This window comes from Microcaecilia unicolor, chromosome 1 (genome assembly GCF_901765095.1).
Source record: "Microcaecilia unicolor chromosome 1, aMicUni1.1, whole genome shotgun sequence".
In the NCBI taxonomy this organism is placed as follows: domain Eukaryota; kingdom Metazoa; phylum Chordata; class Amphibia; order Gymnophiona; family Siphonopidae; genus Microcaecilia; species Microcaecilia unicolor.
Genome location: NC_044031.1, coordinates 472,110,764 through 472,350,707, shown reverse-complemented (window position 1 = coordinate 472,350,707; position 239,944 = coordinate 472,110,764). Strand labels below are relative to the sequence as shown.

General features: G+C 44.4%; 1 protein-coding gene and 1 long non-coding RNA gene across 3 annotated transcripts; one reads left to right on the top strand and one right to left on the bottom strand.

Moving 5' to 3' along the window:
- The first annotated feature begins 6,157 nt into the window (after window positions 1–6,157).
- On the top strand, window positions 6,158–190,991 carry SS18 (SS18 subunit of BAF chromatin remodeling complex). 2 transcript variants are annotated; one of them, XM_030213670.1, is made up of 11 exons: window positions 6,158–6,528; window positions 16,098–16,174; window positions 35,577–35,661; window positions 43,148–43,301; window positions 59,884–60,102; window positions 96,631–96,798; window positions 112,674–112,778; window positions 134,946–135,038; window positions 135,739–135,858; window positions 172,720–172,853; window positions 189,385–190,991. In XM_030213670.1, exons 1-11 carry the CDS (start codon window positions 6,460–6,462, stop codon window positions 189,409–189,411), a joined length of 1,251 nt encoding a protein of 416 aa, XP_030069530.1. In that variant the 5' UTR covers window positions 6,158–6,459; the 3' UTR covers window positions 189,412–190,991. The 2 variants fall into 2 exon arrangements, with proteins under 2 accessions (XP_030069530.1, XP_030069536.1); XM_030213676.1 differs by lacking the exon at window positions 134,946–135,038 and having other exon boundaries at window positions 6,163–6,528.
- On the bottom strand, window positions 58,688–69,764 carry LOC115477060. Its single transcript, XR_003943277.1, has 3 exons — window positions 69,661–69,764; window positions 68,756–68,760; window positions 58,688–58,701 (listed from the first exon to the last, which is right to left on the bottom strand). It is a non-coding gene; the product is annotated as an uncharacterized LOC115477060 (long non-coding RNA).
- Window positions 190,992–239,944: the final 48,953 nt, after the last annotated feature.

The following is a 239,944-nucleotide window of genomic DNA, read 5'->3' as shown; positions in this document are numbered from 1 at the left end:
GTGGGGGGGGGGATGGGCCTGGGGCCACCTGGCTGAAGTGCACTGCGGTACCCACTAAAAGTGTTCCAGGGACCTGCATACATGCAGGGCTCTCTGACTTGTTGCTGGAGTGGAGGAGTGGCCTAGTGGTTAGGGTGGTGGACTTTGGTCCTGAGGAACTGAGTTCGATTCCCGGTACAGGCAGCTCCTTGTGACTCTGGGCAAGTCACTTAACCCTCCATTGCCTGCCGCATTGAGCCTGCCATGAGTGGGAAAGCGCGGGGTAAAAAATGTAACAAAATAAAAAAATAACATTGGCACTCCAGTTGACACCTGAAGACTAATCTCTCCGAAAACGTCCTTTATTGGTATAACCGCATTTACTCACAGTTAACTGCAGATCAGAGGTTGTGCCCCACTGGCAATGAGTCTCCCTGGTACTGAGATTAGCAGTAGGTCAGAGCTGGCAGAATGCTGTACAATGCCCTCTTTCAGCCACATTCAAGGGAAGAACTAAGTTCTCTAACGTGGCTAACACAGGAAAGGGAACTAAAACTGGCTTACAAAAATGGCCACTACCGCATGGACTACAAGAGGAAACACAACAGGGCACACTCTGACCCAGTAGGCAGGGGGAAAAGCACCATGGGAGAAGAGCCTACCAACTACCAACATCGTGAGACTGTAACACAAGCTAATGAAATCACGGAGCCCAATACCCTACACCCACCACAATGCAATGCTGATGTGACCCTGTAGTGCACCCGAGAGCCACATCTGACCCAGGGAAAGGCTGTGAGAGGATCGAACACATTCTGCTGCCATGGAGGTGGGTACGGCATTTGAGGCTGGCATACAGGCTGGAAAAAAAGTTTTTAAAGTGGTTTTATTTTGGTGGGAGGGGGTTAGTGACCACTGGGGGAGTCCGGGGAGGTCATCCCCGATTCCCTCCAGTGGTCATCTGGGCAGTTGGGGCACTTTTTTGGGACTTGTTCGTGAGAAAAAAGGGTCCAAAAAAAGTGACCCAAAATCGCGGTCAAAGCGCTTTTTTTTTCGATTATCAGCTAAAGACGCCCATCTCTCCTCAGCTGATAACCACTACTACTACTACTATTTAGCATTTCTATAGCGCTACAAGGCGTACGCAGCACTGCACAAACATAGAAGAAAGACAGTCCCTGCTCAAAGAGCTTACAATCTAATAGACACAAAATAAAGTAAGCAAATCAAATCAATTAATGTGCACAGGAAGGAGGAGGGAGGGTAGGTGGAGGCGAGTGGTTACAAGTGGTTACGAGTCAAAAGCAATGTTAAAGAGGTGGGCTTTCAGTCTAGATTTAAAGGTGGCCAAGGATGGGGCAAGAGGTAGGGGCTCAGGAAGTTTATTCCAGGCATAGGGTGCAGCGAGACAGAAGGCGCGAAGTCTGGAGTTGGCAGTAGTGGAGAAGGGTACAGATAAGAAGGATTTATGCATGGAGCGGAGTGCACGGGAAGGGGTGTAGGGAAGGACGAGTGTGGAGAGATACTGGGGAGCAGCAGAGTGAGTACATTTATAGGTTAGTAGAAGAAGTTTGAACAGGATGCGAAAACGGATAGGGAGCCAGTGAAGCGACTTGAGGAGAGGGGTAGTATGAGTAAAGCGACCCTGGCGGAAGACGAGACGGGCAGCAGAGTTTTGAACCGATTGGAGAGGGGAGAGGTGACTAAGTGGGAGGCCAGCAAGAAGCAGACTGCAGTAGTCTAAACGAGAGGTGACAAGGGTGTGGATGAGGGTTCTGGTAGAGTGCTCTGAAAGAAAGGGGTGGATTTTACGGATGTTGTAAAGAAAGAAATGACAGGTCTTGGCGATCTGCTGGATATGAGTAGAGAAGGAGAGAGAGGAGTCAAAGATGACCCCAAGGTTACGAGCTGAAGAGACAGGGAGAATGAGAGAGCCATCAACAGAAATAGAAAACGGGGGGAGCGGGGAGGTGGGTTTGGGGGAAAAATGAGAAGCTCGGTTTTGGTCATGTTTAATTTTAGGTGGCATTGAGACATCCAGACAGCAATGTCAGACAAGCATGCTGAAACTTTGGTTTGGATGCAAGGTGAGATATCAGGGGTAGAAAGGTAGATTTGGGAGTCATCAGCATAGACATGGTAGAAAAAGCCATGGGATGAGATTAATGAACCAAGGGAAGAAGTGTAGATAGAAAAGAGGTGGGGACCAAGAACAGAACCCTGTGGTACGCCGACAGGCAGAGGGCTAGAAGTAGAAGAGGATCTACCAGAGTGAACACTGAAGGTGCGGAGGGAGAGGTAGGAAGAGAACCAGGAAAGGACAGAGCTCTGGAATCCAAGTGAGGATAGGGTATCGAGAAGTATGCTGTGATCGACAGTGTCAAAAGCAGCGGAAAGATCAAGAAGAATGAGGATGGAATATTGACCTCTGGATTTAGCCAGTAATAGGTCATTGGAGACTTTAGTAAGCGCAGATTCGGTTGAGTGGAGAGGGCGAAAACCAGATTGTAGTGGGTCAAGAATAGCATGTGAGGAGAGAAAATCAAGGCAGCGGTGGTGAACAGCACGCTCAAGTAATTTGGAGAGAAAAGGGAGGAGGGAGATGGGTCAGTAATTAGAGGGACAAGTAGGGTCGAGTGAAGGCTTCTTAAGTAGAGGTGTGACAACAGCATGTTTAAAGGCAGCAGGGACAGTCGCAGTGGAAAGTGAGAGGTTGAGAATGTGACAGATAAAAGGAACAAGAGCAGGAGAGATGGCATTAAGTGGTTGGGAATGGGATCAGAGGAACAGGTGGTACATTTTGAGGAAGAAAGGAGAAGTGTAGTTTCCTCAATAGTAACTTCAGGAAAGGAGGAAAAGGAATGAGGGGAAGGAGAGAGAGGGGAACGAACTAGTGGAGGGAGAGGTGGCAAGGTAGAGAATTCAAGGTTTATCTTTTGAACCTTGTTGTGAAAGAATTGAGCAAGGGTCTGAGGAGATAATGAAGGGGGAGTTGGGGGAGGGGGCACCTTGAGGAGAGAGTTCAATGTGGTGAAGAGAAGTCGAGGGTTAGAGCCAAGAGAGTTAGTCAGTTGGATATAATAATCCTGTTTGGCGTGTAAAAGAGCAGATTGAAAGGAGGTCAGCATGAACTTAAAGTGTAAGAAATCAGCAAGGGCCCGAGATTTCCGCCAGAGGCGTTCGGCGGAGCGGGTACAGGAATGTAGGTAGCGGATATTAGAAGTCAGCCAAGGTTGGGGTTTTGTACACCTTATAGGGCGGGTCATCAAAGGTGCAAGAGTGTCTAAGTCAGAGGATAGAATATTGTTGTAAGAAGAAACAGCCTCGTTGACAGACGTGGATGGTGCCACAGTAGAGAGGAGGTTTGAAACATGGGAGGATAGAGATAAAGGGTCAATATCATGAAGATTCCTAGATAAATTAGATAAGATAGGACGGGATTGGGAGGGAGGAGATTTAAGTGTGAAAGTTATAAGATGGTGATCAGAGAGGGGAAGATCAGAGGCAAGGAAACTAGAGGGTTAGCTAATTAACTCTGCTAGGGGGAAATGTTTGTACTGTACTGGCGAGGTCATTTTCCTCCGTTTATCACACCAGTGACTAACTGCTCCAAGAACCGATAAATCTTTGTCAGTAACTGGACCCACCCAACTCGTAGGCAACTGAATGGGCCTAGGTGAAAAAACGAGTTTCCAGGAAAATCCATACATGGATTTTAATAGATTCCTATGGACATCCATGAGATCTGGTTTTTACTTTGTTCCCTGTATCATATTTGTTCACTCCAGTGAGTGGAGGAGTGGCCTAGTGGTTAGGGTGGTGGAGTTTGGTCCTGAGTAGAGACTTGCATGGGAACGGGGTTTGCGGGAATCCCGCGGAACCTGCAGGATTCCCGCAGGGACGGAAGCAGTTCTGCGGGGATCCCATGGGGACGGAAGTAGTTCCTGTGGGGTTCCCGTGGGGACGGAAGCAGTTCCTGTGGGGTTCCCGTGGAAGTGTATGCTGCACTTGCGCCAGCCTCTCACCTACCGAGTACCAAGTTCTTTGAGTGCTGTTTCCTCCTCCTCCTTGCTTTAACAGCACAGATGTGGAAAGCCTCCATTAAGGAGGTGGTAGAGATACAAATGGTGGTGAAATTCAAAAAGGCATGGGATGAACACAGAGGATCTCTATTTAGAAAATGGAAGTTATAGAAAACCTAAACTTAAATGGCTGCATGTGTGTGGATGTGTCGCATAACACTTACATGGTGACTCTGGCTGTGATGAACTAGGGCCCATACTGGGAGACCTGTACGGTCTGTGTCTCATAAATGGCAATCTGGTTTTGGATGGGCTGGAAAGGGTATAGACAGCAACGTTAGTGGCTGGAACATGAGGACAGTTCTGGACAGACTTTTACGGTCTGTGTCCCGCAAATGAGAAGATGAATAGGCTGGAGTGGGCTTTGAGGGCAACTCCAGTAGTTGGAACATAAGGATAGGGCCAGGCGGACTTCTATGGTCTATGTCCCAGAAACACCACAGAAGGACCATAATTAAGTATATAATATCACATTCATTGTTGATTTAATCATGAATTGATAATGATTGTGACTATTGGGCAGACTGTATGGACCGATCTGGTTTTTATCTGCTGTCATTTACTATTACTATTAATCCTCTCTGCTTCCAGGCTGATGCGCAGACCTCAGCTCTGACATAAGCATGAGCATCAGATGTCACCTGACCTACCGGCGCATGCATGTGGTGATCTCTTAGCACACAGTGCCAGTGAATCAGAGAAGTCTTATATGTGCGCACCAGAGTGTTCCAGCTTCCGTTCCTTCCTTGCCTGCAGTGCTGCGGCTCAAACACAGAGACTGCAAGAGCTGACAGGAATTTTTTTTTTAATGTACCATTAAATTCTTGTGGGTGAGGAGAGGTTAAGTTCTTGCGGGGACGGGTAAGATTCCCCACGGGGATGGGCTAGATTTCCTACGGGGACGGGTGGGGACGGGTTGGATTCCAGTGGGAACGGGTTGGATTTCTGTCCCTGTGCAACTCTCTAGTCCAGTGTTGCCAGGTGGGCGGTTTTACCGCCCAATTGGGCGGTTTTCCGCAACCTGCCGCGGAAAATTTTTGCCTGCGGCGGGTTGCGGTTTTTTGGGCTTCTTTTTTTTCTTTTGGGCGGTTTTCAGGCGTTTTTTTCGGCCGCGGGGGCGGGGTTAGTGACGTTTTGGGCGGGACAAATGACATTCTGGGCGGGGTCGGTGACGAGGGAGGCGGGGCCGGTGACGGGGAGGCGGGGCCGATGATGGCGGGGGTAGGGTTGATGACAGCGGGGGCGGGGTTGATGACAGCGGGGGTGGGGGTGTCAGGGGCGGGGTTTGAGTTTGGGCGGGTTTTGGGCTGGATTTAGGCTGGTTTGGGTGGGAAAAAAATTTTCCACCTGGCAACCCTGCTCTAGTCCTGAGAGTTTGATTCAGGCTCAGGCAGCTCCTTGTAACTACTACAACTACTACTATTTAGCATTTCTATAGCGCTACAAGGCGTATGCAGCGCTGCAGAAACATAGAAGAAAGACAGTCCCTGCTCAAAGAGCTTACAATCTAATAGACAAAAAAAATAAATAATGTAAGCAAATCAAATCAATTAATGTCAACGGGAAGGAAGAGAGGAGGGTAGGTGGAGGTGAGTGGTTACAAGTGGTTACGAGTCAAAAGCAATGTAACTCTGGGCAAGTCACTTAACCCTCCATTGCCCCATGTAAGCCGCATTGAGACAGCCATGAGTGGGAAAGCGCAGGGTACAAATGTAACAAAAACAAACAAAACAAAAGAAAACACCAAGAGCAGTCAACTTCTATAAAGTTGTCATGTCGAGAAGCATACTGCACACATATTTGTCATTTCTCAATTGTTGAATATAATACAGTAGAAAGCTCTAATTTATGACACCTTACAAACAAAAAGTAAGTTTGGAGTTGAAGTTGCAGAAACATAAAGCCACTTAAATGTTAATTTTTGTTGCATCTCTTATACCCCGCCCCTATGTAGGCTATACGTCTGCTGCGCTTGCGCTACTTAGCTAGAGAGAGGGGTGCCTGCCGGGAACGGGTTATACCATGATTAAATATTTACGGGGGGAAGATATCGATTAGCTTTAGAGGACGTATGTTAAATAGAACTCTTTCTTTCCCTCTCTGTCTAGAAGCTGCACTGGTAATACGAAATATACAATTTTGAGTGGGGAATTCAAGGAAGACAGTTATCAGTCTTCATCGTGCTCTTAGGGGATAATTATCGGTTCCCCTTTTTCTGTAGCGGTTGGGTTGGTCTTTCCTTCCTCCGCTCTCTGAGCTAGGCCTAAGCACTGGCAGTGGTTGTGTAGTAGAAGAGAGAACAGCGAGGGCGTTTTGTGTGAAGGAAGAGCGTGTTCGGGCTGCCTCTCGGTGAGGAGAGAGGGTTTTTTTTTTTTGTTTTTTGCCGTGCCTGGAAACTATGTCGGTGGCCTTCGCGGCCCCGAGGCAACGGGGAAAAGGCGAGATCACGCCAGCTGCTATTCAGAAGGTAACAACACAAAAGGCGGGCTCCGAAGGAAGCTGGTCTTTTCCGCCTACTTCTTATAATAATAATAACAACAGTACTTATCACTTTTATAGTGTTAGGGTGCGAAGGGAGAAGCCGCCTTTCTGCTAGGTAGTGCGGGAAATGACAGCTCTTCCCATCCCTAAGATCCAGTGGGTGGAGGCAGGAGTGTAATAGTAAATGATGACAGCAGATAAAGACCTCGTAGGGTGCATCCAGTCTGCCCTACAAAGTGGCCAGAGCCGTTCCCGCCACTGTGTGTGGGCCCCAGTCATATAGAGTGTATTGTATTGGCTGCAAGAGGTTCGTTCTCCGTGTTTGAACCCACGACTGGGTTTTGGACCGCTTACCATGATATTTTACACCCTTCTCCTCTCCACCTCCAGTGGGTGAGCTCCATTGCTTTAGCCTCTGCATCTAGTTCAGTCCCTTTAATGTGGAGGTTTAAAAATTCCCAGGGTCCCAGCAAACATTCTTCCTGCCTTCTTGAGTAGAGAGGTGTGGGCAACCTTCGAAAGCTAATCAAGAAGTGTATTAAGTTATGGCCAATAAAAGAGGTGGTATCTTATTTTCTTTTCCATGTTTTATTTTGTTTGATTTCTATTGATAACTTCCTGCCTTCTAAAACTCACTGCACCTATTTGGCTGCTTACTGTTTTTCTGCACCTTCAGGTGCTGTTTGGCCAACCGAATTTGAAGATGCTTAGTGGGGTGGGCAATGGCGCATGGTGATGATCCTATCGCTTTGCACACATTTGCTTTATAATTTGGGGGGCTGGGAGGGTTGCCAGTGTTGGCTGATGACATGGAAAATTGATGCCTCCTCATATGTTATATTGGTTAATACAACAGTCATTGTTGATATATCTGTTTCCCGCATGGAACCTGGGCAGTCCTAAATTAAAGAATATCTTAACATGATTCTGCTTTCCTCCCAACATTTGGGCCCTAGACAGATGCCTAGTTTGCTTTGTGTCTTAAGCCTTGGTTGAAACAGCAGTGTGGTAAGTTCTGTACCAGACAAACATAAAAGTAAATATAATGTCTGACTTGATAGGCTGTCTTTCTTGAGTTTTCAAACAAAGCAGTTTACAATGTTAAAGCAGGAAAGGAATGCCAGCACAAAATATAGGATAGGAGAATAAAGAAAAAAAAGCACAGTCATACTGAAAGAAGATTATGAATGCCATAGGAACTTTAGGGGAAGCTAGAGACACCATGCTGTCTTGAGACCAGTCAACCACAAACTTGTGTTTAAAAGGTTGAGCTATGTCCCTGATCATCAGATCAATGTCAGTCTATGTGAAGAAATAGGAGGTGCTCGCTCCATTCGCTGTGGCTGGTCCTGATACATTTAAAAAGTACATAAATGTGAGTAGCTTCACAAGCTTAGCTCAGGTGACTGTTGATATAATAAAAAAACAGGATCTTATGACAGTCCAATGTTGGCAGCACAGTTGGTGCTTCAGAGTCAACATACTGTATGAATATAAAACACATAAACCTATGAATCTTGATTTAGCTGTCTTTAGCATGCTATATATCATATATATAGTGTATTGTGTGGTGTCCAAAGATACTTAGGTTGATATCAGCTCATCTACTTCTGAAACTAACCAGATGTGGCTCATCATATATAAACCCTGCTTAACTCTACCTTCAAACTTGAATGAGCAGGGTTTTTATAAATGCCATAACTACCCTTATTACTAATGGAATTTAAAGAATTAACTCATCTTCATTTTGCTAAACTGTTTTTCATCTTATTAAATGCATGGATGCCTTGATGTCCCACTTGCCCTCTGAAGTGTTATACCTTGCTGTCCTCCTTGAGACTTCTTTCCTCCTGCTTCTCTATCTCTGTCCTATCATAAATGGCATTCCTTTCAATGTTCTAAATTTGCTTTGAAGCTTATTGTACACCGCTTTGACATCATTACTGGAAATCTGTATAGTAAGCGCAGTAAGCATGTGTCTAATCCTTGTGCAGTCCTTTGGTGTGACTGATGAGAGATGGTTATGATAGCACAGGTTTATTCAGGAGTTGAGGTCTGCACTTGAAACTTCTATAGGCACTTAGCTTTCTATAGAATACAGACTATGGAAAATAGTATGTTTTCAAGTGGCATACATGTAGCTGGAACTCGTAACTTACTAGCTAAATATATAAAACTGCATCACTTAGGATGAAGATCATCTGATCATGATCAGTATGATGTGAGCTATTATGTTTGGACTCTCATTATGGATGTTGGCTACTAACTTCTTAGCTTCAGGCACATGCAGCTCAATAGATGCTCAACAGGTTATAAAATTGATGTTTTACAGATTCGGATCATTCTGAAACAGGTGGTGGCATTTTCAGTGTGTAGGGGCAGAACCCATTGTGTTTGTTGGGATGTCTAAAATCATTTCATTGTCAAGGTCAGCTAAGTTTGATACTAGGGCTGTACCGAGTATTTGTATCTGATTAAATTCTGTCCCGAATACATTATTCATATTCAGCCAAATAGTGATTTAAATTCAGATATGAATAATCTAGAGCTCTACTGTGCTAAATCCTACAAAAGTAAACACTTGATCTCTGATTTCACATTGCTTCTTTTATTGTTTATGTTAAAGCTTAATGCCCATTATTCGTATTTGGTATTCATATTCCGCTAAATAATTTTCATTATTGATATTCGGCCAAATATTTCTGATTATGAAAATGCACTTTCTGTAACTGTATTCCCAATCCTCTCTGTCTCCTTCACCTTAAATATGTATTTCTCTTCTGGAATTGGTGATCACCATTATGGAAAATGTAAGTCACATTGAGCCTGCAAATAGGTGGGAAAATGTGGGATACAAATGCTACAAATAAATAACACATGCTCTTCGATACAGCTCTGATTCAGTATGAAATGGTTTACAAAATGTCATGAATTGTTATCAGCATGGATCGGACTCCGTTTTCTGTCATAACATTTGGGGCCCTGTTACTAAGTAGCTGTAAGGGTGCGTTAGTGTTTTTAGTGCACGCTAATGATTAGCACGCACTAAATGCTAAGTCTCCCATAGGAAAACATATGGGTCTGACATTATGTTTGTACTCTATATAAAATTTTGTTTATGACTTTTATTGCATGTTTTTATTTGCTTTAATTTTGTGTATGTTTATTTGGAACCTGCTTAGATTATCTAGATAATACAGGATATACACTTTTAAAGTAAAATCACATATGATTACCTCAAATCCTCCTACTCTTTTCATGTACAGAATTTTTTCACCCCCTAAACTGTACTGCTCTCTTGGGTATTTAAAGTAATGGTTAATGGAGTGGGCTTGGGAACTGAGTTAAATTCTCACTGCAGCTCCTTCTGACCCTGGCCAAGTCACTCAAATCTCTATTGTCCTGGATACAAAACTTAGATTGTGAGCCCACTAGGGACAGAAAGTACATGTTATATGTAAACTGTTTTGGTTGTACCATAGAATGGCGGTATATCAAATGCATGACTGCATTTTTTAGCATTCAATCTTAGCTTCCAAATTCTGGACCACTCTTCAAGCTTTGCTAGGTCTCTCCTCATGTTATCCACACCATCAGTAGTGTCTGTCCTATTGCAGATTTTGGTATCATCCACAAAGAGGCAAACCTTACTAGGCAGCTCTTTGACAATATTGCTTACAAAAATGTTAAAAGGAACTGGGCCAAGAACCGAACCTTCGACACATCTAATATAATAAAACGCACCGTGAACGTTCTGAAGACAACGTTCTGAAGTCACTCAAACATTACTTGAAGGGTTCGTGGATTCGTGGTGTGAAGCCAGCCAGGCTGCCAGCCGTCTCTGCCCCGCCCTCGCGTCATGACGTTGAGGGCAAACGTCATGACGTGGAGGGCGGAAAAAAAAACAAACAAAGCGCAGCGTCAGGGAAGGAGGCGGCGCTCCCGACGTCTCTAGCCTTCCCTTCGCTGTGTTCCGCCTTATTCTGACGTCAAGGATGACGTCAGAAGAAGGCGGAACACAGCGAAGGGAAGGCTAGACGTCGGGAGCGCCGCCTCCTTCCCTAACGCTGCGCTGCCGGAACCGCCGCCACGGAGGTAAATTTAAAAAAAAAAAAGGGATGTTGGGGGGAGAGAAGAGGGTGGGCAGTTGAACAATGGGAGCGGGAGGGCAGAGGAGAAACGACAGCAAGGATGCGAAGGGGGGGGGGAAGAAGAGGACGGGACAGGCTGGGACATGGGAGACAGAAGAGCATGGATGCGAGGGGGGATCATGGAAGGGAGAGAGGGGAATTGCTGGAAAAGGATGAATGGAGGGGGCAGGGGACAGAGAAGCATGGATGGGCATGGATTGAGATGGCAGGGCTCAGGGAGAGAGGGGAATTGCTGGAAATGGATGAATGGAGGGGGCAGGGAACAGAGGAGCATGGATTGGGAGGGCAGGGCTCAGGGAGAGAGGGGAATTGCTGGATAGGGATGAATGGAGGGGACAGATGGGCATGGATGGATATGGATTGCAGGGCAGGCCTCAGGCAGAGAGGGGAAATGCTGGATAGGGATGAATGGAGGGGGCAGGTGACAGGAGCATGGATGGGCATGGATTGGGAGGGCAGGGCTCAGGGAGAGAGGGGAATTGCTGGATAGGGATGAATGGAGGGGACAGATGGGCATGGATGGATATGGATTGCAGGGCAGGGCTCAGAGAGAGAGGGGAATTGCTGGATAGGGATGAATGGAGGGGGGCAGGTGACAGAGGAGCATGGATGGGCATGGATTGGGAGGGCAGGGCTCAGGGAGAGAGGGGAATTGCTGGAAAAGGATGAATGGAGGGGGCAGGGGACAGATGGGCATGGATTGGGAGGGCAAGGCTCACTCTCTCTCATATACAATGTCTTTCTGACTCTCACTCTCACACACTCTGTCTCACAATGTATCACATTCACTCTCTATGTGCCACACAGTCACTCACACACTCGCTTAGTCTCATACACTCACTCTCACAGAGAATCTGTGTCTCACACACACTCTCTCTCTCGCACACACACACACTCTCTCACACTGTCTCACATACACACTTGCACACACTCTCATTCTCACACACACACTCTCTCAAACACACTCACACCCAGACTCACTCTCTCTCTCACACACACACACTCACACTTTCACTCTGTCTCTCACACAGTCACTCTCACATACACTCTCCCAAACATACACACTCCGAGGAAAACCTTGCTAGCGCCCGTTTCATTTGTGTCAGAAACGGGCCTTTTTTACTAGTCACTTATAAAGTCCTTTTCCTTAGAGTGAGCTCCATTTACCACTACCGTTTGTTGCTTTCCACTCAACCAGTTCCTAACCCAGTCACTTTAGAGCCCATACAGATGGTACACAGTTTGTCATCTATGCGGAATTCTGTTGAAGGCTTTGCTAAACTCTAAGTATACCACATCTAATGCTCTCCCTTGATCCAACTTTCTGGTCATCCAACCAAAGAAGTTAATCAGATTTGTACAAGGCCTGACAATAGTAAAACCATGCTACCTCAGGACCTGCATTTTACTGGATTTCAGAAACCTTGCTATTTTCTGTTTAGAAGCTTTTCCATTAATTTACTTAACACAGAGGTCAGACTAACCATCTTGTAGTTTCCAACCTCCGCTCTTCTCCAGTCCTCTGGTTCTACTCCTGACTTTAGAGAAGTACTGAAAAGGTCAGACAGTGGAGCTGCCATAACATCCTTGTTCCTTGAGTATCCTTGGATGTATGCCACCCGACCCCCCATTGTTTTGTCCACTTTTACCCCCCACTTACAAAGCTGCACTAGTGAATGGGCTGTGTCAGTATTACTGTGCGGCTTTGTAAAAGAGGGAGCGGGGTTGTTAGCCAACAGCTAATCCAGCAATATAAAATTACAATTTAAACTTTTTTTTATTTTTTTATTAATCTAATCAGGCAGAGCACTTGATGCAAATAAACCAGAAAATAATGATCTCAATCTGCAATATATTCTTTTCAGAAAGACAGAGGTTTCTGAGGTCCATAGACTTTTATAAAGCTCTGAGATACTGACTCCCAGGTAGTCCAACTAACAGACCCCATCAGAAGTGCTACAACTTAAGAATTTTACATCACCTCTCCCTTTGAAGTGGAGGTTAAAAAAAAATCCCTAGAGTTAGCAACAAGCCCCCTTGTTTACTAAGCTGCCCGGCAATAAATAAATAAATTCAAAGTGAATGGGCTGTATTGGTGCTAGTGCGGGGTCAAGTTTTAAAGAAAAAAAAATAAGAAACTTAGGGCTCATTTTACTATGGTGTGCAAGCATTTTTAGCATGTGCTAACAATTAGTGCACACACCTTGTAGACACCTATAGGAATATTATAGGCGTCTATATGGTTAGCATGCGCTAATGCTTAAAATGCACTAAAAACTCTAATGCGCCTCTAGCACGGCTTAGTAAACAGGGCCCTATGCCCTTTCTACTAAATCTGGAAAAAATAAAGCCAACAACCCAGCAGTGAAAAGAAAAAAAAAAAGGGTAGAAACAACTTCAATTTGCAATATTCTCTCAGGAAGGCAGAAGTTTCTGAGCCTTCTACATTTTGGTTGCACAGTATCTGTTTAGGTTGCCAATACAAATGGCAGTGATAAATATGAGATATTGGAAGTCCTAGCAGAAACATAGGCTAGGTGCTTGTTTTCAAAAAGGAAAACGTCCCAAAAGTGGCACAAAGCGACAGATGGACGTTTTTCATGGGGAAACTGTCCAAGTCGAGATTTTTGAAACTCAGATTTGAGACAGTTTTCTCTGCTGCTTGTCTAAATCTCATGGGGGGGGGGGGGATTTGGGCAGGCCCAGAATTTGCACACTTTTCAGGGATAATAGAACAAGATAAAAACGTCTCTAGAGCAAAAATTGGCACTTTATCTGGACCTGTTTCAATCTTGACTAAGGCCCAGATGCACTAAACATTTTTCATCGTTAAATGAGCCCTTAAGGAAGAATTTCCTATCCTTTCCATGCACTAAAGCCTATTTTTTGACGGCAGTAGCAGCTAACGAAACTGGAATGCAAATGAGAAACTACCATTGAAATGTAGACAATTCGGAATGCACTAACCATACCGACGATAGCAACGATTCACTTACCGCCAGAAATTTAACGTCAGCTCAGACCTGTCGTTAAAGCCTGAGCTGTCATCTCCCCACTGCCCCCTGCATGATGAAAAACCAAATTGCTGGCATGTTTTAAAAGAAAAGTGGCTCCCTGCTTCCCTGTGCCTAAAATAAAAAAGGAAACTAAATTAAAAAAGGATCGGGAGGGGGCAAAGGCGCTCATCAGCAGCGTCCTGTATGGACGGCCTTGCCCCCCCCCCCCCCCCCCCCCCCGAAGTCCCTGCTGCTCCGTTTGTGAAATAAAAGCTTTTAAAAATGAAACCTTTGCAGTTGCTGGGCTCCCCCTCCCTTCCTGTGTCTCTCTTCTTTAGTCGGCAATGCTCCGCCTCCTGCCCTCCTCCACCTCCGTGCCCCGCCCCCCCGATTTCGTCCCCACCGGACCCCCCCTCCACCATAATGGCCGGTGCAGCGCCTCTCACCTATGTTTGAAGGCACTGCACAGGATGGATCAGCTATTCTTGAGCTCTTCTGTCTCCTCCGATGTCTCCTTCTTCCTGTGTCCGCCCTCCTCTGACGTCAGTTATCTACGTAGATAGCTGACATCAGAGGAGGGCGGACACAGGAAGAAGAAGACATCGGAGGAGACAGAAGAGCTCAAGAATAGCTGATCCATCCTGTGCAGTGCCTTCAAACATAGGTGAGAGGCGCTGCACCGGCCATTATGGTGGAGGGGGGTCCGGTGGGGACGAAATCGGGGGGGGGGGGGGCGGGGCACGGAGGTGGAGGAGGGCAGGAGGCGGAGCATTGCCGACTAAAGAAGAGAGACACAGGAAGGGAGGGGGAGCCCAGCAACTGCAAAGGTTTCATTTTTAAAAGCTTTTATTTCACAAACGGAGCAGCGGGGACTTCGGGGGGGGGGGGGGGGGCAAGGCAAGGCTGTCCATACAGGATGCTGCTGATGAGCGCCTTTGCCCCCTCCCGATCCTTTAATGTTTGTGGAGACATGCAGGGGAAAGTGGGGAGCCACGTGTTTGTGTTTTCTTTTTTTTCTTACGTTTCTGGCATGCGCAGAGCAGCCAGCATAACGCTTGGCTGCTTTGCGCATGCTTTACGAGCCGATTACCGACGGGGATTAGTGCATCGTTCTTTACAATACCACACCAAACTTTTTGGGGCTGTGTTTTTGGAGCATGCTTCGTTATTTCAGATTCGGTAAAGGTTTTTACGTTTCTGATTTTTTTTTACGTTTGCTTGATGCATCTACCCCTAAGTCACAAAAAGGTGCACTAACTACATAAGTACATAAGTATTGCCACACTGGGACAGACCAAAGGTCGATCAAGCCCAGCATCTTGTTTCCAACAGTGGCTAATCCAGGTCACTAATACCTGGCAAGATCCCAGAAAAGTTCAGTACATTTACGCTGCTTATCCCAGAAATAAGCAGTGGATTTTCCCCAAGTCACTTTAATAATGGTCTATGGACTTTTCCTTTGGGAAGCTGTCCAAACCTTTTTTAAACCCCGCTAATTGTCTTTACCGCATTCTCTGGCAATGAATTCCAGAGTTTAATTACATACTGAGTGAAAAACAATTTTCTACCGTTCATTTTAAATTTACTACTTTGTAGCTTCATCGCATGCCCCCTAGTCCTAGTATTTTTGGAAAGAGTAAACTCATATTTTATAGACCATTATCGTATCTCCCCTCAGCCGTCTTTTCTCCAAGCTGAATAGCCCTAGCTACTTCAGCTTTTCCTCATAGGGAAGTCGTCCCACCCCCTTTATCATTTTTGTCACCCTTCTCTGTACCTTTTCTAATTCCACTGTATCTTTTTTGAGATGCAGTGACCAGAATTGAACACCATATTCGAGGTGTGGTCGCACCATGAACCAATACAAAGGTATTTTAACGTCTTCATGTTTGTTTTCCATTTCTTTCCTGACTAGCTGATCACTGGAGGGATTGAAGCATGACCCCCTCCCATCCCCAAAGTTGTGACAGTATATTCCAGGCTCTGTGACAGCTTCAGATATTATGGCCATTCCTATCAGAGCAGCAAACTGGTCCCAGGAGTAGGCTAGCTGTCAGTGTAGTGGACTGTAGAGAAAGGGGCCCAGGTCCTTATCCCACTCTTAACTAGTACACTTGTGGTGGAAATTGTGAGCATTCCAAAACCCACAAAATACCAACTATACGCCACTACAAAAAACAGGTCTGCAGGTGTCTCCACAATGAATATGCATTAGAGATTTGCATGCAGTGTCTCCTTGGTGTGCAAATCTATGTTATGCATATTCATTGTGGATATCCTGAAAACCTGATAGGACTAGGTGTGTCTCAAGGACTGGGTTGAGATGCACTGCTCTACCTTCTGAAGGAGTATTGTGCCAACTGTGTACAAGGTACACTAAAATATTCTTTTTTTTTTTTTTTTTTCAGATGTTGGATGAAAATAACCATCTTATTCAATGTATAATGGACTATCAGAATAAAGGAAAGACTTCTGAATGTTCTCAGTAAGTTCTCTTTAAATATGTTATATTTGGGCTATATTTGGTTTGTCAGCACAAACTGTTAAATGTAAGAGCCATGTTGTATCAAAACAATTATTGTTTCAATGGGTAGTCTTCTGCTAGACATGGGTTGGAAGGAGGCTGTTTCCTGAGGTTGCCCCCCTAGTAATGAACTTTGCTCCTATGTCAGGGTATTAAAGTTATGATTTCATTCTTTCAAATTATTGCTAGTGGTTACCATAATATTTTATTGTGCCAAAGACAGCTGGCTTTTGGAATTTCTAGAATGTGCTATATATAAGCAACTTTATTGAGGCGTTCTTGGAAATTGCTTTTAATTAGACCTGTGGTGTCTGGCATGATGAGAAATATTTCTTACTTTTCTGTTAAATTTTCTTGGTCTTCGATTGCATTTCTTGTTGCTTGAGTATCTTCTGTCTCTCCATGTGGTAGAATACTCAGTTCCATAGCATCCCACAGATCAATCCAGAGACTTGTGGGTTATGTCCCTCTACCAGCAGATGGAGATAGAGAGAACTTCAGACGTTTACTATATGTGGTCATGTGCAGTCACCTTAACTTCAGTATTCTCTCTATCTAGCAGGTGGATGGTTATATCTGTGCAGCTCTGGATTGATTGGCTCCTGGCCTGGTCCCCTGGGTCTAGTTGAGCTTCTGGGGTCTGGGTGTCCCAGTCCTGGGACTTGGGTGCACACCTGGTGGTGCTAGGTCCCTCCCTTCCTCCCCCTTCAACCCCTCTTCTCTCCCTGACTGGGGTTTGTGGTTTTCACTCTCCTGACTTTAAAAGGAATCTGAGGTTTCTTTTACTCCGGCGTCCTCTCCTGCCTTAAATAAATAAATGCCGTTTGAGCACTGTTACAAAAAAAAAAAAAAAAAATCTCCTCAGTCTGAGATTTGTCCAACACGGCAAGCTCATGCCGGTTTGCAGTACCGGCTGAATGGTGTGAGGACCGACTTGGCATGCGACAGCGATTCCCGAGGGGGTGAGTAGTAATTATCCTATCTGCGCCAGTGGGCAGAGCAAAAGCGGCTCCCAGTGTGGGAGCCACTGGGCTGCTGCAGTTTCCCATGCTGGAGTTCCACTTTACAGCCCAACTCTGTGGAGCGGTGTGCTCCTTTCTTCCCAGCTCATTTTGGTGGGCGCAGGGCAGCTGTTTTCTTGGATGCATGCACACTTGATGGCTCCATCTTTCTTGCCACTCCACATGGCAATCCTGAAGCCCCAGCGCTCCCCTGGGGCCTGATTTGCTTGCGATTCAGGCAGTTTTATATGTAGGCTTTTCAGAAATGTGATTGGGGAACTGGTGTGGATCACTCCCAGTTTCTTCATATTGGTTATTTAAGGGCTTCTAAGAAAGGAGGCCTGGGGAGGTTTGCAGACTCTTGTGGGAGTCCTCGGGTCTCCCACAGCTTTCCAGGGGCGAAGTCAGAGACCCATTAGTCCCCTGCAGCTGTTCTGTAGCAGCGAGAGCCTTAAGCTGCAGCTTGGAAAGTACTGACTATCTGAAAGTCTTCTAGTAGAGATGCCTGTGCTTCTCTAGTTGATTTACAATAAGAATATTTCTGGACCCTCTTTGAGGAGGTTCAGGGTGTGTGTATATCATTAATGGAAGGGAGAAAGGGATCAGGATTAGGGATCCTACTCTAGGTTTTCCACTCTTTCCCTCTTCCCCTTTCTCAGAGTATGGCAGTACAGATTGTTTAGTTAGGCTTAGGCCATGTTTCTGTGAGAAATGTTACATTTTGAGGCTAGTGCAGGCCTCTCAGGTTTCTCTCGTTTTCCATGGTAATCCTGCACCCTCTGTGCTGCCCTGGTGGCATTTGCTCTGTATGTACTGTTTACATCAAACTAGTTGTATTGAGGAGGGTGGCTGGCCTTTCAGCCTGAAGATTACAGGTTCAAGGCTGGTTTTTATCGATCCTGTTAGAAACTGTGGGCTCAGCTAGGTTTCCATTGGGGCATATTTTATTTCATTCTCTCTTATTGCTTGCCTGGCCAAGCAGTTCTTGCATGACTGGAACAGTTATTAGAACTCTACTGTACTAAAGATTGCCCTTCTCTCTCTCTCTTTGCACACTGATACTGGCCACACCTTTGAATATTAGCCTCAGCTATCCCGGTATCTGCAGCGTACCCGGTACCTCTGATTGCTTCTATGGTATTTTTGGCATCTTTTCATGGTATGGGGTACCTAAATTTCATGAGGAGTGGTCCAGGAGCTACTTCAGTGTAGAGGTAGCTTAATAGTTGTTACAATCAGCTGAGAGTAAGCATAGAGCTCTAGGGGTGCTGCTTCACGACCCACTGCAGCTTGCTATCTGTAGTGCGCAATGGTGCAACAGCCATATTCTGCTACACCATCTGACTCTGGTTCTCAGCCACACTTGTTAGCTCCAATGTGTAGCAGTTTTAGTGCACAGTCACACCAGCCAATTCTTGTCCCTATCTGTAAGAAGTTAGCTCTGGCTTAGGCATCAGACCACTGATGTGGCTTCCAAGTCACATTTGGCAACCTGCCTTTTGGAAGTAATCTTGGGACTGGAGAAGATCTAGGGCAGTTGGGTAAAGACCTGAGGGACTTCCAAGTCTCGGAGATTGCCAGGGGATGAGTTTAAGGATCATTTTTAATCCGCTTGGTTTTGTCGTATGTTTTGTGGGGCCAGGAAACCCACTTTCAGGGTTTCCACTTCTACTACAACAAGCCACCTGGCTGCTGGTAGAATGAGCTCTGTTTCAACTCATCGTCCAATGATGGAGTCTCAGTTCACTCCTCAGGCAGGACTCCTGTACTGGTTTCAGGAGGAGCCAAGATTACCTCAGCTCAGATGTGTCTTAGTTTTTCTATTGCACAGTTACAGCCTGGACTTCACTACAGATTTTTCTTGGAGTCTACATGCAAGCTCAAACCCTGTCAGGCAGTTCTTGCCACCTTGCCACAGTTGAGTCTGTCCCCAGTTGCAGTTGGGGAATGGGAAGTTGTTCCCTTTGCTTTGTAGTTCCAACCAGGGAGCTTCCTTCCAGCTGAGTTTGGACATCATAAGAGTCTAGAGTGTTCAAGGTTCAGCTTTTCACAATGGGAACCTTGCAGTGTGTAATAGTTCTGTCTGGTAGGGAGAGTTTCTAGCCTCCCTGGACCTCAAGGAAACTTACTTTCATATTCCCAGTGCTCCTTGCTGCAGAGGGATCTTAGCGATTTATGACCATGTCATTTAGCCTTTCCATGCTGCCGAGGACATTTTTGCAAGGTCATGGTGGCAGCTTTCCTTCGTGAGGATGGATTACAGGTTCATCCATACCTTGTGACTGGCTGATTTGCGGCTCTCTCTCTATCAAGAGACTGCAAACTTCATCAAAGATACCTACTCGTCTTCAGTCCTTAGGATTGGTAATCAGTGTCACCAAGAGTCAGTTGTTTCCCTCACAAATCTTGACTTATCAGGGAGTGCTGTTCCATATAGTCTTGGGAAGTCCTTTCTTTCTTTTGCTCCTCAGCAACAGATGCCAACCCAAGTCAGGTTTTACTTTCTCTACCAGGTCCAGGATATGGGAATAGGTTCAAGTTATGGGCACAAGGTTCTCTTTTTTGGACATTCCCCCATGGGCCTGAGTCCGTATCGGACCACTTCAGGGGTTCCTTCTCTGCTTTGGTCCCCATCTCTATGGTTCCCTTCAAGCCAACTTAGTCTCAATGGGTGATTTCAACACAGCTTTCTGCTGATATTTCCGTTCTGTCTCCCTGAAGGTGGCTATCTGCAGCTTGTAGGCTGCTAGGTTGTGCCGTAGCTGGCGACAACAGATTTCGGATCCCTTCCAGAAGGCAGACAGTCAACCGCCTCCTCATTTGCCAGATGTAGAGTTGAGGCCGGCTTATTTGCCAGTTTTCTTCTATGATTTGTTTCGGGCGTCAAATAGACATTTTTGACAGTCACAGCCTGCCATTTGATGTGGTTGCGCTGCTGGGTGGTGAATGCAGCTTCTAACGATGGCTGGTTCAGCTCACTTTTCAGGGCAACTATTGTTTGAGGACTCCATGAAGTTGGTGGAAGACCTGGGTGACTTATAGACTCAGCGTCCTCCTGAGGACATGTCTACAAGTTCTTTTCGGTCGGGTCAGGCTCGAACTTATCTTTACAACACCAGGGTTATCATCCTGGGCAGCCTAGTTTTCTTTAGCAGTCCTGTCCAGGCAGGTTCTCGGAACTCCCGACTTCATCCGTTTGAGATCCTCTGGATTTCTACTGGTGATGGGCGGACAGTGCTGTGTTTTCTGCATATGGTGGTTTCTGCCTTCCATCCCTTTCTACCTTTTTCTCTTCCTGATCCTTGGATGTTCACCATATACTCCTATACTATTTGGAAGTGACCAGCGAGTTCCGTTGGTCAGCTCTTTGCTTCTTGCTTTGTTTGGGACCATAGGAAGGTACCATAAGAAGGCTCGCCATTTTTAGATTGGCAGATGTGGGCATAGCGGTTTTGATATCAGGAGGAGCAGACCTTTTGTAGAATAGGCTTCAGTGTGAAGCTGAAGAGCTGTTTCGCATAAGTGCCATTTTATTCAAAATCCTTTTAGGAGAGCAGCTGCTCCCCTTGCACCCCACCTAGCTATGTCTCTGCATAGTGGAGCAGTGCCTGGGATGACCCACTGAGCAGAAGTGACTTCCTATATTGCCTTATGCACTGCTAAAGACTGTAGCGGTCTTCTAGTGCTCACCATTTTAAGATTAGCAGATGTAGTGATGGCAGGATCAGAAGCAGACATATTCAGAACCTGGAAAGCCTTAGGTTTATAGGAAGGTGGCAACTCCTTACGAAACACCCACACTGCGGTAGGATCATCAGATTCCTGACCTGCTGAGCAGAAATGCTTCCCTGCATACCCTCATGTTGTCGTCTGGCTGGTCTCAAGAAAGGGAATCTGGCTTCAAGTGCTGCAGTGGCTGTTGGCTGAGAGAGGCAATTTCATCAGATTCCTTCATTTGATTTTTGGCTAAAAAAAAAAAAGGCAAAACAAATCAAAACATAAAGGAAACCTTCTGTTACCCTCCCACAGGAGCGGTTGAGGAGCTTACATGGGCTTTATGCAGGCAGGAGAGGACTTCTTCCACTGCTTTGGTATCGACAATACTGAAGTTAAGGTGACTGCACATGACCACATATAGTAACTGGTCACAAGTTACTGGCAGAAACCCAGTTTAGCAGCAACATTCCATGCTATCAATCCCGGGGCAAGCAGTTGCTTCCCCATATCCGTCTTAATAGCATACTATGGACTTTTCCTCCAGGAATTTGTGCAAACCTTTTTTTAAACCTAGATACGCTAGCCGCTGTTACACATCCTCTGGCAGAGAGTTCCAGAGCTTAAGTATTGGTTGAGTGAAAAAATATGTTCTCCTATTTGTTTTAAAAGTATTTCCATGTAACTTCCTCTAGTGTCCCCTAGTCTTTGTACTTTTGGAACGAGTAAAAAATTTGATTTACTTCTACTCATTCTACACCACTCAGGATTTTGTAGACCTCGATAATATCTCCCCTCATCAGTCTCTTTTTTTTTTTTTCCCAAGCTGAAGAGCCCTAACCTCTTTTGCCATTCTTCATACGAGAGGAGTTCCATCCCCTTTATCATTTTAGTCACTCTTCTTTGAACCTTTTCTAAATCCACTTTATCTTTTTTGAGATACGGCAACCAGAGCTGAATGCAATACTCAAGGTGCAGTTGCACCATGGATTGATACAAAGGCATTATAGTATTTTCGGTCTTATTCACCATCCCTTTCTTAATAATTCCTAGTATCCTGTTTACTTTTTTGGCCACTGCCGCACACTGAGCAGAAGATTTCAGCATATTATCTATAATACACACCTAGCTCCTTTTCTTGAGTGCTGACCCCCAAGGGTGGACCCTAGCATCAGGTAAATATGATTCAGATTATTCTTCCCAATGTGCATCATCTTGCATTTGTCCACATTAAATTTCATCTGCCATTTGGATGCCTAGTCTTCCAAGTTCCTAAGGTCTTCCTGCAATTTCATATTCCACACACATTTTAACAGCCTTGAATAGTTTTGTATCTGCAAATTTAATCACCTCACTTGTCGTTCCGATTTTCATATTATTTATAAATATGTTAAATAGCATAGGTCCCATTACAGACCCCTGCGGTGCTCCACTGTTCACCCTCTTCAATTGAGAAAAGTGACCATTTAACCCTACCCTCTGTTTTCTGTCCAATAACCAATTCCTAATCCACACCAGAACCTTGCCTCCTATTCCATGACTCTTTTATTTTCTCAGGAGTCTCTTATGAGGAACTTTATCAAAAGCTTTCTGAAACTCTAGATACACTAAATCAACAGGCTCACGTTTAGCCACATGTTCATTTACGTCTTCAAAGAAATGAAGCAAATTTGTGAGGCAAGACTTCCTTTGGATGAACCCATTCTGACTCAGTAATGGAGTGTATACTTCATGATGGGAGGGTGAATAATAGTTGAATGTCGTCTGCATATGTGTAGAAGAGATTGTATCAGAAGGGCTAGGGTAGCTAGAAAAGTATTATATAGGATAGGAATGAGCATTGATCCCTGAGGTACTCTATATGAAAATCGTAGCATCTAAAATGGGAGCCACACCATTGAACTTGGAATGCCCTATTATGAAGATCTGAGTGAAATCAAGACACTTCTATGCCAAAAATACCTAGTTTCTATAGGCAATGGATAGGATGGTGTGGTCAACTAAATCAAATCCACTCTCTCAGGTCTAATGGTATAAAAAAATTACCTTTGTCAAGAGCAGCAGCATGTATGTGGTCATGAAGAGCCAAGAAGTTGTGTTCAGAAGAGATTATGTTCCATAAAACCATCCATTGTGGGTGAAGAGCATTGATCCTAATTTTTTTTAATTGACAGCCTACCACCTTCTCTTTGAGCTGAGAAATAGGTTGGTAGTTGAGATTGGAAGGCCTCAGACTTAATGCCTTAAAAGTCAACAGCAGCCCAATAATTATCTGGGTTCTGCTTTATAATGAATCTTAAGAGCTGTCACAGATACTGTTCTGCAGTCTAGGTAAATCAAAATCCTTCAAGTGGGGAAAATTAGTGACAACTTTCCAACAGGTAGAAAAGGTTCCAGAGGAAAGGCTAGTGGATGTAATGGAATATAGGTTGGGAAGATAAGATTTACTATGACAGCCTTCAATAGGGAAGTGGGAATTGGGTTCAGTAGAGGCAGTGGAGGAATTGGATGAGGATATTTTTTTAGTAAGTTCAAGGAAGGGGGGTTTCTGAAATTTGAAAAGGAGTTTCTGCAAGTAACTACCAGAGAGGAATGTGGAGCGCTGGAAGTTGTTGGAGCTGGTAAGGCGAACTAAAATATCCTCCCTCCCCGCCTCCTTTAATTCTTGTTCAAAGTCAGCCAAGAGGGTGAAACTTATGGATGGCTGTTGTGATAAATTTGTGAAATGGGGATGGGGAGCTGCTCTAAACCGCAGTAATCCACGGTAGAAGAAAATAAAATTAGCCCCATTTACTGCGGGTGCGGGAGCAAAACTTTTAACTGCGACCCCCAAAGTACTGGGATAGTTGAAAGTGGATTCAGGCTTGAACAAATTAAAAAAAAAAAACTGGTATTAGGAAGTAGGACAAGAAGCAAATAGAATGCATGAAGGGGGTACACTAAGGAGCACAACATTTTCCTTTGTCTTGCTCTTTCAGCGTATGTCAGCAGTCTGCGCTGCAGGAGGAGTCGCACAAATTTAAAATAATAAGAATGTCACTTTCTGTAAGAGAGGAGGGTGGGTGGGGCTTAAACACCATATTTATTGCCTGAGTGCAGAAGGGAAAGTAGCAGGTTACGAAGCCTGCAAGACATAATCACAGTGAGCTGTAACAATTTTTATCTGGGCTTCCAAGATGTATGTTTAAAAAAAAATAGTATCTATACTCACTGAAAACTTCAACCATTATTTATTTATTTAGTAGGATTTATTTCCTGCCTTTTTGAAGGAATTCACTCAAGGCGATGTACAGAAAGAATAAGTCAAACATAAACAATAGACAATTACAGCAGTAAAAATATTCAAACAACAATACAAAGTATGGCATAGTATGCTATATTACAATGTCAAAACAATACACAAGGGTGTAAGCAAAGATGGAACATATAGATAAGATAGAGTAACAGGAGTAAGAAAATAAGGGACTAATTTTAGAGAAAGTTGCTTGAATGTTATCTTAGCTATGATAGGAGTGGATAAGCATGTCCTGCTATAATATGTGCAGCCGGTGTCATTTACTACTTCTGTTAAAGGTCTGGTTGAAGAGCCAAGCTTTTGCTTGCTTCCTGAAGTAGAGATAGTCTTGTGTTAAGCGAAGCCTTTCAGGGAGTGCATTCTAGAATGTGGGGTTTACTCCAGAGGAGGCTCGCTTGCCGGTATCACATCGTGTGATGTCCTTTGGAGAGGGTGTGGTTTGGGAAACTCCTTGGGAGGAACTTAGTGATCTTGAAGGTGTGTAGAGGGAGATTCTGCTCTTCAAGTACTCTGGGCCATTTCCTTTAAGGGCTTTGAAGGTCAAACATAAAGTTTAAATTTGGTTCTCTATTTACTGGTGGCCAGTGAAGTTTATGCAAAAATGGTGTGTTGTAGTCCTGTCGCGAACAACCTTCTATTAGTTTTGTTGTAGCATTTTGAATCAGTTGGATCTGGTGCAAACCCTTTGTAGTCAGAACAGAGTAGTATACCGCCTTGAGTAAATTCCTTCAAAAAGGCTGTAAATAAAGCCTAATAAATAAAATAATCCAGTCTTGATGTTATACATAAGTATTGCCATACTGGGAAAGACCAAAGGTCCATCAAGCCCAGCATCCTGTTTCCAACAGTGGCCAATCCAGATCACAAATACCTGGCAAGATCCCAAAAAAGTACAAAACATTTTATACTGCTTATCCTAGAAGTAGTGGATTTTCCCAAGTCCATTTAATAATGGTCTATGGACTTTTCCTTTAGGAAGCTGTCCAAACCTTTTTTTTAACTCTGCTAAAGTAACCGCCTTTACATTCTCTGGCAACGAATTCCAGAGTTTAATTACACGTTGAATGAAGAAAGATTTTCTCTGATTCGTTTTAAATTTACTACATTGTAGCTTCATCGCATGCCCCCTAGTATTTTTGGAAAGCGTGAACAGACGCTTCACATCTACCCGTTCAACTCCACTCATTATTTTATAGACCTCTATCGTATCTCCCCTCAGCCGCCTTTTCTCCAAGCTTTAAATATTCAGCAGCGTTTCATCATGGTTTGGGGTCTGAATAAAAGTTAGCTAATCCCACTTTTTCTAAACATTAAATGTATGATCCCTCTCTGCCAGATCATAAACGGGTCCGAAAACTGATGTGCACGTATTACTCACAATACATTATATCTCACATTATTATCCTTTTTCAATTACAATAGTCTCTATCATCAGCTATAAACTGTTATTCTGGACGTGAGCCCTTGAGCCCAGGCCGAGGCCTAGTATAGAATTTAGTCCAAGGCCTAGGGTGGACTGAACAGGCCCTATGCATCACCCCATAATAGAATAAAACAAAATATCTCAACCTGATACAGTCAATAGTACTAAGCCACGTTGACTACTGCAGTGGCATTTATGCGGGATGCAAAGAACAAACCTTAAACTTCAGGGCGCTCAAAACATGGCAGCCAGACGTTTATTTAGAAACACACGATTCGAAAGCGCAAAACCCCTCCGCAAAAAACTACACTGGCTCCCAATCAAAGAACGCATTGCTTTCAAAATCTGTACCCTGGTTCACAAAATTATCTAAAGTGAAGCCCCGTGATATATGACAGACTTGATCGACCGACCAGCTAGAAACAAATCCAAATCAACACGAACATATCTAAATCTGCACTACCCAAGTTGCAAAGGACTAAAATACAAATCAGCTTACACATCCAGTTTTTCCTACATAAGCACGCAACTGTGGTACGCATTACCGACAGCCTTGAAAATGACTTACGACCATCTCAACTTCCGGAAAACACTAAAAATTAATCTGTTTAAAAAGGCATACCCTAACGATCCAACTTAAATGCCTGATCTCTGCAACACAACAAAACTAATTTACGTAATGGACATAACACAACTCTCCCCTGTAAGATTCCCTAATGTGGCTGTGCCACACGAACTTTACCTACCACAACATCACTTTGTATTTGTTTATACCGGTGTTGGCAAACGCCTCTCCAGTACTATGTAAGCCACATTGAGCCTGCAAATTGGTGGGAAAATGTGGGATACAAATTAAATAAATAAATTTTTCTTCAGGCTAACTTAGCTGCATCTTACATATTTCTTAGCATACTAAACAGTCAAAATCCACAAAGCTGTGAACATACTTCCTTAGTAACTGAATACATAACAGCCGATCTGATCCGCGTGAGAACAATATTAATTCTATAGACTTGCTGACCCATTTTGTTACAAAAATTAAGGAGAAGCCTTACAACATCAAGTAAAATAGGGACAAGTCCTTACTTTGCTTGTTTCTCTTCTCAACATTCAATACTCCCTTTTTGCTGTGTTACAGCGTTACCACGTGTGACGTCCCGCAGTTTTAAGCCTCACAAATAGGTCATAGGTTACCAACCGTCATTAATTCTACTCTCAATAAAACCAAAATCTAAGAACATGGTGTAATATGTATTTCTTTAAAAAAAACCTCTTAAGCCGGTAGCAATCAGAAAAAAATTATTAAAACAGATTAAAAAATTTTGTGATAGTAGCAGCTCACCTGTGGCAGGTTAGCCACATCACATTCTTCTGATTGCACCATATGGCTAACCTGCCACTGGGTGAGCTCTACCAGTGACCTGGTTGTGATCTGCTTAACCAGCACAAAAGAGAACCATCCATACCTGAAGTCTGCCAGTGAAGTAGCAGAGGAGGAGTTTAAGAGCATCACTGCTTCAACCCTCATATTTATTTATTTGTTGCATTTGTATCCCACACTTTCCCACCTTTTTGGCAGGCTCAGTGTGGCTTACGTTATGCCGTAATGGCGATCGCCATTTCCGGAATGAGAAACACAAAGTGGTATTGCATTAAAGTTCATAAATGATAGAGTAAATATATTATAGAGTTAAGTTGCCCGGAGCCAGATCCAAGATGGCCGCGTAGTTGTATACTGCTTTGGACGCACCTTGAACTCTTCCTTAACTTTGGCTGCGAGGTTCTCCGTGGGTCCTCCGAAAATGGGGAAGCGGAGAGGTAAAGTGCGGGAAATTCCCTCAACCAGCACTGGGCCGATTCCTCCACGACAGCCGACGCTGGAACAGTTCGGGCTGACCTCCACCCCCAGGCAGACTTCATCTCCTTCTATCGGAGCTACGCGGAGGCGTTGGACGGCAGTAGTAACGGGGTTTCCCTAAGCCCCGCGCAGCGCACTGCCCCCCCCCCCCCCCCCGCAACCAGGAGGAAGTCGAATGGAGAGAGGTCCTGTAGCACGGAGCCCACAAGGCATTGCCGAAGCACAGGGAGGGAACCAGCCCACTCTACAGGGAGCATTCAGAACGGTATCAATGTCGGAACAATTGCCTTCTCAAATTTTGCCACCACAAATTGTAAGTACATTGAACCAAATTCTGACTGCCCCACCTCCTGTGTTTTCTGTGGGTGTTACAGAGAGACCTGCAGTGGTGACGAATGAATCACTCTGGGACTTGACTTATTCTCTGCATTCCTCTCTATCAACAATAATTGAAAAGAATGCTCTTGAAATAAAAGTTCTTTCGGAAGCTGTTCTTTCACAGTCTCAGACTACCACTCAACAAGTTTCCCAACTAAATCAGATGGGCACAAAGCTACAAACTTTAGAAGCCTTAAGTCAAACTTCAATAAGAGATCGGAACTATATGTTCCGTCGTTTAGAATACCTGGAAAATCAAGTAAGAAAGTTAAACTTAAGGTTAACTAATTTTCCACGTTCCCCATTAATATCTTCTGTTGAAATGGTGAAGAAATATCTGGTGGAAACACTGGGAATGCCAAGTGAATCTCTTCCTCCTATAGTGCGAGCACAATATTTGCAGTTTAAAAAAAGAGAGATGGAGATATTTTGCCTGCTCAAACAGGAGAGGGTATGAACTTGACAGAGTTCCTAGAGTCATCGTTGGAAGTAATTACTCAAAAAAACTACAGTGGTGGTAACCTTCGCCTTTGAAATGGACAGGAACGCAGTGTTGAAACTTTCCTTTAGACATTTGGACTCCTTATTTTTTGGCTCTAAAATTAGAGTTTACCCTGATCTTTCTAAGGAAACTCAGAAGAGGCGCAGAGCATTCCTGGCCCTTCGGGCGAGGACTCTGGCTCTTGGAGCTAATTTTGTTTTGAAATTTCCCTGTATTTGTTGTATATTATATCAATCTAACCATTTCCAATTTTTTGAGCCAAAATAATTGGAGGAGTTTTTATTACATAGAGAGGAAGTAGTGGTAATAGTTGAATCACAGACGCACACTGCATAAGATAGGCTTGAGAGGAAGCACTGGGGAGCAGTATTAATTTTTTCTTTTTTTTCCTCCTTGAATGTTAAATGTAATTTTCTTTCTCTTGGATCATATTATTACCATAATTTCTTATGGTCGAAGTAATATAATATATTTTTCTCTTTAATCATGTCTTTATTAAGGCATTAGTTTGTATAAGGGAAATTGTAATTGCTATATGTATTTCATTATCTCTTTTGAGTTGTATAAAGTAAATTCAATAAAAATTATAATTATAGAGTTAAGTTAGATAGTCAGTTCATTTCCGGCTAGAGAAATAAGATGATAGTGCATTAACGTTCATTAGTGAATGAATGACTGAGGCAGTCAGGTATATAGGTATGTACAAAGCTCACCATCCAAAAACTGGAGCCACAAAGTTGTCCGTATGATTGGCAGGGTCTCCGGAAGAAACCTTTGCGAAACTGATCCCTGTAGGGAGCTTTGCCTAGAAAAAGCAATTATTTAAATGCAGCATGGACGACACCTGTGGAAACAAAACAATTGAATTTCCAGGAATTCCATGAGAAGAGAAGTGAAGTTTATTTTGCTGTGCAGCTTAAAGCTAAGTACCAATTCTATTGATGTCGATTTGGCGGTTGGTAGAAGTTTTCGATTTGAATTAAAGATTAATGATTAAAGTTCTTCCTACCACACCACCATTAATGAGGTTTTTTCAGACTTTGATGACTCTTTTGACCAATCACATGATATGTGGCGTTGAGCCTCAATATTGTTGATAAGGTCTTGATGAGGTCTTTTCCTCCTTATTTTTTAGATAATTGAATTAAGATACCTGTATTTCCTACATACCCATCATAATTGATATTTACAAGTATCTTCTTTTAACAGGCTAGATGAGGGTTACCCCAAATGCTGTGCTTAACACATTTTTGTTTTATCCGGTAGTGTTATCAAATTTGTGAGGGGAATTACCTATATGAATGGTAACCATAACAAAAAGCAAGACTTACAAGTTAAACCAAGTAATTCTTAGAGGCCAGAAAGTTAACTAATAAGTTTGTTATAATTCTGCTGGATAGGCAGGGGGAGGTTTGGGACTCACTCCTGATTGGCTTGTCAGGGGCTGAGCATCAGACGTCAGAAGCTTGATCCATTTAAGCCTGCCTTTCCCCTTGCAATCATTGCTTGGCGTTGATTGCCTTGCTGAAGCCAGCCTGTGTTTGGGCGCTTGTGTTATGTGGGAGTTTAGCCTTTCTCCTTATGTGTGTGTGTGCTGGGTATTCCCAGAATGAGCCTGATTGCCTCACTTCCCCCACCTCGTTTGCTGCTTCTGCTGTAATGTTGTGCTGTCTGGGGTAAGCTGTTGCTTTGAATCGTTTCAGTTTATTTGTTAGCTTTCTCTCCGGTGTTCCCTTGCTTGTCTGAGCTGTGGGTCTGCCTTCCCTTGTCCTTGTATTTTGCTCCTGTTGTTCAGTTCTCTTTGTTTGCTGTAGCTGTCTCCTGTGTGTGTTTGTCAAGGCATCTTCCCCTGTTTGTTTTCTCTCCCCTTATCTTGTATGCAGAGTGCTCTGCCCTGTTCTATCCCTTTAGCAGTTCCTTTTTTTCCCTTGGGGGTTGTGGGGCCAGTTTGTGTATTCTTAGGTTAGTTCTCCCTTTTCCTTTGTGTGCTGTAAGTACAGCCTTGTTCCCTTGTGTGCTGTGTTTCAGCCTAGAGTATATCCCTATAGTTGGTTTCCTTTTCATGAGTGCTGTGTTGTTTAAGCTTAGAGTGTTTCATTCTGGGGCTTCCTGCACTCTTGTTCGCCTGTGGCACAGCTTTGTTTTCCCTTAGAGGCTTCTGCCTCACCCTTTTTTCTGTGGCTTTACCCCTGCACTGTGTGCTCTGCAGTTCCGTGTGGAACCTTGTTATTCTTTCTCCCTTCCCAGAGTGTGACTCAGTTCCCGGTTGGCCATGAGGCCCGCTGCTTGGTCTCTGCGTGAGTGGGTTCCCAATAGAGCATTCAGGCGGGCCTCACGGCCTATCTTCCTTTTCTGGTGGTGCCTGTTGGTTATTGTGAGTGTGCGGGGTTTGGTGGCTGGGGTGGTGCATAAATTCTATACTAGGCCTGGGCTCAAGGGCTCACTTCCAGAATAACAGTTTATAGCTGATGATAGAGGTTATTGTCATTGAAAAAGGATAATAAGATGAGGGAGTCACTGCAGATTAATCTTTATTAAGATTTGTCAGAATATGTACAATCGTTTTCTCTTGGGGAGGGTGAAAGCAAGATTTTTCTACGTTGTCCTATAAATAATGCTTAGAATCTAGCTCTTAAACTCCAGGTACCCCTTGGGTGACCTACACCGGGTCCATGAAGATGGTCCTAAGGCAGGCACATGGGAGTCAGCTTGCTCTTTGCCCAGGTTTTCTTTCCAGTTCCTTTGGCCTGGGTCCTTATCATATTGCTTATAGTTGGCATACTTTGCTATCACAGGTGATACAGAAAAGGTGGGCTGTTGCTCCTGAATATTTTCAAAAGAAGCTGTTTTCTCTTCCCAAGCACCCCTGTCTGCTGGTATTTTGGAAAAGCAAAGAACATAACCGTGCAGCTTTTGTACAGGCTAACAGTTCTTTTCAGAATTATTAATATTTATTCTGTCTGAGCCCTAAGTAATTCTAAGCATTACATTCAGTACAAAACAAAAACCAAGCCGACTATCAGAGCTGTTTCCACATGCCCTAAAAGTAGGATCTTGGTTGAGATTAGAGGACTTTGATTCTGTGTAATCTGGACACAGGACCATCCCAAACTGGAAATGCACTCTGTCCAACATACCCAGTAGTGCTTCTGCCCGATCCGCTGCATTGCTTCAAAACCAGGGAAACAATGGATGGGGTGCAGTTTTGGCACCACCACCTCCCTTGCCCCTTGTACAGCTGCACTGCCCACACAAAGCTTGCTATGGCTCTGCCTGGATAATGAGGATATTAAGAGTCCAGACCCATCAGCAGTCTGACCCTGATTTTAAGGATCTTATTTATTAAAAATGTATATTCTGCTACAACTTAAGCGGATTACGATAGCACATACTTAATCTTATTCCTGGATCTTGTTAATCTACAGTTTGAATTAGGTTTCATATACATTTTCCCTGCCCCTTACAGATCTGTATATCTATATTGACTTTAACAATTTACACATAGCTGACCTAACTACTTTTTAGATCATACCAGGTGCTGGCACAGATGCTACAATGCTCAAGCATCGAGGGAATTTGTGTCAACTGCAGATTCAGCCCAGATTCTTCCTGAGGTTTCTTCCATGCTAGTGAACAGATCCTTGACATCGGCATATCGAAGGGTGTCGATGTTTGCCTCAATGCGTACAGTTCCACTCTCGATGTTGGGAGAGGAAGCTTCTCAAGAGTCATAGTAGGACTGTACCTCGTAGTTTTTTGGGGCATGGACATAGATCTGCTGAGTTGAGGCAGGTACTTATTCAGTACAGCCTGAGTACGGTGAAGAGTCTGAATGGGGACCGCTCATGGGATTCAGAAGAGGACCCACATTATTTCTCGGAGGAGCTGTCTCATGGGCTACTTTCTGATCCTCACCTCGGAAGAGACATGAATCTCCACCTGAGGGTCTCTTTCACCAGTTTTCAGGCAGATGGTTTCTGCCATCCCATTTAAGTTAGACATGGAGGAAGAGCACTGGGCAAAGATGTTGACTGTCTTGGACTGTGAGTCTCCTTCTAAGGAAGGGGTTGCTGTACCATTGCACCTTATCCTTAAGGATGCCACTGATGAAGACTGGAAATCTCCCTCTCAGTTCAAGTTGCACCTAAGAAGGTGCATATGCAGTACCATATCCAAAGGCTTCCAGATTCCAGGAGGCTCAATTGCCACACTGTTCTCTGGTGGTTGAATCCACTCTCAAATGAGCTTGGAGCTCCAGGACTTGTGCCTCGGCACCCTTAGATAGAGGCTAGGACACAACTCATTTGGGAGGAAAAGTTTTCAGGCTTTGGTGCTTCTGCCAGCTATCTGAGCCTTTACTTGCAGTCTTTGGCTCACAGTCTTGCAAATACTCTCCCCCAGAAGCAGGCCACAGAGCATCACCAGTTGGGCAGCAAGCAGCTGGAGTGCAGAAAATATCTGGCCAGGGGAGAGTATGACTCTTTGATATACAATCCAGACTCTCCACTTTGAGTGTGGGGGGATGGTCGTACTCTCATTGCTGCATGTCTCTGACCTAGAACCAGTGGTTCAGGAGAGGTTAGTAGATGTTCCTTGCCGGGGTGACAACTTGTTTGGAGGTAAGATGGAGGCGGTCGATGACCTCATAAAGAAACACTGACATCATCCAGGTTTGTCTCAGCACCCTCCAGCTGAATCCTCTTCCTCACGAAAATTTTTGAAAAGGCCTTAGATGATCAACCTACTACTCTCAAAGATGTAGGTTACTGCTGCCTTCTTGCTGTGCCCATCATCCCCAGTGTTCTTGAACTTGCCAATCCTGTCCTCGGAACCCCCAGCCAGTGCCCCACTCAAAGCAAAGGACGTGCTTTTGACAGGCTTCAAGAGAGCATAGCTGCATTCAAAGTAACTGTCCCGGATGGCCTAGCAGTAGGAGGGAGGCTGAATTTTTTTCCGTCACAGGTGACTCCTAACCTCTGACCAGTGGGTTCTTCAAATAGTCATTTTTGGTTGTGCCCTGCATTGCCAGCAAAGACCACCAAATTGCCCACCGAGAGCATTGTCACTCAGCCCTCAGGCACAAGCAGGTGCTTGTTGAGGATATCTCCGCCCTTCTCCAGGCCAGTGCGGTCAAACTGTACCACCAGGCAACGAAGAGAGAGGATTCTATTCCTGGTACTTCCTTGTGCCCAAGAAAACAGGAGGATTTCGGCCCATCCTAGACCTAAGGGCCCTGAACAAATTCCTAGTCAATGAAAGTTAGGATGATATCCCTGAGCACCCTTCTCCCCATGATTCAGGAAAGATTGACTATGCTCTCTGGACTTAAAGGATGCCTATATTGTCCATTCTCTGAGGACAAGCAGGCCATTAATTCTCACTGCGTTGCCCGGTCCTTGGTATCGACAATACTGAGATGAAGCTGGCTGCACATGCCTACATATAGTAAGACTGAAGTTCTCTCTATCTCCACCTGCTGGTAGGGGGGCATAACCCACTCGTCTCTGGATTGATCTGTTGGGACTAATGGAAAGAAAATTATCAGGTAATAACTAATTTTACCTTCTCACATCACCTCAGGTTTGTTTGTTTTTTTCCCTCTGCTGACTGCTTCCTTTTCAGTCCCTCACTCCTCCTTGCAACCCAATGGCATAGCCAAGAGTGGGCCCAGACCCACCCAGTAGCAGCACACCTATGGTGTGGCTGGCAGAGATCCTCAACTCCCAACAAGTGTTCCTCCTGCATACCTTGTAAATAGCAGAGCTTTGCCTGCAGCTAACAGTGACTGATACATACTGTTTGCACCGGCCCCACAACCTTCCCTCTGATGTATTCCCGCCTATGCGTAAACAGGAAATTGCATCAGAGGAAAGGCCGTGGATCCAACATGAGCAGTGTGTGTATTAGTTGTTGCTTGTGGCCGGTGAAAATCTGCTGTTTAAAAGGTATGCGGGGGAGGGGGATGTTTGAGAGACCATATGGCGTGCAGGCGAGAGAAGGGAGAGACCAAATCACTTGTGGCACAAGGTGGAGTTCTTCTGCCCACCCAAAATTGAGTGTCTAGCTACGTCCCTGCCTCAACCCTAAGCATGGGAAAGTGTAAAACAAATATTACTGCCGCTTAGTAAGCCATAATTTTTCCCTTAGTTGGGGTGGGGGGGATGTCCTCTGGAACGCAAAGCCCACAGAATCAAGACTGTTGCTCCACCTCCTCTGACTCTGTTTGACTTCTGCCCAGCGCAACCACTGGCTAGCAGTGATCCACTGAGCTAACACAGTTCAGGTAAACAGAAAGGGGGGGGGGGAGCACTGTTCTTCAAAGCCTGCTCAGCCAGCTGCAAGTAAACCCACAGTCACTCTTCTGTCAGTAATGCTACTGGAAAGTCAGCCTCTAAAGCTCCAACACAAAATAAAACATGGAAAAGAAAATAAGATGATACCTTTTTTATTGGACATAACTTAATACATTTCTTGGACTAACACGGGTACCACACCTCTCTACTTAAGCTCCAACACAAAACTCCCCCTCCTCTTTCAGGAGGGAGTCCCCCTCCCACATGGCAGAAATCTATTCAGGATAACAATACAAGCATGACATTCCTTAGCCCAGCAGGGCAATTCACCTCCTTTTATTCCTGTACAAAGTGATTCAAATTTAATGTTAATGCAACTCCTTAAGTGCTTTGTCCAAGACAGCCCAGCAGTTTAACAAACTTGCTGAAGACCACTCCATCTCCACAGTAACAGTCTTCTTACACAGCAAACCCAAATACAAATAAATTTGTCTGGTCTCTGCCCTAGTACCCTTTCTCCAGTTATTTAGCTTAAATAATGAAAAGCTTGGTTACAATATAATAAATAAAGTGTTGTTTCACTCATTTATTTCAATAATTTTAAAATTGTTGAACACTTCAACAATTTTAAATTATTGAAATAATTAACTGACTTCAGCAGTCAGTTGGCTGTTTTTGTCTTGTGTTGCCAATTTCAAGCTTCCTAAAAAATTGAAGTGCCTCCAATAATAGCCCACCCTAGACTTCGGAAAACCCAATGTTTCTAATAATAGCCCAGGTGATTATTAGAGAGAATACAATACTTGAAATGATACATAAACTGGATAATTTCACTTTTAGGGATGTAAACAGTGCAGATTTTGTTGTGTATTTGACTTTTTTAATTTTCTTTTCAATAGGTATCAACAGATGCTACACACAAACTTGGTGTACTTAGCCACAATAGCTGACTCCAATCAAAATATGCAGTCTTTATTACCAGCAGTAAGTAAATTTCATTGGAACCAAACAGATCAAAGCAATTGATTAGAATGGTGGAGAAGTGAAGAAAGTCTGATCAGTCCATGGGTTTTTTTTCCCATTCTGTATCTCTGGCCAAACCCTTTAGGTCTTGATAGTCTTCTGTCAAGGTTTTCTTTGGGCTCTGATACTGTTTCTCTTCTTTGGTTCAGTAATGCACTGCTGTAGAAATCTTAGGGATAGCCAGTGTCCATATTTTGGCCTTGTAACAACCCTGAGCCACAAATTCTGCAAAATTGTGGGTGCTGTAGCAAGACAGGCTTGAAGGTACCTTGCCCTGTGGCATTTGTTCTTATGCCAACCTGTTCATAATTTTTTGAATGCCCGTGTCTATTGCAGAATAAAGCCCTTGATGATTAGGGCCTACCTTCCAGCTTTTGATTAGGTAATAGGAAATAGGTATAGGAAAAGTTGCTTTACTAGCTTGACAACTTGAATCTACAGATGATGATGCAGGATGAAATGATACTGATTTGACCATTGAACAAATGCTAAGGGTAATAGCTTACCTGACTTTTCCAGAGATCTATAATCATTTTCTGTACCACACAACATTGTCTTAGTTCAGTGACATTTTAGAGGAGCAGAGTAATGATGATCATTGCCCTGTGATAATTAGCAGATATTTGTCCATTGAGTAGAATAAGCACAAATGCTGTTCTGTATGCCTGAGTTCTTTGAAGACAAGAGGGCTACTGTTTTGGCAGATGGGGCATGTAACTATACTTGGTGCTGAAAGGACACATTCATTCCGAACTTTCTACAAAGGATTAATTGCCTTTTAGTGCTCAGATAGTTCCCATGTCTTAGTACATAACTCTCTTCAGTTCCTTAGTCCTCCAAAAATAATGATTAACCAAAAAAAAAAAATAATACATTTTATTGAAAACTACTAAAGGAATGTATTAACCAAGGCTATGCAGTTGGAAGCAGTTTGGGAGTCCAGGGCTGTAAAAATGTACTGACTCTGGCTTCAAAATAAAAAAAAAACAATGTAATGTATGGTAAATTTTATGATTTTATATTTATATGTGTACGTATGTGTGTGTGTATATATATCCTATATAATAATTCTCACCACCAACGTTCTAGTGTGGGACTGCCTGTATCCGTGGCTCCTGGAGTTGCTGAGCTAGGCTCCGTAGCCAGGATGATGTCACTCACAGCTCCCCCTGCCTGGGAATCAGCTGTCAGTGCGCCGCTCCCTGTCACTTCGGAGTAAGTGGCAGGGAGCGGCGAATCAAAAAACTACAAGCGCGGCACCACAGAACCCCCCCCCCCCCGAAGCACATCAACACCCCCTCCCCGGGCACATCAAACCCCTCGCCACCTGCAGCTGCCACTGATAATGCTGTCCGGCCGCTGCTGCTTCTCCTGTTGAGCAGCAGTGGCCGCTACAAAAAGAAAAAAAAAACATAAATGTTTTTAAACCCAGCCAAAATCATTTGCAAATGCCCGAGTCTTAAAACGCAGTCTCTGCAGCCGCTCCTCCTCTCGACTCCACGTTACTACCCCTGGAGTAAGACCCCGGAGGAGCGCAGCGACGTGACAGGCGAGAGGAGGGGCGGCTGCAGAGACTGCGTTTTAAGACTCGGACATTTGCAAATGATTTGGGCTGGGTTTAAAAACATTTATCGCTTTTTTCTTTTTGTAGCGGCTGCTGCTGCTCAACAGGAGAAGCAGCAGCGGCCGAACAGCGTTACCACTGGCAGCTGCGGGTGGCGAGGGGGTTTGATGCGCCGCGGGGAGGGAGGGTCGCTGGACATGGGTAGCTGGAGGGGGGAGGGGAGGGTCGCTGGACATGGATGGCTGGAGGGGGGGCAGGGGAGAGGGAGGTGGAGAGGGGTCCTGTGACCAGAGGGGTGGGGAGGGGTGCCCTGCGAAAGGGGGGGTGAGGGCTCACACTTTTACTCTCTCACATACACTCTCTCTGACACTCCCTGTGTATCACACTCTCTCTCTGTTACACACACATAGTCTCACACACACAGACACTCTGTCTCTCGCACACATTCTCTCTCTCTCACACACACACGCTGTCTCTCTCATTCTCTCTCTGACACACACATGCCATCTCTCACACACACTCTCTCTCTCAAACATACACACTCCTTGGAAAACTTTGCTAGCGCCCGTTTCATTTGTGTCAGAAACAGGCCTTTTTTTTACTAGTATATTATATATATATATATATTAGTAAAAAAAGGCCCGTTTCTGACACAAATGAAACGGGCACTAGCAAGGTTTTCCTCGGAGTGTATGTGTGAGAGTGACTGTCACACACACACACACTCGCACATTCACTCTCACAGAGAGAGTGAGACTGGGTGCGAGTGTGACGGTGAGAGAGAGAGAGAGTGTGTGTGAGTGTGTGTGCGCCATGGGCCCCCCTCCCTCCGAGTTCCGAGGTCGTCCCCCTCCCTCCGAGTTCCAGGGTCGTCATCGTCCCCCCCCCCCTCCATCCCTCAGAGTTCCAGGATCGTCCCCCCCTCCTTCCCTCCCTCAGAGTTCCAGGGTCCCCGCCGAGTTCCAGGGTCATCTTCCCCCTCCCTCCGAGTTCCAGGGTCGTCGTCCCTCCCTCCCTCCAAGTTCCAGGGTTGTCCCCCCCCCCCCCCCGCCCTCCCTCTGAGTTCCAGGGTCGTCGTTCCCCCCCCTCCCTCCCTCCCTCCGAGTTTCAGGTTCCCTCCCCCCTCCCTCTCTCCCAGTTTCAGGATCTCCCCCCCTCGGAACGCGACATCACACGCATGAAAGTGTCGTCGTCTCTCCCTTCCTCCCTTCTCTCTCTCTCAGCTCTGGTCCCACCCTCATTTCCTGTTTCCACATGGGCGGGACCAAAGCTGGGTCCCACCCTCATTTCCTGTTTCCACATGGGCGGGACCAGAACTAAGAGAGAGAGAAGGGTCGAGCCTCCATGCCCGTTACTGCTGCTGCTGTCGGCCGCCGTAAAACCGACATCGTAAGTGAAGTTGACTTGGAGGTAGGGGGCCTGGAACTGGAAGGGAGGGACGACGACACCCTCTTGTGTGTGACACCTTCATGGTTAAAGCAGCATCTGGAAATGGTTCGCTGGTGGCGATGTGTGTTAAGAACATAAGAATAGCCATACTTGATTAGACCAATGGTCCATCTAGCCCAGTTTTCTTCTTCCAGCAGTGGCCAATCCAGGTCACAAGTACCTAGATGCAGCATTTCTCTGACGCCCGAAGACCAGGCCCTGCCTGCCTAGCCAGCAGCTATGGTGGAAGCGATGTTTGCAGTGGAGCAGATGCGGGCAGGTGACCTCACTTTCCCGCCGAGTGTGTTGAGCAGAGAGACCATTGAGGCAGCCTCTGAGGGTCTGGAGGAGCTGCAGCTTTGGAGAGTGACCAGCCTGCAAATCTCCAGTTTAGGAGACTCAGGCCAATCTTCTATTTTTGCTTGTACTGTCCAGAGGAGTGCGGTGAGCCCTATAGCAGTAATTTAGGAATAACCAACTTCATTGACTTTAGAAGACTTATGGTCATTGTGTCTTTGGGTTAGATTTTGTCTAAGAAACTAGCCTAAAATGGAGCTCGAGTTTTGAACTTTGAAGCCAAAATTGATCATTAAGAATTTTACTCTACTGCAATGGAAAACTGTTTCAAAAAGTAGAAGGCTTAACCAAAGTAGACTGTGTGCTCTGTATTTGTAAAAAAAAAATAAATTCAAATTTGCTTATGAAGTGTGTGAGTTTGGAAAACACTGTGAGATGTAGAATCTATATTTGATTAATTTTCCAAAGAAATTGGGAGTCTCACATTGGGATGAGTTCAGAAGGTTCATGTGGAACATTTACAAGTTCCTTCTTAATCTTTACAACCTGTAACATGGGTGTACTGCTTGCCTCCCTTTTAGGAAGAAGGCTGGGGAAAATGGTTAGGATATATTGTCACCAATCTCACAAGATAGTCTGGATTTTGATGGACTTTCTAGAATCATCAAAGGAGGAATTGATTAGATCTTCTGATTTACTGGTGATACTGGTGCAGGACCTAGACAGAGACTAGCTCTTATGACTTTATTATAGGCATAAAAATTCTCCATTTTTGTCTTTTGAATGTTAGAATGTTTCTTGATGTCGCAAAAGACACCCAAAGAAAACGCAAGCAGAGGACAATCAGAGCACGCAACAGAATCCCCACTGAGCATGCACAAGTGCCTTCACACCTGCCGCGAGAGTGTGGGACCAGCAGTCTTTCCATCTGCCATGGGGAGAAAATGTGCTGCTTGTGGCTCCTCAGTGTCTGGTGCGTTGCTGCATTTGAGCTCTTGTGGGTGTTTTTTTGCCAGTTTTTTGTGTTTGTCGTTTTTGGGGGGCATTTTTCTTCCCTTCCCTTACAGTTTTAGTAATTTTTTCTTCCACTTCCACAGGCCTGCTTAGGCTTGAGCTTCAGTTGGGATTTTTCCCCTTCTTTTTCTTGGTGATTTATCCCTTTTTATTAATACCATTTAGTCATTTGATTTGGCCATGGCTGTTTTTCCTTCCATGTCATCGAAAGTTCCCAATGGTTTCAAGTGCTGTGCTCTGTGCAATCGGACCACCTCTGGAAAGGACACCCATTCCTGGTATCTCAAGTGTTTGGGGCCAGAACATACCCCTTCCAGCTGTCTATTTTGCCTGCTTATGCAGTAGAGAACACGGGTGTCCAGAGAGGCTCAGAGAGAAAGTTTTGGAGTGTGGTCCAAAATTGTCGTACTTCCGCACAGACATTGGTGTCAGTGCTTGCACCAGCATCAGGTGCATCGGTTTCTATGGCTGCTAGACCGATGTCTGACACTAGGATGTGGGCATGCTTCAAGCAGGTCCTCCACCTGCCTTGGCGCCGTCCACTGTGCTGGGCCCCCCAGAACCAGTCAGCATTGGACCCAACACTGAGGAGGTTTGGGGATTTGATAATGTCCTCACCTAGGAGTGTCTATGCTCGGCAGTAGTGCGAAGGCCAAGACGCACAAGCATTGATACCCCTCGATCATGGTGCTGGGAGTACTGAGGCATCAAGGGATCTGGTCTTCGAGAAGCATCGGCACTGGGAGGATCACTCTTACCTCCATGTGGAAGTGCCAACACGGGGTCTCTATGGCAGTCGGGACCAGGCACCCACACCACCCCAGTGGTTCAGCAGTCTGCTCTGACCCAATTCCCCAGCCTTTCTCAATGTTAGCCCTGGTTGAGCACATCCGGTCCATGCCCCAAGAGAATTTGTGGGGCCTATTCATCAGAGTGCATTGGTATCTGGGGTGCTTGTGCCAACCATGCCTCTTATTGCTGCCCCGCAGGGCCCTCAACTTTTGGTGAGGTTTCTGACACGGGTACCACATGAGGTACCAGCGTTTATAGCCGCCCACGCTGGTACCTCATGTGTTGATGGAGAATGCTTGGCGGATACCTCGATGCCCTTCTAGACAAGGACATGGTTCCCTCTCTCTCGAGGCAGGCTCGGTCTCAACCTTCCATGAGGAGTTCTTTGCTGGTGCCGACACAGAGCACTCAGGGGCATCTGAGGACCAGGGTACGTCTCAGAGGAGTCCTATGGTATCCCATTTGATCCTCCCCTGCAGAGGAAGGAAGAAGTCCTCCACCTAAGAGCCTTTCATTCCCAGCTTTTGTGAGAGAGATAGCAGCTGCTATCCCTATTCATTTTAAGACAGAGGATGAGCCCAGGGCTGAGATGTTTGAGGCCCTGGACTTGACTCGCCTCCTAGACAGGCTGTGACGGTCCCATGACCTCCTATCCCATGACCCTCCAATTTCCTCTGTAGCCCTTCACGAGGTACCTTGTCAAACGCCTTTTGAAAATCCAGATACACAATATCAACCGGCTCCCCTTTGTCCACATGTTTGTTTACTCCTTCAAAGAATTGAAGTAAATTGGTCAGGCAAGATTTCCCCACACAAAAGCCGTGCTGTGCTGACTTGGTCTCAGTAATCCATGTCCTTGGATGTGCTCTGTAATTTTGTTTTTAATAATAGTCCCTACCATTTTCCCCGGCCCTGACGTCAGATTCACCAGTCTATAATTTCCCGGATCTCCCCTGGAACATTTTTAAAAAATGGATGTTACATTGGCCACCCTCCAATCTTCCGGTACCACGCTAGATTTTAAGGATAAATTGCATATCACTAACAGTAGCTCCGCAAGCTCATTTTCAGTTCAATCAGTACTCTAGATGAATACCATCCGGTCCCAGGAGATTTGCTACTCTGGAATTTGTTGCCAGAGAACGTGGTGAAGGCGGTTAGCTTGGCAGAGTTTAAAAAGGGGTTAGACAGTTTCCTAAAGGACAAGTCCATAAACCACTACTAAATGGACTTGGGAAAAATCCACAATTCCAGGAATAACATGTATAGAATGTACATTTGGGAAGCTTGCCAGGTGCCCTTGGCCTGGATTGGCCACTGTCGTGGACAGGATGCTGGGCTCGATGGACCCTTGGTCTTTTCCCAGTGTGGTATTACTTATGTACTTATGAGATCTTGTGAGTCGTTCAGATGAAGAACTGACAGTCCCTGTCCTCCCCAAGAAGATTGATGCCAGTAATCTGATCGAGAGTTCCCCTGGGTTTGATAGGTCACAGATGCCCCATCATTCCCTGGTACTGGAATCCATGCTCAAATGAGCCAGAAGTTTGAGAGACTTTGCTTTAGCGCCCCCAGGCAGAGAAGCTCGAACCCTGGACTTCTTTGGGCAGAAGATATGTCAGGCCTCTATGCTCATCTCCAATATACAGTTATGCCAGTTCTACAGGAACCTTTACTTGTGGGACGTGGTGTGCAGTATGACTGATTTGGTGGATTCTGTTTATGATACTGAAGATGGACAGGTGGGATATGATACAGACTTTTAGATATTTGAAAGGTGTATTATTAAACAAAAAAGTCTTTTCCAAGTGAAGAGATGCTCTAAATTAACTAGAGGACATGATATGAAGCTACAAGGAGGTAGAATTGAAAGAAACACTAGGAAATATATTTTTCACTTAAAAGGTGGTGGGTGCATGGAATACCCAACCAAAAATGTTGGTGAAATCAAAAAAAGGTGCTAAGATTAAAGGAGTGGAATATGCACAGTGGATTCCTAAGGGCAGGAGAATGGAAACCAAGCATAGAGCACTACAGCTCAAAGCAGCTGTGAAATGACTTCATTGCTATCTTTCTTTTAGATTAAAATAGACTTGTATATAACACGTTACTTGGCAAAATTATGAATGTATCTTGCCTTGAACTATTAGTGAAAAAGCATGAGGTAAAATTTCCCCCAAAATGTATGGTCAAACTAAATTGTGCCTGTTATACAAATCTATACAGATGAATTTGGTATTAAATAGCAGTGTTTTTTTTTTTTCCAGCTATAGTCATTGTTATAAAGTAGCACATGTTCATTGATCTTGAGAATTCAGGCTTTTAATATCACAAAACTGTTTGTTTTTTCAGCCACCTACACAGAATATGCCTATGGGTCCAGCAGGGATAAATGCAAGCGGCCCTCCCCCACCTTCCCGTTCTCACAACTTGTCTTCAGATGGTATGGTAGGTGGGGGCCCTTCTGCACCACACATGCAGAACCAGATGAACGGCCAGATGCCTGGTAAGTTTTATTTATTTTTTTCTCCCCCCCCCTCAAAGATATTAACACCAGGGTTGCTTAGCAACAAGAACAGCATTGGGGCTTGGGGATACTGGGTTGTTGATGACAAATCTGCTTTGAATGCCCCGGAGTACAGACTTTCTTAGTCTGTTAGCTACAGAACTACGTGACCTGTATTCGGTGTTTATCAGGCTGCCCTAGAGCTTTGATAGAGCTGACATGCAGCATTCCTCTGATGAACAGAACTAGCTAAATTTAGTCTGTGAAGTCAAACTATACAGCTTTTGAAAGTGGTTTTTGAAAAGTATTTATTAATTGTTAGGGACCCAATTCATCCAATAACCTCCAGGGTTAAGTCAATATATATTTACAGTTCCATTAAAATCTAAATATTTAACAAATTTACAACATACTCTTAAGGAAAAAAAATATTTGCAGTGCTTACAATGAGAAGCCACCATAAATATTTCATTTATACACTGTGATGTGTCCAGACGTTAGTTTACCAAAATGCATGCCCACCTTTTATTTGCCTCCTGCACCCTTGAACCCCAAATATATTTCTGTCATAAGATTGGCTTTTAATGGGTCAGTCCACTGCAACCATATAGCACTATTAGCTTATAGGCGTGATTTATTTAGTACATTTATAGTTTGATTTATTCATAGGTGCTACCGTTACACCAATCAGGGCAAATACCAAACAAACGTTTAGCCTTTGGAAGTAGAAAACCCACATTGTAGGTTTCCTCTGCAGGCTTGTTCCAAAAGGTTAATTGTACATGAGTTTCTTAAAATTTTATTTTATTTGACTTCATGAGACGTCTCCATAATTCCTGTGAAACATTCTTTCTAATTTTTGTATGATAGCAAATATTTTTGATCATTAAACTGCATTTTACTTTTTTATTCTGTTTTTCCCTTCATTCCTGTAGAGTGGGTAGTGCAGTCTTAAGGCAGTGTGTGATTATATATCTTTCCTGCAAACACATGCATTTTGGAGATGCTCACTCTTCTTGTATGGGTTACTTTTCTAGTCCAATTTTCCAAAGGGATTACTCTTCCAATTATGTTCACCAAATTTGTTCTTCTGACAAATGCATCCAAGCTAGAGCGGGGAACTCGCTTTACATTTGTGTCCCTTGATCTCTTGAGGAAATTAGCTACACAGATACATTCTGGACCTGAATACAACTGGCCTTGAGCCACTAACATTAAAAAACAAACAAACAAAAAAAAACCCCACACACACAGCAAAGAAAAACAAAAAGTAAACATTTATTTTATTTACAAAGACTAGATAAACCACCTATTGCACACTAGTGCTTCTAAACAGTTTACAGGGAATATATAAAAGTAATTCCTTATTATCTAGCTATACTACAAGTGTTATCCCCTCCTACCAGCAGATGGCAGTAGAGAAAAAAAAACACGTTTTACCAGTAACCTTTCTCATATGTGGTATTCTATGGAAAGATCCATTATTTTCTCTATCTCAACAGATGGTAAGTCATGCTATCTGGTGTTCCTGGTCCATGGCCTAGCTCTCTGCTCTGCTGGCTGCGACCTTGGCTGCATGGCTTTGATGAGACTAATGGCCGATCCCAGGTAGTATCCACTGCTTGTGACTTGGTCCTGCGAGACCCTGCTTGACAGGTTCAGATCCCCCCAGACTCCACTGCAGTCCTCTATGCTTAGGGGGGAAAAAAAAAAAATATATGTATAACATAACATAATATAAACTGACTGTTTGCCTCTCTTACGATGAGCTGTTTCTGAGTTTGGTAATTAGCCCGGGGTGGGATGTTGCACGGGAGCTGCTTCTTCCTCCTGTCCCTGCTCTCAAGCATCAGGACCCACGGTCCCGATGACTTTGACAGGAATGGCAGTCATTTTCCCTCAGATTATTTTTTCTTCTACTATTGTTTCCCAGCAGCAGGATTCATCTCAGCCCCCATTGGAGTGAGGGGCCTTTCCTTTCCACCCACCGCTTTGAGGAAGGGGCTCTGGTGGGTCCCCTGGGGTTTTTTGGCTTCAGAGCCTAATCCAAATGGTCAGACAAGCTTTGCAGGAGGAGACTGGCCCATTGTCCAGCAGTGGAGCCCCTAGGGACCTGGATGTGCCCCAGCTGGTGCCCACTTATAAGGGCCAAGCGCCATAAAGGGGAATCTGGGAGTCATGGATGCCCCAATCAGTTCCAGGGCATCTAGGGAGGACCTGAATGTTATCGCTGACCCCCAGTCCTCCTCAGACTCAGATTTAGAGAACTCTCCCCCACGGGAGGAGGAAGAGGAGTCCCATGTGATCCAGCACTTCTACCACAAGGAGCTCTCTTGTCTCATCAATGGGGTTACGCAGACCCTTGGGATGCTGTAAGTTCCCTCTTGAACCCTCTGATGGGACTCACTTTTAAAGGGCCTTGTGGGGCACCTGGAGCATTTTCCCCTTCATAGGACTCATGCACATGATGCTGCTGGAATGGGAGTTCCCAGATGGGACTCTCAAGGAGGCCCAGACTCTTGAACACCTTTATTCCGTCACCCCTGAGGAGGTGAAGTATTGGGCCTACCCAAAGGTGTGTGTCCTCATTATGGTGGTCACTAAAGTGACCATTGTCCCTGTTCAGGGCGGCTCAGCTCTTCAGGAGCTCCACGACAAACAGGTGGAGCAGTAGTTGTGCTTGGGCTTCTCAGTGTGGGCATCCAGTGTCCAAGCTGCCATTTGTGGCAGCTATGTGGCATGTGCCATGCTGCACTGGCTACAGCACCTACCAGAGTCCCTTGCAGGTGGGAAATTTCAATCTAGCGTGGCTTTCCTGGCAGGGTGTTCTTTGATTTGGTCCACCTAGCTTCTCGCAGAGCTGTGGGTAGGCTATTGCTGGTTATGGCTCCACTACTACTTTGCAGATGCTGCCTCCAAGAAGCTTCTCAGTCACCTGCTGCCTTTTTCATGGCGCTTGCTGTTTTGGAGAGGACCTGATGAAGCTGGTGATAGATAAGGTGAGGCTTGGCCCCTTTATCTCCCGGAGTTAAGACAGGAGAGTGTCCCAGCAGTCTGCTTCTAGAGGCTACTCCAGGGCAATGGGCCGTTTCCCAGCGGTCCGGTTCACTGAGGTCTTTTCAGTTGGGATCATTTCTAGTTTCTAGGCGAGCTGGCCCTCCAGCCACCACAGGCAGAGTTCCAGCGGTGCATATTTATTAGGCAGGATGGGTTGCGCCTCTTGGTAGTTTTTCTGCTGTGAGTAGGCCCATATCAACCCAAATCAGTGTGTTCTGGAGGTGGTCATGAGGGGTTACTCCCTGGAGCTCACCTGCCCCATTCCAGATGCCTTCATGACTTCCCTGTTTGGCTTGCAGCAAAAGCGATGGGCTGACGCACTTACTTTCCAGTATCTCTTGGGAACTAGGGGCTGTGGAACAGTGCCTTCTGAAGACCAAGGGCCGGGATGGTATTCCATTAACTTGTGGTACCAAAGAAGGTCAGCTCCTTCACCTCATCTTACAGTAAGAAAAGAAGAGGAGAAGAAATAAGTGCTGAATTTGTAGCTTTAGATATGGCTAAAGAATACTAGGAATCCTCTTCCCTTCTGATTTTGTCAGGGCCAGGGGCCTGCTGCCAGGATTTAGTCAAGGGAAATCTTGCCTTTACAATCTACTACATTTCTTTGAAGGGGTGAATAAACGTGGATAAAGGTGAGGCCAGTCGATATTGTGTATCTGGATATTCAAAAGGCATTTGACAAGTACCTCACGAATGACTCCTGAGGAAATTAGAAAAGTCATGGGCTAGGAGGTTGTAGGCGCAATACAGATAATACTCTTTTTGGGGTGTTATTGGGGTACCTGACATTAATATAAATTCTGAAAGAAGTGGGTTCTAGACAAGATCAACATTAGTGAGTGAAGTGTCATGTGTAGATGTATTCCCCTTTCTCCGAGGACAAGCAGGCTTGCTTGTTCTCACGACTGGGTTGACGTCCACGGCAGCCCTCCAACTGGAGCAAAAATCTTGCGGGCGGTCCCGCACGCAGGGCACGCCCACTACGCATGTGCGGCCGTCTTCCCGCCCATGCGCGACCGTTCCCGCTCAGTTTTTTGCTTTCCGCGCTGGAGAGAGACGCGTCTTCGTCCCTCTCCTTGTCAGCCCCGGAAAACCGGTTTGCGGCCTAGTCCGCGCTTTATTTCTTTTTTTTCTTGTTGCACGTTCGTGCCTTTCGTTCAAAAAAAAAAAAAAAAAAGTTTCCGTTTCCCCTCGTTGTGTTTAGTCGCGGGGTCGCCTCGTCGTGGCCGCACGGTTGTTTCTTTTTTTCTGGTGTGCTTCTCACCGCCACCATCGACGATTTTGATTTTGCCGAAGCGATTTTTCCGTCTATGTCCTCGAAGGTCCCAAGCGGATTCAAAAAGTGTGGTCGGTGCGGCCGGCAGATCTTGCAGACCGATACTCACGCTTGGTACCTCCAGTGCCTCGTCCCGGAGCATAATTTCAAGGGCGTGCACCTTGTGTCTTGGCTTACGGAAGTGGACGCAGGTGGCGAGGCAAGTTCTTCGGGACCGTCTTTTTGGAACTTGCGCCTGCCCTTCGACGTCGACGGCTGGGTCTTCGGTACCGGTACCGATTGTCGACGGCGTCGACTATGGCATCGACCCCAGGAGCACAGGTTCCCTTGGCCCGACGACCTGCCAGCGACGGCGGTGGTGAGCGGCCGTGTGGGCTGTCCACCCCGGCCACTCCCGCTGCTCAGGGCCATCGGGACCGAACCCTGTCGGATCTGATACCTCGAGGCCTCCTCATCTATGCCGCGTAGCGCCGATGACGGGCATCAGAAGAAAGCTGCCAAGAAACACCGTCATCGGTCGCCCATGGCGCACGGGACTGGTAGCTCCGGGACGTCGAGAGAAGACTTGACCCCCAGGAAGCGCCAGTGCCAGGAGAAGCGCTCCCCCTCTGTAGAAGAGGTGTCGATGCGCAGGTCATCGGGTACCTCGGTACATTCTCCTGGACCCGGGCAGCTTCCAGCACCGACGCCCACACCGGCCCCCCTGCCTTTCCGACAGCGGCCTAGATGAGTGCCTCCGAGCCATCCTTCCGGGATCCTGGAAGGGCTGATGCGCCAGGCCCTGCCGGCACCGGGGGTGCTTGCGCCCTCGGTGCCGTTGATGGAGGCGCCGGTGGGCTCTAGTCCGGTGATGAGGTTTTCGACGCCAGCGCCACTTGCGGCACCAGTGTCGATTGCCACTCAGGTGGAATCCCGTCGACATCGATGAGGGAGCTTCTTCCCCGCCGGCGCGGGAGTCCACCTCTCGATGCCATCATCGAGGACGGGGTTCCTCGCAGTCGAGACGGGCCCGATTGCGGTCTGAGCTGAGAGAGCTCATGTCCGACACTGAGGAGGAGGCTTCGTGGGGGGAGGAGGAGGACCCCAGATATTTCTCCTCCGAGGAGTCTGTGGGCCTTCCCTCCAACCCCACACCTTCACTGGAGAGGAAGCTCTCGCCTCCTGAGAGCCTCTCCTTTGCCTCTTTTGTTCGGACCTGTCTATCAGCATTCCCTTCCCAGTGGTTACTGTGGATGAGCCGAGGGCGGAGATGCTCGAAGTTCTCGACTATCCATCACCACCTAGAGAGTCTTCCATGGTACCATTGCACGATGTCCTCAGATACTGCTTTGGAACTGCTTGAAGCCATTATCTAATCCCACATTCCAAAAAAGCGGAGTCCCAATACAGAATCCACTCAGACCCGGAGTTGATGCGGCCTCAATTGCCTCAAGACTCGGCGGTCGTGGACTCTGCTCTCAAGAGAGCACGGAGTTCGAGGGATACCGCCTCGGCACCCCCTGGGCAGGAGTCTCGCACTCTGGACTCGTTTGGGAGGAAGGCCTACCAATCATCCATGCTCGTGACCAGAATACAATCATACCAGCTCTACACGAGCATCCACATGCGGAACAAGGTGCGGCAACTGGCGGACCTGGTTGACAAGCTCCCCCCGAGTAGTCCAGGCCTTTTCAGGAGGTGGTCAGGCAGCTGTAGGCGTGCAGAAAATTCCTGTCCAGGGGTATCTGACACCTGTGATGTGGCATCCAGAGCTGCGGCCAAGGTATAGTGATGCGCAGACTCTCCTGGCTGCGTGCCTCTGACCTGGACAACTGCACCCAGCAGCGGCTGGCGGATGTCCCTTGCTGGGGGGGATAACATTTTTGGCGAGAAGGTCGAGCAGTTGGTGGACCAACTACACCAGCGGGAAACCGCTCTCGACAAGCTCTCCCACCGGGCGCCTTCAGCATCCACCTCCGCAGGTGGACGTTTTTCCCGGGCCCGGCAGGCTGCACCCTACGCCTACAATAAGCGTAAGTACACCCAGCTGGCCCGAAGGCTCAAGGACAGTCCCAGCACGCTCGTTCCCGTCAACAGCGTGCGCCTAAGCAGCCCCCTGCGCCTCCACAGCAAAAGCAGGGGACGAGCTTTTGACTGGATCCATGGGAACAGCCGCCATCAAAGTAGCCGTGCCGTACGGCCTGCCGGTCGGGGGGAGGTTGAAAGTTTTTCACCAAAGGTGGCCTCTTGTAACCTCCAACCAGTGGGTTCTTCAAATAGAGCGGTGCGGATACACCCTGAATTTGGTCTCCACCCCACCAAATTGTCCACCGGGAGCTCAATCCTTCAGCTCCCATCAAAAGCAGGTACTTGCAGAGGAACTCTCCGCCCTTCTCAGCGCCAATGCGGTCGAGCCCGTACCACCCGGGCAGGAAGGGCAGTGATTCTATTCCAGGTACTTCCTTGTGGAAAAGAAAACAGGGGGGATGCGCCCCATCCTAGACCTGAGAGGCCTGAACAAGTATCTGGTGCGGGAAAAGTTCAGGATGCTTTCCTTGGGCACCCTTCTACCCATGATTCAAAAAGACGATTGGCTATGTTTTCTGGATTTAAAGGACGCTTACACTCGCATCCCGATACTGCCAGCTCACAGACAGTATCTCCAATTCCGTCTGGGGACACGTCACTTTCAGTATGTGTGCTGCCCTTTGGGCTCGCCTCTGCACCATGAGTGTTCATGAAGTGTCTTGTGGTGGTTGCGGCGTATCTACGCAAGCTGGGGGAGAAAGTGTTCCCGTATCTTGACGATTGGCTGGTGAAGAGCACCTCAGAGGCAGGAGCTATTCGGTCCATGCAGTGCACTATTCAACTTCTGGAGCTGCTGGGGTTTGTGATAAATTACCCGAAGTCCCATCTCCAGCCAGTCCAATCTCTGGAATTCATAGGAGCTCTGCTGAATTCACAGACGGCTCAGGCCTATCTTCCGAGACGAGAGCTCAGAATCTCCTGTCCCTCGCTTCCCAGACCAGAGCGTCTCAGCAGATCACAGCTCGGCAGATGGTGAGACTCCTGGGCCATATGGCCTCTACAGTCCATGTGACTCCCATGGCTCATCTTCACATGAGATCTGCTCAATGGACCTTAGCTTCCCAGTGGAGCCAAGCCACCGGGAATCTAGAAGATGTCATCCGCCTGTCCATCAGTTGCCGCAATTCGCTGCGCTGGTGGACAATTCGGACCAATTTGACTCTGGGACACCCATTCCAAATTCCGCAGCCCACAAAAGTGCTGATGACGGATGCATCTTGCCTGGGGTGGGGAGCTCATGTCGATGGGTTCCACACCTAGGGGGGTGTGGTCCCCCCAGGAACAAGATCTTCAGATCAACCTCCTGGAGCTCCGAGTGGTCTGGAACGCACTGAAGGCCTTCAGGGATCGGCTGTCTTACCAAATTATCCAAATTCGGACAGACAATCAGGTTGCAATGTATTACATCAACAAGCAGGGGGGCACCGGATCTCGCCCTCTGTGTCAAGAAGCCGTCAGGATGTGGCGTTGGGCACGCCAGTTTGGCATGCTTCTCCAAGCCACATACCTGGCAGGCGTAAACAGTCTAGCCGACAGGCTGAGCAGATTCATGCAATCGCACGAGTGGTCGCTCCATTCCAGAGTGGTACGCAAGATCTTCCGAGAGTGGGGCACTCCCTCGGTGGACCTTTTCACCTCCCAGACCAATCACAAGCTGCCTCAGTTCTGTTCCAGACTTCAGGCACATGGCAGACTGGCGTCGGATGCCTTTCTCTGTTGGGAGAACGGCCTCCTGTATGCATATCCTCCCATACCTTTGGTGGGGAAGACCTTAATGAAGCTCAAGCAAGACCGCGGCACCATGATTCTGATCGCGCCCTTTTGGCCCCGTCAGATCTGGTTCCCTCTTCTTCTGGAGTTGCCCTCCAAAGAACTGTGGAGATTGGAGTGTTTTCCAACTCTCATTTCGCAGAACGACGGAGCGCTTCTGCACCCCAACCTTCAGTCTCTGGCTCTCATGGCCTGGATGTTGAGGGCGTAGATTTTGCTTCACTGGGTCTGTCTGAGGGAGTCTCCCGTGTCTTGCTTGCCTCTAGAAAGGATTCCACTAAAAAGAGTTACCTTTTCAAGTGGAAGAGGTTTGTCGTTTTGTGTGAGAGCAAGGCCCTAGAACCTCGTTATTGTCCTGCACAGAACCTGCTTGAATACCTTCTACACTTATCAGAGTCTGGTCTCAAGACCAACTCAGTAAGGAATCACCTTAGTGCAATTAGTGCTTACCATTATCGTGTAGAGGGTAAAGCCATCTCTGAAGAGCCTTTAGTCGTTCGATTCATGAGAGGCTTGCTTTTGTCAAAGCCCCCTGTCAAGCCTCCTGCAGTGTCATGGGATCTCAACGTCATCCTCACCCAGCTGATGAAACCTCCTTTTGAGCCACTGAATTCATGCCATCTGAAGTACTTGACCTGGAAGGTTATTTTTCTTGGTGGCAGTTACTTCAGCTCGTAGAGTCAGTGAGCTTCAAGCCCTGGTAGCCCATGCTCCGTATACTAAATTTCATCATAACAGAGTAGTCCTCCGCACTCACCCTAAGTTCCTGCCAAAGGTGGTGTCGGAGTTCCATCTTAACCAGTCAATCGTCTTGCCAACATTCTTTCCCAGACCGCTTACCCGCCCTGCTGAATGTCAGTTGCACACATTGGACTGCAAGCGAGCGTTGGCCTTGTATCTGGAGCGGACACAGCCCCACAGACAGTCCGCCCAATTGTTGTTTCTTTCGACCCCAATAGGAAGGGGGTCGCTGTCGGGAAATGCACCATCTCCAATTGGCTAGCAGATTGCATTTCCTTCACTACGCCCAAGCTGGGCTGGACTCTTGAGGGTCATGTCACGGCTCATAGTGTTAGAGCCATGGCAGCGTCGGTGGCCCACTTGAAGTCAGCCACTATTGAAGAGATTTGCAAGGCTGCGACGTGGTCATCGGTCCACACATTCACATCACATTACTGCCTCCAGCAGGATACCCGACGCGACAGTCGGTTCGGGCAGTCGGTGCTGCAGAATCTGTTTGGGGTTTGAATCCAACTCCAACCTCCAGGACCCGATTTTATTCTGTTCAGGCTGCACTCTGTTAGTTGTTCTTCGTAGGTCAATTTCTGTTATGCCCTCGCCGTTGTGAGGTTCAATTGACCTGGGTTCTTGTTTTGAGTGAGCCTGAGAGCTAGGGATACCCCAGTCGTGAGAACAAGCAGCCTGCTTGTCCTCGGAGAAAGCGAATGATACATACCTGTAGCAGGTGTTCTCCGAGAACAGCAGGCTGATTGTTCTCACCTACCCTCCCTCCTCCCCTTTGGAGTTGCGTTTTTTCCTCATTCCTTTGCTTGTCATTCAACTGAGCGGGAACGGTCGCGCACGGGTGGGAAGACGGCCACGCATGCACGGTGGGCATGCCCTGCGTGCGGGACCTCCCGCGAGATTTTTGCTCCGGTTGGAGGGGCTGCTGTGGACGTCAACCCAGTTGTGAGAACAATCAGCCTGCTGTCCTCGAACACCTGCTACAGGTATGTATCATTCGCTTATCCTAAGATCCAAGCCCGCTGCGCCAAAATAATAGAAGGAACTAACTCCATACATATATATTATAAAAATAAGGCAAGTATTTTATTTACAATAGCAGCAAACATGTTAAAAGAAATACAGAAATGAAGATAGAGCTAATTTCATTACAGAAATGGTAAATGCACATAAATCTTTAACTATACTCGAACCCAAAGGCACATGGCCATACAACCTGATGCAGTCCTCCAGAAGTCAGCGTGTTGCAACGCAGGTCCGCTCCTCAGGGTGGGATGTTGATACAGCAGCCCCTATCTCTGAGCCCCTTTTTATAGAGAAATCAGAAGCTGTAGTCTGTACTGCTGATGTACTTTCTGTCCTTGGCTGTCCTTGCCATGACATAAATTCCGATAGCCTCGTTGTCCTGGAACATTGGGAACCCTATTCAACAGCTTCTGTCCCAACTACAGTAAACAAAAGTTGCTGCTGTTCTGTTAGTCTTGATGTCTCCGCATTGTCCTAGAGGCTTTGTAGATGAAATGTCTGAGTTTGCATATTGCAATCAGTTTGTTAATGCTGGATAATGCTATGTAGGTTATGAGACCATATATGTTGCCATATAGGTACATGCAGGGCTGGGCATAGTGCTCATTGTGCTTGCTTTGCCCCTATATTCCTCCCCTTTTCAAGGGTTCAGCTCTGAGGAGGAGCTGAGTAGCTTGAAACACTAGCTAAGCAAGCAACAGTGCGTTTACTGCATCACAATAAATGTCATTACAATGTTTCATCAATCATTTTAGATTACATTCTTGCATGAAAGCTTAACAGGTATATAAAAGTAACAGATTATCAAGCTTCAAACAATAGTTTAAAATGGTAATAAGTATACAAGTATGGAAGTACTTTCTACTTGCACATAGGAATATGCAATAAAGTAAAGCACATTAAGTTGCATGCGATGATGTTCATCAGAGAATGTGATTGCAACTTCAAAATGCATAAAATGATGACCTGTAAGTTCATGGAAGAAAAGTCACTTTGTTGCAAAGCATTGCGACAGCTGAGTAATGAACCACAGCGTTGAAGGTAGTGTTTTGATACACCACTTTAACGACTATCAATGTGTACAGCATGGGCTGCAGGTGACGTTAGGCTGTGCAAACAGTGCATAGGTACCTCAGTTCATGGAATGAAGTCCTTAACATGCTGGGCAGTAAACAATGCAGTAACAAGTTGAGTGTGGCACAAGACACACTTCTTTGAGTGGGGTAAAAAGTCCATGCCACAGGAACTGTAGACACTCATGTTTGTAGGTCTCTGACAATGCATACAGTTGATGGTTCCTGACAAAAAGTATGCTACATGAAATAGTTACAGTAGACACAGGTAACAATGTTCAGCGTAAATCAATATAGGTGCAATACAACATCATCAGTATGTTTTACAAGCAAAGCTATTAACAATACCATTTTTATTTTATTTATTAGGAATTATTTACCGCCTTTTTGATAGAATTCACTCAAGGCGGTGTACAGTAAGATCAAACATAAGCAATAGGCAATTACAGCAGTAAAAATATTGAAATAATACAAAGTATGGCATACTATAAAACTTACAATGTCAACACAATACATAATAGAACATTTTAATTGATAGTGAAGGGTAAAGCAAAGATGGAACATATAGATAGGTAAGAAGAGTTAGAAAGTAAGGTGACTAATTTAAAGAATGTTGCATATGATTTTCATATTAAATATTATCTCAGCTAGGGTAGGAATGGATAAACATGTCCTGCTGCAGTATGTGCAGCCCGTGTCACTCTTTGTGTGAGTGAAACTAACAAGTTAGTTACTTCCATTGAAGACCTGGTTGAAGAGCCAGGCTTTCACCTGCTTCCGGAAGAAGAGATAGTCTTGTGTTAAGCAGAACCTTTCAGCAAGTGTATTCCAGAGTGTAGGGTCTACTCCGGAGAAGGCTCACTTGCAGGTATCACATCATGAAATATCTTTTGGCGAGGGTGTGGTTCGTGATAGTCCTTGAGAGGACCTTAGTGTCCTTGGCAGTGTGTAGAGGATCATCATATTTTTCAAATACTCGGGGCCATTTCCTTTAAGGGCCTTTGAAGATCAGACATAGAGTTTTAAATTTAGACCTGTATTGTACTGGTAGCCAATGAAGTTTTTGCAAAAATGGTGTGATGTGGTCATGTCTCTTGCAACCTTCTATGAGTCTTGCTGCTGCATTCTGAATCAACTGGAGCTGGTGCAGGCCCTTTGTAGTCAAACCGTTGTATAGTGCATTGCAGTAATCCAGTCTTGATGTTTTCATGGCATGCACAACTGGGATAAGATTTATCTTCCCGATGTAAGGAGAGAAGCAGCGTATTTGTCACAGATAGTAGAATTTGAGGGGGAGTTCGTACTTCCCGAAAGGGATTTTGATGTCAGGTGTGTATGCATTTGTGTTAGGGACCCAGAGAAGCGCGGTTTTACTTGGGTTCAAGCAAAGTTTGTTGTGTTTAGCCCATTCTTGAATTGATGTTAGGTAATCAGTTTATTCAAGGCTGTAGGTAAGTCAGGTTCAGTATAAGTGTAAGAAAAACCTATTCATGGAAAAAAAAAAACCCTACAGTTTATTTGTACTAGAATGACAGTGAACATTGTTCAGTATATAAGCTAATATATATTATGACAATGCAAATAAAGTAAATGTGACACACAATATAATGATACTTGGTCTAATTTATAAGGTATAGATAAACTGCATTATACTAGGTGTGTGTGTGTGTATCTATACCTTATATGTCAGACCAAGTATCATTATATTGTGTGTCACATTTACTTTATTTGCATTGTCATAATATATATTAGGTTAAGCCATAATATATATAAAACCATAAAAAATGGAGAAAACTTTCTTTTATCATATTAATAATATTATCATATTAATAATATATTAGCCAAGCATAAACTTAAGAGAAGTGTATCACATAAAATCTATAACACCGTTAGTGAAATAATACAATCAGTGTGAAATTTTGTAAGTATTGCTATAAATGTTGAGACATGTTGGTACCAACAAGCATACACGTTATGATAAAAACACTCAGATGTGTTAAAAAGTAAATTAAGCCCTTCTACTGCCCAATTCTAACTACATGTGACCTAATCTAACACAAAAAATCCTTTTATTTAGAAAAAGCTAAGTGTAAACACCATAGATAAAGACATATATGTATGACGAAGAAGGCTGTGCAATACCCAATAAAGACAGTTGTGAAAGCGTTTATGTACGTAACTAAACGTGGTATGATAAAAGGTATAGATAAGTAGCACTATAGAAGTGATTTATAGTACTAGTAGTGTAGAAAGGAAATCAGTACTACAGTTGTCCTTTGTGTTTGAGGTATGTATGTGCATACATTATCTAGAATAACAGATCTGTTTCCACATATTGTGGATATAATAAATTTGGCATGCATGTACAAAATTTTGAAATTGGAATCTGAATTTTGAATCTCAATTTGAATTTTGAAAGGTGTACCAAACATAAGCATTGTATGTTATTGCTTGTAGACCTTAAGGTAATGTAAGTCATGGCTTGATTTATTTGCTAGCAAAATCATAAAACCAAAATTAATGCAAAAAGCAAAAGATACCATGACCAAGGTACAAAAACAAAAATTGAATCACGGCTCTTCCCTTTGCTATAGCATAGAATACTGAATTCAATTCTCAGACACGTAAAAAACTGCATGCAAAAATTAGTTACAAAACCAGGAACTAAGGAATCTATCAGACCTTCCTCCGTTGCCATGGCAAAAGCAGAAACTATGGCCATAGGTAAAAGTAAAAATGGAACCATGGTCTATTTTATTGCTATAGCAAGAAAACCAGTGAGCACATGGTCACGGCAAAATGAAAATTAAAATGGGGTGCCCGTCAACATAAAATATTTTATGTTTGTAGTTGTCAGGATCCATGACACAAATTTTACTTTTACAAGAAAGGTCAGAATGTTGCTTCAAAAATGATCTAGCAACCAGCTGGACAGCATACCCATAACAAAATCAACAAGGAACAATATACTGTCTTCAACAGTACTTAGAGTATTACTTGGTTAGTCCTGGGACCACTCAGAAGTTAGTGTTAACATGACACTCTTATAACATTAAAGAGAATTATTGTATTAGTAATGTTAACTTTTTATTCCTTTCCTCTTCAAGAGAGGCAGTCAGATCTGCTAAAAGAAGAGATGGTTAATAAGCCTTCTCCACCATCGTGAGATGGTGATATTTGCTTTCTGCTTGCAACCTAGAGCAGAATGGAACAGAATTAGTAATGAGTGTAAACGAGATATTAGAGAATGACACGGAGGCAAAGTTTGTCCCTGCCCCGACCCCATGAACTCTGTCCCTATCCACAGAAGCCTCACTGTTAACCACCCTTTAAGATTACCTTTGGGTTTAAAATGCAAAATCATGTGCATGTAAGGACTGCGTAAACGAATTAAAACAAATGCCCTTAAAATGTAATAATACTGGACTGGTCTGGCAAGCAATAATGAAACAGTGATGAAATATTCATTCACATAGCAAGCAATAATGAGCACTAATTTTTCTAATCATTCTACTACTCCAAGTACATTTAATTCTTTTCTCACTATACAAAACGGGGAACCACAGAAAAACTGAAAAATAGATCTCCCTCATGAAAGTCAGACTCTGTAAGCTGTGCAAACACTGGTAAAAGGGAAACAGAAATGTATTTTCTCCTGCACTCTGCAAAATACAAAAGTAGAAAAGGCGTACATTTCACAAAGCAGGCACATCTCAGTCCTTAAAAAGTATTAAATAAAAATATTTCTTTTCTACCTTTGTTGTCTGAGCACTTTATTTTTGTAATTGGACTGTTCCCAGTCTCTTTTCCACTTTCCTCATGTCAGGCTTCTCTAAATTCTTTTCCACTTTGGCGTTTCCATTTCTTATCTCTCCTCTTGGCTTCTTCCTTTCCTTCTCTACATCTGTCTGGCAGTGACTTTTCATTTCATGCCCCCCCCCCCCCCTTATTTGTGTTTATCCCCCTTTCTCTCACCTTAGTCTCTGTTTCACTTCTCATCTACCTACTTGCTTTTACCGTTGCTCCCTCTGTCTCTCACTTAATATCCAATCTCCTAAACCCTATCTTTCACCACTTCCTTAGCCCCCATTCCCATCCTATTAGCCCTCTGGATCTCATCACCATATCATTCCCACTCCATCCTTTTCTTTCTTTCATTCCCTTGCTTCCAAGGCCCTATATATGACAGTGAACATTGTTCAGTATATAGTTCTTCCTCTCCCTCCCTTCTTCCTTCTCTCCAAAGGTTGGTGTCACTTTCCCTCCCTCTCCCCTTCCACAAAGTCTGTGTTTCTTTCCCTCCATACCACCCCCCCCACACACACAAAGTTTGGTGACACTTTCCCTCCCCCCTCCCCCTCCCCACAAGGTCTTGTCGTTTTCCCTTCCTCCCCCTCCCAAATTCAGTGTTGCTCTCCCAATCTTCCTGTCTCCCCCCACAAAGGGTCAATGTCACTCTCCCACCCTCCGTTCCCACAATGTCCGGTGTCTTCCCCCCCCCCCCCCCCCCCGTGTCCTATGTCACACTTTCCCTCCCCCCCCCCCCCCCCCCAGCAAGCTCCGGTGTCACTCCTCCACCTCTCCGCTATGCTTCTCTGCAGCCTTTCCATCTTCCAGGCTGCCGGCAGCGTTAGCAATGTAAACACGCTGCCTTTGTGCGCCGGGAAGCCTTCTTTCTGCATTGAGCAACCTGCCTATGCAGAAACAGGAAGTCACAATAGAGAGAAGGCGTCTGTGCCACGCAAAGGCAGCGTGCTTACATTGCTAACACTGCCAGCAGCCCGGAAGATGGAAAGGCTGCAGTGGGAGCACAGCGAAGAGGTGGAGGAGTGACACCAGAGCTTACAGGGAGGGAGGGAGGGAGGGAGAGTGTGGTACAGGACATGGCGGCGGCTGTGTGTGTGTGTGGGGGGGGGGGGGAGAGTGAGTGAGTGACACCGGACATAAGGAAGGGGAGGGAGGACGGGAAAAAGGTAGGTGTCCGTTGTACTGCAGGTGTAGGGCTTATTATTGCTCCTGTGGGGGGCGGAGAAATAACCTCTTTTTGCACCCGCGGTAAAACTTTGAAAATGTTTCCCATTGCTGCAGTTTATCGCAATTACCCGCTCCTGTGTCATTCTCTTTGTAAATGTCAAATCGATAAACTAAAGAGTATCAAATCTAGAGGGTGGTCAAAGCTGTTACCAGGTTTTACAAGGGGCTTTGAGGTGATCCAAAAAACTACAGATCGGTGAGCCTGATATTGGTGCAAGGCAGAGTGATTGAAGCTTTTGTAAAGAAAAAAATTACTGAACATGTAAATAGATGTGGTTTATTGGGACAAAGTCAACATGGATTTAGCCAAGGGAAGTCTGTGAATAAACATGTAGATAAAGGTGATTCAGTTGATGGAAGTGTATCTGGATGTTCAGAAATCATTTGACAAAGTACATCATGAGACGTCTGAGGAAATTGAAAAGCTGTGGAATAGGATGTCTCTTAACTGAAATTCCATAAGGGATAGCTGCATGCAATGTATGTATGCATATATTTATATATATTCATTTTTTTTCTCTTTTCTTTGAAGGACCTAATCACATGCCTATACAGGGCCCAGGGCCTAATCAAATCAGCATGTCAAACAGTTCCATTAATATGCCTTCAAATAGCCACGGATCTATGGGAGGTTATAATCATTCGGTGCCATCACAAAACATGCCAGTACAGAATCAAATGAGTATGACACAAGGACAGCCGATAGCCAACTATGGTCCTCGACCAAACATGAACATGCAGCCAAACCAAGGTAAAACATGGGTTTGTTCTTTTGTGAGGTTTTTTTCTACATGCTTGTAAGCTTATTAGCAGATTGGCTTGTTTTACCCTACAAAGTCATTTTTTCATAATTTACTTCAGTTCCATGGGGTTTGTGGTGCATTTTTAATTTGGGGGCAAGTACACAGTTGCACCATTTAGTTATGCACTATTGTGCAGTGACAATGTTTCATACCATGCCAAAATGTTTCTCCTCAGGCTTAAATATGTATGTGTCTGCATTGCAGTGCTAAGTTACTTTTATTGCAGATAAAGGCAAATATGACTGCTTTGTAGTCTGAGATACAAAGCAAAGAATAATTTGAGTAGTTCTGATGTTCTGATAACAGTTTCATTGCATACTATTATAGCCAAGGGTCTGATCTTTTGGGGCTACTTTAAACATATTAGAAGAGAGAGAGTAAAATATAGCATTCCAAACCAGAAGGGGATCTATTCTCCTATAGTGCACAGTATTTTATTAAATATCATTGCACCCTGTGAACGTGGCATCATTTAAAGTAATAGCACAAATTTTCTGATAATGCAGTCAAAATAAATATAACTCTTATTCTTATTGTTGTGTGACTTCTGATGATATATTAGACTTGAACTTTCTGATATGTCCACTTTCTTTTCCACTTCCATTTTTTGGCAAGTAAGTAAAATGGAGTATGCTGTGCTAAAACCTCCGGTCAGTTTTAAGACCTAGAGTTGACATAAACAATTAGTGGAATTTCAGGGAAGGTGTGTCCTTGAGAGAAAATACATGAAATAAAATATTAGACTCAGGAAGAGGAGACCTAGTGGTTGATCCAAAGGAAGAAATGAAACCAGGAAAATAAAGCAAACTATACTTTTGCCAGTACAATATTTTAGTTCACATGCCCAAATGTCAATGAGAAAATGCTTCTATTGACTACAATTTAAGACACTGAAAGTTGCAGCACTGCAGTTCTCTAGAACAGCTGACAGCCAACATAATATGGCCTGCCTGTGTTCTCAGCATTTATTGGTCTCTGTTGAAAATGTTGCAAACAAAATTGCACCTGTGCCTGAACTGGTTAGATAGCAATTCATGTAGTGTCATTTGTGACATTTTTCAGTTATCTGTGTTCGCAGGTGGCCAGGAGGGAAGAGCAAAGGAAAGTGCAGAAAACAAACTAATCTAAAACCACCTAAAATATGCCAAAAAAATTGTTAACTTAGAAACAATGGAATACTTGAATTTCCTAAATAATTTTCAGTCCTTAATCTTTTGTGTTTTAAAAAAAGGTTGCTTGGAGAAAGGGCAAGGAAAGCATTCTACAAACTCCCTTCACTTGGGTTTTTAGGATGGCTGTTCTGTCTGAATAGGGAATATCTGACTCAGTTCAGCATGTATGAGCCTTTGTCCAGTGCAGGTGTTCTCAGTCCATGTAGGGGTTCTCAACCCAGTCCTCAGGACACACCTAGACAGTCTGGTTTTCAGGATTCCCACCGTGAATATTCATGAGATAGATTTGCAAATTTATCTCGGGTCCGATCTCTGGATGGGCAAGCTGAGGCAAATAGAGGTTTATAGAGGAGGCCTACAGTGGCATAGAAGAGAAATCACACCTCCAGTCTGGCAACCTCTGTGCTGCCATGGAGGAGGATGGTCTCCAGAAAGGAAAGCGTTGCTCTGGAGAGGCAGGAAGTGATCCTGTAACCAGGATATGTCTTCAGGGGCTTCTGCCTGGGAGAGAAGAGTTAAGACAGTCATTGTAGTTGAGATTCGATCAATAGGCACGTAGATAGCTGAGTGGCTGGTGCGAAAGTGGTGGACCTCACGCGGCACCTAGATGAGATTTTAGGCGAGGAGCTTGCTATCTTGGTATATATGATACCAGTGACATACGAAAATGTGGGAGGGAGGTTCTGGAAGCGAAATTTAGGCTCTCAGGTACAAAGCTCAAATCCAGAACCTCCATGGTAGCATTTTCAGAAGTGCCCTCTGTTCCATGTGCTAGACCCAAGAGCTGGGTGAGCTCTGGAGTCTAAATGCATGGATGCCGCAATGGTATAGAGAGGGGAGGGTTTTAGATTTGTTAGGAGCTGGGAAACATTCGGGGGAAGTAAAGCCTATTCCGGAAAGATGGACTCCACCTTAACCAGGGTGGAACCAGGCTGCTGGCATCAGCATTTATGTTTCAATCATTTTTATTCTACTGTAGCACCAAGACGTATACAACATAGTTCAAACATCACCTACAGATTGAGGTTTCCATTTACTTCCCTTCTCTGCTCTATCCACCCCTACTCCTTCTGCACCCCCCCCCCCCCCGCCCTTGTTACCGCCCCATTCCCCCCTCCCTCCCCATTAACATTCCGTTATTCAAAGTTCACCACAAGGAGACAATATTACTCTCAATTAAGAATATGACTATGTGCTACTGGTTGCAAAGTGTCCCAGAATTTTTCCCAAGTTCATTGGAATTTTTTCCTTCTTTGGAGGAAATGTCTTTAATTCCACAGTGCTCTAACTTCAACAGTTCTATCATGTTAGTACGCCATATATGAACAGTTGGAGCCCAAGTCTCTTGCCAGCACAGCAAGATAACTTTTTTCCCTATTAGGATCACTTTCTTAAGAAAACAGCTAAACTGCGATGGGGCCCATGAGGAGTATTGGTGCTTGTTAAACAAAATCAGAGGATTCAACATAACTCGACATCCCCATAGATCATGAACCACGTTCAGTAAATGAGACCAAAAACTATCAACATATTGACATGTCCAAAACATATGGCCCAGTGATGCTTGTGCTGTATTACATTTTGGGCACACCCCTGAAGAGCTGATTGTTGCTCGATGGGCACGACTTGGAAATATCTGGAGCCTCAGCACAAATTTATATTGTAGTTCCCAATATTGTGAAAAGAATGAGTCTTGTATGTACAGCACATATTTTTGAACCAAATCTGCTGTTATCTGCACGTTTAATTCCTTGGCCCAGGTTTGCGCTAGCTTCTTATAATCCAAGTCTTCCGTGGAATCTAGCAAATACTGATGATGATATTTCAATGGTACCCTGTTTTGGGATCTCAAGGTCAGTGCTGTGTTCATAGTGCCTTGTACGTCCTCACTTAAATTACTGCATCCCAGAGATGTGACATAGTGATGTAGTTGCATATATGCAAAATAATCTGTAGGCTGGATCTGAAATTCTCGCTGCAGTTCCACCCAGGGTTTCAACTTTCCCTCCTCTGTAAGAAGCTGGCTTTTACTAATGTATTCCTTGTCCCCTCCATCTGACAAACATTGGGGAACTAGTTCCTGCTGGGAAATCAGGGTTATGAAACAACGCTAGAAAAGATGTAGCTGCTGCTGAAAAATGGTGACGTCTGCATAACCACCTCCAGTTTGCCCTCGCTGACGAGCAGAAGGTTACGTTGTCATGCCATATCAGTTTTCCCTGGCATCAACATTTAAAAAGGAGATAGAGCTGCTTTTAAACTGAGGGAAGGCCGACAGTCGATTAGAAGCACATGGTTCAGAACAAAGTAACTTTAAAAGATATTACCAAAACAGGAAAGATATGGCATCCCAATAGTAAGGTTGCAGTAGAGACCATATTAGACCTGAAGGCGTATTTTCAAAGCATTTAGACTTAGAATTACAAAGTTCCATAGGTTACTATAAAACTTTTTAAGTGCTTTGGAAATGAGCCCCCAGGTGTCTTTAAGAAAAGAGCAGGCAAATTTTAACAATTGCAAATTATCACTTGTGAACTGCTGAGCCAAGTTGTAAATAGGAACAACAGACATTGTTGTTCCTGTTTACAACTTGGCTCAGCAGTGATATTCTAACTCTGTTTGAAATGTCTGTATGCAAATGCCAGAAGCCATAGAAATAAGATGAGAGTTAGAATATGTTGCGCTTAATGAAAAGGTAAATATAATAGGCATTTCTGAGACCTGGTGGAAGAAACACTGTCATACCAGGAAATAAATTATATTGCAGTGATAGGGATGGATAGAATTTGTGGAGAGGTACCACTGTAAGTTAAAGAGGGCCTTGAATCAAATAGACTAAAAATTCTGCAGGACACAAAACATGTCTTGGAATCCCAATGGATAGAAATTCCACATGTAAAGGGGAAAAGGATTGCGATAGGAGTGTACTACAGTCCACTTGGCCAGGATGAACAGACAGATGCAGAAATGTTATCAGAAATGAGGGAGGCTAGCAAACTGGGGAACACATTAATAATGGGTGATTTCAAATACCCCGATTTTGACTAGGTAAATGTAACATCAGGGAAGACAAAACTATAGGGGAGATATCAAATGAATTCTTCAGTTTTCACCGAGGAAGATGTGGGGAACATACCAGTGCTAGAAATGATGAGTCAGAGAAACTGAAATGAATCTCTGTACATAAGTAATGCCACACTGGGAAAAGACCAAGGGTCCATCGAGCCCAGCATCCTGCCCATGACAGCGGCCAATCCAGGCCAAGGGCACCTGGCAAGCTTCCCAAACGTACAAACATTCTATACATGTTATTCCTGGAATTGTGGATTTTTCCCAAGTCCATTTAGTAGTGGTTTATGGACTTGTCCTTTAGGAAACCGTCTAGCCCCTTTTTAAACTCTACCAAGCTAACTGCCTTGAAGATGTAATGGAGCAATTTGACAAATTGAAGAGTAGCAAATCACCTGGACTGGATGGCATACATCCCAGAGTACTGAAATTTATCTTTAAAATCAAGCATGGTACTGGAAGATTGGAGGGTGGCCATTGTAAAGCTAATTTTTTAAAAGGGCTTCTGAGGTGATCCAGGAAATTTTAGACCATTGAGCCTGACGTTGGTGCCAGGCAAAATGGTAGCGACTGTTATAAAGAACAAAATTACAGAGTATAAGAATGGAAACAAAGCCAGAGAGTCATGGGATAGGAGGCAATGTTCTGTTGAGGATTAGGAATTAATTAATGGATAGAAAACAGAGGGTATGGTTAAATGGCTAATTCTGTCACTGGAGGTAGGTGAATATTGGAGTGCCACAAGGATCTGTACTTGGACCGGTACTATTTAACATTTATTAATGATCTGGAGATGGGAACAACGAGTGACACAAAGCTATTCAGAGGTGTTAGAACGCATGCGGATTGTGAAAAATTGCAGGAAGACCTTAGGAAGTTGGAAGACTGGGCATCCAGATGTCAGATGAAATTTAATGTGGACAAATGCAAAGTGATGCACATTGGAAAGGATAATCCAAATCATAGTTACTTGAGGCTAAGATCCACCTTAGGAATCATTATCTAAGAAAAAGATGTAGGTGTCATTGTAGACAATACACTAAAATCTGCCTAGTGTGTGACAGCAGCCAAAAAAGCGAACAGGATACTGGGAAAGAAAATAAGACAGAATATTATTATGCCATTGTATCACTCCATGGTGCAACCGTACCTTGAGTATTGTGCGCAATTCTGGTTGCTGTATTTTAAAAAAGCTATAGCAGAATTCCAAAGGTTCAAAGAAGAGCGACAAAAATGGTAAAGGGGATGGAACTCTTCTCATACGAGGAAAGGCTTAACTCTTCAGCTTGTAAAAGAGATGGCTGAGGGGGGATATGATAGAGGTCTACAAAATGTTGAGTGGTGTAGAATGGGTAAACATAAATCGATTTTTTTTTCACTATTTTAAAAAGTACAAAGACTAGGGGACACTCGAGGAAGTTACATGGTTCTACTTTTAAAATGAACGGGAGGAAATATTTTTTCACTCGGTGAATAGTTGAGCTCTGGAACTCATTTCCAGAGGATGTGTTATCAGCAGTTAGTGTATCTGGGTTAAAAAAAAAGATTTGGACAAGATTTTGTCTATTAGATTGTAAGCTCTTTGAGCAGGGACTGTCTTTCTTCTATGTTTGTGCAGCGCTGCGTATGCCTTGTAGCGCTATAGAAATGCTAAATAGTAGTAGTAGTAGTAGTAGTAGTCTGCTATTGAGATAGACATGGGGAAAGCTAGTGCTTGTCCCTGGGATTGGTAGCATGATTCTTGCTACTGTTTGGGATTCTGTCAGGGACTGGGCTAGATGGACCATTGGTCTGACCCACTATGACTATGCTTACATTCTTAAGTTAAATAATGTGGATTTAGTCATGGGAAATCTTGCCTCACCAATCTACTACGTTTCATTGAAGGGGCGAATAAACATGTGGATAAAGGTGAGCCAGTTGATATTGTGTATCTGGATTATCAAACAGCATTTGACAACGTATCTCATGAAAGGCTCCTGAGGAAATTAGAAAGTCATGGGATAGGAGGTAATGTCCTATTATCGATTAAAAACTGGTTAAAAGATTATTTAAAAAAAACAAAACAAAAATACAAAACAGAGAGTAGGGTTAAATGGTCAGTATTCTTAATGGAGAAGGGTAGATTAGATTGTAAGCTCTTTGAGCAGGGACTGTCTTTCTTCTATGTTTGTGCAGCGCTGCGTATGCCTTGTAGCGCTATAGAAATGCTAAATAGTAGTAGTAGTAGTAGGTAGATAGCGGGGTTCCCCAGGGGTTTGTGCTAGGACCGCTGCTTTTTACCATATCTACTATAATAAAACGCTCCCTCAACGTTCTGAGGACACTGACGTCACTGCAGGCAATCACACACCGGTTTGTAAGTTCATGGTGGTGAAGCCATCCAACTCACCATGTCTGTGCCCCGCCCTCGCGTCAAACGTGGTGACGTCGAGGGCGGAGCACATACACTCGACCAAACAGGTAGGCAAGCAAGCAGGCAGCCAGCCACAACGTCCGAGGGAGGGAGGGACGGAACGAAGGAATCAGCCAGCCACTGTTGCCACCGCTCAACACCTCCACCCCCCCAACGTCGCAACACCCACTGCTCCACCCTCCCCCCCCAAAACAGGTCGCCGCCGCCGCGCACGCACCCCCACCCTCTATCCTACATCAGCTGAGCGCCGCTTCCCCCCCCCCCCCCTCTCCATCAGATAGAAAAACCAAATTTAAAAAGTTAACCTGCGAAAATGGTTTAAGGAAGGAATCGGAGCCCCGCAGCCAGCCATGGGTTGAGCTCTGCATCTGCTCCTCCTCTCAGTGTTGACGTCAGTGCCCCTGGACTGGTGGAGGTGTACCCCGTCCTCCTCTCACGTCGCTACGGGGGTACACCTCCACCAGTCCATGGGCGCTGACGTCAACGCTGAGAGGAGGAGCAGATGCAGAGCTCAACCCATGGCTGGATGCGGGGCTCCGATTCCTTCCTTAAACCATTTTCGCAGGTTAACTTTTTAAATTGTGTTTCTCTATTTGACGGGGGGGGGGGGGGGGGGGGGAAGCGGCGCTCAGCTGATGTAGGACATGGGGGGGGGTGAAAGCGCCGGCGACCTGTTTGGGGGAGGGTGGACGGTGGTGCACTGGCTGCTGCCACCTTGGGGGGTGGGGGGCGGGGGGCCACGGTGCATCACTGGCTGCTGTGACCTCGGGGGGGGGGGGGGGGTGGACGGCGCACACACCCAGGAAAACCTTGCTAGCGCCCGTTTCATTTTTCTCTGAAACGGGCCTTTGTTACTAGTTTATAAATGATCTACAGATGGAAAAAACACTGAGCATTCTTGAATTGTCATTGTGTGGAGAAATGGCATAAAATCAGGACCTGGTGTTCACATTCGAAAACAAATTGCTTGTTCTTCTCTTCACTCAAGTTTCCAACTATAGTTTGGGGTGTATAACATGAGTTTCACTAGGAGATTTTATTTTTACAGTGAGGATATAAATTTCTTATTCTGCATTTATAAACCTCATCTTATTTGACGTGGTAATGTAGCAAAAAAAAAACCCCAACTAATTTCTATTTTACCTTAATATTGTATTTACTCTTCTGAAGATCATAATACGTCTCACATGACCATTACAATCACATGTATTTGTTGCATAACTTAAGTTAAAGTCCCATCTCCGTCTCGTTCCTCATGCCTTGTCAGCTTTAGACAGGTACAGAAGAAATTACATGCTGAGGAGAAGGGGGAAAGCGGGCTATCTGGCTAGTAAGAACATGAATATCTTTTTCACTATAAGTTAGGGCTACACAATTAAAGCGTTAATAGAGTTTAACGTGTTAATTTTTTAAATGCTAATTAAACAATTAACGTGATTAACACCAAAGCTCGCCTTAACTCCTTCCATTGACCTCCTCTTTATGAATTCCATGCCTCATTCTGGTGCTCCTGTAGTCTCTCTCTCAAGGAGCTTCAAGCTTCCTGCTGGTGCTCCAGTAGCCCTCTCGGGGAACATCAGACTTCATTCTGGTGGTCCAATAGCTCTCTCAGAGGTGGAGGAATAACCTTAATTGTTAGTGCTGCAGGCTTTGATCCTGGATTTGTTTCCCACTGCAGCTCCTTGTGACCTTGGGCAACTCTCCATTGCCTCAGGTACAAAAAAAACAAAAACTTAGATTGTGAGCCCACTAGGGACAGAGAAGGTACCTGCATATCATGTGAACAGTTCTGTATATGTCTAGTAGTACTATAGAAATGATGATGTTGTAGTAACTTCAAGCCTCATTCTGGTGCTCCAAGCCTTACTCTGGCTTATTGATGAAGTTGGAAGGAGCATCTCCTGCTATGGACTCTGGTAGAGCTAACAGTCTTCCCTGAGTCACACATGCTGCTGGCTCCTTTCAGAGCCGCTGGTGCTGCCTCTGACACCCCCCTTCAGAGCTGCTGCTGGGGCCACTGACCTTCCCTCACACCTCATAGCTGTTGGTGCTTCTCACCTCCTCCCCAGAGCTGCTGGGGTTATTGACCCCTCCCCCGCCCGAGAGCTGCTAGTGTTACCAACACCTTCTCCCCTCAAAGAACTGAGGGGAAGATGCACTAAAAAATTGTTAAAGCCCTTCCCTTACTGATTTCCTTAGCGAATCGGTAAGGAATGGGCGTGCATCAAGGAAAATGAATGCAAATGAGCTGCTCGTTGTAGCTCACTTGCATTCTCTATTCCATCGGTAACCAGTCGGCCAGTCTGCCGGTGGAGCATGCATAGAGCGGCCAAGCGTTATGCTGGCTGCTCTGCACATGCCAAATACGTCCAAAAAGCGCCTAACACCCATGTAAAAAAAACAAGCTGCTTGTCCCAAGTCCCCGTGAGGGACTTTAAAAAAATTATTTTAAAAAAGTTATGGCACCTTCGCTATGCCTGTGGCCGTCCCTGCGCCTCCTTGTGCCACCCGGGAAAGGAAGACACCGCGCCGCTCACCCCCTCCATGGCCTGCTGCAGGAAGGCTCCGATGCGGCTCAATCCTAGCAGGAGAGTGCAGTTGAGGATGTCCATCCATCGCAATAATAAAAAACGGCCTTTTTGGACATCCCCTAAACTATACTTCCTTTCACAAAGTGCCACCATCCCCTATAATCAAATAGAAACACCACACTCCAGAGAGAGCTGAGTCGACAGTGACACTCGTAAATACACGCCGGAAACGGGTTCCCCACGTACATAGTTCAGCGTGACACCTGTGTGCAAAGTGCTTAAGCCGAAAACAGTAAGAAGGGACTGGTTTTCCCTGACCTTGATGAGCGCTTGGTACTCCTCCTTCAGCCGTTGCACCCACAGCTCTTTATCCCGTGGGCCAGCGTTAGTCTTCAGCACCGGAATTTGGGACACAACACGTCGCGTCGTCCTTCGACCTGGAGGTCTCTGAGCCAATCACAACGCGTTTAGCTGTGATTGGCTCATAGACTTCCAGGACTCTCAGCTGAGTGAAGGACATCCAAAAAGGCCATTTTTATTATTGTCGGGGGGGGGGGGGGACTTCCAAAAAGGACGTCTTTTTAGATGGACGTCCTCAACTGCACTCTCCTGCTAGGATCGAGCCACATCGGATCCTTCCTGCAGCAGGCCGTGGAGTGGGTGAGCGGCACAGCGTCTTCCTTCGGGCAGCACAGGTTTTTATTAAGTGAAGGATGTCCAAAAAGAATGTCTTTGGAGTGGGGCTTTTTTTTCAGGTGAAGGATGTCCAAAAAGGTCGGCCCTGACATTTTTTTTTGTTTCGATTTGCCCCAATGAGAGATGTAGACCTCCCGTTAGGTTTTTCACGGTAAGGGGATCGGAAAACCGTAGTGCATCTCATTATAATAGCCTTGCAATGGTAGTGCAGCTCATTATAATAGCCTTTGGATCAAATGCATTCCGTTTTCATTAGCTGCTACCGTGATCGGAAAATGGCTCAGAAGCCTTTAGTGCATGCCATGGTTTACTACTTGCTCGTTAAGATTAGTGCATCTGGCCCTGACTGGAGTTGCTGGGATCCCCTTCAAAGCAGGTATCACCACAGGGACCCCCTCAGAGCCTCTGGTGAGAGTTAGACAATTATCAGTCACAAGCAGCTGTTCTGTTCACACTCTCTCCTTCACTGAAATCATACTGCGAGAGGAGGAGAGAGTTAATGGCTGCATATTGGGCTGTAACTGACTGCTCATATGAACCTGGGGGGCTCTTTACTCTCTCCTCTTCTTGTATGATTTCAGCTGGGGAGCGAGAGAGAACGAACAGCACAGTTGCTGTCTGTGGCTGTGGATAATAGGGAGCTGCACAAGAGGGGGTGGAAGCTGCACAAGGCAAGGATATGTGCCATTGGGATGGGGGGTTGTGCAAAATGATTGTGTACCATGGGGATGGGGCGCCGTGCAAAATGATTGTGCCGTGGAGTTGGGGGGGGGGGGGGCGTGCAAAATGATTTCATGCCATGTGGGTGGGGGGACTGCAGATTGGGCAAGTTACTTAACCTATTGCCTCAAGTACAAAATTAGATTCTAATTCACATGGGAACAGGGAAGTACCTAGTGAACCTGAATGTAGCTCACCTACAGCTACTACTGAGAAAGATGCCAGCTGAATCCAAAAAATACATTCATAAAAGCCACTTTTTGGCACTTAATTGGCACACATTTCTATGTGCAAGCTTATAGAATTGTCTTTTACATGCCTGAAGGAATTGTGTTTTTTTAACAAACTTGGAATCTGTTATTTGTTGAATGTTTAGGAACAATTAAAAAAAAAAGTTAACTATGTGTACATGCTAAACTTATTTCAACTCTCTTACATTTGTATCATGCGATCAATCACACGATTAAACATTTTGATTGTGATTAATCTTGCAGTTAAACCTTTTAATCTATGTATAGCCCTGCTGTTGGCCTAAATTTTGGGGGAACAACTAATTTTCAGACTCCAGAGTAGTAGGAGTGTTACGTTCAAGCCACTGCCTTCCAGGCAGTCTGCAGGAAAAAAATGGATGAGAGTATAGCAAATAGAGCAGAGAAGTCATTCTACTCTTTGATCTAGTTCCTTTTCTCTTGTTGTCACCTCCCCCTGCTCTTCAGACATGTTAGGGGTGATCCTGAAGCACCCACTGCACAGCAAAGGACAGACATCTAAAGGGAAAAAATTAGTGCACGTTTGGAATTGCAGCACAAGTTTGAACCTTGAGGGCTACAAACCTGGTACTGAGGATTGGCATGCCTGCTTACGAGCTTCAAACTCATTCTAGGGCAAACTCTTTTGTGTTTGTTAACCAGTCTTAATTTCACCTCCTTTATGCCAGGCTTCAAGGAAGTGGAGCAGAGCTAGTAGGGTTAATCTGTTCCAGCTCCCTGATGGATGTAGAGAGAGAGCTGCTGGTGTATGTGACTTTTGTTCCTGGCCCCCTAGCTACTGCGGGAAGCAGATTAAAGTTGGATGGAGCAGCTTACCATGAGAGGAGCAGCTTACAAGACCTTGACTTTTTGCACGATTTCTCTGCACATTGAAACATAGAAAATGAAGGCAGATAAAGACCACATGGCCCATTCAGTTGGTTCATTCATACAGTGGTGGAAATAAGTATTTGATCCCTTGCTGATTTTGTAAGTTTGCCCACTGACAAAGACATGAGCAGCCCATAATTGAAGGGTAGGTTATTGGTAACAGTGAGAGATAGCACATCACAAATTAAATCCGGAAAATCACATTGTGGAAAGTATATGAATTTATTTGCATTCTGCAGAGGGAAATAAGTATTTGATCCCCCACCAACCAGTAAGAGATCTGGCCCCTACAGACCAGGTAGATGCTCCAAATCAACTCGTTACCTGCATGACAGACAGCTGTCGGCAATGGTCACCTGTATGAAAGCCACCTGTCCACAGACTCAGTGAATCAGTCAGACTCTAACCTCTACAAAATGGCCAAGAGCAAGGAGCTGTCTAAGGATGTCAGGGACAAGATCATACACCTGCACAAGGCTGGAATGGGCTACAAAACCATCAGTAAGACGCTGGGCGAGAAGGAGACAACTGTTGGTGCCATAGTAAGAAAATGGAAGAAGTACAAAATGACTGTCAATCGACAAAGATCTGGGGCTCCACGCAAAATCTCACCTCGTGGGGTATCCTTGATCATGAGGAAGGTTAGAAATCAGCCTACAACTACAAGGGGGGAACTTGTCAATGATCTCAAGGCAGCTGGGACCACTGTCACCACGAAAACCATTGGTAACACATTACGACATAACGGATTGCAATCCTGCAGTGCCCGCAAGGTCCCCCTGCTCCGGAAGGCACATGTGACGGCCCGTCTGAAGTTTGCCAGTGAACACCTGGATGATGCCGAGAGTGATTGGGAGAAGGTGCTGTGGTCAGATGAGACAAAAATTGAGCTCTTTGGCATGAACTCAACTCGCCGTGTTTGGAGGAAGAGAAATGCTGCCTATGACCCAAAGAACACCGTCCCCACTGTCAAGCATGGAGGTGGAAATGTTATGTTTTGGGGGTGTTTCTCTGCTAAGGGCACAGGACTACTTCACCGCATCAGTGGGAGAATGGATGGGGCCATGTACCGTACAATTCTGAGTGACAACCTCCTTCCCTCCGCCAGGGCCTTAAAAATGGGTCGTGGCTGGGTCTTCCAGCACGACAATGACCCAAAACATACAGCCAAGGCAACAAAGGAGTGGCTCAGGAAGAAGCACATTAGGGTCATGGAGTGGCCTAGCCAGTCACCAGACCTTAATCCCATTGAAAACTTATGGAGGGAGCTGAAGCTGCGAGTTGCCAAGCGACAGCCCAGAACTCTTAATGATTTAGAGATGATCTGCAAAGAGGAGTGGACCAAAATTCCTCCTGACATGTGTGCAAACCTCATCATCAACTACAGAAGACGTCTGACCGCTGTGCTTGCCAACAAGGGTTTTGCCACCAAGTATTAGGTCTTGTTTGCCAGAGGGATTAAATACTTATTTCCCTCTGCAGAATGCAAATAAATTCATATACTTTCCACAATGTGATTTTCCGGATTTAATTTGTGATGTGCTATCTCTCACTGTTACCAATAACCTACCCTTCAATTATGGGCTGCTCATGTCTTTGTCAGTGGGCAAACTTACAAAATCAGCAAGGGATCAAATACTTATTTCCACCACTGTAGCTTCCATTATACCTTCCCCTCCCTGTGAAATCTTATGTACTTTTCCCAAGTTTTTTCTTGAATTCCAGTTCAGCCTTCATCTCCACTACGAGGCCACTCCCCTGTCTCTGGTGTCCTGTGAATTTACTAATTCAGTTCCTTCACCTGTTGCTGTGGAGCTCTCTTTTCCAGCACAACAACCTTAAAAAAAAAAGTTTTACTGGAGAGCATATCAGTCCTGATTCTTTCTCATCTGTGGTAGGACTTGTGAAGACTGTGAGCTTGGGGGAAGCATCCGACTAAAGTTAGAACTTGCAGTCCTCTAAGTAGTTCACAATCAACTTGGTGCAAAGGAAGGGACCCTGACTCACCATTTGCAGCACATTTGATGAATGGTGACTCCTGCAGAGGTAGTTAAGTGGTGTTCAGTGGGACCTGTGAGCATCTGGGCATTGCAGTGCTTGTAAGCTGTGAATCTCACGTGATACAGAGGAAACGGTCAGCAGCAGCACTTCTTCGGATTTGGTGCAATATCCGAATATGCCTGGGACTTTGTGCTCTCCAACAGGGCCGGTGTGTAGTTTGGTTCAGGAGAGCGAGGGAGAAGATACTACTTTGTTGGAGTTAAGTGACATTGAGGAATAGCATCTGTCTGATCACGTGTGGAGCACAGCCACCATTTTACAGCCTCGGGGCCTGACAGAATATTCAGCTGCATTGGGATCTTTGTTTTCTCCAGAGTTTATATTGCTCTTAGGACAGTTGAAGTTGCTGTTCAGTGCTTCAGTTTCTCACCCCACTGCCCCTCCAGATGCTGAGAGATCTCCTGTACACCTCTAGGAGTGGGCAGATGAGGCTCTGCTCCTCCCTCTTTATCTGATGTGGCCTCGGTCTAGTCAGAGGAGCCATCATTGAAGGAGCTGTTAGAGAATGGAAATGACCTAAAAGTATTGAGGTGTTTCATAAAGAGGAGCTCAGTACTTTTATTTCTGAGGCACTGATGTTGCTTTGCATTGAGGGGCCTTTTTGCTTTGGTTTCAGGAGTTCCATCTTCATTGATCATGCAGGGGCTTAGAGGTCCTTCTTATGTCTTCCTGATGCATCCTGACATTCAGGACCTGATTACAGCAGAATGAGTCTCACCAGATGCAGGACTGAGAGTGGGAAGAACCATGGCTCGCCTCTACCTGTTGTTTCCAGAGAAGAAAAGAAATTGCAGCTTCCCAGGGTGGACTCCCTTGTTACAGCGGTGACTAAGAAGACCACCTTGCTGGTAGAAGGGGGTATTGCCCTAAAAGACCTACAGGATAAGAAGCTAGAAGGCTCACTGAAAACAAGTCTTTGAAGTGTCCTCTTTGGGCCTTCAAGTGACAGTGTGCAGCTCATTTGTGGCTAGAGCATGCCTGAAGTGGCATCATCAGTTGGCAACACAAGATGGGCACCATAATGCCCAGCTGGAAGCAGGGTTGGTCAACTTGGTGAATGCTATTTATGACATGTTGCGGGTTACAGCCCACAGTATGTCTTTTACTGTCACGGCACGTCAGCAGCTCTGGTTGCGGCATAGGCAGTGGATGTAGTGTCAAAGTTGCATCTGGTTAAACAGCCCTTTTGTGGCAAGTGACTATTTGGAGAAGATCTTAATAACTTGGTGAAAAAACTGGGGGAGACTTAAGCCACAGAAGTTGTCTGTCATCAAAGGGGTCAATATCTCTGTTTCGAGACAGCAGACAGTACCGGCCTGGTAGTCACCAACATGGCCAAAAGTCCCGCTTTCAGCCACTCCAGTCTTCCTTTTGTGCACACAGGAAGTCCTCCTCTGTCATCTGTGGTGATGCAAGGCTGGTCTACTCTTCTCTTCCTCTGCTGAGAGGACATCTTCAGGAGTTTGGGGAGGACTGGGCTAAAATCACATCAGACCAGGGGGTTCTGGATATTCTTACAGAAGGTTACGTTGGAGTTCACCTGCAAGGTTCTTGTGGTCTCCTTGTTGAAAGGGAACCAAGTCAATCAAGGTTCAGGCCACCATAGATTCATTGCTGGCACTCAGGCCATTGTTCCAATTCATTAGGCAGAAATGGGGAAAAAGCAGATTGTCCTATGGAAAGAAGGCAACATTCGTCCAGTCTTAGATCTCAAATGTTTAAACCTCTGCTTCTGAGCATCCTGCTTTCACATGGAAATGCTAAGAACAGTCATAGCCTCGGTTCAAGCAGGAGAATTTCTCACCGACCTCAATCTCAAGGAGGCATACTTGCATATACCCATAGAGCTACTGCATCAGAGGTTTCTACATTTTGTGATTCTGGGCCATAATGTCCAGTTGAAGGCTTTGCTCTTTGGTTTTGCCATTGCACCAAGAACGTTTACCAAGGTTATGGTGGTGGTGGTGGTGGTGGTGGCAGCCTTCCTTTGGTGCCAGGGAATCAGAGTTTACCCATATCTCGACGACTGGCTCATTCGTGCATCATCTTATTTTGACAGTGTGGTGACAATGGAGAGTTATCCATATTCTGCAGTCATTGGGTTGGATGATCAATTTCGAGAAGAACAGGCTAACTCCATCGCAGATGCTGGAACATAAGAGTAGTCATATTGGGTCAGACCAATGGTCCATCTAGCCCAGTATTGTGTTTCCAAACTGTGGCCAAGCCAGGTTACAAGTACCTGGCAGAAACCCAATTATTAGCAACATTCCATGCTATCAATCCTGGGGCAAGCAGTTGCTTCCTCATGTCTGTCTCAATAGCAAACTATGGACTTTTCCTCTAGGAACTTGTCCAAACCTTTTTGAAACCCAGATACGCTAACTGTTGTTACCACGAGTTCCAGAGCTTAACATCCAAAATCTAAATAGTAAATATAGCGATTTTCGATATAGCAAAACAACTTTTTTTTTATGACCACTTGCTAGCTATGTTTGTGCTCTGTGCATTTATCTTTTTAGTCCAGTTAAAAAAAAAAAAAAAAAAGTGTCCAAGTGAAAAACACACAAAATCAAGCCATTGGGATGTAGGAAAAGCCAGCATTCTTAGTACACTGGCCACACAGACATCCTGGCAGAGTATTGGGGCACCCTAGTAGGCACTACAGTGGATGTCACATAAAAGCTCCCAGGTACACAACTCACTGTTGCTTCCTTACATTGTATAGTGAGTCCTCCAAAACCCTCCTACTGTACCCAACTGTATGCCACTACAGTAGCCCTTATGGCTGCCATGGGGATGGGGGGCCGTGCAAAATGATTATATGCCATGGGGATGGGGGGGGGGGGGGATCTGTGCAAAACGATTGTGTGCCATGGGGTTGGAGGAGCTGAGCAAGCGAATTGTGCGCCATGGGGTGGGGGTAGGGATCGAGTTTGGGGGGGGGGGGGGGGCTGAGCAAGCTAATTGTGTGCCAAGGGGATAGGGGTCTGCGCAAGTCAAGATGATTATGTGCCACGTGCCAGTTATCAGGTAGGTGATGTCACACAGCTGACACCATGTTTCCAGAAGGGAGATTACTAGTTTCTGGCAGTGGTACCTTAAGGGACCGATTTAGTAAACTTTCAGACACAGAATGGGAAAGACCCTTAGTAAATGAGTTTGTAAAGGAGCTGCTGCTTATCATGGAGGGGATTCCCTAGTGGTTAGTGCTGTGGGCTTTGATACTGGTGAACTGGGTTTGATTTCCACTGTAGCTCCTTGTGACTCGGGGAAAGTCACTTAACCCTCCATTGTCCCAGGTACAAAATAAGTACCTGAATATAATATGTAAACCGCTTTGATTGTAAACACAGAAAGACCAGTGTATCAAGTCCCATTCCCCTTATATGTGGATACAGTAGGGTTTTGGAGGGTTCACACTTTCAACCTCAAGTGTAACAGAGTGGATTATTGGTCTGGATATTGCACTGCACTGACCACTAGGCTACTCCAGGGATCTGCTTGCTGTTCTGATAGAACTGGCTATAACATCTGAGGCTGTCATAGAGTCTGGTATGTACTGTTTCTTTCACATCCTTAGGAGGTTGGAGAGGTTCTAGAGACCGCTGGGGTTGTAAGGGGTGGAGTCATTCCTTTATTCCTCCAGTGGTCATCTGGTCTTTTAGGGCACTTTTTTGTGCCTTAGTTGTTAATAAGGCAGGTGTAGTCCAAAACATTTGTTTTTGTTTTGTTCCATTATGGCTGAGAAATATCCAAGTTTTAGGAACGCCCAGATCTTCCCTTAACATGCTCCCTGACATACTCCCTTAAGATTTGGACACACTACAGATGCATAGAAAAATGTCTGGAAAACGGGTTTTGAAAATATTGATTTGGAAGTTTTTGGAAGAAAAACATCCAAATGCTGCTTTATGCCACTTGTTAAATGTTTTTCTCTTTCGAAAATGAGCCCCTTTGCCACAGCAAACTCAAATTAGCTCTGACTCTAAAGATTGCCCCAACAAGGGCATTGAATGAATGGAGTAGGGCATATTTACCCCATGAAAGAAACTTGATCACGGGCACAAAGTCTTTTATAGATAATAGTGTCTTGTTGATTAGACCTTGGCAGAAGCCTTGGTTTCTGAGGGTATTTCCCACTTTCCTCATTTCTTTACATTCATTCCACACAACCCTTTGGATTGTGTTTGGCTGTTTTTCAGTTCTCTGGAGTATTAGATTACCTGTTTAGGATTAGCAGCCCATACTGTTTTTTTCATCATAAGAAATGAGTATTCCCAAGTGGCTGTGTGTCAAAGCGCTGACCCAAGTACCATAGAATACCTGTGGCAAGACTTGGAAACAGCAATTCACAGATAAGCCATAGCAAATTGGAAAGAGCTTAAATTGTTATGTCAAGAAGAATGGGCAAAAAAAAAAGTCTGCTATGCAAAGTTGGGAAGCACTTTACATGACTTATGGCTGCTGTTGATGCAAAAGAGGCTCTCACTGACTACGTGGTCAAGAGCTATCTTATTCAATCAAAACCTTTTCTGTTTTCGAATGCTTAATTACTATTTGAAATATTTTATGATTGTTCTTTCATGTTCAACATGTCAATGTAGGGGTCTCCAAACCTTTTCGACAAAGGGTCACATTAGAACTTTAAGATTAGAGAAAGGAGAGAGAATGTTCTGAATACAGGGGATCCCCTAAACCCCCAAAATTCCCCCCCTTCTGGTCCTGTAGTCTGATGAGGCAGGTATGTTTGAAGTTCCTGGGCCATAGGTTGGGGATCCGTGGCATAAATGGTAACAGTCCAGCATCTAGCATATCTCCTTTCTTTGCTTCCCATGATCCTCAGTCATATGTAGACCAGCATCTGTTCTTCTGTTCCTTCCATATCCCTCTTGCCACTGGTGCCTCATCCTAGCAACAACTAAACATCTCTGTGTGCGTACCCTAGAGCTTTCTCTGGTCTTTGCTTTTGTATCCCATCTCTCTGACTCAACTTCCTGTTTCTAGTGGGATATGACAGAATATAGGGAAGGCTTTGGAGTTCATGGTTGTTTTCTTTAATTGTCACCACTACTGTGGGCCCTACAGGATGCAGCAGCTATAGCAGGAAGGTTAAAATTGGAATGGATCAAGACCCATGTAGTATTAGGAGGAGAAAGTGGGATGGGGAAAGCATGCCTATAATCTGTAATTTGGGACCTCTGCTTTTAATACATTTTGAACTGTATTTTTTAGATTGCACATTTTTCCACATTTTCCTAAGGAGTGAAGACTTAGTTTAAAGCTTGGATATTGAACACTGATTTAGTGTCTTTTCTCTTCAACTTCTTGTTTGAATAATACATTTACTAATCTCAGCTAGAAAGCCCTTGACAAGGAAATTCTCTGCCTTTAAATTGAAAAAACTTTCCTTGTGGTGTGAGAATAGATAGACCCCACTCAGATGTCACCTTCTACTCTCCTGAAGTATAATAGAGCCTTCTCAAGATGAGCTTACAACATCTTCAGTTAGAGAACATCTCTATGTCATGTCATCGTACTGTGATGAGATCAATAATTGTCTTGTTTCTTTATACCCTCTAGTACTCATGAAGGATGATCTTCATGCAGAAGTGCCTATTTGAAATGTTACCATAGGATCTAAATATAGCCCTGGTACAGTTCATGAATAGCCACCTTTCTTGGCTAATGATTTCTTCCTCAATGCACCTTTTGAATGGAATAGTAGCTGGATGGTTAGAACAGTGGGCTGGGAATTGGGAAAGCCAGGGTTCAAGTCCCACTGATGTTCCTTGAGATCTTGGGCAAGTTACTTAGCTCTCTATTGCCTCACGTACATTACTTGGATTTTAAGCTCTTTGGGGAAGGGAAATGCCTACTGTATCTAATATGTACCTTGCTTTAAGCTACTACTGAAATGGAGTAGTGTATTTATTAAGGGACCCTTCCATTACGTTCATTCCCACTATTCCAGGATGAGTGGGTAGTCATGTCCATCGACTAGCAGGTGGAGATAGAGAATACAGAACTGAGCACCACTACATAGAAGATACTGAGGAACTGGGCTGCTAGCAGGAGCTATCTCCAACAGGTGGATGGACAGACTTCTTCTGTCTCTGGTTCTGAGGCCTTGCTCCTGGTCCAGTTGGTCAACTGTTTCTCGTTTGAGCATTGTAGGCAATTGAACAGACATACCTGGTGGTTCTGGGTCCGTGTTGTGCCTTCCCCCTGAGGCTTCTGCCCCTCTTTTTTCCTGTCCTGTGTGGGAGTCTGCTCAGCACACGGTCTGTTTCACAGGATAAGAAGTTGCAGGCAGTGCAGTGAGTTTTGCAGGCTGGTGCTGCTACGCCTGATCGTGTCGGGGGGGGGGGGGGGGCTTGTGTGTTGAACCCAGTGTGGTGAGTCCTTCCCGCTGTGTTTGGGCCTCGAGGTGTTCTTGGGAGCTCTGCTGCTGCAGCAAAAATCTTCCCTTGGTGGTTCTGCGCTTCAAAAAAAAATTCCCAGGAAATTGGAAGGTGAGTGTGTAGCACGGTGCGCCTCGTTTTTCCCTGCGCAGCAGCGGGCTGTGGTCTCGGCAGTCCCTCCGAGAGTGTGTTTGCTGCCCATTTTTGCAGGACTTGGTTTCTCTTTGGGCCATTTCAAGGAATGCAGTCCGGTTTCCCAGGTGGAGGGACTGTCTCGGGGCGCGCTTTCTCCCATAGGGAAGCGCTCCTCTCAGCACCTAGTTTCTCTCAGCTCTGGCCTCCTCTACAGCATTTTGGCACTTCGCTCCGGAGAGAAGTGGGAATGGCGGCCATTTTGTTTCTGGCAGGTGCGGGTGAGCCGCGCCTGCAGTTGTGGAGCTGGGGGGTCCTTTGGGGGGGGGGGGGGCTCTGGGTTCCGGTGAGAGAGGCAGGGTCTGCTTTCGGGATTCCTGCTCCTACTCCTTCAGGCCTTAGTGAGTAGGCTAGGAGTCTCTCCTCTTGCGTGCCCGGCAGCTCCGGTGTGAGAGGAGATGGGGCCTTCCTGCCAGCGTTAAGTAGCTCGCGGCAGACCTTTGGTTTTACTGCAGAGGGGCTCTCTCTGTCAGTGCTCTTTGTGCAAGTGGGCTCCCTCTGGGAGAAGGGAGATTCCCCTTAGGTGCTAGATCTGTGTTGGGTGTATAGGTTCCGTGTTTTCTGTGGCCTTCCAGTGCTCTCATTAGGGGGTACCCTTTGGGGTTTCCAGCGGGTGGCCAGCTGACGCCTTCTGAGGGGCCCTTGGGGTGTGTATGGGCCTTCTTGCTCCTGGATGTTCGGGTCTTGTTTCCCGCAGTGGGGTGTGCGCCTGACGTGCTCCTACAGGTAGGGAGGACCCTGGTTCTTCCTTATTCTCTTGTGTCAAGGTTCAGGAGAAGTTTCCTTCCCTGAGTTGGGCTCTTGTCTGGTTCATGGAGACAGTCTGACACTGCTTTGAGTAGCCTTATGGTTCGTGCTGTGGGCCAATACCCGGGAGCTCTGGGTTTCTTTCCCTCTGCTGCTCTAGTGACACTGGGCAAGTCACCTACTCTGCCTTTTCCCCAGGTCTTTTCCTTGGGAGCCCGCTTAGGGCAGGTTGTGTACCTGTTGGGTGCTTTGTATGGGCTCCCAAGGTGGTATTTTTACAGCCTGCCTGGAGTGAGGTGGGCGTGGCCTGTCTGGGGACTGTTGTGGGTGACCCGATCAAGCAGGCTACCACCTCCTAGGCCTGCGTGATCGGGTTTCCCTTGTGTGGTTCTTTGCTTTTGGGAAGCCCTCAGCAATTTGCAGGGGCCGGGGGGGGGGGGGGGGGTCCTGGCTCCGTTGTCTTCATGAAGTGTTACCTCGTTGCTTGGCTCTCCCTGCGGGCTCGGCAGTGTCCAGTTTCGTGGCAGCCTGTTGCGTAGGGCTGCTGATCAGTCCTTAGGCCAGGGACCTCGGTTTCGGGCCCGACAGTCTTCCTTTGGGGGGGGGGGGGGTCGGGGTTTCAGCTGGGCGCTTGGGGCAAGTGCCTGTTGTCTGGGACTGCAGGCTGGCGCAGTGTCTACAGCAACATCTTCTGACCTTGTCAAAGTGGGTTCGCTTCCCCTGTTACTTTTTGTGTGCAGTGGCAACTCTGTTATCCTTGCCCTTGCTCGGTTGCCAGTCTTCAATGTGTTTCCAGCTATCCCCAGTTGCCAGGCCGGTTGGCCCATCTGGACTGACGGGGACGCCTTCATGCATTTTGGGATGTTCAGTTCCCTCTTCTCAGCTCAGGGGGCACTGAATCTTCAGGGTGCTGATTTAGGGCTGGAATGCCCTCCTGCTGGTAGTTCCTCTCTGCCTCCAGTTTCCTTGTCGGGGGCCCTTGGCGATTTGGAGCAGAAGCTTGGCAGAGTTGCTGAGAGCCCTTCGGGTCTCTCCTTTTCTTTTGTTTCCCATCCTTCCTACTGAGTGCGGTTGGGTCGGTGCTCCCTCTGGGGTTGCTGGGAACAAGGCACCCATTCCGTCTCTTAAGGGGACCCAGGGGTCTGTGAGAGTGGCCTATTTTCGGATGGGGGCTCTGAGGTCCAGGTTCGCATCTGGGTGGGAAAGTTTTTGCTCTGCTCTTGTTCTCAGGGAACGTTCCTCCTACTTTTCCTTTCTGCAGATGGCCTCAGCTGTTCTTGCCAGTTCCAGGACCTGCCATCTGGTCTTGTCGGACCCCAGGAGCTTTTCCAAAGGCAGGGTCATAGTAATGGTCTTTCTGCGGTGGCAGAGGACTCGGGGTCACCTGTTGCTGGTCGACCAGCTGTTCCGGGTCTCTTGACTCGTCTGGAGGCTTTTTCTCCTAGGGTCGCCTCCTATTCCTTTTTCTGGTTTGGTTCGCTCCATCTGGTATGTACTGGTGTCCTTTTCGTTTACTCGTGAGCTTGAGAGTTTCTGATGGGGGGGGGGGGGACTGCGCTGGAAGTTAGTGCACCAGTTTCTCCTCTCGCTTCATTCCCAGCTTCGGTTCTGGGATTCCTTGCAGGTCCTCAGTTCTTTGGTGGCGGCCATGGAAGTGGTACCTTGGCCGCTCAGCCACTGGCCTCCATTTTCTGAGGACTATAGGGTTTGGCTTCTTGGTTCCTGGAAGTCAGTTAGCGCATGGTGTTCTGGCTGATTCCCTGATTGTTGACCCTTTGGAGTTGTGAGTGGCACGCAGAGCTCTGGCGGCCTTTGCGCCGCTGTTGGTCAAGCCTTGTTCTGGGCCTTCTCGGTCTTGCTGCGGCATTTGCCTTTTCCCTCCTGCTTGGGGGGGGGGGGGGGCTCTCTTTGCAGTCTGCTGGCTTGGAGTCCAGCTTGTTGAGGGCTGGGACAGAGTGACTTCGGGCTTACCTCTGGCCCTCTCTTGTGGGGGTCCCTGCATGTGGAGACCAACCTTTTTCCAGCTGGTACGCTCTGGTGCCAATGAGTGGTAGCTGTTGGTCAGGTCGTTCTGCTTGTGGTGTGTCAAGGGAGGCTTGCTGAGCTTGGTTGTCTGGCCTTGTCCTGTTGAACTTCCTTGGTTTTTTTTAGACCTTTGCAGGGTCTGGGTCTCTCTGGGTCTGGTCTCCTGGCAGCGCGTTTGTCTGAGTGATGGATTTCCATGGGCCTTCCCCAATGGGCGCTGTTAGCATGAGTGTACAGGAGAGTGGCAGACTGCAGGGCAGGATGTTCCTGGTCTTTGGCCTGGCCTCGGCGCCTGTGTTGGCGGTTCTCAGGAAGCTCCTGGTTGGGGAGCCGCTGAGATTCTCTCAGGTTCAGGGTCCTCTCTTTTGTGGCCTGGTGGCTATGGAGGAGCCATCCCTTGTTTGGTCTTATGGCCCGTCCCTTGGGCGGGCTCCACGGTGGTAGAATGATTCTTCGGTTTCGGGCATGGCTTCATAAGTACATAAGTACATAAGTAGTGCCATACTGGGAAAGACCAAAGGTCCATCTAGCCCAGCATCCTGTCACCGACAGTGGCCAATCCAGGTCAAGGGCACCTGGCACGCTCCCCAAACGTAAAAACATTCCAGACAAGTTATACCTAAAAATGCGGAATTTTTCCAAGTCCATTTAATAGCGGTCTATGGACTTGTCCTTTAGGAATCTATCTAACCCCTTTTTAAACTCCGTCAAGCTAACCGCCCGTACCACGTTCTCCGGCAACGAATTCCAGAGTCTAATTACACGTTGTGTGAAGAAAAATTTTCTCCGATTCGTTTTAAATTTACCACACTGTAGCTTCAACTCATGCCCTCTAGTCCTAGTATTTTGGATAGCGTGAACAGTCGCTTCACATCCACCCGATCCATTCCACTCATTATTTTATACACTTCTATCATATCTCCCCTCAGCCGTCTCTTCTCCAAGCTGAAAAGCCCTAGCCTTCTCAGCCTCTCTTCATAGGAAAGTCGTCCCATCCCCACTATCATTTTCGTCGCCCTTCGCTGTACCTTTTCCAATTCTACTATATCTTTTTTGAGATACGGAGACCAGTACTGAACACAATACTCCAGGTGCGGTCGCACCATGGAGCGATACAACGGCATTATAACATCCGCACACCTGGACTCCATACCCTTCCTAATAACACCCAACATTCTATTCGCTTTCCTAGCCGCAGCAGCACACTGAGCAGAAGGTTTCAGCGTATCATCGACGACGACACCCAGATCCCTTTCTTGATCCGTAACTCCTAACGCGGAACCTTGCAAGACGTAGCTATAATTCGGGTTCCTCTTACCCACATGCATCACTTTGCACTTGTCAACATTGAACTTCATCTGCCACTTGCACGCCCATTCTCCCAGTCTCGCAAGGTCCTCCTGTAATCGTTCTCATTCCTCCTGCGACTTGACGACCCTGAATAATTTTGTGTCATCGGCGAATTTAATTACCTCACTAGTTATTCCCATCTCTAGGTCATTTATAAATACATTAAAAAGCAACGGACCCAGCACAGACCCCTGCGGGACCCCACTAACTACCCTCCTCCACTGAGAATACTGGCCACGCAATCCTACTCTCTGCTTCCTATCTTTCAACCAGTTCTTAATCCATAATAATACCCTACCTCCGATTCCATGACTCTGCAATTTCTTCAGGAGTCTTTCGTGCGGCACTTTGTCAAACGCCTTCTGAAAATCCAGATATACAATATCAACCGGCTCCCCATTGTCCACATGTTTGCTTACCCCCTCAAAAAAATGCATTAGATTGGTGAGGCAAGACTTCCCTTCACTAAATCCGTGCTGACTTTGTCTCATCAGTCCATGTTTTTGTATATGCTCTGCAATTTTATTCTTAATAATAGCCTCCACCATCTTGCCCGGCACCGACGTCAGACTCACCGGTCTATAATTTCCCGGATCTCCTCTGGAACCCTTCTTAAAAATCGGAGTAACATTGGCTACCCTCCAGTCTTCCGGTACTACACTCGATTTTAGGGACAGATTGCATATTTCTAACAGTAGCTCCGCAAGTTCATTTTTTAGTTCTATTAATACTCTGGGATGAATACCATCAGGTCCCGGTGATTTACTACTCTTCAGCTTGCTGAACTGACCCATTACATCCTCCAAGGTTACAGAGAATTTGTTTAGTTTCTCCGACTCCCCCGCTTCAAATATTCTTTCCGGCACCGGTGTCCCCCCCAAATCCTCCTCGGTGAAGACCGAAGCAAAGAATTCATTTAATTTCTCCGCTACGGCTTTGTCCTTCTTGATCGCCCCTTTAACACCATTTTCGTCCAGCGGCCCAACCGACTCTTTGGCCGGTTTCCTGCTTTTAATGTATCTAAAAAAATTTTTACTATGTATTTTTGCTTCCAACGCTAATTTCTTCTCAAAGACCTTTTTTGCCCTCCTTATCTCCGCTTTGCATTTGGCTTGGCATTCCTTATGATCTATCCTGTTACTTTCAGTTGGTTCTCTTCTCCACTTTCTGAAGGATTGTTTTTTGGCTCTAATGATTTCCTTTATCTTACTGTTTAGCCACGCCGGCTGACGTTTAGTCTTTTTTCCCTTTTTTCTAATACGTGGAATATATTTGTCCTGAACCTCCAGGATGGTGTTTTTAAACAGCATCCACGCCTGATGCAAGTTTTTTACTCTGCGAGCTGCTCCTTTCAGTCTTTTTTTCACCATTTTTCTCATTTTGTCGTAATCACCTTTTCTATAGTTAAACGCTAGCGTACTTGATTTCCTAGTTTCACTTCCTTCAATGCCAATATCAAAACCGATCATATTATGATCACTGTTATCAAGCGGCCCTCGTATCGTTACCCCCTGCACTAGATCATGAGCACCACTAAGGACTAAGTCTAGTATTTTTCCTTCTCTTGTCGGCTCCTGAACTAGCTGTTCCATGAAGCTGTCCTTGATTTCATCAAGAAATCTTATGTCCCTTGCGTGTACAGATGTTACATTAACCCAGTCTATATGCGGGTAATTGAAATCCCCCATTATTATTGTGTTGCCCAGTTTGTTTGCGTCCCTGATTTCCTTTAACATTTCCGCATCCGTCGGTTCGTCCTGGCCAGGCGGACGGTAGTACACTCCTATCACTATCCTTTTCCCCTTTGCACATGGAATTTCACTCCACAGTGATTCCAAGGAGTGTTTTGTTTCCTGCAGAATTTTCAATCTATTTGATTCAAGGCTCTCGTTAATATACAATGCTACCCCTCCACCAATCCGATTCACCCTATCACTACGATATAATTTGTACCCCGGTATGACAGTGTCCCACTGGTTATCCTCCTTCCACCAGGTCTCAGAGATGCCTATTATATCTAATTTTTCATTTAGTGCAATATATTCCAACTCCCCCATCTTATTTCTTAGGCTCCTGGCATTCGCATATAGACATTTCAAACTATGTTTGTTGTTCCTAAGTACATCATGCTTAGTACTTGACAGTATTAATTGGCAATCTTTTGTCTGATTTTTATTGTTATTTAAAGATACCCGATCTACTACAATCTCTTTTGCAACCTCACTATCAGGATACTCTATCTTCCCTGTTATGGTGATATCTTTGAAAGATACCTTATCCCGAACCATGCTCTTTTGAGCGACTGTCGGCCTTCCCCCCATTTCTAGTTTAAAAGCTGCTCTATCTCCTTCTTAAACGCCGATGCCAGCAGCCTGGTCCCACTCTGGTTAAGATGGAGCCCATCCTTTCGGAATAGGCTCCCCCTTCCCCAGAATGTTGCCCAGTTCCTAACAAATCTAAAGCCCTCCTCCCTGCACCATCGTCTCATCCATGCATTGAGACTCTGGAGCTCTGCCTGTCTCTTGGGCCCTGCGCGTGGCATAGGTAGCATTTCAGAAAATGCTACCCTGGAGGATCTGGATTTCAGCTTTCTACCTAAGAGCCTAAATTTTGCTTCCAGAACCTCTCTCCCACATTTTCCTATGTCATTAGTACCCACATGTACCAAGACAGCCGTCTCCTCCCCAGCACTATATAAAATCCTATCTAGGTGACGCGTGAGGTCCGCCACCTTCGCACCAGGCAGGTGCCCTGCTTCAGGCCAGGAAGCGCGCTCCTTCCTTTGCGTCTGCCTGCCAGGGTTTCTTTTTCTGGCTGCGTGCTGTGTGGTTTGGGCTCCTTTGCTACTGCCCTGGGCCTCTTCCTAGCTTTTTTTTGCAGGGGTACCAAGGAGCTCACGCTGAGTTCTGTGCAGGTTCCGGTGGTAGCCCGGGCTGGCTGTCAGGGCCGCTAGCAGCAGGGTCTTAAGCATCCCTTCCGGTTGTGTCTTTTTTGGGGGGAGGTGTGAGTCGCCTTCCCTACCCTCTTGGGGGTGCTTTCCAACATGGGATCTTCTGGTTCTTTGGGGGACCGCTCCGCTGTCCGTCGGAGCCAGTCGTACATGCCCTGTTGGATCTTTACGGGAGAGGGTGCTCTTGGGGGAGGGGTGCAATTCCCTCGGCCCGTCACTTGTTTTCTCTTCAGGTGCTCTTGGGAGAACTCCTCCGTTTTTTCAGTGGTGGGGGTCTTGCTTCGGGCAGTACCTCCCTTTTGCCCAACAGTTTTGGGTTTTTTTCTTCCTTAGTCTGTGAACCTCCCTTCCTTTCATTGAGAGGTTGTGGGGGAGCGGAAAGGCCTTGCGCTTTCTGGTCTTCAGGCATTCTTGTCTGCTTCGAGGTTTCCGTTTTGTTTGCCCTTCGTATAAACTTTTTTGTGCCATCTGGTACCCAGAGGTGGGGTATCTGGGCATCCCAGGCTTCCTTTGCCCGGTGGGTGAAGGGGGCTGGGGTCTCGGCCTTTATCCAAGAAGAGACCTTTCCTCTGTAGGTTTGTGACTCTCCCTGGCATGCGGCTACGTCTTGGGTGGAGGCTTCAGGTTCTTCTCCGGTTGGTTTCTGTAGGGCAGCGGCGTGGGCCTTGCTTCATTCCTTCAGTACATTTGTAGCTTGGCTGGTGGCACGCAGGCGGCCATTGGGGCGTTGGTTCTGCCGGCGGCAAGTTTGGTTTCCCACCCTCAGAAGGATAGCTTTTGAACATCCCACTCGTCCTGGAATAGTGGGAATGAATGTAATGGAAGGAGAAATTAGGACTTAACTGATCATTTTCTTTCCTTTAGTTCTTCACACTATTCCAGGAGCCCTCCCATGGTTCGACACACTATTTGGTAGCTCTATGCACTGGTTTTGTATCCCGTTTTCCAGGGGCCTTCTATTCGTGTTGTTGGTGCAGCTGGTTCTGTTGGATGCTGATCATGCTCCGGATTTGATGTTTCTTCTTCCTTGCTTGAGGACTGATACTGAGGAACTGGGCTGCTAGCAGAGAGCTATGTAGTGGTGCTCAGTTCTGTATTCTCTATCTCCACCTGCTGGTCGATGGACATGACTGCCCACTCATCCTGGAATAGTGTGAAGAACTAATGGAAAGAAAATTATCAGGTAATTCCTAATTTCTCCTTTTACTAAGGTGTGCCAAAAAATGGACTGTGCTAGTGTAGGCACATGTTTTAGGCACACACAGATCCAATTTTCAGTGCACCTGTAAAAAAAGGTCTTTTTAAAAATTTTTGCCAAAAATGGATGTGTGGCAAAATAAAAATTGACATGCATCCATTTTGTGTCTGAGACCTTACTGCCAGCCATTGACTTAGCGATAAGGTCTCATGCGTTAACCTTGTGGTAATTGTCTACGCGTGTACAATGATGATTAACCCCCAGCTTCTGCTACGCACCAGAAAATAAAAATTATTTTCCGGTATGCATAGAGGATGTGCGTCAAAAATGAAATTACCACAAGGGCCACGCGGTAGCCAGATGGTAGCTCCAAATTGACGCATGTTAGGTGTGCGTAGGCGCCTACGCAGCTTAGTAAAAGGGCCCTTAACTGACTTCAACTGGACCAGCCATTGAACAGCAAGCACAGGTATTGTACATACCTTAGTTCTCAGAGCCTATCTGTAGGTCCCCCCCCCATATACACAGCCTTGCAAACTAGCTATGAGAAAAGAATGTCATAAATCAACCTAACTTTCATATTTTGTGACCCAAACTGGGTATTGCCAGTTCAAAAAGAACAATTACTTTGTGAATATTTTCTTTTGGTACATCAAACAGGCCTTTGAATTTAAGGTGACATAAATGCATGACATATAGGAGCAATGTTGGCAGTGGCAATTAAAAAAAACAAACAAGGTGAAGATAAGAATTAGCAGATCAGATGAAGAATCGATCAAATATTTATAAATGCTACGACAACAATTATAAACCAATGCCTAACACAGCCATGTTCCAGCCAGTAATTTGGCTTCATCAGGGGCAAGAGAACTGTTAAAACAAATGAACATTTGTTAGTAAAATCATAACAAATATTAAGAAATAAATAATAAGATAAATGTTATGACAAATTAGTTTTATCAAATTTTAGCATTGTTTCAAGCTTTTAATGCTTTTTTTTAAATGCAATTTTGCTAACATTTCCTATATTGATTTCCTTAGCGTATGCAGCAGATGAATCCAATGACTAGTGGGTTGTGTCCATCTACCAGCAGATAGAGATTACAAAGCTGAAGGTAGTGATACCAGACGGTCAGCTCCTCCTTCACCTCAGTACATCTCTATCTCCAGCAGGTGGTGGGCGGTGCTTTAGCAGCTCCTGGATTTGTCTGTTGGGGATACTCCTGGGTCCTGTGGCCAGTTGAGTTTAGGGGTGTCTGACTGCTGTTGCCGACTTTAGGGGCATACTCAGTCTTCTGGGCCCCTGCTTAACCCTTTCCCCCCTTGCCTCCCAGTCTTTAGAGCTCTAGCCTTCCTCACCAGTAAAACAAAAAACAAGAGAGTTCCTTTGCCTTCATTTGGTGTTTAAAAAAACAAAACAAAACCCAGAAGAAACAGAAGATTTCTGACAGGACTGGGTTAGTACAGGGTTTCCCTGTCTTAGTGCTGTGCTTTCAGTCTGTGTGCCGGTTAGGCAGCAAGCTGCTGCGTCTGTGGGACTCTGTTTCTCTTCTGGAGATGCTGTTCGGTGAGTCCCTGCCTTTCTCTTTTTGGCACAGGGGTACCGTGATTTAATGTGGGCGATGCTGGCGCTTGAAAGCTGTTCCCGCTGCGTTAGCAGATGCTCCGCAGCGGGACTCTATGTGGTGGCGTGTTTGAACGCTGGGGAGGGAAGCGCTGAAGTTCCCCTTCCCCGAGCAGCCTTTTCCCATTCTAAAATGGCGGTGTATATTCCGGGAACGTGTGTCTTTTTGTTATTATTTTTATTTTTTATTGTACCCCGCACTTTCTCCCACTCATGGCAGGCTCAATGCGGCTTACATGGGGCAATGGAGTGTTAAGTGACTTGCCCAGAGTCACAAGGAGCTGCCTGTGCCTGAAGTGGGAATCGAACTCAGTTCCTCAGTTCCCCAGGACCAAAGTCCACCACCCTAACCACTAGGCCACTCCACTCCTGCTGGTGCGGCCCTCTCTTTTCTCCTGATACCAGCTCTGATCCTTTCCCGACCTGTGGCCTTGATATGGATAGGGGGGAGGGGTGGCTTCTCCTAAAGGACCATGTGTTCCGTTAGAAACTGCTGGTACAGGGGATTCCCCTTTATTTTCTCCAGCCTTTGGTTTCCGTTACCAAAATCACTGTTGAGTCAGAAACTGTTTGCATGTAGCTGGGGCAGTGACACAACTTCTTCTCAAACTGTCCCCACTATATAAGGGGATCCAAGGAAAGAACAGAACTACTTTAAGCTGTTTCTATATCTTCTGAGCAGGATCTCCTCTGCTCTGGGACCCTTAATTTGAACCTTTCTTTTTAAGAGAGCTTGGCCTCAGTAGCCATTTTTGTGATTGGGGGAGTTTTTATGCCCATCTCGGGCAGATGGGTTCTAGATGGCTAAGTTTTCCAGAAGGAATCTGATGGTCGTGCAATGCACCTTGTTTTTTTCAAGATGCATGTCAGCCACTCTAGGGGCTTCTCTGGGGCAGGGGCTTCTGAACCCCCCCCCCCCCCCCCCCCCCCCCCCCCGAGCTCATTCTGCTGCTCTGTATGCCTATATGTTGCAGAAGTCTGTAGGGGAACTGACGGTTCCTTTTTAGTTCAGCTTTTTGGCGTTTTCTTGTTTCCTGTCTCAGTCTCTTCTGATGGACCCTTCCCCAAAGAGGGGATGTTTTCTCTCCAGCTTAGCAGTAGGGTCCATTTCTCCCCTGTCTTCCTCTATTCGGAGGGAGTCTTTTCAGGGCAGTCCCTTTCTGCACAAAGGCAGCAAGAATCTCCGGAGCCAGAAAGCTATGTTTGCCTAAGTGGGTACCTGACTGGTACATTGATAGCAATAGGCATCACTGTCTGTGGTGAGTTTAGATTTTCTTATAGTTCTTGCGTTGGCTAAGGCTGTTCCTGGTGTGGGAAACAGTGAACACCATCGGAGCAGGGCTCCTTGTATGTTGGGCCTTTGAATGGGCCTATTTAGTATTTTTATTTACAGACTTTTCTGTCCCCTCAGTTTTTCTCTGAGGGCAGTTGCTTGAATAGCTTGGAAGTTTCCCTCCTTCCTTTGTGAAACTCTTTTTATACTGGCAGTACAGGTATTGCCTATTAGCACACCACCCTGAGTGTACCTGATCTCTGATCTTGGAAAATCAGCAGGGTTGGGCCTAGCTGGTTTCTGCTTGGATGGGAGACTGCCTTGGAATACCAGGTGCTGTAGGTTTTTTTTTTTTTTTTTCTGCACCTTTTGCTCCTTTACAAGTGGGAGTTTTTAGGCTTAGTTCCTTTGGCTCAAGGTTTCTGTGGGAAATGTTACATATTGTTGTTTTCTGGGCTAGTGCTCTGGTCTCCATGGTTACCATGGAACCTTAGTGCTGTTACAGGGGCATCTCCAGGTGTAGTAGTTTCAGCAAAATAGTTTTATTTTTCTGGAAGATGGTTGGCTTTCAGCCTGAAGGTCACAGGTTTAAGGCTGGTTTGTGCATCATATTAGAAGCTGTGGCCCTTGGCTCCTTTTCTGTGGGGCATATTTTACTTCCCTCTCTCATATTGCTTGCCTTGACAAGCAGTTCTTTCCATAGGGGACAGTTTACACTATGCTACAGTGCCAAAGGTTAGCTGTGGTGGTTTCCCATAGCAGCTCTGCTATTCTAGTTTTGCTCTCTGACACTGATCAAACTATTGCATTCCAGCTCCAGCTTCCACTGTATCTGTGGCACCTCTAGCTAGCTGTTTGTTGCAGTGTCTCTAAAGCTTTTATTGCACTTTTTGCATTTTTTCTTTATATTGGACAGCTAGCTATATTCAGAGCTACTTCAATTTAGCATTCTTCCCTGCACTTCTCCCTTAGGAAGCGTTTCTTCTCTTTCCTCTTTGTCCCACTCATCTGTGGTTTCTCTGTTTGGCTGTTCTGGGCCCTCATGCTCAGTTCCAGGCTTTGCCTTTCGGCATGGCTATGCTTCCATTCACCTTTTCCGAGGTTTGCGGCATTCTCCGCAAGGACATCATCAGAGTGCACCTCGCTCTAGATGAGATCCGAGAGTCTATCTTCCCAGGTCTTCTCAGAATCCCTTCAGATGAGCCACCTCATCCCATTCCAGACAATTCTGGTACGATTTTTTTTCTTGACCGAGGACTGGAAGATCTAGGTTCATACTTGGGTGCGCAGTTTGCTCAGGCCGCTGAGTCCTCGGGCATGGCTATGTATTCATGTCTTGGGCTCTGTGGCGGACACTTTGGAGGTAGTACTGTGGGCAGTACTCATAGATGACATCTACAGCTCTTGCTTCTTGATGGGTGGTCTCCTGTGTTCCAGGAGTGTCAGCAGTGTCTTCCGTGGCTGTTCTTGGTACGCCTGCGCGTGAACTGGTGGCTTCAAAAGTCCTCCCTGTGGAAGGGATGCCTTGTCACCTCCGCAGTGGATGGTGGTGGTCACAGATGTGAGTCTCTCGGACTGGATAGCCCTTTGCCTCCTCCTTCCGTCTCTGGGGTAGTGGATGGCACAGGGGACAGTGTAGCCGATCTCCCGCCTGGATCTGCTTTTGGTGCTGTTCGTCTTCTAGCCTTTCAGGACACATTGCAGGCCAGGCGGTGCTTGTGCCGTCTCCCGACCTGGACCTGCTTTTGGTGCTGTTCGTCTTCTAGCACTTCAGGACACATTGCAGGCTAGGCGGTGCTTGTGCCATCAGAGAAGATGAGGCGGAGGCTGCTTCTTCGACAGAGTGGGACTCAGAGTCAGACTGGGGCCGTCGGGGCATGTCGCCCCCATGGAGTGGGCAGTGGACCTCGTGTTCTGTTTCTACGCAACCCACTTTGTGGGCTTTTCCTACGTTGAGTTCTGTTTTCTGCTGTCTTCTGGTCTCGGCAGAATGGTTATTCCACACCAATGCTTTTCCAACTTGGCCTCAGGTAGAGAGCTCCATAGGTAGATCTGGTGGCATCCTGGCTGGACGCCCAAATGCCTTCTTTCTTCTGTCATCAGAGAGAGGGTGACTCGGCAGGGCTGGTTGTTCATTTGCTTCCTTAGCCAGAGGACGCTCTGGTGCCCTTGGTATGTGGAAATGGTGCGGCTCCTGGTGGCACCTTCGTTTTGTATCCTCTTGACTCCGGGCTCTTCCTTCTGGGTCTGCTCCTGAATGGATGATCCTTCTCACTTAGGTCTTACGGCCTGATTTTTGAGAGGCCAACTCTGAGGAACAGAGTTCTTTGGACGCTATGGTTATAGTTCCGATCTTGTATGTGATCCACTGTCCACTGCAACCACGTATTCTTAGGTTTTGAGGAATTTTTGAGGCTGGTTGCGGCCCATGCTTGGTCTTCATTGCGGGCGTCTGTTCCTCAGCGATTGAGTTCTTTCTGCAGGATGGGTTGCAGAAAGGCCTGGCCTTGCATTCGGAGGTGGTGCCTTTCTTGCAGAGTGCTTTGCTCCTCCGTTGCTGCGACCACCTTCTCTCTGAAATCTCGTTCGTATTCTCCGAGTTTAGCTTGGGGCTCCTTGTCTACCGAACATTGCTTCAGACGCCTTTTGTTCCTTTATAGAATGCTTCGCTTAGGAACTTACAAGTAGTGTTCTTGGTCACCAATTCTTCAGCATGGATGGTGAGGAAGGCTTCCTGGTTTCTTGTCTGATTCTGCTTGGTGATGAGACATGTACTGAGGTGAAAGAGGACCTGCCTGTCTGATATCACTGCCTTCAGCTTTGTAATCTTTATCTCCACCACGGGTTGATGGACACAACCCACCAGTTATTGGATTCATCTGCTGCTACTAAAGGAAAGAAAATTATCAGCAGGTAAGGCATAATTTTACCTTAATTGAAGAGTAATTCTACTGTTTTCAACGTTTCTACTATCTAAGTACACATTTCAGTGCTGATTTTAAATGAAATACAGGAGTTTCTAGTTTTAGAAGTTAGGATTTTTTAAAGGTTTTGAAAAGATTTTAACTGTAAAATTTGTAATACAAGTCATGTGACTCTGACAGACAATTGTCCTTTAAAGGTTACTTTTACCCATAACACTGGATATTTGAGAACTTATACGCTGGTGAGTTCTTTCCCTCATCTTTTAATCAGCACAGTTTTTATATACCTTTTTAACTCACTAATGATATATATATTCACCTTAGTGGTGAATCTTCCCAACCGCAACATTTTGAGTATGTAGAATCTATGCAATTTGTACATGGCACTGATTTGAGAATTCATCACTACAGGCTTATTTTTGGTGCTTTCTTTTAGTAGTCCTTGATCTTATTTTAATTTCATTTTAATGTGTATTTATATTTGTTTCTCTATGTATTTAAATAATTTTGTTATAAATTTTTTCATTACTTATCTTTTATTTACTATTTATTACTTTTTTTTATTATGAATTTACTAACAAATGGACTCACTAACTCAGGCAAGAAATATATACACTGTAGCCCAAACAATATCTATTCAATAAATGTGACTGCAGTTCAATCACAAGTATAAATAGGGGCCTCAGCGGTGGAACTTAATAGAACAAACGCATACCATGAAAATGTATCCACCAACCTCTTAATCGGCCCCTCTAGCAAATTAATTTGCTCTTATGCATAGACTTCTCATTTATATAAAATTTTCAAAATATTTAATCACTTATCTGAAAGTTGTTTGCTTGGGGGAATCGTGTTTCACTCAGGGCCTCTTTTATCAAGCTGCTCTACTGGTTCCCATTCTGCAGTTGAAACAGAACCTAGTCAAAGTGAATGGGCTTTGTCGCCATTATCACACCGAAAGCCACTAGCATGGCTTGATAAGAGGCCCTCAATGCTTTATCAAAGAGTCCCCGTTCATACTTAATTTGTGATTGAACTGCAGCCACATTTATATCCTAACAAATGGCCATTTGTTCTAACAGTTCTTTTGCCCTCCTGAGGTAGCCTAATTTTTGGATAAACATAAGTTTTTAATTTTTCTAAGTATTGTAGTAGTACTAATAAATATTTCATCCACTACCATCATCATCTTCACCTTGGCTTTTGTGGACCGGTTACCTTGTGTTTTCGAGGCCATTTAAAAATAACTACTTAGAAGAGATCTGCAAAGCAACACCTTGGTCTTCTCTGCATACTTTTTGTCTCACTGCTGCCTGTATTGTTCTTTCAGAAGGGACAATGTCTTTGATCCAGAGCAGTGCATAGAAATCCTGGTTTTTTTTTTTGTTTTTTGTTTTTTTTTTGGGGGGGGGGGGGGGGTGTTGTGGCAAGGGCTACTTAAGCAAAAAAAAAATGTTTCTCAACAAGAATTGTATGTTCATATCAACATGTTCAATGCTGGAGTGAAGTCTTGAATAATGTGATTCTGGAGTTTCATGCTTGTCTCCAGAAAATGAAGTTGCCTACCTCTCATGGGGATTCTCTGTAGATTGCTGGATATATTGGACACAATCCTGCCTGCCTTCCTTCTCTTCCAAATGTTGACTTGAACTGGGGGGGCTATATGTCATTTTTCTCGTTCTTAGCTGTTGGATGATGTCACCCACTTGTGTCTAATTTATCTTATTGTCTGCAAAGAACCTTCATTACAAGTAAGCAAAGGTGCTTTCATTTTCATCTGATAAATCCAAATTGAACTTGTATTTTTTTTACTTGTAAAAAGGACCATCAGCTATGGTTGATTGTCAATTTAACCATCTTTACCAGAGGCTCAAAACAGGTACATACCACTTAAGTTCATTAAATGTGAAATGCGTGTGTTCTGTTTGTTTTTTTATCGGAATGGTGATGAGGCTTTGGTAAGAACTGCTTTTGATTTTATTTAGGTCCCATGATGCACCAGCAGCCGCCTTCTCAACAATACAGTATGCCACAGGGAGGTGGGCAGCATTATCAAGGACAACAGCCACCTATGGGCATAATGGGTCAAGTTAACCAGGGAAATCACATGATGGGTCAGAGGCAAATTCCACCCTATAGGCCACCTCAGCAAGGTAAGCGTACACAAACTTGCTTCTGTTTTTGTTTTCAGCAACTGAAGAAGCAGACTGTTATGATTTCTGTTTTTAACTCTCGATTTAACGGAATAAATCTTGATTATATCACTTACTGGGCTCAGTCCGGTCATCAGTTGTTTCCAGTTTGCTGTTTTCAAAATGCTCTTGTCCTCTGACACAGTGGTTGGTTTGTTGCAGAAAGAAGGCATGTTGGCACAGCAAATTGCAGGCTTGGGATGGCTGTGATAGCTGCCCCAGCTAAGAGACATATATCCTGTTTTGGTCACATGTACTCAAGGATGCCATTTGCCATTAAGTTACTAGTTTTCTTCAATAAGTCCTAAATCTAGCATGCTCCTTCACTTAGTTTAACTACATGGTAATTGGGGGAAAAAAAGGAACCTGTGTATTTTACCTTGTAACTCTGTGCCTTTTTAAGTTAAGATTTAAGGAAATCTGCAGACATTTATTGAAAACAAGGCAATAACAATACACTAACCATACTCTAATGCTGTTGTCAAATGCCTTGTAAAATACAAGATAGCAAATTGAAATTAAACATAATGGTTGTCCAGGGTACACATTTAGCAAAATAATTGTGTGAATTTTTTGATTAATAACAAAGGTGGAGTTACTCCTGCAAAGTAAGTAAGGTTCATTTTAGTCATAGAATTTGTTCAAAATATCCTCCCCCGGCAGACACAAATGCAGAGAACCCAAAATGGGGAACTGGATTGGAAACTGGTTGACCCACAGGCGACAGAGTGGTGGTAAATGGAATTTGCTCGGAGGAAAGGAAGGTGAGAAGTGGAGTGCTCAGGGATCGTTAACTAGGCCAAGTATGTTTGATATATTTGTGTGAGTCCTTGCTAAAGCGTCAGAAAGAAAAGTTTGCCTTTTTGCGGATGATATGAAAATTGCACAAGATTGGACACCCCAGAGGGAGTAGAAATTCTGAGAAGAGATATCCAAAAATGAGAAGAATGGTCAAAAGTCTGGACTTTAAAATTTAATGCATAGTGCAGAGTGATACACTTGAGGTATGGAAAACCAAAGGAGATGTAGCCTGGCCTCAGAATGACATCCTATAGTATATCTCCTATCAAACTGAGCTCTCTTTTTCATCAAGCACTGCCATTTCCTCCCCTCACCCTCCCCACTGACAGTTTGAACTTCGTGGGTGTGGCTTGGATCTCTTTCAGGGAGAGAAAACTAACAACTTATAGCAGCAGCTTCAGAGAGCATTTTCCATCTCACAGATAGGCTGCAGAGAATACCTTCTCCTGCTTTAGACTTAGCCTGGCCTCAGAATGACATCCTATAGTATATCTCCTATCAAACTGAGCTCTCTTTTTCATCAAGCACTGCCATTTCCTCCCCTCACCCTCCCCACTGACAGTTTGAACTTCGTGGGTGTGGCTTGGATCTCTTTCAGGGAGAGAAAACTAACAACTTATAGCAGCAGCTTCAGAGAGCATTTTCCATCTCACAGATAGGCTGCAGAGAATACCTTCTCCTGCTTTAGACTTAGCCTGGCCTCAGAATGACATCCTATAGTATATCTCCTATCAAACTGAGCTCTCTTTTTCATCAAGCACTGCCATTTCCTCCCCTCACCCTCCCCACTGACAGTTTGAACTTCGTGGGTGTGGCTTGGATCTCTTTCAGGGAGAGAAAACTAACAACTTATAGCAGCAGCTTCAGAGAGCATTTTCCATCTCACAGATAGGCTGCAGAGAATACCTTCTCCTGCTTTAGACTTAGTCCCGCCCACCTTACCCCTCTACCCACCCACCCCTAGAGTGACATGTCTTATATAACCTCCCTATCAACCCACTCATTACTTTACCTCACCCATTTCTATTCTTCTATCACCTTCTCCCACTACTCCAACCAGAGTTACACCTAATCACACTGACCACCCTTCAACATCTTCAGTCCTTCTGTGACTGTTCTCTTGTGCTTGACTGCTTAAATATTTTAAATTTAAATGCTTTACTTTTTGTCTATTAGATTGTAAGCTCTTTGAGCAGGGACTGTCTTTCTTCTGTGTTTGTACAGCGCTGCGTACACTTTGTAGCGCTCTAGAAATGTTAAATAGTAGTAGTAGTACAAGAGATTGATAAGCACATCTCAGGAGAGGGACCTTGGGATGATTGCTTTATCACCTTGAGATCCTCAGATACTGTGTGACAAGACGGTAGGCACAGTTAGAAGGATATTAGGCTGCATAGAGAGGGGTATAACCAGCAGAAGAAAGGAGTTGTTGATGCCTGTTGGTGAGTCCCCACTTGGAGTATTGTGTTCAACTTTGGGGACCGTATCTTGCTAAGGATGTAAAGTCTTATAAGTACATAAGAAGTTCAGAGAAAAGCGACAAAAATTGTATGGGGTTTGTGCCACAAGATGTATGAGGAGAGACTTGATGACCTGAAGATGTGTATACCCTGGAGGAAAGGAGAGACGGGTAATATGATAGACATTGAAATATTTGAAAGGTATTAATGTACAAACAAACCCTTTCCATAGATGGAAAGGCGGTAGAACTAATGGACATAAATTGAGGTTGCAGGGCAGCCGACTCAGGAATAACATTAGGAAGTGCTTTTTCACTGAGAGGGTAGTAGGTATCTGACATGCCCTCCTGCAGGAAGTGGTGGACATGAAAATGGTAACGGAATTCAGAAATTCGTGGGATAAGCACAAAGGAATCCTGCTTGGAAAGAATGGAACCAAACAAAGTTAGTGGTGCTTAGATGCAACCTCAGTAATTGGGAAGCAAAGCCAGTGCAGGGCAGACTTCTATGGTCTGTGCCCTGATCATGGCTATATAGATTTGGATGGGCTGAAGTGGGGCTTTAATGACAGATTCTGTAGTTGGAGAACAAGCCAGTGTCGGGCAGATTTTTATGGTCTGCACCCTGAAAATGGCAAGGACAAATCGAGATCAAGTATGCATATGTAGTATTGCATCATACTTTATCCAATGAGGGGCCGTGTAGGCGCCTACGCGTGCCCAACGCACATCAGTTTGGGGTTACCGCCTGGCTACCGCGTGGTCCTTGCAGTAATTTCATTTTTGACGTGTGTCTGCTATGTGCGCCGAAAAATCATTTTTATTTTCTGGCATGTGGCAGAAACCGGACGGTAATTGTCATTCTACATGCGTAGATGATTACCACATGGTTAATGCATGAGACCTTACCGCTAAGTCAATGGCTGGCAGTAAGGTCTCGGACCTAAAATGGAAGCGTGCCAATTTTTATTTTGCTGCACGTCCATTTATGGCAAAAATTTTAAAAAGGCATTTTTTACAGGCACGCTGAAAAATGGATCTGCGCACGCCCAAAACACACGCCTACACTAGTGCAGCCCATTTTTCGGCGCACCTTAGTAAAAGGGCCCCTGAGTTTATCTTGTTAGGCAGACTGTATGGAGGGTACAGTTTCAAGTTTATTAAGTGTTCACTACCCCACCCATTGCAAATACATCTAGGCAGCTTACAGTCTTAAAAAAAAAAGAGAGAGGAAGCTGAAAAAGGGTAAACTAGACTGAAGCAGTGGGTAAAGGTGGGGGTGGAACTACAATATTAACAGGTTGCATGGGACTGCTCAAAAAAGGGGATAAGCTGTTATCTAGGCTCATCTTCAAAGAGGGGATGGACATAAATGTAGGGTCATGTCCTCAATTATATGCATCTTGAAAAAGAAATGTTTTCAAGTTAGTCTTCAATTGTTGTAGTGTTGTGTTTTCATGCAGGGTTTGTAGGAGTTTATTCCAATTTTCTGGACCCTTTACCAAAAAAATAGCTGCCCTAGTACGCTCATGAAAAAGTTTTCTAAATGAGAGAACCAAGCGATGAGTTGCTGATCTCAATGATCGTGAAGGGAGTCAAAAGACGGGACAGATATTGAGGTTTGCCAAGTACTAGAGTTTCATGTACTAAGAGTAATGTTTGTAGATAATTCTGTGCGGTGAAGAAAGCCAATGTGCTTCCTTTAGAAAGGGAATGATATGATCAAAATTTCTTGGTTCTGTGATCAGGTTAACAGTGGTATTTTGTACGAGTTGTAAAAGACAGATATCTTTTTGATGGAGACCATTGTAGAGGACATTGCAATAATCAAGTTGAGTTATAACAAAAGAGTGGATCAAGATATTTAAAGCCTTAGGGTATATCAGAGATTTAATTGATCTGATCTGTTGGAGACGAAATAAAACCATCTTCGAATTATTGTAGTGATCTGTGGTCGAAATGAGAGCTCGTCTAAAAGCATTCCTAGAACTCTTGCTGTAGAATGTTGAGGAATTGGGACTGAAGAGAGCATGAGAGGATGTCGTAGAACAATATTAGGGATTTTGAAAATAGGATGCATCTTGACTTCTCTAGATTTAAGCACAAGCCTATTATTATGAAGCCACATCACCAGTTTAGTGTCAGTGTTTATATCAGGAATCATGTTCGAGTTATGATAATCTAAAGGATGTAGCAATTGAATATCGTTTGCATATATATAAGATGTGAAGCCTAAGGATTGAGCCAAGGTGAGGAAAGGTGCCATAAAAATATTAAACAACATTGCAGATAAGATAGAGCCCTGCCGTACTCCTGAGGGCAGCAGAAAAGGTGTTGACATGTCATTCTGGAAATGAACATCGTAAAGTCGATCAGAGAGAGATGATTGGAACCAGTCAAAAGCTATTTATTTATTTGTGGTACATTTATACCCCACATTTTCTCACTAGAGCGAGCACAATGTGGCCTACAATGTTACAAAAGGTTATAATGCGATGAGGGTAATAACATGACAAGTCAGAAAGACGGGAAAGAACAGGAGTATACAAGGATGCTTGAATAGGTTGGAGTAGTAAATGGGTATAGACAAATTGAGGTAGGCGGGGATTAAGCGTTAATTGGTAGGATAAGCTTTCTCGAAGAAAAATGTTTTTAAAGATTTCTTGAATAGCTGGTGATCGTCAATCTCCTTTAGATACCTTGGTAGAACATTCCAGGACTTTGGGCTGACGTAGGAGAAAGATGATGAAAAAAGCAGTTTATATTTAACTGACTTGCAGCTTGGATAGTGTAGGTTAAGGTAGGATCGAGCAAATATCAAAGAATTTCTGGATGGCAGATCAATTAAATCTAGCATGTAAGCAGGGGCTTCCCCATATATTATCTTGTGAGTAGAGAGTTGCATGGGGACAGAAATCTTACCCATCCCCACCCGTCCCTGCTAGAATCTTACCCATCCCCACTCATCCCTGCAAAAATGTAACCCATCACAACCTGTCCCCACAAGAATTTAACCCATCCCCACCCATCCCTGCAAGAATTTAATGGCACATAAAAGAAAATTCTGGCCAGCTCCCTCAGTCTCTCTCTGGATTTGAGCCACATCACTGTAGGCAAGTAAGGAATGGAAGCTGAAACTTAGAACACTCTGGTGTGCACATGTAAGATTTGTCTTTGATTTCTGGCACTGTGTGCTGAAAGGTCACCACATGCACGCGCCAGTAGGTCAGGTGTCAGACCTGAGGTTTGCTCATCAGCCTGGGAGCAAAGAGGATTAATTGTAACATAGTAAGTGACAGCAAATAAAGACCTGAACGGTCCATCCAGTCTGCCCAATAGTCACACTCATTATCAATTCATGATTAAATTGAGTGTGATGATATATACTTTCTTTTGTGTTTCTGGAACATAGACCATAGAAGTCTATCTAGCCCTATACTTATGTTCCAACTGGAGTTCTCGTTGAAGCCCACTCCAGTCTATTCGTCTTCTCATTTGTGGGATACAGACCGTAAAAATCTGACCAGCACTGTCCTTATGTTCCAGCCACTGAAGTTGCTGTTTAAGCCCTTTCTAGCCCATCCTAAACCAGACTGCCATATATTAGACACAGACCATACAAGTCTGCCCGGTATCGGCCCTAGTTAATCACAGCCAGAGTCGCCATCTAAGCGTCACTTGACACATCCACACACATGCAGCCATTTAAGGTTGGGATTTTTATAACTTCCATTTTCTAATTAAAGATCCTCTGTGTTCATCCCAAGTCTTTTTGAATTCCATCATCATTTGTGTCTTTACCACTTCCTTAACGGAAGACTTTCCACATTTGTGCTGTTAAAGCAAGGAGGAAGAGGAGGAGGAGACAACACTCAAGGTACTTGGTAGATGAGAGACTGATGCAGTGCAGCTTACACTTCCACAGGAACCCCGCAGAACTGCTTCCATCCCCACGGGAAACCCACAGGACCTGCTTCCATCCCCGCGGGAACCCTGCAGAACTGCTTCCCTCCCTGCGGGAACCCCGCAGAACTGCTTCCGTCCCTGCGGGAACCCCGTAGAACTGCTTCCGTCCCTGCGGGAATCCTGCGGGATTCCCGCAAACCCCGTTCCCGTGCAGCTCTCTACTTGTGAGTCAATGAGCATATTTTGAAGGTAATGCGGTCTATAATGGGGAGCCAGTGTAGGTTAAAACGAAGAGGCTGGGCATGATCAAAGCGTGATTTGCCTAATATTAACCTATGCCACAAAATCCTAATTGAGATAATCTATTGAGTAGAATAGTGTGATGTACCAGGTCAAACACTGCAGATAAATCTAAAGATAGCATGATTACAGGACTGTTAATGTATTGGCAGTACTTGTAAGTAGTTATCCGCAAAAGCGTGGTTTCAGTTTTATGCTACAGCTCTTTATCTGCCATCAAATCTGCTGTGTTGCAAAGACATGTATGCCACTGTCTTATTGCAGTGATGATCACATGGTCAAGTTCTTCCTCTGCTGTCACTGCTTTTCTGATGTTCTGTTGTACTAATTTTATCAGTCTTTTTCAGAAGATTATTTAAGCCCCCTCTTCCTCCCACCAATTGTCCTATTTTTTTTGTTGGAAATTCAGCAATAAGTTGTTTCATGCTGTATTTCATTTGTTACAAAAATTTGATAACATCTGTTTTCTTCGTTAAATTCTGTTTTTTCACAGTTAGTGTGTAGAAAAAGTAAGCAGCGTGTGTGTTCTTGTGGTTAATTAGGCAAAGTGTTACTTGATATCAGCTAAACATGCTAGACGGTACATAAATATAAGGACATTTTTAAATCATACATGCAAAGTTAATGAAAACCTATACTACGTGAAGAGGGGCATTTTCAATAGAAGTTTCTAGCAAAACATTTTGGATGATTTGCTAGAAACGTCTAAAAAATTAAGTGGTGAACATAGCCTTTTTGGAACCTGAAAAGGTCTTTCCTTGTCATTTGCAGCAGATGAATCCAGGAAGTAGTGGGTTAAGTCCGCCTACCAGCAGGTGGAGATAGAGATAAACAAAATAAAGGCAGTGATGCCAGATGGCCAGCTTCTTCCTCAGTTAGTATGTCTCTCTCTCAGCAGGTGGTGGACGGCTTTTCTCTAGCTCCTGGGCCCAAGGCCTCTCAGGGTGCTCCTGGGCCAGTGGCCAGTTTGAGCTGGGGGTGGCGGACTGGTGGTGTCCCCTTTGGCAGCATACTCAGTTGCTGGGTCCCTGCTGCACCTCAAATTTCCTCTGAACAGGCTTTTGCTGTTCCTTCCCTTCCCTGTTTGTGCCTCCTCACTAAAAAAAAAAAAAAAAAAGAGAACCATAGAATTTATTTAAAAGCGAAACAGAGAAGCAAAGGGAAGTGTGTTTTTGCTGAGAGCAGGTTTGTGTTACTGCAGTCTGAGTCCTGTTTCTGTTGCCTGCTTGTCTGAGCCTGCCTCGAAGTGGAGTCGGAGAGTTTTTTTTCTTCGGCTCAGCTGTTAGTTCCCGCGCTTTCCTGGTCCGGGGTAAGTCCTGCTGGGTTCCTGTTCGGGGGCAGGCAATGGCAGCGGAGGTGGTAAAACGCTGTTCCTGATGCAGGAAACGGCGTTTGGTGGCGGGCCTTTACGCTAATTTGGCGGGACTTAATGGAGCGGTGCCCCCCCTCCCGAGAGCGTGCTTTCCCGGCCGGAGCCTGGCGATTCTCGGGCCATTTTGCGATCGGTCGCGGAGCCGGCTTCGGTAGCGGTTTTGGCCAAAGCTTCTTCTCTGCTGGTAGGGGAGTCGGGGGGGGGGGGGGGGTCGTCAGGCACAGTGGGCGGTGGTACAGGTGCCATGGCTGCGACCCCCTCCATTGCGGGGGAGGGTGTTTCGCCAGAGTTTATTTTGCTACTCCATCAGGCATTTTTAATTGAAAAGGGCCTCCCCCCCCCCCCCCCCCCCAACGTGGCTGCGACAGCTTCGGCCTTTGATCCTCTCTGGGCGTAACCAAGAGATTTTGGGTTTTTCCCCAGAGTATTTCTCCTCTCTTAAAAAGCCTAGGCTTTTTGGGGGGTCTGAGAAGGGGTCCTGCATACAGTCGCCTGGAGCTCCCTCCTTGGTGGCTCTCTCAGAGCAGACGGGGGTAGAGGTCGTGGAGGACGGTGTCCTCACTGACCAACCGGAGGACTCTTCCGCCGTGAGGATTTTCCATAAGGAGTTGTCCTCCTTTATCTCTCAGGCGCTGGAAGCCCTGAATATAGAGGAGTCTGAGGTTGTGGCTTCTCAGGCGGTCAACCCCAAGATGGCTAGTACCAGAAGACCTTCTAAGGCCTTTCCGGTACATGAAGCTATTGAAGAGTTGATTTTGGCCAAGTGGGCGGATCCGGATGGGGGGCTGAAAGTAGCCAGGGCTATGGCCAGGCTGTATCAGGTTTCAGCGGACCGTTTAGAGCAGTTTTGCTTGTACCTAGGGTGGATGCCCTGGTGACGGCGGTCACTAAGAAGGCTACTCTTCCAGTGGAAGGTGGTGTAGCACTTAAGGATATGCAAGACAGACAGCTAGAGGCCTTTTTAAAACGTGCCTTTGAGGTGGCTGCTTTGACACTTCAAGCTTCTGTTTGTATTTCTTATGCAGCTAGAGCTTGTCTCAGTTGGCTACATTCTGTCATGGATTCGATTTCGGAGTCTGATATGCCGGGAACTCCTCAGATGTCGCTGATGTATATTGGGCTGGCGTACTTGGCTAAGCAACGGCTCATTAAATTGCCTTTCCAAGGGAAACTGCTTTTTGGGGAAGACCTAGAAAAGATTGCTAAAGATTTGGGGGATTCCAAATCTCTGCGTCTTCCGGAGGATAGACCCAAGTCTACTTCCAGGCAGGGAGCCTCGAAGTCACGTTTCAGAGAGACGCGATGGTATCGCCCGGGGCGGTCCAACGCAGCCTTTCAGCGTCCTCGTTTTGGGCAGCGTTCTTCCTTTCACAACGAGAAGCATCTGGCTGGACCCCCCTCTCGTCAGGGGGCTTCTCGGGCCTCCCAATGTTGGAGAGCAGATCGGTGGTCGGCTTTCTCTGTTTCTTCCAGAGTGGGCCAGAATTACTTCGGACCAGTGGGTCCTTGATGTGGTGCAAGAAGGTTACAAGCTAGAATTCTTCTCTCCCATCACAGACTTTTTTTCTGGAGTCCTGCTGTATATCACGGGCCAAGAGGACAGCGATTCTGCAGTGTTTGCGAGACCTGCTAAGGATAGGGGCTATCATTCCTGTTCCTCCTCTCGAAAGGCGCACAGGTTGGTACTCCATCTTCTTTGTGGTTCCAAAGAAAGGAGGGGCTTTTCGGGCTATTCTCGATCTCAGAAAAGTAAACCAGTTTTTGCGGGTTCATCACTTCCGCATGGAGACATTAAGGGCAGTTATTGCTGCTGTTCAACCAGGCGAGTTTTTGACGGCTCTCAATTTGAGGGAAGCTTACCTGCACATCCCATTTGGCAGCCCCATCAGAGATTTCTCAGATTTGCGGTGCTGGGTTAGCATTTCCAGTTTCGGGCCCTTCCTTTCGGTCTGGCGACTGCCCCACGCACTTTTTCCAAGGTCATGGTGGTGGTGGTGGTGTGTCTGCGGAAGGAGGAGATTCGAGTGCATTCATATCTCGACGACTGGCTGATTCGGGCGACGACAGCAGAGGAGAGTCGAGTGGTCACTGACTGATTGCGGTGTTGCAATCCTTAGGTTGGGTGGTCAATCTGGACAAGAGTCATCTGGTTCCTACTCACAGTCTGGAGTATCTTGGAGTGCAATTCGATACGAAGCGGGGGAAGGTGTTTCTCCCCGAGGGGCGAAGGATCAAATTGCTTTCTCAGGTACGGACCTTATTGAGTCGTCGTGCTCCCCGAGTGTGGGACTATGTTCAGATCCTCGGTTCCATGACGGCGACCTTGGAGGTCATTCCATGGGCAAGGACTCACATGTGGCCTCTTCAGAATTTCCTTTTGAGCAGATGGTTGCCAGTGTCGCTGGATTATCAACGACGCCTTCCTTGGCGAGCTGGGCCAGGGACAGTCTCGTGTGGTGGCTCTGGTCAGCCAGTTTGCAGAAGGGTGTTTCTCTGGCGTCTCCCAACTGGGTGGTAGTCGTGACGGATGCCAGCTTTGTGGGCTGGGGAGCCCATTGTCTTCATCAAGTAGCCCAAGGATCGTGGACCCCTCTCAAAGCGACTTGGCTGATAAATCGTCTGGAGTTGCGAGCAGTCATGAATGCGCTGCGGAGTTTTCAGGACCTTCTGCAGGGGCAGGCAATTCGTGTATTCTCGGCCAACACCACGACGGTGGCCTACATCGATCGGCAGGGGGGCACTTGCAGTCTTCCCTTGGCAGTGGAAGCATCTTGTCTTCTAGTATGGGCGGAAGCGCATGTTCAGAGTCTGTCGGCAGCGCACATTGCGGGTCAAGACAATGTTCAAACGGATTTTCTCAGCCGGACTCTTTTGGACGCAGCGGAATGGACGCTGTTGGTCTCGGCTTTTCGGCTGATCTGTCAACGTTGGGGAAGACCAGTAATGGATCTCATGGTCATGGCTTGCAGTGTCAAAGTTCCCCAGTTCTTCAGCCGCAAACGGCAGCCAGGATCCGCAGGACTGGACGCTCTTCTCCAGCTATGGCCGGAACAACAGCTACTATATGTTTTTCCTCCGTGGCCTCTGATAGGGAGAGTTCTTTACCACATAGGGCGGCATCGGGGGCCGGTTGTTCTAGTGGCCCCAGACTGGCCCCGATGGCCGTGGTATGCGGATCTCGTTCGAGCACTCTCAGAGCCACCAATGCGACTTCCGGTGACTCCCGATCTGCTGCATCAAGGGCCAGTTCAGATGGAAAGTCCCTCCCGCTTTGATCTTACGGCCTGGCTATTGAGAGGCGGCAGTTGAGGAAGAAGGGATTTTCAGTTCTAGTCATTGCCACTCTTTTGGGGGGCACGGAAGCAGTCTACTTCAGCAGCTTACTCTTTCTCGACGTGGTGTGCTTTGCGTGCTGAATCGCCTTTTCGGGCGGACATTCCGGTTATTCTGGAGTTCCTTCAGCATGGTCTTCAAAAGGGATTGGCATATTATTCCCTTTGAGTGCAGGTGGCCGCGCTAGCTTGTTTTAGGGGCAAACTGGACGGTTCCTCTTTAGCAGCTCACTCGGATGTGGTCCGTTTCCTACGCGGGGCTCTTTGGCTTTGGCCTCCTCTGTGGCAGCTGTGCCCAGCGTGGCATTTGAATGTGGTACTGCGAGCCCTCCAGACCCCACCGTTTGAGCTATTGAATAGGGTTTCTGAGAAGGATCTAACACTTAAGACAGTGTTTTTGGTGGCCATTGCTTCGGCTAGGAGGATTTCTGAAATTCAGGCTTTGTCTTGCAGAGATCCTTTTTTGCAGTTTTCTGAAGCAGGGGTGTTGATCTGGACGGTGCCATCGTTTCTACCTAAAGTGGTTTCGGCTTTCCATGTCAATCGGGCGGTTTATCTTCTGTCTTTTCGAAGAGAGGATTATCTGGGGGAGTTTGCCTTGCTACGTTTCCTGGACGTGCGGAGAGCCTTGTTTCGGTACTTGCAGATCTCTAATGATGCTGAAGGAAAGGATAGTGAATTTCCTGGAAGCCAATAAGTTGCAAGATCCAAGACAGCATGGATTTACCAAAGGGAAATCGTGCCAAACGAACCTCATTGAGTTCTTTGATTGGGTGACAGGAGAATTGAATCAGGAACGAGCTATGGACGTAATCTACTTAGATTTCAGCAAAGCTTTTGACACGGTTCCCCACAGGAGGCTCTTAAATAAACTGGAGGGGCTGAAGATAGGACCCGAAGTGGTGAACTGGATTAGGAACTGGTTGACGGACAGACGCCAGAGGGTGGTGGTGAATGGAATTCGCTCGGAGGAGCGAAAGGTAAGTAGTGGAGTGCCTCAAGGATCGGTGCTGGGGCCGATTCTGTTCAATATATTTGTGAGTGACATTGCCGAAGGGTTAGAAGGTAAAGTTTGCCTATTTGCGGATGACACTAAGATCTGTAACAGAGTGGACACCCCGGAGGGAGTGGAAAACATGAAAAAGGACATACGGAAGCTAGAAGAACGGTCTAAGGTTTGGCAATTAAAATTCAATGCGAAGAAATGCAGAGTGATGCACTTAGGAAGTAGAAATCCACGGGAGACGTATGTGTTAGGCGGGGAGAGTCTGATAGGTACGGGCGGAGAGAGGGATCTTGGGGTGATAGTATCTGAGGATTTGAAGGCGACGAAACAGTGTGACAAGGCGGTGGCAGTAGCTAGAAGGTTGTTAGGCTGTATAAAGAGAGGTGTGACCAGCAGAAGAAAGGGGGTGTTGATGCCCCTGTATAAGTCGTTGGTGAGGCCCCACCTGGAGTATTGTGTTCAGTTTTGGAGGCCGTATCTTGTTAAGGATGTAAAAAGAATTGAAGCGGTGCAAAGAAAAGCTACAAGAATGGTATGGGATTTGCGTTACAAGACGTATGAGGAGAGACTTGCTGAACTAAACATGTATACTCTGGAGGAAAGGAGAAACAGGGGTGACATGATACAGACGTTCAAATATTTGAAAGGTATTAATCCGCAAACGAATCTTTTCCGGAGATGGGAAGGTGGTAGAACGAGAGGACATGAAATGAGATTGAAGGGGGGCAGACTCAAGAAAAATGTCAGGAAGTATTTTTTCACGGAGAGAGTAGTGGATGCTTGGAATGCCCTCCCGCGGGAGGTGGTGGAAATGAAAACGGTAACAGAATTCAAACATGCGTGGGATAAGCATAAAGGAATCCTGTGCCGAAGGAATGGATCCTCAGGAGCTTAGTCAAGATCGGGAGGCGGGGCTGGTGTTTGGGAGGCGGAGATAGGGCTGGGCAGACTTATACGGTCTGTGCCAGAGCCGGTGGTGGGAAGCGGGACTGGTGGTTGGGAGGCGGGGATAGTGCTGGACAGACTTGTACGGTCTGTGCCAGAGCCGGGGTTGGGAGGCAGGGCTGGGGAGGTGAGGATAGTGCTGGGCAGACTTATACGGTCTGTGCCTGTGCCAGAGCCGGTGGTTGGGAGGTGGGGCTGGTGGTTGGGAGGCGGGGATAGTGTGGGGCAGACTTATACGGTCTGTGCCCTGAAGAGCATAGGTACAAATCAAAGTAGGGTATACACAAAAAGCAGCAAATATGAGTTATCTTGTTGGGCAGACTGGATGGACCGTGCAGGTCTTTTTCTGCCGTCATCTACTATATTACTATGAGTTTCAACGCTCGGATCATCTGTTTTTCCTCTTCTCGGGATTGAAACGAGGTGAGGCGGCTTCTAAGGTTTCCTTTGCTTGCTCGATTAGGGAAGCCATTGGAGCGGCGTATCTGCTACAAGGGCGGGCATTTCCAGTGGCCCTGAAGGCGCATTCTACTTGGGCTGAGGTGTCGGCCTTCTGTCTGGAAGAGATTTGTCAGGGGGCTACGTGGGCATCCCGTTATACTTTTGCAAAGCATTACAGGCTAGACGTGCCTGCTCAGGAGGATGCGAGTTTTGGGGCGGGAGTGTTGATGCGGGGAGTGTCGGCTTCCCACCCTACTTAAGGAATGCTTTGGTACATCCCACTAGTTCCTGGATTCATCTGCTGCAAGTGACAAGGAAGGTAAAATTGTCTTACCTGATAATTGTCTTTCCTTTAATGCAGCAGATGAATCCAGGATCCCTCCCTAGTTCAGCCGACGGTTTTTTCATTTTCTGCGCAGTGTGGCTATTTTTTCCTTCTGTTTTCTCTTTTGCAGAGTTCAAACAGCTATGGGAACACAGAAAGAATTCCAATTTCTGGATCAAATTGCAGTTATTTCGAAATTCTTATTTGGTTCTCTGTTTTTCATAGTGAGGATGGTTTCTAGTTGTTATTGGTTTCATATTTTTGGCCTTGGCAAATGCTTACGAATGACATACTAACTGAGGAAGGAGCTGGCCGTCTGGCATCACTGCCTTTAGTTTGTTTATCTCTTTCGCCACCTGCTGGTAGGTGGACTTAACCCACTAGTTCCTGGATTCATCTGCTGCGTTAAAGGAAAGAAAATTATCAGGTAAGACATAATTTTACCATCTTTTTGTTTCGAAAATCACATTTTTCCTAGATGTGCTCTGCATTTTTCTTTGGGACCATTTCAACTAAAAGGTCCAAGAGAAAAACGCCCAAAAAGCAGCCATTGGGATGTCTGGGAGCCATCATTCTTTGGAGACTTGCCACACAGACATCCGAGCAGAGTAGTGGAACAGCCTAGTGGGGGCACTGCAGTGGACTTCACATAAAAGGTCCAAGGTACACATCTCACCATAACTGCCCTATATTGTATGGTGAGCCCTCCAGGAGCAGAAAAATACCTATTGTAACTCACTGTACACCACTACAATGCCTCTCAAGCTTGTAGATGTCACCTATATGTCGGTACAGTAGGTTTTTAGAGCACTTTGAAGGGCTTACACATTCCACCACAAGTGTACCATTTAGAGCGGGATATGGGCCTGGGTCTCCTCCTCTGCAGTCCACTGCTCTAATCAGTAGGCTACTCCTGGGACCTGTCTGCTGCCCTAGTAGGAATGGCCATCATTTTGGAAGCTGTCATAGAGCCTGTTATGTACTGTCACAGTTACACCTTAGGGGGCTGGGAGGAGATCAGTGACCACTGGGGGAGTAAAGGGGGTTATATTTTAATCCCTCCAGTGTTTGTTTGATCATTTAAGGAACCTTTTGGTCACTTAGGGGCCCTTTTACTAAGCCGCAGTAGGGCTACCGTGCACCAAATAGATCCTACCACCGGGGTAGCATGTGTGCGCATGTGTAGTTTCCCACAGTAGAAAATAATTTTCTGTTTTCTACCGGAGGGGGGGGGGGGGGGGTTTCCCTGCAGTAATTGGTAGCGTGGACACATTGCTGCGCGCTTCCTGATTACTGCATGGATAGCACTTGAACTCTTACTGCCTTCTGAATAGGTGGCGTTAAGGGCTCAGGCAGTAAATAGCCACGTGCTAATTTTAACATTAGCGCAAGGCCATTTACTGGCCCATTTTTTTTTTTTTTTTTTTAAAGGCCTTTCCCACCATGTTAAAAAATGGCCCAGTGCACACCGATTTCATGTGCTTAGTAAAAAGGCCCCTTAGTCGTGATTGAAACAGGTCTAGCTAAGAAGTCCTAGTTGTTTCCATTTTATTCCATTATTGCAGAAAAACATCTGTTTTGGGGACTGTCCATGTCCTACCCAACAAACGCTTCATCACTCCCCTTTGAAATTTGGACAAACCGTAAAGCAAAACGTCTAAAATCGGTGTGCCAAAAATAACAACTTGGACATTTTTGAGAAATAAATGTTCTTTCACCACCTTATGACTTTTTAGGATTTTTTTTTGTTTTGTTTTGGAAATTAACCCCAAAGTGAGAAATGGGAAAGCTAGTATAGATTAATGGACCATCTTGGTGGAAGAAAGGGAGATGTTGAGGTTAGTGTCTGAGATATGTCTCATAATTTCATCAGAAATTAGCACTAAGCTAGGTAATAAATTAAAAAAAACCCCAAAGTATTAACATCTTTGCTATTTGTGGATTTTCAGGCCCCCAACAGCAGTACTCAGGCCAAGAAGACTATTATGGGGACCAATACAATCATGGCGGACAAGGTCCTCCAGAAGGCATGAATCAGCAATATTACCCTGATGGTAATTTCTTATAATGTAAACTTTCCCATTTTCTATGCCTTGCTCACTCTTGATGCTATTTAGACTAGTGGTGTATGAAGGGAAACAGATATTCATTCTCTATGAAACCTTTCATAAGTGGAGGAGAAAAAAAACTAAAGTCATGCTGTTAGCATTCTAGCATTTTTTGTATATAGTTTTGCACAGTCTTATTTGATAGTAAATAACTTCAGTTATAAAGAGACATAACCATGTACAGTGAAGTGCCTTGTAAAAGTCTTCATACCCTTGTATATTTTTCATGTTCTATTGTCATACAAATACAATTAAAAACGCTTTAAAGTAGGAGCTTATTCACTGATCTAAAGATTATACTGTATATTTTCAACATAAGAAATTATAGAAATATTCAGTGTCATTAAGAATAAGAAACTAAAAAATCTTGATCATATGAGTCTTTACACCCTTAGACTCCATACATTAAGGAAGCCCCTTTTGCAGCAATAATAGCAGTAATAGATACAAGTCATTTAAGATGAGCTTCTACCAACTTTGCACAGTTGGATGGTTAAGGGTTTTCCCATTCTTGCCAGATATAGCTCAAACTCTGAAGTTGGCTAAGGATCATTTGTGGTATGTGGACTTCAAGTCTTGCCACAGGTTTGTTTGGGGTTTTTTTTTTCTTTGATTTCGGCCTAGGCTTTGACAGGGCCACTCAGGGGCATTCATTTTTTTTTGCTGAGCCACTGCATTGTTGCTTTTGCTTTGTGATTTTGAAAGATGAATCTTCTGTCCAGTTGTAGATCTGTGATTGAATGGAGCAGGTTTTCCTCCACGATATACCTGTATTTTGCACCATCCATTCTTCCCTCAATCTTCTCTGACTCCATAACTGCAGTGCATACCCACAATGTAGTGCTGCCTCCACCATGCTTTTACTCTGTTTGTATTATGCTATATGTATTGCCTAGCATTGAAACCAAAAAGATCCCCTTTGCTTATATCAGAGCACAAAAACCTCTTCCCACATGCATGCAGAATTCTGTTTCTTTCGAAACACTATGCCACAGCATCATAAGGCTTTTTCTTCAGCAGTATCTTTATTTGTGCTACCCTCCCATACGGCCTGTGTTTGTCGATTAATCTTGAAATTGGTAAGTCAGCATTTTCCCCAGTGACTGCCAGAGACTCTCATTTTAAAGCGGGGGGCCAGGAACCTTTTAAGAGAAGGGCTACATAGAATATTTCACATCACTGTAAGGGCCAGTGATGAGGGACCTAGGATTTGCTCTATTTATTGCCCTACTAAACTGTCCTCATCTTTGGCTGGGAAAGTCTGGGAATCTTGCCAATGTTGCTGCCGTAAGGGGGAGTAAAAATTTCCTATGTGCGCAGTGCAGGACACGACATTCTACAAAAATTAGCTCTTAGAACTGCAGTTTGCAGAGCTCCCTGACATTGGGCAAAGGGAATATTCAGGCACATTGAAATTTATTTTACAGCCTTCTCTCAATCTGCACTTTAGAAATAACTTTCTCAGGTTTTTATTTCTTTTTGACAACTCCATGTATGGCATGTTTAAGCCTTTTTAAATTCACTGTATACCGCAAACTGCTTGATCCTTCAGGTGGGCTATATTTAATTGGGACCTTATTAAGGCAGTTTCTGGAATTAGAGCTAATGTGGTTTTGCTTTTTCTTTGTTAAAGACATACAATTGAGACCTTTTGGTTTCTTATTGTAAATTACTTTTTGAACAAATCTGTAATTGGTCTTTCACATAGAAAGCATAGCATATATTGTGTAGATCAGTGAAACTCCTGCTTTACTGTGTTCTAAATTGTTGTTAGCAGAATGGAAGAAAGTTCATGGGTGTGAAGACTTACAGAGCACTTTAAATAATCTTAAGCTCCTTTATAAGAGAGTTTTTTTTTGTTTTATTTTTTTTTTGGTTCATGTAAAAATACGTTTCACAATTTAAAAACACCTTTTCCCCCCAGAGTTCTTCTCTGTTTTCTAGCTAGAAGTATTTCTTTTAATATTAGGTTGATAAAATAATCAGGTCTGAAGTTGGTTTTACCCTCTATTTTAAGAATGTCTTATTCTGCCCCTGACTAAGATATTTGTACTACTGACAATTTTCTGTAGAGCTGAGGAGAAAATCACAAAAAGATTTTTAAGGATATGAAACTAATTTACTAGCCTTTATCATTCAGTGTACAGGTGACTTTTTTTTTTTTTTTTTTTGAAAGTGTAGTCTCCCAAAGCTGCTTTTTATTGCTGTTGCTGTTTTTACTCCTTTTGATTTACAAAGCCTGAGTTCTTTCCCACCAATGAATTGCCAGTTAGTTCTCAATTCTGGGATGTTTTACCAAAACAGCACATCTGTAAGTATGTTGATAAAAGTAAAGCTACATCGTCTGCTACCCAGGAAGCTAGAAGTATGTATGGAAGTTAAGATATAATTCTAAGATATAGAAACATAACGGCAGATAAATGCCATATGACCCATCCAGCCTGCCCATCCTCTGTAACCCCCAGTTCTACCTGTTCCTAAGCGATCCCACATGCTTATCCCATGCCTTTTTAAATTCTGGAACAGTCCTCGACTCCACCACCTCCACCGGGCATAATTTTTAAAAATGGGCATTGATATAAAAGATTTTTTTTTTCCTTTGGAAATGGTGTTCTTTTTCTAACTTCAGGACTCTGGGGCGGGTTTAACAGATCAGATATATTTGGTAGCGATTTGTGAACCATGCTGTAGTCAAATACCATTATGAATTAATTTAGAACCCATGTTAAACATTTAGCTACTTTGATCAACCAAAGAGATGAGATTAAAATTGTGAACCTTGCTAATTTAGAAATAGAACATAAGATCAATCCTGAATTGGATACTATAGACTTAACTCCTTTTAAAAATAGTCAATTTAATTTAACCTATTGTACATAATAAACAGAAATATTTTTGTATAGAATTATATAAATGTGTGTGGGATGTGGCGCTCCCCCCACCCCCCCCCCCCCCCCCATTATTTTGTGCATATTATTTCTAGGATTCTCAGGTCTCGTGTAAGAAGAATTCATTCTTACTCTTAAGAATCTACAAATATGATTCAAATTGCGCTTAAAAATCCTGCTTTCATCCTGAATTTGACACGCTTAATACATAGAGGGACCCACTAGAAATCAATTTGAAAGACTGAGATTGTACCCAACATACTCTGGTTTATGAGGTGTTTGAGGTGTTCATTCCTGGCATGGTATGCCCACAACAAACTTCTCTGGGTTTTCTGGACACTACCCAATTGATGTGTAAATTTCGTTGGTTATAGTTCTGACCAGTCAATGTTTTTTTTTTTTTTTTTTTTTTTTGGCAGAAGTGCACACTAAGAAAATGTTTCAGAAATTCTGCATGCTACCTATTCTGTTTAAGCTGGCCATTCGGTTGACTTGTGATACATTGCTGTATGTTCATGTCCCTTATAACATAGTTGGTTTAAGTTTCTTATCTTATTTTTAGATCAGGTGATAAGTAGTTAAATTTACAGCTAGATGAAACTTGCAGTACATACAAACTTTAACAGAATGTGACATCCATTACCTCATGTCCACAAGGTTGTAACCAGGGGACAAGCTACTATGGGCTTAAACTAGTCATTCTCAATCTAGTCCTCAAGGACTACCCAGCCAGTATAGTGCTCAAGAAAAACACACTGAAATATGCATAAGGTAAATACGCTAATATATCTCATGCATAGTGGTGTTTTATTACTGTTGAAGATACGTTTGGTTCACATAGATGGAACATACCACCTTTTACCTGTATTGTTGTTTTTGTTTTGTTTTTCTTAAAATAAGATGTGCTTTAAAAATAGAACCATTCTTTGTTGTTACTCCTTTCTGAATATCCATTCTTCTGTAATGGGTGTTTCCTGTGGACAGCAGGGTAGGTCAGCCACACATGAATGATGTCATCTGACAGCATATGGAGAGATTGATTTGATAGCTGCAGACGGAGTGCTACTGTATTTAGGAGCGTGAGCTTCTGTGTACTTCTAAAAGCAAATGGTGACGTTTGTGCTGTACACAGTGACTTCTGGTATGTGATTAACCAGAAGACCAGTTACTCCTTTTACCAGTGATTGGACTGATCCTCTGATACAGGCAGGACAAAACATGTCAGGCTAAGAAACCATTTGTATTAAAAAAGACCACTAGGTGCTGCTCATGAAGAACTACTACTACTTAACATTTCTAGAGCGCTACTAGGGTTATGCAGCGCTGTACAGTTTAACAAAGAAGGACAGTCCCTGCTCAGTGGAGCTTACAATCTAAAGGACGAAATGTCAAGTTGGGGCAGTCTAGATTTCCTGAATAGAGGTATGGTGGTTAGGTGTTGAAGGCGACATTGAAGAGGTGGGCTTTTAATTTAATTTCGTTGTTAAGATTTGACTCATATGAAACTAAAGCCAGTGATTCTGTGCTGCAAATTCCATGTCGCTGCTGTTTTTGGGTTAAATTGGAATCCCATCTGACATCCAAAGCACAGGTTTGGATGTAGGGTCCCGTTGGGAGATGAGGCATGTAAAGCAAGGAGGCCTTCTGTTTACCTTTTCTTTCATAGCTCTTAAGTTGCAGTCTTAGCATGCGGTAATTCCTGTGATGTTAGGAGTAAGAAAAGGATGTTAACAATAGCAGGGTTGTGGCGGGTTAGGCTTTTAGTACACCCACACCTTTATGCTATGTCCCCCTTTTAGTGGCACAGTGGAGACTCATTTGTCACTATTGCCCACGATCCCACACAGCTTTTCCTGTGTTGTGCGAGCTATTAGCACAGTTCATGTGGACACCCAAGCAATTCAAATTGATTCCAGAGTGGAAGAGGGATTCCAGAGTCAGCTTGGAGCAGGCAACAGTAGCATAGTAGATGATGACAGATAAAGGCCTAAGTGGTCCGTCCAGTTGGCCCAACAGTCACACTCATCAGTTCATGATTAAACCATACATATACTTGATCCTAATCTTTTTGTTTTTTTTTGCCATTTTCAGATGCAGGCCATAAGTCTGCCTGGCTTTTTTCTTATGTCCCAACTACTGGAGATGCCAAAGGGATTAGTGTGGAGGAGCTAAGGTGCTGTAGGTGGAACATGCAGTGAGCTTCACCGTGGTTGAATTATGGGGAATAGCAATGAGCTGTAGCCAACAGCAGTTTAATCTCATACCTACTGCACAGTAACACAGCATTTGGCTGCTATTTTTTTAACTTGTTTTTTAACAGTTTTTACATATACAGAACATTGGAGAGCTCAACAGTCATATCCATAAAACAGATGAAACAATAAACAGCTAAGGTATACAGAGGTACTGAGTCAAAGGTTCAACAAATAAGGAAAACTCACACAACTGTATTCCTACTAAGCTGATACCAGTCCACAAAAGAGTCTCAAATTTTTTTTTTTAATTTATAATTTTTATTGATAAATATGTCCAACCATCAACATTACAAAATATCAATCTCCATTCTTTTACCTAAATAACATAGTCATCAACAAAGAGTCCCAAATCTTATCAAAAGTATGCACTTGCCTTTTGCGAAGGGCTGCCAAATTACTGAGGTAATAAGCAGTCCACAGTTTAGGTTGGATGTCCTCCTCTTGCGATATGGTGGCCGTGGTCCAGTATCAGGCAATTTCCCTTTATATAGAAAAGCAATGCAAGGCAGAAGCACTTGGAAATGATGAGTAGATAAGCCTACAGTTTGCAATTGTAGGAGCCACAGCTTTGGATCAGTAGCAACAGGTGCCTTGAGCATGAATGAAAAAGCTTTTGCTCAGTGTTTCCAAAAAGTCTGAGTCTTAGGGCAGCTCCACCAGATATGATAATCGGACACCAATCCTCCACACCCTCTCTAACAACATGCAGATGGCTGAGAAGAGATGAGAGAAGCATGAACAGGGTACATATACCAAAGAACTTTAATACACTGCTCCACCAAATTGGCAGAAACAAAAATATGAAAAGTATCACCATGGATACTCTGCCAATTCTTATCCCCCAATGTATGTCCCAAATACCTTTCCCATTTGGTCTGATATTGAGGGACCCCAACATCTTTGGCCAGCAATATACCTTATAAGGATGAAATCATTTTTTTCTGTGAGGGCCACTAGACAGAACCATTTCAAAAGGCATTAATGGCTGACTCAGTTTCATTAAGTATTGACGTATTGAGCAAGTGGTGGATCTGAAGATAGACAAAGTAAGCTGTTGATGGACGCTGATAATCCGCTTGTAATTGTACAAAAGAAAACAGAACCCCCATCAGAATATGAATCCCCTACATGCCTTATACCCTTCTGTTCCCACCTGTCCAACATCCAAACATCCTGCCACAGGACAGAAGCGAGAGAGACCCACATGGAAAACTAAAGAGAGAGACTTATTCCCAAATGGGTGAGAAAGGGAGAAAATGTCAAAGAATGAGAAATTAATTGCCGAGGGTTCCAAATCAAATGTCAGGAAGTATTTTTTCACGGAGAGAGTGGTGGATGATTGGAATGCCCTCCCGCGGGAGGTGGTGGAGAGGAAAACGGTAACGGAATTCAAACATGCGTGGGATAAACATAAAGGAATCCTGTTCAGAAGAAATGGATCCTCAGGAGCTTAGCCGAGATTGGGAGGCGGGGCTGGTGGTTGGGAGGCGGGGATAATGCTGGCCAGACTTATACGGTCTGTGCCAGAGCCGGTGGTGGGAGGCGGGGCTGGTGGTTGGGGGGCGGGGATAGTGCTGGGCAGACTTGTACGGTCTGTGCCCTGAAAATGACAGGTACAAATCAAGGTAAGATATACACAAAAAGTAGCACATATGAGTTTGTCTTGTTGGGCAGACTGGATGGACCGTACAGGTCTTTTTCTGCCGTCATCTACTATGTTTACTATGTTTACCCAACTAAATGAGCCAAACACCTGGCGCTCTATTCTTACCGAAACTTTTGAACAAGGATCTCACCAGTCCAGTAGTGGCCACAGCTGTGCGAGCCTTTGGGGAGGATAAAGGGCAGAGATCCACTGTTTAAAGTTGTCTCCAAAGCCAAATGTGGTAAGAACTCTTATCAATGGACAGAGTCAAAGGAATATTGTGGGTTTTAACTAACCATATCAGCGCTCGTGTGCGCCAAACATTGTCACCCAGTGTGACCTAGGATAAATCCCGATTGATCTTCCCCTACCAGGGTTGGAGTTAGCTTATTTAGACTCATGACTAATATCTTGGCTAATAGTTTAGCATCTAAATTTAGCAGGGAGATGGGCTGATATGAGCCTCATACAAGTAGGGTCCTTTCCCGGTTTTGTTTTAATTGTGATACCTATCTCCATCATAGAGGGAGGGAATTTCCCATCCTCAAGAGCTGAGTTGAAAATTTGTGTTAGTATAGGGACTAAATATTGGGCAAACTTTTTATAAAACTTAGAAGTGAGGCCATCCAACCCCTGTGATTTACCCAGTTTAAGGGACGCTATGGCATTTTAAACTTCCTGAGGTTGAATTTTTTGATCCCGCATCTGAGCACAATCAACACCCAACCAGGGCAGCCTAGCCTTTTTTACATAACAGTTAATCTCATCCTCTGTGGATTGAACTTCAGATGTGTGTAAGCTTCTATAGAATGCCAAAAATTATTGCCTCATTTGTTCAGGTTTCCAGTCAAGGACCTGAGAGGCAGTTGTAATAGCTGAAACGATAGACTGTACTTTTTTTCTTTTTAACTGCTGGGCCAAAACTCTACTTGCCTTATTGTCCTCTGCAAAATGCACACTACTTGTCACCTGCAAATCATAATGAACTTTTCCCACCCACAAAAAGTTGCTCCTGTAAATGCAAACGTTTATTCTGAACAGCTCCCGTCAAGCTATTTCCTGTCTCAGTGGAGTATCCTGCCAGTTGTGCTTACATTTTAATCTAGAGGCCCATTTGATACAGTGACCCCAGATACAGGCCTTTAAATCATCCCAAAGGCAGCCTAAGGAGGTATCTTGGAGGGGCATTGTAAGAAAAATAATTTGTAATTTGGGTGGACAGATCTGCCATCACCTCCTCATTATCTAAAATACTTTCCAAAATTGCAGTTTCTGTTCAGTAAGACAAAGTGATATTACTGCCCAAACAGGCGCATGATCAGACAAAACACGGATATCTATATCTAGCACTTGGGACACTAGAACAGATCAAAAATGTTTAATCTATCCTTGAATACAACTGATGAACAGGAAAACAGAAAGAAAATTTAGTATCATGAGGGTGGACCATCCTCCATATATCTACCACCCCTGTGTGGTATGCTCGATCCTTCCTACGATAATGTACTGGAGAAGTATTATCTAATGGAGGGAGTAATGTCATTTCCTTGTCATCAAGCAGATGCAGCCATTACAGATGGGTTGTGTCCATCAACCAGCAGAGGGCGATAGAGAGCACACTTTTTCCAGTGCCTCATACCAGCTTGCTCCACTGCCTCTCTTCAGTATTCTCTATCTCCCTAGCAGAGAGGCTGCAGCTTCTTCGAGCGCCATCTTAAATCTGCCTGGAGGTTGCTCCTGTGCTTTTGCCAGTTGTTAGCAGGGGTGTTGGAGGCTATAGCAGCTTCACTTTAAAGGCACATAGGTTCGCCCTTTCCCTGCCTTACCCTTACCTCCGTGGATGTGGACACATTGCTTAGCTTTCACTGTCCTTCCCCACCAACAGTGGATGCAGGCACATAGGTTCGCCCTTTCCCTGCCTTTCCCACTCACCTGAGCCTCCGGAGTTCTATTTACCTCTGCTTTCCTCACAGTGTTAAAAAAAAAAAAAAAAAAAAGCGCTTAGACGCTGGAACAGAGGTTTTTCCTTGCCTTTTTCTGTGGGACCGCAGCTGTGATACTCGGTCCAGTGAGGTAAGAGTGTTTTCTGACTCCTCCGGGGTGGGCCGGCGATCGGGGCGATTTTGGCGCGAACTGCCATTTTGAATTTTACCGCCGTTTTCGGCGATGGCTGCGGAGACAGTAAAGCGCTGTTCCAAGTGTGGCAAGCACAGATCAGCAGTGGGGCTCTGTAAATCGTGCTGTACAGACGTTAGAGCCGGCCCGAGCATGGCGAACGACGATTCTTCGCGCTCTGAGGTGACAGCGGGCGCCATTTTGAATTTACCACATGACGCGACCTCCGCTGAGACGGAGAGTCCTGAGCCCGGGGGGAGGCCTTGGAGTGAGGCTGATATGGGAGCTACTAGCTCCGGCAGAGATCCGGGTGCCCAGGGTGAGTTTTTCTTCCCTGATTTTGTCTTATTAATGCATAAAGCATACATGCTTAAAAGAGCTGTCCCACAAAGCCCGGCATGGGCCTCTTCTAATGCCCCCCCCCCCCCCCCCCGGTGGATTCTAGCCTGGGTATGCCCTCTGAGGCGTTATTCCCTGATAATTGGCAGAATATGACACGCAGAAGGGCTCATTTCCCTTCAGAGAGTGCTGCACCTCCATTCCCCCCCCCCCCCCCCCCCCCCGTGGTCGGGCTGCGAGGATTTGGAGGACTCTGGCAGGCCTTCATGGTCTGAGGAGCCAGTCTGGTGCAGAAGTGACTCAGGCTCTGGACGATCCCTCCGCGGTGAGGATTTTCCACCGTGATGAGCTGCCAGCGCTTATTTCTGATGCCCTGCAGGCTCTCTCTATTGAGGACCCTGCCAGTGGCACAGCCTCCTCTGTGAATCCTAGGATGGCTAGTACCAAAAAGCCTGCTCGAGCCTTTCCTTTGCATGACTCCATCCAAGAGCTTATTTTGGCTCAGTGGGCTGACCCCGAGGGACCTTTGAAAGTTTCCAGGGCTATGGGGCAATTATACCCTCTGAGTGAGGAGCATATGGCTCGCTTTGCTATGCCTAAAGTGGATGCCCTAGTCACAGCTGTGACAAAGAGAACTACCCTCCCTGTTGAAGGAGGTGTTGCCCTGAAGGATATTCAAGGCCGTAGACTGGAATCAGCACTTAAACGGTCATTTGAAATTGCAGGTCTCACTATTCGGGCATCTGCATGCAGTTGTTATGCTGCTAGAGCCTGCCTGGCTTGGTTGCAACAGGCAGTGGAACAGCCCGGTGATGGAGCGGAGCCCTTTTCAGATGTGGCTCCGCGGATGGAGTCAGCCTTGTCCTTTCTTGCTGACGCCCTTTATGATATTGTCAGAGCTTCGGCTAAACACATGGCAGTAGCAGTGGCGGCTCGCCGTCTTCTGTGGCAACGGCATTGGGCGGCGGACATGGCCTCTAAGCAAAGGTTGGTGAAGTTGCCCTTTCAAGGCCTTCTCCTGTTTGGTGAGGAGTTGGAGAAAATTGTGAAGGGCCTGGGTGAGGCTAAACCCCAGCACTTGCCCGAAGATAGGCCTCGGCCTTCCTCTAAGGGTGCGGTGGTCCACTCCTCTTACAGACCTCGCTTCCATGAAGCTCGAAGGTACCGCCTGGGGCGTTCTGCTGGGCTCACTTCTCGTGTATGTTTTCAGCAGAGGAACTCCTTTCGCTCGGACAAACGTTCCACAACCACTTGCTCAAGGCCTGGAGTTCCGGGGCGACCCTGTCAATGATGGTGCGCCGGCCCTTTCCTCGAGTCCTGTCATCGGAGGACGTCTTTCCCTCTTTGCCGAGGAGTGGGCCAATATTTCCTCAGATCAGTGGGTCTTGGACCTGATCAGAGACGGTTACAGAATAGAATTCGACGCCCCTGTAAGAGACGTGTTTGTGGAGTCCCGATGCGGTTCTGCCGCCAAACGGGCGGCGGTAGAGGAGACTTTACAATGTCTGATTTAGATAGGGGCCGTGTCCCCGGTACCTCCCGCCGAACACGGCTGCGGCCGCTACTCCATCTACTTTGTGGTGCCGCGTAAAGGAGGGTCTTTTCGCCCTATTCTGGACTTAAAAGAATTAAACAAGTCCCTGAGAGTGCGGCATTTTCACATGGAAACCCTGCGCTCCGTCATTGCGGCGGTACAGCCAGGAGAGTTTCTCACGTCTCCGGACCTGAAAGAAGCTTACTTGCACATTCCAAGTTGGCCCCCGCACCAGAAGTTTCTGAGGTTCGCGGTGATGGGAAAGCATTTCCAGTTCCGGGCCTTGCCTTTTGGCCTCGCCACAGCTCCCCGCACCTTTTCGAAGGTTATGGTGGTAGTAGCTGCCTTTCTAAGGCGAGAGGGTATTCGGGTTCACCCGTACCTGGACGACTGGCTCATTCGAGCAAACTCTGCTGCAGAGAGTCAGCATGTAACATCCAGAGTGGTCTCAGTACTTCACTCTCTGGGCTGGGTTGTCAATTTGGCCAAAAGTCACCTGACCCCCTCGCAGTTTCTAGAATATTTGGGGGCCAGGTTCGACACAGCCTCAGGGTACGTGTACCTACCCGAGCAAAGGTGGTGCAAGCTTCAGAATCAGGTCCGTCTGCTCCTGAGGATGCCCCGCCCGCGAGCTTGGGACATTGTCCAGCTGCTTGGATCGAGACCTCTACAGTATGCTGTACTCCAAAGATGGTCTCCAGTATCTCAGGATTACCACTGCAGACTCTCTTGGCTCCCTGCGGCCCGACTCAGCATGGAGTGGTGGCTCTCAGACAGCATGCTGCAGGGAGGAATGCCGCTGGCGCTCCCCGATTGGTGCCTAGTGGTGACAGATGCCAGTCTGAAAGGCTGGGGCGCACATTGCAAGGGGAAGCATGCCCAGGGTCTATGGACACCCGAGGAGTCGGAGTGGTCCATCAACCGCCTAGAGTTGAAAGCGGTGTTTCAGGCGCTTCTGGCCTTTCAAGTGACCCTGGAAGGATTGGCTGTTAGAGTGATGTCGGACAACACGACAGCAGTGGCCTACATAAATCGACAAGGCGACACTCAGTGCAGAGCTCTAGCCGCGCAGGCCGAACAAATTTGCCACTGGGCCGAGCTGCATCTACAGTTTCTGTTGGCAGCTCACATTGCAGGTCAGAGCAACGTGCAAGCCGATTATCTAAGCAGGCATCAGATCGATCCAGCGGAGTGGGAACTTGCAGACGAAGTGTTCCTGCAGATATGTGCCAAGTGGGGCAAGCCCGTGATGGATCTAATGGCGATATGCACCAATGCCAAAGTCCCGTGCTTCTTCAGCAGACGGGGAGATCCTCGCGCGGCGGGGTTGGATGCCTTGGCTCAACCCTGGCCTCCGGGCCTACTGTATGTGTTCCCTCCGTGGCCCTTGATAGGGCGAGTGCTCCTGCGGATTCGGCTGCATCCAGGAGAAGTGGTTCTTGTCGCCCCGGATTGGCCCAGGAGGCCTTGGTATGCGGACCTCCGACAGATGCTCGTAGAGGATCCCCTTCAGTTACCTCTGGTTCCCAACCTGTTGTCACAGGGTCCGGGGACCATGGTGGACGCCGGCCGATTTGGTCTTATGGCCTGGCGATTGAGAGGGCGCAATTGAGAGGCAGAGGCTATTCCAATAAAGTAATTGCCACTCTCCTGCAAGCCCGCAAGCGTTCCACTTCCGTGGCTTATGCCAGGATTTGGCGCCAGTTTGAAGTCTGGTGTGCTTCCAGAGAGATCACACCCCTGCGGGCTCCTGTCTCGCTGATTCTGGACTTTTTGCAGGATGGTTTACAAAAAGGCTTGGCCTATAATTCCCTGCGGGTGCAAGTGGCAGCGTTAGCCTCCCTTTGTGGCAAGGTTGAAGGCGTGTCTTTAGCTGCTCATCCGGATGTGGCACGGTTTCTTAGAGGGGTGCTTCGGCTCCGTCCTCCCATGCGTGCACCTTGTCCAGCTTGGAACCTGGGGCTAGTGCTGAAGGCCCTTCAGGGTGCTCCCTTTGAACCGCTTCGGCGTGCTTCAGAGAAAGATTTGACACTGAAGGCTGTCTTGTTAGTGGCCATTACTTCGGCGAGACGGGTGTCAGAGCTCCAGGCGCTGTCCTGTAGAGACCCTTTTCTGCAGTTTTCAGAGTCCGGGGTCACGGTTCGGACCGTGCCTTCCTTCTTGCCTAAAGTGGTTTCAGCGTTTCACCTAAACCAACCTATTTTCTTGCCCTCCTTTGTCGAGGAGGAGTTTCCAGAATCTTTTGGGCAATTGCACCTGTTGGACGTGCGCAGGACTCTGCTGCAGTATCTGCGAGTTACTAACTCTTTCAGGACCTCTGATCATATGTTTGTTTTGCTATCAGGTCCTCGCAGAGGGTCTCCAGCGTCTAAAGCCACTATTGCCCGCTGGCTTAAAGAATCTATCTTTTCAGCTTATTTGCTTGCCGGCCGGCCTCCGCCTGATGCCTTTAAGGCGCATTCCACTAGAGGAATTTCCTTTTCTTGGGCTGAAACTGGAGCACTCTCTTTTCAAGAGATTTGTAGTGCAGCAACATGGGCTTCTACGCTCTCTTTTGCCCGACATTACAGGCTGGATGTGGCTGCCAGGAGGGACGCACATTTTGGAGCGCAAGTGCTGGCGCGTGGTGTGGCTTGTTCCCACCCTATCTAGGGATTGCTTTGATACATCCCATCTATAATGGCTGCATCTGCTTGATGACAAGGAAGGGAAAATTAGGTTCTTACCGTGATAATTTTCTTTCCTTTAGTCATAGCAGATGCAGCCATGATCCCTCCCTGTCTGATGCTATCTGCTGTAAATCTATTTCAGGTTCTGTTCGTGTTTCCTGGAGATTCCGTCCTTGGGAGAAAGTCGGAAAACAGTCTTCAGGATTCTTTTAAAGGAGGATGACTTAATTACCTCCAGTTTCATGTTTTGGAGGATGAGTTTATTCCCTCCGGGAGGATGAGTTTATTCCCTCCAGTTATGTCTCAGTGGAGGATGAGTTTATGCCCTCCAGGAGGATGTTTCATTCCCTCCATTCTGAGTTAATGTCCTTTGTTGTAGGGCCATCGTTCGCTGTGAGGAAAGCTCATGTTATTCCCATTGCGGTTTGCCATACTGCTTTGGAAGCTTCAAATACTGAAGAGAGGCAGTGGAGCAAGCTGGTATGAGGCACTGAAAAAAGTGTGCTCTCTATCTCCCTCTGCTGGTTGATGGACACAACCCATCTGTAATGGCTGCATCTGCTATGACTAAAGGAAAGAAAATTATCACGGTAAGAACCTAATTTTCCCATTAAAATCCCCCCTTTAGTGAGAGAGAATATTATTTATGCATCAAAATTCAATCTTCTTTTACCAAGAGGGAAAAGACCTCGGTGGCGCTCGTATCTCCTATAAGAATATGGAAGAACCTTACAAGGTTTACCTCCATCATTGGTCATAAAACCCTTCTTTATATCTTTTTTTTTTTTTTTTCACAACGTGATATAACTCTTACTATAAATATCCGCTTTTACAGTGTCAATTTAACACCACCATAGTTCAGCCAGTAAGTACTGCAATTCTATTAACAGCTGCCTAGCTAAAATACTTAAATGATGCTAGACTTCTTATTGAACCTTTCTTTAGCAGAACTGTATTTGAACTGAGTGGCCTAGTGGTTAGGGTGGTGGACTTTGGTCCTGGGGAACTGAGGAACTGAGTTTGATTCCCACCTCAGGCACAGGCAACTCCTTGTGACTCTGGGCAAGTCACTTAACCCTCCATTGCCCCATGTAATCCGCATTGAGCCTGCCATGAGTGGGAAAGGGCAGGGTACAAATGAAAGAAAAAAAAAACTGTGTTCATGGGCTCTATGGAGCCATCCATTTTGCTAAAATTAGCTTGATCTGGATCCGATACCACAGTGGTTGATTACTGCGGTTCAAGAGCTAGCAGCTTGCTGTGAGGATGTAACGAAATACACACAGCTTAGAAAAAATACATGAATTTAAATTAAATTTAATTAAACTCTCCACATTAAATAGTTAAAGAATATGAGAACCCACAGAGTTTTTCTACTTGTAAAAAACTGTCGGGTGAGCATTATGTGCTATATTGTTAAAATGACGTTCACTCCAAGTTACTTTTTATAACAGATGCCGACCCTCTAACCTGGAAGTGAAATTACAAAAATGTGTGCCATGGTTCGGGATAAGGTATCTTTCAAAGATATCACCAAAACAGGGAAGATAGGGTATCCCGATAGGTTGCAAAAGAGACCGTAGTAGATCAGCAGGCTCATTTTCAAAGCACTTAGCCTCCCAAAGTGCTTTGAAAATATGCCTCCAGGTGTCCTTAAATAAAAATAAAAATCAGACAAAAGAGTGCAAATTAATGCTGTCAAGTACTGAGCATGATGTAAACAGGAACAGCAAACATAGTTTGAAATGTCTGTATGCGAATGCCAGAAGCCTAAGAAATAAGATGGAAGAGTTAGAATATATTGCACTAAATGAAAAATTAGATTTAATAGGCATCTCTCAGACCTGGTGGAAGGAGGATAACCAGTGGGACACTGTCATACCGGGGTACAAATTATATTGTAATGATAGGGTGGGTTGAATTGGTGAAGGGGTAGCATTGTATGTTAAGGAGAGCCTTGAATCAAATAGATTGAAAATTCTGCAGGAAACAAAACACAACTTGGAATCCTTATGGATTGAAATTCCTTGTGTAAAGGGGAAAAGGATAGTGATAGGAGTGTACTACCATCTGCCTGGCCAGGATAAACAGACGGATGTAGAAATGTTAAAGGAAATTAGGGATGCAAAGAAACTGGGCAACACAATAATAATGGGTGATTTCAATTACCCTGATATTGACTGGGTAAATGTAACATCGTGACATGCTAGGGAGGTAAAAGTCCTTAATCAAATCAAGGACTGCTTTATGGAGCAGCTGGTACAGGAGCATATGAGGGAAGGAAAAATTCTAGCCCTAGTCCTTAGTGGAGTGCAAGATCTGGTGCGGGAGGTAATGGTGCTGGGGCCGCTTGATTAGTGATCATAATATGATCAGATTTGATATTAGCTTTAAGTCTGCAAAGGAAATCCAATACGTTAGCGTTTAACTTTCAAAAAGGAGACCATGATAAAATGAGAAGAATGGTAAAAAAAAAACTTAGAGGAGCGGCTGCGTGGGTTAAAATTTTACATCAGGTAAAAAAGGAGGACGGAAGACCAAACGACAGCCGGCATGGTTAAAAAGTGAGGTGAAGGAAGCTATTAGAGCTAAAAGAAAATCCTTCAAAAAAATGGAAGAAGGAACCAACTGAAAATAATAAGAGACAGCATAAGGAATGTCAAGTTTATGCAAGTGCTGATAAGGAAGGCAAAAAGGGACTTTGAAAAAAAGATTGCATTGGAGGCAAAAACACATATAGAATTTTTTTTTTAGGTATATTAAAAGGAAGAAGCCGGTAAAAGAATCGGTTGGACTGCTAGATGACCGAGGGGTAAAGGGGGCGATTGGGGAAGACAAGGCCATAGTGGAGAGATTAAATGAATTCTTTGCTTCGGTCTTCATCGAGGAAGAGATACTGGTGCCAGAAATAGTATTCGAAGCTTACAAGTCAGAGAATCTGAATGAAATCTCTTTAAACCTGGAGGTTGTAATGGGGCAATTCTACAAATTGAAGAGTAGCAAATCTCCTGGACCGGATGGTATTCATCCCAGAGTACTGATAGAAATGAAAAATGAATTTGCGGAACTATTGTTAGTAATATGTAATTTATCCTTAAAATCGAGTGTGGTACGGGAAGATTGGAGGGTGACCAAAGTAACGCTGATGTTTAAAAAAGGTTCCAGAGGAGATCTGGGAAATTATAGACCGGTGAGTCTGATGTCGGTGCCGGGCAAAATGGTAGAGACTATTATGAAGAACAAAATTACAGAGCATAGTCAAAAGCATGGATTTATGAGACAAAGCCAACATGGATTTAGTGAAGGGAAATCTTGCGTCACCAATCTATTACAGTTCTTTGAAGGTGTGAACAAGCATGTGGATAAAGGTGAGCCAGTTGATATTGTGTATCTGGATTTTCAGAAGACGTTTGACAAAGTACCTCATGAAAGACTCCAGAGGAAATTGTAGAGTCATAGGATAGGAGGTAGTGTTCTATTGTGAATTAAAAACTGGTTAAAAGATAGAAAATAGAGAGTAGGGTTAAATGGTCAGTATTCTCAATGGAGAAGGGTAGTTAGTGGGGTTTCCCAGGGGTCTGTGTTGGTACTGCTGCTTTTTAACATATTTGTAAATGATCTAGAGATGGGAGTAACTAGTGAGGTAATTAAATTTGCAGACGACACAAAGTTATTCAAAATCGTTAAATCGCGGGTTTCGTGTTAGAAGTCACCGACCAAGAAAGGGATCTAGGTGTCGTCGATGATACATTGAAACCTTCTGTTCAGTGTGCTGCTGCGGCTAAGAAAGCAAATAGAATGTTAGGTATTTGTTAGGAAAGAAATAGAAAGCAAAAATGAGGATGTTATAATGCCTTTCTATCGGCCCATAGTGCGACCGCACCTCGAATATTGTGTTCAATTGTGGTCACAGCATCTCAAAAAAGATATAGTGGAATTAGAAAAGGTGTTGAGAAGGCCAATGAAAATGATAAAGAGGATGGGACAACTTTCCTATGAGGAAAGGGTAAAGCGGCTAGGGCTCATCAGCTTGGAGAAAAGACGGCTGAGGGGAGATATGTTAAAAGTCTATAAAATAATGAGTGGAGTGGAAAGGGTAGACGTGCAGCTTCTGTTTACGCTTTCCAAAAATACTTGGAGTATGGGCATGTGATGAAGCTACAAAGTAGTAAATTTAAAACGAATCAGAGATGTTTTCTTCACTCAACGTGTAATTAAACTCTGGAATTTGTTGCTAGAGAATGTGGTAAAGGCGGTTAGCTTAGCAGAGTTTAAAAAAGGTTTGGATGGCTTCCTAAAGGAAAAGTCCATAGACCATTATTAAATTGTACTTGGGGGAAAATCCACTATTTCTGGGATAAGCAAGCATTCAAAAGAATTGGCTAATCCATTAAATCAAGAGACATAAACTTCAATATCAAACTAACTACACTAGTGATCATGTAGTATGCATAATAGTTTGCCCTTGTCAAAAATTTTATGTGGGCAAGACAATAAGAACTTTTAAAACAAGGATGATCAAACTTAGATCTTGTTTGAGTTGTCAAAGAATGCAAGCTCCTTTGGCAACACACTGCATTACATTTAATCATAGAATTACTGATCTGAAATGGTTTGTTATTGGTCATGCTGAGGCTGACATAAGACGTGGGGATGGGAGGAAAAAAAATTTTTTATAACTTGAGCAAAAATGGATAAACAGGTTACAAACAATTGAGCCCATTGGTTTAAATACCCTAATTGAATGGCACACATTTTTGTAATTTCACTTCCAGATTAGAGGGTTGGTGTATTTTATGAAAGGTAACTTAGAGTGAACGCCATTTCAACAACATAGCAGTTAATGCTCTTCTGGCAGTTTTTTACAACCTGTAAGTAGAAACAAACTCTGTGGGTTCTCATATTTTTTCTTCCTTCAACTATTTAATGTTGAGAGTTTAATTTAATTTAAATTCATATATATTTTTTAGGGTGTATGTATTTCATTACATCTTCACAGCAAGTTGCTAGCTCTTGAACCATGGTGATAAACCATTGTGGTGTTGGATCCAGATCAAGCTAATTTTAGAAAAAACGAATGGCTCCATAGAGCCCATGAGCATAGTTCAAATACAGTTCTATTAAAGATAAGTTCAATAAGAAGTCTAGTAACATTTAAGCATTTTAGTTAGGTATCTGTTAATAGAATTGCATTACCTATTGGTTGTTTGAATTATGGTGATGTTAAATTGACACTGTAAAAGCGGGAATTATCACGTTGTGAAATAAAACCCCTCTTACGACTTATGATAACGGTAACCTTGTAAGGTTCTTCCATATTCTTTCTATAGGAGATACGAGAACCACTGAGGTCTTTTTCTTCTTGGTAAAAGAAGATTGAATTTTGATGCATAAATAATGTATTTGAACAGTTATTCTCTCGTGATAAAGGACTCTTTAATAGTAGTGGTAGTATACATAGTGTTTGAGTCTATAATTAAAATCCCCACTACTGTCTTCAAGCCCTCCCCCATCCCAAGCAACATAGGCTCCAGTGCAACAAAAAACAATCTTTCTGCTTATTGTTAGATGCATATACAGAGACAATATTATAAAAATGCCCCTGAATATCTATCTGTAGCACCACATACCTTCCCAGTGGATCACAACGTTGCCCAAAAATAGTCAACTGTAAAAGAGACTAGTATGCTCACCCCATTTATGTATATGGATGTGAGACAAGAGCAGTAATAGAAAAGTGTTTATGACCACTAAGAAGTTGCATATCCCGCTTTCAAAGACAGGTCTCCTGTATCAGACAACAGATGGTTGGTAGCTTGTTGTCTAGAGATCTCTTTCCACAGACACTGCTTCTTAAATGGTGAGTTTAAATCTTTGATATTAATAGTAACCACTTTAACTACCAGCTGACTCATACTAGTCAATATGCATGCAGCACAACACACTAAACAATGAGCTCCCAACAATGTTTCCACCCTTAACTATGGTAACACCAGAGAAAACCCTAAATATTTCTCCCTCCCCGCCCCCTGCCCTACCCCCTCCTGTTAGCATTCCCTCTGACCATAGTCAGAGTAAGAAATTGAGGAAGGACCCAACACAGGAATCATCCCAACATTATACTAGAAGCCATATATGTAACAACAGTCAAACTACCACATGTACTCTTTACTGTAAGCATACCCATAACCAAGAACAAACCAGAATCAACATTGTGGATTAGTGAGGAGCTGCAAGCTTAAGCAACCATTCAGCCCAGTGATGTCACTTCCACTTTTTTTTTTTTTTTTTTTAATTGTATGCTGGTGTGCACTGTGAGGCCTAGGTGTGCAAGCAAGGAGGCCGTCTGAATAATGATCAGAAGCAGCTGCAGGAAATGAAATCCTTATCCTTTCTGCTGTTCCCAAATCTTTTCCATGCTAGGAAATTGGCCCAGGTAGGAATGTGGAAACTGCCCCTGATATATCTGCTCAGAGAGAGAGAGGTAAGTAGTCAGTTGGTGGTGCCCAGTGGCAGGATGGGCTGTCACCCAATGCCAGCCTGGTTGGAGCTTCGGGGTGGAGCAGGCTCACGATTGTGCAGAGTTTTTCCTCAATTTACGCTAACTATGGAATGAGTAGGGTCATGGCATGAAGTAGTCAGCGAGGCCTGTACTCTGTTCTAGTCCCTTTATTGGCATTGTCAGTGCAGCAGAAGACATCTGATGTGGAGCAGTGCTGGATCTGGGGCAGGCCTTTTGTGCCAGCAGTGCCACTTTGTAGGAATCTGTGCCTCCCTTCCTTCTGTCTGAAGGGTCCCTTTTACTGTAAGAGCAGAGAAAAATGCTTCAGTGGAGGTAAGTGAAGATGTGGGGAGCTTCTGGGGTTGTAGAGCCTGAATAATATGTTAAAGCTGCAGAAGAGGAAGGCTTAGTGGTGGGTAGTGCACTCTTGGGGGTTCTCTATCTGGGGAGAGTTGGCTCAGAACAAGGCCCATTTCTATGCAGGGGCATTATGTCTCATGTAGCTCTGGCCATCATTCATATGGGTCAGCAAAGAGCCTTTCTTCTCTTAGTGCTAGACCTGTAGAAGGGGGACCAGATGTAGCTTTGTGAGCATTTCCACAGAGTTGAGGAAGATGGTCCTGAAGAGCTGAATGCCAAACATCACATATGGAGGCTTGGGTAGAGGAAGACCCAAGGGAGGCAAAAGATCTGGGCTGCAGCATGAGAGTCTTCCTCTCTTTCCTGAAGTTCTGGTCTATATTTTTTGGGAATCAGAAGGAGAATATGAAAGAAAAGAAAAATTGAAAAGAAATTGGGAGACCAGGAAGATCAGTTTGGCTAGGCAGATAGAACAGACTGGAAAGGAAATGGGTGGGGATCGTGGTTGAGGGTGACAAGCACACGCTGAGCAATGCTTTTCTAAGTCTCTGATCTCTAGGAGAGCTAATCCATCCATGGTGCCATTGGGTAATGATATCCTTGTATGGCTGACCATCCTGCTTGTCCATGGGGAACAACTTATAGAGATGTTCAGTCATTTGAAATATTTTCTTTTATTGTTTCATATCTTTTGCAATCAGCAGAAAAAAACAATTTTGTAGGATTTTTTTTTGTTTTTTTGTGTCCTACTTGCAATCAGCACACACTAAAAACAAAATTAATTTCTTTTGCATTACATTCCTAGTGATTTGAGACTTGTAATAAAGATGGCCGTACAACTTTAGTAGCTCTTTTCAAGTGGATATTTCAGGTTATAGTTTTTGAAGCAGCAGATGAATGTCTGTTTTTTTACTTGTACATCCTTAGGTCTGTTGACATATGCTGGATTTAATCTTCATCTTTCAATTCTAAGTTAGTGACTGGTTATTCAAAATATTCCCATAAAGTGATGTAGCATGTGGTCTCTCCCTCTGCGTTGTGGCTGGGTGAACTTATGGTCTCCCATACCACTGGGTTGCAATTAACAAACACAGGATAAAACTTTTAGTCACACTAGTTCTGTGCTTAGAGAATCTCCTCTGGTACTTGCAACCTCAGTCAGTGAACATTTTTGTGCCTCATTCTCAGAGGAATGGTCATAGAACTATGTTTTAGGTCAAATGTGTGGGAAATTTTATACAGAAGCATCTGTTTATCAAGTGACTTGATTCAGGGCTTGATTTACTAAACTTTATCTTCCTATAGATATAGAATGAGAAAAAAGCCTTGGTAAGTGAGGCTCTCAACCATTCTAATATTGTACATAGCTGTTACCTTATTTTAATGATTTAGAGGCACACTGAGCAGGTATTAGATAAAGTATGGTAACTGTTTCTTCAAACTAGTTATTTACATGTAAAAGGCCTAATGCTTTTTTCTTTTCATCAGTAATAAATATTTTGTTTTAAGCATCACAAACTGTTAAAAAGTTAAAACCGTCCATTTCTGTGGCAATTTCTAAAACTGCTGTATGTTCTACTCTTGAATGTCAGTTGTAAACACCCTATAGAAAAATAATATATTGATAATTCTTGGGCTTATAGCATTCAGAAGTCTTTTTATTGTGCTGCCAGTTGAATCTTTTTTTTTTTTTTTCCTTTTTATCTGAAAGTTTTTAAGTTTTTTTTTATTTTTTTATTTTTTTATAGGGAGTTTCACTCGTAAGGCCATTAACGTTTCTTCCTGTTTCTTGTTAAATTGATGTAGGTCATAATGATTACGGTTATCAGCAACCGTCGTATCCTGAACAAGGCTACGATAGGCCTTATGAGGATTCCTCACAACACTACTACGAAGGAGGTATCTATATACCTTCACACACATACACACACACCTACATCAATTCCTCCTATCCCTTACCCAGGATTGAAAGATTTTTGTATAAAACCAACCTGCTATATCCATGCAAAGTTCTTTTAGAAAACTAGTTGCTGGCTGTCTTGGAAATTGCAGGGGACCTTAAACATTCAAAAACACCACTTGCAGATACACCTAAAACATATAACTACAGTTTGCCATTTCTAACGCAAGTAAAATAACTAAAACATTTTTAAATAACTTATATTTCTCTATGGGAAATTTCTGTTAAAATAAATCTATTGGTTCAGTTATGTTTTACGTCTGCATTATATACATAAGTGCCTTTAGGAAACAGCTTGCTGATCTTGTGTAGCTAGTTTGTGCTCTTGTAGTTGTTTTTTAATTTGTCCTTTTTAAGTTTATTTAGCATAGTCATGATCTTTTCACTGTGGTGTTCCAGTAAATGTAGTGTTCATTTGGCAGGGATGCTGAAAGTCCTGTAGTTCAGTCTTGCAAAATTGACTTTAACTGCAGTATGTCTGGCCGAATTCCTTCAGTTTTTGTTTAACTTCTAAAATTGATTGCTTTTTTTCCCATTTTCATTTTTCTTGTGGTGTTGGTTGTGCATTTCACTAGGCATGTGAAATGGCAATTTCATTTTTTTTTAATGAGCCTTTTCTATCCTCCAATCACCTTGCAGGAAATTCACAGTATGGTCAGCAGGATGCCTATCAAGGAGCGCCTCAACAACAGGGCTACCCACCACAGCAGCAGCAGTACCCAGGCCAGCAAGGCTATCCAGGGCAGCAACAGGGTTATGGTAAGTGATGAGGTTTCGAATACCACATTTCTGTGGTTACAATCAAAGCTATTTGTGTGTTGTGTACAGGTAATTATTTTGTACTTGGGGTGATGGAGGGTTAAGTGACTTGCATGAGTCACAAGGAGCTGCGGTGGGAATTGAATCCAGTTCCCATGGTTTTCAGGCCACTGTACTAACCATTAAGCTGCTCCTTCTCTCACTGTGCAAAAGTAAGTTAAAATATCCTACTATATAAATGAGCTTTGACTGACGTGCCGTACATGTCACTTCTCAGGTCTCTCCCGACCTGCCGTGCATGCACAGAACAGCGCAGCTGTTCTGCGCATGCGTCATTACACCCACTACGCCGCCGCTACCACCCCTCCAACCCCACGAGGTTGACACCGCAAGCTCTGACTGATGTGCCTTGAAACGTGCTGCGCATGTGCCGAATACAGCAGGTCTGAGTTCTGAGCCTCGTGCCTCCAATCGTGCTGCGCATGCGCCAAACACAGCAGGTCTCAGCTCTGACCAACGTGTCATTGCCGCTGTAGCTGTCCCGCCTCTTCGGCTGACTCGCACTTTCGCTGTTCAAATGCGGAGTCGATGTTCCGCCCCTTCGGCTGACTCACGCTTTTCCTGTTCAAATGCACCCAGTACCTCTGACGCTGGCTCGCACTTTTCAACTGCAGCCACTACTGGGTGCGGCCAAAAAGCGCCCGCCGAATTTGAACAACGAAAGCGCGAGTCAGCTGACTCTGGCAATGGATCAGAGGCACATCTCTATCTCACACACACACACACACATAAAATATAATTACAACCATAAGGGATGTCGCTCACCCACAACACACATACAGTGAAGTCCTTGAAGTCCAACAATACTGCACCATACCCCATATAGATTACAGGAAGATGTATGGGGGAGGGGGGCAGGCAACTCAAAAATGAGCCCTGCTTTGCTGTCTCAAACAACTGGCTACAATGAGAACTGAACCTCCACTGTCAGAGGGACTCCTAGCAGCGCTCTCTCTCTCAACTCTCTCTGTCTCTTTCAGACAGATGTATACACACTTTCTTTCTCTCTCTCTCACTATTAGAACAATAAGGGACATGGGAAATCAAATAAGCCTAAGAATAACAAGGTTCAAATTCTGTTTACACAAAGAACGTAGTATATAAAAGTGTACTGTAGACATCCACTCTCATTTCTTGCTTTGGCTATTTCATTACATTTTTCACAACAAAAATGTTGCCTGTTTTTACGGGCTTTACGGCTTGTAGACATAGAAATATAACAGTATGATAGTAGTTATGACACCAAAAGCTCTCTTTTGTCTCCTCTTTAATGTCCTGTTGCAGTTCTCATTTCACCCATGGTTACTCATTGCTTAGGATCCGCTGTGCTTTTCTTATGCTTGCTTGAGCTCTGTTTCCTCCATTGACAGGCTGTTGCATTCAGCAGTCACACTTCCAGATGACACAAAACTGTTCAAGGTTGTTAAAACGCATGCGGACTGTGAAAACTTACAGGAAGACCTTAGAAAAATGGAAGACTGGGCATCCAAATGGCAGATGAAATTTAATGGAGGCAAATGCAAAGCGATGCACATTGGGAAGCATAATTTGAATCATAGTTACCTGATGCTAGGGTCCACCTTGGGGTTCAGCACCCAAGAAAGTTTGTTGTCGAAAATATGCTGAAATCTTCTGCCTAGTGTGTGGCGGTGGCCAAAAAACAAACAGGATGCTAGGAATTATTAGGAAAGTGATGGTATATAAGACCAAGAATACTAAAATGCCTATGTATTGCTCCATGGTGCGACCTCACCTTGCGTATTGTATTCAGTTCTGGTTGCCATATCTCAAAGAAAATATAGCGGAATTAGAAAAGGTTCAAAGAAGAGCAACCAAAATGAAGAAAGGCTAAAGAGGTTAAGGCTCTTCAGCTTGGAAAAAAGATGGCTGAGGGGAGATATAATTGAGGTCTATAAAGTCTTGAATGGTGTAGAATGAGTAGAAGTGAATCGATTTTTTTACACTTTTTTTTAAAGTACAAAAACTAGGGGACACTAAATGACGTTACATGTAAATACTTTTAAAACAAATAAGAGGAAATATTTTTTCTGTAACTTGTGCTGGGGGATGTGGTAACAGTGATTAACGTATCTGGGTTTAAAGATCCTGGAGGAAAAGTCCATAGTCTGCTATTGAGACAGACATGGAGAAGCTACTGCTTGTCCTGGGATTGGTAGTATGGAATATTGCTACTATTTGGGTTTCTGTTACAGTAGGTACTTGTGCCCTGGATTGGTCACTGTTGGAATCAGAATATTGGGCTATATAGACCATTGGTCTGACCCAGTATGGCTATTCTTATGTTTCTTTGAAGATGCTTTCTCATAATCTCAAATCTACCATCTTCAAATCTGCTATCATGAACCCTTGTTCTAGAATTTTTTTTCCGTTAAATTTTCATCTTCTGTATTTTAACATTTTGAAATATTTGAATATTGTATACAGTCTTCCTTTCTCTTGTGCATACCCATTTATTTAGATTTTCTTAGTTGCATTTTGATATTCATGCAAAACTTCCGACAACTGATGTGCTTCTCTAATAAGTGTGCTGATGTGCTTCCCCCTAATATGTGTACAGCGTCAACTGTAGCTGTGCTCCAGTGTTCTCAGCTTTAGTTTTTCCTAGAATTCTTTTCCCTAGCCTTGGACTCCCCTCCAACATGATCTCCTCATTGAAATGGCTGTATTCAGACACTCCATCCCACCTCAGTTGCACTTCTGGGCCAGGCTGAGCATTATGAAAACAATGTAGTAAAAAAAAAAAAAATCAAATGAGAAAACTAGAAGCATGACACAAAGACATGTTTCTCCACATATCAATGAGGGAAAACTGTACCAGATCACTGAATTGTGAAGAGCTAGAATCAGCTATTTCTTCATGAAAAGTGCTCCCGTCCCAAGGTTGCCACAGGATCAGTTAGAACAATGGCTCATCACTGTTCTGATGCTAGGGACTGCTGCCTGAGCCCTTCTAGCCATTGACTGGAGAAGCCAGCAGCTGCCTATGCTGTACGGGTGACAGCACTGAGTATTTGGTAGAGGAGGGAGGAAGGAGTTAAAAAGAACCACAGATGGGGGGGGGGGAGGGAGGGAGATGTCTAAGTAAAGCCAAGGGCTGCTGCAGGCCCCATTGCCACCAGTTGACAGTTTAATTGTTTTTAACCCCTACCTACACTATAACCTGTTGTGTTTCTGAGGGAAAATTCTGAAGAGCAGGAAGGGTATAGACACCCCCCCCCCCCCCCCCCACTCTTGGCAACTCCGGGAACTCCTCACCAGCCTGAAGTCAGACTTCTCCAAGATGCACGTTTTATCCTCTCTCTTTCCCTGGGTTTGAGCACACTACTTTTGCTGTGCACCATGCCTTTCCAGCCTCAGTGGATGTGAATTTAAATCTGCATTTCCTTTGCTGAAGTGCTATGGCCTGATCTAAAGAACTGGGTTGCATGCTTAGTTCTTTGGATCACCTTACTATTTTTTGATAGCTTTCCTCTGAATTATCTTTTCTCCTTATATGTCTTTCTAGAGATTGTGCTTTCCAGAACTGCATATTGTCATCGGAGAAGATAACTACAAACATGACACTGATGGTCCTCTAAATAGTAAAATGACTATTGTTAGTGTAGAGCTGTGTTTTCCAAGTAGTATGCAGTGTCATTATAGTGTGCAAACCACTGGCCCCTTATAACTTTTGATCAATGGGATTAATGATCATCTGACTCGTATACAATCTTCAAATTCATAAGAACATAAGAATAGTCATACTTGTTCAGACCAGTGGTCCATCTAGCCCAGTATCCTGCTTCCAGCTGTTGTTAATCCAGGTCACAAGTACCTGGCAGAAACCCAATTAGTAGCAACATTCCATGCTACTAGTCCCAAGGCAAGCAGTGGCTTCCTTCATGTCCATCTCAATAACAGATTTTTTACCAAAAGCATCATGGTGAAGCTCTCAGCCTCAAGGAATACCTTGAAAGGAGCCCTCCTCCTTCACTCTTAGAAGCCAATGCAGTAGAACCTTTTTCACCAGGAGAGAGAGGACGGATTTTATTCCAAGTATTTACTGATCATGAAAAGACAGGAAGTTTCTTTCCCCTTAAGATAGTTTCCTTTAGCACCCTAATTCCATTCTCCCAAAAAGGAGACATATTTACATTCACAGACATGCTTCCCAGTCACAGAAATAATCCCAGATTTGTCATAGGAAAACACAATTTCTCCGAGGACAAGCAGGCTTGATTATACTCACAAGTGGGCCGACGATCCAAGTTGGCCCAGGAACTGGAATAGTATATAGCAAAATAGTTGCCAGAGCAAAGAATATTTGAAGCGGGGGAGTCGGAGAAACTAAACAAATTCTCTGTAACCTTGGAGGATGTAATGGGTCAGTTCAGCAAGCTGAAGAGTAGTAAATCACCGGGACCTGATGGTATTCATCCCAGAGTATTAATAGAACTAAAAAATGAACTTGCGGAGCTACTGTTAGAAATATGCAATCTGTCCCTAAAATCGAGTGTAATACCGGAAGACTGGAGGGTAGCCAATGTTACTCCGATTTTTAAGAAAGGTTCCAGAGGAGATCCGGGAAATTATAGACCGGTGAGTCTGACGTCGGTGCCGGGCAAGATGGTGGAGGCTATTATTAAGAATAAAATTGCAGAGCATATACAAAAACATGGACTGATGAGACAAAGTCAGCACGGATTTAGTAAAGGGAAGTCTTGCCTCACCAATCTAATGCATTTTTTTGAGGGGGTAAGCAAACATGTGGACAATGGGGAGCCGGTTGATATTGTATATCTGGATTTTCAGAAGGCGTTTGACAAAGTGCCGCACGAAAGACTCCTGAAGAAATTGCAGAGTCATGGAATCGGAGGTAGGGTATTATTATGGATTAAGAACTGGTTGAAAGATAGGAAGCAGAGAGTAGGATTGCGTGGCCAGTATTCTCAGTGGAGGAGGGTAGTTAGTGGGGTCCCGCAGGGGTCTGTGCTGGGTCCGTTGCTTTTTAATGTATTTATAAATGACCTAGAGATGGGAATAACTAGTGAGGTAATTAAATTCGCCGATGACACAAAATTATTCAGGGTCGTCAAGTCGCAGGAGGAATGTGAACGATTACAGGAGGACCTTGCGAGACTGGGAGAATGGGCGTGCAAGTGGCAGATGAAGTTCAATGTTGACAAGTGCAAAGTGATGCATGTGGGTAAGAGGAACCCGAATTATAGCTACGTCTTGCAAGGTTCCGCGTTAGGAGTTACGGATCAAGAAAGGGATCTGGGTGTCGTCGTCGATGATACGCTGAAACCTTCTGCTCAGTGTGCTGCTGCGGCTAGGAAAGCGAATAGAATGTTGGGTGTTATTAGGAAGGGTATGGAGTCCAGGTGTGCGGATGTTATAATGCCGTTGTATCGCTCCATGGTGCGACCGCACCTGGAGTATTGTGTTCAGTACTGGTCTCCGTATCTCAAAAAAGATATAGTAGAATTGGAAAAGGTACAGCGAAGGGCGACGAAAATGATAGTGGGGATGGGACGACTTTCCTATGAAGAGAGGCTGAGAAGGCTAGGGCTTTTCAGCTTGGAGAAGAGACGGCTGAGGGGAGATATGATAGAAGTGTATAAAATAATGAGTGGAATGGATCGGGTGGATGTGAAGCGACTGTTCACGCTATCCAAAAATACTAGGACTAGAGGGCATGAGTTGAAGCTACAGTGTGGTAAATTTAAAACGAATCGGAGAAAATTTTTCTTCACCCAACGTGTAATTAGACTCTGGAATTCATTGCCGGAGAACGTGGTACGGGCGGTTAGCTTGACGGAGTTTAAAAAGGGGTTAGATAGATTCCTAAAGGACAAGTCCATAGACCGCTATTAAATGGACTTGGAAAAATTCCGCATTTTTAGGTATAACTTGTCTGGAATGTTTTTACGTTTGGGGAGCGTGCCAGGTGCCCTTGACCTGGATTGGCCACTGTCGGTGACAGGATGCTGGGCTAGATGGACCTTTGGTCTTTCCCAGTATGGCACTACTTATGTACTTATGTACTTATGTAGCATTCTGCTGCGTGTGCCACACCTACTGCGCATGTGCGGAGTGCGTTATCGCCCATCGCGTGACTGAGCTCTTCGGTTCTTTTTTATCCGCGTGAGGAGTAGCAGTTCGTTCTGCAGCTCTTTGTTTCACCCGGGAAAGAGCCTTTTCTCAGTGCCGTTCAGCTGATTTTTTGCATTTTTCCCTTTAGTTATTTCTTTTCTTTAAAGAAAAAAACCCAAAACCCTTATCTTCTTAACTTTATGCCCTTGTCTTTCTTTCTTTTTTGGCACAGGCCGCATTTAGGCCTGTGCCGAAGCATCAACATCGGGAGTCAAGGTAGGGATGGCTGCTGCTGCGAGGCCCAGAAACACTGGGAGCAGTGAGGCATCGAGTGGGTCTCCACCTGCCTCGAGGCCTCCTGCTGTGCAGGCCCCCGGATCTGACCTTCGTCAGACCCGGCACCGAGCAGTCACGGTGAGGTGCATCGGGTGAAGGCCAAGAAACACTGACACTGTTCTTCTTCAACACACGTGTGGGAGATCTGGAACATCGAGGGATACGGCACCCGAGAAGTATCGGCGCCGGGAGGAGCGCTCCCCCTCCATTCAAGAGATGCCAGCAAGAGTTTCTCCCAGCAGCAGAGATCCTGCTCCCGCATCCCAGATGATTAGGCAACCTGAGCCCACACCGGCCCCCCCAGACTGTACCGATGGCGGCTCTTGACGAGCGACTCCGGGCCTTGCTTCCAGAGCTCTTGGAGAGTTTCATGCAGCGATGTGCATCGGGGGTGCCTGCGCCTACCATGCCTCCCATTGCGGCCCTTCCTGGCCCTGAGCCCCAGGTGCGGCCGCCGACACCAGCGCCGCTTGCGGTTCCAGTGTTGATTGCCACCCAGGCTGGTTCTATGTCAGCGGAGGAAGCTTCACCAGAGTCAAGGCAGGAACAGACTCCTAGATGCCGTTCTCGTGGCGGACCTGGTCTCGGACTTCCCTCAGGGAGGTGCTGTCTGATACCGAGGAGGAGCGCTCGTGAAAGTCAGACGAGGATCAGGTACTTTTCTTCAGATGAGTCCTTTGGGATCCCGTCTGAACCTTCCCCTCCACTTTAGAGTCGGCTGTCTTCACCTGAGAGCCTCTCTTTTACTTCTTTTGTGTGGGAAATGGCTGAGGCCATACCCTTCCCCGTAGAAGTGGAGGATGACTACACCTCTCCACCTAAGGAGGCAGAGACTGCTCCTCTGCATGAGGTACTCAAGGCAGTGCTTGTGCGGAACTGGGCGTCCCCTCTGTTCCTGTGGTACCCAAGAAAATAGATACCCAGTATCAGATCCACTGGGTACCTGGGTTGACGAGGTCTCAGCTGTGCCACAACTCCATGGTGGTGGATGCCACTCTCAAGACAGCCAAGAGTACTAGGGACTATACTTCGGCTGCCCCAGGCACAGAAGCTAGAATATTGGCCCCTCTTAGGAGAAAAATATATCAGGCCGTTATGCTCATCGCCCGTATTCAATCGTACCCACTTTCAGGAGCGTTTACTTGCAGAACTCAGTGAGGCAGCTATCTGACTTGGTCAATGCGCTCCCTCTGGAGCAGGCTGAGCCTTTTCGCCAGCTGATCAAGCAGCAGAAGGCGTGTCGTAAGTTCTTGGCCAGGGGCACTTACGACACTTTTGACGTAGCATCCAGAATCTCTGCCCAGGGTATATCGATGTGCAGATTCTCATGACTGCGTTTGTCTGACCTGGACCATTCGGTCCAGCAGAGAATGGCGGATGCCCCTTGCCGGGGGGGGGATAATCTTTTTGGAGAGAAGGTTGAGGAGCTGGTTGACCAGATCAAGAAGCACACTGATGCTATGTCTTCCCTCTCCTGCCAGGTGCCTTCTGCGACCACCTCCTCATCTAGGAGGTATTTTGGTGGGTCCTGGAGTGCTTTTTAAGCCTTTTCTAGGTGTACGTATGCTCCAGTGACTTGCCAGTCTGTTCAGGCTACACCCCAATGCGCTCATTCTTGTCAACACTTTGCGCCTAAGGCCCCTGCTGCTCCTTAGCAAAAGCAAGGGACTGGCTTTTAACTGACTCCAGCAGAGCATAGCTACCATAAAAGTGTCCGTGCTGGACGACTTACCGGTTGGGGGGGCGGTTACAATTTTTTCACCAAATGTGGCCTCTCATAACCTCCGACTGGTGGGTTCTTCAAATAGTCCGGCTAGGGTACACCCTCAGTTTGATGTCCAAACCTCCAAATCGCCCACCGAGAGCTCATTCATTCAGCTCTCGGCACAAGCAGGTACTTGCAGAGGAACTCTGCCCTTCTAAAGACCCATACAGTCGAACCCGTTCCACCAGGGGCAGAAGGGCAAGGATTCTATTCCAGGTACTTGCTTGTGCAGAAGAAGACAGGGGGGATGTGTCCCATCCTAGAACTAAGGGCCCTGAACAAATTCCTAGTTCAAGAAAAGTTCAGGATAGTTTCCCTGGGCACCCTTCTTCCCATGATTCAGAAAAATGATTGGCTATGCTCTCTGGACTTAAAAGGATGCATACACCCACATCCCGATACTTCCGACTCACAGTAAGTATCTTCGATTTCAGCTGGGAACACATCATTTTCAGAACCGCGTACTGCCTTTTGGTCTCTTGTCAGCTCCCAGGGTATTTACCAAATGTCTAGTGGTAGTTGCAGCATTGCTACGCAAACTGGGAGTTCATGTATCCCCTTATCTTGGCGATTGGCTGGTAAAGAGCACCTCGGAGGAGGGTGCTCGGGAGTCGATGCAGAAGACTATTTAGGTGCTCGAGCTCCTAGGGTTTGTAATAAACTACCCCAAGTTCCAGCTTCATCCTGTCCAACAATTGGATTTCATAGGAGCCCTGATCGACACACGGACTGTTCAAGCCTATCTTCTGGAGACACGTGCGGACAACCCTCTCTCCCTCGCGTCCAAGGTTCGAACATTGTAGTAGGTCACAGCTTGGCAGCTGTTGAGGTTGTTAGGCCACATGGCTTCCACAGTGTATGTTACACCTATGGCATGTCTTCACATGATATCTGCTCAATGGACCCTGGCTTCTCAGTGGTATCAAGCCACGGGGAGTCTGGAAGATGTCATCCAAGTGTCCCGTGAGCTTGTACGCTCTCTTCAGTGGTGGACAATTTAATCCAATCTGACCTTGGGACTTCCATTTCAAATTCCTCAGTCACAGAAAGTGCTGACAACAGATGCATCACTCTTGGGGTGGAGGGCTCATGTAGATGGGCTTCACACTCAAGGAGCCTGGTCCATCTAGGAAACAGGTCTTCAGATCAACCTTCTGGAGCTCCGAGCGATCTAGAACGCTCTGAAGACTGCTGTCCAATCAAATTATCTTAGTTCAAACAGATAATCAGGTTGTGATGTGTTAGACCAACAAGCAAGGGGGCACCGGATCTTGCCTTCTGTGTCAGGAAGCCGTCCAGATGTGGCTCTGAGCACGCCATTAAGCATGTTTCTCCAAGCCACTTATCTGGCAGGCGTAAACAGCCTGGCTGACTGAGCAGGGTAATGCAACCTCACAAGTGGTCGCTGAACATGGTAATAGCCCGTAAGATTTTCCGAGCGTGGGGCACTCCCTCGGTGGATCTTTTTGCCACTCAACTAAAACACAAGGTCCATAAGTTTTGTTCCAGGCTTCAGGCCCACGACAGACTAGCGTCAGATGCCTTCCTTCTTCATTGGGGGGACAGGCCTTCAGTACGCGTATCCTCAGATACCTCTAGTGGGAAAGACTTCGTTGAAACTCAAGGAAGACCGCAGAACCATGATCCTGATTGCACCTTACTGGCTGTGTCAGATTTGGTTCCCCCTTCTTCTGGAATTGTCCTCTGAAAAACCGTGGTGATTGGAGTGTGTTCCAGCCTTCATCACTCAGAACGAGGGGTCGCTTCTACATCCCAACCTCCAATCTCTGGCTCTCATGGCCTGGATGTTGAGAGCCTAGAATTCGCTTCCTTAGGTCTTTTGGAGGGTGTCTTCCAGGTCTTGCTTGCTTCCAGGAAAGATTCCACTAAGAGGTGTTACTCTTTTAGATGGAGGAGGTTTGCCATCTAATGTGACAGCAAGGCCGTAGGTCCCCTTTCTTGTCCTACACAGACCCTGCTTATATACCTTCTACACTTATCAGAGTCTGGTCTCAAGACCAGATCCGTAAGGGCTCACCTTAGTGCAATCAGCGCTTATCATCAGCGTGTAGAAGGTAAGCCTATCTCTTGACAGCCTTTAGTTGTTTGCTTCATGAGAGGTTTGCTTTTGTCAAAACCCCCTGTCAAACCTCCACCGGTGACATGGGATCTCAACGTCATTCTCACCCAGCTGATGAAAGCTTCTTTTGAGCCACTGAATTCCTGCCGTCTGAAGTACTAGACCTGGAAGGTCGTTTTCTTGGTGGCTGTTACCTCAGCTCATAGGGTCAGTGAGCTTCAGGCCTTAGTAGTGAATGCACCTTATACTAAGTTTCATCACAGTAGAGTTTTCTTGGTGGCTGTTACCTCAGCTCATAGGGTCAGTGAGCTTCAGGCCTTAGTAGTGAATGCACCTTATACTAAGTTTCATCACAGTAGATTAGTCCTCCGATAGCAGCCTAAGTTCCTGCCAAAGGTGGTGTCGGAGTCATCTGAACCAGTTGATTGTCTTGCCAACATTTTTCCCCATCCTCGTGCCCACCCTGGCAAAAGCAGCTTGCACACCTTGGACTCCAAGAAAGCGTTGGCCTTTTACATAGAGCAGATGAAGCCCTTCAGACAGTCCACCCAGTTGTTTGTCTCTCTTGATCCCAACAGGAGGGGAGTCGCCATCAGTAAATGCACCATTTCCAATTGGCTAGCAGATTGCATTTCCTTCGCTTATGCCCAAGCTGAGCTGACTCTGGAGGGTAAGTCACGGCTCATAATGTCAGAGCCATGGCTGCGTTGGTGGCTCATTTAAAGTCCACCTCCATTGAAGAGATTTGCAAAGCTGCAACATGACTTCAGTCCACACATTCACATCTCATTACTGCCTTGAGCAGGATACCCAACGCGACAGTCGGTTTGGGAAATCAGTGTTGCAGAATCTGTTTGGGGTTTAGAATCCAACTCCACCATCCTAAGCCTGTTTTGTTCTGTTCCAGGCTACACTCTTAGCTAGTTTGTATATAGTTTCAGGTTAATCTGTATTATGTCCTCGCCGTTGCGAGACCCAATTGACCACTATTTGTTTTGTTGGGTGAGCCTGGATGCTAGGGATTCTCCATTTGTGAGTATAATCAAGCCTACTAGTCCTCTGTGAAAGCGAAGATACTTACCTGTAGCAGGTATTCTCTGAGGACAGCAGGCTGCTTATTCTCACAGTCCTGCCCACCTCCCATTGGAGTTGTTTCTTTCTACTTTTTTAAAATGGTATTCAGTTAAACTGATGAGCGCGGTCATGTGATGGTCGGGAAGGCACTCTGCATGGGCACGGCACTTGCGGCAGAAGGCTGTAGCAAATTTTTTGTTATATGTTCTGCCGGTTCCCGGGCCGACGCAGACCGTCAACCCACTTGTGAGAAGAATAAGCCTGTTGTCCTCGTAGAATACCTGCTACAGGTAAGTATCTTCGCTTTCCAGTATCATGTACTGCCTTTTGGCCTCATGTCAGCTCCTTGGGTACTCACAAAATGGCTTGTGATCGTAGTAGTATATCTACAGAGACTAGGGATGCGTGTACATTTCTATTTGGACCTTCAGCACCTCATGGATACAGGCTACAGGAAAGCCCTAGGCTTTTATTTCTGTCTTTTTCGAGATTCACTGTTCTGGTGGACAAATCAATCCAATCTGGCAAAAGATGTCCCATTCCAAATTCCTCCAGTTTAAGCAGTCACACTCAGTGGACGTGGTCCTCGCAGGAGAAACTCTATAAGAATAATTCCTGGAACTGAGAGCAATATGGAATGTTCTAAAAGCTTTCAAAGATTAACTGGCTAGCAAAATTGTTTTAATTCAAACTTACAGTCCAGTAGCTATGTGTTATATTAACAAGCAGAAAGGAATGGGACCCTACCTTCTGTGTTTGAAGAATGTCAGGATGTAGAACTGGGCAAACTCGTGGGGTGACCCTCAGAGCCACATTCCTGGCAGGCAAACTGAGCTGGCATTTTGCAACCACAGAAGTGGTCCCTGGGTGAGGCAGTTACTCTCAAGATCTTTCCAGAGTGGAGCACCCCCTTGATAGATCTGTTTGCCATTCCTTATTTATTTGTTACATTTGTATCCCACATTTTCCCACATATTTGCAGGCTCAATGTGGCTTACATAATACCATAAAGGCATTCGCCAAGTCCGGTAGGGGATAAGTACAAAAGATGTTATAGTGGGATAGGAAGATAAGATTCAGTCAAGTTGGGTTAGAGGTAGAAGGGTTTGTTAATGTCCAGTACGATCTTTGATAGTGAAGTGTTGCAGGGTTGAGGCATTTAAGTTGGATCAATCGGGTATGCCTTTCCGAATAGGTGAGTCTTTAATAATTTTCTGAATTTTAGGTGCTCGTAAGTTGTTTTCACCACATGTGGCAGTGCGTTCCACAGACGCGTGCTTATGTAAGAGAAGTTGGACGCATGGATAGTCTTATATTTTAGTCCTTTGCAATTTGGGTAGTGGAGATTCAGGTAAGACCGTGATGAACTGGTACTATTTCTTATAGCAGGAAAGTCCCTTAGTTCTGCTTCAGGATATCAAAATCACAGAAAACTGTCCTCGGATGCCTTCCTCCTAGACTGGGAAGAAGGACTTTTGTATATGCATCTTTCCATAACGCAGAGCAAGGACATTTCTGAAACTCAAATGTGACCAAGGAACCGTGATTCTCCTAACTCCTTACTGGTTTAGGCAGATCTAGTTCCCTCTTCTTATAGAACTTTCCATAAGAAGTCTCATGAAATTGGAGCTTTCTCCAACACTGATCAAACTGAGGGAGCAATGGTGCATCCTATATCAAGTCTGTAGCCCTCGCAGCTTGACGTTGAGAGATAAATTTTTTACTTACCTGAATCTACTGGACAGTATCGGAAGTCCTTTTGGCTTCCAAGAGATTCTATTAGGAGATCTTTTGTTTAAAACTGTAAAAGGTTTGCCATTTGATGTGGTAGAAAGGCCTTATATCCTTTTTACTGTTCCACACAAAAACTGCCTGAATAATTTCTACATCTGATGGTCAGCTTAAAAAAAAAAAAAAAACCAACCCAGCTCAGTTAGGTTACACCTAAACAATTGATACATATCATCATCATGTGGAAGGTAAACCTGCTACTTTTTGTTTTTTGTTACATTTGTACCCCACACTTTCCCACTCATGGCAGGCTCAATGCAGCGGGCAGTGGAGGGTTAAGTGACTTGCCCAGAGTCACAAGGAGCTGCCTGTGCCGGGGAATTGAACTCAGTTCCTCAGTTCCCCAGGACCAAAGTCTACCACCCTAACCACTAGGCCACTCCTCCCCTTTATGCAGTTGGAGCCTCTCATCAAGCCTTCTGCTGTGTCATGGGATCTCAATGTTGCATTAACCCAGCTGGTGAAAGAACCTTTTGAGTCACTCAACGCCTGTCATTGGAAGTACCTGACCTGGAAGGTCTTGGTTTTGGTGGCAGTCACTTCAGCTTACAGAGCTACAAGCACTAGTACATAAGAACATAAATATTGCCATACTGGGACAGACCAAAGGTCCATCAAGCCCAGCATCCTGGCCACTCCAGGTTACAAGTACCTGGCAAGATCCCAAAACAGTACAATATATATTATGCTGCTTATCCTAGAAATAATGGCAACATCGGAGTTGCCAAATAGGGTTCTACTAATCTAAGATGCTATTTGTTGAGCTTCAGTTCTAGAAGACAACATACAAAGCCTGGAGCCCTCAAGTTAAGTCAGTTTTGTGCATTATTTGCTTTTATATGTGCAATAATGTTTATTTTTTGAATCAGTAGTACGTTTTGAATCGATTTTTCAATTAAATATTCAAGTAGAATACGATACTACTGGTTGGCTGGAGGTATTCTATGATTACAACTGTATGCAGACTTGTGAGCTATACGATCCGTTAATGCACACAGTCGCTAAGCAAGATATGAGATAACCTCTACAGGCAATTAGATACGTATTGCTACATATCAGTTTTGTTCAACTATTGTTGTGTATGCTTACAAAGTTTTTTTAGGGAACAAAACTAAGCCATTAATTTTGTATTTGTATCCTAGAAATAAGCAGTGGATTTTCCCCAAATCCATCTTGGCTTATATGCTTTTCTTTTATGAAGCTATCCAAACCTTTTTTAAACCCCACTAAGCTAACTGCTTTTACTACTTACTCTGGCAATGAATTCTAGAGTTGAATTACACATTGACTGAAGAAATGTTTTCTCTGATTTGTTTTAAATTTACTACTTTGTAGCTTCATTGTGTGCCCCCTAGTCCTAATATTTTTGGAAAGAGTAATCAAGCGATTCACATCTACCCATTCCACTTACTGTTTTATAGACCTCTATCATATCTCCCCTCAGCTGTTTTTTCTCCAAGCTGAACAACCCTTCTCTGTACCTTTTCTAATTCCACTATATCTTTTTTGAGATGTAGTGACCAGAATTGCCCACACTATTTGAGGTGTGGTCGCACCATGGAGCAATACAAAGGCATTATAACATTCTAATAAGTACATAAGTATTGCCATACTGGGAAAGGCCAAAGGTCCATCAAGCCCAGCATCCTGTTTCCAACAGTGGCCAATCCAGGTCACAGATACCTGGCAAGATCCCCAAAAAGTACAAAACATTTTATACTGCTTATCCCAGAAATAATGGATTTTCCTCAAGTCCATTTAATAATGGTCTATGGATTTTTCCTTTAGGAAGCCATCCAAACCTTTTTTAAACTCCGCTAAGCTAACCGCCTTTACCACATTCTCTGGCAACAAATACCAGAGTTTAATTACACGTTGAGTGAAGAAACATTTTCTCCGATTCGTTATAAATTTACTACTTTGTAGCTTCATTGCATGCCCCCTAGTCCTAGTATTTTGGAAAGCGTAAACAGATGCTTCACATCTACCTTTTCAACTCCACTCATTTTATAGACCTCTATCATATCTCCTCTCACCCGCCTTTTCCCCAAGCAGGAGTCCTAGCCGTTTAAGCTTTCCTCATAGGGAAGTCGTCCCATCCACTTTATCATTTTTGTCGCCCTTCTCTGTACCTTTTATAATTCCACTATATCTTTTTTGAGATGCGGCGACCAGCATTGAACACAATATTCGAGGTGTGGTCACACCATGGACCGATACAAAGGCATTATAACATTCTCAATTTTGTTTTCCATTCCTTTCCTAATAATACCTAACATTCTATTTGCTTTCTTAGCCGCAGCAGCACACTGAACAGAAGGTTTCAACGAATCCTCAACGATGACACCTAGATCCCTTTCTTGGGCAGTGACTCCTAACGTGGAACCTTGCATGAAGTAGCTCTATAATTCGGGTTCCTCTTTCCCACGTGCATCACGTTGCACTAGCTCACATTAAACATCATCTGCCATTTAGATGCCCAGTCTCCCAGTCTCGTAAGGTCCTCTTGTAATTTTTCACAATCTTCCAGCGATTTTAACGACTTTGAATAACTTTGTGCCATCAGCAAGTTTAATTACCTCACTAGTTACTCCCATCTCTAGGTCATTTATAAATATGTTAAATAGCAGCGGTCCCAGCGGGGATCCTCACGAACTACCCTTTTTCATTGAGAATACTGACCATTTAACCCTACTCTCTGTTTTCTATCTTTTAACCAGTTTTTAATCCACAATAGAACACTATCTCCTATCCCATGACGCTCCAATTTCCTCTGGAATTGTCTTCCCTGATCGCCCCTTTTACTCCTCAGTCATCTAGTGGTCCAACCGATTCTTTTGCCGGCTTCCTTCTTTTTTTTTTTTTTAAGCATTTATTTATAATTTTAACATTTTAAAACACAGTACATATCCATATATTGATTCTGTAGATACATGTCTTCACATAGTAGCATAAGAGTTTAAAACATTATCTAATAATTTCAACTAAACAGTTATACACCTCTATGTAGGTTACCTATATTCCCCTCCTCTTAAGCCTTTCCACCCCCTATATAAATATGTGCGCCACAAGTTTTATGGTGCAGAGGTTGCTTTCCATTTAATATACGGGTCCCAGATTTTATGGTAATGTATAATCCGACCATTTCTCATAGCTGTAAGTTTTGACATCAATTGTATTCTATCCAATTTTTCCCGGACTACGTGTATTCCCGGAATCATAGGCTTCTTCCAAGCTGAAGCAATGATGAGTTTGCCTGCCACAAATAACTGGGTGGCAAAGCTGTGTGTGATTTTTTTTAATCCCTGTGGGTTTAAAGTGAAGCAGACAGCTCTCTGCCTTCATGGGATACGTCTGGCTCGTCACTTTACATAGGAAGCCTATCACCTCCATCCAAAACTTCTGGGCATGACTACAGGCCCACCACATGTGAAACATATCCCCTTTTATCCCACATTGCCTCCAACAGTTGCCCATGCCCTTTTTATACATTGTGGCTAATCGGTGGGGAGTGTAGTACCACCAATACAGCATCTTGTGCCCGTTTTCTATCAGGGTACTAGAGACTGATACCCTTAGTAGTGACCGAAAGGCTTGTGCCCATTGAGAGGGGTCATAGGTGGAACCCATTACTGTCTCCCATTTTGTAGTGTAGTGTTCTATTGGGTTCTCCCTAGATAAGAGGGCCCCATAAAGTTTAGTTATCCCCCCTTTACTACCCCCTTTCGTCAGACTTTTCTCCAGTATTGTCTCTGTCAGACTAAGCTCTTCTACCACTCTCCTCTTTATAAAGTCACGAACCTGGTAAAATTGAAAAGCTTGCAGGGGGGAAAGTCCATGTTCTCGGCATAATTCTGTGTATGAGGTCCTTACCCCTTGTTCCCACATTTGTCCCAGTTCACACAAGCCTCGCTCTTCCCATTCTAGGTACGCCCCGTCTAATTGACCCGGCCCAAACTGCGGAGCAAATCTGAGAAACATGTGCGTAAAGTATGTCCTTTCTGGGAAATGCTGCTTCCTTATTTGTCTCCAGGTCGTAAGAGGCCACCGCAGCACGGGAGGGCTTCTCTTAATTACTTCATCTAATTGTTGTGTCGGTAGCCATGGCACCGCTCTCAAGGGAATGGGATCTACCCATCTTTGTTCCATTTTAATGCCTATCTTTACCGGGTTCTGCTGCCACGCAGCTATTATTTTTAAATGCGCTGCCTGATAATAGGTCTTAAAAGATGGGACCCCCATCCCGCCCCGCTTACGCGATTGATATAGCACCTCTCTCCGCACTCTCGGGGGTTTTTTCTTCCAAATGAACGCAAATGCCTTTCTCTGCAAATTCCTCAGAAAGCCCTTTGGGAGATTGATTGGTAATGCCATAAAAAGATATAAAAGTTTGGGGAGAACTATCATTTTTAATGCACTGATTCTTCCCATCCATGACAAAGTCAAGCCCTCCCATCGCTCCATTTCCAAAAAGAGTTCTCGCACTTTGTCTGGGAAGTTGTATTTGAAAATGTCTTCTATTTTACGTGGAATATTGACCCCTAAGTATCGAATGTATTTGGTCGCCCACCTGTATTGAAATTGCTGTTGGAGCTGTGTCATCTGTATATCAGGTATCCCCACATCTAATGCTTCAGACTTGTCAAAGTTAATTTTAAACCCTGACACTTCCCCATATTTTTGTATAACTTCATTTATTTTTGGGAAGGAGACCAGGGGCTCCACCAACGTGAGCAATATATCGTCCGCGAACATAAGAACTTTAGTCTCTATTCCTCCCCATCTTGGGCCCCTGATCTCTCTCTGGGTTCTAATTTGAATAGCCAGCGGTTCCATTACTAGGGCAAATAAAAGCGGGGATAGCGCACAGCCCTGTCTGGTGCCCCTGTTCAGCTGGAACGCTTGAGAGAGATGGCCATTAACCCGCACTGCCGCTTTTGGGGATTTGTATATTGTGTGTAACCAGGACCCAAATCGCCCTCCAATGCCTATTTGTCTTAACACCTCAAATAAAAAAGCCCAGCTCACCCTGTCAAACGCTTTTTCGGCATCCAGAGATAAGATGCACAAGGTGGTGTTATGAATTTGTGCATTCTGGACCATAAAAATGGCTCTCCTGACATTGTCAAAAGTTTGCCGACCTTCCACAAACCCTGCCTGATCTTCATGGACTAAATTCGGGAGATATCTTTGTAATCTAGTTGCCAGAATTTTAGTAAATATTTTGTAGTCCACCCCCAGTAGGGAGATGGGCCTGTATGACCCACATTTCTGCGGGTCCTTGCCTGCTTTGGGGATCACAGTTATAGTAGCAAGATCCCAGGTTGGCGGCAACCCCGTGGCCATATCTATGGAGTTGAAGACTCTCACCAAAATGGGGGCCAGCAACTCTCCAAAGATTTTGTAAAATCGCGGCTTCCTTCTTTTAATATACCTAAAGAAGTTTTTACTATGTGTGTTTGCCTCCAACGCAATCTTTTTTTGAAGTCTCTCCTAGCCTTCCTTATCAGTGCTTTGCATTTGACTTGACATTCCTTATGCTGTTTCTTATTATTTTCAGTCTGTTCCTTCCTCCATTTTCTGAAGGATTTTCTTTTAGCTCTAATAGCTTTCTTCACCTCACTTTTCAACCATGCCGGCTGTTGTTTGGTCTTCCGTCCTCCTTTTTTAATACACGGAATATATTTGGCCTGGGCTTCCAGGATGGTGTTTTTGAACAGCATCCACACCTGATGTAAATTTTTCACCCTCGCAGCTGCTCCTCTAAGTTTTTTTTTTTTTTCCCCCACCGTTTTCATTTTATCATAGTCTCCTTTTTTAAAGTTAAACACTAACGTATTTGATTTCCTATGTATACTTCAAAGCTAATATCAAATCCGATCATGTTATGATCACTGTTATCAAGTGGCCCCAGCACCATTACTTCCCGCACCAGATCATTCGCTCCACTAAGGACTAGGTCTAGAACTTTTCCTTCTCTCATCGGCTCCTCTCATTTTTGTTTTCTATTCCTTTCCTAATAATACCTAACATTCTATTTGCTTTCTTAGCTGATGCTGCTGCACACTGAGTAGAGGGTTTCAACATATCATCAACGTTGATACCTAGATCCTTTTCCTGGTCAGTGACTACTAATGTGGAACCTTGCATCACGTAACTATCATATGGGTTCATCTTTCCTATGCGCATCACTTTGCACTTGCTCACAGTAAAAGTTATCTGCCATTTGAATGCCCAGTTTAGTAAGGTCCTCTTGTAATTTTTCACATTCCTCTTGCGATTTAACAACTTTGAATAGCTGTGTGTCATCTGCAAATTGAATTTACCTCACTTCTTACTCCTATCTCTAGATCAATATATAAATATATTAAAAAGCATCAGTCCTAGCACAGACCCCTGGGGAACCCCACTATCTACCCTTCTCCATTGAGAACACTGATCATTTAACCCTACTCTCTTTTTTTCTGTCTTTTAACCAGTTTTTAATCCACAATAGAACACTACCTCCTATCCCAAGACGCTCCAGTTTCCTCTGGAATCTTTTATGAGGTACTTTATCAAATGCCTTTTGAAAATCCAGGTACACAATATCAATCGGTTCACCTCTTCAAAGAAATGTTGTAGTTGGTATGGCAAGATTTCCCTTCACTAAATCCATGTTGGCTTTGTCTCATTAATCTATGCTTTTGAATGTGTTTTGTATTTTTGTTCTTTATAATAGTCTCTACTATTTTGCTGGTACTGATGTCAGGCTCACTGTTTCCCGGATCACCTCTGGAAGCTTTTTAAAAAATTGGCGTTATGTTGGCCACCCTCCACTCTTTTGGCACCATGCTTGATTTTAAGGATAGATTACATATTACTAGCATTAGTTCTGCAAGTTCATTTTTCAGTTTTTTTCAGTACTCTGGTATAAATACCATCGGGTTCAGGTGAATTGCTGCTCTTCAGTTTGTCAAATTGCACCATTACATCTTCCATGTTTATAGATATTTCATTCAGTTTCTCTGACTCGTCAGATTTGAATACCACTTCTGACACCGGCATCTCCCAAATCTTCCAACAGTTGCTGGCTTCTTGCTTTTAATATACCTAAAAAAGTTTACTGTGTTTTTGCCTCCAGCACAATATCTTTTTCAAAGTCCCTATTTGCCTTCCTTATCAGCGCTTTGCTTTAGACTTGCCATTCCTTATGCTATTTCTTATTATTTTCAGTCTGATCCTTCTTCCATTTTCTTTTAGCTCTAATAGATTTCTTCACTTTGTTTTTTTAACCATTCCAGCTGTCATTTGGCATTCCTTCCTCCTTTTTTAATACATGGAATATAACTGGCCTGGGCTTCTAGGATGGTATTTTTGAACAGTATCCATGCCTGATGTAAATTTTTGACCTTCACATCTGCTCCTCTAAGTTTTTGTTTGGGTTTTTTTCACCGTCCTTCTCATTTTATAGTCTCCTTTTTGATAGTTAAATGCAAACATTGGATTTCCTGTGTGTACTTAACTTCAGAGCCGATATCAAATCTGATCATATTACAGTCACTGTTATCAAGCGGCCCCAGCACCATTATCTTCTGCACCAGATCATGCACTCGACTAAGGACTAGGTCTAGAATTTTTCCTCCTCTTGTTGACTCCTGTACCATTTTACCTCCCTAGCATGCCCTGATGTTACATTTACCCGGTCAATATCTGGGTAATTGAAATCACCCATTATTATTGTGTTTCCCAGTTTGTTACCCTCCCTAATTTCTGATAACATTTCTTCATCTCTCTGTTCGTCCTGGCCAGGTGGGTGGTAGTACACTCCTATCACTATCCTTTTCTCCTTTACACATGGAATTTCAATCCATAGGGATTCCAAGATGTGTTTTGTTTCCTGCAGAACTGATTTACCTTAAACAGAGTTTTACAACAGAATGATTATGGGTGTACTCACCCAAAGTACCTTCCAATAGTAGTTTCTGAGTTCCATCTTAACCAATCAGTTGTTCTGCCAGTATTTCTTCATACCCCTCATGCCCCACACTCAGGTATACATATAAAGTATCTCATACCATCTAAAATGAGTTTATCTTGTTGGGCAGACTGGATGGACCGAACAGGTCTTTATCTGCCGTCATTTACTATGTTACTCTGGGATTTGCCACATACATCATCCCCCAATGCTACTGTCTTAATGATAGGGTCCAAAATATCTGTTTAAAGAAAAAATAATATTCTTGGTTAGTGCTAGATTAATAATAAATCTAGGAGTCCTTTTAATAAGCTGAGGTAAAAGGGGGCCTGCGCTAGCATCGGCACATGTTTTTGATGGGTGCTGAGGGCCCCTTTTACAGCAGTGGATATAACTTACTGCACGGCCATTTTGGGAAGGAGCACTTACCGCCACCCATTGAGGTGGCGGTAAGGGCTCCCACGCTAACTTGGCAGTACCTGATTACTGGAAATGGCGCACACTGGGGGTGGCAACTACTGCTGGGCTCCTGCAATAGCCCAGTGGTAGTTATGGATTGGCGTGTGGCTTTAGTAGATCTTTGAGTCCTTGTTGATTCCGTTCCTCTGAATCATCACTTAGAGTGGTTCTGGCATGCTGGGTACCCCTCCCACTGTTGGAATGTAATTGTATTTTACATGCATTGCCTGTCACCTATTATTTCTCTGTGATTACTCTGTGACCTCTGATGTGAATTACTTAGAGAGGTCACACAGCTATGCAACTTCCTGTGGGGGTTAGATGCAGCACATGCAGCACATGGAGCACATGGAGCTCATGATCTCTCCTAACCTGAGAGGATCTATGGTGGTGTGAGCATCCATTACCATCTAAGCACATGGAAGGAGCTGATAAGACAAATGTATAGTAATATGTAAATATAAGCCTGTCTGATTATAATCTAACTACAAACTGTGAGTAAACAGATGTTTTGTTACTTCAACTTTAAAGTGACTCAGCAGTGAATTATTCAGGGGTGAATGAGAGAGAGATGAAGAAAGAAATTAACATTTCTAAAGCTGAAGCTGTGTGTACTAAAATCTGCTAATTATTTACTACAAATAATCCAACAAAAGGGTTATGGGCCCAGGGTCCAGGAATTGAAAAAGAAGAGAAATATTACCAGGCAGAAAAAAAGGCCACATTTTTCTCTTAAGTTTTAAAGGAAAGATTCAGTCTGTCTCTCTCTCCCCCCACACAGCAGACAGAAGGCTAAGAAAATGGCTGAGGGAAGAAATTCACCATTGTTCTATTCTCTCAAGGTGCCTAGATTAACTGAGTTTAATTATCAGCAGTGGGAACTAAGATTCATATGTCTCCTTCGAGCAAAAGGATTAGATATATGCTTAGACCAAGACAGAACAGCTGAAAATATGGCTGAATGGGACAATGCAAACTATTATGTGAAGTGCATGCTTTTGGAAGCTCTCTCAGAGAAACAAGCCATATTAGTGGAGGGAAAAGATACACCAAAGGACATTTTATATAAACTGAGAACTATGTATGCAACTACATATGCAAAGCAGCAACCAATTTGGCTGGCAGAGTTGAATGAAACCAAATTAAGGGATAAAAGTAAATGTAATGATCACATTATGTATCTTATGTCTTCATTTCAAAAGCTAGAACTTTCTGGAATTCCCATGTGTGATGCATTGAAAAGAGCATTTCTTTTTACCTCACTATCAAAGAAGTTTGATGTTTTTAGGTCTGTAAATGAGGCCATTGAAGGGCAATCTTTTGAACAGGCAACATCAAAACTAAGGCAGGAATGCATAATAAATGATTCTGAGGAGATGTGTTCTCAAAGCAAGTCAGAGAGAAATGAAACAAATTTCTTGGCAAAGAACAGAGGAAGGCGGAGCTATGGGAAAACTCCACCCAAGGGCAAGCTGATTTGCTACTCATGTGGAAAGGAGGGACATGTATCTAAATGGTGTAAGGAAACACAAAACACTCCCTCTAGCTCACCTAAGCCAATGGAACTAAAGAATTTTCAAACCAGGAAATGTATGAAGGACAAAGATAAACACAAGGGCTTTCTAATGGCAGAAAAATCTTTGACTATGGTAAATAATAATTCAAATGAAAGTACTTGGATTTTGGATTCGGGGAGCACATGCCATTTAACCAATTGTAAGAATTTCTTTCAGGAAATGTGTCCAGAGGAAGGTATTCTTAAAACTGCAAACGCAGGGACTGCTAAGATCCAAGCAAAAGGTATTGGATTCTTAAAATGCAAAGTGTCTAATGAAGTTAAAGAAATTCCTGTAAGTGATGTCTTGTATATTCCCCAAGCAGTTTGTAATATGCTTAGTGTATCTACATTAGATAAGAAGGGATTTGCGATTCATTTTGAAAACAGTAAGTGCACAATCTCTAAAAATGATGAAGTGTATGCTGAAGCTTTTATGCATAATGATGTTTATAAGCTGAACATTTCAGGTGAAGCCTCACATATGGCGCAAGTAAGGAAGAATGATGGAAAATGTAGTCTGGAAATCTGGCACCGCCGCCTGGGACATCGTGATTCTAAGGTGATCCAGGATCTTCACAGTGGGCAACTAGCCACCGGCATTCAGATAAGTGCAGATGCTGGTAAAATGGAGAAATACATAGACTGTGTTACTCAAAAAGGTATGAGACCCTCATTTCCTGCATACACAGGAAATAGGAGTAATAAAGTGCTGGACTTAATACACAGTGACTTATGTGGACCGTTTAATATCCCATCATTGGGAAATAACAGATTTGTGCTAATATTCTTGGATGATTTCTCTAGATATTGTGTGGCCTATTTGCTGAAAGAAAAAAGTCAAGTCACAGACATGCTGAAGAAATACGTAGCCATGGTGAGCAATAAATTTGAAAGAAAACCAAAGGTTCTTCAGACCGACAATGGTGGTGAGTTCACTTCACAAAGCATGCGCACATTTCTAGAACAAGAAGGCATTCAGCATATCACAACAGTAGCTTATACACCAGAGCAAAATTCTGTTGCAGAGAGAAAATTTAGGTCACTTGTGGAAATGACCAGATGTATGCTGTCAGATAGCAATCTCCCTAAAAGACTATGGGGGGAAGCCATTCTCACAGCAGTGTACCTACAAAACAGAATGCCAACTAAGGGCGCTGAGCGCACACCACATGAGACATGGCATGGTAGGAAGCCAAACCTGTCACACATAAGAACATTTGGAAGTACAGCATATGCTCATGTACCAAAGCAAAGAAGGCATAAGCTGGATTCCACAACAGAAAGGGGCATTTTAGTTGGCTATGCTCCAGGACACAAAGGATATAGAATTTTGAATCTGAAAACTGGCATTGTTGGCATAAGACATGTTACATATTTTGATGAAAACAAAAGGGTTGATAAAGGCTGGATTATCCCAGATGAGCCTTATCATCCAGAATATGAAACTAGAACCATAATAGACATGCCAGTGTATATAAATGCCATACCAAGGCAGATGTCTGAAAGCAACTCATCTGTATCTAACGAGGAACAGGCAGAGGAAACAGACACAGAAAGGATCATTGAAGAAGACAGTACAGTTGGAGAAGGGGAATCAATTGGAGAAGGACTCTCAGATTTAGAGGATGCGGAAAGGTCAGACCAACCTGTTGTCAGACGCTCATCCAGGGAAAACAAAGGTGTTCCACCCCCAAGACTGTCTTACCTAACAAAGTCAGCAGAAGCTCAAGAGCCCTTAACATGGGATGAGATTGAGAAAATGTCAGCAGAAGAAGCTGCTGAATGGCATAAAGCTGCACAAGAAGAAATTGATGCATTGGATAAAAATAATACTTGGATTCTTACAAAATTACCTCCTGGCAAGAAAGCTATAGGATGCAAATGGGTATTCAAGTTAAAAAGGAATGCACAAGGAAAAGTGGAAAGGTATAAAGCCAGATTAGTGGCAAAGGGATATCTTCAAAAATATGGAGAAGATTTTGATGAAGTGTTTGCACCTGTAGTGAAACACACGACAATAAGAACACTTCTGAGCATTGCAGTCTCAAAAGGCATGCAAGTCAACCACATTGATGTGAAAACAGCATTTCTTCACGGAGATATAACTGAAGACTTGTACATGGAACAACCAACAGGTTTCATAAATACAAAACAAAGACAGCTAGTGTGTAAATTAAACAAAGGTCTTTATGGATTAAAGCAAAGTGCAAAATGTTGGAATGAAAAATTGCATGAAATATTGACAAATTTAGGATTTAAGCAAGGTGAAGCAGATAAATGCTTGTACACTAGGTGCACAAATGGACAATATGCATACATTTTAGCTTTTGTTGATGATCTGCTCATTGCAAGCAAAAGTGAGCAAGAGTACAAGGACATTGTAAAGTGTTTAAACCTCAATGTTGAGATAAAAGAACTTGGTAATGTGTCATACTATCTTGGTATAGAAATTGAGAAACAAAATGATGGTTCTTATCTTCTAAGCCAGAAGCAGAAAATAAATGAGCTTATTGAAAGTTTAGGTATGCAAGATGCCCAAGTTGTAAGCACTCCCATGATCACTGATTTTCTGAAGGATGAAACAGTAAGAGAACCTTTACCAGATAACATCCAATATAGATCAGCCATAGGTAAGCTTTTATATCTAGCTACCACATACAGGGCTGATATAGCAAATGCAGTAGGAATTTTGAGCAGAAGGGTCAGCTCACCTACCAAATCAGATTGGACTGCAGTTAAAAGGATGGTAAGGTATTTAAAGGGTACCATTGATTGTAAATTAAAGATTTCAGCCAATAGTAATCCAAAACTAATATGTTACTGTGATTCAGATTGGGCAGGGGATCATTCTGATTATAAATCCACAAGTGGATATGTGTTTATGTATGGAAATGTACAAATTTCATGGGCCAGTCATAAACAAAGTATTGTGAGTCTGTCTTCTACAGAAGCTGAATATGTGGCTGTATCGGAAGCTTGCAGAGAACTGATGTGGATTGAAAAACTTTTGCTGGATTTTGGAATAGCTGAAAAGAGACCAATCCAGATAATGGAAGATAATCAGAGCTGCATCCGACTGTCACAGAATGACAAGGTTCAGTCACGCACCAAGCACATCGCAACGAAATACCACAACGTGCGAGAGTTGGCAAAAGAAGGGGTCATCAGTCTACACTATTGTCACACCAGTGAGATGACAGCTGACATCATGACCAAACCGTTACCCAGAGAACATTTTGTGAATTTGCGTATAAAGCTTGGACTTTGTATGAATAAATAATTGCATGACAGTTATGCATGAGAAGGGGTTTGTTGGAATGTAATTGTATTTTACATGCATTGCCTGTCACCTATTATTTCTCTGTGATTACTCTGTGACCTCTGATGTGAATTACTTAGAGAGGTCACACAGCTATGCAACTTCCTGTGGGGGTTAGATGCAGCACATGCAGCACATGGAGCACATGGAGCTCATGATCTCTCCTAACCTGAGAGGATCTATGGTGGTGTGAGCATCCATTACCATCTAAGCACATGGAAGGAGCTGATAAGACAAATGTATAGTAATATGTAAATATAAGCCTGTCTGATTATAATCTAACTACAAACTGTGAGTAAACAGATGTTTTGTTACTTCAACTTTAAAGTGACTCAGCAGTGAATTATTCAGGGGTGAATGAGAGAGAGATGAAGAAAGAAATTAACATTTCTAAAGCTGAAGCTGTGTGTACTAAAATCTGCTAATTATTTACTACAAATAATCCAACACCCACAACCTCTGCAGCAAAGACCAAAGCAAAGAATTCAAATTTTGTTATGTCCTCATGTATCCTGTGCCCTCCCCCCCCACCCCACCACCACCACCACACACCCCTCCAACCAGGTCATTGAGTGGCTCAACTGATTACCTCCATAGGTTTCTTGCTTTTAATGTACTTGAAAAGCTGTATTCATTTTTGCTGCTTTGGCAAATTTCTTCTTTTATTAGAACAAATAGAGAAGAATGTACTAAATTATAGTATTTTTATTTCATTTCAGTGGGGACTAAAAATCACACAATTTTATGCAGAAGTATCATTTATGAAAGCATCATTGTATCTTCTTTTAGAAGATGTATCTTATCTGTGAGCTCTAATCTTGAGTTTCTGGTTTCATAGAAAAATGTGGCAGTGGATCTTAGACCAGCATGTTAACAATCATTCCTGCTTTTCCTAATTTTTTTTGTATTTTCCTTTACAGTCCTGGGCAGTATTTTCCATCTCCTTTGTAATTCCAGAACAGTTGGAATAGGGGCTGAGAGATCCATAAATATATATATTCGTCCTCCAGCACTTAGTCCAGTCATCTTGGTGACAATCATTAGCTAGAGCCATGCGTTGGGGCTCCTCTTGAAACATTCTACTTAAGGGCTTTTAAATGTGATCACTAGGTGTCACTCAAAGAATGCCCTCTTCTGTGTTCTTCTCCCCCCCCCCCCCCCCCCCCCCCCGGAAGCCTGCGGACAGTATCTCTGTAGCAGGGAACAGAGGACCTATCGAAACCAGCCTTCATTGCAGAGATGTTTCTCTGTGCCTGAATTCGTTTTGTAACCTGTGCTAAGATGTCTTACTATACACCTTTTTTTAAAAATGAGAAATGATTTTTCCCAAAAATCTATTGGTGGTTTATTGCCCATCTAGAATTAGCATGCAGTTACCCTCTTTTCTATGTAAAACTAGTATTTGCATTCAAAATATATATATATGTGGAGTTTCATCCTGCTGCTATATTTATATTCCAAAATGAGTCAACATGAGAATTTTATAAAATGAGTGCTAATTCCTTCCCTTGCCTGTAATCCTTTTTGAACCGAAGCAGTGATACTGAAAATGCTGTGCTTGCAACAGTTTGTTCCTCACCGAGGAGCCATGAATAACAGAAATTGGGAAGGGAATAATTTTTCATGTATCTTTCAAATCTTCATTGTGTGCAATTTAAAAAAATATATTGTTCACACTGGCTTAATGACTTAGTTGGAAGTACTGTGTAGTGCTCTACAGAGGGATTTGTGGATCTCTGTGGTTTGATTTTAAATGATTTGCAAATCCTGTTCCTGGTTCTGATATTCTCTTCTTTATATCTGTTATGCCTATTGGGATGTGTGTGCCTTGAGTGATCTGGCTTACATTTGAAAAAGGTGCAAGGGCAGGACCCTTCACATCCCTAGTTCTGATGTGATATAGGCATATATGCAGTAAAGCACAATTGTATGTCAGCAGTAGTTGTTCCAGTGATCTCACAACATGTCTCTCTCAGAATGGAGAAGATACTCTGATATTCTGCTGATTTTGAATAATATTGCATGCACACAGAATAATCCATCCTTTTTCTCCTTTTGAATTTACTTTGTCATTATTTTTTCAACATAGTACCTGAATTGATGTTTGAACTGCTCTTAGGGATACTTGGTGATGTCTCCTCTGAAGTGGTGGTATCCATTTAATAAACTGTTCCTTATGAAGCCTGTCAGGGCTTCACTAGCTGTGTTGGAAGTCTTCTGCTGGAAGTCTTGGCTGGTTAGCTTAGCTGATTAAGGGATGAATATCAGTACTCAAATCAGTGAAGTGGAGACTCTCCTGTCCAGTTAAATGACTTTGAATATTGACCTCTTTGTATCTCTTACTATTTTCAAACTTTTGGGAACTTAGTTTCATCACATGGGAGGTTTTTACTCTTTTAGTAGACCAGTTAAATACTTTGGAGATGTTTCTCCAATATGCTGTTTAAAACCCACTCTATGAAAATATCTTTTCCTTATTTTTGCCAAATTTAGAAGTTTTATATTTTGAGACTTTTTTTGTATACAGTAAGCATAGTGTCTACATCATCCTTTAGTTGAATAAGCAAGACCCAATATAAGTTGATTTTTGGCACAGACAAATGTGCTAAAGTCAGCCTTCATTATAGGAAAATTGTGCAAAACTGAAAACATCTCTCTGGTGACTCTGACATAAAGGAACTTGAACAGAACAATGTATACAAATATCTAAGGGGTAGAAGGAGCAGCAACCCGGCACAAATTACTGAGAGAAGTGACCAAGGAATATTGTAGGAGATTAAAATTTATATTGAAAAGTACTTTAGCATCACAAAATAAGGTAAGGCCATAAATCAGCTGTCAATCCCTGTACTTTCCTACAGCTTTAGAATAGTAGACCGGCTTTTTAAATATTTTGAGAAGCCGGATGCATGAACAAGAAAACTCCTCTATGCCTACAAGGGAATTTATAAGAATCGGTATGTGCTGAAACTGTATATTCCTAGAGCTGAAGGAGGAATGGCCACAGGCCTGCTTAAAAGCAGTTTCCAAGCATGCTTTGAAAAACTCCATAAAGAAGTTCTATGGCACAATGCAAGTAGTGAGCATTAGCACTAAATTTGATAGACTAAGATAATATTCCATGTACTCTGGCTTAGGAGAGAGATTCATTACTGTCAGAACTAACCCATTTGAAGACATAACACCCTATCTGCCTTTAAGAGACTGCTCAAAATCTACCTTTTTTTTTTACCAAAGCCTTCAAACCTACTGCTACCTGACCTCATTTTTTTTCTTCGCTTCTCTCTCCCTTGTCTCTATCATTTTAACTATGTAAACCACTTTAAAGCCTTTTTTAAGACCGTTTGACAGTATATCAAGCCCAATAAAATTAATAAATAAATATTGTAGGAAAGATAGCTTCATACCATCCACACAAAGTACACTGTCAATCCTCCTGTTCCAGGCCTTGCTAAAGAGAATGGAACTAATAAAGCTGCTACTGTTTAGACCAAAATAGCCTAACAGTCAAGATCCCTTTGTGTCCTTCAGATAACATAGTACAATACCTATAATCTTTGTCGCCTGGGGCTGTGCAAGTCCTCTGGCAGACTGGGAGTGTGCTGATATTTACCTTTTTTAAATTTATTACTTGCCTTCACATTTTTCCAAGTGCAAGCAGGCTTACATTCAGCTTTATGAGTTATTTCCCTGTCAGAATAGGCTCATAGCATAAGCTATATGAAAGAATGGAAAGTTAAGTATTGGTGAGAGAAGTGGGATTTTATCACTGGCTTCCCTGATTCACAATCCACTACTACCTAGTCATGTCATCATAGATAAAACCCCAACTTCCCATTGTCTAGTCGTGAACGCCTTTTTCATTTTAAACCTCCTATATAGAAGCCTCCTGAACCATGGGGCCTGAATGTTGTTAAATTTCTTATGAGCCTTCATTTGAGCCCATAGAGTCCTTGAAAGTATTTAACCCAGAAGGTACTTTTTCTAGTAGCTGTTACATTGGCTAGAAGAATCCGTGAATTTCAGACCTTAGTAATATATTTATAAACCATATACTCGGTTTCATCATAATATAGTAGTCTGTTCTCATCCAAAATTCCTGTCAAAAGTGATCACCCCTTTTTGTGCAAAGGAAGAAATAGTGCTGCCTTTGTCCCCACCTGCCCAAGTCTCTATGCAAAAATCCCTCTACACTCTTTCTTGCTGTCTTAAGAGAACAAATCCGTGAGAAAATCTATGTAGCTGTTTGTCTACTTTGACCCCAGTAGACTTGGCATTCCAGCAGTAGAGTAGATCTAGCTAGTTAGCTTCCTGTATCAAATTGTTATGAGTAGATTCATATCTTCCTAACCACTAGTCAAACCCTATCAGATCATAGCCATTGCAAATACTGTAGCTCTTCTGAAGATTTCTTTTGTTAGAAAGATCTGCAAAGCAACTGCTCAGTCTTTGCTTCATACTTTCACTTTAAACTTTTTTTGATTTGGTGCTCAGACTATGCATTCAGTAGAGCAGTACTAACTAATCTGTGTAATTCTTGCATTATTCAATCGGACTGCTGTTCATCAGTGGAAATGTTATTAAATGGAATTGACCTGAGCTTGAGAGTTTACTCCCTTGAGTGCCTGATAAATCCTAGTGTCTATGGAACATGCTTTGTTACACATAAGTAACTTTTGGCTTTTTCTGTAGACAAGATGTAATCAGGCACATAATCCATATTACCTGTACAAGAGTTGCATTACATCTTGAGCTGTGGAACTGAGAGCCTGAGGAAACTGCTACCTCCAGGAATGGACATGCGTGCTCAGAACTTTACACTAGTCTGAGCTTGGGATAACTGTTCCATGCTGGTGCCATATGTTGCATCACTCCATTTGTGTGCCTGATTAATCCTATTTTCTATAGAAAACAGCTATTACCCGTAAGCATAAGTACATAAGTATTGCCACACTGGGACAGACCAAAGATCTATCAAGACCAGCACCCTGTCTCCAACAGTGGCCAATCCAGGCCACAAATACCTGGTAGAATCCTGAAAAGTTCAGTACATTTTATGCTGCTTGCATATATTTGCATATGATATTAATATGCACAAAATCAAATATATTGAAAACTTAAAGGTAATTTTTTTTTCGGTAAACTGCTCAATGGCCAATGTAGCCACCTAAACTTTGGAAATTTTTCATTCACATATTACCTCATCGTTCTCTCTCCACAGCTATTGTCTTTGGGGCCCTTATACTAAAGCTTATTGTGGTCTAACAGAATTACTTCACGTTAAATGCAAAGAAGTGCATTTTATACCTATGGGCATCTTAGCACTTATCATTTAGTGTATGCTAAGCTTCAGTAAAAGGTCCCCTTTGTCCTTATTCCTCTGCTGCTTAGATGCAGTGTGACACTAAGGTTCACTTTACATTCTCATTCAGAGTTACTGTCAGTGCCATGTGCCTCACAAATAAGGGACATGGCATCAAGGCTGCTTATGTAGCCACTGGATTCAGAGATGGAGCAGAGATCTGTGGGAAGGGGAGGATAAGAATAAAGGATACCACTAGCTTAGCAAAAGTTAGGATTCAGAAGGAAGCTAAACGGTGTGGAAAGTTGAATGGGAGGGGATGGTAGAAGAGAGACCTAGAATGCAACAGGAGAAAAGTGAGTAGGTATTCTGTTTATTGCTGTCTTGTGGCAAGGGCAAAATTAGTAGTAATTCAGAATTTTAAGAAACTAGACACCTTGTGTATAATCTTAGCAAGAAAAGAAAAATAATGCATATACAACTAAAGTATAACCACATTTTGCACCTATTGGCCAATAAGATCAATTTCTTTGAGTGACCAGAGAGTTGGGCTGGGGGAGAAGATTTGATCTACTTAGATTTCAGTAAGGCCTTTGGCGTCATGCCACAGAGGGGCTCATAAACTGCCACAGGGATAATTATGTTAGTTTGGTATAAGAAAAATGATAAAGATTGATGGCAACTTGTAGGCTCATTTATTGAGGCATGAGTTTTCAAGGACCAGAGTTCACTTTGCCAGAAGAATAAATAAACTGAGCACCCTTGATATGAACCCTAAGGTAACTGACTGGGTTAGAAACTGAGTAGGAGGTGACAGGAGGCCTTGTGTTGCAGTCAGTAGGTCACTTGCCTACTCCACCCATGACCTGAGCTCAAATCCCACACTGGGAAGGGTCGTCTGCTCGTCGATCATGGAGCTGATTCCAAGATGGCGCTGTGAATAGACGCACCTGTGTTTGCTCCTGGATGCTGCTGTGTTTGTGAGTTTCTCTCGGTGCCTCTGTAGCCTCGTTAACCATGGGGAAGCGGAGGGGGAAGGTAAAGGAATTTCCCTCGGTTCCTGTGACCTCCTCGACAATGAAACAAACAACCCTGCAATTTCCCAGGCAGCAACCAGGTCTTCAGGGAACTTCGACCCCCCACTGCAGCTCTCGGCCCTTCGGAGTCGATTGAGAGTGGAAACGGGGCTTGAGCCCTGTGGAGCGAATTGCACCTCCCCAGCCTGGAAGAGAGTTGCTGGCTGTTCAAACAGAGACAGACGCCGAAGTGGCTCAGCTGGTCCTGTCCGAGGGTGTGACTGCAGCAACGGAGATTGTTTCTCAACTTCGGGAAACATTACTACAACAGGCTTCAAAGGTATTGCCTCAAGCTATTTATTTCCAAGTTAGCCCGGGCTGATAGTCTACCTCAATCTCCTCCTCCTGTGGCTAGTGGAGTGATTAGATCAGCAATTGTGACGCTGGAGTCACTATGGGATATGGTTTACAATATCCAAACCTCTATGCAAACTACTTTAAAGCAGAATTCTTCTGATATTGAAGTTCTTTCTGAGGCTGCCCTGCTTCAAGCACAAGTGACTGCACAGCAAACCCAGAAATTGGAACGTGTGGATATCAAAATTCAAGAAATGGGATCTATAGAAACAGCTTTGGTTAAAGACAATAATTTCCTACATAAACGACTTGAATACCTTGAAAATCAGACTAAAAGGCTTAACCTTAGGTTTCTTAATTTTCCTAAATCGCCATTCATTTCTCCTTTGGAGATGGTTAAAAAATATTTGGTGGACATCCTTGGAATGGATAAGGACTCACTCCGTCCCATTACACGGGCTTATTACATCGGGAGTACTGGAGTGGTGGTGGGAAATCCTCCCGTAATAGGGGAGGGAATGAATCTTACCTCATTCCTAGAAAGCTCATTAGAAATAGTTACTCAGAGGTTAACTCTGCTTGCCGCTTTCGCGTTGGAGCCTGATAGGAATGCCGTACTACGGCTTTCGTTGAGACACTTAGAAAATCTGTTTTTGGGCTCAAAGGTCCGTATCTTTCCAGATCTCTCACGGCCTACACAGATGAGACGAAGGGCCTTTTTGGAACTTCGCCCCAGGGTGGTGGCATTGGGAGCAAATTTTGTTTTGCGATTTCCTTGTTTTTGTAATGTGGTCCTTGAGGGTAAACATTTTCAGTTTGTAGATCCAAAACAGTTGAAAGAGTTTATTGATGCAAGAGTTGATGTGAATATAGTAAACCTTCCCTAATTTAGCAGGCTGGGGTCTGAACCAGAGGAAGCATCTATTGATTATTAATTTTTGTATCTTTTTTTTTCTTTTTTAATTTCCTTAATCTTGGAATCAAATTTCTTTAACTTGTGGACAAATGGGCTGTAAAGATATATACTTATCATTTTTGTTTCCTAATGTTAAATAATGCCGATTGCATATTCACTTTATGTGGTGATATATTGGAAAATTTAAATAATAAAAAAAAAAAATCCCACACTGGAATCTCTGTCAGGTTGCCAGCCTCTGGCTAACTCAGCCATCCATTCGCTTTCAGTCAGTAAATGAGTACTCAGCCTTAGCTAGGGGGTAAAGTTGGGCATTGGAAAACTGACCCGCTAATAGTCTACCAAGAAATTGTGGTAAAAGTTGCAACCCCCAGAAGTCGTTCATGAATTGGGACTTGCTTACAGGGGACTATAATTACCTAGAAGATGACAAAGGGTAGTGGTAAATGGAGTTCTCTTAAGAGTCTGGATGTTATCACTGGTGTGCACCTCAGGTTCATCATTTTTGTAAGTGATATTGTGGAAGGGCTATAGAAAGAGTTGCCTCTTTGGAGGTGATACCAAAATCTTCAACAGGACGTACTTCTCTGGAAACTGTAGGTAACATGAGAAGGGATCTAGCAATGTTTGAAAATTGGTTTAGAGTATGGTAGCTGTTTAATGCAAAAAAAAGGCATGAATGGTATTTCATTTGGGCTACGAAATCCAAGGAAGAAGTACAGTGTAAGGACAAAGTACTTGGTGCACAAAAGAACAGGATTCAGAAGTTATTGTATCTGATGATTTTAAAGTGGCCAAACAGGCAGAAAAGAAAGCGTGATTGTGCTACTGTATAAGGCTATTTAACATATTTATAAATGATCTGGAAAATGGAACGATGAGTGAGGTGATCAAATTTGAAGATGAGACAAAACTATTGAAAGTTGTCAAAACACATGTGGATTGTGAAAAATTGCAGGAAGACCTTAGGAAACTAGAAGACTGGGCATCCAAATGCCAGATGAAATTTAATATGGACAAATGCAAAGTGATGCATATTGGGAAGCATAATCTAAATCATGGTTACCTGATGGCAAGGGTCCACCTTAGGAGTCAGTATTCGATCTAGGTGTCATTGTAGACAGTATGCTGAAATCTTCTGCCCAGTGTGCGCAGGTGGCCAAAAAAGCAAACAGGCAAAAAAAAAGCAAACAGGATACTAAGAATTATTAGGAAAGGGATGCAAAATAAGACCAAGAATATTATAATGCCTGTGTATCGCTCCATGATGTGACCTCACCTTGAGTATTTTATTCAGTAATGGTCGCTGATTTCAAAAAAGATATAGTGGAATTAGAAAAGGTTCAAAGAAAAGTGACAAAAATAAAGAGAATGGAACTCTTCCCGTATGAGGAAAAGCTAAAAAGATTAGGGCTCTTCAGCTTGGAAGGATGGCTGAGAGGAGGGTATGATTGAGGTCTGTAAAATCCTGAGTGGTGTAGAACGAGTAGAAGTGAATCGATTTTTCACTCTTTCAAAAAGTACAAAGACACTCAATGAAATTACTGTACATGGAAATGCTTTTAAAACAGAAGGAACCTTTTTTTCACTCAAAGAATAGTTATGCTCTGGAACTCGCTGCTGGAGGATGTGGGTAACTGCAGTTAGTTTATCTAGGGTTTAAAAAAAGGGTTGGAAAAGTCCATTGTCCGTTATTGAAGTGGACATGGAGGAAACCACTGCTTGCCCAGGATTGGTAGCATGGATGTTGCTACTAATTGGGTTTCTTCCAGGTACTTGTGACCTGGATTGGCTACTGTTGGCAGCAAGGATGCTGGGCTAGATGGACCATTGGTTTGACCCAGTATGGCTATTCTTATGTTATATTCTTAGTCTCCGATGTTACCTCATTTGGAATACTGTGTGCAGCTAAGGATACCGAACCCTCAAAAAGATATAAACAAGATGGAGTTGGTCCAGAGGATGACAACTAAATTTGTCAGTGACTTGTGTTAAATCTTATGGGGATAAACAATTTAAATATGTATGCTTTGGAAGAAAGGGGAGACAGAAGAGATATGATAAGAACATGTAATATGTCTGTGATATAAGTGTACAGGAGATAGGCTTCTTTCAATTTAGAGGAAGTTCTGGAACCAGAAGTCAGTAGGATGAAGGCAGAAGGAAGATGATTCAGGAATAATCTAAGAAACTATTTCTGTATGGCAATGAAAGATGCGTTGAACAGGCTCTCAATGGTGACAAATTCAGATACAGTCCTTAAAGCATGGGACAATCATAGCAGATCTTTGAGGGAGAGGAAAGGATTATAATTTAGTAGTTGGGGTAGAGTGGCAGGCTGTATGGTTTTATCTGTTATTTTCTGTTTCTGTATTGTGAATCTTGTCTTACTGGGGGATTATTCTGCTCACTCGTTTGCATAGATCAGCTACATGGCATGAGCAAAGCAACAAACTCATAAATATTTATCTTTCTTACTGTAAGTCTTAGTACTCTAAACTGAATTAATTTATGATTGGACATAGTGGTAAACTGTAATTTTGTGATTCAGATACCAGCCTCAAATGACAGTATCATAACAAATTATTTTGCACAAATTATTATGAAATAGTGCAAGATAATATTTATAACAATATTAGAAAGAAATAGAAATGTGCACGTTACATAGTTTGTATATGGTTTTCTTGGTGTTTTTTGTAGAGTCTTAAAAAGCCAGGATTCTGCCGGTTTCTTTTTATCTTCAAATTAATCATATGTTAATTTGTTCATTCATAGGTCCTTCTCAGAGTGGTCCTGGACCTCAGTACCCTAATTATCCCCAGGGGCAAGGCCAGCAGTATGGGGGTTATAGGCCTGCACAACCTGGACCCCCACAGCCACAGCAACAGAGGCCTTATGGATATGATCAGGTATAGCTGTTGTATTGGTTAAACAAACCTTTTAGAACAGATCAGTCTTTCAAATGACTGGATTGGGGCATCTTACCTAAGGTTTATTTCTGCTTAACCTTCTTCAGAAAACATGATTATCATTTGAAAATATCTAGTACATTAGATATTACATTTTAGTTCCATTTTGGTTGGAAGAGGAGAGAGTCGGGGCCAGATGCACTAAACTTAACGAGCCAGCAACGTGGTTTTTAAGCTTGTTCTAGCCAGTTTAGCGCACAAGTAGTAAACCGGGACATGCACAAAAGGGTTCTCCGAGCCATTTTCCTGTCACAGTAGCAGCTAATGAAAACGGAATGCAAATGAGCTAATTACTATTATAATGTGATGCGATGCACTATCGTTTCTGACCCCATGCACCGTGGAAAACCTAACTGGAGGTCTGCACCTCTCGTTGGGGCTGCTGTGAGCGGGACCTATGCAGAGGAGGAGGACGCCCATCGCAAAAATCAGAAGAAAAAAAACAAAGTGTTCATCAGGGACGTCCTTTCAAGTGCTAACACTTGGACGTCCTTCACTCAAAAAAAAAAAAAAAGGAATTCCCTGGCGAACACTTGGACATGTTTTCTTCAGATTTTGTGATGGGCATCCTTTTTGGACGTGTTTTTCTTACGTGCCCGAAATGACCACTGCCGGAGAGAATCGGGACGTGTGAGGACATCCAAACCAAAACTATTTGGGCGTCCCTTTCGATTATGCCCCTTCAGGTCTCTCTCAGCCAATCACAGCACGTTTAGCTGTCATCTAAACGTACTGTGATTGGCTGAGAGAGACCTGGAGGGGCATAATCGAAAGGGACGTCCAAATAGTTTTGATTTGGACGTCCTCACACGTCCTGATTCTCTCCGGCAGTGGTCATTTCAGGCACGTAAGAAAAACACGTCCAAAAAGAACGCCCATCACAAAAAGTCCAAGTGTTCATCAGGGACGTCCTTTTTTTTTTTTTTTTTTTTTTGAGAGTGACGTGTATGAAGCTGTCTTTGGCATGCGCAGAGCAGCTAGCATAACGATTGGCTGCTCTGCGCATGCTCGACTGTTCCACTGGCTTCCCCTCCTTAGGAAGGAAATCACATGCAAATGAGCTAACAGCGAGCAGCTCATTTACATGCGATTTCCTTCATGCATGCCCGTTTTTTACCGATTTGCTAAGGAATCGGTAAGGGAAGGGCTCTTTCCGTGGAGTTAGTGCATCTGACTGTCAGTCTTTTTCAAACTGCTCCTGTTTGGGTAATAGTTAATGCAGAGAGTCTGAAATCAGTGGTATTTCACAGGGAAAAAAATCCACCTTCACATTAGTAAGGTTATTGGAGTAAATCCATGGGTCAGCATTAATGAATCTGTTTCAGTAATCCTGACAGTCCAGTGGTGCTACTGATGTAAAGGAAATTACTCAGCTCCATTTTTAAAAATGTTAATGAAATAACTATTACAAATATAGAATTACCATTTGAGGATCATTAAATCTTGACTGGCTGGCCAGTAGCATAAAAAGAATGAACATCTGATAAATATTTCAGAGCATATATTTCATGTTTGTGCATCAAATGATAAAGGAAGGTTAGAGGAACTATAAATATAAATAATCTGTTATAAAATTGATGTTGAAATGTCAAAATCATTAGAGCTTGGATAACTGAAGCTCAATTCGGTCTAGCCCTTATCTCTGAAACTTGGCTACATGCAAAAGATGATCGAGCAATCCTAGACATGTGTCCACCTGGATACTCCATTCTTCATTTCTCCAGAGCCAGAAAGAGAGGAGGTGGCTTAGCTGTTATTTATAAATTATTCCTCCAGTTAAAAACTATTACTGAATTGCAATCCCCTAACCTAGAAATTGTTGCATGCTCTATAAAAGATGGTTCCCTATCCAAATTTATCTGCCTCCTATTACTATATTGTCCTCCCAATGGAACCTGGCCGGGGCCAAACTTACTGAATTTAAATCCAACATATGTGTCAATAATGACAATATCATTATGATTGGAGATATTAACTTCTTGAAAATGCTACTAATCTACATACTAAACAATTCCTTGATTTCGTTTGTCTGACAATTCTCACTTTTCAATGGAATGTCCTCCCACATCAAAAGACATCAACTAGATTTATTAGCACCAAATTTACAGACCCTATTAACTTTCACATATCTGAACCACAGTGGTCCTCGATACCTCAGTCAGATCATAGCAGCCTTTCTTGCAAGCTAAACTGGAAAGAATCTACCTATTCATGTAAGCCTGCCAACATATCACATAACTTCAAAACCAGAGGTAAAATTGACCCCTCAAAATTTTGGTCAAACGAACGACCTGGTAACTTACTTTCCTTTAATCCATCTACTAATTTCATCCAACAATGGAACAACACTTGCAAAACTGTTTTAGACGAACTTGCACCAATTACAAACAAATCCCAACCAAAAAAGAAGTTATTTCCATAGTTTAGCGAAGACCTTCTACCAATGAAACATAAATGTAGAAGACAAGAAAGAATTTGGATCAAATACAAATCCTATTTACAATGGACTAATTGGAAAAACACTTAAAATCATACAAGAGCATGATTATCAAAGCAAAAACTACTTAGTCGAAAAACAGTTAATCCACGAAAACTTTGCACACTAGTAATTAAGCTATTGAATACTCAACCTTTAACTACTATAAATGAACCCACACCAACAGCTGATCAATTGGTGTCATATTTCAAGCAGAAAATAACTAAAATCAGACAAAAATTAAATAACTCCCTAACATCAGTAGATTATTTTCTTAATATATATGGTCCTTCACTAATGTGCTCCCAAGCAGGGAGAATCTGGTTGGCCTTTCACCCACTTATCAACTGATCAAGTCAAATACACTCTTCACAAATATGCCTACTTGATAACTGTCCTAGTTACCTTCTCAAATCAGCACCTAATTTACTCATAAGCTATTTGCACTCAAACGCAAGTTATCTCGGGGCCTATTCCCCCCCCTCAAAATGACATTATTTTGACTCCTGTACTGAAGAATACCCAAACCAGCCTAAATATAGTCTCTAATTAAAGACCAGTGGTTTCAATCCCATTATTGGTAAAGGTAATGGAGGGGTTAGTCACGCACCAACTAATGCACTATTTCCAACTTCACTCCATTTTACATAGCTTACAGTCTGGTTTTTGACCTTCTCACAGTACTGAAACTGTTCTCACACCCTCCTTGCTAAATTTGGAAGAGAACTTAGCATTGGTAATCCTATATAATAATTCTCACCTCCAACGTTCTGACTTGCCTGGGACCGTGGCCATAGGCGCCCCGTATAAGAGGCTTGGGGAGGCTAAGAGGCATATTTTCAAAGCACTTAGCCTTCCAAAGTTCCATAGATTTCTATGAAACTTTGGAAGGCTAAGTGCTTTAAAAATATGCCTCTTAGCCTCCCCAAGCCTCTTTCTATGGAACTTTGGAAGGCTAAGTGCTTTGAAAATATGCCTCAAAGCCTCCCCAGCCCAACTGTGACCTTACCCTGTGCCCTGCTTCCCTCCCGACTCAACTCCCCGACCGGCAGCGCCCTACCAGCACAGCTCCCTGACCGGCAGCTTAGCTCCCTGACAGACCGACCCAGGGGGAGGGGGGGGGGGTGCTCCGCTGCTCCCGCTGCTCGCTCCTCTTCTTAATTGAACCCCCCCCCCCGCACCACACACCAGCCTTTTAAAAAGAAATGTCCGACGCAGTGGCGAGGCGCAGCATCTCGTATCTGCAAGTAAAAGAAGTGGATCGTCTCGGGCCTTCCCTCACTGTCCCGCCCTTGCAGGAATAGGAAGTTGCATCAGAGGAGGGCAGGACAGAGTGAGGGAAGGCCCAATGAGATGATTCGCTTCATTTACGTGCAAATGTGAGGCGCTGCGCCTCGCCACCGCGTTGGACATTTCTTTTTAAAGACCGGGTGGCAGAGAGAAGGCGAGGCACTGAGGTTCTGGCTCGTGGGGGGAGGGGGGGAGAAGGGAGGGAACCAGGGACAGATTTGCTGCATCAAGAGGCAGGGAGGGGAAGTGGTATTGCACGGGGAGGGGGGCAAGGAGGGAGAGAGGTGCTGCATGGGGTGGCAAGGCGGGATATTTGTGCTGCATGATGGGGGTCAAGGAAGAGGAGAAGTGATGCATTGGGGCAGTGGGCAGCAACACAGGGGAGACACATTTTGCATGGGAGGGCAAGGAGGGAGAGAGGTGCAGTATCAAGAGGGGCAGGGAGGGACAGAGGTGCTGTGTGGTGGGGGCAAGGAGGGACAGAGGTGCTGCATCAGGAAGGGCAGGGAGGGACAGTGGTACTGCATTGGGGGGGGGGAGAGATGAGGAAGAGAGGTGCTGGATAGGAAGAAAGATTCATTGGGGGAAATATGGAAGGGAGAGGGCATGGAGAGAGAAAGAGGTGCTGGACTTGGGAGAGAAGAGAAAAGACGTGCCAAATGTACAAGGAGACTTTGTCAAAACAGTTAAGAGAAGAAAGAGGAAATCAGAAACCAGAGACTGGGACCAAACCATTAAGAAAAATAAAATGACCAGACAACAAAGGTAGAAAAAAATAATTTTATTTTTTATTTATTGATTAGAATATGTCAGTTTTTTGAATGTGCGTCTGCCAGAACTGGTTTTAGACAAAGTGGAGGTAAATCTCCAGCTTTGAGATGGGCCACCCTTTGCATCTCTGAACTCCTTCACCTTTGCTGGCAGGGATACTGAGCCCCGCCAGCCAATAAATGAACTGCCACTGCTCGCTGCTGTTGTTTCTGGCTCTGAGCAGCATGCCAGGACTTCTCAGTGCGTGAATTCCTGGCATGCTGCTCAGAGCCAGAAACAAGCAGCGGAGAGTGGCAGTAATCCATTTATTTGGCTGATGGGGCTCGGCATCCCTACAGCAAAGGTATACCTTGCGTGTCTGAACAGTGGGAGGGGAGAGGGAGGAATGCATTGCCCCCCTAGTCCCCATGCCCCCCCCCCCCCCCCCCCCAAATTGCAAGGCTTGCTGTACCCAGAAAGAGAGTCTGTTGTTAAAAATTTCCCAGCACACCACTGGGTGTAGAGCCTAAATCATGACACACTACCTCTTGATGGATCTACATATGGTCTATCAGACAACTATGGATGTAAGCTCCACCCCTGGCCCCACCCATAACCCCGCCCCCTTTAGCCTCCCCAAACAGTTGGGCCACCGACCGCCTATGACCGTGGCTCATTCCAAGTTGGTCTGCTAGGCTCCGTAGATCAGGCTGACATCACCGTAGCCATTATGATGTCAACTTCAGAACCTGGGGGAAAAAAACATGCCTCACAGCTGATCCATGTCCAGAGGAGGGTCGCTGGACATGGGTGGCTGCAGGGGGTCGCTGGACATGGGTGGCTGGAGGGGGAGCAGGGGAGAGAGGAGGGTCGCTGGACATGGGTGGCAGGAGGGGAGGCAGGGGAGAGAGGAGGTTCGCTGGACATGGGTGACTTCAGTGGGCGCAGGGGGAGAGGAGGGTTGCTGGACATGGGTGGCTGCAGGGGGAGAGGAGGGTCGCTGGACATGGGTGGCTGCAGGGGAGCCGAGGAAAACCTTGCTAGCGCCCATTACATTTGTGTCAGAAACAGGCCTTTTTTACTAGTAAAATAATAATACTCCAATTTGATATGTCCAGTGCCTTTGACACTGTTGATCATAATACCCTTTTAAACATTCTTGACTATTACGGAGCTGTGTTGGTCCTCACCAAAGGTAGAGTAGATCCAAGATGGCTGCTGCCGGTGAGGACGCATAGGCTACTCGGTAGCTGTGAAGAGGGGGAAAGGGACTTATATACTGCCTTTCTGAGGTTTTTCCAGCTACATTCAAAGCAGTTACATATTATATACAGGTACTTATTTGTACCAGGGACAATGGAGGGTTAAGTGACTTGCCCAGAGTCACAAGGAGCTGTAGTGAGAATCGAACCCAGTTCCCCAGGATCAGAGTCCGCTGCACTAACCACTAGGCTACTCCTCCGGAACATTTTATCTGTTTGGATTTTTCAGTACTCTTCTATTTTTCTTGATAGCTTCGAAGAGGAGAGGGAAGGTTAGGAGCTACCCCATGGAGCTTCCTCAGCCTTCTGACTTGAAGCAGCTTTTAATAACCACATTCGTTCCTTTGACCCCGAAGGTGTCTCCAGCAGAAGGGCCACTTGTAGAAGAGATGCTGACTGCTGCAATACTCATTGAGCCCTGACACATGAAGTCGTCCTCCTCCACCTAACTACAGTCCGGAGGAACCTCAGGATGTAGATTTGACTGCCGAAGTGCAGAATCGGTCTTCATCGCTTGGAGCAGCAGGTGGTGGTAACTCTTATCTCGCTAGATGTGAAGGATCTTCTGGGTAAACCAGTGGCTATAGTTTGGGGTCAAGGTGGAGAGATATCTTCTGCGGAGGCTGAGCAGCAAGGGATTCTGAAGTTACTGTGAACCCACGCTCTTTGACCAAGGGCCTAACATTAGATTACAGCAGTGTACACGTACTCTCCTGGTAAAACCTTCGGTGGTCACACTGGACTCCATTTGGTCAGCTCCAATAAGATTGGAAGCTTCAGTTACTAAGAATTCCAAAGAACTTACTGGAATATCTAATAGGCTGCAGCTGGATAAAGAGCAACAGGAAGAAAAATTGAACTGTTTCCATGGAGGTTGAGCAAGACAGAGCAAACCCTGGAACAACAAGGTACTACTACTTATCATTTCTATAGCGCTATTAGACGTACGCAGCGCTGTACACTTGAACATGAAGAGACAGTTCCTGCTCGACAGAGCTTACAATCTAATTAGGACAGACAGGACAAACAAGAGATAAAGGAATATTAAAGTGAGGATGATAAAATAAGGGTTCTGAGCAAGTGAACAAGGGTTAGGAGTTAAAAGCAGCATCAAAAAGGTGGGCTTTTAGCTTAGATTTGAAGACGGTCAGAGATGGAGCTTGACGTACCGGCTCAGGAAGTCTATTCAAGGCATATGGTGCAGCAAGATAAAAGGAACGGAGTCTGCAGTTAGCAGTGGAGGAGAAGGGTGCAGATAAGAGAGATTTACCCAGTGAATGGAGTTCCCGGGGAGGAATGTAGGGAGAGATGAGAGTGGAGAAATACTGAGGAGCTGCAGAGTGAATGCACTTATAGGTCAATAAGAGGAGTTTGAACTGTATGCGGAAACGGATAGGAAGCCAGTGAAGTGACTTGAGGAGAGGGCTAATATGAGCGTAACAACCCTGGCGGAATATTAGTCGTGCAGCAAAATTTTGAACAGATTGAAGAGGAGAGAGATGGCTAAGTGGGAGACCTGTGAGAAGCAGGTTGCAATAGTCTAAGCGAGAGGTGATAAGATTGTGGATGAGGGATCTGGTAGTGTGCTCAGAAAGGAAAGGGCGAATTTTGCTGATATTATAGAGAAAGAAACGACAGGTTTTAGCAGTCTGTTGAATATGTGCAGAGAGGGAGGAGTCGAAGATGACCCCAAGGTTACGAGCTGATGAGACAGGAAGGATGAGAGTGTTATCCACAGAAATAGAGAATGGGGGAGGAGGAGAGGTTGGTTTAGGGGGATAGATAAGAAGCTCAGTCTTGGTCATGTTTAGTTTCAGATGGCGCTGAGACATCCAGGCAGCAATGTCAGACAGGCAGGCTGATACATTGGCCTGGATTTCGGCTGAGATTTCTGGTGTGGAGAGGTAGATCTGGGGGGAGTCAGCGTAAAGATGATACTGAAAACCATGGGATGAGATCAGAGTACCAAGGGAAGAAGTATAGATGGAGAAAAGAAGAGGTCTCAGGACAGATCCCTGAGGTACACCAACTGACAGAGGGATAGAAATAGAAGAGGATCCACTAGAGAATACACTAAAGGTATGCTGGGAGAGACAAGAAGAAAACCAGGAAAGAACAAAGCCCTGAAATCCAAGTGAGGACAGCGTATCAAGGAGTAGGCTATGATCAACAGTGTCAAAAGCAGCAGATAGATCGAGAAGGATGAGGATAGAATAGAGACCTTGGATCTGGTTAGGAACAGATCATTGGAGACTTTAGCAAGCACTGTTTCAGTTGAATGAAGGGGGCGAAAGCCAGATTGAAGTGGATCAAGAATAGCTTGAGATGAAAGAAAGTCAAGGCAACGGCGGTGAACAGCACGTTCAAGTATCTTGGATAGGAAAGGAAGGAGGGAGATGGGGCGATAGTTGGAAGGACAGGTAGTGTCCAATGAAGGCTTTTTAAGGAGTGGTGTGACTACGGCATGTTTGAAGACATCAGGAACAGTCGCAGTGGACAGTGAAAGATTGAGGATATGACAGATAAAAGGGATGACAGTAGGAGAGATAGTGTTAAGTAGATGGGTGGGAGTAGGATCAGAGGAACAGGTAGTTTCGAGGAGGAAATAAGATGTGTAGTTTCCTCTTCAGTGATTTCAGAAAAGGAGGCAGGGGTTGGAGGGTTGAGAGAATGGACTAAGGGAAGGGAGAGGTGGAGGTGACCTGGTTGAGAATTCAAGTTTAATCATGTGAACCTTATCATGAAAGAACTCAGCCAGAGTCTGGGGGGGGGGGGGGGGGGGGGGGGGTGAAGGGGGGGTTGGAGGTGAAGGCACTTTGAGGAGAGAGTTCAGTGTGACAAAGAGACGACGAGGGTTTGAGCCAAGATAATTAGTCAACTGGATGTAATAGTCCTGTTTGGCAAGTAAAAGAACAGACTGGAAGGAAGTCAGCAAGAATTTGAAATGTATGAAATCAGCATGGGCACGGGATTTCAGCCAAAGGCGTTCGGCAGAGCGGGCACAGGAACGTAGGTAGCGGATTCTAGAGGTCAGCCAAGGTTGGGGTTTGGTACGTTTTACAGAACGGGGAATGAGAGGAGCGAGAGTATCCAGAGCAGAGGAGGGAATAGTGTTATAGGAAGAGACAGCCTCATTGACAGACTTGGATAACATAGTGGTAGAGAAGAGATTTGAAACATTGGAGGACAGAGTAGAAGGGTCAATAGCCTGAAGATTCCTAAATGTATTGGTTAAGATTGGATGAGACTGGGGAGGAGGGTGTTTAAGTGTGAAAGTTATCAGATGAGGGTCAGAGAGGGGAAGAGTTGAGGCACAGAAACTGGAGAGTGAGCAGTTTGAGGAGAGGATAAGATCAAGACACTGGCCGTTCTGGTGAGTGGGGGCAGTGGAGCACAGTTGAAGATTGAAAGAAGATGTTAAAGCAAGAAGCTGCAAAGCATGAGAGTCAGAGGGGATCATTAGCATGAATGTTAAAATCCCCAAGAATGAGGGAAGGAGGTGAAGGTTCAAGAAAGAAGGAAAGCCAAGCATCAAAGTCAGTGAGAAAGGAAGAAAGGGACTTATCAGGGGGTCAATAAATGACTGCTACTCGGAGAGACAGAGGAGCAAATAGACGGATGGAGTGGACTTCGAAGGAAGAAAAACAGTAAGACTGAGGTAGAAGAAGAGGTTGAAATCTACAAGAGGGTGAAAGTAGTAGCCCGACACCACCTCCGCGGCCAACCGGGCGAGGAGTATGGGAGAAAAGATAACCTTCATGGCATAGGGCCGCAACTGAAGCAGATTCTTCAGGGTAAAGCCAAGTTTCAGTTAGGACAAGCAGATGGAGAGTACGAGAGATAAAGAGGTCATAGATGTAGGAAAGTTTGTTACAGACAGAGCGGGCATTCCACAGAGCGCAAGAGAGAGGCAGGGAAGGAGGGGGGAGGAGAGGAACAGAAATTAGATTGAAGATATCACGGTGTGACCTGCACAAATAGGATGAGAGCTGATGTGGAGGACCAGGATTGGGATTAATGTCCCCAGCGGAGAGCAGGAGAAGGAGTAAGAGAGTACGGAGAAGAGTAGGAGAGGTACGACGACAGCGATGAAGGCGAGATGTACTCAGATAGAAAGGAGATGGATGAATAGAAGGAAGGAAATGTTTAAGGTTGAGAGCTGAGAAAAAGGAAGAGGAAAAAAGAGATAGATGATGAATACAGATGGTGGACAATGTGTTCCTGCAGTGTACAGTGGTTTAAGATGGAGAAACAAATTAGGAAGGGACAGTGCCAAGAAGAAAATGTGTACTGGAGCTATAAGTAGTAACTGGGAGAAAAATAGATGTAAAGAGAAGAATGCCTCGCGCGCCGTTAGGTGCGCGGCACCTAGAGCGGAGGCCCCGAGTGGATCGGAGTGGACCTGGGAGTCATCCCGGAGAAGGCTGTATGCAGATGAGCGGCAAGTCCTTGACAGCACCTGAAAGGCAGCCGGTGGTAGAGCTGGGCACCTCTCAGCTGAGGAAGGCTTACCAGGGGTTAGGCCGAAGCCAGCATTCCTCCCCCTGAGATAAGATGATGGTACATCGAAGACTAGAAGCGATTGAAAATAAGTTAAGATTTTTTAATTTGAGGTTTGTGAACTTACCTAAGGTCCTTTTTGAACTACTTCGGGACACACTGAAAAAGTATTTTACAGAAATTCTCAAGATTCCCTCTGATCTCCATCCACCTGTTGCAAAATGATACTTTTTTGCCATTAAAACCTGGGCAAGGTAGCAATATGAAAACTGATATATCCAACGACAGCGTTGATATTTCAGCCACCCTAGAAAGATCAGTGGATGAGGAAACTTATAGTGCTACCATGTGTGTGACTTTTGTATTTGAGCAAGGTAAAGAACGTGTTTTTTTTTATCTGTACTGTCATTACTATTCAGCTTTATTCCAGGGACAGGAGTTGTGGGTGTTTCCTGATTTTATGTAAAGCAACTCAGGATAGAAAGAAGAAATTTCTTCAAGCCACCCAGGAGGCTCGAACTGTTGGGATGCAAGTGTTTGTTAAATTTCCATCTAAATGCATTGTAACATGTGATGTACATACGTTTTCTTTGAATTTTCACAATTTCAGTCTTTCTATCTCAACAGTGGAGGCATAAATGGGGGTTCTAGTAGACTGCTGATATAGTCCACAGAGATATTTTATAGATGAGTTTGGACTTTTATTTTAAAATGTGGCAGACCTTTTCTTTTAGTTTTGTCTATGGCGTTTTCTGGTTATTTTTTCTGGGATCTTCTTTAACAAGGATTTGTTTCCGTTTTAATTAGTGTCCTAAGTACCAGATATCTGATATAATTGTGTGTTTGCCTTGAAATGTTTTACTACTACTGTTTGTACACTTTTTACTATTTAAATTTTTGATTGATGTAATGTTTATAAATTTATAAATAAAGAAAAAAATGGTTCTCAGGCTTCCTGAGGTCTAGATTATACCAAGTGAAACAATCAGGTACAATTTCATCAGCATGGTCTCCTGTTTGTGGAGTGTCCCAGGGCTCTCCATTGTCCCCCATCCTATTTAACATCACGTTGATTCCAATTTACTGGATAAAAATGGTCGCCCAACATTCATTTATGCAGATGAGGTTACCATCTATAGTCCAATAAAGAAATAAATTAAACTACTCATATCATCAGATTAGGTATCTCGCTAATGGAATCTTGGGCATCCAATTTCAAATTAAAACTCAAGACCGATAAAACTGAATTCTTAATAGTTACTAATCCTCATCACGCCATAAATCTTAAATCATTTACCACTGAGAACATAACACATCCCCTTGACTCAACTATGAAAATTGTAGGAGTCACAATTGACCAATTCCTCACTTCATATAACCAATTTTTCAAAGTGGTCTCAAGTGTTTTCAATTCATTATGGAAATTGAGGAAACTAAGCCATTCTTCACAAAATCAGTCTTCCTTACCCTAGTTCAATCCCTAGTCCTAACAAAATTTGATTACTGCAACTCTTATTTACGCCAAAAACTACAAACCACTCAAAACACTGCTGCACGTCTCATATTCAGACTACCACACTTCGCCAAAGCAACCTCCCTTCTGTATGATTTGCATTGGCTGCCAATAAAAGATAGAATATCATTCAAGCTAGTTACCTTCATTCATAAAATTTTGTATGATTCAGCCCTAATATACATGAACAGCTTCATTGAATTACTCTCTCATAATGCCTCTAAATCATCTAGAGAATATCTTACCCTACATTTCCCAGATTGTAAGAAAGTAACCTACAAAACAATCCATACTGCTAACTTTTCATATCAAGGCATTAAAATTTGGAACTCCGTACCTAAAACCATCAAATGCACCGATGATGATTTGTTATTGCAAAGTCTAGTGAAAACTCACTTCGAAGGGAGGAGTCAAGATGACGGCAGGTTCCTAACGCTTTGCTCTATATGCTCCTTTCTGTCCTCTATTTTCCTGAGAAGTTGTCTTTTTTTCCTTTGGAAATGTGCCGCACACTAAGAGGAAATGGGTAGTTAGGATGCTATCCCCACCAGGTTCAACTACACCCTTGCTTCAGCCTTGGATCAACCAGTTTGTAGTCGGGTCCTCATGAGCAGAAGCTGGGAGCGTGTGCTCCTTGTTGGATGAAAGCAGAGGAGTGCCTTCCCTACTGGAGCACAAAACATCTTTTTCTCCCCTGGCAGCGGGCTCCCTGCCATGCCCCACAGCTAAAGCAGAAGCCCAGGACTGGAGAAGTGGTTGCATCGGTTGCGCAAGGTGGGGTTGGAGCTCTGGCTGGAGAGCTGCTAGTGGATGGATGAACTGGTGGCCATTTGGAGGCCCCCACGGTGGTAACTCTGGAGTTCATTTGGAGTACTGTACAAACTGTGAACTTGACTGTGATGAAGACAGCAGAGGTAACAACTTTGGTTGGGAGATTTGGTTCTTTAAGTATGACAGTGGAAACATTGAAAACTGATTTTTTTTGGGTCAAGTTGAACAAATTTGTTTGGATGTTAAAAGTTTGCAAGATTTTAAGAATGCTGCAGCTTTGGATAGACTGGCTGTTCATAGGCAGATTAAGTCTTAATCTGCAAATTTTGAACTTTCGAAAAGCTCTGGCCACTTCTCCCTTGGACATCTTGAAAAAGTATTTAGTTGAGATATTGAAGTTTTCTCCTGATGCTTTGCCTCTAGTAAATAAGGTCTATTATCTTCCAGTTTCTTAAAAAAATGTCCAAGGTGAAATAGTTGGTTCAGAACCTGAACCATCATTGGATTTGAAAAATATCTCTGCTATTTTAGAGGAGACTGTCAATGAAGCCACAAAATGGACCATCTTATTAGTGTCTATGGTTTTTGAACAAGATGTTATTTCTATAATGAAGCAATATTTTAGACACTCTCAAGAATTTTTTCAATGGTCAGAAGATGAGAATTGTTGGGGTCTGCTTACGATTATCACACATTAGACAGTCACCCACATGAGAGCTTACCCCAAATGACTATTACTGAAACACTCATGTCATTGGGGGGGGGGGGGGGGGGTTTACACTAACAAAACTAATAATACTTCACTCAGAAGTGAAATAAAAAGAAAAGTTTATTCTGGAAACAAGTAAATAGTGGCTCAAGCAGAGGCTTATGGCAAGTCTGAAATACAGAAAAGAAATGATTAAAGAGACCCCCTTGTCTCCAAGCCAGTTCGCTGCCTTCGGAACAAAGAAGCCCCCCGAACACAAGGCTGTCACTCAAAACTTACACAATACATACCATATAATAATCCAGAAACTAATTATCATCTCAGTACATCCCACTAACCAATCATCTTACCTCCCTATTCCAACACATCTGACTTTTTATCCTATCAATTTTCAGTCCATACCCTAATTCTTAGAATAGTAGTTACGCCTCCCCACCTGACCCTGAGTCATAAAGTCATGCTATCGTCACCCACCTACTAGAATCTTCTCTCCCACCATACCTGCCGTTACAAATTCCTTGCCCCCCTCTTCACGCCACTCCAGCAGTTCTTTTGTATCGCATATCCAAACTATAGCTAAGTTATTTTTGCTGTACAAGCTAACCTTGTGGTTGGCGAGCAGTCCATTCCCAACTTCCCCCTTTCACCATCCAGATACAATGTGGTTTCAAACTGTATAGAATACAGTAAAATCTAAATATCCATTAAAATCCAAATATCCATTAAAGTTACATTGGACCATTCTATGTTCCTATTCTTATTTACTAAAGCTTGTAACAAAGTTCACAATAAATTCTTAAGCTGTCCTGCACAGTATCTTGCCCCAGACATGACCCCAAAACTGGTCAGCAAAAATACAGAAAAAAAACAGATTTCTTATTCTGTTTTTTTTCTTATTCCATTCTCGCGATGCACCTCCCTCCCCATGATCTTCTATAACCGTCTCCACATCCACACACATCTGTCCCAGTGAAGGGTCCAGACACTTCCCCCTCTCCCATCGCTTGCCCGCAAAATGCGTAAACATGTTTTGGGTCCAGTCTAGTCAGGAGGAGTGTGGGTCACAAGGCTGTCCTTGCACAATTTCACAAGGCCACCCTGCAGCCTGATCTAGTTAGCAAGGATTGAAAACAGCACAAGGAATAATTAGGGGGGGGGGATGAAATAAATTTTACAGGTAGCCCTTGTTTTATTATTTAGAAGGGTGCTCTGGTTAGGGGTCCCCCCCCCCCCCAGTTCCCTACAGAATCTACCTGGATGTTGCTAAAAATACCCAAGATAGGAGGAAAGCTTTCCACAAGAGGTCAAGGATCGGGGGGGGGGGGGGGGGGGGGGGGGTGGTATTTTCCTATTGGCTTTTTCCTGCAAATCAGTATCAGATATGCTCAATCTAAGTATGTCTTTTTTGTCCAGAGTAGTTACACTCCTTTTTTGGACTTGAAGTTATAGTGGATATAACAACTAATCCTGCATATTAGTATATGACCTTGAGGTAGTACCTGTTAAGCCTTGTGTTAAAGCAATTGTTATCTTCAGTTTAATGTCCTGTTTTTTGATTGTCTCCTTCCTCTATTTCCTTTTTGTGGTCTAAGGAGGGATTTACTTTTATACAACATAATTTTTTTCTTTTGTATATGATTATTGCCTGTATTTCTATTTTCAAGAGTTGTCTGGATAATTGTTTATAAATGAATAAATATAAAAGAAAACTCACTTCTTCAGTCTAGCCTTTAAGGAAATAAGCACTTTTCTCACATAAACTCATGGCATTAATTTTTACCTCATCTTACCCTGTCTATCCCAGTTAATCCTAGCCCTTTACCTTTTGCCTCTATATTTCAATTATCTAGCTTAAATGACTAAGGACTTCTTTTACAAAGCCGTGCTAGCAATTTCCACGCAGCAAATGAAAGGAAGTCCATAGGAATTGAATGGGTTTCCTCTCACTTGTCGTACTGAGAATCGGCAAAGAGACCCTAAGTATTTGATTACATCTGTTCCTAACTCAAGTTTTACTGGTTTAACATTATATATTTTACTTTCTGTTAATATATTAAATGACGTATTTTACTTTCTGTTAATATATTTTGAACATGTTCAAGCTTATCTAGTTATGTAAGCCACATTGAACCTGAGTTCTACTAATGCAGGATATAAATGTCATTAATAAATGAATAAAATACTAAATGATACAGTAACACAAAACACCTTATCACTTGGTACTGTTAGTTTTAGAGGTCAGTTTGTCTAAAGCAGTCCACTGGTATTAAAGTGCAAAAAAGTTTGCTTAGGCTAAGCTCATTGAGCAGGGACTGTCTTTCTATGTTAAATTGTACAGCGCTGCGTAACCCTAGTAGCGCTTTAGAAATGTTAAATAGTAGTAGTATATTATGTGGATGATAATATCAGATAGTTGTTGATCACTGTGCTGTTCTTCCAGTCTGATAGCAGCATAACTGAGTAAAAGACTAAAAACAGTATTTGTACTAGTACACTGAGCAGTTAAGGACTATAATTAGAATAGCAGCATATATATATAACCTGATGGGCTCATTTTTATACAGTGACATTTTATAACCAGAATGGCTTTTTAAGTCACATTATACACTATATAACCTGTTGCAGAAAAAGAATTTGTTTAGAGCAGAAGGAGGGAAAGTGACTGCCACTGCTGTACTGGCTAACAAGAAGGACTGAAGTTTTATTTTGCAGGAGGTGCATCTCCAGCTTTTAGGCTGACAGGAGTTTCCAGAGCATGGACATTTGGGGTGTAGGAAGAGAAAATGGTCAGAATAAAGGAGAAATTTATACAAAAATAAATAAAATCAATAGTGGCAATCTAGATTTAAAATGCTACTGCATTTTCTGTGCCGTTGGTATATGTTCATTATGTTTTTATTGACAATTTTGTTTTCATAAGAGATTAGACTGTCTGCCAGTCCTCAGATTGGACACTGAGGGGGTGTTTTACTAAAGCTTAGCTCGAGTTATCTGCAGCAGGGCCCATAGGAATAAAATGGACCCTGCTGCAGATAACTTGAGCTAATCTTTAGTAAAAGACCCCCTGAGTAAATTATGTAAAATTAAAGCATTCATATTTTGTTACATTCCAAATGTTTGTTTTGAGTTGTTTTGTTTTTATAGGCTTTTTTCACACAGTGAAGGCTAGCAAATACCCTAACATAGTGTTTTCTTTTTAGGGTCAGTATGGAAATTACCAGCAGTGAAATGTGCATTCCAGAAGCCAGTATCTAGTAGCAGTCATGTTTCCCCAGCAGTGTGGACATCTTCCTGGAAAGAACTACCATTCCATCTAGTTTTTGGGAATATTCTTGTGGATAAATGGCTGCGTTTTGATAATACAGTCCATATGTGTTAGCCGTAAAAGGCTATATTTTTAAAGAATTAAAAACAAATTCACATCTCTACTCTAGATGGCAGCATTGGACAGAAAATAGATCAGTATGAACCAGTTTGCTTGGATAAACTATTCAGAACTCCTTGCAGACTGCTGAAAGACTGAAAGGCACAAACAGCTTTGTATGTTTGTGAAAGTTAAGGGGATTTAATATTTTTCCATGGATTCTTTTGTAAGGGGACTAAGGGAATGAAAAGACTTTTTACAGCAGCAATATTTTGTATATTATGTTTTGTGTGTTAAATATGCAAGGCAGTACATTACTTACTGTGCGGGATCAGAGCTCCCCAGGACTGCAGCAACATAATGTGTTATTGCACTGGTCTGAAAATGTATCACGCAGGCAGGAAGAATGGGTGAAGCACACCATGCACATTTTCTTAGATCATAGTTCAAGAAAATAGTCTTGCTATTCAAATAAGGCATCAACAGTCTGTAAAAATACATTTTATCCTTTATACTTATTACCAATCGGAACTGTTTTTTTAAAGATTTTTTTAAATTTTTTTTAAACCAGAAAAATATGATGTTGGATCTAAAGTCTTTCATGACAGCTTTGTATAAACTGAGCTGTAGGCCCTGTCTAATAGCAATAACTAAGGATATGAAAAATGTTAATTTTTTTTATGGCCCAAAGAAGCAAGGAATTTGGCAGGTATTATACAAGACAGCAATTTAGATGTATGTGCAGTTTGACCACTGACTAGATAAATGTAACCGAAAATAGAATACTTTGCAACCCTTTATTTCATTATTTTCCTTTGTGAAAGAAACTGCTTAAGTCATTCTTTATATAATATTGTGAGCTACTTGAGATTGAGAGGAGATGGAGGCAATATTAATCAAAATCCATAATTAGAAAATTAAATGCCTAATCTCTTTGGTGGGTTGTGTTTGATCCTTGTTGCATGTGAGAGAGACTGCACCCTGGCCAATAGCATAGTATGCAAACTTGAGATTTGAGAATTTTCTGCCATTATAGGGTACTGTCTTGTATACATATGTTTGGAAATCTAATATGAAATTAAATGAGACTGGGGAGAAGAAGGGGTAAACTTGGTAGTGTCACGTTCCCTATGTAACCGGAAGGCAGTAGATGCAGTGCATAAATAATGTTTGAGCAAATAAAAAAAAATCATGCACATTTATTTAAAAACTTGTTTTGCCCATTGTACTTCAAAAAAAAAAAAAAATCCCATTTCTGATGCTGGTTAATTAAAAAGAAATAAATAAAACACATCAGGGTTTGAATGGATAAAGCATAAACAGTATTATTGTGATTGAAATGCTTGTAGGTTCTGTGCCAATGTTGCACCACTATGTACTTTATTGCTGTTTAAACTGTATTTCATCAACTCAAAAGGAAGAATAAATTATTTGTCCTTTAAATGCACTCATCTATTTTTTTAGACTGGACATATCACTTGTACTATCTTTGTGTGGAGGATTCAGTATAAAGTGGGTTTTATTCATTACAAGCCCAAGCTCTAGTTTGTTTTGCAGGATGCTATCAAAATGCCTAGGCTATGCACAAGCTAATTAGAATTAACTGTTCAGTAATCAGCAAAAAGTGTAGGTTGTTTGCTACATGAGTATTCTTGTGAAAATGAAGTCCATGAGGCTGTAATCAAGATGACTGAATTAGATAAATGAGTTGAGAAAATATAAATGTAGAGCCTATCCTGCTGCAGATACATTATCTCATTTAAAATATGCTCACCTGACATTAAGAAATAATTTGTCTTGTCAACCTATCTTCTGTTAAAGTCTTATTCTCCTTTTAATGGAAATTAAAATTACAATTTTAATAAGCAGAATTTCCTCTAGGATTTTCTTTCTTGAGACTACCACATTTGGAAAGCTTAATTGTTTTATAACAGTCCTAATTCGTAAAAGATTTTAATTGGTGGTGACAAAAATCACCGTATTCCTGGAGTAACTAGTTAAAAAAGAATAGCTTTTAAGCTCTTATAGTTTCCTTTCTAAAATCTAATATCTTGTTTAAATGTTAAGTTGTGAACTAGAAGACTATTCATGTAGTAGGTTATGCATCTGTAGTACTTATCCAAGAGGATGGGAAAGGGGAAAATATGGGATTTCAGTGTGGTTATGTTTGCATCTGAAATGTAACTTGCTAAAAAGTAAGCAAGTGTTGGGTAAGATGACTGCTTTTCATTTTCGAGTGTAGGAAATGCAATCTGAACTACAGTGAGAAATGGTAACTGCAGAAGGAAGCTTCACTGATGCATCAGAAATCCTCAGTGTCTTGACACCACTGGCCAAGGCCTGACCTGGTGGTCAGTACTGCAAGACAGGCAGAGAGTCAAAATATCTTCTTTGAAGAATTTTTATGAGTCTGACTGAGAGTTCCTGGGACTCTAAAGAAGATTCGTAGGGCGTCTATAGGTCTCCTTTCATATCCTTCCCCATGTTATGAGCGGTGTAAATCTGTACCTGATAAACTCTTATTCGCTTTTTTTTTTTTTTAAGTAGATGGCTCAGGTTCTCCCACTTAAGTTAAAGTTAGAGGAGGAGCCCAGGGCAAAAACACTGAATATTCTCCGATTCCTCCACCCACCTAAGGAAGCTATGACAGTGTCCATTCACAAAATCTTAAAGGAGATTCAGATGAGAATGAGCCCCCCCCCTCCCCCTCATTTCTACTATTAAGAAGATTGACTCTATGTATAGAGCTCAAAAGTCTCCCAGATTAGCAAAGCAACAGTTTCCTCACCATTTTCTTAGTCCTTCAGCAGAGGCACTTGAATTTGGAGAAGGTGCAGAAGCTACATGGGACACTTACAGATGAGCTGTATTGGCACAATGTAGAGTGTGCCTCTGTAGTATCTATGCAGCAATCTGATTGTGAACCTTCCCTACCAGAAAGTCGCACCTTTCTCATGCCTTCTCTGAACCCCAGGGCTGTGCAAGTCAGATCAGGAGACCCCATTTAATTGTAACTACAGCCTTGCTCTTTGGCCTGCCACTGCTGGAGCTCTGCTCTGTGCTGACGCAGCACCACCTTCTGGCCTCCTCTGAACCTCAGGCCATGGGAATCGAGTCAGGAGACCCAGTTGCATCGCAGCTGTAGCCTTGCTCCAGTTTCTCATCCCAGAGCTTGCAACTTCAGCACTGGGTAAGGAAAAAAAACTTTACTGTGGGACTGGGATGAGTGGGTACAGCAAGTGAAAAGTGATGGTGGTTGGGAGAGGAAGGGGTAGAGTCCAAAGGAAAGATTTGGAATTGCAAGAGAGAAAGGGGGCAGAATGGGAAATGAAGGGAATGGGTATGCATTTGTAAAAAGGGGAAGGGAAGTGAGAACAAAGTAAGCGTGTGGAGTGAAGGAAGTTTGGGAAACGAGAACAGAGAAGGCATGTGGTAGAGAGAAGGGAATGTGAGTGGGGTAGGAAGGTCACTTTTTCTGTACAAGTTTTGCTTGATTTGTCTTTGTTTGAAATTTCATAAATAAAATTTTTTTTAAATAAAAAATTCTTGTCTGCATGTGGAAGAGCTAGGTAGGAGTGGGTTGGTGTTAAGCATGCGATGAAGCTACAAAATAGTAAATTTAAAACGAATTGGAGAAAATCTTTCTTCACTCAACGTGTAATTGAACTCTGGAATTCGTTGCCAGAAAATGTGGTAAAGGCGGTTAGCTTAGCAGAGTTTAAAAAAGGTTTGGACGGCTTCCTAAAGGAAAAAGTCCATAGACCATTATTAAATTTGACTTGGGGAAAATTTTTCTGGGATAAGCAGCATAAAATGTTTTGTACTTTTTTTGGGATCTTGCCAGGTATTTGTGACCTAGATTGGCCACTGTTGGGAACAGGATGCTGGGCTTGATGGACCTTTGGTCTGGCCCAGTATGGCAATGCTTATGTACTTATGTAAGCAGGGGCACAGAGCCGGGGGGGGGGGGGGGGCCCTACACAAATAATGGCACATGTGAGTTTATCTTGTTGGGCAGACTGGATGGACCGTGCAGGTCTTTTTTCTGTCGTCATCTACTATGTTACTACCGAACTGGTCTGCAAAGGGCCCCACGAATGCTAAAATCGGGCCTGTTAAAATGTGTCGGTTTTTGAAATGTACATTTGCCAGAGCTGGTTTTAGACATGAGCATGAAATATAACAAATCGTGCTAACTGTTCAAATATTCTAAGCATAGAATGCTAAAAGACTACACAGTTTAAGTGGTTGTGTTTGCATTCCTTGTATACTCTGAAGTCAGTTTGCACTTCGGTGTCAGTACTATGTGCTATTTAATTTTTAGTTTTCATTTGGTATGTTGCCCACAGACCTGAGAATTAGTGCCTCAGTCCTGCTCCAGAATAGAAACACATGGCAAACTAGTCTTGGATGCTTGCCTTCTGCATTAGGGTGAGGATATTCTCTACGAGCCTTCGATCTCCTCCACAGCAAGGACTCTTCTGAAGCTCAGGTAAGACCAGGGAATCATGATCTCATAGCTTTTATTGGCCAAGACAGGTTTGATTTCAGCTTCTTCTAGATCATTCCAGTAGAAGTCCAGTGAGATTGTAATGTTTTCCAACACTAATCATGTAAGAGCAGGGACCATTAATGAATGCTGTCATTGAGTCCCTAGCCTTCATAGCTTGGATGTTGAGAGGTTAACATTGATTTCTCTGAATTTTTCTGACAGTGTCTTTCTTCTTGCTGGCTGCCAGAAGAGATTTGATTAGGAGGGCATATAATTCTGAATGGAAAGGGCATATAATTCTGAATGGAAGAGGTTTGCCATCTGGTGTTGGTAGTAACACCCTAGATCTTCTGGGTATTTTTTGTTTGGGTTTTTTTTTTGTTGTTCTATAGATAAACTGCTTGAAATCACCTTTTGTGTCTCTTGGAGTCAGGTCTCAAGACCAACTTGGTTAGGGTTCACCATAGGCGCCCCATATAAGAGGCTTGGGGAGGCTAAGCCTCCCCAGCCAAGCTGTGACCTTTCCTCACCTTTTCCGCCACCTTCCCCCCCCCCCCCCCCCCCCCCTGCTGAGCCTGCCCTCAGCTCCCCAACCTTCCTGCAGTGGCCAGCCTTTCCCTTCTCGCTCAGTGTCCCGCCTTCCTCTGATGAGGTATTTCCTGTTTCCGCGAGGGCGGGCTACTGAGCGAGAAGGGAAAGGCTGGAGCGGAGGTGAGCCATCGCTGCAACTTAAAAAGGTTTAAACACCGGGCGGCCTATTGAGTTGTGGATAAAGAGATCGGCTGCAGAACAAAGACAGCACAGTTGAGAAATTAGTTGCAGAACAAAGAGACAACCCCGGAAAAAGCTCAGTGATAGGACAAAGACATAGAGACTGCCCGGGAGAAGGATTTGTTGGGAGAATCCGAGGGTTGGAAAGAGATAGTGGCACCGGTCGATGGCAGCTCTCAGCAGCCTGGAAAGTGGGGCACACTCGTCCCGGGTGTATTTTGAGAGCCCGGGGAGGAGCCAGACGAGGGCCCCGTGCGGCGCCAGGGTAAAGTGACCGTCAAGTATGATCGCAAGGAGCTGCACAAGAGACTTAACCTGGAAGAGTGGATCCAGGGCCAGTTGGTGGTACTCTACGACTGCCAGGTCAGAGATATACTTCCACCCAGTACTGTAGGGGGGAATTTCTTCAAGGTGGGGCAAAGTAATATTTTGCATTACCCAATAGAATGTTTGAATGAAGGAGAATGGCAGCAGTGAGTGAGTGACCACGAAATACGGGGGGGCTCCCACATACCCCCACCCCATTGGCCCTTTACTGAGACCCTGATAGAGATGGGCCAACCTTTTATGGTACTGAGAGACTTCCCCCCCCCCCCCCCACTTCTGAGAGACTTTTCTCATCTGTAAATGACCCCCTTCCCTCTACTAAAATGCCCACCGTCGTACCATTCTGGGTCTCACTGTACTGCAGCCTAGGTGAGACACCTACCCCATGTCTCTTGTTATTTTCCCTACCGTGCCTTTGACCCTAGAAATTTGAGCCTAATGTTTTGATTTATGGCTTTAAGTATTAAATTTAAATATTTATATATGCAAAGTGAGCAAGCGTCTTTAACAGTTGCGCCTTGCAAGACACAAGAACCTGTTACAAAACAAATTATCTTTTGTATAAGTTTATAGAGTTTTAGATAAACAAGTTCTCCTCTTATGTCATTTAGAATTATAATTAGCAAGAGTGCGGTATTACTAATCAATGCCTACCTACATTACACTACATTTTCTTCATTTTATCTAAAATATCATCCAATCCACGCTGTACACTATCATAATAGCCTAGAGTAGTGGATGTTAAAAAAAAACCGGTTGTGATTGTGGTTAGTATATGCTTTGAACAACCACTTTATTCTTTGACATATGATACATATCTAATATCTAAATTTAATAAAAGGTGTTAATTGTAACTATTTTATTTTTTACTTATTTTTTTCTGTGTTGTCAGACAATTATGGATATAAGCTCCACCCCTGGCCCCACCCCTAATCCCGCCCCCTTTAGCCTCCCCAAACAGTTGGGCCACCGACCGCCTATGAGGTTCACCTTAGTGCAATTGTACTTATCAAGATAGAAGTTAAATTCATAGCCTTTAATTATTTGCCTTATGTGGGGCTTGCTTCTGTTGAAGTCTCTTGTCAAATCATATGCAGTGCCTGTTACCTAGCTAATGAAAGCACCATTTGAGCCACTGGATGCCAGCAATCTGAAGTACCTTATCTTGGAAGAGCTTGTTTTTGATGATGGTTACTTCAGCTCAGGCTCGACTGATCCAACTTACAATAAGGTTTTGCAGTAACAGAGGGTTCTGCACACCTATCTGGAATTTCTTCCAAAGGTACTGTCAGCTAAATGAGTGCATTCCTTTCTTCAGGATACTACTCATTTTCTAATTATGCTAGAGGGAATCCAGATAACTTCTGAATCTGTTTGTTTCCTTGGATGTAATTTCACTATACACTAATATTTCTCAGGAAGTAGCATTATCAGTTATACAGAAATATTTAGAGTTGTGGGATCCTCCCCAGAGATTTACCACTGAGTTTCTTATACAATTAGCCAAGTTAGTAATTAGTCATAATTTACTTTTAATTTCAAGGGCAATATTATGAGCAATATAGGGGCATAACCATGTGGGCCTCTGTAGTGCCATCAGTGGCCAATTTAGTAGTTGCTGAATTTGAGAGATTATATATTTATCCCTCAGTGGTTTAAATTTGTTAAACTATGGAATTGATTTTTGGATGACATTTTCTTTATATGAGAGGGGGATAGTGATCAGTTTTACAGGTGTTATACAGTGGTTGAATACCTTAACAGGCAATGTAAAGTTTACTGCTATTATTGACAGCCAAAGCATAGTATTTCTAGATGTGCAAATACATAGACATAACAGCATACAAACATTGCATAGTTCTTACTAGGAATACTCTATTAAAATTTGGAAGTTTTCATTCATATAATTTAAGATCTAATCTCCCTGTAAGTCAGTTCTTGAGGATTAGGAAAATGTGTTGCTCTTTGAATTTGAAGTCCACGCTCAGAATTTAATTGATCGGCTTAGAGTGAGAGACTATCCTGACTGTTATTAAGAGAGCCTATTATAGGGCAAAGTATGCACGTATTTCTTTAGTTACATCATTGTTATTTAAATATTGGCCAGTGTTAAATATTCATGACTAGTAAAAAAGGCCCGTTTCTGACACAAATGAAACAGGCGCTAGCAAGGTTTTCCTCGGAGTGTGTATGTTTGAGAGAGTGTGTGTGAGAGTGACTGTGAGAGAGAGAGAGAGATTGAATGTGCGAGTGTGTGTGTGTGACAGAGAGAGAGTGAGACTGGGTGCGAGTGTGTCTGTGAGAGAGAGTGTGTGTGTGAACATGAATGTGTGCCAGGGCCCCCCTCTCCCTCCCAGTTCCAGGGTTGTTGTCTCCCTCCCTCCGAGTTCCAGGGTTGTTGTCCCCCTCCCTCCCTCCGTGTTCCAGGGCCGTCCCCTCCCCTGCATTAGGCTCTCTCCCATTGCATTCATCCATATGCAGGCAATGTCCTCTGTGCCCTGCCCCCTCCATCCATCCATGTGCAGCATCTCTCCCCTGCCCCCTCCACCTCCCTCCCATTCCCAGGGTCCCCCCTCCCTCCTATTTCCAGGGTCCCCCTCCCTCTGTCCCTCCGTCCCTCCCAGTTCCAAGGTCCCATGGAATTGGGAGGGAGGGGGGACGGAGAACGTTGGAGGAGTGACGTCAGCAGGTGGTTACAATCCGTGACACACATTGGAACGTTGGAGGAGTGATGTCAGCAGGTGGTTACGATCCCAGTGAGACACATTGGAATGTTGGAGGAGCAATTTATTATATTAGATTGTTTTGGGGAAGCCCCTTTGATAGCATACCAAAGAGGACATACTATAGGTGAGATACTGTCTTATAAACGGATAGATTATCCAGTTATGACTGATACATTGATAGGATATAGGGCATGTGGGAACTGTCAGTGCTGCAATTCAGCTATAGTAGGATTGCAGTGGAATGTGAATAATTCTGATAAAATATTTACTGCTAGAGATAATACAGATTGTGATTCAACCAATGTAGTTTATGCAATCCAATGTCCTTGTGACTTATTTTGTATAGCTAGGACATCTAGACCAATAAAGTTGTGTTTGAATGAGCACAAGTCTAGGATTATGTGTAAAAATGAACAAGTGCCATTAGCTTCACATTGGCTAGAAAAATCCCATTCCTCTATGGACATAAAGTGGTGGGTTGTGGAGCAGATACTCATGGGATGGGAAGGTGGAGGTGTGGAAAGACTTGAATTTTCATGAACAGTATTGGATTTTGTGATAAAGTCGCCTCCAGGATAGTTGGGTTAAGGCAGTTTGTCTGAAATACAAGTCCCAGAAGGCATTGCAGGCAAGGAGCCAGAGGGTGAGATGAAGAACCCGGACTGGACTCCTAGCTGCAATCAGGGAAGACATGGGTGTAAGCTGGCAGGTTGTGTAGAGTGGCTGCCACTAGGCAGAAAGAGAGGAAACCTGTGTGCAGGAGCTCATCATTGGTCTCATTAGTCTAATGCTTAACTCAGCTGGTATGGGTGTGGGGAAGCTTATGGAAGGAGAATGATTGGTTGTGGTAGCTGAAGCCAGGGATTGATTAGGCAGGTGGGAAGGAGTCTCAGGAGTGCAGTTCAGGAGAGAGAAGCAGAAGGAGAGAAGCAGTTGCAGGCTGAAAACCCTTGGGCAGGGAGGTCCCTAAAGTATTTGCAGGCTGAAAACCTTGGGCAGGGAGGTCCCTAAAGTACTGGCAGTTGCAGGCTGAAAATCCTTGGGCAGGGAGGTCCCTAAAGTACTGAAGCAGGCTGAAATTCCTTGGGTGAGAGGAAGTCCCCAAAGTATTGAATTCACTGTGAAGCTGATGCAGGGGAAAACTCTTGGGTAGAGGGAGTCCCTAAAATATTGAACTCTCCTGAAGGTAAAGAGGATAGAAGGTAGAGACTGCTGCATGGTGACTGAACTGTGATGATGAACTGAAAGAACTGTTTGTCTTGAGAATTGAACTACTGTTTATTGTGCATTGGATAAAGAGCCCAGACTGGAGCTGACTGTAAGCCTGTATTGAATCCTGGTATGTGTTGATAGCCTGCTGCTTAAAGGGGACTGTTGGCCACACACTTTCAGGTGGCTTATATGGGCTTAAGATTGAAGGTGAATGCTGGAACTGTGTATTAGAAACCTGCATGGAATAAAAGTCCTTAAGATTGAAGTTACTGGTGGAGATCTATTTATTCATTGTACCGGGAGCCTGTGGCTGGAGGAGATTGTTCTATCCTTGGCTGCACAAGAAAGGTACCTGGTTACAGATTTTCTCTTTCAGAATGAGGGACTCAATTTAGAAATTGATTGGGCATTTGTTTTATAGCTTCAGTCATTCAGTAGGTGGAGTTTTGTCGGGTGGGAACGAATAAGACGACATTTAAAAGAGCATGATGCTAACTATGGTCATGTGGAAGTATCAAAGGAGACACCAAAGTTTTTATGGCGTTTTAATTTAGGTAGGTGGGTTTAGCCTGGTGTTTCTTAATATATTGAACATATTGAAAATTTTGAAAAAATTGTATGTTTTAAACAGTTTTGTGTATATGAAGACATTGAAAATGCATTTGTAATTTTCATTTTAGGCCCTGACGCAGCGTGGCAAAACATGGCTCATGTTGGCAGGGGTGTGAATTGAATTGTGTGAACAACAATGTGAAGTTAATATGTTGAAGATGTTTTAAGATTTTCTAAGAAATTTCAATAAAAAGTTCAAACTGGATTACCCATCTCCATTAACTTTTCCTTAAGAGGAGTACTGTTCAAGGTTGATTTTTTTATATATATACCCAGGCACAAGCCACTGTTTATCCCTGGATATAAACAAGGAGGATTGGATTTGTTCTTTGCAGCTGGATGCTTGTGACCTGGATGTTGATGGAACTTTGGTCAGATCTAGCACAGCATTTCTTATGTCCATATATGCATGATGCGCAATCTGGCGCTCCTTGACAGATACTATTTTCTGGTAAGTGTATTATCTCGATATCTAGATAATAGTGTGAACCCTCCAAGGTATACATGAAATCCACTGATGAAAAACCTGGGCAGAATGCAAGATCTTTAGAGGACAGCAGCTTGTTCTGTGTACATTGGGGGAAAAAAATACAAGATAAAAGTTATACATGCCCATAGATTGTTTATCTTTTTTATGTATTCTATGAACTTGTATCTGTATGGCACTTGCTGGGCATGCTTTTCCTTTTATAAAATAGAAAATTATATATACAGATACATAGTGACAGATATATACAGGGAATAATTCTCAAAGGGGGTTGTTTACTAAAGCTTAGCTCGAGTTATCTACAGCAGGGCCCATAGGAATAAAATGGTCCCTGCTGCAGATAACTTGAGCTAAGCTTTAGAAAACAACCCCCAAAATCAGGTGCTAATGTTTATATGCTAAATACATGGGTAAATGAATAGAAAAATGGTAGCTCCATGTGGGAAAGTCACTTAACCCTCCATTTCCCCAGGTAGAAAATTTAGATTGTGAACCCACTAGGGATGGAAAGTGCTAGCATATATTATGGATCCGCAGATAAATTATTTTGAGTAAGAAGTTATTTTTTAAAGTAAAGGCTCTGTTTACTAAGGCGTGCTAATATTTTTAGTGTGTGCTAATGCTAGAGACGCCCATTTCTCTGAGGACAAGCAGGCTTATAATTCTCACAAGGAGTGGAGGAGTGGCCTAGTGGTTAGGGTGGTGGACTTTGGTCCTGGGGAACTGAGGAAGTGAGTTCGATTCCCACTTCAGGCACAGGCAGCTCCTTGTGACTCTGGGCAAGTCACTTAACCCTCCATTGCCCCATGTAAGCCGCATTGAGCCTGCCATGAGTGGGAAAGCATGGGGTACAAATGTAACAAAAAAAAAAAAGTAGGTGATGCCAATCCGCGTTGCCCGGTCTGGAATTTACCAGAGTTAAGCATGAGAACCTTCCTGTTTGCCGTGAGTATGCGGTCTCCTCAGTTCTTTTTCTACTGCGGTGAGGAAAGGGCGTGTTTTTTTACCATCTCCTCACATTGCTCAGTCCCAGAGATATTTTCTTTTTCTCCGAGGACAAGCAGGCTGCTTGTTCTCACTGATGGGTGACGTCCTCGGCAGCCCCTCCAATCGGAATCTTCCTAGCAAAGTCCTTTGCTAGCTCTCGCGCGCCCGCGCGCACCGCGCATGCGCGGCCGTCTTCCCGCCCGAAACTGGCTCGAGCCGGCCAGTCTTCTTTCGTCCGCACTCGGTACGGCTGTGTTTTTTGCCGTGTTGAGCCCCGGAGAGTCGACCTCGCGCGTCCGTGATTTAATCGACGTGTTTTTTCTTCGGAAAGTTTCTTTTCATTCGGAAAGTGCTCCGGAAACCCCCTTGGGTTTCGTTTGCCCCTTCCCGTATTTCCAGTTTTTGCCCCGGTAAGTTTTCTTTCGTTGTCGGGGTAGGCCTCTTTCGGCCTCGGTCGAGATTTTTCTCCCTTAAAGTTTTGGTGCTCCAAATTCGTCATTTCGGATTTTGACTTCGCCGGCGTGATTTTTCCGCCCATGACATCGAAGCCTTCCAGCGGCTTCAAGAAGTGCACCCAGTGCGCCCGGGTAATCTCGCTCACTGATAGGCACTCTTCGTGTCTTCAGTGTCTGGGGGCCGAGCACCGTCCCCAGAACTGTAGTCTGTGTTCCCTCTTACAAAGGCGGACTCAAGTAGCGAGATTGGCCCAGTGGAACGTTTTGTTCTCGGGCTCTTCCGTCGGCATCGGCACCGGGGTCATCGTGTGCATCGACGTCATCAGCGTCCAGACCTTCTTCCTTGGCTGCCAGTGCATCGAGTGCATCGAGGCATCGGCCCTCTGCATCGGCGCCGAGACATCGGATAGCTGCATCGACGTCGGTGGTACCGGGACCTCGTCTCCTGATGTCGTCGGACGGTGGTGCATCGAGTGGAGTGCAGGTGAGGGCTGTCCATTCCCCTGCTGGTGGCGGTGAGCCCTCGGGTGGGTCTCCTCCTACCCTGAGGGCTCCTGAGGTACAGCCCCCCCGAGACCGACCTCCTTCGGCCTCGGCCCCGAGGAAGCGACGGCTGGATTCTACGTCCTCCTCGTCGGTGCCGGGGAGCTCCGGTGACATGCTTCGGAAGAAGTCGAAGAAGCATCGACACCGGTCCCCTCCCCGCGTCGGCACCGAGAGCTCTGGGTCGCCGAGGGAGTCGGCACCCAGCAGGCATCGGCACCGAGAGGACCGCTCACCCTCTGTTCAGGAGGTGTCGATGCGCTCCACTCTGGACAGCCCGGAACAGCCTCCACGCCCGGAACAGGTTCTGACGTCGACGCCTGCATCGACCTCCATGCCTTTCTCCGCAGCCATTCTGAACGAGAGCCTCCGGGCCGTTCTCCCAGAGATTCTGGGAGAGCTGTTGCGCCCTACCCCTCCGGTACCGGCGGTGCTTGCGCCTCCGGTACCGTCGAGCGTGGCGCCGGCTGGCCCATCGCCCGGGGTGAGGTCCCCGACGTCGGTACCGCGTGCGGTGCCGACTGCGGCCACCTCCCAGGAGGGCTCCCCGACTACGTCGGCGGAGGGAGCTTCGCCGATGCGGGCGAGGGAGTCTACCTCTCGACGCCCCCATCGTGGACGTGGCTCCATGGAGTCGAGCCGGGCACGGTTGCAGACGCAGGTCCGTGAACTTGTCTGACACCGAGGGGGAGGCCTCGTGGGAGGAAGAAGAAGACCCCAGATATTTCTCTGACGAGGAGTCTGAGGGTCTACCTTCTGATCCCACTCCCTCTCCTGAAAGACAGCTTTCTCCTCCCGAGAGTCTGTCTTTTGCTTCCTTTGTCCGGGAGATGTCTACAGCCATCCCCTTCCCGGTGGTTGTGGAGGACGAGCCCAGGGCTGAAATGTTTGAGCTCCTGGACTATCCTTCTCCACCTAAGGAAGCGTCCACTGTTCCCCTGCACCATGTCCTCAAAAAGACATTGCTGGCGAACTGGACCAAGCCTTTAACTAATCCCCACATCCCCAAGAAGATCGAGTCCCAGTACCGGATCCATGGGGACCCAGAGCTGATGCGCACCCAGTTGCCTCACGACTCTGGAGTTGTGGATCTGGCCCTAAAGAAGGCTAAGAGTTCTAGGGAGCATGCTTCGGCGCCCCCGGGCAAAGACTCTAGAACCTTAGACTCCTTTGGGAGGAAGGCCTACCATTCCTCTATGCTCGTGGCCAAAATCCAGTCTTACCAGCTCTACAGGAGCATACACATGCGGAATAATGTGCGACAGTTGGCGGGCTTGGTTGATGCTCTTCCCCCTGAGCAAGCCAAGCCTTTTCAGGAGGTGGTCAGGCAGCTGAAGGCGTGCAGAAAATTCCTGGCCAGAGGAGTTTATGACACTTTTGATGTTGCGTCCAGGGCCGCTGCTCAAGGTGTGGTGATGCGCAGGCTCTCATGGCTGCGTGCCGCCGACCTGGAGAATAGAATCCAGCAGCGGATTGCGGACTCGCCTTGCCGTGCGGACAACATTTTTGGAGAGAAAGGTAAACAGGTGGTAGAGTCTCTCCACCAGCGGGACACCGCATTCGACAAATTCTCCCGCCGGCAGCCTTCAGCTTCTACCTCTACAGGTAGACGATTTTTCGGGGGAAGGAAGACTGTTCCCTATACTTCTGGTAAGCGTAGGTACAATCCTCCTTCCCGACAGCCTGCGGCCCAGGCTAAGCCCCAGCGCGCTCGCTCTCGTCAGCAGCGTGCGCCTCAGCAAGGCCCCGCGGCTCCCCAGCAAAAGCAAGGGGCGAGCTTTTGACTGGCTCCAGCAGAGCATAGCCGACATCCAAGTGTCAGTGTCGGGGGACCTGCCAGTCGGAGGGAGGTTGAAAGCTTTTCACCAAAGGTGGCCTCTCATAACCTCCGATCAGTGGGTTCTGCAAATAGTCCGGCAAGGATACACCCTCAATTTGGCAAACCTCCAAATTGCCCACCGGGAGCTCAGTCTTACAGCTTCCAGCACAAGCAGGTACTTGCAGAGGAACTCTCCGCCCTTCTCAGCGCCAATGCGGTCGAGCCCGTGCCATCCGGGCAAGAAGGGCTGGGATTCTATGCCAGGTACTTCCTTGTGGAAAAGGAAACAGGGGGGATGCGTCCCATCCTAGACCTAAGGGCCCTGAACAAATATCTCGTAAAAGAAAAGTTCAGGATGCTTTCCCTGGGCACCCTTCTCCCCATGATTCAGCAAAACGACTGGCTATGCTCTCTGGACTTGAAGGATGCCTACACACACATCCCGATACTGCCAGCTCACAGGCAGTATCTGCGATTTCAGTTGGGCACACGCCACTTCCAGTACTGTGTGCTACCCTTTGGGCTCGCCTCTGCGCCCAGGGTGTTCACAAAGTGCCTAGCTGTGGTAGCAGCGGCACTTCGCAGACTGGGGGTGCATGTGTTCCCATATCTCGACGATTGGCTGGTGAAGAACACATCCGAGGCAGGAGCCCTGCAGTCCATGCAGATGACTATTCGCCTCCTGGAGCTACTGGGGTTTGTGATAAATTATCCAAAGTCCCATCTTCTCCCAGTGCAGAAGCTCGAATTCATAGGAGCTCTGCTGGACTCTCGGACGGCTCGCGCCTATCTCCCAGAGGCGAGGGCCAACAACTTGTTGTCCCTCGTCTCGCGGGTGCGAGCGTCCCAGCAGATCACAGCTCGGCAGATGTTGAGATTGCTGGGCCACATGGCCTCCACAGTCCACGTGACTCCCATGGCCCGTCTTCACATGAGATCTGCTCAATGGACCCTAGCCTCCCAGTGGTTTCAGGCTGCTGGGGGTCTAGAAGACGTGATCCACCTGTCCACGAGTTTTCTCGAATCCCTGTATTGGTGGACAATCTGGTCCAATTTGACTCTGGGACGTCCTTTCCAAATTCCTCAGCCACAAAAAGTGCTGACAACGGATGCGTCTCTCCTGGGATGGGGAGCTCATGTCGATGGGCTTCACACCCAAGGAAGCTGGTCCCTCCAGGAACGCGGTCTACAGATCAATCTCCTGGAGTTGCGAGCGATCTGGAACGCTCTGAAGGCTTTCAGAGATCGGCTGTCCCACCAAATTATCCAAATTCAGACAGACAACCAGGTTGCCATGTACTATGTCAACAAGCAGGGGGGCACCGGATCTCGCCCCCTGTGTCAGGAAGCCGTCAGCATGTGGCTCTGGGCTCGCCGTCACGGCATGGTGCTCCAAGCCACATATCTGGCAGGCGTAAACAACAGTCTGGCCGACAGGTTGAGCAGGATTATGCAACCTCACGAGTGGTCGCTCAACTCTCGAGTGGTGCGCCAGATCTTCCAAGCGTGGGGCACCCCCTTGGTGGATCTCTTCGCATCTCGAGTGAACCACAAAGTCCCTCAGTTCTGTTCCAGGCTTCAGGCCAACGGCAGACTGGCATCGGATGCCTTCCTCCTGGATTGGGGGGAGGGCCTGCTGTATGCTTATCCTCCCATTCCTCTGGTGGGGAAGACTTTGTTGAAACTCAAACAAGACCGAGGCACCATGATTCTGATTGCTCCTTTTTGGCCGCGTCAGATCTGGTTCCCTCTTCTTCTGGAGTTATCCTCCGAAGAACCGTGGAGATTGGAGTGTTTTCCGACCCTCATCACGCAGAACGAAGGGGCTCTTCTGCATCCCAGCCTCCAGTCCCTGGCTCTCACGGCCTGGATGTTGAGAGCGTAGACTTTGCCTCTTTGGGTCTGTCAGAGGGTGTCTCCCGCGTCTTGCTTGCTTCCAGGAAAGATTCCACCAAGAGGAGTTACTTCTTTCTGTGGAGGAGGTTTGCCGTCTGGTGTGACAGCAAGGCCCTAGCTCCTCGCTCTTGTCCTACACAGACCCTGCTTGAATACCTTCTGCACTTGTCTGAGTCTGGTCTCAAGACCAACTCTGTAAGAGTTCACCTTAGCGCAATCAGTGCATACCATTACCATGTGGAAGGTAAGCCGATCTCGGGACAGCCTTTAGTTGTTCGCTTCATGAGAGGTTTGCTTTTGTCAAAGCCCCCTGTCAAGCCTCCTACAGTGTCATGGGATCTCAATGTCGTTCTCACCCAGCTGATGAAACCTCCTTTTGAGCCACTGAATTCCTGCCATCTGAAGTACTTGACCTGGAAGGTCATTTTCTTGGTGGCAGTTACTTCAGCTCGTAGAGTCAGTGAGCTTCAGGCCCTGGTAGCCCAGGCCCCTTACACCAAATTTCATCATAACAGAGTAGTCCTCCGCACTCACCCTAAGTTCTTGCCAAAGGTCGTGTCGGAGTTCCATCTGAACCAGTCAATTGTCTTGCCAACATTCTTTCCCCGTCCTCATTCCTGCCCTGCTGAACGTCAGCTGCACACATTGGACTGCAAGAGAGCATTGGCCTTCTATCTGGAGCGGACACAGCCCCACAGACAGTCCGCCCAATTGTTTGTTTCTTTTGATCCCAATAGGAGGGGAGTGGCTGTAGGGAAACGCACCATATCCAATTGGCTAGCAGATTGCATTTCCTTCACTTACGCCCAGGCGGGGCTGGCTCTTGAGGGTCATGTCACGGCTCATAATGTTAGAGCCATGGCTGCGTCGGTAGCCCACTTGAAGTCAGCCTCCATTGAAGACATTTGCAAAGCTGCGACGTGGTCATCTGTTCACACATTCACATCTCATTACTGCCTGCAGCAGGATACCCGACGTGACAGTCGGTTCGGGCAGTCAGTTCTTCAGAACCTGTTTGGGCTTTAGGATCCAACTCCACCCCCCGAGGGCCCTGTTTGTTCTGTTCCAGGCTGCACTCTCAGTTAGTTGGTAAATTTTTTAGGTCAATCTCAGTTATGTCCTCGCCGTTGCGAGGTCCAATTGACCATGGTTGTTGTTTTGAGTGAGCCTGGGGGCTAGGGATACCCCATCAGTGAGAACAAGCAGCCTGCTTGTCCTCGGAGAAAGCGAATGCTACATACCTGTAGAAGGTATTCTCCGAGGACAGCAGGCTGATTGTTCTCACAAACCCGCCCGCCTCCCCTTTGGAGTTGTGTCTTCCCTTGAACTGTATTGTCTTGCTACATACTGGACTGGCCGGCTCGAGCCGGTTTCGGGCGGGAAGACGGCCGCGCATGCGCGGTGCGCGCGAGAGCTAGCAAAGGACTTTGCTAGGAAGATTCCGATTGGAGGGGCTGCCGAGGACGTCACCCATCAGTGAGAACAATCAGCCTGCTGTCCTCGGAGAATACCTTCTACAGGTATGTAGCATTCGCTTTGTGCCTTTTGGCTATTTTTTCATTGTTTTTCATCTTTTATTGTGTTCCTGTTGTGGAACCTCCGTCCTTTTATTTTCTCTTAAATTGTTAGTGATTTTGACCGGTTTTAAGTTTCCTTTTATTTTTCGTCATCAGGCAGCTTTTAGGCCTTTACTTCGGCTGGGAACTTTCCCTTTCTTTTTTTGCCATGCCTTGCCCATTTTTCAGGCACCATCACTTCATTTAATTTAGCCAAGGACGTTTTTCCTTCCATGTCCATGAAGATTTCCAGTGGCTTCAAGCACTGTACCCGGTGCAATCGGACAGTCTTTGAGGAAGACACCCATTCTTGTCTGCAGTGTCTTGTACCCAATCATAGCCCTACTAACTGTGTTCTCTGTCTTCACATGAAGAAGAGGACCAAGGGGTCCAAAGAGGCTCAACAAAAGAGGATTTTTGGAGCCAAGTCCGGTTCCCGGTTCCTCGATGTTGGTATTGGCATTGAGGTTGGTGTCTGCATCGACATTGAGAGTCATACCAGCATCAGGAGTGTCAGTAAGCATGGCTGCTGTTAGACACTGGGAGCAGTGAAGCATCGAGTGGTTCTCCATTTGTCTCAAGGCCTCCTGCTGTACATTGTCGGACCCAACCCCAAGGCGACATTTGGATTCAATGTCATCCTCATCGGCACCAATGAGCCTTGGTGGCACGCTTCAGCCGAAGGCCAAGAAGCATCGTCATCAGTCACCCTCGACGCATGGTGCTGGGAGCTCCGGGGCACCGAAGGATTCGGCACCCGAGAAGCATTGGCGCCGGGAGGACCGCTCCCCCCCCCCCCACCCAATACAGGAGGTGCTCATGTGTCTGTCTCCCAGCAGCCAAGACCCTGCTTTTTCATCGACCCTGGCTGTTCTGCAACCTGCGCCTGAACCGGCACCCCAGCTTTTCTTGATGCTGGCCCTTGTGCATATCAGGGCCTTGCTCCTTGAGCTGCTGGAGGGCCTCATGCAACGGGGTGCATCAACATTGGGATTACTTGCGCCTACCCTGTCTCCCGTTGCGGCTCTGCTTGTCCCACAGCCTGCAGTGCAGCCTCCGACACTGATGCCGCATGCAGCCCCAGACTGCCACCCAAACCAGCATTCCCTCTACGTCAGTGGAGGATGCTTCGCCGGAGTTGAGGTGGGAACCAACTTCTTGATGCCACTCTTGAGGATGTGGTTCGTCCAAGTCAAGGCAGGTTCAGTCTCAACATTCCCATCAGGAGGTATTGTTTGACACCGAAGAGGAGCGCTTATGGGATTCAGAGGATGATCCAAGGTACTTTTCCTCTGATGAGTCCTATGGAATTCTTTCTGAACCCTCCCCTCCACTTGAAAGGAGAAAGTCTCCTCTGGGAGAGCCTTTCATTTCCATCTTTTGTTAAGAAAATGGCTGATGCCATTCCATTTCCTTTGGAAGTGAAGGATGAGTCAGGGCCAAGATGCTTGAGGTCCTGCACTACACATCTCTTCCTACTCGGTGGCCTAGTGGTTAGAGCACTGGTCTTGCAATCCAGAGGTTGCTGGTTCAAATCCTACTGCTGCTCCTTGTGATCTTTGGCAAGTCACTTAACCCTCCATGGCCTCAGGTACAAACTTAGATTGTGAGCCCTCCTGGGACAGAGAAATATCCAGAGTACCTGAATGTAACTCACCTTGAGCTACTACTGGAAAAAGGTGTGAGCAAAATCTAAATAAATAAACTACTTCTGCTTTCTTCTAGCAAAAGCATACACAAAAATGGTGCAAAGATATGATAGAGACATTTAAATACCTACGCAGCAAAATGCATAGGAAGTGAGCCTTTCAGTTGAAAGGAAACTCAGGACTGAATGGGTATAAGATGGAGGTGAAAGGAGATAGACTCAGACTCTGAAGTAACCTGAAATACTTCTTCATGAAAAGGATGGTGAATTTGTGGAATGGTCTCGCATTGGAGGTAGTGGAAATGAAAACTGTATCTGAATTCAAGAAAGCTTGGGACAAGTACATAGGATCTCCTAAGGGAGGGGAAAGTATAGTAGATGGCATGGATGAGCAGACTGGGTAGGCCATATACCTGCTTATTTTCGAAGGAGAAGGGCGGCCATCTTCTGACACAAATCGGGAGATGGCCGGCCTTCTAAAGCCGGCCAAATCGGTATAATCGAAAGCCGATTTTGGCCGGCTTCAAGTGCTTTCCGTTGCAGGGCCGGCCAAAGTTCAAGGGGGCTTGTCGACAGTGTACCGAAGGCGGGGCGGGGGCGTGGTTAAGAGATGGCCGGCCTTGGCCGATAATGGAAAAAAGAACGCCGGCCCTGACGAGCATTTGGCCGGCTTTACGTGGTCCCTTTTTATTCACAAGCAAGCCTTGAAAAGGTGCCCAAACTGACCAAATGACCACCGGAGGGAATCGGGGATCACCTTTCTTTACTCCCCCAGTGGTTACCAACCCCCTCCCAACCAAAAAAAAAATTTTTAATCATTTTTTTGCCAGCCTCTATGCCAGCCTCAAATGTCATAACCAGTTCCATCACAGCAGTATGCAGGTCCCTGGAGCAGTTTTTAGTGGGTACTGCAGTGTACTTCAGGCAGGCGGACCCAGGCCCATCCCCCCCTACCTGTTACACTTGTGGTGGTAAATGGGAGCCCTCCAAAACCCACCCGAAACCCACTGGACCGACATCTAGGTGCCCCCCTTCATCCCTTAGGGCTATGGCAGTGTTGTACAGTTGTGGGGAGTGGGTTTTGGTGGGGGGGGGGGGGGGGTTGGGGGCTCAGCACACAAGGTAAGGGAGCTATGCACCTGGGATCATTTTGTGAAGTCCACTGCAGTGCCCCCTAGGGTGCCCAGTTGATGTCCTGGCATGTGAGGGGGACCAGTGCACTACAAATGCTGGCTCCTCCCACAAATAAATGGCTTGCATTTGGCCAGGTTTGAGATGGCCGCCATTAGTTTCCATTATCGGCGAAAACCAATGGCGGCCATCTCTAACGCCGGCGATCTCTAAGGGCGGCCCAAATGTTGAGATTTGGCCGGCCCCGACCGTATTATTGAAACGAAAGATGGCCAGCCATCTTGTTTCGATAATACGGTCGGGTACGCCGCTTAACGGGGCTGTCATTAGAGATGGTCGCCCTTTAGATGGCCAGCCCCGTTCGATTATGTCCCTCATAGTCTCTATCTGCCTTCATTTTTCTGTGTTGAAAGATTAACATTGTCTTCTCTGGATGTGCCTGACCGTGTTTTTCAGGTCTTATTGGCTTAACAAAGAGATTCTACAAGGAGGTTGTACAGTTTTAAATAGAAGAGGTTTGCCATCTGGAGTGACAGGCCATCGATCCCTTTTCATATCCCACACAAAAACTCTTTTAATAGTTTATACATCTGTTAGCATTAGGTCTTAAAACCATCTCCATTATGGTACATCTTGGTGCAATTAGCATTTATCAAGTAGAAGATTACAGTTTATTAAAATCTGATATACTACCTAGCGTGTGAGGATTCAGGAAGGTTACAATAAAATAAGATAGCATATATTTGTAAGAAGGAACACCATTAAAAGTTAATAGATAAGACCTAAACCACATTCTTAAAGAAAAGAGAAAATACCCTATTAATCATACATTATATCTCTGCAATCCCCCAAGTGCGCTAGTAGACTTTTCATTCTCTGTCAAATTGGGTATTGAATGCCAAGTCAAAAAAGTAAGTTTTTAATAAAGATTTTATTTTTTTAAAGCCATTTCAGCACAAAGAAATTTGGGCAAGCTACTTCAAAGCATAAGAATGACCCACACAAGGGCACTTGTTCGTGTAGATTCTTATTGGGCCTTAGCAGCTGGAGATAAGACCATTCTATTCTCTTGTAAAGATCTTAATGGCTAATTTACTTAAATAAGCAGGAATGCTTTTATAATGTGCTCTATGGGCAATTGTCATAATTTTTAAACACATTCTGTAATTGGTAACCAGTGAAAATTCAAAAACTCTCAGGGCCACATTTTGCACAGTTTGCAGGCACTTTATATATAGCTTTTAGTTGTTTTGATTTATGGGACTTCTGTTGAAGCTTCTTGCCAAGTCATCTGCAGTGTCATGAGATCTTAATGTTTTTGTTATCCAGCTGATGAAAGCTCTGTTTGAGCCACTTAATACTTGTCATCTGAAGTACCCAATATGGAAAGGTGTTTTTTTTTTTATGTTATTGTTGGTAGTGGTTACTTCAGCTTGCAGAGTAAGTGAACTCCAGGATCTAGTAATTGATCATAAGAACATAAGCGTTGTCATACTGGGACAGACTGAAGGTCCATCAAGCCCAGTATCCTGTTTCTAACAGTGACCAATCCAGGTCACAAGTACCTGGCAAGATCCCAGAACAGTAAAACAGATTTTATGCTGCTTATGCTAGAAATAAGCAGTGGCTTTTCCCAAGTCCATCTTAATAATGGCTTATGGACTTTTCTTTTGGGAAATTATCCAAACCTTTTTAAAACCCTGCTAAGCTAACTGCTTTTACTATATTCTCTGGCAATTAATTCGAGTAAATACCTGGCAAGATCCCAAAAAATTTCAATACATTTTATGCTGCTTATCCCAGAAATAAGCAGTGGATTTTCCCCAAGTCATTTTAATAATGGTCTATGGACTTTTCTTTTAGGAAGCTGTCCAAACCTTTTTTAAACCCCATTAAGCTAACCGCCTTTACCACATTCTGTGGTAACGAATTCCAGAGTTTAATTACACATTGAGTGAAGAAAAATTTTCTTTGATTAGTTTCAAATTTACTACTTTGTAGCTTCATCGCATGCCCCCTAGTCCTAGTATTTTTGGAAAGAGTAAGCAAACAATTCATGTCTACCTGTTCCACTCCACTCATTATTGTATAGACCTCTATCATATCTCCCCTCAGCCATCTTTTCTCCAAGCTGAAGAGCCCTAGCTGCTTCAGCCTTTCCTCATAGGGAAGTCGTCCCATCCCCTTTATCATTTTTGTTGCCCTTCTCTGTACCTTTTCTAATTCCACTATATCTTTTTTGAGATACAGTGACCAGAATTGAACACAATATTCGAGGTGCGGTCGCACCATGGACCGATACTAAGACATCTAACGTCCTCATTTTTGTTTTCCATTCCTTTCCTAATACCTAACATTCTATTTGCTTTCTTAGCCACTGCAGCACACTGAGCAGAAGGTTTCAACGTGTCATCAACAACGATGCCTAGATCCCTTTCTTGGTCGGTGACTCCTAACGTGGAACCTTGCATTACGTAGCTACAATTCGGGTTCCTCTTTACCACATATATCACTTTGCACTTGCTCACATTAAACGTCATCTGCCATTTAGACGCCTACAATAAATATTCATGAGAGAGATTTGCATACACTGCCTCTATGCATGCAGATGTCTCTCATGAATATTCATTGTGGATATCCTGAAACCAGGACCAGGTTCGGGAACCACGGATTTAGACCAATTAATGGAAATAGTATTTGAAATACTCATGTTAAATATACTTTTCCAAGTTGGGCAGGGGACTTGCTTGTCTTAACAGGAATCATTTTTCACCTAAGGCTGTTTCAAGGATACGCCCCTGCAAAAAAAAAAGCATTAATATAAAATGTTATATTATCATAACCTTCACTAACTCTATTTCTATCAGAATATCACTAAATACCTTAACATTTCAAATCAGTCTTCCCGGTTAGCAAACTAAACATCCAATGATGGTGGCAGCGGTTTTCCTCTCAGTATATATCACTTGATCTACTACTATTTAGCATTTCTATAGCGCTACAAGGGTACGCAGTGCTGCACAAACATAGAAGAAAGACAGTCCCTGCTCAAAGAGCTTACAATCTAATAGACAAAAAATAAAGTAAGCAAATCAAATCAATTAATGTGTACAGGAAGGAGGAGAGGAGGATAGGTGGAGGCGAGTGGTTACAAGTGGTTACGAGTCAAAAGCAATGTTAAAGAGGTGGGCTTTCAGTCTAGATTTAAAGGTGGCCAAGGATGGGGCAAGACGTAGGGGCTCAGGAAGTTTATTCCAGGCGTAGGGTGCAGCGAGACAGAAGGCGCGAAGTCTGGAGTTGGCAGTAGTGGAGAAGGGAACAGATAAGAAGGATTTATCCATGGAGCGGAGTGCACGGGAAGGGGTGTAGGGATCTAACCATCTGACCTTCCTCCAGGCCACCCAATTGTCTCTACTAGAAATTCAATTCTTGAATCCCCGTTTAAATTTGTGGATACTTTTTTGAAAATAGAAATGGTGATGATACAGTCCTAAATAAAGGATTCATCACATTTGTTATACACATTGGAAACTATTCCTGATGTACCAGATTCTGTATGGCTAGTGACTATGGATATAACATCTTTATATACTGGAACACCTCAGAATGGTACACTAGAAACTATAGCAGAGGTTTTGGTGGGATGTTCATAACCTCAAAGAATAGCTTCAGAATTTTTATTACAGCTGTCTGAATTGGTAAAGAAATATAATTATTTCTGGTACAATCATGAGTTTTACCAACAAACCCAAGTAGTGGCAATGGGGGCTACTTTAGCTTCATCAGTGGCTACTTTATATGTAGTTCGTTTTAAGGTTCGCTATCTATATCAAGCACATCAATTTAGTTCTGTTTTACTTTGGAAGAGATTTCCGGATGTCATTTTCTTCATACAGATGAGGTCAGAGAATGATCTTCAATTGTCTTTCAGTTGGTTGAATACCCTTGATCCAATTTTACAGTTTGTGATGTCTTGTGATTATAAAAAGATCACTGAAGATAAAGGCAGATTGATTACTACATTATATCAAAAACCTGTGGAATGAAACAACTTTCTTCACTTGCTAGTTTTCATCCATATAAGCTGAAGTATAACCTCCCAATTAGCCAATTCCTCCACCTTCAGCATATGTTCTCTACTTTGGAGGAATTAAGTTACAATCTGATGTACTTAAAGATTTTTAGAGCAGGGATATCCCAAAGAAAGCTGTTAGGCATGCTTACTTGTGGGTGTGATTGCACAAATGAATTAAGAAAAAGAATAAAAATTAGTCTTTGAGGACACTTATTTGTATTCTACCTTATTCTCAGTTGGTACATAAGTTTATGTTATGAGAACATATTGGCATATGATTAAATTATATCCGGTTTTTACATATTTTCCCACTATATCTTATACATGTGGGAAGACTATAGAGAACATTTGTTTTATCAGCATTATGAATTAAAAGGAGGGAATACTATGGACTGTGTAGATGACCAATGTGATCAATGCCAATGGTGTCGACAAACGATAAGTTCGAGTTGGGTGGATCGTCAGTGAAAACAAACATTTTTTTCTAAGACCAGCACTACTTGTGCTAGACAGCATGTTATTTACATAATATCTTGTCCCTGTAATTTAATTTATGTGGGTCACAGTAGTCGCCCAAAGCTACTGCGGCTGTATCAACATAAATCCCACGTAGTTATAATGAACTAGATTCTATATATCAAGCCTAAAAATTTGGCGGAAATGAAATTCGCTTAAGCGTATTCTATAAAGTACGCCTTAATTTACACATAGTTTATAGAATAAGCCTAAATTTCTGCATGCTTTTATAGAATACGCCGAGCACCAGTCCATGCGACTAAATTTAATCGCGGCCAATTGTGCCATGTAAAACCTGGTGTAAATCCCAACGCCAAAAGTAGACGTGGAGCAGGTAATCTCGGTGTGATATGTAGAATCCTGGGGAATATGCAGGCTCCCTTGATGCAGCATTGGTGGGATAAGCAGCACGTGATTCAGGATATAAAATGAGAGTAGTAGTCCAAGTAATTGTAGGGTGGAAATATTGAGAGGCTTTTGAACTATAGGGAACTGCGGTGGATCTTTTAGTTGAATGCAGTTTTTCTGAGGGGTCTGAATGCAGAGACTGAGTGGATAACGTTGGTTTGACCCAGGGTGGTTTGTGATTGGTGTTCAGGAAAGTCATATGGTTAGATCAGGTGATATATACTGAGTGGAAAACCACCACTGTCATCTTTGGATAAGCATAGGGCCTCTTTTACAAAGTGGCGGTAAGCCCATCGTGGACTTACCACTCAATAAAAATGAACTACCGCCGGGCTACCACAGCAGCCTGGCGATAGTTTCCACCCCCAGCACGCAATCTCATCCAGCGCTACAAAAATATATTTATTTTTGTAGTGCCGGTGTGTACCTGGCTGTATTTTGGGCAGTGCCGCGTGCTGCTCAGTTACCGCTGGGTTAAAGCGGGAGCCCTTACTGCCACCTCAATGGGTGGTGGAAAGGGCTCCCCCCCCCCCCCCCGAACTGGCCACGCGGCAAGTGTTCTACTTGCCGCATGGCCATTTCCTGCCAAAATTTACCTGGCTGCGGTAAAAGGGGGCCTCTGAGCAGGATTTGACACATTAAGGTATTTGGTGATATTCTGTTAGAAATATAATTAGTGGAAGTTATGATACTATGGCATTTTATATTAATGCTTTTTTTTTTTTTTTTGCAGGGGGTGTATCCTTGAAACAGCCTTAGTTGAAATATGATTCATGTTGGACGAGTAAGTCCCCTGGCTGACTTAGATAAATATAGAGTATTTAAAATACCTTTTCCAGTTAATTGGTCTAAATGAAGTGAAGATATGCTGTTTGCACATTTAAGATAGTAAGCTTAAATAGCTCCATAAAATGGATTTGGACCTATAATTTATTTATTTATTTAGATCATTTATACCCCGCTTTATAACGCACAAAGCAGCCTCTAAGCGGCTTACAATGAACTAAAGAAGCAAATACATTGTCAGAAGAGAGGGTAGAGGGAACGGGGAAAGAAGGGAAGGGAAGTGAGATACAATAAGAAGTAAGGAGGCAAGGAAAAGAAACAAAAAGAAGAGAAGGAGGGAGTCCAAAAGCCAGTCTTCACTCGCTGTGACTCATTAAGGCAGGTAGACAGATCCTGCGGACAGGCCAGGAATGCGGGTGGAGGCCAATGGCTGTCGAACGGCGAACCAGGAGAAAACAGGGCTCCCTCGGCACGCAGCACTCCCCAGGCAGAGTAGATGACCAGCAGCCAACACCAAGGACGACCATATAGGCACCATATGAGATGGTGCATAAATGTTAATGGTAATGAGAAGTTTGAACCATTGAGTGGTGCCGCTGAGGTCTTTAAAATTCTCCTTGGGGGAGATCTAAGGGTTGAATGGATTTGTTATGGGCCATAATCTCAGGGTGGAAACTGGGAAGGGGTGAGATATGGGGGATCACGCATGATGACCTTGAGTCATATAGAGATGATTAGTAGCATGAGAGCATCTGATTCTTTCTCATCTTCTCTTACCTTTCACAAGATATTGTTGCTTGACTTCATCTCTTGTGATTTGTGAATACTGTCTTCGTTTTCCTTAATCTTTCAGCTACGTTTTTCAAAAACTGTAAGTCACATTTCCTAGCACAAAAGGTTAAAAAAAGAGACATTGGTCTCGCAAGAGACAATAAAACAAAAAAGAGTAAGACCAGAAATAAATATCAAGTAGTTCATAAAAAATATAAATCAAAGCTTAAATACATAAAACCCAACATGGCCATGTTTTGGTACACACTTTCTTCAGGGGTATATAAAATGTTGGTAAAATCTAAAAAAAAAACCACACAATCCAAGAAGTCAAATGAGAATGGTGTTCTCATTTGGGGGAGAAGACCTCAGACACCTGATTCCTCCTGCGCTGTTATAATATTCAATGTCAGCGTCTCAGTCACAGTGCTGGCTTCAGTCATGGGTCATAAAAACACCCAACAATTTATTTTCATTAGTGCAAAAACATTTTCAAAATGTGACAAATGATGAAAAAAGTTGAACTTAGCTTTATATGGCAGTTCGAGGCAGTAGAAAAACCATCCCTACGGGGACCTGTTTCACCATGCGGCTTCCTCAGGGGACTCGATGATGCCTTTCTTCTATGATACTGCCAGTTCAACTCATTGCTGGCGGCTGTGCATGGACCGTGGCCAGACTGGATGGACCGTGCAGGTCTTTTTTCTACCATCATTTTCTATGTTACTTTAATTGACATGTTCTTTATCTACCAAGTGAACTTTCCATAGAAATAGCAACTCTTATTTTCTGTATCCAGTCATACAAACCAAAATGGTGGCTGTTCCTTTTAGCAGCTTTTTTGCCAAGACAGCTCTTACTGCCAACAACATTTATTGAAGTAATCCCTTCATGAAGTCAAAACAAAATAAGTCAAAGCAAAATATGACTTTCTGAATGTTCAAGTGAATCATTGATTACATTACAGTGCTTACGTGAATGGAGAGGAAGGAGGATAGTTTGATGTGTTTGCAGAGTGTTTATTATTACGTACTTGCTATACCACCTTATCTGTGTGAAAAGAAGGTGGCTGAGGGGTAGTCTCAAGAGTTTTTATTATTACTTTTTATTTTGAAGTGTTCAAAAGCCGTTTGAAGTTACAATGATCAAAGTGTTTGGTCATTGTAACTTCAAAAGGCATTTGTTCTTGGATGGTTCTGAATTCTTATTTTAGAATCTTGATCATGAAATCATTGATTCTGTGGCCTGGTTCTGAAAAATGTTCCCCTCACAGTGCTCATCTATGTGAGATGTAATTTTGTGTTTGTGTAGGTTTATTTTTATTTAACTTTTGGGCTGTTTCTAAGAACTGAATCTACTGCCACCTACTTCTAGAAGAAATACTTTCTTCTCTTATCACAGGAAATGCTAATCACTTGTTTCCAGGTGTAGCCACTCTGCTCTACACTTACTGGTTTCTACTGGCATATTGAAAGCTGATTAAGACCAGTTGTGAATGCTTCCAAACTTGTTATTACTAAGTTTGCTTGACTTTATCTTTTTCCTTTTCTTTCCAAAGCAATCAGTGTAGGTGAGTCACCTTGGGTTTTTAAAATTAATTTTCATTTTTATTCCAGCTAAAAGTTAATTTTACACTGCATAAATTTTAATCCCTTGCTGTGAGGTGGGATGTTGCCAGAAGCACTGTGCTTTTCCCAGACATTGTCTTCTTGAAAACAACACATTAGCAAACTTCTGTGCAAAAAATTTTGATCAGCAGAAGACACATTTGTTTTCATTAAACATTATGCCCTATCTTGTGGGGGAACTAGGGTGTTACCAGCTGCTTGTGTTTTTAGCTAACATCAAGTCATGCCAGAGTGGTAGATTTCAAGACTCTGATGTCATCAGTGTTGTTTTCATCTGTTGATTTTTTTTTCCTCTACAGTATGCTGTCCTGAGCGATTGTCTTTTCATTTGTATTACATACTTGATCTGTTTTAGGCTGTGCTTGACCACTTCTCAACTACTGACAGACTCTTCTCTCATGGGAAATTGCAGGCGAATATTGGTTCAGCTGTGTACGTGTGTCTGGGGGTGGGGGGGATCTTCCCCAGCTGCAAAGGACTTAAATATAAGCAGGCATATGCCACTACCTTCTCCTACAGAAGTACACAGTTATGGAATGAGTTACCCCCAGCCCTAAAAACTATGGACAATCTAAGCAACTTTTGCAAATCTCTGAAGACACATCTCTTCAATAGAGCCTACAAAAAGAACCCATAAAGACACAATTCACCTCCTAAACTATCCAATCTAATACCATCTTCTCTAACTCCTCATCCATCTTCTGCTTACTTTTGATTGTATCCAATATCCTGTCATGACTTTGTCATAACAATACTCTGTAAGCCACATTGAGCCTAACGTACCAGAGCATTATTACCATGTATATGCTAGCCCGTTATACCCTAGTGATAGTTGTGCCAGATAACTGTCCCTGAGGAGTCTGACCTTGGCTTGAACCTGAGAAATGCAAAGATTAATATATCAAAGGTTCCATCACGGCAAGTACAATATATGCATTTTTCTGCTAATTTTGCATTACTGTGACACTGTGCTGCCTATTTACCATCAGGATTCTAATTGAACAGCAAGGAAGACAGAGTGGGATTAGGAAAAGTAGAACAATGAAAACTTTGATGCCCTTCCTGCTTATTTGTGATATTATTCAGAATAATCTTCTGATATAAATACAAATTTCACCCCACACTAACTTTGGGAAGTTAATTAGCTGTTTATTTGTAACAGCTAACATTTCTTTTTCTTGTGGAATAATTTTTATTGAGTTTTATATACTACTAGTAAAAAAGGCCCGTTTCTGACACAAATGAAACGGGCGCTAGCAAGGTTTTCCTCGGAGTGTGTATGTTTGGGAGAGTGTATGTGAGAGTGACTGTTTGAGAGTCGGAGTGAAAGTGTGATTGTGTGAGAGAGAGCGTGAGTCTGGGTGTGAGTGTGTTTGTGAGAGAGTGTGTGTGTGAGAATGAGAGTGTGTGCAAGTGTGTATGTGAGACACAGTGTGAGTGAGAGTGTGTGTGTGTGGGAGAGAGAGAGAGTGTGTGTGAGACACAGATTCTCTGTTTGAGTGAGTGTATGAGACCAAGCGAGTGTGTGAGTGACTGTGTGGCACATAGAGAGTGAATGTGATACAGTGTGAGACAGAGTGTGTGAGAGTGAGAAAGACATTGTATATGAGAGAGAGAGTGTGAGCCGTGCCCTCCCAATCCATGGCCATCTGTCCCCTGCCCCCTCCATTCATCCTTTTCCAGCAATTCCCCTCTGTCCGTGAGCCCTGCTCTCCCAATCCATGGCCATCCATGTTTGTCTGTCACCTGCCCCCTCCATTCATCCCTATCCAGCATTTCCCCTCTCTGCTTGAGGCCTGCCCTGCAATCCATATCCATCCATGCCCATCTGTCCCCTCCATTCATCCCTATGCAGCAATTCCCCTCTCCCTGAGTCCTGCCCTTCCAATCCATGCCCATCCATGCTCCTCTGTCACCTGGCCCCTCCATTTTTCCCTATCCAGCATTTCCCCTCTCTGCCTGAGGCCTGCTCTGTAATCCATATCCATCCATGCCCATCTGTCCCCTCCATTCATCCCTATCCAGCAATTCCCCTCTCCCTGAGTCCTGCCCTTCCAATCCATGCCCATCCATGCTCATCTGTCACCTGGCCCCTCCATTTTTCCCCTCTCTGCCTGAGGCCTGCTCTGTAATCCATATCCATCCATGCCCATCTGTCCCCTCCATTCATCCCTATCCAGCAATTCCCCTCTCCCTGAGTCCTGCCCTTCCAATCCATGCCCATCCATGCTCATCTGTCACCTGGCCCCTCCATTTTTCCCTATCCAGCATTTCCCCTCTCTGCCTGAGGCCTGCCCTGCAATCCATATCCATCCATGCCCATCTGTCCCCTCCATTCATCCCTATCCAGCAATTCCCCTCTCCCTGAGTCCTGCCCTTCCAATCCATGCCCATCCATGCTCCTCTGTCACCTGGCCCCTCCATTTTTCCCTATCCAGCATTTCCCCTCTCTGCCTGAGGCCTGCCCTGCAATCCATATCCATCCATGCCCATCTGTCCCCTCCATTCATCCCTATCCAGCAATTCCCCTCTCCCTGAGTCCTGCCCTTCCAATCCATGCCCATCCATGCTCATCTGTCACCTGCCCCCTCCATTCATCCCTATCCAGCATTTCCCCTCTCTGCCTGAGGCCTGCTCTGTAATCCATGCTCCTCTGTCCCCTGCCGCCTCCATTCATCCTTTTCCAGCAAGTCCCCTCTCGCCCTTCCATGACCCCCCCCCTCGCATCCATGCTACGCTCTCTCCCATGTCCCAGCCTGGCCCGCCCTCTTCTTTCCCCCCCCCTTCGCATCCATGCCCCCCCCTTCGCATCCATGCCCCCCCCCTCGCATCCATGCCCCCCCACCCCTTCGCATCCATGCCCCCTCCTTCGCATCCATGCCTCGCATCCATGCCCCCCACCCCTTCGCATCCATGCATCCCTTTTTTTTTTTTTAATTCTTTTTAACTTTACCTCCGTGGCGGTTCGTGCAGCGAAGCGTCAGGGAAGGAGGCGGCGCTCCCGACGTCTAGCTTTCCCTTCGCTGTGTTGGCGGAACACAGCGAAGGGAAAGCTAGACGTCGGGAGCGCCGCCTCCTTCCCTGACGTTTCGCTTCCGGATTTGTTTGTTTTGTCGCGAGGGCGGGGCAGAGACGGCTGGCTGGCTTGAAGGCTTCACACCACGAATCCCCGAACCCTTCAGCCTCAGCCTGGGAGTGACGTCAGATGGCTTCAAGGCTTCAGGCTTCAGGCTTCAAGGCTTCAAGGCTTCAGACTTCCGGCTTCAAGCTTCCGGCTTCACAGAACGTTGTCCTGAGAGAACTTAGGCTTCCGGCTTCAAGCTTCCGGCTTCACAGAACGTTGTCTTCAGAACGTTCACGGTGCGTTTTATTATATTAGATTACAGAAATTTATCTTACTGCAAAGTGTAATACAGCCTTTCAATAAAAAACTAGAAGAGTTTCTTAAACATGCAAAATACAAATAATATTGGCTTCCTTAGACCCCTATTTTTTAGAAGGAGGGGGTAGGAATATAGTGAAGATATACATTAAGATAACATGTAAAAGGAAAAATTTATGGTTCCGTGAGTCCCATTTATATCACAACTCTCTATCGTTGTTTGTTGTCTAGGAAAGTCTGAAGCTGATCAGGCATATAAAATATATATTTAACTTGGTTTAACTTAATGACGCATTTACAGGGGTAAGCCAGGAGGAAAGAGCCTCCCATTTCCAATACTTTCGGCCTCATTGAGAGAAAGTTTTTCCGTTTTTCTTGTGTGGATTTAGTCACATCTGGATACAGCCAGATCTTTTGACCGGCAAAAATACGATTTGTTGATTTGAAATAAAGACGCATTACAGCGTTTAAATCCTGCTGAAATACAAAGGAAATTATCAACGTCCCTCTTTCAGGTGAATCTTCAATTGTTTGCTCCAAAATGGCTGTTACATTTTGCAGATCTAAAGTGTTCGCTGTTCCAACTTTTTTCATCGTGCTGGGAATATAATAAATCTTATTCATAGGTGGGAAAACTTCTTGGGGAAAATTTAAATTTTCTTTCAAATATCTCTGGAATATATCTCTTGGGGATTCTCCCAATATTCTTGGAAAATTCAGTATTCGGAGATTTAATCTCCTATTAAAGTTTTCTACCTGTTCCAGTTTTTTCCTAAGTTCCATATTATCTTTTATCACAGCCATCTTGAAGTCCTCAGTTTGCTTTGACTCTCTCTCTAGGGCCTCAATTTTAGAGGAAAAATCTTGTTTTGCCAAATCTAGGGAGCTCTTCACCTCCTGTACATTTAAATGTAATATCTTTACCTCTTCCGAAGACTGTCTCAAAGTTGTCTCTATTTCCAACAATTTCAGCCAGATCTTGCCCAGGCTCACCTCCGTCTCTTCTGCAGCTGCAGTTGTCTTTGCAGAGTTAGACTCCCTTCTGGGTTCTTCGGAATAGCCCTTTCCGGGTTCCGATAGAAACCCCGTCGCGCTCAGAGCAGTTGCAGGGCATGGAGGCGTCGTAGAGAAAGGCGGGGATAAAGATATTTCAATTTCCTGCGGGGGACTCGCTTCACCGGTTCCACCCGCTAAGGATTCCGCTCCGCTTCTACGGGACAATGCGGGGAAGAAGCGCTCTAGTCCTCCACTTGCCGGGGTAGACGTCGTGGGATGAAGGGTAGTCCCTCGGGTCGTTCCCTTACGTTTGGTATGCGGCATTTGGAAATATTGCAGGTAAATAATTCAATTCAAGCAAGTAGAAGGCAGGAGCTCGCTTCCAACGCGTCCGCTCACAGCGCCATCTTGACACGCCCCCAACATTTCTTTTTAAAAAAAATATTTTATAGATTTTCTTACACAACAACAAAGTACAGCTGGGGCCTTTTTTACTAAAGTGTGGTAGATTTTGTAGTTACTGCATGTTTAATGAAAAAATCAACAAGTGGTAATTGCAAAGCCTTTATGAAAAATGCAGAGGCTGTAGCATCTGCCCTCCATTTATCACAAATGGCGTATGCTTATTGCATCTCAGGGAACTGACTTACATCTAGTTGCAGCTAGTGTGGGATCAACCATGTTACCTGCCCCTGCATATAATATGGGGCAGGGCCAGTTTAACATAAAACAGTTCTAGTGTGGTGGTGCTCTCATCTCCTTCCACATACAGACCTGCACAGGAACAGGGTTTGCGGGAATCCCGCAGGAATCGGGGTTCCTGAGGGCACGGAAGCAGTTCCTGTGGGATTCCTGTGGAAGTGTAAGCGGCACCTGCGCCAGCCTCTCACCTACAAACTTCTTTGATTTGTGCCACCGCTCCTCCTCTTCACTTTAACAGCACATATGTGGAAAGTCTTCTATTAATCCTCTCCGCTCCTGGGCTGATGTGCCTACCTCAGCTCTGACACGGGCATGAACATCAGAGGTCAACTGGTCTACTTGCACCTACATGTGGAGACCTCTCAGCACCCAGTGCCAGCGAATCGGAGATGAGTCTTACATGCGAGCACCAGAGTGATCTAAGCTTCAGCTTCTATTCCTTCCTTGCCTACAGTGCTGCGGCTTGAACCAAGAGAGAGACAGAGAGCCAACCAGAATTTTCTTTAGGTACCATTAAATTCTAGCGGAGACGGATGGGGATAGTTTAGATTTCTGTCCCCGTGCAACTCTCTTCTCTCACATCCCTACCCTGCAACTCCTAATGCAAAGTTGAAGTCCTTCCCCTCAGCAACCCAGCCCCCCTAACACACAAAACCTGTCCCTCCTGTAAAATCTCACCCACTATCTACCTGGGACTTGCCCTGAGAGGGTCCTCATCAGTGTCCATGGTCCCAGGCAGCAGCAATCCCCCGTCGCTGCCATAAGGATAGGTGCCAGAATCCAAAATTGTGCTGATGACCCCTGACAGTAGTTTCATAGTACAACTACTAGGGGTTGTCTCTGCCATTTTGGATTGCAGTCCTTACTCAAGTGGCAGAGAAGGGGGATTGCTGCTGTCTGGGACTACAGGGCACCACTGAGGATCCTCTAGGATGAGTCCAGGAAGATGGGGACTGAGGGGAGGATTGACCATGGGGGGGGGGGGTGGAGTTTGTTAGGGGGGCTGGGTTGGTGGAACAGGGACTTAAAATTTCATCTAGGGTGCCAAGGTGACTTCGTTTGCATTGGGGGGTGCGGGATAGTAACAATGCTATTGTGGGGATCATAGGAGCCAGCTTTTCAGAATGATTGGGGATGCTCAACTAAGCACAGATTACCAAGTCCATATAAAGGAAATTTAAGTATGGTGGGTTTTGACCATAACTGGCCAGGTTGTCTTTAAACGAAGAGCATAGCAGGTGGTTCACACACAGGGAGGATGTGTGGGTAGAAAATGACGCAGGGACAAAGTTTGTCCCCACCCTCACCCCTTTCCATTCAAGCATTGACCCCATTCCCACCCCATCCCCACAAACTGAAACTCCACTAGTTCCATCATTTTGAATAAAATAAAGAGAATCACTTCTTGTACGAATGAGATTTTGTACTTTTGTGAGGATGGGATGGAGAAAGAGACTGAGGCAAACTTCATCTCCATTTCATTCTCTACTTGTGGGTAAAAGAAATGCTAGGGCTAGCATTGCAAGTCCCACTAGTCTCTCTCTTCCTCCCCAATCCCAAACTCATTGCCACAAGATGCCTCTATCATCAACATGCAAGGAGTTCCGTACCCTGTCATTACACCCACATTTCCTCATTCACTCCCTTTCATTTATTTCATTATCACTGTATTGTAGAATACACACCAGTATATCACAGAACAATGGTGCAATGTGGCAAGGCTCCCATTCCATGCCTTGTTAGAGACTGAGACCACTGATCTGGGAATGCTCACATTTTATGGCATAACTTGCTGTTTCTTATGTGAGAATGAGGTGGTGTAGGAATGTTTCCCATGAGATGGATAATATTTAACCATCTCTCTGACCTCATGTGCACCTTTCTTTAAATTAGTCACCTTATTTTCTTAACTCCTCTTACTCTCTTACCTATCTATATGTTCCATCTTTGCTTATACACTACTCTGTGAATAAAATGTTCTATTACATATTGTGTTGGCATTGTAAGTAGTATACTGTGCCATACTTGTATTATTTGAATATTTTTATTGCTGTAATTGTCTATTGCTCGTGTTTGATTTATTCTTACTGTACACCACCTTGAGTGAATTCCTTCAAAAAGGTGGTAAATCCTAATAAATAAAAAAAATAAATGTTCTATAAGATAACTGAACCTATGGGCAAGTTGAACCTATTCTGTCATTCTGACCATGACTGCCTTACAAATGTTAACTGTGTATGAAAAATACATCCTTGTCAAAGCTGCAGATTGTATATGTGATTCATACATGCTCATATATGGGGGAAGGCAGAGGAGTGTATGGTTATACCCTGCCATATTATATGTTGGTTACAGAGAGCATATGGCTTGTGATGTGTGGTTAGTGGTCACTGGCACAATGTTGAACCCAAAAAGGGGGCATGAGTGGGTAGCTGAACGTGGAGTAGGTTATGCATCTGGTTCTTAGTTAGGCCAAAGTAGCTTCAGTCCAAGGACTACCCCAGTGCATGAGGGCAGTTCTTGTTTCTCTCTCCTTTTGGGAATACAGGTGAGATATGTAGTCAAGATCCCTGCCCTAGACGCATTGGGGTGACATCTGGTCTGGCCAGAAGTCAGTTGGGAACCCTTCAGATATAGGGTTACCATATGGCTCCAGAAAAAGGAGGACGGATTGAGCCAGCCGGGTTTTACTTCCATTGCTGGCTCAATCCGTCCTCCTTTTTCTGGAGCCATATACAACATCTCTGATAGTATTCCTTGTTCCTCCCTTCCCCTCGTCACAGGGAGCTATATTCCAGTGTTGGTGTCTGTAAACATACTGTACTACAATTGTTCTCCTGCCTCCTCCTCCTACTCTATCTGGTCCAGTGTATATTGGCATGTTGGGGTCTATATGTATGCCACATTCATGGCAGAGGGAAGAAGCCATAGTAATGGCATAAGGGTAATGAGTAACAATTGACGCACAGGAGGCAGACAGACCTGGAAAATGAGTGGTGTGGCTCTTTGCTAAGCTTTTTGCTTAACCACACCCTCTATGAAGCTTCACTGTTATTTGTAGATCAGGGAAAAATTTGGCATTTTAAAGTCTGTGTGAATGGTTCATCTCATCTATGTTGCCAAAAACTATAGTTCTCATGTCATTGCTAGGGCTTCTTACTGCACGCTACATGCTGAGGGTGTAGGTGGGTCACTTGATGTTCCGTGATTGCAGGGGTGGCCCTAGACATGTGCTGCATACAGTTATGACTATTTTATTTTACCACAAAGCATAGTGTTGGCATTTCTGCTTCCCTCCACAGCACCTAGTAAGCTGTGAGCCTCAGCCTTCCTTCATGTATACACCCCCCAGAGCTATACATTTACACAGATACCATGTTGGCCCTTCAGGTTATTCTTTCCCCTGTGATATTTTTATGTCCTCCGTCAGTGATGTGTGGCACAGGTATAGTTCTCTGATGTGTACGTCATGAGAATTTATAGAGCTACCTGGCTATTGTGCTGTATAGTGAAGCTGGGAGATGGCTGATATGTGAGCAATGCTTCCTGTGGGCATACTGGGAGCAAATATATTCCATGCATTTGTGTACATCTGTAGTGGCTGTTCATGTGGGATGTGCCCTCGTGTGCCCGGCAATTATCTTTTGTGGAGCCTTTCTCAAGGCATTTCTGAGGTGCAGGTAGACCCTCCTGTGGCCAGGCTCTTGAAACAGCTTGTTTAGCCTTGGCAACATGAGCTTAGCCAGCAGGAGAGTGTCCTCCCCTGTGAAAATAGGCTGCCAAATTAGGGGCACCATTTTCCCCACTGTTCTTGCATGCATGATATCAGTGTGCAAGTCTCATACATGTTAGTATGCAAGTGTAATTGGACGCTCAGAACACTGGGTGCTCCACTGAAGTTGGGTGCTAACATTATGGCCAAGTATCCATGAAGTCTCCTGGAATCACTCTGCGTGGAGTTCTCTGCCATCTGCAGGAAGAGGAGTTCGTTTTGCTACAGAAGAATGGTTAGGTCCTTGATATCTGATGACCTTCATGTAACCCCCTCGGGTCTGCCTCTAGTAAGGTCACCTGGTTGAGCCTAGGCTCTTGCAAAGACAAGAAGGAAAACAATCCTTCCACAAACAGTCAACAGTCAAACGGGTTGAAGGCACCACGACAAAGTACCAGGATGGCCAAAAGCTCAGATTCTTCTTCAAATTCAAAAGGCTGTATTCATAAAATCTTCATGTACAGTACACAGGATGCGCTGACAAGAAATACCCATCATAGGCTGTGTTTTGGCACATATGTCTTTGTTGGGGGGGGGGGGGGGTCTGTCAACACCGCATCTGACTTGTAAAAATTAAACTCTCTGCGAGCGCCTGAAAACAGTGAATATAGGCACGCGCACCACTCTGTGCATCCTGTAAACTGTACATGAAAATTTAATGAATATAGTCTATTGAATTTGAAGAATAAACTGAACTTTGGGTCATCCTGGTACTTTGTCATGGTGCCTTTCACCTGTTTGACTGAGCCTAGGTTCTGCCCGGCTTGACTCCACGAATGTCCAAAGCAAAATCTCATGTACATAAAGTGTCCAGGAATTTCTTCCTGAACTTAAAGTCACCTAAATCATGGCACTAACCAACAAAACAAAAAAATGCTCCTTTTAAGGGTCAGGCTTAGTCCTTGCCCGCCCACCTGCCACCACCCATGAAGCTTCCACTGTAGCTATATCTATCAGCTGACAGGTAATAATGTCCCATGGTCTTACTTCAGACTGCATACAAAACAATGTACTTCTGTGAAGCAAAAGAAAACAAAAGAATAAATTGGCATCTTTTCAACTAGAACTGCAGTCTTCCATCTCTGACTTAGTACTTCCCAGCAAGGAAGAAAGTGCCCTCCTCTGACTCTCTCTCTTTTATAAGAAAGTGGACGCCACGCCTCCCCTAAATCCCCTAACCTGGGAGTGGATTGGAGAAGAGCTGCTGTCTCTTATTTCCATTGAATGAATTAGGTGGCTTGTCTATATGGGCCAGGTGATTTCCCTTTCCTGCTTTTCTCCCCAGGGATTGACTTTGAAGTTCACTGTGCAAGCCAAGTATACTAGTCCCTAGGGGGTGGATTCTTGGTTTCTAGTCCCCCTCCTTTGCCTTTTCTCCATGCCCCTTGGTTTCTCTACATGACATGGGGGAAATTCTATAAAGAAGGTGTCAACATTTAGGTACCAAGAACATGTGTAAATGACCAGAATGCTAGCATATATGCATCATGTCAATATTCTCACTGCATGCTATTCTATAAAATGGGGTATAATATGCTCAGTAGCCAATATAATAGAATCACACCACACTCTAACGAACTAGTTGGAAATAGTCAAAGCATTCTCACATGGAGGAAAAAGCCTCACTGAGCCCAGACCTATTTGATTCAGTCAATAAGTGACTTCAATATAATCATAGGCTGAAAAAACCTCCAGTGACTAAAAATCAATAGAATTATATTGCTTTTTATCTTATTTTAACTTTTTTTTAATCAAAAACTATAAAAGCACTTAGCTTAACCTTAATGTGCTTCTGCCCAGCGATTCCAGCAGCTGTACCTGTACCTCTGACACACCGCAACAACCTGATGATGGCCAGCGTTTCGAATCTCTGCTTCAGGGATTAGCAGAGCTCCTTAAAAAAAGATAAAGCTTTTTATACTGGAAGGCGGAAAGTTCAAACCACAGTTAACATTTAACTATTCCACTTAGTCTTTAGTCAAGCTCAACTCTTATTCCTACTACATGCGAGCTCATTCATACAAAATGGCAGTGCACAATTTAAGAGAAAATGAGAAGGGATCCACACACTTTCCACAATTTAAGCCAGACACCAACCTGTAGGAACACCAATCAGGGAAATTCTTTTCACACACCCCTCGAAAAGGCCAATGGGATTAAAAAAAAAAGTGATGCCACTCAATTTTTCTATTCAAACCCATAGGCTCAAGGGACTTTAAACATAATATCCAGCACTGTTCTGCTTGTAACAACCGCAAACTTCTATTACCTCCTCTTCTTCAAAGCGGGATCCATTCCAGTGCTAGGCATTTCAAAGAAGAAAATACATGGTTCTGACATTTGCAGCGGAAGGACAATGGATTATTATCTTTTTGTATCACAATGGTACTCTTATGTTCTAAACTTCTGGTCTTCAATGCTCGAATTGTCTGTCCAACATATACTTTATCGCAGGGACACCTAATGCAGAAAACCACAAAAGAGGTATTACATGAAGTACATGATCTCAGCTTATGTATTTTCCCATCAACCGGGTTCTCAAACTCCACAGTATTGACTGTAATTTCACAAATTATACAATTCATACTTGCCGAGTGACCCACTGCCAAATCTTCCAGTACAATAGATTTTCTATAAATATCAGAGGGGCAGAACATCTCTTTGAAATTCTGATCTCTACTGAAAGCCACTCTGAGACTAAGGAATGGCAAGTTAATTATAAAGTCCTGATAAGGAAGGCAAAGAGGGACTTTGAAAAAAAGATTGTGTTGGAGGCAAAATCACATAGTAAAAACTTTTTTTTTGCTTTATCAAAAGCAAAAAGCCCACAAAAGAATCAGTTGGACTACTAGATCACTGAGGGGTAAAAGGGGCACTCAGGGAAGACAAAGCCATAGCAGAGAGATTAAATTAATTAATTGCTTTGGTTTTCACTGAGGAAGATTTGGGAGAGATACCAATGCCAGAAATGGTATTCAAAGCTGATGAGTCAGAGAAACTGAATGAAATCTCTAATCCTCGAAGCTGTAATGGCACAATTTGACATATTGAAGAGTAGCAAATCACCTGAATACTTATAGAATTGAAAAATTAACTTGCAGAACTATTGTTAGTAATATATAATTTATCTTTAAAATCAAGCATGGAACCAGAAGATTGGATGGTAGCCAATGCAATGTCAATTTTTAAAAAAAGTTTCAGAGGTGATCTGGGAAATTATAGACCGGTGAGCCTGACGTTGGTGCTGGGCAAAATGGTAGAGACTATTAATTACAGAGCATATTCAAAAGCGTGGATTAATGAGACAAAGCCAACATGGATTTCATGAAGGGAAATCTTGCCTCACCAAACTACTACATTTCTTTGTAGGGGTGATAGACATGTGGATAAAGGCGAGCCAGTTGACATTGTGTATCTGGATTTTCAAAAGGCATTTGACAAAGTACCTCATGAAAGACTCCAGAGGAAATTGGAGAGTTATGAGATCGGAGGTAGTGTTCTATTGTGGATTAAAAACTGGTTAAAAGATAGAAAACAGAGAGTAGGGTTAAATGGTCAGTATTCTCAATGGAGAAGGGTCGATAGTGGGGTTCCCCAAGGGTTTGTGCTGGGACCACTGCTTTTTAACATATTTATAAATGATATAGAGATGGAAGTAATGAGTGAGGTAATTAAGGGCCCCTTTTACCAAGCTGTGGCAAAAAGGGGCCCGCACTGGGTTTTTGATGTGCGCCGAGGCCCTTTTTTACTGCAGTGGGTAAAAGGTAGGTCTTTCCTTTTTTAAAAGAAATGGCCATGTAGCAAGTGAAGCACTTGCTGCGTGGTTATTTTTAGGGGGGGAGGGGGAGCCCTTACCGTCACACATTGAGGTGGTGGTAAGGATTCCTGCACTAACCCATCAGTAACCGGGCAGCATGCGGCACTGCCCAATTACAGCCGGGTACATACCGGTGCTACAAATATATATATATATATATATTTTTTATAGTGCTGGCTCACCGAGGGTGGGAAGTACCGCCGGGCTGCTGCAGTAGCCCAGAAGTATTTCCTTTTTAGCAAGCGGCTGTTGGTGCCCCCCATGGCTACACCTGAAATCTGATAAAATTGCAGGTGTAGCCATGGGACCGCAATGGCCCCCTCAGTGGCTAATTTATTTGTGGCACGTTTTGAGCAGCAAGTTATTTTTTGCTACACTTTTTTCAAAGCTGTTACATTTTGGGTCAGATTCATAGATGATGTTTTTTTAATGGGAAGATTCTTTGCTTGAATTGGAGAATTTCATCACATGGTTGAATGGGAGTTTGAGAACCCAGTTGATGGGAAAATATGTAAGCTGAGATCATGTACTTTATGCAATATATCTTTTGTAGTTTACTGCATTAGGTGTCCCTGTGATAAAGTATATGTTGGACAGACAACTTGAGAATTGAAGACCAGAATTTTAGAACATAAGAGTATCATTGTGACACAAAAAGATGATACTCCATTGTCCTTCCACTGCAAACGTCAGAACCATGTATTTTCTTTAAAATGCCTAACGCTGGAGTGAATCCTGCCTTTGAGAAAAGGAGGTAATAGAAGGTTGTGGTTGTTACAAGAACAGCGCTGGATATTTTGTTTAAAGTCCCTTGAGCCTATGGGAATAAATGGAGAAAGTGAGTGGCATCACTTTTTTAAAAATCCCATTGGCATTTTCGTGGGGTGTATGAGAAGTGTTTACCTGATTGGTGTTCCTACAGGTTGGCATTTGGCTTAAATTATGCACTGCAGTAAGTCTGAGCAGGAAACGGAGTGGAATAACTGTGGATGTAATTTTTTGTGGAAAACTTTGGAAACAACCCCTGATGCAGCACCAGCGAAACGGGGGCTCCCTGTCGGTTTATGAAGTGGAGAGTGCTGCCTGGAGAGGAACACTAGAGCGACAGTACCGAGCTAAGTGGTTTCGGGTGACACCTTCTTGATAGACTTGCTAGATTTACATTCTACACAACATTGGAAGATTTAAGAATTCCACTAGCAGTATACAGTACATTGTTATAGTGGACACACAAAGTAGACAGCAGTGCACATAGAGGGGCATAATCGAACGGAAACGTCTATCTCCATGGGCGTTTATCTCTGAGAACGGGTCCGTGAAGGGGCGGGCCGAACCGTATTTTCGAAGAAATGGACGTTTTTGAGCTGGGCATTTGGTTTTTTTAGCGATAATGGAAACTAAAAATGCCCAGCTCAAAAACGTCCTAATCCGAGCCATTTGGTCGTGGGAGGGGCCACGATTCGTAGTACACTCACCCCCCTGATATGCCAGAACACCAACTGGGCACCCTAGGTCAGTGCGGTGGACTTTAGAAATAGCTCCCACATGCATAGCTCCCTTACCACGGGTGCTGAGCTCCCAACCCCCCTCCCCCAAAACCCACTACCCACAAATGTACAACACTACCATAGCTCTTAGGGATGAAGGGGGCACCTACATGTGGGTACAGTGGGTTTTGGAGGCCTCCCATTTACCAGCAGAAGTGTTACAGGTGCGGGGGATGGGCCTGGGTCCACCTGACTGAAGTGCACTGTGGTACCCACTAAAAGTGCTCCAGGGACCTGCATACACGCAGGCCTCTAGGACTGGTTGCTGCTGTATAACATTGGCACACCAGTTGACACCTGAAGGCTAATCTCTCCGAAAACGTCCTTTATTGGAATAACCGTGTTTACTCACAGTTAACTGCAGATCAGAGGTTGTGCCCCACTGGCAACGAGTCTCCCTGGTACTGAGATGAGCAGTAGGTCAAAGCTGGCAGAATGCTGTACAATGCCCTAATTCAGCCACATTCAAGGGAAGAACTAAGTTGTGTAACGTGGCTAACACAGGAAAGGGAACTAAAACTGGCTTACAAAAATGGCCACTACCGCATGGACTACAACAGGAAACACAATAGGGCACACTCTGACCTAGTAGGCAGGGGGAAAAGCACCATGGGAGAAGAGCCTACCAACTACCAACATCTTGAGACTGTAACACAAGTTAATGAAATCACGGAGCCCAATACCCTACACCCACCACAATGCAATGCTGATGTGACCCTGTACTGCACCCGAGAGCCACATCTGACCCAGGGAAAGGCTGTGACAGGATCGAACACATTCTGCTGTCATGGAGGTGGGTACAGCATTTGAGGTTGGCATACAGGCTGGGAAAAAAGTTTTTAAAGTGGTTTTTTTTTGGTGGGAGGGGGTTAGTGACCACTGGGGGAGTCCGGGGAGGTCATCCCCGATTCCCTCCAGTGGTCATCTGGGCAGTTGGGGCACTTTTTTGGGACTTGTTCGTGAAAAAAAAGGGTCCAAAAAAAGTGACCCAAAATCGTGGTAAAAACGCCTTTATTTTTTCGATTATCAGCTAAAGACGCCCATCTCTCCTCGGCTGATATCCACGCCCCAGTTCCGCCTCCGACACGCCCCGTCATCTTTATTCGTTCCCGCGATGGAGTGCAGTTGAAAACGCCCAAAATCGGCTTTCGATTCTACCGATTTGGGGGCCTTTGCGAGACAAACGTCTATCTCCCGATTTAGGTCGCACTATAGGCGTTTTTCTCTTTCGAAAATAAGCTGGATAGTGTATTTGGTGATTTGAAATTTAATATACATGTAGGAGTGGAGTTTTTTTTTTGAAGCTATAAGATGGCATGCCAAGCTCAAGCCTTACAGTTTGCTTAGTTGGACTGGCTGGGCGGTGACTCTGAAGCTTTATTTCTCCACTTTCAAAACATTGGATTAAGCTGATAACTGAGTGGGGGTTCCACATTACTAATACACAAAGAGTGTGAGCCTGTGTTAGGAATTTCATTTAATATATTGAGCTTGCGTGTATTAATTTTAAATTATGTACTGCCATTTTGTATGAATGAGCTCGCAGTAGCAGCAATGAGTTGAGCTTGACTAAAGAGTAAGTGGAATAGTTGAATGTTAACTGTGATTTTTGAACTCTCTGCCTTCTGGTAAAAAGCTTTATCTTTTTTAATGAGCTCTGCTAATCCCTGAAGCAGAGATTCGAAACACTGGCCATCATCAGGTTGTTGCGGCTCTATCAGAGGATAGAACTGCTGGAATTGCTGGGCAGAAGCATGTGAAGGTTGTTAAGTGCTTTTATAGTTTTTGTAAACAAATTTAAAAAAAGATAAAATAAGAAAAAAAGCAATATGTCTGTTGAAGATTTTTAGTCACTGGAGGTTTTTGTTTTAGCCAGTGATTATATTGAAGCCACTTATTGACTGAATCAAATCGGCCTGGGCTCAATGAAGCTTTTTCCTCCATGTGAGAATGCTTTTAACTATTTCCAACTAATTTGTAGAGTGTTGTGTGATTCTATTATATTATACATGGGCGGAGTCTGGGTAGAGCATGGGAGGGGTGCAAGCATTTACACCAGCTAATAAGGCTGGCATGGCTACTCCTAAATTATATCAGTACTCAAAGCATAGACAATTGCTGTATAACTAATTATTTGACATTTTTCTTTTAAGACTGTCAGAGTTAGACCCCGACTTAGAAAGTCGTCACCATATCAATATTTTGTATGGGATAAAGGTTCTTGTCTTCTCCTCATCGGTCCAACTTATCTTTATATCTTTACAATTTTTCAAAATTATATATATTTTTTCAGCAAATTTTTTCATGACTAATAGCTTTTACTTAGCTTTATATAGAAGGCTCAAGTCGGTTAGGCATTCTATTATACTTCTTCTGAAGTTAATATCAAAGGTAACACGCCGACACATGTTTCGCCTCACAAGCTTTCTCAATATTTTTTCCAGTATAGGTGCTCTTGGCTTATTAAGTTGTAGGTTTAGGAGGCAATAAAGTGCCATTGTAGGTACTTGTGGAATGGGTAGGCTGTTGTGTTGGTACATACATATACTGTTAGATGCTCCTCACTTTGCTTGTCAAATAGCTTGGGTTATATGGACTTATTCATATATATGATGGACCTTTTTCTTTTAATATTGTTGGTTCCCATTCTCATGGGTTTCTGCCTGCTTTGTTAAAATAGTTTTCCATTGTTTGTGGAGGCTTTAATTTTTGATGTTGTTTTGTGACTTAAATGATGCGTTTGTTCATGGGTTTTGAGGGTCTCTTTGATCAGGGAAACAGTATATATAAATATTTTTAAATAATAGAATGAATCAATGGTGTTCATCTACCATGTCCAGATTTGTGTGGTGGGGCCCTGTTTTGTTAAGATTCTTGCCATAGAAACAGAATACAAGAGAACACATTTGGAAAATACAGCCCACTTTTAATTTTTTGTGCACCATTTAGTTGAATTTCACACTGCAAAAATTCCTTTTACCCTCTGTACGCTGGTATTGCATATTACTTTGTTATACCTCGCCAACTGTTGTCACATTGATTGTAATTTCTCTCTGTCAAGATCATCAGGTTATTTGTTTCAGTTTTTATTTTTTTAAATTATTTTCCTTTCCCAGACATATCGTATTATTTTCAGGATGATATATTTTGCATAATTCTACAGTTCATTTCATCTGTATTTCCTTCTGGTCTGCTAATAGCATTTCAGACCTGTTGTTAATTTCCATCCCATAGCTGCCAGTGACTCTTTACCCACTGTGTCTTGCAATGTGAAAATTGGTTTCTGATCTGTCCCTTTCTTCGGTCCAGAACATTGACCATTGAAAATTAATGGTCATTGCTACAATCCTCCCCCAAATATGTCACATTTTAAGATGCTTGATTCCAAATGACTGAAAATTAGCAGGTAGTTGTCTGATTCTGGTGTGATACCAAACTTGTTTGCAATTTTATAGATCAACATTTTGATGTTTGCAGTTTGAATTTATGCCAGCTAGAGCTGTAGCTTTCTTTTGATGATATAACTGCTGGAGTTTAGAATTGAAGGAATATTTTTTAATTGCAGAGAGTTATTGGCAGGGTTATTGTTAATTAGGATATCTTTTTACTTATATATAAAAAAAATCAGCCTTTATTCTAAAAGCTATAAGCTAAGGAAAACTCTATTTGTTACATTTAGTTAACCACCTTTCAAAACCAACATCAAAGTGGTGTACAAATAGTTAATAAAACCAGTTTATTATCTTGAAGAAAGAGGCAGAACAAGGTGATAGACACTGGAAAGTTGTGCTTCACAGCATTTTCCCCCTTTTCTTGAAATTTCTATGATGCCTAACAAGAAAAGTCAATTTGTATGTACCCGAGTGTTGCGAGGAGTTCTCTTCACCTGGGTCAGATGCATTTGTTCATTCACTGAGAAGCTCTGATGGGGCTCTGCCATTACGAACTCTGGGTCCCTTTTACAAAGGCACAGGAGGGCTAACGTGTGGGTAGCGTGCACCCAATTGCCACTACCGCCGGGGTAGCATGTGCGCCCAGTGATAATTCCAATTTTGACATGTGCCAAATCCTGCAGTAGAAAATAATTTTCTATTTTCTACTGCGGGGGGGGGGGGGGGGGGGGGGGGAGTGTCCCTGGTCATAACTGGCCGTGCGCCCATGTTGGCGTGCACTGTATGGTTACCACATGGGTAGCGTGTGAGCCCTTACTGTTAGGTCAATGGGTGATGGTAAGGGCTCAGGCCGTAAATAGACGTGTGCTAATTTTAATAATAGTGGAAGAGTAGCCTAGTGGTTAGTGCAGCGGACTTTGATCCTGGGGAACTGGGTTCGAGCCCCACTGCAGCTCCTTGTGACTGTGAACAAGTCACTCAACCCTCCATTGCCCCAGGTACAAATTAAGCACCTGTATATATGTAATCCGCTTTGAATGTAGTTGCAAAATACCACAGAAAGGTGGTATATCAAGTCCCATTTCCCTTCCCTTCCCTATTTCCTGGCCCATTAAAAAATAGCCTTTTTCCCCAGCCATGGTAAAAAATTGCCCAGCGCACACCTAAAAGACGCACCCACACTATCTCAGGCCACTTTTTGGTCAGCATTTGTTTTAAACATCATCTGTGGCATTTAAATTATTCAGATATTCAGTTCTGCTCTCCAAATAGTAAGCAGTTCTGAGCATCCAGCTAGAACAGCAAATGAAGCCACGACTTGGTGTTCCTACAGGTTGGTGTCTGGCTTAAATTGTGGAAAGTGTGTGGATCCCTTCTCATTTTCTCTTAAATTGTGCACCACCATTTTGTATGAATGAGCTCGCATGTAGCAGCAATAAGAGTTGAGCATGACTAGAGGGTAAGTGGTATAGTTAAATGTTAACTGTGGTTTTTGAACTTTCTGCCTTCCAGTAAAAAGCTTTATCTTTTTTTAAGGACCTCTGCTAATCCCTGAAGCAGAGACTCGAAACGCTGGCCATCATCAGGTTGTTGCGGTGTGTCAGAGGTACAGGTACAGCTGCTGGAATCGCTGGGCAGAAGCACATTAAGGTTAAGCTAAGTGCTTTTATAGTTTTTGATTAAAAAAAAGTTAAAATAAGATTAAAAGCAATATAATTCTATTGATTTTTAGTCACTGGAGGTTTTTCAGCCTATGATTATATTGAAGTCACTTATTGACTGAATCAAATAGGTCTGGGCTCAGTGAGGCTTTTTCCTCCATGTGAGAATGCTTTGACTATTTCCAACTAGTTCGTTAGAGTGTGGTGTGATTCTAAAAGACGCACCCACACTATCTCAGGCCACTTTTTACCCCTCAGTTAATGCAAGAAGGACTGACATCTCTCTTGACTGTTGATACTATCCTAAGCCCTGAGGATTGGTGGTGGCCTCCTGATCCTGTAGCTGTGGTCATGGTAAATGTGGAGGCATTGTTGGTGAAACCACATTTAGGCCACCTTCTAACTAATGGAGTTACATTTTCTTCTGAGACCTACTGGTTTGGGTACTGACAGAGGTACTGGTTTGGGTACTGACAGAGGTAAAATGGTAGAAACTTTCTCTCCTTTCATTTTTGAGCCTCAATGTCACTCTAGAGGTAATCTGGAATGTGATTGATGATCTGGGTAAAGCCTTGTGTGGGCAATTTAAAATGTTGGTGCTACAAGTCTCTAAACTTAGAATGGTTGTTTCCATATATGCAACTGAGCTTGGTACATATAAAGCAAACTTGGAACTTTTGGAAATGAAGATTGGCCAACTAGAACAAGAGGAAGTAAATCTGATTAAAGATAAGACTCTTATTATCCAGTGGAAGTGCCTTTTTTGGAGAATGACATGAGGATGGATACAAGTGCTTGAGAAAGGAGTTAAGGATTTGTGCCATCCTGTGAGCGAGACTGAAGCAGTTACTTTACTGAGAGTATCATCTCATTTCCAGTAGTTTAAAACAAGTTTAAAGAGGGAAGTACAGAATGACATGGGGACAAAGTTTGTCCCCATCCTCACCCCGTCCCCATGGGTTCTGTCTCCATTCCCACCCCATCCCCGAAGGTTCTGTGTCCGTCTCCATCCTTTCCCACAGGTTTTGTCCCCATGCCTGCCCCGTCCCTGTAGGCTCTGCCTCCATCCTGAGATAATTTTATGCAAAATGTTAGAAACTTTTGCACACAATATTTTAAAATTCTGCATATTTTTTGTAGTGTGTTTGTGCAGAATGCCCCTTCATAAGACCTGAAATCCCCTCCTGCCTTTTCCTCCTCAGGCTCCAGCCTCCCCAGTTCCCTCTTTCACTCCAACTCCAGTTCTTGCTCCCTCTAACTCCCAGCAAGACTCCAAATTGTCTGTCCCCAAAGTCATCTGCATGCAACACACCCCCACCTCTCATTCTCCCTCCTCCCCCCCCCCCCCAGCCCACACTCCTACCTCATTTTCATCCCCTCCATAGGCTTTCACACCTATGGCATTATTCCTTTCCCCAGACACACACCCCGGTTGTTATTGTATCTCCCCCCCATGGCACACGCTTAAGCTTGATCCACCCCAGCACACCAATAGCGAACTCTCAGCTTGCTCTCTCCCAACCCCACCCCCATGACACAATCTCAGTTTTCTCTGACCATTCCTCCCTATGGCACGTGCTCAACTTTCTCTGCCCCCCCCTCCATGGGAAAGTAGAAAAGAGGGGATAGGAATTTTAAAAGGAGCAGTTCTCTAACTGCTACAGTGGGGGAAATAAGTATTTGATCCCTTGCTGATTTTGTAAGTTTGCCCACTGACAAAGACATGAGCAGCCCATAATTGAAGGGTAGGTTATTGGTAACAGTGAGAGATAGCACATCACAAATTAAATCCGGAAAATCACATTGTGGAAAGTATATGAATTTATTTGCATTCTGCAGAGGGAAATAAGTATTTAATCCCTCTGGCAAACAAGACCTAATACTTGGTGGCAAAACCCTTGTTGGCAAGCACAGCGGTCAGACGTCTTCTGTAGTTGATGATGAGGTTTGCACACATGTCAGGAGGAATTTTGGTCCACTCCTCTTTGCAGATCATCTCTAAATCATTAAGAGTTCTGGGCTGTCGCTTGGCAACTCGCAGCTTCAGCTCCCTCCATAAGTTTTCAATGGGATTAAGGTCTGGTGACTGGCTAGGCCACTCCATGACCCTAATGTGCTTCTTCCTGAGCCACTCCTTTGTTGCCTTGGCTGTATGTTTTGGGTCATTGTCGTGCTGGAAGACCCAGCCACGACCCATTTTTAAGGCCCTGGCGGAGGGAAGGAGGTTGTCACTCAGAATTGTACGGTACATGGCCCCATCCATTCTCCCATTGATGCGGTG

Excerpts from the sequence above, each read along its gene's own strand:
- SS18 (XM_030213670.1), top strand. The coding sequence starts at position 6,460 with ATGTCGGTGGCCTTCGCGGCCCCGAGGCAACGGGGAAAAGGCGAGATC. Across the intron at positions 96,799-112,673 it reads CTATAGGCCACCTCAGCAAG|GCCCCCAACAGCAGTACTCA; the intron begins GTAAGCGTACAC and ends GTGGATTTTCAG. Across the intron at positions 135,859-172,719 it reads AGGGCAGCAACAGGGTTATG|GTCCTTCTCAGAGTGGTCCT; the intron begins GTAAGTGATGAG and ends GTTCATTCATAG.